The following is a 232,361-nucleotide window of genomic DNA, read 5'->3' as shown; positions in this document are numbered from 1 at the left end:
TTTTAATGAAGGCATGTTTTCATTAAAAAATATTTTTGTGATTGAAAAAATATGTTGCACATTTCTCTCCCCTATTTTTATGTCTGTTATTAAAGGATAATTAATATTTTATACAGTGGGACCTGTTTATCTTGAATCTTACTGGAAAGGTAAAAAGTTTGAGATATAGAGGCTTCGAGTTATAGAGGTACTTTAAAGATTTCAATTTAATTAAGAAATTCTATTAAAAGATTCTATTATTTAATTAAGAAATTCTATTAAAAGATTCTAGTATTTAATTATTTAAAATTCTATTATTTAATTAAGAAATTCTATTAAATTTATTGCATTCTATTCTTGCAAATCTGGCACTGTATTTTTAGCGTCAACAGTTTCTTCTTCTTTCTTGATGCCTTCAACCTCTTATTCATCATCTTCACAGCTATTTTAAAACCATTTTGGATAATTTTTAGAGACACATATCTTCAAGCAGAACAGTCATTCTGATCAAGCACATTATTTTTGGAAGAGAACTTTTTTCATCAATTGGCATCAGTTCACTTTAAAACTCTTATTTATGCTTTGATCCATTGGTTGCAATTTTGAGGTGAAATGAATTTTCTATTCCTTCTAATCTATATTAAAAAGCTTGGTGGTCACTCCATCCTACTCATCAACCCCTCACTTACTGCCAGAATCATTGTATTCTTTTTAAGTAATGGAAGTGCAGAGAAAGGGATCAAAATTCTAAGAAACACCCCCTACCTGTTCATCTCTACTCCCTGTGGGTTCACAAAATTCATCTCCGTCTGCAAGTTCTACTGACAAAGAAAGTTATGTTGTTTGGACATTTCTGCTCTATTATTAGAAATTCGAAAAACGGAGGTTTTGGAAAAGATGCTCAATATAAACACAGAAAATACATTGATTTTAGATAGTAAATATAAGAAATTTTGAGATAAAGAGGTTCGAGATAAACAGGTTCAACTGTACTTGATTGCTAATTGTAAAAACATGAATTTACTTGTAAAACACATTTATCTAGTAACTGTTTAATGTTTTAACACATTTCGCATTTTGTTAACTGTACATTTTGAACTTATAAGTGTTGTTTTGTGGGAATTTTGTATAAAAAAAAATATCATATTTTATGTATTTCTATAATTTAATGAAAATTAAGTAAATAAAATGATTGCTGATTTATTCTTTTGATTTTTAATTTTAGTTACGTCATTATCTAAGTGTTTTCTTTTTTTAAAAATTACGTATTTAATTTTTTATCTAGGCTTTTTAGGCAGTTATAATAGCTTTTTTTATATGTTATTTCAAGAAAGCTCAATTTCTTACTAACATTATGTAATAAACTGTAAACCATAGCAGTCCAAACAGCTTATTGTAATGGGATAAAAAAAAGTCCAATTTTTTTTCCTGCATACCTTTCCATTGCTTAATACACAAAATTATTCCCTCTAATTTTATTTAATACAACGCTGCAATTTGAGCTGCTTACTTTGATTTTCATGATCTGTGATGTTGCATACAGGAATACCATTATGGATCATTAAACACAACTTTAAACTCACCTTATACATACAGGGCTCCCACTAAAGTTTGGAACCCTCTTTACTTACGAACTGCTTCAACTAAACTATAAAGTTGGTGTCCAGGTCTAGTAAAGAACTCATATGTTACTTGGTAAGACCCCCTTAGGGTCATCTTGTACAAAACAGAAGTATTAGCATATCTACCTTGAAATCGGATAAAAAAAATTAAATAATAAACTGTGGAGCGTCATCTCTTTAGTATGCATAAACATCTTGGAGATACTCAGAAAGGAAAAGCATGCATTTATTTGTTCTTCATTTCCAATTGTAAGATGTGTAGAAACCAATCTTAAAAGGAGAAAAACAATAACTTTTCAACACATAAACATCTCGAAAGTCTTGAAATTAAAGTTATTTTTTAATATTAAGTTGTTGTTTTTTTCAATAAACTGTTTATGTTACCCTGTAAAAAATCTTGATTAAGCAACTATATATTTTAAGTGTTCCATTAATCTTATTAAATAGTCTTATTAAATCTTATCTCATAAATAGTATAAAGTCACAGTATTATAGCCAGACACCATTTTTTTTAGCAGTAGGCGGAACCAGTTTGTAAGTTCAGGGGGTTTTTCCATACTTTAGTTAGCATCCTATACATTAAAACCAGTTATTACAAAACACTGTCTATACTGATTATATTTTATTATCTAAAATCTAATTATTCCAAGAATAGATTTACTTAAAGTTATAAATTATTGTATTTGCTAATTTTATTAAAATCAATTATGTTAATATCAGAACTTTATTATAATAGTGTATGCTAATATCATAATTTTATTATAATATTAGCATGCCCAAATCTTGTAGCAATAAGAACAACTTAAACATTCATGTTCTAATACAGGCATCACAAATTTTTACTGACTCGAAAGTTTTATTTATTTTTTAAAAAAAGTAATTTTTACGAATAACAAAAAAAAAAAAAAATATGCATTTTTATTTTTCTTCACAAGAACTTAAAACTCTGTTGATTATAACTAAAAGAATCGATTGTTTTTTACATTCATAAATGATATTCAAACGACTTTAAAAAAATAAAAAAAAAAGTATGTTTAGTTGTTTTGTGCCTATGAAAAAATATTTCAATTAAATGTGACTTGTAATATATTGTTTTAAAAGAGCAGTTGCCATAATTAAAATAACGTAAAATAATCAAACTGATTCTCTAAAAGATTGAACTGCTATAAAAAATAATGTTAAATATTTATTTCTCATTATTTAAAATATATATATATGCCCAAGTACAGTATAAATCCGCTATAACGACAATTCACAATAGTCGATGGAATTATGTGAGCTTGGCTTTATGAGTAAATACACATATTTATTATTAAAATAACAATAAAAAAAACTGAAAAATGAAATACACACACATACCTTGTTTATTTTGAGCTATTTTGTTTTCGTAGGTAGTTACTTTATTTACATCACACTAGAGCTGTATATTAGGCTATTTTATTTTATAACCGATGTTGAACAGCTGACCCAATTTTAGACTCACAATAGGCTATTGGCGACGGTCTGGGAAACAACTCGGGGAATGGTCTGAAGACATACCACGCAATTTTGATCTTCTGCCAAAAGGATGGCTCCCCCGCTCTAGTAGCCCGAAGACCTGCTCTTGAAATCGAGCATTTTACAGTAGAACAAGCTTAACGAGGGCCGATACCTCGCATTCTTGGTCCCTACACAGACTGGTCAAAGTAGTCTTCCACCTGCTTACTGACCACAGACAGTGATGCTTGACTTTGGTGTTCTACTAGGAACCGTGTCTTTACGATCAGTCCACTGCGAGACTTGTTTTCTTAGGTCTGGTCACATAAAAAGTTTCAACTCGCATGAAATTGAGAGGACATGCCAAATTATTACTCAACCATCGAGTCTCCCTCTTATATCATTGATTGTCTTGGAGCTGATGAATGTGAAAGAGACTGTTTGGGACTGGTAGATGCGACATGATATTTCGAACTTCGTTGAGAGGTTTATACAAGCAATAAGCAGCAACAACTACACTGGTGTTCAAAATGAAGAGAATTTTTACGTTTGGTAAATTTTTTCCAGAACTACTAGACAGATTTTAATAAAATTTGGTTTGAATATAGGTTGTTGATATAATACGAAAATTATCTATTCAACAGTTCTAATGCATGCGTATGATCGTGCGTAACACTCATCAGAGTCAGATGATATCAAAGAGTAGTTACAGAATTAAATGATAAAAATGTGTTATGCCCACCTCGTACAGATGTATATGTTAGGGTATGCGAAGTGACCAAAAATATTCATTGCAACTTCCCTGATCTTGTCTTAACAATTCGAATTCTTCTCGATAATGCAATATTTCCGGCGGTTCGACTTTCAGTGCTAAACGCTGGATGTATTGTTGGCCCACAATTTCACTGATTGAGTCTTAGTGATTCGAATTCCTTTGTAATACAATGTTCCCGTCCTTTCAACTCCCTGTACGAAGCGCTGGGTGTATGCTCGAACTGCAATTTCGTTGATGATGTGTAGTGGTTGAAATTTCTCTCCAATGCAATGTTCTCGGCGGTTTGATTTCCCGTGCTAAATGCTTGGTGTATGATCGAACTACAATGTTGTTGATCTTGTGTAGTGGTTTGAATTTCTCTCTAATGCAATGCAATGTTCCCTGCTGTTCGATTTCTCGTGCTAAACGCTGGCTGTATGCTTGGAAAGCAATTTCGCTGATCGTGTCTTAACAATTCGAATTCCTCTCTAATGCAATGCTCCCGACTCTTTTTAGAGCGAAAAAAGTTTATGGAGCTTGGTGTAGAGCTCGAATGATTACTATCACTAAACTTCGACCTAAATTATAGTTGTGACGCGTGGATCATCATTAAGGATGACCCACGACCAAGACCGCCGCTAATAGCTCATAAGTGAAACTCTAGTGCGACATTAGGAATCAAACCAAAATGTATCATTTTGCAAAGAAAAGTAATAACATACATCTTTTTACAGTTATTAATTCATATATTTATTATTACTCATAGATAAGCAGATTTGTTTTGTAAGTTGACTAGTGTCCTCAGAAAACTAAAGCACTAAAAGCAGAAAACTGAAATTTTTATGCAAATATAATAAAACTAACTGCTTTATCTTACCAAATTAAAATTCTTAAGACAAGAATTTTCTAAGATAAATAATTTTTTCGGAGGTAAAGAGGAGTCGTGATAACCTGGCTGGTAGGGTGTGGGGCCCATATCCAAGGGGTATGTTCGATTCCCGCCGGCCAAAGAATGGTTCCCCGTGTGTTAAATGGTGATCATGGTTACAAAGTCCTCCAAGTTCCCATAACAAATCAATACATCTAAGGATACTGAATCAGAGATTAATCATGTTCTGGTTCAGGTCAAAATTACGATCTGCGAATGAATGATGTGTGAATGTATATACATTCCCACATCATATAAAGCATCATAAGGATATCCTCCCTATAAAACGGAATGTGACCTATGTATGTTGTCTGTGGATCATTCTTAGAGATTTTCCCAGACCGTTGCCAATGGCACATTGTGCAGCTCTAGTGTGACGTCAATAAAAGTTCCGAAAGAGTAAAGAGGTGAGTTTTCAAATGTACTTTTAGAAACTTTGCTAACATAGATGTTTGAAGACGTTGGTAGTCTATTTCATAAGCCCTTGTCCAAGTTGAAGAACTGATTGGCGATCGAAATGGGCTGCATGTGGCGTAGAGCAGAACTCTCTATGACAACACTTCACATGCTTTCCCCATTAGCTTGCGGAAAGTCATAGAGGAAGGAAGTACGTTAGTTTCTCTCGAAAATTTCATATAGATTAAAATCTTTTAAGTTGGAAAACTATATGGAACTGAAAATCACATTAAACATAGTTCGAAAGAAGAGTATTTAAAAAATATTTTTATTAAATAAAAAGGAAAAATTAAGAAAAGGGAGAATATCGTACTACATTCCTATGCAATTGAAAAGAGGGGGCTAAAGGCATGAAATCGGTCTCTCCCCAGATGGCGTATTCGAGTGTTGCGATCGCCAATAGCACACAATCCAAAATTTGTGTCTTCTCTCTCAAAGCACATAAGATTAAATAACATACATATGTATATGTACTCTTATATAAGAGTATGCTCGCTTTTATCTTATGTACTTTGTACATTTGTACAGATTCTCTTCATCATCCGTAACTTTACTCAGTTAAACGAAATACTCTCTGGCCGAGCTGTATCACCCACCAAACGCTGTGCAAAGCGTGGAAGTAGATAGTTCGAATCTCATTGTTACCCTAGATGTATCTTCGTGCTGTTCTTCTCTTTATATACCCCGCAGTGGACTGATCGTTAAGACACGGTTCCGATCAAATCACCGAAGTCAAGCATCACTGGCTGCGGTCAGTGTGCGGGTGGGTGACCACTTGGATCAGTCTGCGTAGGGACCGAGGATGTGCGGTATTGGTCCTCGTTAAATTGTGCTACCGTAAAGTGCTCGACTTCGCGTGCAGGTCGTCGGGCTACCGAAGCGGGGGTGCCATCCCCTCTGCAGTGGATCAAAATTGTGATGGCATGTCTTCGGATCATCCTCAGGGATGTTTCCCAGACCGTCGCCAATAGCCCATTGTGCAGCTCTAGTGCGACGTAAATGAACAACAACAACAACCTTCTCTTTATTGTGCCATCTGACCTTCTATTTGACATAGGTTTATAAGCGTAAATTGGGCACACAAGCCTGCAAATATGTGCGTTGTTGAAATTACATTCGCAGGCTTGTTCGCTCAATTCAGGCTTAAAAACCTTTGTCAAGTAGAATGACAGACAGAACAATTTAGAGAAGGACATCACAAAGAATACATCCAGGGTTACGACGGGATTTGAACCCTCTATCTCCACGATTAACAGAGCGTTTGGCGGGCGATACCGCTCGGCCAGGGAGACCCCCCAAATGTGTGGTTATTGGTTATTGCAATTACATACATTTTCAGGCTTGTGTGCTCAAAATAGGCTTATAAACCTTCGTCAAGTAAAAGATGACAGATAGTACAATAGGAGAGGTATTCAATTTTTATTTCAAAGACTAAATGTGTGTAAATCCAATTAACCAATAAAATAATCGTTATCGATAAGTTAAGCTACGTATGGCAGCACTTCGCATGCTTTCACCATTAGCGTGCGGAGAATCATGGAGGGTAGTACGTTAGTTTCTGTTTCGATTGTGAAATACATTGAAAACTTTAAAAATAGGAAGATATGGATGGTGTTTTCAATAGAAATGTAAACAATAACAATCTCGAGCTCGGCACCTACTCTAGTTCCGGTTAAAAAGTTTGCAGCTGCTTACTACATGTTATTCTGATAGGCGATGTTTTCAAACGGATAATTTTGTTTTCGATAAAAGAAATAAATTAGATAATTTCTGAGCTCAAATCTGCCATATTTCATAAGATATTAATGTTAATATGTAATTCCGGTGAGTTTGAAGTGAAAATTTGTTTTAGTTTTTTAGAGATACATTGTTAAAAAAGGTGACATGGTTGCTAGATTTTGAATAACTCGCTGTTTTGGCAGTCTTGATATGGCCTCCTTCCATAAGTTTATTACTGTTTGTTCTTGTTGCAAGCTGTGCACCATCTTACGTTAGTGTTAACACTTTTAGCATTGTAAACACCAGTATTGCTAGCATTGTAAACACAAGTAGTAAGTAATCAAATACATTGTTTGCAAGAATCTTAAAACACAATGATGCCAAATGGCTTTAAAATACAACGGAAACAGTAACCCGGAAATTTAGGCGGTACCGAGCTTGCAGCGTTCCCTAGTGTAGAAAACACCATCCATATGCAGCTGAAAATTACATTAAACATATTTTTAAATAAAGCGTAATGGAAATTTTAAGAATTAGTTATGATTATTAAATAAGAGAAATATTAAGAAAGGGAAAAATATTGTTGTACATTCTATGGATGGTGTTTTCAGTACAAATGTAAACAATAACAATCTCGAGCTGTATGACTGCTCTAGTTCCGGTTCGAAAGTTTGCAGCTGCTTACTACATGTTATTCTGTGAGGCTATATTTTCAAACGCATAATTTTGTTTTCAATAAAAGAAATAAATCAGATAATTTCTGAGATCAAATCTGCCGTATTTCATAAGATATTACTATTATCCTGTAATTCTGGTGAGTTTGAAGTGAAAATTTGCTTTAGTTATTTAGAGATAAATATATTGTTAAAAACGGTGACATGGTTTATAGATTTTGAATAACTCGCTTTTTTGTCAGTCTTGATTTGGCCTCTTTCCATTTGTTTATTACTGTTTGTTCGTGTTGCAAGATGTGCACCGTCTTACGCTAGTATTAGCATGTTGTTCGAGGAGCAAGATTAAAATTATACATTATAATTCAGGTTTAAATTTGAAAGTTGACTTATATTATTGACAAGGTAAGAAGTCTCTTATAGCGATTTTATTTCATATGTTAGGTTTACATATTTATTATTAATCAAAACGCATGTTACTACTACTTAACACTACTATTATGCGACACAACAAGAGCCACTTCGAGTTTTAGAATTCATTGTAAACTAAGTAATAGGTAATCAAATACTACGTTTGCAGGAATCTTAAAACGCAATGATCACGTTGTGAGCCAAATGGCTTTGAAATACACCAGAAACAGTAACCCAGAAGTATAAGCGGTATAGCTTGCAGCGCTCCCTAGTGTCGAAAACATCATCTATACAATTGAGGAAAGGGAAGGGGGTAGAGTCAGGACATGGAACCGGTTTTCTCCCTGGATGGCGTGCGCTACATAACTAATAAGCAAGCTATAAGCAAAAAACAGCAAAGAGCTCCAAAAACGCCAGTTAGTCATCATCATTAAAAATAAAACAACTAAACCCCTTTTGCAGAATATCTTTTATAAATCTAAGACTCAGTTTTTTGAGTTTTACATTCATAAAAGAGCATTTCTTTCTGATATAAAACAAGTCTACTTGCAAACTTTTATAACTGCACAAATTCAATATATACAAACCGTACAAATTTTAGAATTTAGATTCAGAAACTATTAGTTGAGGGACGTAACTTTTCATGTTACATGTTGTTGTTATTTTCTTTTCACAAAAGAAAATGTTGTGTAGTTAAAAATTGTGTAATTTGAAGAAAGGAAATATATAACACCTGTTTAGTGTTTTGTCTCTTTGCATTCATATGCTTGATCGGTAGCTTGTTTCTGTATTTCATAGAATGGAAGAATACGAAACAGTATTATTGGTAAAAAATGAAGTTTTTGTTTTTCAAATCCCACCTAGAGCGACAAATCGTGGCTATAGGTAAGGGTTTCTTATTTAAATGTAGTTAAGCAATTTTAAAAAGCAATGTAAGACGCTATTTTATTTATATACTTACTCACTTATCTTATTTAGCCTCGATTTTCTTACATCTGACAGTGTCTTTCTTGATTTTTATTTTATGTGGTATTTGAAATGCAGAGGAGATTTCCGTATCGTAATTTGTGGCAGAATAATAGCTAAGTCCCTGCAACTTCTGCAAACGACCCACGAGAAACTTTAAAAAAAAAAAATACATAATAGGAGACCAACTAGACAGGTATAACTCATAGAAACCTCCTCCCCCGGCGAGACTCTATTTTTTTTTATATTTAATATTTGTTTAAAGGATTTGCAAGTTTAAAATCCATTTGGTGTGTAGTTCATGTTCGATGTAGATCATGACAAGTAAATATCCTAATGCATCAATTTTAAATAATAGGTGATTTGCTGAACACAATGTAAACTGCATTTAACTGTGAGGGGGTGTATCTGTATTGTTATTTGATTGTGCAGCATTATAACTTGCCAAAATTGACAACAATATAAAATGTGGTTTAGTTTAAAATGAATTAATTATTATATATGGTTACAAGTTATATTTCTTTACCTTTCGTATAAAATTTGGTTACGAGTTATACCCTTCGAGTCGGTCCTTTTCTGTGATTCTTTTTTTTAGTTTCTTGCCAGGTGCTGCCCGGAAGTTGCCAAGACTTGGCAATTGTTCTTTCACTGATATTATTTACGAAAATCTCCCTGCTTGCAAGCCACTGCTCAGAAGTTTCCAAAGCTTGGCAATTATTTTGGCTTTGATGCCAAAATGGAAATATTCCTCAATAAGTAGTTTTGTGTTTACCAAATGGTATTGGCTTTATTAAGAGTGAATATAAATTTAAAATTAAGTTTCAAAGAGCTTTCTATTAACAGGTTGGAAAATTTTTTAATGCCATTCTTGCTATTTGTATTTAATGTTACTTTTATAAAACTTCTAATGATGGAATGCATTTCCAGAGTTTATTATAAACTTAACTGCATTATGGTTGTCCCAGATTTTTTATTTCAGTTATTTCTTCTTTAAAAACATTTTGTGGATTGACGAGGATTTTTGGTAATTTAATTTTACTTGCCAACTACAAATGCCCAGGTGGCAAATAAATTTTAAACTTGCACATTTTTATAAAAAAAACAGGTAGAGGTTTGCCCAAAAAACTTTAGAGAAATGCTTTTCGAGTGGGTTGTTTTCTGTGATTTTTTTCCTTTAGTTTCTCGTAGACAAATGTCTGTAAGTCACCAGACTTGGCCATTATTTTGTCATCATGGATTGCTATTCAAAAATATCCCTATATCAAATATTAACTATTTGATCTCAATAATAACTCAAAAAACATACAGCGTATCTGCGCACCTGGAAAGTCATGAAAAATCTTCGAATGTCATGGATTTCGGTCTTGAGAAAAAATTTTCATAAAATTTCATGATTTTAACGATTTTTAAAAAAAACTCAGTCATGGATTTAGGTTGTCAAAAAATCTAATTTTTAAATAGGAAATTACAGCCCCCCCCCCTCCTGTATCATTGTGTTCCAAATATCTGAATTTGCAACAAAAACCCCTCTCGCAGTCATATTTTATTAAAATGTAAAATGTTTTTATCACGTTCTTTTAAAATTATGGTGTTCTTTCATAAAATGAAATAAAGGACATCATCTCTAGAGCAATTATCTTTTAAACTTCTGTGATTTCAGAATTTTTTATTATTTATTTTTTTTATTTTGTGAATTTAAAATTCTAGCTGAAGCAAGCCAGTCATTGGCGATTTTTTTTTCGAAAATGAGAAGAGAAAAATCACTAGTATTTCTTTCCTTTCGGATGTACAAGAAAATATCTTTAGAATATAATTCTGCAGAAAAAAAAGAAGAAAAAAATTTTGCTTTTGTATTTTTTTCTTCTATTTTATTGCTTCAATTCTTTCTTAACTCTGTTTTTTAGTTTAAAATCTATAAATATGAAGATGCAGAGTATAGTAGTTTTGGTTATACCTATGATTTCAATTAATTTTGTTACATTGCTTTTTTAAATTTATTGTGTTTTTGTCGAAGAAAATAGTAACTTTGTTTAGTCAGGAAAAGTTCTTGGAATTAGTCATGATATTGAAAATCTAAAATGTAGCAGATAGCCTGAACATAGCTGTTAGATTAATAATGCATAAGATTAAGTTAATTATGTGTTATTAATAAGTCTTACTGAGTTTATTTTTTGTTTGTTATTTTATGATATACAGTCAAAGATCTTTAACATGTAGATATGTAAGGTTTTGCATTATAAGAAATTTTGTATTACAGAGATAATTTCAAATATCATTAAATTTTCCTACTAAACATTGCTATGTATATAGAGAACAGATCATTTTAAATTTTTTTAAATAATTTTTTAATACAAATTTTTTAAAGCACTATCTCTAATTTTGTATTAGTTGTTTATTGAAAACAATTGAAATTATCTAGAGCATCAAAAATAAAATTCTACAAATTTAATTATTTTGATTTGCTTTAGAGATTGTGAAGTTAATGGTACTTATGGAAAATTATGGTTTATAGAATTGTGTTACACATGAATCTTTGGGTACACTAGATATATTATAATATGCTAGTTTTAAAATAGTTTTTTATCCAAAGTTAATCCTGCCAATTATTTTAAAACAGAAAGTTTTATCTTTTAGAGCTGCTGATTGGAAGTTGGATAGTCCTGCCTGGACTGGTAGAATGCGTATAGTATCAAAAGGAAAGAAATGTTTTATTAAATTAGAAGATAAAACTTCTGGTAATATAGCTAAATATTTAGTAATTTTATTAAAATTTAATATCTTTTTTTATTTTAATTCTCATGGCAGAATATTTTATAGGAAAACTACAATAGAGCTGAATGATATGTCGTGAAGTGTTGATATTTTTTAATTATCACAATAACAATGTTAAAAATATGTTATGAATATGATAAATATCGATCCCCCTATAAATATTGACTCATGATAAATACCAAAAATAATGACACTCGAATTAAAACAAAAATCCCTAGAAATTATTGTTTGTGCCTGCACCCAATGTTTTTTTTCTCGCAATCACTATTGACCCATTTTTATTGCAGCGATTTTTGTCACATGCCGAAAAGAAAATCAAGTTTTGCGAAGATCAATAAAATTTGAAGTTCAGTTGTATTACAGTCATTTTTTAACAACACAAAACATGCATTTTATAAATAAGAAAATGGCATATCTATTTTGAATGTCTAACCCCAAGCAACAGCTTTGTTATAATTCTGCTGCAAGTTTGATAAAAATATAGCAATATATATACTCAAAACTATTATTTTATGATGCTAAATGTGCATATCTTAAAAAAGATACTATAATTTAATAAACATATTGAAGTTAGTCACTTATAAAAATGTGTATCCTATGTTTTGTTCTTTCAAAATACCTTAAAATTTATCCAATCTTATCATTGTTTCAGGGAGGGCACTTCGAACTGTATTTGTTGTTATTTTTCAAAGAAGTATTTCTTAACAAAATTTAACAGTTATGAAAATATTAATCCGCCATTTTGAACTAGAACGATTCAAGCAGGAAGGGGAAATTCGTGTCATTCTGGAATAAAGCTTAAAATGATCTAAATCTAAGAAGCAAAAAATAAATAAACATTATTTTTAATGGGAATAATGTTTTAGTATTAGAATATCTAATCAATGAAATATGAAATATTAGAAAAAAAATATTATTGCTTAAAATATAGAAAACGAAAAAAAGTTGACATATGAAAATAATAATCCGCTATTTTTAACTAGAATGATTCAAGCAAGAAAGGGAAATTCCCGTCATTCATTAAGGTGGGTAGGTGGAGGAGAAAAATTCATTTCCTCCGTATTTGTGAAAGAAAATAAGTGTAAAGAGGAGATCATTTAAGTTAAGGGTGGGGAAGTAACAAATTATTGTTTTCTCTCCAATCATTGGCTATCAATCAAGCATAAAGGCGGGGCACGCTGATCGGGTTCTCTTTATTTTTTCTTCTATGACTGAAAGAATCTGCTAAAGAAAGAATGTTACCCCTTTTTCCCCCGCCTCCTAAATATTACATGGTATGGGGAAAAATGAATTTTTTGTTTCTCAAGCACGTGTATCCTTTTAGACCAGGGTTTCTCAACCTGTGGTTCATGGACCCCTTAGTGGTCCATGGATCATATTTTGGGGGTCAGCCGACTTCTCCTAATTTTCAAAACGCTTGGATCAATAATATTTAAATAACATTGATCTTTTTTTTCTTCTAAAAGGTGAAAATACATATATATTTTAAACTAGGTGATCGAGATACCCCAAATTAAGTGCGGATTGCACACAGCCCTCTAATATCCCTGTCATATTTTTAACATCCTGCACTGCCTGGCTTTCAGTTTGCACCATCAGGGGCAACCCCCTGATGATGTCTGCTGTGCTATTTTTACCATCCCCTATCAAGCTACGCACATTTGTCACCTTGTCCAGGTTACTAGACCTAGAATTTTTTATTAAGAAGAAAGCCCAGTTTTTGAAATCTGGAACATTAACCAAACTTGAATTTGGTTTTCCACAAAATCCTTCGATTGAGGCATCTCTCAAAGTTGCATATCGTTTTGCCAAAAGCAGGAAATCGCATACTATTGGAGAGACGCTAATTAAGACATGTGTGCTGGAAATGGTTAAATTAGTTTATGAACTGGAACATAGAAAAAAACTTGAGTCTATTCCATTGTCAAATGATGTGATACATTCAAGAATAGTTGAAATTTCTTGCAATATCTTGAAGCAGATCATCGATAAATTGAAAGCATCGCCATTTCCCTTTAGTATGCAACTGGACATCTCGAATTGTAGTCAATGTCTTGCAGGGGGGTGACCCGTGACTTCTTAAACATTTTTTAAAGGGGTCCATTGTACTAAAAAGGTTAAGAAACACTGTTTTAGACCTATTCAAATTTTTCATTTTGACTCCCCCTCCACCTTAACGCTTGCCCCGTTTACCCTTTTCAACCGTATTTCTTCTTTCAATAAAAATATTCCAGGAAATGTCTCTTTTACTAGCCACCTGCATGGGAAGGAGGGGACTCAGTTGCGGTCTTTTAAAAACAAATCTCCCTCTTTTTCCTACATTCCAAGGGAGGAGCTTCACTAACGGTCACTCAATGCTCTTGGTAGATCTTCACTTCTCCTTTCTGGTGATTTATGGGTTCGATGCATAAATCATAGGTTCAGTGCAAGCTAGAAAAAGAGAAAATGTGTCAAAAGACCTTTTTTTTTTAGGAAAGGGGAAGATGGAGAGATGTTTGTTTATTTTGATTGTTAAAAAGTGTCCGGGAAAGGGACGTCCGGATATGGGACTTTACACTGTATCTTCTTACTTTACCTTATTTTTGTATTGATTTTTGAATATAATTTTTAATTTTCACAAATTATGTCTAAATTTTCACTAAATAGGTACCTCTCATACAAAAACCTCTCATAAAAACTTAGACAGACCCCTGCCCCTATTAGTGCAACCCTTTCATTATAATGACCACTACATGAAGTCCTATCTCATAGAAGCACAGTTATTTTAACACCAAAGACAAAGAAAGACCAAACCGAAATGTTCATTTCAATATAGTGATCAAATTTCATTTCATAATTTTTTTAATTCCCAGAAAATCACTTCAAAAACAGGTGTAAGACATTATTGTGCTTTTAAAACTAACAGTTTCCCATTGATAACAAGTCTCAAGAAAATTGTTGAAACCATTATTTCTTTTGATATTACCCGCTTAATACGCATGAGTGGAGAAGGAGTGACAGGACCACCTATTCTAAACCTATGGCATTCTGGGAAAAGTATGGTTAAAAAAAATTGTGAAACATGGATTATTTATCATTATTAAGAATTTGAAGTGCATATTGCTACGTCATTTAGAAATCAGAGTTTCCTGTATAATCATAACCTTTTAAAATTTCTTCCCAAAGGGTTCAATATATTATTTTGGTTTGAAAATTGTACTCACTCTTTTTTTGAAGTGTTGTAAGAAGTGTTTTATTTTGGAGTTAAAAAACATGGTATTATTCACTTCTAATTGATTTTAGTTTAGCTAATTCTCTGGATGTATATTATGTAGCAAAAATGGCTGCTCCTAAGCAATGAAATACTATGTGTTTAGTGCAAAAATAAATTTTTTTAAAGGAAGTGGATAGAAGAAAAAACACAATTTCTTTATTATTCAAGATTCCTAAGCACACTTCTCTTAAAATAATTAAAAATCATGATGTCATGATATAATGTAAACAGAAAAATAAAATGTTCTAATTTCATGGTAGCTTTCATTTATAGCTGAATGGTAAGCGTAACTTAACACCGAATCACCCCACATGGGGCATCCGGGAAACACTTAAGTTTGTGTCTGTATCCTATCGGTACAAGAAAACAAGTAGAAAGAATGGCGTGGCAATGAGGGAGGGTAACGTAACTACTTCGATAAAGAAAAGAGGCACGCGAAAGCAACCCTGAGAGAGACACCTTAGGTTGCTGGAGTGAGACGTAGCCGGTTAGGTGCCACGCAATTAACAACATTGCCTAGGATTTAACATTTGATTTAGTTCTGCCATTTTTTTATTCTTTTAAGAAATGCTTGTTTAATGTTGTATTATAATAGCTTTCTTTGTGTATATTATTGTCTTTTTATAATAATTGCAACAGAGTGATAAGTGAAAGTGTTGCCTAGGGGATAACATTTGATAAAGATCAGCCATTTTTTTAGTTTATAAATGCTTATTTTTATTAAGAAATTATTGTAACATCATATTTTAAACAATTGCAATATTTGACAAAAGTTGATCCAATAAAAAGCGCCAAATGTTATTGATGAGAAAAAATCACCAAACATCAGGCGCAGGTGCATAACAAATCATTTTCATTTATTAGTAAATTTATCTTTTTCTTTTAAAATAAAACATGGTTTGTAGAAAAGTTTTATCAAAGTGTGGAGTCAAAAACCTATGCTTTTTTGGGGTATTTTCACAAATGTTTTAAATTTTTATTCCTGCAATCTTAATGAGGTAATGCAATTTGCTACAAACAAAAGTTTATTGCTTGTAACTATTTGTAACTGGTTTTGTTGCAATGTAAATTTTAAGATTACTATATTATTTATTTTTCTTAACAACGGATTGGTACATAAGAATTACTCAATTAAAATATCCCAAAATTTTTCATTGTTTTAGCCCGGGTTGAGTTCCAGAGTCTATTAGAATAAAATTTAAACTTAATCATTTTAGTCTGTTACCATTTCAACTTAATATACAATTTTGTTTCTTAAACTTCTACTCAACTTTTGAATACTATAAAATTAGTTAAATATTTTTTCCCAGTTTATTTTGTAATATTGTGTAAAGTTAATTGATAATAGCAGTTTTGTTTTCATTATTTTAATTAAATATTTTGACTGGAAACAGTTTTATATAAAGCTTATTATTAAAGTAAATGTAACTGATTTACTTTTTAATAATTTGCTAAACGGTTAAATTACATACTATCTCCAATATATTTTTCTATAAAATTTAATGCTATAAAGTAATATTGTAGGATTGCTTTATAATTAAAGAAAACCATTTCTAGTTTAAGTCTTCAACTTGGAATAATAATGAAACCAAATTATAATAACAGTCGTGAATAATATTAAGAAAGGTTGATAAATGCTTGGGTTATTTTTTTTCAATTTGTTAACTTTTGCATCCTTAAGCATTATTTCACATTAAAATATTTATATTCATTATTTAATGGTATAGTTTGCTTAAAATGCTCACAAAGAACAAAAAAAGTGCACCAGACATATTTTGTATTTACAATATATTTTTAAATAAATAAAATGTTGGTAAATTATCATCGCCATTCCATGTCCCTGGCTCACATTCTCCCATAATATTTAATGTAATCTTTTTGTGGCAAATGTGTATCATTTAACCTATTTATTATTATGACAAGAGTTAAATTTTTTCTTCTTCTAATAGCATAATAATTTCTGTTTTATTTGCATTCTTAATTTCTACCTCTGCTTTAAAGAAGTTTGGGATGATTACTATATGGAATATGTTCCAGTTAAAAAAAATGTTAAATGAACTAATTTTGAAGACCAACTTTGATTTGTAAAGTTTTTGAAAAAAAAATTCAAACATTTTTCATATTTAAATCTGTTTAAACATTTTTCATATTTAAATCTGTTAATAATTTTTAATTTTTTACAGGAGAGCTTTTTGCAAAAGCACCCATTGATAAATATCCAGGCATTGCTGTTGAAGCTGTCATGGATTCTAGTCGCTATTTTGTTTTAAGGATTGAAGACGACAATGGTAAAAAAAATTTTTATGGTGATTTTTTAAGAAGAAAATTTACTTTTTTTTTATAAATTTATTTTACGATTTTTTTAAAATTCTATATAGATATCTTTAATGTTAAGTATTCATAAATTGCCATTACATTTTCAAAAATTTGATTATTTTGAAATTAATATTCATATAAGTGAGAGTTTCTCAATTGAAACATAGATTTATAAAAGGATTTTATGATTTTCCCTAAGCTTTAGATGTCTGTCATATGTATAATGTAAAACAAAACTTCAAAATCATTTAGAACGAAATTCTACTCATAAATATAGTCACTTATTTATGTTGTGGGGACATGTAAGGGCTGATTGTGGTCCGGAAAAAATCCGGATTTCCAGATTTTTCGCTAACAGTGTTCCGGAAGTTTCCGGAGATCTAAGGTTCAGACGTTTCAAAAAATCATTGATCACAGAAGTTTCCGGAAATCAAATTTTCAAAGGTGGAACTTAAAAACACAGTTTATTTTATTTGTTTGTAAGGGAGAGCCAGAGATATACTTTATAAGCTTATATTCATAATTAATATTCATCTTTTATCAGTAAATAATTATTATAATCATAAACTCAAGAAAGAAAGACATATTTGTAAATTTTAATTGCTTCTCCAGGTCATCGTAGGTATGTGTAAATGATATATGTATGTGTAAGATTTTAAAAGTATATTGTAAGTAAACTAAGAAATATTGAGAAAAAGGAAAAAAAAACATGTTTGGATTTTTTTTCTAATTTTTCAATTTAAACTTTTTTTTAAACTCAAGAAATTTTCCGGAATTTTGACTTGGGCTCACAATCACCCCTGGACATGTCAATTCCCTCATTGATTCCAAGAGCTTGTTTTGCAAAATTTTGCAAAAGGAAAAAAAATAATAAAACCTAGAAAATTGTGTAGAAGTTTTTAGAAACTTTTAAACAATTTAATACTAGCAACGTAATATTATAATTGAAGCTTCCTTTGTTTTATTTATAATATTGAAACTATAAAGAAACTAAAATCATATTTTTTCCAAATGCAAGATTAATAATATCTCGATTTTCCTGATAAAAATAGTCTTATATCTGTATTCCAAAATTTTTTTAATGTTTGTTTCAAACATTCCATTTCTGTGTTCACACAATTTTAAAATAATGATTTGGATTTATTTTTATAATTTCTTTCAGTAGAAAAGAAATAGGAGAAACTAAATCTATCAATGTTAAAACTAATATAATTTCATTCAAAAAGTAATATATGAAAAAATAGAAGTATATGTAACTATACATTTTCTGAGCTCCAAAATACGCCTGGTATAAAATTTAAATACAACTGTGATGATGATGCGGCTCCTACATTATTAGAAAGCACTCCTTTTTAAGTTCCACCATGTGAGCTGATGAAGACATTATATCTTTTATTTTCCGGATTTTTATAAATTTTTTTCTTCCTTTTTTCGGATTTTTTTTTTGGTTTCTTATTATTTCTTTTTCCATTGTTCTGTAATTTTTTCCATGTTTTTTCTACATTTTGAACTTATATATGTATATGTAAAATGATGCAGTCGGACCGAGCAGGAAAACAGGCACAGGATTTTAATGAAAGCAAAAGAATTTTATTATGTCATTCTTTGTTGAGTGGCGAGAGAAAAATCAAGTTTACTCCATCGACGATCAGTCTTTCTGGTAGGGAAAATCTTGCAAAAAAATCCGAAAATGTCTCTGTTTAGGGAAAAGAGGAAAATCTTAGAAATTACTAGGTTTAAGAAATAGGTCGAGTGATTCCCACGAACATTAAAGAAATGTCTTTATTTAAATTTATGCATACTTGGGCCAAAAATAGATTTAAGAACAGGATGTGGCTTTTAAAAGTGTGGGAAAGCATTTTGATTTGAATTATTAATTAGGATTATGTTTTATAGGGAAGAATTAACATAAAAAGATTAATATAAGCTTTTTATGTTACGCACACACACACACACATATACGTTTTTTTAAAATTGAAATTATTAATTTATTATTTTTAAAGAGTTATACTGGGATTGCGACAAGTATTTTTATTTCAGTTTTAGAAACTGATTAAAAAGGTTTACAAACTATCTATTTAAGATCAACTTATAAATTATATGAATTTAAGCTGCTGAATCGAAGAATAAATTTCAAAATTCTATTTATTGTGAATTGATGGGTATATATTTTAGCATATCTAAGAATTGCACAATATGGATGTTTCTTTTAATTCTGTGTTACCTTTAGTGAGTATCTAGTGCTCTACATTTTATAATGAAATTGCTAAAAAATAATTTGCTTATTTGATTATAACTCTACATAGTAATTTTAACACTGCAAACAAAATTTCTTTTTAATTTTATTTTTAAAGAAAAGAATGATATAGGGAATATACAATTAAAAAATATATACCAAAATTGCATAATCATTCAACCAAGTGAGCATATTTAAAGACATAGATGAGTTTTCGCTCAAGTTTCTGCCTTCCTATTTCAGTGTTTTAATGGAAAACAAAACAATTTCTTAAAATAATTAAATTGAATAAAAATACATGTCTTTACTTTACACTTTATACTTTTAGTCAACTTAACACTTTTAGTCAACACTTTATATTACCACTATAGAATATTTTTTAATATTTAATTTATTTTTAATATTTAACTTAATTTTTAATTTATATTTTATATTTATTATTATTAATTTTTACACTCTCATTTATATTTCAAATGTACCAAAAACTGATTTAAATTTTTTTGCTTTTTGATGATATTTTGTAGAGTTCATTAATATATACTGCATCCTAAGTGAAACCTAATTTTGATAGCTTTTTGACTCTTTAATTTAATAATAATAATAAAAAAATTTTTTGCATTTGTTGTTTTTAAATATAACTAAAATACATTTCTTTGTGAGCATTTCCATTTCCAAAACAATATTTACAAATCTCTTTTAAAATATATGCACTAATTTTAGAACTATCCTCAATTTACCCCTTTCTGGGATAAAGTGGGTGAATCAAAACATGTCATTTTGACTGCATTACTGAAAGAAAACATTCAAACTAACTAAATAAGTTATGCTTCATCCGTATAAATCCATTGCATATAAAAATTTTATAGTTTGGTTTTAGAGTCTTTAATAAAAACTTAATTTTATATTGACCCGACTCCACCTGAGAAAATACCTTTCTATTTTGAAAAATTTACACTAAAATGACTTTGTTCATTAAATTTTAGGATATCAGATTACATTTATGGCAAAAACTACCAGTGTTGCGATCCTTATTTATGTTTTCTTACACGTATAATGTATGGATTAAAAATTCTATTTTTGATGTATAAAACCCCCTCATAATTTCTTAATTATTAGTTCTATCGGCTATGTTTTGTACTCAATTGATTCAGTGTGATAAATGCTTGGGATCTAAAATTTTGCTTGTATATATAGCAATACAGACATGTTAATAAGTTTGTGTAACTCTCAGCTCTATTGATTTGGCTGTGACTTCATTCAATTTAATGTAAAAAATTACAGAAATATATTACTTATCCAGATAGCTAGCTACATGTTAGTTTTACCTCCCCCCCTTCAAACAGAGATTAAAACTCACATCAGATATTCATATTGGGCCTAAATCACATTTTTTAATACAATTTGCAAATTTCACACATGGCCTTAAAATTTAATGCCTTATTATATACAAACTAAATAAATTACAGCTATAGATCCACAAGTTGATTTTATTTCTAGTTTACTTTTGGTTAAGGCGTCACATCTAATGTACTCCATATGTGAGATACTGCTAATTTGTTTGTATTTATTGAAATGCTTACCTTTGTGGTTCACTGTTGGCATGAGTCGATTGTGATGGTCGAAATCTAAGGAAATAGCCTTATTTCGAAGATTTTTGACTGATCTGTGACTTTCGAGGAAAAGGTCCTCTGCTAGTATTTACTTGAGTTGAACAAAATAATGGAAATACTTTTATACTAACTCCTTTTTTCATATTTCACAAAATTTCATAAATCTAGCTTAAATATTCATGGATGGATATTTTTATAAGAAAAAAAACTAATTTTTTGACTTATGTTTTCTTACTTATAACTGCAGAAATATTCTGTAAAGTTTAAAAAAAAATTAATTTTTTTAATTAATAATAAAATTATCACTTTAAAATTTGAAAATTCTTTAAAATTTGTGCAAGATATAAGTATTTCAAGTAATATTTTCATATTGCGCACAAAAAACATTTTTAAAAAAAATTTCATAATTTGTTTTGAATCATATTTGATAACTTATAAAAAAAGTCTGTCTTGAAATTTAAAAAAAAATGCTATTCATTTTTTAAGTAGTTTTTGTTCATTTCGAAGGAAAGCTTTAGATGGTGAAGGATTTTCCACTGATTCAGTTTTGTTCTATTGAACAAGATCTATTAAAAATGACATAACATTGTGCGTATAGTTTTTTAAAGGTGCTTATTTTCGTTTTTTGAAAGCCCTTAAAGGTGCCTTTTTTCATTGGGTGTTTTTAAAAATTGCTTAATTTTCCCTTTTCAAGAATGAGATTCTTTTCCATGTCAATTTTCGCCACATATTATGCAAAAGTGTGCTTTTCTCATTGTTCTATTCAATGTTTTCTTTTATTCAACCACAATCTATTTCAATGTACTGTCGGTCCATAGCGTATGAAAGCGCCAATAATTTTACATGTTTGATGTAATACTTGAAGGCCCGCATGTTCATCTACTGAACTGGGTCCGGTGATATTATTACACTCTTGTGTGTAATTCTGCTGCATTTTGCAAGATATTCTCAATTTCAGGCTTCATTTTCCACCCTCTGATATCGATCTCTTGATCATTTTATAATGACTAATATAATCAAGAAAAGAGTTCTTTGTCAGAAACTAGTTATTTTATCATGATCATGTAAAGTCTTTGAAAATTATTTTGCATTTTGTTAATGTATATAGTTGTAAATTTTTTTTTTGAGTGCTTAAAAAGTACTTAAAAGGTGCTTATTTTTTGTTGAAAGATTTGGATATGCACCCTGCATCAGTATTATATAGGTATATATCAGTATTATATCCCAATACCGTCACATTTTGTTGCCCATACCATCATTTTAGGGTATTATCATTTGTTATGAAATTCCCCGTGGCCGAATCACGGCGATATTGTCGCAGAATGTTACTGAGTTCTTGCAGAAAATTTTTTCCTTTGGGAAGTAAAAAATTTTGGTTTTCTTTTTTTAAAAAATTTTGGAATTATATTTTTCCCTGTCGAATTATATTCAAGAAGCTTTTCGCGTGCATCAGAGGGGAAAGAAGTGCTCGCGATTTTTCTATTCTCATTTGCGAAATAAAAATTCAATGACTGACTGTAGCAAAATTTCAGAGGGATAATATAACAAATATTTATATTCTAAAATCACGAAGGTTTAAAAGATAGTGCACTTTTGAAATCATGTTCTTTCCTTTCATATTTTTTAAAGGACACCATCTTTTTCATTTTAATAAAATATGACTATGATTGGGAATTTTGTTACAAATTCAGATTTATAGCAAAAGAATGAGTTAATCAATGCAGTACATTTCCCCTTTTTTTTAAAATTTGGTTGAATAAAACCTATCAAACACGTATATAAAGCACATAAAAATTTTAAATCATGCATTTTAGTCTTCATTTTATCGCTCACAACTACCATCTTAAATATGAGTAGTGTTGATAATTTTTTTCACCCGTAATTATTGCTATAAATTTATACTTTTTCTTTTCTTTTTTTAAAAAAAAACATTGGTGTTTTTCATTGATCAGATGCTGTTATTAATATTCTCATGATGAAAGAATTTTTTTTTTGAAAAATGCCGATATTATTACGGCACGCTAAGTTTGAATCCCTGATTCATGAAATTACTCCGATTTGCTCCGATATCATCGTTGATCCATACGGTATTTCAATTGATCTTTCAACAGTTATTTCTACAAATTTTCACTTTTAAAAAAAAATCCTCAATTTTTTTAAATTTTTTTTTATTACATACTAAAAACATCATAGCTTATTTAATAATTTACTTTTTTAATACGACGATTTCAAAAATTTTTCGGTAGTTATTGCTAGCACTACCAATTTACATGGGGTTTTTGAAATTCCGGTTATTAGGTGCAACTAACTGTAAATAAAATTTTAAAATGGGCAAATGAAAATGGTTTTACATTCTTACCTCAAAAACACACTGTATGCATTTTGTGTCTTCATATTTAGCGTGGTCTTCATCCCCATCTCGAAATCACTCTAAATAACAACACTATTTCGGTTTTTGAAGAAATAAAGTACCTGGGACCAATTTTTGATTCTAAATTAAATTTCAAGCCGCATATTAATTACTTTAGAAAAAATGCTCTCAAACACTAAATATTCTAAAATTTCTCACAAACTGTTCCTGGGGTGCTGATATGGATTCAATGATTAAAAATGTATCGTGCAGTTATATGTTCGAAACTCGACTTTGGCATTCATATATATTCATCAGCTCGTCAGTCTGTTTTAAAGTATCTTGATACCATCCATTGTCAAGGTTTTAGAATCTCCTCATTTGCATTTAGAACTTCCCCTATTGAAAGTCTGTATGTGTTGTGTTCTGAGTCATCTCTTCATTTTGCCATTTTAAACTTTCATAAGATTATTATCTTAAAATTAATTACAAAACATTGACTGCAAAACCCAAATTTTAATTAATAGACTGTGTGTCGGTCATTCCAATTATACGCATAAACATATACTGATTGCTGATCCTGTACCTAGTTGTTCTCTATGTCGGGACAACATAACTATTAAACATATTTAAACTAACTGTAAACTATTCAAGCATTTCAGAAACAAATTCTTTGCCATCTTTTACCCTGATCTTAAATCCTTCCCTATTCATCGCAGTTTTATTAAGTATGTTAAAACGATAGGACTATATTCACTGTCCTAAAAAGAAAGCTTTTTTTTTTTTAACCTAGTGGTTGGTGTAGGAGCCAGATATGGCATATCTGGCTCTTGTGCATATAAACTCTCATCAACCAACTAAGTACCCGCTTTTCTTTTATAGGCAGAGCTGCGTTTATAGGCATTGGATTTTCTGATAGAGGAGATTCTTTTGATTTGAATGTTACTTTGCAAGAGCATTTTAAGTAAGTGTTTTTTGGAACTGAGATATGTAATCTTCGAATTATGGGTTTTAATATAAGAAGTTTTATTTGTAAGTAATTATGAATTATTTTGAGTTTTATGTTTATTTAAAATTATTAGTAATAATATAACTAATTAGGTTTGTGATAAAGTCTTGATAAATCTTTTTTCTCTCTTATTATATTCATGCATTTTCATGATTTTTTTCTTTTAATGATTTTACTAATTTTAAAATTTGTTTACTAGGACTTTCATTTTAAATAAGTTATAATTTGGTTTTTACTAAAATTATGACTAACTTATTATAATAATTGTAATTCTTTATTTGCTTAATGTGACCAGAATTGCATCGAAATTTCCGCCGCAGTCAACTATTTTGTATATTGCTAAAGGAATTTTGCAAAATTCATTTTACCAAAAATCATTCACTAAAACATTGCAGCATCAACTCTTTCAAGGACGTCATTACGACTTCGAAACAAAAATGCACTAATGTTAGTAATCTCATCACTGGAAACCAACTAAAAGAGATAGGCCAGAAAATTATATGAATATTTTTATTGCACTTATTATTTACGCGTCATTTGCCATGGAAGGGCAAAAAAAAAAAGTTTTTCCAAAATATTACTAAAATTTTTTTTTAGTTCAAAAAAATAGAAAAATCACTCCTACAATTAAAAGCGTTTTTGCTGCAGCTTTCAATGAAATAATAGTGAAAATAAATAAAAGCTAAAATTACAAATTGTAGTAAATTAGTAATTCCTCTTTATATATAGCTCTTAGATTAAATTTCATGTTTTAATAAAGCGTTTAACAGATTGTGAGGTGTAAATTTCTTGTTAAGAATCTTTATATTGCCGAAATTCTCTCTTTTGAATCCATTGCATTGAAAAATATACTGAATCTTTTATTATCGTATATATATATATATATATATATATATATATATATATATATATATATATATATATATATATATGAAAGGGTAGCAGTCATGGTGAGTGTTGTTAGGCCACGCAGATATCAGTTGGAAGGCAAAAAATATTTTATTAGCTTCACATAGTATATTTAAGACATTTTCTAGCAAAGGCGGAGCTCAAATTTGCACTCCAAAACTGTGCGCTTAAGTTTTTATCTTAGGGAAAGTAGCAAAGGAATTTCCCTCTATTTTGTTATATTTGAGGGGAAAAGGGAAGTCCCAATGATTACTATTAGTTTAAGAACTAGCTCGAGTGATTCCCACGTAGTTTAAAAGGGAAGAATTTTTTTATTTAAATTTATGCATACTTTGGCTAAAAATAGATTTAGAAACAGGATGTGGTTTTTAAAAGTGTGAGAAAGCAGTTCGACTTGAATAATTAATTAGTAATTAAGTAGGAGTTGTTTTATAGCAAAGAAACTAGCATAAAAAGAATAATAGAAGCTTTTTATGTTACATCCCCCCTCGCCGAAAAATTTTAACATCAAAAAATTTTGAAATTATCCCTTTGCAAAACTTTCCTTATGATGACTCAATTAAAATAAAATAAAAAAATAATAATATTTGTAATATCAACAAGATATAAAGTAACATAAATTATAAAAAAAAAAAACGAATTTGCACACAATGTAAAAAAAATATTATTATTTTTTTTTTCATAAAGTGTTAGAGGAAGAAAAAGAAATTTGAAGTAGCGCTACTATCAAAATGAAGTGTTAGATCTCCATTTTCAATAATTTTTTGTGATTAAGTTTTTTCAGTCCTTCTTGATAATCACAGTAAATAAAGTTATTCCTCATACTAACACAATTAAAATAAACTTTTCACTTAAGACAAGAAAATCTATAAAAATTTTCTAAAAGATGTAAATATTCATATTCAACAACATGAAAGATAAAAAAAAAATATGAAAATGCAAGTGATATGAGATATAAAAATACAAATTGACACTTTTTATCAAAAAAATTTTCAATATAAAATGTAAAAAAATTTTGACACAATGGTCTTTAATCTGAAGTTTAAGACTTCAGTATTTTTATTTCAATGAGAGAATAAAAAGTTTGACACTGGTAAACTTGATGGTTCTTTTACCCTTTGAGGTTAAATTTTGATTGTCTCTATAAACTATTTATTTTTAGCAAAAATATCTGAAAATTCCTGAAGCTTGAAATTCTTTTCATGATCTTGAATTTGCTTAATTCCATCAACATAATTTTGACAATGTTACGCACCATTATCACATTCAGTCTCAAGGATATTTGAAAATTCAAAATTATTTTCAGTTTTGCTATTTGAATCTTTATATTTAGTCCATCTTTTGTTTTATTTTTCTTTAAACTCACTTTGCTTACATATTTATTTTTACTATTCTTTTTTATGCTCAAATATTTTCTTCCTTTCTTTTTTTTCTTCTTAGATTTGAATTTTTTTTTCTTTTGTATCTACTTTTATTTTTTTTAATTTTTTTTTTATTGCAAACATTAACCAGGATTTCAGGAAAAAAAGTGTGTGAGAACAAATTGCTTTTACAATCAGAAAAGGTGATCAGTCTCCTCAGAATTTACATTACAACCCGTTCAACACGATTAATTATTAATTGAAATCTAAAACAAAGCTTTCAAATTCAATATGGTATTAGGTAAATCAGTTTTTTAAAATTTGACTGACTTAGCTATTTTCCTTATTTTTAATTTGAAGTGCAAGTTAGGTTAATTTGCAAATTACTTTTTGTTTGTTTTCATTTATCTTTTTTTTTCTTTTTCTTTTTGGACACATAACTTTTCGAAAATATTTGTTGGGTTTATTTTTAAAGTACCACCTGTGTTAGTATTTAACAAGATAGTTTTCTTAGTCACCATCGGGTAGTTGTTACTTTTATTATTTTTATTTTGAATGTATTTTGAGTGTATCCAGATACTATTCATTGTCAATTCGTGGTTTGGTCACTTTATGTTGGATTTGACTCTTTCTCTTATAAACTTAATCTGTTAATGGAAATGCCTGAACCTTCTCCAGGTCTAACTTCACTTAAATTCTAATTTTGAGAAATTTTGTATTGATTTTCAAAATTATTTGTTGCACTATTTTTGATTACCATCTTTAATTTGTAATTTTTTCCACTCCGTAAGGGCATTCAAATAACCAAAATACATTTCAGTAACTAAATATAACATTTAGAAGGGAAAAAAAAATTTAAATATATGAATAGCACATATTTTTCTTTTTAAGCACCATAGTAAAATAAAAATTTAAATTTTACTTCTACAATCAATATAATATACACTGTGATATATAGTGCAATATAAAAAGTGATTCATTAAATAATAATTAAATCTATAATCATACTGAATCAAAAGTGAAAAAAAATGTGATAACACTAATTTTTAATATTATTATTTAATTTAAACAAATAATATGATAAACCATTGAATAATAATATCAATAAATGGAAATATTATCAAAATATAAATATCAATAGATAAATATAAAATTATTGGAACAATAAATATTTGGAACAATAAATATAAAATTATATGTTCCAATTTCAAGATATGAGCCTGAATGATTCAAAAGTATTCACGTCTAATACTTTCGACTGGTATAGAAAATTTTGAGAGTAAATACCAATCACATCTGTATTTAATCACCAATATATCACTTCAAATATTTGATAAATCACGCGCACACGCGAGCGGAATCATAGCCACCACTCGAGATCACATTTTTGGTCATCTTCCGTTCGAGGAAACACAGAAAAACATTCGAGGAAATCCCCGAAAACGAAATCAATTCGATCATATGCTGAACCTTTATCAACCCTCAATGAGACCGACAAGTAGCAAGCAAGTAGAGCAACACAGCAAGCACATGGTGTAAATCCGCAAGAGGCTAATTGTTGATGATAACACACGGTAGGCGAAAATGAAACAAAACAGCGATGATATCAATTCTCTAACGGCGATTCCGGTACAACGGTAGAGGCAACGTCTGGACCCATTAAGGAGGAAAGTCCCGAAATTCTCTTATTTTAATTTTTTGGCATCATATTCTTTTAGTCAGGATAATATCTGTTTCACGAGCAACGCCGGCATCTCCCAAAACTTCATTCGATTGTTTTCTTCTTTCCTTTTATATTTATAAATTTTTTTTTACTTATTTGAAGAAAGCATTTTTAAAAGGAACCAGTGAAAAAAAAAAGTGCCAAACCAACTGCAAAAAATCCTGCAAGGCTTGAAAGGGTAGCAGTCATGGTGAGTGTTGTTAGTCCCCGCAGATAGCAGTTGGAAGGCAAAAAAAATTTTATTAGCTTCACATAGTATATTTAAGACATTTTCTAGCAAAGGCGGAGCTCAAATTTGCACTCCAAAACTGTGCGCTTACGTTTTTATCTTAGGGAAAGTAGCAAAGGAATTTCCCTCTATTTTGTTATATTTGAGGGGAAAAGGGAAGTCCCAAGGATTACTATTGGTTTAAGAACTAGCTCGAGTGATTCCCACGTAGTTTAAAAGGGAAGAATGTTTTTATTTAAGTTTATGCATACTTTGGCTAAAAATAGATTTAGAAACAGGATGTGGCTTTTAAAAGTGTGAGAAAGCAGTTCGACTTGAATAATTAATTAGTAATAAAGCAGGAGTTGTTTTATAGCAAAGAAACTAACATAAAAAGAATAATAGAAGCTTTTTATGTTACATATATATATATAGTTGGAATTATACCATTTGTTCAGGTGTCGAGTAGCTCGGTTGGGGGGAGGAGGTAGTAAGAGTTTGATTATTTTAGCATATTAATAATTTATTTACAAACAATATTTACAGACATCAGTAATTGCATCATTCTTTGCATCAGGCTCATTTCGCACACACCCCTACTCTCTCTCTACACATAATTGCACTGCCATCTAGTGGCCAATCATTTTTCTTTTAAAACTTTAATAAAATTAAAGCTTAGTGTTAACAATATATATATATATATATATATATATATATATATATATATATATATATATATATATATATATATATATATATATATATATATATCAATATATATATATATATATATATATATATATATATATATATATATATATATATATATATATCAATATATATATATATATATATATATATATGGGTGATTCTATTTAAACATGACAATTCGAACATGACAATTCAAACCAAAAATTTTCTTCAAATTTAAAGTCTTCAAAATTATCTATTTTGTATATTTCTTTAGTTACATTTATTAATATCTTACAGACAGCAGTGTAGTTTATTAATTGCTCGAGAAAAAAAAGAAAATAGAAATTCACCAAATCTTGAATGCCAGGAAAATGACATATTAGCTTAGAAGTTTAAAAAACAGTCATTTTAAGTGAATAGTAAGAAACTCAACTTAAGCCTTTATGTTAGATGAACCATAAATTGCTTAAATTAATTCTTTTTATCCATTGTAGAAAATAATCACATTTTTTTGTTGTTGCTGATATGTATAGAATGAAATTGTGTATAATAATCAATCATTAAATAAATAAATAACTTTGATTATACCCAACCATATTACAATCATACATAAACTTGGTATTAGGTTAATATTTGCTTTTCCTCCTTACAGTATTAGCACTTAAAAAAATTTCTGGTAACACTTTAATGTCCTGGAATTTATAAACCAGGAAAATGACAGCCAGGATAATGACAAATTCCCCATTTTATAGCATATAACTTTACTTGAATTTAATATTTTGGCCTAAGACGTTTACATTCTGCTAAAAACAACAGGATTTCTTAAAATAACTCAGATAAATTTATGTACTTTATGTTATTAATGATTTCAAGAAGCCAGGAAAATTACAACACAAAAACCTACTCATTTTGAAATTTTTTTAAAAATAGATTTTGAACCAGAAAATTAGCTCTTTATTCATGCAACAAGACATGTTCCTAAAGGAGGGTATCTAATCAGTCTATTAACATAAGATATTGATTGCTGGCTCTATCTATTTTGGTTATAAACCACTAGGTAAAAGTAGCCACGAAAATGACAGATTTTCTTGGGACAAACAAATTATTGACAGAAAAAATTATTTTAAACGAAGTTTTTGTAAATAATACCCTCTGCGTATATTCTGGAAATGCTTACACCAGTTGAGATAAAAAAAAATTAGATATTGACAAAATTCATGGGAAGTTTTGTTGGAAACATTGTTTGGGACATGCCAGGAAAATGACATTTTGAAGTTCAATTAAATTTTTTAACTATACAAAACAGTCAATGCTACTGCAAAGTCATTTTAAAATGACTAACAGCAATGCAATTTATTAATTTTTTTTAAAAAAAGTTCTTTTAGTATTATAGTATTAGATCTTGGAGCAAGGGGCAGTGAATTGTCATATTTCAGAATCACCCATATATATAATATATATATATATATATATATATATATATATATATATATATATATATATATATATATATATATATATATATATATATATATATAATCAGCAACAGTATTATCTTTTCTCAGACTTACAGCTTATTAATATTTTAACTGTTTTCAATACATAGCTAAATGTGTTTTTATTAATATAAGGAAGTTAAATTAACTATTGACCAAAAGAAGCTTCGCAAATAGGTATTACGTAAGATTTCGTTTTCTTTTGGAGAAGACGAAATGGAAGTTATTATTTTACAGAATACTCACAATTTTAAAAGAATTAGGATTTTTTTTAAAAAATCTGTCCCTCTGGAAAAAGAATAAGAAAAACTAGGTTCTATCAAAGTCAAAACCAGTATTCTTTTATTTAAGTGTAATCCAAAAAGTATCACAGAAAAAGTAAGCAGAACCCCTTTTTTACTATCCCCTTTTTCTCTAAAAATGAATTACATGTCGAATCAGTTATTTGAACATAAATTGTATTCTTTAACCCCTCCTTTTCTACTGAATCCCTTTCTATTTTTGTCATTTTATACCATTTACCTCTTTTCATCAGCAGTCAGTCAGGCACACTTGACCCTGAGGTCATGTACAGCAGGTGACTTACACATGTAAGTTTCTGAAGATGAGCAATTTTTTTCTCTGAGTGGAGTTTTATCTTTAATGAATTTAACGTTATGATTTTGATAAAAAAAATTAAACAAGTTAAGTGATGTCTTTAAAACAGTGTTATTAATTAAAGCAATCAATTGTTATATCAAAGAATAAAAGTTGACTAAAAGGGTAGAAAAAAGATCTTTTTTTTTTTTCAAAACAAAAATTGTTTAAGAAACATGCAGACAATTTTTAATTAATTAAATCTTTTTTCCACATTACAAGTTCAAATAAAATAATCTAAACCATGCACTTGCTTGTGCCGATTGGACTGTATAGGGGTTAGGGAACGGTCCTTGCATCGTAAAGATTCTAGGTTCGAATTTTGAGCAAAGCATGGATGTTCTTTCATTTTCTGTGCCATTTGTCCAAAAAAAAAACTATGCACTTGTTAATCTCCAAAATGTGCAATAGTATAATTTATTTGAAACTGGGAAGAGCATCAAAGGGTACAGGGGAAAACTATACTGTGGCATTTGAGCACTAACGCAAATAAAAAAGAGAATTATTTTCTTCAATGCCTCATTTCTCTTTATTTATTTAGAGTTGAAAAAATGCTAGTTGACAAACTTTTATTTTTGACTGGCTTTTAAACCTAACCAGTCATGTTTCCAATTACATAAAATAAAAATTTAAAATTTGATTTGACTTGATTGATGCACTTGCCCAAGCAAGTGCATAGTTTAGATTATTTTATTTGAACTTGTAATATGGAAGAAAGATTTAATTAATTAAAAATTTGATTTTTTCATAGGTATATGAAATGGCTATTTTGTGACATATATTACAGTGGAAGTTTAAGTTTACTTGCCAAAAAGTGCCCTTTTGTTTCTGAAAAAGAGTCCTTTTTCAATGAATGCACTCTGCCTTTTTTTGAAAAAAATTTGAACACTGTGTGTGTGATATCCAAATTTAGAATTGTGAATCTAAATAATCAGTTTTTGATTTTTTTATAAATCCAACTTATTTTTCTTCAGTTATTGCTGTGCATTTTGACATAGTTTTAAAAATCCTGATACTTTTAATATGATATTATTATGATACTCGACTGGCATTTAAATGTATGCTTTATTTGTACCAATTTTATCATAAAATTAAAGTATCTATTTTTATCATTTTTGTTTCAGTTATTTCTACCCTTTTCCTTGTGGTTTTGAAATCCACATATTATTAATATATGTATTTAATAATTATTGTGAATTTCAAATCTTGCATTTTAATGTTCTTTCTTCGATGATGTTATTTATTTCACCAGATTTCATAGTAAATCGAAGCTATTTTTCAATAGTTTTTTTTTTGGCAGTTATTACTCGTAATTTCAGGGATGGAAGACTTCTGCAAAAAAGTGGAAATCCGTTTTTTTCTCCCAAGTTTTAAAATTTCCGACAATGTTCCAAAATGTAATAACTACGGAAACCCAGCTGCCCGAATGATAGTCGTGCCTGTAAAAATCTTTTTTTCCCTGGACTAGCCTCCTAAGAAAGAATGATCTTCTGGAGAAAGTAGGTGGAACTTCCGTACGTGCACCGTTGCCTTGACAACCATGACTTCCGCTGTAAAACAGAAAGGATGAGATTCTTGGTTGTTGAGTTCTGAGCAGTTTCATTTCAGCCGCTGATATCGTATTGAATTTGGACATCTGTACATTATAGTTCTCATGACTCCGGTGGTTCTTATTTTTCCTCCTGTGTTTGTCTGTGCACATATTTGTTTCGTGTTTTCTTTTGTTCTTTTTTTGTGGTGCATCTTAAGATGAATGTATTTTAACGATGACAGTCAATTTGATAGGTGAACACAAAATGCGTGCGATCGATGCTGTCATCATTGTAAATCATCATTGGTTAAATAAAACAGTCAAAGTGACTAAAAATGTGGAGCTATAGTAGTGGTGAAATGCGTTTAAAATTATATTTAAGAAAAAGGTAAATTTCACTGTCTAAATGCTTCTGCCATTTTTAATATAAAATAAAAATCACTCAACAGAATTAGTAGAAGTTATGTTTTTATATATCTTATTGATATCCCTGTATTACATGGAACACTCCCTCGCCCCACCTTCCAGTGTCTGTGTTGTAAAAGTTCAGCTTTTTTTACTTTTGTCCAGTTTCATGCCTGAAATTTCTATGTGGTACTTAACCAATATTTTAATACAATGGTATTTACAACACATCAAATTAAAAAAAGAAAAAGAAAAAAAGCTGTGGAGAAATACTTGGGTTTTTAGCTGTCTATAGTTTATAACTTTGTTTCTAATATTTAATGTTTTGAGAAGTACTTATAAAACAGTGTAAGATTTGACAATCATAAAACCTCTTATAATTCACTTATTATAAATGAAAAGTTGAAAATATATCCTAAACTAAATATTGAATCACATTTTGAGCTCATATTGAATCCCATTTTGAGCATGTGTTTTAGTTTAAATCATTTTAAACCTCATAAATCTTTTTTAATTAAAATATTTAGTTTTCTTTTGTATTGCAAAATAAAATATTTATTTGTATTTACTTATATTCCATGAAATAAAAGCTAATTTATTTTGAAATAAACTTTTATATTTGATGTTAAAAAAATGTTACTTATTTTGATAAATCTATTTTATGACAAAAAGGAATTTTTTTTAAAAAATGTATCAATTTGGCAGTCTTTAGTTTAAATTTATTTTATTTTTATGCAAATATATTACTAAGTTGACTGATAAAAAGGATTAAATTACCATAATTGTCATCAACTGGGTGTAAATGCAGGTACAATAAAGCTAGGTGTGTATAATTTGGTAGAAATGTAAGTATTAATATAATACTTAATTAAAGGAACAATTCATAACAAATGAATAAATAATACTTAATTGAATATATATATTTTAGACTGATTAAAATAGAAATGAATAAATTGTTTAGTTCATTAAATTTTTTGCTTGCTGCATTGATGACGCTGTTATGTAAGACTTTATTGGTTAACTTGTTCTTCAAGCAAGTAGTTCTTTATTCAAAATAGTTGTGCACAGTTAAATTAAGAATTTTAAAAAAGTGTATTTGTTGTTTCTGTAATTACTGTTACAATCAAAATATAATGACTAAAAATATAGTTTTTATATATTTTTGTTATTAAAAGATGGATTCAAAGTAGTGAAGAAATTGAGAAAGATCTTGCTTCATCAGATGGAAAGTCAAATCTTGATCTTGGGTTTAAAGAAGGACAGACAATTACTATCAACATGAATATAGGTGTAAGTAAATGCTCAATCTTAATAAATTTGATGCTTTGAACAAAATTTATCAGCGATATATGCTATAAATTGCTAGTACTTTTACTATCTGATAAACGTTATGGAAACATGGGAGGTTATCTTTTTCATATTCAACTACTTATTTGACTGATAAAAACTTAAAGCGAATCACGTGTTTCTGTCTAACAGCCACTTGCTAGTAAAATGGAAGATAAAATTTCTTGTCATATCATTTACCTGGAGAAAAATTATTTTTTGTGTTTTAAGTATTTCTTACCTTTGCAACCTATCACCAACCAACATATGAGCCCACTCACCTCAATTCAAGCAACTACTGCCAAAAAGTGACTATCTCTGAATTTTTAATTTTTTTTTGTGGAAAAATTAGGGTAGCTATTACTAGAAGTATTCCAAATGAATAATCGCAAAAACTTTTTTTTAGTGAAGCATCAATTTAAACTTTAATTAAAATCTCATTTGCTTAAAAAACCCAAAAACAAAAATATGCATTTTTAATTGTTCAAGAAAAAAAAAGAAGACATACTAGGATAAATATTCTTTTATCTGGATATGAAAAATAATTTGTATCTAAAAAAGATCTTTTAAATACTTTTAAGGCAAACTTTTATTGTTTATTTATTTTAAACAGGAGTTTTATGTAGGCATGAGTGTTTTAAGTTTATACCTCTCAAAAAATTTTCTGGGTTTTGAAGGTGTTTGTTTTACTAAGGATTCACTGTATTATTCTTTAATAAATTTTTATGCCACATTTTATCCACCCAATAAAAAATATAAATTGTGTATTTTTTATTGTAGAAAAAGTCTGGCAGTTCTAAACCTCGTCCAAAGACTAACTCATCAGGTGGTTTGCCTGGACTATTGCCTCCACCACCAGGGGGAATTAAAATCCCACCTCCATCCATAAACAAAGGCATGAACTCTCAACCTGTCAACCAAGGTAGTGCAGAAACTTCTTCTAATCCTGTGGTAAAGGATGATCTGCTATTAGATCTGGGATCATTAAATTTAGGGTCATCAGTCTCTCAAGAAAACAATTCTGCTCCTAAAAATTCTTCTGGAACAGAGTTGTGGGGAGATTTTGCAACAGCTACTGGGTAAGAACTTATATATTTTGAATATTGTTATGCATCAAAAGTTAAAATATTTATAAAATTTGTCATTCATTTAAAAAAGAAAATTTGGTAATTTGTGAGTAAAAATTTACTATTAAAAGTTCTTCAGTTTATTTTATAAATTATAACTAATTTGCAATTTAATAATAAGGTACGTAAAAATACAATTCGTTTTAAAAATATTTTTTTGTAAATACCTTTAGCATAGTATTTAAGAATTTTCTTCAGTGTTCTTACCTAACAGCATTTGTTTGAGAAAATAAGTATTGTGTTTGAAATTTTGAATTTTTTTTTTTTAATTTGTAATATATTACACAATAATCTATAGTTTAGCTATGCTATTTTAAATATTTTTGTGTAATTATTAAATAAAGCTCTAATAAACTCCTTAATGGGAAAATTTGAAGGAATTTACAATTGATTGAATTTCTTAAAAAATTCATTAAATATATTTTTCTTCCCAAATTTTATTTATCCATTTTCAGTAATTAAAATTGGTTTATTAAATAACTTGGTAATATTTTTGTTATTTGAACTACATTGCAATTATGAAATGTTTAATTTTAATACTTAATATCTTTTAATTGAAAAGAGTTTCTTCCACTAGGGTTTGAGGAAATTTATTTCTTCCTGGATGGTTTTTTTTCTAAATTTTTTTGTTCATCTGTAAAAAAAAATTCCCAATCCTGGTTGTAAATAATTTTAAAACCATAGCCAAGGTTATTTTTGGGTGGGGGGGGGGGGACATGTGAAAGAAACATAATGCATTTTTAGGAGCAAAATCTAGATTTTACACCTATTATAAAATACTTCCTCTTTGAAAAGTCAATTAAAAATTATCATTTTGAAAATTTAAACATAAGTAACAAAAAGGTTATATTTATTAATACTCTGAATAATTTATTAATACTCTGAATAATAACTGTTAAGCACTAAGCAATATGAATTCACAAAACTGGCATATTTTATGCAGAATCATCTAATAGTTTTTGACCATGTTTTAATTCGACATGTTTTAAACTGACACAAAAAAGTAGGAAACAGCAACAACAAAAAAAGAAGAAAAACTATGAATGACATGTATATAGTAAATTTTATTTAAGAATAAATCAAAATATAATTTAAAAAGTCCAGTTTAACCAGAACTCAAAATCATTGGTTTTTGGTGAAAAAATCAATGTTGTTAAACTTTGTTTTGACTGGCTCATTTTAAATTAATTCTCTGATAAGATAAAAATAAAACAGCCAAATATGAATCTTAAATACTAATGATAATATACAAGTTAGTAAAACTCAAGGAAGAAAAAATCAAGATTACTTCCTCATAAATCTTTTGGAATCTAATAAATTTTTAAAACCTGTACTTAATCCTGTAAGCTATCTTTGAAACTTTTAAAAAATAATATTAATAATAATAATAATTACATTTTTACCTTTTTAGTATTTCTTATGATCTATCATTAAATAAATGTATAATAAATATATTATAATTATATTAATAAAGTAGAATAAATTATAGGTTTTTAAAAAAGCGAATTTCTGAAATTTTAAGTGAAAAACTTCATTGTGCAATTTTCGTGTTTGGAAGAGATTCTGTGTTTCTATTTAAGTTTAATTGATATTTTAGATACTTTGTAGACATCTGTCTAACTAGCGCAAAAACAATCAACAATACCACATGGATTTATAATGAAATTGTGCAAGTTAAAGGACTCAAATGTTTTATTTGAAATTTGTGTGAAGTAATATTGTATTAAAAATAAAGAGATTTTACAAATCCTTTCGAAATCTATATCAATAGCTGATGAAAAGTGATGCTCAAAATAGACTTAGGATGGAATTTCCAAAACTTTAGAAATATCAATAGTTATCCCAAATCAGACTTTCTTTCTTAAATTTCCTGATGTAAACACAAAGGTTTGAGGTTATGACATTTTTGGAGAAAAAGCATACCGTATTAGCTATGAACTATAGCCCCATGGCAAAATCGCAGCTACATGGGACATTGTCGCAGAACGTTTCAGAGTTCTTGCTGAAAGATTTTTCGTTTGAAAAGTTTAAAAAAAAATATTATTTTCATTTCTACAGAAATTTACACATAATATTTGAATCATGCATTTAGATAATCACTTTTTTACACGCTCAATTTACGCTGATAAAATCTTAAATTAATGTAATGTTTCAATTGTATTTTAGTAGTTTATTGATATTGATTTTCACATGGATTTTAAATATCTCGATATATTTCAAATAGTATGGAAAACTCAAATCGTGTATTTGAGTATTTACTTTTTAAGGATATAATTCTAACGAATTTTTGGCAGTTATTTCTATTGATTTCTTCATAGTTTTCAAATCCGATATTTTTATACTCTATTATTTATTATAACAATTTAATCTCGAAATGAAACTTATGCTTTTTTAGTACTGTTATTACTGAGTGAAACAGATTTCAAAATTTTAATCACAAATTAATATTTTAGAAGTTAACAATTGGAAACTTAAAACAAATTATGTTTTAATATTATCCCTTTGAATAATTAAAGGAGAAAACGCATAAAATAACTTAATATATTGGTTACTTCTTCATAAAATAAGTTAATAGTTAGAGGAAAGTAAACAATGATTTACATCAGGGGTGTCAAACTCGACGGCCGCATGCTGCCTAAGATGAACATTTTTGTGGCCCAGTCAATATATCCGAAGCAAAGTAAAAATAATTTGGAAATGTGAATTAGAAACGATACCAGCATATAAAATTATAATATACTTTATTTATAAACTATACGGATTATTTTAAATTGTACGCGCGAAAATGTAAAATTCTAATTGGCTGAAATGGAGTCCGTTTCACATTTAGCTATCAACTAGATAGTACATATTCAAATTTATCCTACTACAGCGAGGTAAGTTGGTTATCTTGCCCCAAGGTTCTCAAATAATTCTGGGATTCGAAAGAAGAAATATGTAAGTTTTTACGTACTAAAAATCAAGATGCAGGCTTGTTCTCCTATTAAATATGGTTGCAAGATTTATCTTTTATGGTTAATATAACCAAACACTTATCTTATTTAAATTTATTGTTACAAGGCAAGGATCAGATCATTACAAACATGTTTGACACAATTATAGTATTCAAATATAAACTATTTCTTTGGGAAAGGCAACTGAAAAAGGAAGATTTAACGCATTTCCAACGTGCAACAAGAACAAATCTACTTTAGATGATACTGCATCGTATCAAAAATAAGCAGAAAAAAATTTCAAATCTTAGAACAGATTTTGAAACAAGATTTAAAGAAAGGTTTAAAGATTTTAATTCTTTGGAAGACAAATTTTGTTTGTTTTCTTGGATTTTCTCAATAAATATAGACTCAGTACCCAGTTATATGCAAATGGAAGTGATTGAGATTCAGTATGATTCAAATTTGTAGGCAAAATTCATTGAAGTGGGTGTGCCTGAATTTTACGAATATTTAACGCAAGGTTTGAAAATACTCGAAAATTCGCATATGAAATGAGGCAAAATTCATTGAAGTGGGTGTGCCTGAATTTTACGAATATTTACCGCAAGGTTTGAAAATACTCGAAAATTCGCATATGAAATGATTTAGTATTGTAGAATTATATTAATTAAGTACTTATCAGTGAGAGCAATTATTTTCTGTTATGAATGGAAATAAGTCTCTTGTCCGAAACCGTATTAATAACGCTGATATTGGGTCAATTTTTAAGGTAGTCTCGGCCAATAAAATTTCTCCCCAAAGTAGAAAAGATAGTAGCAGGGAAGAGATGTCAAGTATCAAGACGTAAACAATAATTTAATTTTATATATGTTAATTACAATGTACTATTCAAAATAAAAATATTTGTTTCTATGAACATTGATTTCTTTTGCAGCCCACCTAAAGTTAAGCATTGTTTATTTGGCCCAAGTTAGCTTTTGAGTTTGACACTCCTGATTTACATAGTCTTAAGCAATCAAATAATTTTCAGATTTAAAAAAAAATGTATGTTTAATTGTCTTTAAGAATAGATCAGCCATTTATGTGAAATTCGGGGAAGTTACAAGGGCACTTAAATCAGAGATGCCAACTATTACGGATTTACCGTAATTATTATGGTTTTTATGACAACATTACGCTATTACGGGCTACTCCTCCAAATTACGGAAAAATAATTTTTAACTCATCCAAAAGTTTAATTCTATAATTTCTCCCTTTAAGAATCATTCTCATTGAATCGTATTGGTCGATGAGGACGGTGATCCGAAATGCGTTTTTGGATGCAGTGAGAATGCTCCTTATAAATATGGTGCTTCTAGCTCTCGCATCAATGACGTCACGCTTTCGATCCGTCATGTCAACAGCACAGAAATAAGCCGTACTTACTGTCAGCGTAAACAAACTATCGTTTATGTCACGCTATTTTTTAACGAAGATTTAATGAGCAAGAAAGCCAGTATATGTGAATAATCTAGCACTCAATACAATGGAACGTCAAGCAAAAAAAGCAAAGGCAGGGCTGCCATTGGCGACTAAAAAGGCTACTAAAGCGACTTTTAAAGCAATAGCAACTAGGGCGACTATTTTAGTAGAAATATGAGTAAAAACAACTAATTTGCAATGAGTTGCATAAAATCGGCGACCTTTTAAGCCAATTAGCGACTAAAATTAAGAACAACTTCTTGAGTTTCCCTCTTCCCCCACTTTTTTTTTTGTCGCACGTTTTCGTTTCATCCAAACTTTATTTTTCCTCACTGATGTCGAAAGCAAGACAGACATGTTTAACCAATTAGACTTATGGAATTGGAATTTGTCTTCTCTTGGAATTGGAATTTGTCTCACTTTGTCTTGTCTTATAGAAAAAACAAAAGCATTAACAAACAAAGTGTTTCTAAAGGAAATTTTCTGATGCTGAGATAACAGCTGCAAAGCAAAGTACTAAATTAGATTTACATATAACAGATAAATAAAAAAAAATTTATTGAAGTTTCAGTTTTTTATTTTGTGTTCTATTATACAAGCATGTATTTATGTACCTTTTTAGGTCAATCTTTAACTCAAATTTTATCTTTTTTTAAGCAGAACAGTTTTAGAATATGAATTATTAAAATAATTATATAATGAATTAATTCTTATTAAATTTTAATTTATAGTACCATCAAAATAAACATTATATCTTTAATATTAAAATTATGAGGTAAAACTTTATTATTACTGAGGATTACTGAAAATCATTATAAGTTATGTGTGATTATTACTGAAATCATAATTTGCAAGTTGGCATCTCTGACTTAAATTTTAATTTCATAAGAAAATCATAGCACAGTTAAATATTAAGAAATGTGATTGTTATTGCAGCATTTTCTTGTCATTGTTTTTGCAAGTTTTTTCTTTAACAACCAATTTGAAGAAATAATAATAGCAGTTATTTTTTAAATTATGCTGAGTTAAAAATATACAAGATTTACATACTTAATTCTTTTATACTTAAATTTTTTGATACCGAACCTAAAAATTTAAAAAAAATTTTCAATACCTACTCAATACTAATGTTTCCTATAGCTTGTTCCTGTATATATCCCTCACAGCCAATAAATGCCCATAATCTTGCTCGTGTCTCTCTAAAGGTCTTCGCCACCCACTGGGGAGCAATAGTGCCATGGTTGAGAACTTATTTAAACATTAGAATCAAAATAATACAGACCATTAGTACTTTTTCAGTAGAAAATTCTCTCATTAATACTATTTTATAGAGAAATACAATTTTTAGCACCTACCAAATAACTCCCTGCCTTTTATAACTATATCCAGCAATATGTTTTCTAAAGAACCAGAAATAAGATTTTGCTTAGGTTTTTGAAAATTTGCAATTTACTATGTAGCTTAGGAAAATTTGCACTTCTCCCAAATTAGTGTTTAATATGTCACCAATTGCTAACAACACAAGAATTTTCTACAGCTTTACAGATCTACAATCTACAATGAAAAGGCTACAATGTCAAAAAGCCAAGTTTCTTTATATCATTACACATATTGCCAATATATGTAATGATATAAATTTACACAATGTAGACTCTTTTCCAAAACATTTTTTCATATTTCATTAATAATAAAAAGAATTACTAGATACATTAGAATAAAAGAATTACTAGAAGTATATTTTTTTAAAAATTTAATCTATAGCCACTTTCATACTGATAAGCTATCACTAAAAGAAAATTCTTGCCCTACTCTTGAAGACATAACTGAACCTTAATTGCTACTGAATGATCATTTGAGAAACTACTGTTTGTTTGTCACCCAAACTTTCACTTAAACAAACGGGTCAAGTTAACCCCATTTGACTGTTTATTAAGAAATTAAAGTACTGAAGACAACTTGTGTGTTTATTACGATTAAATGTATATGTTATTTTTAATCTCATTTAGGCTTGCTGACTTAATTATTTGTAATTTTTATATTGTACATAGTAGAAAAACATAGTACCATATATATATATATATATATATATATATATATATATAAACTTGCTCTTCACATCTGTTTATCTGTTTTATTTTTTAGGAATTCTAGTTCAGTGCAACAACCTAGTTCAGCAAACAGTTGGATAGATTTCTAAATATTTTTTGAGAATATATCTTGATAGATTTGAAAATTATCTTGTATTGCATTATTAAGTTATGCATGAAAATGCCTTTGTTTTTTTTCTATTTTCATTGATGCTCCTTAACTGTAAATCTGTGTGTTATCTAAAATCATTGTTAGATATTGGTATTTATAAAATTAGTAAATTCTATGGAATAAAGTTCTAAAGTGTTGTTATATTAGTTTTATTATTAGTTATTATTTATTTATTTTTTATTTTATTTTTGCATTTAGTTTCCATATTTATATTTCTTTTGTTTTGATTTAAATATTATTAAAATATTCTCCATAAATTTATTAAAATATTCTCCATAAATTTATTGAAATTAGACATCTTTCTGTTAAGTTTCCAGCTTTAAGTCTCAGAAGAAAAAAACATGCAAGATAGTTTATAATTTTCAAATGAAAAAAAAAATATTGTGAAATATTGTTTTTACTTTCTCTGTTTGTTTTTTCTAATAAGAATTTTTTTTAAAATTATTTAATACTAATTTGAAAATTTAATTATTACTTCTTGTGCTTTCAAAAAAACAATTTTGCGCATGCTGTTCTAAGAATGTTTTTTCTGTCAAAGTTAATGTTTCCTAAATTTTAATTTAATTGAATCAATGTATAGAATAAATCTAATGTAGACATAGAAAAATGTTTGTCGTGTTGTAATGCTATAATCATTCCATTTTTGAGTGTACTTAATTTTGTATTTTAATTACTAATTTAGTACAATTCATTGTATATGATCTTTATAGGAAAATGCTATTTGATTCTCATTTTATTAAATGTATAGTTTTAATTAAAAATTTATTCAATAACTAATTTAAGGAAAATGCATAACTTTTCATTGAAAAACATGACAAAAAATATTATAACATATACTTAACAGAATATTATTACATTTACATGTGTTTTTTCTTTATTATCATTGCAAAGTTGTGTAGAATCACTACTGTTATTTAAAAGTTTTCCTTTCAGCACAAATCTCTGTTGTTTGACCTATAAATTCTGTAATTTACATAAGGGAAGGGAGTTCTATTTTAGTTTAATAATCTGCCTCAAAAGGCTTTTACGTGAGAGGAAACTTCATTTCCCTCTCAATTGACACAAGTCATAATAGAAATTTTTTTAACACAAACACACTGTAGCACACTTTGCATATTAACTTTGCCTATATTATTTTAAAAAATTTCTTTAAAAAGTATAGGTATTAGTATATTCATGATTTTCTGTTATCTTTATACAAGATCTAAGTTAATAAATTATATATTATACAGTTACTAAGTTAAATAATTTAGAAATTCTTTGTATTTATTTGAGCTATCCAAGTTGTACAACAATTTATTTGACTTAATTTGTACATTGATGTGCATGATTAAATTACCACAATCCAGTTCAGAAATCAACCCAATCTGGCTAGGCTAATCAACTAAACTGACAACAACAAAAAGTTGTTTTTTTTTTGCTATGGGGGAGAAAAAATAAAATATTACTTCTAACATGCAATTCAATAATTACAAAAATAATTTTTGTTATTTCATTTATTTATTTTTGCAATAGTTTTAATTTCTTTCTTGCTTCCAAGCATTTAAATATTAACTCAAATGCTGTAATTGTCTTTTTTATCATTCAAAAGTTTTCCTAGTTACCGTGCATTTAAGAACTTATTATTTACAATATTTAACTTATATATATATATTATGTAATGTTAAATTAAATCTAATCTTTAAATAAATATAAGATCAAACTCATTTAAAAAATTTTCCCCTAAAAGCAGAATAATATTAATTTTACTGAGAATAAAATAATGTGAGGCATTAGTAGTCTGGGAAATGAGTCACTTGCTTGTTACAAAGTTCTGCTCTTTTTCTCCAGAAATATATAAATATCTAAGCCCTTTTTTTCCATATCTAAACACTAAGGATGTAAGTTCTCCAGGATCTGATAAATAAAACTCTAATTCATAGTTTGTGTATTTTTATAATCATTGGCTACACTCCAAATTAAAATGTTATTGCTGTTAATAAAGCATTACATATGTATGTATTAAGACTATTTGGAGGATGAAAGTGTTTGATGAATAATTTTACCAGCAATAAATTAATATAAATTATATAGAATGGTATAATTGATTCAATTTTATTCCTTTGTTTTATGTTTAAATCTAGTATTTGGAGTTTCATTAATAATAATGTCGATTCAGTACTAGTATATATAGTTTTGCTTTTTCAAAGTGTTATCTCTCATATCAAAATTGCTATTTTTGTGGAATAAAATATGTTAAGCAATAAAATTGATTTAAAAAAGTTAATTAAGAGTTTTTTTTTTGTTATGTATTTTGAGTTTTATTTGTTTAAATTTAGTATTTCATTAATAAATGACTATTAGTTATTACTTTTGTATTTAGTATGGTTATAACTGAAGACTAACTTTGAAATTACAGCATTATAATTTTTCTTGTTAAACTTTGTAACATATTTCACATTTCAACTTGTAAAGTATTATCAATCTTTGTTTTAGTTGAATTATTTGCAGCAAAAAAAAAATTAAATCATATAATTTTAAGGTATCCTCGGTGCTAAAAGAAAACTACTACCGATATCAGAGTCTTACATTTTGATGCAATTAAACAATTTTTTTAACAAATCTATTTGTCAAAGGAATGTATGATAATTTGTATTATCATCATAAAGAGAAGGAAACAGCTTCAAGGAACGGAATGTTGGCGGAAAATATGCAGAAAAAATTAAAGAGTAAAATGAATGTGATGTAAAAAATTAGAATACAACATGGCAAAGCACAAATACTGTAGTTTGAGCCATGGTGGCTCAGGTGATAGAGGGTTTGTCTCCCAGTGAGGTGGTCCTGGTTCAAATCCCAGTGATGGCTGGTTCATACGAATTCTGCTCCCGACTCGTACCCACCACAGGGCTGCCGCAAAATGTCTTCGTTGTAGACAGATGATGGGTTAGAGTCATATTATCGTCTGGCTAAGTGTGTTATGTTTGTGTGGTTTTGATCTCCATGTAACGCAAAAGTGCGGTAATTCCATCCAAAATTCCTCCACGAAAGGCAAATATGTCCCAATGCTTGATTCAGCAGTTCTCTTGTATTCTGGGTTGGGTTCAAAATTGATTTGGCTGTTCAACGCCAGTTATGAAATAAAATAAAAAATCAAACAAGTTTGTGCCGCAGTGTCTTAGGGAACAGAGCGTTTACCGAATTAAATGAATTAGGTTCGAATCCCCACGGTAGCTGGTTGATTCAAATTCTGCTCCTGGTTTGGCCCAATCATAGTTCTGCCGTAAAAATATCCTCAGTCTTAGGCGTTTATGGGATAAAATTCCTCTGCAGTCGGGCTAACCATGACAGATTTACATGGTTTTCCTCTCCAAGAAACGCAAATGCGGATAAGTTCCATTAAAGTCATTCACGAAGGCCTCTTTTATCCCAATACTTGATCCAGGAGTAACCTTGTCTTTCGGGTTGGGTTCAATATTTCTAGGCTACAGAGTTGAACATTGACAGTCATAAACTCATAATCCCATCAGCTGTTCAACGCTGGTTATGTAAAAAAATTTTTAAAAGCCCCTGAAGTTGCTTTTTTTTATTGGGTGTTTTTTAAAAGTGCTTAATTTTTCCTTTTTCAAAATGAGAATTTTCCTATACCATGTTGATTTTCGCTACAAATTATGCAGTATGTATGTATTAGTATGCAGTATGTAAATGTATTTCAGAACAAAATGAATGAACAGATTAATCAAAGTAATGTTCATCGCTGGCTACTACTTTTTCCCACCTCTCAGGCAATTTGCGAATTCCATCTCCAAAAAATGTCTAGTCTTTTGAGGCGATCCAAGTTAGGAATCAATTTACGATTTCTGCAAAAGAAGTGAAACGGTGATTAGCAAAATCATGCTGCATCCGTCTGAACAACCTGTAATCAGAAGTAGCAATGTCCGGCGAATACGGTGGGTGTGGTAAAATATCCCACTTGAGCGTTTCCAAATAATTTTTTGTGACATGAGGCCGACAGTTATCATGCGGAAGATTAACTTTGTCATGTCTGTGCTCGTATTTCTGCCGTTTTTCTCGTAATGCACGGCGTAAACGAATCAATTGTAGCCTATTCCGATCGCCCGTAATGGAATCGCCAGATTGTAGCAGCTCATAGTATGCAACACCGTTCTACGTTATTGAAACGTCGAAACCATTCCCTGCATGATTTATCAGTTGGAGCATTGTCACCATAAACTTCTACAAGCATTCGATGCTCTTCAGCTGCACTTTTCTTAAAATTAAAGCAGAAACATAAAACCTCCCACAAATGCTGCTTAGTTACCACACAAGTTGACATATTCAACAAATGAAAAAACAGGGTTTTTGTATGAAACTCAAAGCGATATAAGCTGAATATATAATTGATAGATGTCTAACCTCTGAAACCAGCTGTCACTATGAAACATTCATAACAGCCAGAGCCATCTTTTGAAAACGGACCGAACTAATTTGTACTCCCAATACTTGTTTGTTTTTTATTATTCTGGAATTGTTTTTCATGAATCATCTCGTTTCTAATCGATCAGCAATTAAATTCTCGCGGATGATTTCTGGGAGGGTTTTTTAGCCCTCTTTCTTGCACCCATTGCTAGTATGCCCTAGTTAATTAGCATTTTGAAGTTAACACATATGTATTGTAGTGGCAGATACACTACGGTGGAAGTGTTGTGGGAAGGGTTGTTATCGACCATGTCAACCTTCATCTATGAAAAGGTACCCAACATAGAATCAAGTTAACATGTCTTATATACTAGTGAATTGGAGTTGTATTTTCGTAGTGGTAGATACACTACAGTACTTTCCCAGCAGAATTTTATCTGGTATAGAATTCGATGAACGGATACCACTAGTTGATTCATTGCTGTTTTGTGAGAAGCTGGGAGAGCTGTATTGAGATCACCGTACTTTTGAGTACTGATTGTGAGAACTGTATTAAGTTCACGTTTGTGGTTGCTTTCGTGTTGCCTTTAGCAGTCGACTGTATACATTGTGTGTGATCGAAACTGAGTAGCAACTGTGCGAGGAGGTGCCGCCGTCACAAGTAGCAAGTCAATTGTTCAATGTTGACTATCCATCGAAGTAGGTGTGTTTTAGATCGAAGTGGGAGTTTCTGTCAAGGTATGCGTGTTCACATCACGTCCGGGTTATCTATGTCGGGAGTGTCATATCGCCATTGTCAACTTTCATTTATGAAAAGGTACCCCAACATAAAATCTACAGGGTGCGTAGCGTTTTTAAAAAGTGCTTATTTTTGGTTTACGTTTTTTAAAAGCCCTTAAAGGTGCTTTTTTTATACGGTGTTTGTAAAAAGTGCTTAATTTTCTATCTTTTAAAAGAGATTTTTTCTTTGCTGTATCGATTGTTGTTCTAAATTACAAAAAAAATGCATTGTTTTCACAATTTTCTCTGCAATATTTATCAGAAACTAGTTATATCATCATGATTATGTCAAGTTTTTGAAAATGTTACTGTATTTTATTGATTTTATGTTTATAAATTAAGTACTTTTAACAATAGAAAAAATAATTTTTATTACTGCACAGATCTTAATTATGAATTTTTTTTTTTAGAAGGTGATTAAAAATATTTTTTGAGTGCTTGAAAAGTACTTAAAAGGTGTTTATTTTTTGATTGTAAAACTGGCTACGCACCCTGATCTAGTTAGCATGTCTTATATACTAGTGAATTGGATTTGTAGTTGTAGTAACACTACACCTTCATCTAGCTGTTGCCATATTGGTACTTTCCGTTTGATAACGTGTAAAAAAAATCATGATCACCAAAAATCAAACAATTTGATAAAATGTTATGCTTTCAATTCAAGATAAAATGAAATTCTATAAGAAATTAAAATTATGTTAATTTCAAAAACTACAAATACAGGAAAAAAGGATGTATGAAAGCTTTATTCAAGGATTATATTTAGATTACCAACCACTGTAAAATTTTTCTTCCGATACATCAGATTTTTTTTTGTAGTCTACAGTGTGTTGAATCCATTTCCTGAAAGAAAAAAAAAAAGCCTTTTCAAAAAGCTTCAAAAACAATTTTTAAAAATTCTGTACTGCTTATCCTTTGGAATGAGCTCAAGTGCTGAATTGGTATATTGTCTTTTTTTATTGAAACAATGTTTTCAATGACACGGCAAATTAAGTTTCCAATTACAGGGAAACTTTGTTGTAGGTGAAACATTTTTTTATTTCAGTTAGAATACTTTGGTAAGTTTGATTGTTCTTAACTTGTGTGATTTACCAAAGAATAAATATTAACTAAACGTAACAAGAAGTAAAGATTGACCAAGAAACTTTTCAGCGATAAAAAGTTTCAATTATAAGTTGCATCAGAAAATCTCTTCACAATTTTAAGTGTGTGAAATCATTTAAATATTTTATTACTTGGTTATAAAATAGCGTGCTCCACCTAAATGAAAGGAATATAACATTTTTCTCTAAGCTAATGTTTTTAATAGCATATTGAACATTTGTCTCAATTCATAGGTATGTATTTTGCTCTGCTTATCTTGCTATGAATATATTAAAAGAATTAAGTGATCTAGCTGCGAAGTGTATTAGCTCGAAATCATAGTATTTGCCATTTTCGTGTAGTTCTATTTTAATTGAATTTGCGCTTTTTATCTAATGAGTTTTCGAATTCTGACCTTAATCGATCGAGGGCGTTAGAAGTAGAAAATCATTTATGCATAAAATAGGAAATCACAAGGGTTGAAAAAGAAAAATATGAGAGAAGTGAAAAGAATCCTTACTTACATGATACATATTGGGCTTTTACATAAAACCTTCGGTTTTCTTTCTGAAGTTTCGACTTCATAATTATTCCATCCAGTTAAGAACTCTCCTAAAATTAGTGAATAAGTATTATGTCAACTTAAATATTATTCCTATATTTCTTATTTATTACCGATTAAAACAAATATTTCTTGAATCTTGAATATCTAAAGAAATGCTATTTGAATGGATTCGTCACATAAATTTATATGAACAAGATATTTATTTTACGAAAACTAATATTTTGTAAATAATTAACGGATCCGTTCAAAAAGAAAACTCTTTCAATTTTGAAGTTTTCTATCCGTCGTTGAACAATCAGCCCAAGTTTGGGTTTACGACTACTAATGCTCAACTCCGTAGCCTTGCAATTTTGAACCAATCCGGAAGACAAGGAAACTCCTGGATCAGTACCCCCAGAGATATTGATTTGTTATGGGAACATGGAGGACTTTGCGACTCGACAGATTTAACGTGCATCAGCACCATTTACTACACAGGGAGTCTTTGGCCAGCCTGGGATCGAACTCTTGGACATTGGCCCAGTGCCCTACCAATCAGACTATCTCGGCCTAATTTTGAAGTTTTATATCTGTCTTTGAACAGCCGACCCAATTTTGGGTTTACGACTACTAATGTTCAATTCCGTATCCTTGTAATTTTGAACCAATCCAGAAGACAAGGAAAGTCCTGGATCAGTACCCCCCCCCCTGAGGTATAGATTTGTTATGGGAACATTGAGGACTTAGCGACTCGACAGATTTTGCGTGCACCAGTCACCATTTACTACACGGGGAGTCTTTGGCCGGCCTGGGATCGAACCCACGAACTCTTGGATATGGGCCCAGTGCCCTACCAGCCAGACTATTCCGGCCTAATTTTGAAGTTGAGAAAAAAACATATCTAACATTATCTAGATTAACATGGCTAGAGACGAATCATGTAAACAAGTGACTGGACGGTATTGCCCGCCAAACTCTCTGTAGCTTGGAGGAAGGGGGTTCGAATCCCGCCCCAGAATGGATCTTCGTGCTGCCTCTTTCTGATTTGTTCTATCTGTCTTTCTACTTGATAAAAGGCTTTCAAGCTATTCTTGTCCCGCATTGGACAGATCGTTCCTAGACACGGTTCCTAACAGATCACCGAAGTGAAGCGTCAGTGTGCGGATCGGTGACCACTTGGATCAGTCTACGTAGGGACCGAGGATGTGCGGTTGAGTCCTCGTTAAACTGTTCTACCGTAAAGTGCTCGACTTCGCGTGCAGATCGTCGGGATACCGAAGTGGAGGTGCTATCCCCTCCGCAAAGGATCAAAATTGTGATGGCATGTCTTCGGATCATCGTCAGGGATTTCCCAGACCGTCGCCGATAGGCCATTGTGCAGCTCTAGTGCGACGTAAATGAACTACTACTACTACAAGTCATACTTAACGTTACAAATAAACGTAAACAAGCAAAAAAGTAGTTCCTAATAAAACACAACACTTTCTGGCATGCGTTCTTCATAGTGCAATATTTTATTACTTGATTAAATAAATGTAAGTATGGAGCCTTAGAACACCGCTAGTGCTAAGAAACTTCTGCAAACAAAATACGCTTATTGAAATTTGAGATAGCTGAGAAATGAAACTGTATGTACAGAACTTTATTTACCGGTTCACAATGCATATAATATAGCACCAAATGATATGTTATGTCAACTATAAATTAATCTGAGAATTGGCGGTTTTCAATGTTTAATAACATTTTTCGTTTTTGCTAAATGGTACAGAAAAAAAAACAGGTAAGCCAGATAAAGTGAAAGAAGCACTTTTTTTTAAAACTTTTATAAGAAATTACTGCATTGATATTTTAAAATGATTTATACTTTTGTCTGAAGATCTATATATATAGGATGTTGTTATTCAACTGCCGACAATTGGAATACGAAAGTGCTGAAGTTTGTCATAAAATTTAAAATTTGGAAAAAAAATGTTTATTTGGAAATCGATACGAACTACAGAGTATGTGCTAAATTTTTGATTTTCAAATTCATGACTTTCCATAAGTAATTTTTCATGACTTAACGAAGTTACTGTTTTCTCCTACAATAACACAATAATAAATTTAAGAAAACATTATAATAACCTTAATTGAAATGATAGGTGTAACCAAAACTTTTATACTCTGCATCTTCATATTTATAGATTTTAAATTTAAAAAGTTGAGTAAAGAAAGTGTTGAAGCAATAAAATAGCTGGAAAAAAAAATACAAAAGCAAATAATTTTTTTTCTTCTGCGGAACTATATTCTAAAGATACTTTTCTTGTTCTTCGGAAAGGATAGAAATACTCCTATTTTTCTTTTCTCATTTCGGAATAAAAAATATTCGCCAATGACTGGCTTGCTTCAGCTAGAATTTTAAATTGATAAAATAATAAATAACAAAAATTGTGAAATCACAGAAGTTTAAAAGATAATTCGCTCTAGAAATGATGTTTTTTTATTTAATTAGGAAATTATATTAAATGTTGAATGTAAACAGAAATTAAATGTTAAAAGTAGATAAATGTTTAAAATTCCATACTGGTCATCCTTGGAGAATTTTTGATACACTTAGATTAGATGTACATTTTGAAAATAAATGTCTATCGCTTTAAATCTACATTATAGATCGAAAATCAAATACTTTGCTTGGATTAAATGCATGTGAAAAATTAGGTATCATTACCAGATAAAAACTGTAGACAAAAAAAAAAAAACCTAAATTAATACATTTTATTTTGGTACTGCTTAAAAAAGGGAAAAAATTCTACAAATACCATTTTTACAGGCTTGTCAAACTATTTTTAGAATTACCTTCTCAGAATTTTCCTAATTTTCTTTTTAATTTTTTTTTTTCATATCTTTCTTACCACTAGAAAAAATATTTTTTAATGTTTATGCGGAAATTCTGTAGTAGTTCGAGGGTGTGTTAGTGACCAATTGAATGTCTTTTTTTTCTAATTTACTAAGATATTATTTCCTAAAAGAGAATTTGTGAAATACTATTGAAATGCACATTACAAAAAAAATCTCTCTAACAGTTTGTATTGTTTTTGTAATTGAGCAAGCAATTCCTGAAATATAATCCCAAAATGCCCTTTCGATTTTTCTTTTATATGCTTTTTTGTCAAACTTAGTTTATAACACCGTTTGGTTTCCTCTTATTATTGCAATTCCTTTAAATTTGATTCAGTTCACATTGTAAAAGCTGCGATATAATAACCGTCCAATTTAGGTGCTGAACATCAAAAAAGAATTGCTTGAACCAACAAGTCAACATCAAATGAGCGTTCATATATACTTTAAGTGGTGCAGTTAGATATGAATTAATATTTCCGTAAATTATCTTCACCTTCGAAAACTAAAATTTTAGCGAGAGTTTAAAAACTATTTGACGACAATTTTAGATAAATTATACAATCAAGCACGAAATAGTGGGAATCGTTTCTCACTATCTGAAAAACATTTCCCCTTCAGTGGATTGATCATAAAGACATGGTTCCCAGTAGAACACCGAAGTCAAGCATCACTGGCTGCGGTCAGTAAGCGGGAGGGGAACCACTATGATCAGCCTACGTAGGGACCGAGGATGTGCGGCATTGGTCCTCGTTAAACTGTTCTACCGTGAAGTTCTTGACTTCGCTCGCAGGTCGTCGGGGTACTAAAGCAGGGGAGTAATCCCCTCTGCAGAGGATGAAAAATGTGATGCCATGCTTCGGATCATCCTCAGGGATGTTTCCCAGACCGTCGCCAATAACCCATTGTGCAGCTCTAGTGCGACGTAAATAAAGAACTTACCTGAAAAACATTTATAAATCTATGGAAGTTCATTGCTACAAAAGGTTTTAGTGATATAATAAAGAGTTCCTAATTTATACATATCTGTGAATTATAATAAGGAATTATATAATGTTCAATTTTTATCTGACTCTATTCTATCAAGCCCAATTTGAATTAGTCTTCTCTCGGTTAGTGTGTGTGAATTACAAACCAGCTTTATTTTATGAATTAGTATTTGTCCTAAATTGTTTTTACTCTAAATTGTATAGTAAAAATAATTTTGCTGACTCAGCTTGTATCAGTTCTAATAAAGACATTAGTTCCGTTTCAAGTGATGATTTTTTTTTCTGGACATTGCTTTCGTGTTTCTTTTATGAGCATATTTTTTAAGAATAAACTAACGATTGTAAATAAATTCGAAATGTGATAGCGCCAATTTACATAAATCACTTGGTACATTTTATTTCATTTTAAATAAGACCTTTTAAAAGTTAATTTCTGTTTTTACAAGGGTCCTATAAATTTTTCATTGTGGTAGTAAATTTACGTTGTAGGAATTTAGAATTGTAAAACTCTTTTCATAGTTTAGAGTTCTGAACACGAAGGGATCATCTGAATAATAGATCCAGCCATCCTTATCCTGAAATCTAGGACTTTGCCCCGTGATGATTAAGTTCAAAAAAGCAGGAAATTCCTAGCTCTTAAATTTTAATAATAACAATAAGTTAACATAATTTGAATGAAGAGCAGGTTTTGAGAGCTGGAATTTTAAAATATGAATTTATTGAAGTCTTATAACTTTGAAACTATTCAAACGATTTTGCTGATGATTATGCTTTAATTGTTATATATATATATATATATATATATATATATATATATATATATATATATATATAAATTTTTTTTTTCTTGGTACTTACTAACACTGCAGTCGACTGCATCTTCTCCGGTCAGTTGACAATTCAATCTTTTCTTTTCATTTAGAACACCAGACACTAAAAATAAATGCTTTTTTTTATTTATTATGAAATGATAATCATTATTCACTGTGAAAACAGTGCTTTTTCAATTTGATCTGCTCTCTCATTTTGATGTTAAAGCAAAAGCACTGTGGGGAGGAATATTTTTCTTTAAGTTAGCACCAAACAGAGCTTTCATATAAACTTTAAAGGGTGTTGTTTGATCTTAACACCAATTATGTAAGATGCTTACACCGAGATCACGCGTATTCACACCACTTGTAAACTATTTTTATCTTAAAACATGCCAATTTTGGCGTACTTGAATAACGTTAGTAAAGTGTTTACAAATAAATAAGGAATAGTGTGAAGTTTGTTGTTATTTTGCCACTGCTATGCATCGACAGAACTTTTAAGTTCCTCATTATAAATTGTAATTATGTTTTTAGTTGTAAATTAATTATAATTATATTTTAATTTTTAAATATCTGCCAATTGTATTAAATAGTTTAATATTTAATTTCTATAAGATCCTAATTCGAATTCGTTTTAATATTCTCTCTGTGTATGTTTGATTTACACTAAATATATTCTAAGAATTAGTGTCCCTAAAATAACTGTTTGTACCGTAAATTAAATCTTAAAAATAACTTAACTGACTTTCACGTGTTTCGTATTATAAATGTTGGGATTACGGAACATCAAAACCACTTTTCATCAACTAGTGAAAAAGAGCATTCTTTTGGTTTGACTACACCAGAACTACATCCTTAATTCTTAGTGCAGTGAAACACCAAAAACTAGGAATTATCTCTAGTGTGTGAGATATACTAACGTTTTTTGCAGTTTAATAGCATAAAGTATTAATAGACTGTTTTTATCTGTGTGGGAGAGAAGTTATGGACAGTGTCAACCTTCATCTATGAAAATGTACCCCATCATAGAATCGGGTTAACATGTCTTATGCAGTTTTTTTGTAATGGTAGACATCACATCTGTAACTAACTATCTACTTTCCGTTGCTCGGGAATTCTTGGAACTGCATGCGCAACTCTTTTTTTAACCACTTATATCGTTTTAATCTTGTTCCATAAACCAACTTTTGTATTTGGTTTTTATATTTGATACTAAATTCTTGATCGCTATTGTTCATCAACCATCAGGAATGTGTTCTTTCTCAGTAATTTCCCTATCTCCTATTACCGATAAAGCGGCAAGAATATCAAGATATCGAAGTGGATTGATAGTCGTTCCTAGAGCGCAGATTTCAAACTTTTTTTTTTCTTTTAATGGCAGCCACTTGGAACTATTGTCCATTAGCCACAGAAAGTGCCAGAACTGCTAACTCTCTTTCCGTTACCCAGTGGGCACCTGTGGCGAAACCACGGAGGTGGAGCAGCGTCGCCCACGTCGCACTACCACAACCCGTTTATAGGGTGGGTCACATTCACACACAAAGAGAAAGGACATAGAACACAGAGAGAAAGAAACATCCATGCCTTGCCCGGGATTCGAACCCAGAACCTTTCTGATGTAAGGACAGTTCCCTGCCCCCTACGCAGGCCGGTCGGCAGATTTCAAACTTGTCAATTGAAATTCCATAAAAATTGAACAACGTATTAATATTCGCTTATCTAGTTTGAATTTTATACTTTTAACAGCTGAATTTGCCTTCTTTCCCTCGAAATAAGCATTTTATGAAACAGAATATCACATAAAAAAAGAGGAATGCGAAGTGAAAATTTACATTTTTTTTTTAATTTCATGTGCATAAATATTAACAATGAGTGCCTAAATTTAAACAACCCAAAAATGAAGTTTTGTTTTGAATAATATGAACATGCTATCTCCAAAAAAAAAAAAAAAAAATTGATAATAAAGGGAATTTTGTTTCCTTTCTAAGATTGTATTTTATCGAAAAATGCGGAAAAACAACTAACTGTTTGATAACTATGTGATAACTTATGCAAATGTAATAATTCGAAATTTAAAAAAAAAAACTAAATGTTGTTTTCTCTTTGTGTGCGAAAAGTTAGTAATTTTAAGTTTTTGTAAATTTCGTGCATAAAGCAAAAATGAGCTATAATGCTGAGCTGTTGTAACTTTTCCAAATAGATCTTTTGTTAAAAAAGCTACTCTTCAGAATCGATATTTTTCGCTATTTTCATAATTAGTCTATGCTGACTAGTTTCAACAGTTATAAATAACAATTAGGAATTTACAACAGTCAGCATAATATTCGTTGAGTAAAAAATCCCTTTTTAGCCTGACTATATTCAGAGTTAAGTATATTCTGAAAGGAACCATAAAATTGTATGTGAAGGTCTGAGATTTTTAATCAATGGTTAAGAGTGCAGCTCATGAAAGGTTTTGTTGTAAAGAAGATGTGTGTAATAAGAAAAGAAATCCAGATAAAGAAGAAGATTTTCCTGAAGGATCATTTACTGAACATTTCCTTTTGTCCATTTTGCAGATTTTTTAGGTTAAATGAAATTATTTCTTTTAACATGCAATTATAGTTGTTAAAATGCTTATTAAATATGGTAATTTTTTTATGCATTTATGAGTAGCTACTTTAAATGAATGAATAGAATCTACTAAACATCTTTCCTTATAATTAATAGTCAACAAAATTTTAACCAAAGTAGTATTTTATTTGTTATTGAATAATAACCATTTTGAATTATAAGTAAAGCAAAATCTACGTTTCAAAGAATTAAAAAAAATTACAAAAATTTTGAAATTCAATGCATAGCGTCTTCAATTTTTTCCTAAACAATCTGTCGAAACATTCATATTTCTTTTGACAACCTGCAATTACTACCAATCACTTGAAAAATAAATTTTTCTTCTATAACATTATTTCTTTTGTTTTAATATTTTGATGCTTGAAAGTAAAGCAATATATTTTTTAACAATTTTGTTTTTAGATGATTATTCAGCTAAAAGTAATTTTTCTTAAAATGCTTCCTATATTTTTTAGTGAAAAAGATGAAGTAATATATATATCTATCTATATATATATATAAAATTAGGAAAAACAATAAGTTTTATTTATTGTGCATAAGCTGCAAGTAAATAGAACTCATAAAATAAGTCAAAATGTAGAGAAAACAAGGGAAAAATTACAGAACGATGAAAAAAGGGGAAAGAAATAAAAATAAAAATAACAAGAAACCGGGGGGGGGAGAAAATTTTAAGAACAAAAACTCCCCTAATTACGCTTTTAGCTCAATTTACGCTTTTGTTTCCATTTTTTGCAATCTGACAACTTGTTACGAAAATACTTTAAATCATTCTTGAAAAAATTTCCCTTTCATGTAAGTTCATTTGAATTCGCTGCTCGCTTTATAAATTTAATTTCATGTTTCATTCTGTTTTTTCTTTATATTTTACTTTCTGTTTTTACGTGATATTTTTACTTACTTTATATTTTTACTGTGTTCTATTTTATTTGTTGTAATTTTTTTGTAAAGTTTTTGAGTACTTCTCACACTATTGTATTGATATATTTTGCTTTGGCTATATTGATGCAATATTAGAAAGCACTCTTTTTTGCGGATATAATCGTGTGAGCTGATGAAAAGATTATATCTTTTATTTTCCGGATTTTTTTAAATTTTCTTTTTTCCTCCCCGGTTTTTTGTTATTTTTATTTTTATAATTCTTTCTTTCCCCTTTTTTCATTGTTCTGTAATTTTTCCCATGTTTTCTCTACATTTCGAACTAAAATATAAAATCATTAAATTAATTGTATTTGTTTGTTAATTGATTGCTTTCTAAAGCTCTAGTCTAGCGAGAATGATTTGAATCACAATACAAGAATCATAAAAAACAGTAACCACATTTAGACAAAAAGTAACTTTTTATCTGTTAGTACAAAGCGACAAAAATTCTATAAACAATCTTTATATATAAAAGGGTGCATTTCCCTAGTTTTTAAGAAAAATTAAGATAAATAAATGTTGAGTTTTATATTTTAAAAATAAAAAGCAAGATTTCAACTAGAACTAGTCTACAAAATCTAGACAAAAACGAAATACCATATAAATTGATCATATATATGATTTTGATTGCTATATAAAAACTATTGATATCTGTTAAAAAATGTAGTTATAACAAATAATACAATCTACTACTTAATAAACTACGGCATCGGACCCCAAAACGTACTTTCTCTGAATAAACATACCTTTTTTTCCTTATCATCAAAATAAAGGCTGCTATCTGGAAAATATGGTTTCAGTAATTAAGTCAGGACCGCAGTTGGAAGTTTGGGCCTTAAATATTAATTTATCTTCTTTTTGTAAATTTAGCCTTCTCTCGGTAACTTTTTGCGCTCAATTATGAAACTCTATCTTCAGAAGATTTCCACATAAAAAATAATTTGCAATAATAATAATTTTTTTTCATTAAATAATTTTTATTACTTTGCTCATTATTATTTATTAATTACTATTTTATTAATGGTCAAAAAATAGTTCCATCGAAAGGTTTTTATTTATATTTTTATTTTAGTTTTTATATTTTTATTTTTAGGTCACTGTTCAATCGTACATTTTTAAATCAATTTAAGCTTTTTAAATTTTAAATGAAAATTTGAATGAAATTGGTCGAACAGATTTTGAGTTATAAAATGTCAAAAACATCGTATTTTTAATATTTCATTTTTAAACAACTGTTCGACCGATTTTGTTCAAATAATGAAACTACTGTGTGAATTAGATTCAGTAAATAGAGATTCAGTGAAGTAATAAAAATATAATTTCATAATAAATTAACTTAATTTAATGATTTAATATTTTATTTTTTAAGAAATAAATATTCTTTTTTATCATGCCAAAACTTTTAGAACTAAAAAAAGTTTTTTTTCTACCTTTACTTTAAGGAAAAAATATGCTTTATTTTGCATTATTTTATCTCGATTATTTTCTTTTCTGCAATTCTTAAAACAGGTCTGATTGAGCTAAGAAGAAAACTAATTAACAAAAATTTCCGGCACTAATTACCATTTCTGAAAATACCAAACAATTATCTGATAATTGATGGAATTTAAAGGAATTAGCAATCTTTAATCCTAAGACTAAGCTAATTAAAGATTTGTGTTAATCAGTTAATGTTATGTAAAAAAACAAACTTTTAGTTGTACTATTTTATAATATTTTTAGTGAGAATACAATTTAATGTGAGACATCCGATAAAATTTTCAAGGTTATTTTAAAATTTCTCATCAGTTTTGCGCCATCCAAATATTAATTAAGGGTCCTTCTTCATGATTAATACAAGATTTGGATCAATTTTATATTATTTGCAGAAATTGATTTTAATATGGTATAGAAAGGAAGAAATTGTCAAAAACTTATCAATTTTATGTTAAAACTTAAAATCGAAGAGATGGAATATTAAATTATATTTAAGAGCAAAATTAATGGATATTTATTTATTCAAATCCCGCTATAATGAAACTGGATATACTGAACACTCGGCTGTAGAGAACTACATTAGTGGCCGCTTCTGAACTTTCATTTAATTAGCGTTATTTTATACTCTTATAAGGGACAACTGAAAAATTAGTAATTCGCTTATAACGAAATATAATTTCTTTTAATAATTTTTTTTCTCATTTTTATAACTTTAAATTTGCAAGAGTTGCGATCGTAGTCAATCGAAAATCACTAATTTCCTCTATAGAATGTAAAAATTGATTTTCTTTTTAATATTTGACTTATTATGTAATAATTAGTTAGTAATTTATAAAAAAAACATTATGTACCATCATAATTACTATTTCCTACAATACTATTGTATGCAAAAAAATAATTTTTCAAAAAGATGGATATAGTGAACCACCGTTAATAGTGAACTCATTACTGAGTCCGTAGACAGTTCGGCAGTAACGGGGTTTGATTGTATATATACTTGAAAGAGTTACATGGGTAGACTCGATTCATCTGTTGTTCAGAAATTGTTCATTCATTTTGTTTTATGAAATAATCTATTTTTCTATAACTTAGAGTAAGAACATTCTATAACGTTTTCTATTTTTTTTTCCTCGCTTAAATACCAGTTTGGATCCACAATGCCTATCTATTTTTGACTTCGATTTTAATATCGATTACAAAAATATAGATATTGAGAGTGGATCTTGAACAAATGGGGGAATGGGTTAAATATTTTGAGCCTTTGAATTTTGAGAAGAATATTGCTATAATTTTTGTCTCTACCCGCAGTTAGGTTAAAAACAGCCTGCGTTTTTGCATAAATCCGGTTTTTGCATTAGAAAATTGGTTCCCCGTATGGCAAATAAAAGACATTCGTATGGCCCTAAAAAGTAAACTTTATTAAAGTATTTTGGCTAAAACATTTGACTCGTATATATAACTCAAGTATAGCCATTTTTCGGTATTTTTGTTTTTTACCAAATATAAATTTGGTAAAAAATAGTTATTTGAGTAAAATTGTTGGATAAATGACAAACTCCAAATGACAGTTGCTCTGCATATTTTTATTTTCATTTGATATCAAGTTCCGGGGCAAATTATTAGATGCAGTCTAAGATTCTTTTGCATCTTTTCTTTCGTTTCGGGCTCAATTCGTCCTGTGGGAAGAGTAGATATCGAGAATGTCAACCTTCATCTATGAAAAGGTACCCCACCATAGAATCGAGTTAACATGTCTTATATACTAGTGAATTGGAATTATATTTTTGTAGTGGTAGATAGATACACTACAGTTCCTTGACTCAATTTTCTTCTTGTCCCGCAGTGGTCTGATCGTTAAGACGCGGTTCCCAGCAGATCACCGAAGTCAAGCATCACTGGCTGTGGTCTGTGTGAGGGTGGGTGACCACTTGGATCAGTCTGCGTAGGGACCGAGGGTGTGTGATATAGGTCCTTGATAAACTGTACTACCGCAAAGTGCTCGACTTCGCGTGCAGGTCGTCGGACTACAGAAGCAGGGATGTTAATAATATCTCAATGTAATTAATAATAATTTCTGAAACTAAACAGATGGCGCTCTGCGCAGCAATGTGAAATCATATCATTAATTGTAATCAGTTTCCTCCATGCCACTGTATCATTACCATAATCCGTGTTTGTTATTAAATATATTTTATGTTAAAGGCGTTTTGTAATGATTAAACCCCGAGATCATTTCATCGTATTTAACAAGGGGTGCCATCCTCTTTGCAGAGGATTAAAACTGTGATGGCATGTCTTCGGATCATCCTCAGGGATGTTTCCCAGACAGTCACCAATAGCCCATTGTGCAGCTCTAGTGCGACGTAAATGAACTACAACAACAATTTTCTTTATGCGTCGTACGCTAGCCTCAGAAACCTTCAATCTTCGTGATATTTCGCGATTTGAAAATACTTTACTTCAGCTTTTTTACATAGTGAAAGATCGCCCTTTTTACACTTGATGAAAATGTTCCAATCGATTATTTATACGCTGCACACAAAATAAATAAATAACTGCTTATTATAAAACTGCGAAACAAGTACAGCGCATAAAGCTACAGAAACACGTCCGCAACTGACGCACTAAACGCGACTGAAACCGCTTTGTTCTCGTTTACGTTCGTGTATCAATTGGTCAATATTGCAATGCAATACTTTAAAAATAAATACAAATAGGAAGAACATAAAAAATATCCAAAATAAAAACCTATTACGAGTTTGTTTAAATAAGAAATAATGCATATAAACTCGTACAAAACATGTAATTATTAAAAAACTACAATGCTACTAATAATTTGATCGAATTATTATAATATACTAATATAAGGCTTGATATAATAAATATTCTATATTTATATAACATATCGTCTAATTACTGTACTTTAGTATATTAATGGTATAGTTTCCATTGCAGTATTTCTTAAGGTTGCAAAAAGAAAAAAAAAGTTTATAATCATAAACACAAAAGTATTATAAATGCTGTTTATCAAATAAGCAAAGAGATTATTTACACAATATTCTATTTAGTATTATTTTTTGTAAGAATAACTTAATATAAGAAATCTAATAAAAGAAAGAGAACTACCTGTAAAAAGAAAGAGAAGTGTATTTTAACAATAATTTAAATTATTATAAATACAATAATATTATGAATGCTGCTAATCAAATGAGGTATAAGATTTTTTTAAAAAATATTCAGCATTATATTATTATTATTTTCTTTTTCTTTTGAAAGAGTAAATATAGTTAAAGAAAGAGAATTACCTGTAAGAAGAAGAAAAAGAAAGAGACATGTACTGCCCAACATTGTTGAAATGAATGAGATTTGTTTCACTTTGAAAGCGATGCTAGCGACGCTCCATCCTGTTGATTTTTATTTCACACTTAGTTTATGAATGTCAATTAAAATATTTATAAGAAAAGCAAAATCGTGAATATTTTTAATTAATAATCATATTTTTAAAAATATCCACGTTATAAGATATTAAGAAACATGAAAAAATATTTTCTTTTAAAAAAAATGTTTAAATATGAGCGTTTTCTTTGAAAGTTACTTTACTGATAACAATTTGAATTAAACTCAACAAAAGTAACTGTATGAAGCTAAGAATAATTTAAAGAAGCGCAGTTTTTTGTCTCTATAATAATTACTTCAACTTTGATGTTCTAAGAAAAGACATGTTCTGATTAAAAATCTTTCAACAAAAATTTATTTTTACAAAAATGTATAAAAATGTCCTAGAAGTGCTGAACATGTGTCAAAAAGATATGTTGATCTGATCGATATTTTGAATAAACTTTATTTGTTGATTTTTTTTAGATTAAACCGATTTTCGCCATATTTTAATGGTTCTAGTGGATTTTAGTGTACTTTTTTTTTGTTTATTTATCTATTGTGGAGAGAGTTGTTATCAACCATGCCAACCTTCATCCATGAAAAGGTACCCACCATAGACTCGAATTAACATGTCTTATATATTAGTGAATTGGAATTGTATTTTTGTACTGGTAGACACCATGCAGTACTTCTCCACCAGAATAATAGCTGTAATAGAATTCGATGACTGATACCATTAGTTGATTCATTGCTGTTTCGCGAGAGGCTGGGAGAGTTGTATTAAGATCACCATACTTTTGAGTGCTGATCGTGAGAGCTGTATTAAGTTCACGGTCGTGGTCGCTCCTGTGTTGCCTTTAGCAGTCGAGTGAATAGGTCGTACGTTATGTGTGATCGAGACTGAGTAGCAACAGTGCGAGGAGGTGGATGATGTCACAGTCACAAATAGCAAGTCAACTGTTCAATGTGAACTATCCATCGAAGTAGGCGTGTTCAAATCGAAGTGGGAGTTTCTGTCAAGGTAGGCATGTCCACATCACGTCCTGGTCACCAATGTGGGGAGAGTTGAATTATATTTTTGTTCTGGTGGACACACTACATTTAAAATTATTTTTTTTTATTGTGCATTTGGTTTAGTCAGGGGTCTCTTTAAATTAGACTTTCTGGATCAAAAATCTACAAAAATTCTATTTGTAAGAAGACTCTGAATCATTCCAAAAACTGTATTTTTACAGAAGATACACTTTGTGCTTGGCAAACTTTATTTTTTCTTTAAACTTATTTTTTTTTTAAAAGTAAATTAATATTTCTTTACAAAATAAATTCTTTGAAAAAAATTGTAAACTATTTTTAAACAAGTTAACACAATTTTTCAAGTGTATTTTAGTTAATAAAATTATTTTGCCCAACAAAAGTTTAACATAGATTTATACGTAGCACTTTTTCTTATCAATTTTTTCTTTGAAAAAAAATGCAAAAAATCAACATATTTTTTTATTTCATTAATGAGAACAAGGAACTAAAACAAAACATAATACACAAGTTCTAAGCTGAAATTTTAATTTTTTTATGCGTAAAATATATTTAATTTACCATCAGTTTACTATCCCAAATTATCTCGGGCAATTAAAAAAAGTTAAATGTTAATCTTTGTATACGTTCATATCTTCATAATCTGAAAAATCATCGGCATTACTTTCATTTTTTTATTCTTTCTTCGATGTCAATTCATCAACCATCGTATATACAATTGTACAGAACACGTCTGCAGTCCTGCAAATAGCAAAACTCCCAAACAAAACTTGGCAAGCACAGCAGATTATTTTTTGTTTTGCTTCCGGGAGAATAAAAATGTGTTAAAACAAAACGTATTGACGAATTCTGTTATGCCCAAGTTTACTCGGGATAATAAATATTTGCAATATACACCGAAGAGCCATTACATTATGACCACCCTGCTAATAACATGTAGGACCACCTTTAGCCCTCAAACAAAACTGCTATCAACCGCGGTGACATTGATTCCACAAGGTGCTGATAGGTAGTCTGAGGTATCTGGTACCAAGCGTTCACCAACTGGTCCTACAATTCCCTCACGTTTCGAGGGGCTAGCGTGGCAGCACGAATTTGGTTTTCCAAGTAGGACCACAAATGCTCTATTGGATTAAGGTCAGGTGAATTTGGGGGCCAAGACATGATATGAAAGTCACTGGAATGTTCCTCGACGATTCGACCCTTATGACATGGTGCATTATCCTGTTGGTAAACACCATCCCCCGCAGGAAAAACTGTTGCTATGAATGGGTGAACCTAGTCTGCAACTATGTTCAAGTAGCTTACAGACGTCAGGGATTGTTCTATGAGGATTATGGGTTCTAATGTGCCCCATGGCGAGAAACCATGAAAGCCTTGGCGAGCCCATTGTTATAGATGGAGGGTGGTCGTAATGTAATGGCTCTTCGGTGTATACTTACCCGAGTTAAATCAGGATAATCAAGGAAGCAGTTAAGTCTCATTGGAAATTAATATTTTGGCGAGAAATAAAAGTTGTAGAAATGAAAGATCACTGAACAGCATGTATATTACAAACTTCTTCTGAAACAACTTAAAAAATGGTAGCAGGAGGGTGCGATTTATTTTGCATGAACAAGATGGTTATACAACCGTAATAATAATATTTTTATTTGGATCAAAAATCTTTTATACCTGAAGTGGAAAGAGTATGAGTTATCCGCTTTGTAATTGAATATTTACTTTTTGTGTTTTTATAAATGGACCACTTTTTGTTGCCAGGAATTAAATTTATTGAACAGTTTGTTGAATCTAAAGAAGGAATTTCTTGAAATCAATTCAATTGGTAAAACAGCTCTTTATGTTTATATTTCACTAGTTTTCGTTTATAGTCACACATTTAGTTTGCAATTTCTTTGAATATCTTATTTTAAAACAAAATGAGAAATTATGCGAGGAAAAGAATCAATGATGTCATTAATTCCAGGTTTGTTTATAGCTCACTACTTTGTGGCGCAATTTCTTTGAATATCTTATTTTAAAACAAATAAGAAATTATGCGGAGGAAAAGAATCAGTGATGCCATTAATGCCAGGATTCGAGATCACAAGAATATTGCTTTTATTCTACGGATGATATTAAATTAGCCGTGGTGGATAAGGGATTAAGTGCTCCCAATGAAGTGACCCACGTTCAAATCCCTGTAATGACTGATCAAAACAAATTCTGCATTCACCGACCATAGTGCAGACATAAAATATTCTGAAACGCATCATGGAATAGAATCCCCTTGTTGTCGGGCTAACCGAGGGAGTATTTCGTGATTTTTCTCTCCATGTAACGCAAATGCGAGTTAGTTTCATCAAAATGTCCTCCACGAGCGATAGTTTGTCCTAATGCTTCACCCAAGAGTTCTATTGTCTTCTGGGTTGGACCCAAAATTATAAAGCTACGGAGTTTAATATTCACAAACTCAATATTGGTTAGCTGTTAAACGGTGATTTTAAAACAATGCTCAAGCAGTAAATTTCACAAAGGAAATTCAGTTTTAATGGATATATAGGTTAATCAAGCAATAGGGAACATGGTTTACAGGGAACTCCCGGATATAGTGAACGAAATGTTCGCTCCCTTTCCTTGTTATACACATATAATATTATTTTTTGTGAATATAGTGAAAAGAAGAGAGAAAAGAAGAGAGAAAATTGGATATTATGAACTTTTCTGTCTTCGATTTGATTTTTTCTTCATTTTTTGGAAATTTTGAAATTTCTACATAAAATACATATACCAATTTTTTAAATCTATTGAGTGAGCATTTTGTTTGTTTGTTTCTTCTATTTCAGTTTCCCATCCCTAAATAAAGGACATCCCTAAATTTTTTGTACGTAAAACGAAGAATAATAAAAAATAAAAGTTAACACATTTTTTGTTACAACATATTGTTTGTTAATCATTTTTGTATATATTTTTGTTAGTCATTTGTTTAAATAATGCATAATAAGCAGTGCGGAAAAATTTGTTAAAATTGTTTGCAGTACGGATATAGTGAACTCCCGGTTATAGCGAACAGAAATTTCGATCCCCTGTATGTTCACTATAGCGGAGTTTGATTGTATTTACTTTCGAATTTTCACAGCATTTTTGATAATTTGATTTTGCTGCAAAGTTCCTTTATCAGAGTTTTCTACATTATTGTCAAAATTATTAAAACATTTTATATATATTATAAAATTATTATATTATATTGTTAAATTTTATTTTAAAAATTGCCGTTCCATAATACTTTTACTTTTAAAATTTATTTGATAGTTTTAATTTTTCCAAAACAGAAAAGGCAGCCAACTCATTAATTTTTAATGTCAAGACTCTGACCAGATGATTTTGGTATTTTGTCAAGAAACATAATTTCACGATGTCAAGGTTAATTAATCAAAGAATATTTCTGATCAAGACAGACGCATGCGTCTCAATAAGTAGGTCAGCATCTGATCAATCCACGAAGAAAATACTTTCAGTACAATTCGTGAGATATATCTATCAAAAGTGTGAGTATAATTTCTTTACTTTTTTTTTCCCTTGTCATTTTGACACGAGATTATTTATAGATGTAATTGAAAATAATTTGTTTGGAAACAAGCTCGTTGTATCATGTACTCAGATATCTATCCCTAAATAAAACCTCTCATAATTTTTTTATTTCTAATAATTCTAGGGAAAACAACGCAAGAATTTAGTATCTTTTCGTTGAAATTACAAGAACAAGTAGAAAAAATCAAGATCTAGATAAAATTGAGAATTCTATAAAAGCAATAAAAGATTTTCATTTACACGTAGAGATGCAAAGAAATAAAAATTCTAGAAATGTCTATCTTCAAATTATAATAATTTAGTATAAATTATCTTAATTTTGAATTTAGAGACAGAGCTATGAATTTGTAGCCGAAGAAAATTTTGCGAAAGTCGAAATGAAATGGGTCGAATAGTTTGAGTTATTCAATTTTAAAATATCGCATACAGTCCCTGGCGAATTATTATACGCACTATAAGATTCTATGTAAAATCTTAGTATCAGATGATACTATGCAGCTTTATTGTTATTACGTGACTGAAACCGATTTGCACTTGTCTATGTTCGTATATTAATTGGTTAAATTAGACGATATATAACATAAATTCGACGATTGGATAAATTAGACGATATCTTATATAAATAGAGAATATTTATGATATCAGGTATTATATTAGTATATCATAATAATTTGACCAAATTATTAGGAACACTGTAGTTTTTTTTAAATAATTACATGTTTTGTACGAGTTTACATGCAATACTTTTATATTTAAACATACACGTAATTGGTTTTTAATTAAGAGATTTTTTATACTTCCTATTTGTATTTATTTTTAACGTATTGCATTACAATGTTAACCAATTAATACACGAACGTAAACAAGTGCAAGCCGGTTTCAGTCGCGTAAAAGCAATAAAGCTGTATAGTATCACCTGATAGTTAAAAATTTACAGAGCATCTTTAGTGCGTCTAATAATTTGACTAGTGACTTTACACTTAAATTTTGATTACCTGAAAACTATTGGACTGATTTCGTCTCAATTTTTTTTCATGGATAATAGCATACCTTAAAATGATTTACAAATACAATTCACCATTTTTCAATTATTTTTAAATACTTTAATAAAATGTGACGAGAAAAATGATCAAAAATTAATTTTTACATGATCTGGACAAATAGATTTTATAATTGTGTGCAAGACGTTTTCGATTCACTTATTGAGATCTAGATTCTGGGGTATTCAAACCTCCCTCCAGCTTTTAGTATATTTTCCAGATCACGATATTCCCCTCCCTATTTTTCGAGGTCAAAAATTCAAAACTTTTGGGAGAAAAAAGGTATGTTTATTCAGACACAGTAAATTTTTATGTTTGATTGCGTGACTTAAATTATAGTATCATTTTATATAACACGCGAAATTTTACTATTTTTACATATTTCAAACGTCTGGAAATGTTGCAAACATAACAAAACGGGAGAATGGCGCTAAATTAAATAATCTTGTAATTAAAATTTAATAAAAATTTTATTATCAAAATATAAATTGAAAATTTTATAATCAGAATTTTATAAACAAAATATTAAACTTTTTAATGAGCTCGAGCGCGATAATAAACTATCTATCGCTATCATTTGACAATTTCCAAACGTAACTGAAGTTAGCGTTTTCGGAAGAAAAAGCAATTCATGAATTGTGTAAAAACATGAGAGCTTGGTAATAATAGATTCAGATACATTCTTCGAAGTTTGTATAAAAGCTTGATTCAGTGTTAACTTGAAATACAATATAATACAATTCATACAATTTTCCTCATTTCAATATTCCTTTGTTTGGCCTCAAGATAAGGCCAAGTAAAGGAAGAAAGAAAGTGTGATGAAAATCAGAACAAAAATCGAATTATGAACTTTGGAGATTTTACAAGTTTGAATGAATTTCCATTATTTATGAGTAATTTTTTACTTATGAGGAGCAAAAGTTTTCAATAGATTTTGAGGCATTTTTTATGCTGAAAGATTGCTTTCACTGTGAGGTACCTTTTTTTTATGGGGTTTTTACACCTTAATATGTTGTAGAGTCCCGTCTAATCTGGAAATGTTTTTATTTGCGCAGTAAAAAATTCCTTAAAATTGCTTCAGAAATTTCTGGGAGTCAATATATTTTATCATAAAATTTGATACCATAATTTTAATCGTAATATTTACTGAATTACGGTGATTCAGTAAATATTACTGTGAAAATTTCGGATTATTGGATATTTTTTGTTCTGTAAAATTTTATAGTAAAAAGTATTGTCACTTTGAGGGCCAGTACTTTTTTACCGCAATTTTTTCGGAGTTTTGTTTACTTTTTTGTAATTTTTAATTTTATTTTTTTTGCATTGTGCTACACCGATTACGCTATACAAGTTTATTCTAATACACTGCCATGGAAAAAAATATTTTTTAATTAATGTTAAAGTTAATAATGATAAAAAAGTTTGAATTTTAATGTATCCTTAAGTAAGTTAATAATAAAAAAGAAAGTAAGTTAAGTGTATCCTTTAAGCTACTAATAAGAAAGTTTATCCCTTTAAGCTACTATTTTTTAAATCTAAAATGTAAAATTTTTTTTGTATAGTTCGTAAGAAATGTAAAGATAAAAATGTGATCTTTTTTTAGCTTTATTAGTCAGAAAATTTTTAACCGATTTCGTTCAATTTTTAAAGCATATAAAATTCAATGAAACAGTCAAACTTTGTATTCTTTTCAATCAACAATTTTTTTGATCATTAAAAAAAAAAAGCTACAAATAACTGCTAAATTTTGCATAAAATCATTTTGGGGTTTTTTAAAATGGATTCTGTGAATTTTCGATTTTCCAATTAGTTCCATAGATATGCATAATTAGTTAGCAAAAAACCTAAGGAATCAAAAGAAGGATATAAATGAGAGCAATTCAATTATCACGAGTTAAAATAATTGCTACTCAACTATTTAATTAAAATCAGCTGTAGATTAGATAAATACGGTGATCTTTTTATTCTGGAGACAGCGCGAAATGCGTGTTTAAAAAATTAACACAGCTAAATAGCTATATCCATATTCTTAAACTTGCATTTCGAGCCGAGTCTTTATCTTGAACATGCTTTTTGAGCTGTGTCTATTTTTGTGGACAAGCATTTGTCCATTTTTTAAAAAATCATTTCGAGCAGTATAATAAAAAGCTCGTCGACAGTATAAAAATTGATATTGGATTAACGAGTTATGTATATGGTATTACAATCTGTGTGCCAATGTTGATAGTATTTTTGTACTCTTTGATGTTTATTGTAATTTTCTGTTTTATAATGTTGATTGTAATTTGACGTGATCAGTAAAATCAGTATATTAGTTTAAGAATGAATTGAAAGTTTACCTTAGAGCTCGATTTATTCAAAAAAAGTCTTTTACTATGATGCATAAAATTATTTTAAATTAATTGGAATAAATAAAAAAATAAAAATTTTACATTCTTAAAATCTGAAACTAAATATGTGGAATAATATGTGAATAAATATGTGGAATACATAGGAAACTATTAAGCCAAATGTTACTTAGTTTCGTATAAAATCATAAGATATATTAAAATACGTAATAATATAAAAAAGTAATAAAAAAATAATAAATAAAAGTAATTCTAATTCGGGTAAACTTTAGCTCATTCCCGTGGCAGAATCGCAGCGACACGGCGACATTGTCGCAGAACGTTGCAGAGTTCTTGTAGAATGATTTTTCTTTTTAAAAGTGAAAAAAAATTTTTTTATTTTCTTTTCTGCAGAAATTTACACGTAATATTTGAATCATGCATTTAGATAATAACTTTTTGACGCTCTCAATTTAAGCCGATAGTATCGTAAATCAATTAAATGTTTCGATTGTATTTTTTGGCTGTTATTGATATTGATTTTCAGATGGCTTTTAAATATCCCGACATGCGTCAAACAATATGGAAAATTCAAATCGTGCGTTTGAGTATTTACTTTTTAAGGCAATAATTCTATCGAATTTTTGTCAGTTATTGCTACTGATTTCTCCATAGTTTTTAAATCCGATATTTTTTACACGATATTATTTATTACACCAACCTTCATGAAACGAAACTCGCATTTGTGGAATCAGATTCACGCGATTTCATCGTCGATCTTTTTTTCGGCAATTTTCTTCGGATTTCATGATTCATTATTTTTTTCTATCGTGATGATTATTTACAAAATGAGAGGAAAAAGAAATGGAAGAATTTCACCCATAATATTAGAATAAAAAATTATTACACTTTCAATTAAAAATTTCTTTAAATTTTTCTTTTTGTAAACGCAGCGGTTTTGTTATTTTAAATAAGTAACATATATGTTTCTTATTAAAAGTATCTTGCAGAAAAATATTAGTGCTAGAGAGTTTTGTCGCAGATAACTCGAAAAAATTCGGCCACAGGGCTCATAACTAGTTTAGCACCAGTACACTAATAACTTCATTTCACTAATAACTTCATTTCACTAATAACTTCATTTCAATAAAAATCTTCACTCAACTCAACTTTCAACAAATAAATAAATAAATTAAAATCTTAAGTATTCTTTAAAAATAAAAATAACATGTTTAAAAAGTGATATATGTGATAAAAGTGAAGTGATGATAGTGCATTTATAAAGCATGATGTGAATAAGTGATATCAAGTATTCATAATTCATTCTTACACATTTTTTACTGAATTAAAATTCTTATCAAAAACAGATGAAGATTCAATAATTCGTTTCATTAAACCACATTAGGGCATTATTTATTCTATATGTTTCTGTAATGGCATATTTTTTGAAATCTATAACACTTGGATTTAATTATGATTCATTTAAGCGGAAGATTAGATGCGGAATTAATTGATCTTAAACTTTGTTGAATTTTAAAATTTTGCGTATAATGTATTAAGCAGTTATAAGTCAAAAACTAAAAAAGTGTCAAAAATTGATCAGTTTTTTTGGCTTTCTCGCTTCAGAAGCCGTCGCAAACTATTCTTGTTTGGGATGCCTAAAGTGAAACGAAATCATTTCTGGGAATTAGTTCGCATTTTTTTGATCGCATTTGACAGGAGTATTGTGGTCAGGGCACAGATTTTCGGGAAATTCCTTTGAAGAAAAGATCTTGATAAAAAACAACTGGAAAAAATTTTTATAGAATTTTTTGACCAAATCTATGATTAGGGGGCCAGTTTGAAATTTTGACTCAATTTTCGAAAATAGCGTAACTACAAAAGGCTTGTGATAAAAGGCCATGCTTGTTTATGATTTTAACAGAAGCTTGAAATCCCAATCTTCCTTAATCCATATCGAAAGTTATTACAATTTTAATTTCTTTTTCGAGAATTTTTTGCACTATTTTTGCTTTACGTTACATTTTGATTTCTTGTGCAAAAACTATTAGACATAAAAGCTTTCAATTATAAAGGTTCGGGTTGAATTAATTTGGCAAAAATCCCTTTTTTTGTTTTTTTACTGACCGAAACAAAACATACCTTCTTGATTTTTTTCATATTGAAAAATATGGCGTTGAATATTATCAAAAAAAAATTTGGTCAAGAAACTTTGTTTTTGTGCCGTTAGAAAATCGACTGAAAACTTTTTATTGTTAAGATATAAAGCAAAAAACATCCTATTGCCCTTTTTTACGTCGAAAAGTATGATATTTAACATTATGAGAAAAAATTGACGTATTGAAAGTTGTTTCTTTCCAGTAAAAAGTTCTTGAAACTTAAGATTCCTTGAAATAAAATTCCCAAAAGATTATTCGAATAAAACTTTTGTTTAAAAAAAAATTATACACACATTTTCAATATTTTAATAACTTAATTAAATAGTGCTGGCTTTTTTCCTAATGACCTCAAAATGAAGGCTCACAAACAAGTAAGAAATAAACATTTTTATCATCAGAGATCTGCAACTACTAAATTTTCTTAAATAGAGTAAAATTTCAAATTGGCCCCTCTAGTCGAAGTTATTATACAAAACTAGGTTGTTCTAAAAAAATAGGTAGTTTTTTCATCAAAACTTTTCTACAACAAAATTTTCATTAAAATCTGTAACATGACGTCAACGAGATATTTTTTTTTTTGATTCGGTTGATTTCACTTTGAATGAGCTCTTCATTTCGCCTTCCTTCCCTCTCTCTGTACGCGCACACACACACACGCACACACACACACTATAACAAAAAAATCGATGCACCAAGAAGGAGTTGTCCGATTGAAACGAAAATTGTGGATAGGAAGACAATGTACAGAATAGTAAATGATTAAAATTTCAGAACAATTGGATAATTTATTGCAGAGTTACAGTAACAAGTTCAATAAGGTGTTGAACCGCCTCTAGCCTGGATATAAGCTGCCACACGGCATGGCATAGACCGATAAAGCTCCCGGATGGTCTCTTGCGGTATTTCCTGCCAAATTCGATCCAATTGTCGAACGAGGTCATCAACATTCCGTGCCAGATGCAATCACCTTCCCATCATATCCCAGACATGCTCGATGGGAGAGAGATCTGGTGATCTGGCAGGCCAAAGAAGAGTTTGACAAGCTTGCAGGCAGTTCATAGCAACACGTGCCGTATGTGGTCTGGCATTGTCCTGTTTAAAAACCAGCCCAGGGCGCTGCAAAAGGAACGGTAGCAAAACAGGTCTTAGGAAGTCGTCGACGTACCGCTGTGCAGTGAGTGTACCTCTAATGACGACCAAAGGGATCCGGCTGTCAAAGGAAATGGCACCCCAGACCATAATGCTTTGTTGAGGGCCGGTGTGGCGTGCAATAGTGAAGGCAGGATCCCCCCTCTGCCCTGTGAGTCTCCAAACAGGTCTTCGATGATCGTCAGGACACAGTTGGAAGCGGGATTCGTCGCTAGACTATACGTCCTCAGTCGGCATCATTCCAGCCATACCTGTTCAAAACATTCAAGCATACGAAATTTCAAAGCAATCGGATGATTGCTTCTTGGTGCGTCGATTTTTTTTGTTATAAAAAACTAACCACGTTCTCACACTTTATTATTCACATTCTGTTTTTTAATTCAATCTTGGTTTCAAGTTATGGATAGTTAAGACGTAACATATTACGGGACTATTTTGCAAGATTTTCCCGAATTTTTATTCGGGAGCACTTCAATTTTGTGTCACTTCGTTTTCTGATTCTAGTGGTTAAGTAAAGTTTAGTTTGCTCTTTTTAACTCCTGTGCCCGTCTGCCTCACTCACCTAGCCTCTCTCTCTCTGTATATATATATATATATATATGCAAGTTCAAAATGAAGACATAGCAAAGGAAAATTATAGACATATGAAAAAAAAGGGGGGGAATAATAATGAAAAAAATAACAAACAACTGATTTAGAAAAAAGGATTAAATTTAAAAAAAACCCGAAAAATAAAAGATATAATCTTTTCATCAGCCCACACGATTATATCCACAAAAAAGAGTGCTTTCCGATATTGTATCAGTATAGCTAATGCAAATTAATACAATTGTGTGAGGAGCACTCAAAAATTTTTTTTACAAAAAATAAATACTTTTAGAAAATAAATATTTATTTAAGAAAAAATCGAAAAGAGAAACAATTTATTTATTTTCTAAAATTATTTATGGTCAACTTTTCAAATTATCCGGTATAATATTACCTTGCGCACATCCATTTCGGGCCCATCCTTGGTAACTAACAAATCAATGCACAGCATAACAAATCCCTTCAGCAATGCAGTAAGAACGACACTTTAAATTCCTCTAGCTACACTCAATTTGCGTTTTTGTTTTCATATTTTGTAATCTGGCAATCTTGTTGCGAAAATATTTTTAAATCATTCTTGAAAAATTTCCCGTTCCTGTAAGTACATCTGATTTCGCTACTCGCTTTATAGTTTTTGTTTTGTTTTATGGTATTTTTTCTTTTTATGCTATTTTATTTTATGTTTTTACGTGTTATTTTTACTTATTGTGATCTATTTTATTTGTTGTAATTTTTGTAAAAAAATTTTTTTGAGTGCTCCTTACACTATTGTATTAATATATTTTGCTTTGGCTATATTGATACAATATCAGAAAGCACTCTTTTTTGCGGATATAATCGTGTGGGCTGATGAAAAGATTATATCTTTTATTTTCCGGTTTTTTAAAAAAAAATTTCATCCCTTTTTTTTAATCAGTTGTTTGTTATTTTTTTCATTATTATTCCCCCCCCCCTTTTTTTCATATGTCAATAATTTTCCTTTGTTTTACCTTCATTTTGAACTTATCTAATGAGTTCTGTTTACTTGCAGCTTATGCGTAATAAATGAAACTTATTGTTTTTCTTAACTTTCTTCGTGTTTTCTTGTATTTATTTATTTTGTTGTATATATATATATACTTTCTAGTCAATACAAAACAAATAATAAAATTGTTGTTTTAGGATTTGATGGGAAAGTACTCTATTGAGAATCTATTGAAGTTTTCAGATCGTGGAGCTTCTAGTTTAGCCACATCATTGTTAGATGAAATAGTCAGCAGAGATGAAGTGGATGAAATCAAACCATTATATAAATGGGCAAATTATAAAAAAGGAGGACAACTTATTGAAAGATATTTGTTGGAAGGTGTTAAAGAACTAGAAAGTATCGTTCTTAATGAACTCAAAAAATTCATGTATTGCGAAGGGGAAGGAAAAGACAAGGTAACAATATTTCTAGATTCCTAATTTTTGCGTAATTTGAACGTAATTTGGCGTATTTTATTTTTTGATTACAATCGAGCAGAGAAATTAAAAGTTAAACTTTGCCGCGCAAGATGTTGAATATTTCACCGAAACAAGTAAATAAACTGTTCTAAGAAGACATGTATGTTTTTAGTTGTGTAATAAAGATAATTATGAGTAAACATAATTATGTTCTCATAAGATAATTTACATAAATCAGTATTGAATAATTTTATAATATTAAATTTCTATCCGATTTTTTTCACATTCATATTAATATTCTCTCTGCTCTGTTTAATTTTATTTTAAGAAATATTGTATGTATGCATTCTAAATTAATGGTTCTGCTATATATAGTATCGTAATAAATAACTTACTGATTCTTGTGTCTATCATGCACTACTTTACAATAATTGAAGAAAAAATTTCAGTTTTTGTCAATTTTTTAAATTTTTCAAGAAATGCTTAAAGGATTATTTTATAACCTTATAAATATTTAGGTCATGCAACTTTTCACATTTATCAATAAAGTTTAAAGCTTTGAGGGACTGGCAATAAATTACGAACGATAAAAAGTGTTTCCGAACACCCTATGTCAAAAAGTAAAGCAATGGAAACGCAACTTATATCGATCACTTTGAATACTATATGAAATAATTTCATTAAATTTCGTAAACCTAGCTAAACCTTTTCTTAACCTTGAGATTCGAATATTTTTAAAAAAACAAATTTTTTTGTCTTACGTTTTTTGCGATAACTTTAAAAATATTCAATGACATTAAACAAAATAAAAATTCGTCAAAAATTATGCAATATCTGATCATTTAAAGTAATTCTTTCATATTGTGCATGCGAGGAAAACATAATTTTGCTGCGAATCGTATTTAGTAACTAAAAAAAATCCAATTTGAATATCTTGAAAATTTAAAAAATTTAAACCATTTTTCTAAGCTTTTCTTATGTTTTGAATAAAAGCTCTGAATGGTAAGGGGTTACCCACAAAATTCATTTTGTATCGAAAGACAAAATTTAATAGTATATAAAAAATATCCTACAATAATCGTATTTACACCAAAATGTGCTGGTATAAAAAAAGAAACATGATTTTTTATGAGAGATGATCTCTCATAATGCCGGTGTGATTTTTAATAAATCTAATTGTTTAATAATCATTTGTGGAAAATCCTTCCTAAATAAGGAATCCTTAAAAGCTTTCCTTAAAAAAGTTCAAACTCTACTTAGGGCTGGGATAGTCTGGTTGTTAGGACCATGTTCAAGAGTTCGTAGGTTTGATCCCCGCCGGCGGAAGACACCCCGTGTAGTAAATAGTAACTGGTGCACGTTAAATCTGTCGAGTCTCAAAGTCCTCCATGTCCCCATAACAAATCAATACCTCTGGGAGTACTGCTCCAGGAGTTTCCTTGTCTTCTGGAATGGTTCAAAATTACATGGCTACCGAGTTTAACATTAGTAGTCGTAAACCCAAACATTGGGTCGGCTGTTCAACGACAGATATTAAAAAAAATCTACTTAGAAAATTGCTGGAAACCGCTAAAAAGTTAAAATACAGCCAAACAGAGTCCACCAACAGTTTATTTTTGAAAATTAAATAAAAAAGAATATTTAAAATTTTCCCAAAAATAAATTACGCCAAATTACGCCAAAATCGCCACAAAGAATTCATAAATGGAGTAAAGGCATCTGAGCTTGATGTAAATTTTATCCATTGTTGGCGTAAGATTCATGTTTAAAGTATGTATGAACGCTCGATTCGTTATTGATTTGAAATAACACAATGAGACATAATTATTTTACTATCAATTATTTACATAATAATTTAATAGTAATTTAATAATAATTTTTTTAAATAAATATTTTTTTGATTAAAATTCCTGAATTACTTTAAGTAACAATCATGAAATTTTGTAATTTATTGTGTTTTGTAATATTGTTCTCAATCTTTTCATTTGAAATAGCTTAATATAATGTTTCAGCTGGATGGTAAAATATGCTGGAAGCTTGATGAACGAGGCTTGTTGGGAGAATCATTGCTTCATGTTTTAGTTATATGCAATACGGATGTTCATACAGATATTGCATTGTACTTACTTGATCGTTATCCAGTATTGTCACAAGATATTGTTGAAGGAGAAGAATATTATGGTAATATAAGCTTTATCGTCTCATAAGAAATTATTATTGAACATTATTATTTTTATTGAACAGATTTTTAAATAAATCTTTTCAAGATTAAATCTCTCACACGCAGGAGTAAAATTTCGCTGTCTAGAAAACCAAAGTTAGAGAATACACTTACATGTTAACCTTTTATTTACTTCTTTAATGAAACAAATAATTGAAAATACCTCATTACGATTACGTGTGAAAATCATGTACATCTTTAGAAATGATTTGAAAAAGATGGGTAAATAACAATTTATTTTATTGCTATTTTACCATATTTAAGCAAAACAGTCAAATAAGAAAATGGTAAACCAACCAGTGAAGGAACATTTCATATATATTGATTAAAAATAAGATTTTGAAAGTTTTTCTTTAGATTGATTGGTAACAATAGCTTACTGCCAAACAATAGGAAGTCATCTAACAATGTATTAGATTACCTGGCCACATAGTGTTCTCTGGAAAAATGTTTGAATTTGTTATTATCTGAGCAACACCTTGTTTCTTTGATAAAATTGTAAGGTCAGTGTTTGTAGTTATCCGTTTAAAGTGCAATTAATTGTATATAATAAGACTTTTTTTCTCATTGTGAAAAATAGAATTCAAAATATAGTTATTGAAGTTACGTTTTATTTATTTTAAGCATCATAGCATAAGCAAGTACTGAGATAAGGGGGTGTTTATTTATTGGATTACCAAATGGTGAAAAACCAGTAAAGGAACAAGTGTTCCTTTACTGGGTTTTTTGCAAGTTAATGAAAATAAAAGAAAAACTTTAATTTTCTTGTACCTTTAGTGATGTCATGCATCAAAAGTATGTCAAAAATACAAAAAACAACTTCTTACCAGTGAGGGAACAGGCATGTTCATTTACTGGGCATAGATTTTCCGGTGAATAAACAGTATGTGTAATCTAATCAGAAAATGAATACAATTTACAAAAGCAAAAAAGAGACAAAGAACTAAATTAACAATTAAAATATTAAATCAAAATGGAAAAGCTCCTAAAGCAGCTAAAACCAAATTTACTTTATTTTAATTTAGATATTCAAACAAACATTAAAGCAGGAAAAAATAATAAAATAGAATATATGTGTGTCTGTAAGACAGCATTTCTTCAGGGGACACACTGTCCCCTGAAGAGTTTTATTTTTATTTATTACTTAAGTTTTATTTATTATTTAAATTTTATTTATTATTTAAGTCTTATTTATTATTTACTACGTTATTATTATTTACTACATTGTTCAAGATTTTCAAACAGGTGTCAGCACTTAATATTTTCTTACTGATTCTGCAATTTATATTTTATTTTATGCTATTTTGATTTGGTTAATCTAACTGTAGCTGTTACTATATTTATGATTTCAAGTAGGCGTTTCGTTTTTAAGTCTTACTTTGTGTTTGCTGGTTCATTATTTTTCAGTGCTTTTCAATTTTGGTAATAATTTCCTTATTTGTCTATCCATTATGGGGCCTCGGGGCACTGTCAGTTTTGGTTTTTCCACTGACAACAGAAAGGTTCCTGCGTGTTTCTAGACAGTGTGTCCCCTGAAGAAGTGCTGTCTTACAAACACACATATATTCTATTTTTTTTTCCTGCTTTAATGTTTGTTTGAATATCTAAATTAAAACAGTATGTGTTAATATGTTGACACTTTAATTTCCAATGCATGATTACAAAAAATTTTTTAACATTTTCCAAGCATTTGTATGTTATAATTTCAGGAATAGTCTTATTTTTAGATATTTGTATGGCATATAAATTCATAAAGAGCTTTAAAAAATAACCAAACATAAGTGCTTCTTTACTGGGAAATATTGTGTTCATTCACTGGTAAGAACTGTTCCTTCACTTGGTCTTCTTACTACTTGTTATTTGAGCCTCCAAAGCTTTAAAACAATATTATGTAAGTTCTCTACAATTCTTTTTACATAATTTGCAATTAGTAACGAATATGTTGACACTGTCATTTAACTAAAATTACGAATTTCAAAATTATTATGATTTTTTAAAAGGCAAGTGAAGCTTAAGTGTTTCCTTCACTGGTTAGTTAACCCTATTTCTGCTGTTAACAGTGAATAAAATTGTTTATTGACTGTTTTCTTGCAATACAGGTTAACAGTCAGGATTTTATTCGCGTCAACTAGTCAGCACAGCGAATGAGAATTAACTGCTTCGAAAACTGGAAGTTAAACGATGAGATAAGGATTACTAATTCATATTTTTATTTTACATCATCAGATACAACAAGGGATGCCTAATAAACTTATAAGTGTGTGATGAATGAAGCCTCTTGGTTCCTTTCAGCTGATGGGTACATACATACCCAGGAAAGTATCGTGCGAACAAGGATCGGGCAAAAGTTCGACAGCCCTAGGGAAATTTTTGGTCGTCTGATGAACAATAAAAATATTTACTATACAATCCTTTACTGTAAAAAAAAAAATGTGTTAGAACACAAAAATAACTAACTGTAAGTCAATTAGTTTACTAGTTGGACTTCTTTAAGTTAATGGGTCGGATCTTAAATTTATAGTTTTCTAAACGATAAACATTTCAATCTATTTTGATTTCTGTTATTTTTAGCACATTTGGTATCTTATCAAAAAATTGTATAAAATCTATATTTTTTTTAATATTTTTTATTTGTTAATGAAATAATTATCGAATTTTAACAATATACAAATTTCATTTCGTAAAAATATTTCATAGAAGTTATTATAACTTAAAAAAAGAGCCCTATAATCCTGGGGGAAATTTCAAATCAAAACAAACTGTGTTCTGAAGAAAAATTAAGTTCTGAGAGAGGTTGAATGGGGATTTGAATCCCAGCGCTGACGTCACATTTTTCTCTCCATTCCTTCAATACAGGAGTTTCTAGTGTTCTTCACTCCTCCATTCCCAGATAGCAAAATAAGGTTTATTTTCACTCAGTAAAAACCTTTAATGTAAACTTAAAAAGGTTGTATATACGGTTTACGTGTAAACCTTCTAACCTTAAAACGAGATGTGTGACCATCTGCTCTATTCTACGCACATTACCCTAATCCAAAACCTTGGAAAACAACCTTCGATATAAAATCCTTAAATCGAAGTTGTCTTAAGGTTTTCAAGCGTAATAAGAAACCGTGAAAAAAGCTAGTCTTAAGAAGAAAATAATCTTAAATCTAGACAATTATAAGGTTTCTTTCTTGTATGCTCAGCCAAAATCCACCTTGTCATGAAATTTTAATGGACAATGCAATTTGATCCAATCACTAGTGTGAGGTCAGCTAAAGCATCATGATGGACCTAAGTGACCATTTTACGTAGGTGACAATACTTTTCAGAAAAGGTTTTAAAAATAATTTTTAACCCTTTTAGAATGAAAGGTTTGAAACTGCAATATTTTTGCTTTATTTGAAAAAAGGTTTTTAGCGCAAACATTTTCGTGACAATGAATGGAAGGTTTTGACTCAAGGTTGCTGTAAGGTTACATGCTTTCTGGGATTGGTAACCCTGGGCTGTTGGAATACGGAACTCTCATTGACGTATAGATGGCAGCACCACAGAGCTACTCAACATAAAAAAAAGTATAGAATTTCTCATGAGAGATGCCACCATTAGGTAACTAATTAAGGCACATTCCACTGATTGTTTGACTAAATATAACTCAACCTAACTTCAATGTCCATTACCTAAACTAAAAGCCTAACCCAACCTTACTCTAATGTTTATTTTTTATTTATATGGTTTTGTAGCTACGCTAGTTGTAAGTGGTTACAAAATCGTATAGTTTTGTATTCGTGGTTTTTTAGCCATACCAGTTGTAATTCGATTCAAACCAATACACGTAAAGAATGTTCCTAACCGCAAACTACACGGTTAATTAGATTGTATGATTTTTGCAAAAATAATTATATACTAATTTGTTTTTCATTAGGAGCAACTGCAGTTCATTTTGCAATAGCGTATGAAAACTCCAAGTTAATGAAAAGATTGGTTGAGATTGGTGGAAATATTCACGAGAGAGCCCGAGGAAAATTTTTTTTGCCAATAGATCAACAATGGCCTATACCTAGAGCTAAAACTAATTTTGAAGGTATCAATTGCCTTTTTTTAATTTGTAAAATCTGATTCAATTAATATTTATTGTTTTGGATACTCTAACTACACTGTGAAAAATTTTAGTGTATGTCACCATTAAAAATGGTGGCAACTACTTTACACCAAATTGGTGTAGTGAAACACCACAGAAAACTCTTGATTCTTGGTGTTTCCAAGAACCAAGGATAGTTCCTGAAATACCATTAATGTTTTTTACATGGTGTAAAGTAGCTGCCACCATTTTAGTACTCCGCAACACAAACACACTAATAATTATCCTTATTATACAACTAAAAATGTAATTGCATTTTGTAATGGGAGCTTTTGTTTCTTCAGCAGTGGTAAAACAACAGCAAACTCAGACAATTTCGTATTTGATTTTAAACAATTTACTGACGATATCCAAAGTTCCTTAAATGAGCGTGAGTTAGTTTGTCCGAATATTTGATTTAGGAGATCCTTTGTCTTCTGGGCTGGGTTCAAAATGACACGGCTAAGGAGTTGAACAGTGATAGTAGTAAACGAAAAAATGGGCCTGCTGCTCGTTTACGGTTACAAAAAAAAATTCACTTCTCTGACCTCCCATATTTTAAAGAAGGAGGAATTCGGCTGAGAAAAAAAATTGAGTTTTTTTTTTCTGAAATATATACTGTAACTTTAACTTGAATGCCTACTTTAATCAGAATAATGGAATAAGATTGCTTTTAGTATGAGATCAAAGGTTTTGCCGTTTTTTTTTTGCGTAAAGTAAAAAGCGAACCTTAGTATTTTACTGATATAATGATTAGATTTTCACGTGCTTGAGTTGTTCTTATTGGTTCGAGGGGTTAACATTAAGCATACAAATTAATTGGCACAGACAATATTCTAAGTTTCGAAATCAGGTATAAAAACGCACTTTCTTCGATTAAAGAAGAATTTTTTCAACGATTTTGGGCTCTTAAATATAAAAGGGGGTTCCGCAATTTGGAAAATAAGATCCGAATACTTTAAGTCTTAGAGCAATTGAAAGTGTGGACCCCTTAATGTTAATTTCACTTTCTGCGCATTTCTAGGTCTTAAAGAGTTATATTTTCACATTTTTATTTCACAAAAACTGTCCAACCAATTCTATTCAATTTTGGCCCTTAAAATTACGTAAATTAAGTTGATGTAAAAGTATTTATCCGCATTATTTCAAAGATTTTTTGTCCATTGGTGAATTAAATGATAAAAATTATAAATGATCATAAAAACTAATTTTATTGCGTTAACTTATCTTTCCATTAACAAAATTTGTAATTGTGTGCATTTTTATTATCTTTATTAATTTCAGAGACACGACGAAATACGCTAAAAATTAAATTAATAGTAAGAGGTCTTTACTTTCAACCACTGGCTTGACTAAACTATTGGAACTACAGTCTCTGGTCAAATTATTAGACGCGCTATAAGATTCTATGTAAAATCTTAATTATCAGGTGATACTATGCGACTGAAACCGGTTTGCACTTGCTTACGTTAGTGCATCAATTGGTTAAATTGGACGATATATAATATAAATTTTTCTATAGGATAAAGTAGACGATATTACTACTAAACTCAGGGGCGCGACAGCCCATAGAAGGCCAGGGCCTACTGTGCCCATCTCAGTTTTCTTTACCTTGGGCTCTGGGGTGCAGGAGCAGATGTGCAGGTCAGGTGGTCAGCCGAACGTGGAACCCCTAGTGTTTAGTTCCCAAGCATGCTTGGTACTCATTTATAGACCCACTGAAGGGATGAAAGGCTGAGTCAACCTTGCCCGACCCTAGGATCAAACCCAGGACCTGTGGCACGGGAGTGCGAAGTGCTACCACTCAGCCACCGGGCGTCAAATTAGACGACACAGTATTATAAAATTATAGAATATTTATTATATCAAGCATTATTTTAGTATATTATACTAATTAGATCAAATTATTAGACGCACTGTAGTTTTTTAATAATTACATGATTTGCACGAGTTTATATGCAATACTTTTATATTTAAACAAACATTTAATGGGTTTTTATTCAGGAATTTTTTTTTTATACTTCCTATTTGTATTTATTTTTAACGTATTGCATTACAATGTAAACCAATTGATACAGGAGCGTAAAAAAATGCAAACCGGTTTCATCCGAGTGAAAACAATACAGCGGTATAGTATCACCTGATAATTATAATTTTACGTAAAATTTTATAGTACGTCTAATAATATCAAAATATCATGTGACCAACTAATTAGCATGTTTAAGGTTAGGCTACTAAGATACAGCTCTAGTATGGGAAAATCCACTCATTAGATTAAAAGTTCACTTTTTTATTTTGAGCTGGGGAATACATGGAATGAAAATTATAATTATTTTTATGTTAAGCATGGAAATTATTTTCAGGTTTAAGTTATTTTGGAGAATATCCACTTGCTTGGGCAGCTTGCTGTGATGATGAATCTAGCTATAATTTACTAGTGAAGCATGGAGCTGATCCAAACTTACAGGACACATATGGCAATAACATATTGCATGTTCTAGTAATTCGTGATAAACTAGTAAGTAATATCTTTGCTTATAGAGAGATGGAAAAATAACACAATAATTTTAATGATTATAAAAAACACAACTAAATAGTACATTGTTAGAAATTTCGAAGAAAAAATGGTTAAATAGCAATTTATTGAATGGTTATTTTCCCATATTTAATCAAAACAGCCAAATAACCATAAATAAAATGGTAATCAAACTGTTAAATTAGTAAAAAACTGTTTCTTAACTGCTTTCACCTTATACAGTTAAACAACCAGAACTTTGCCGCACTAACTAAAACCACCTACTTAGTTCTTTGCAACTGCGTACATATCATAGCCGAGCGGGCTTGCCTTTCACTTTCATGACCGACAGAACTGGAGTTCGAGTTCAAGTGCTGACACCACACTATTTCCTCCATTCCCTTCAACGCCTGAAGAATTTCCAGTGTCCGGCACTCTCCAATGCCTATCACCTTACGAAAAGCCAAACTCCTATGTTTAGTTATAAAAAAAAATTTACGTTTTTGAAAAATGCTAGTTTCAAATGGTTAAAAAACCGTAAAGGAAAAAAATGTTCTTTATCGTAAAATTTACGGTTAATCGGATGGACAAACAGCTGCGAGATATTTTACTACAATTTTAGAATGAAAATTTTAACAGTGTACTTTACAAAAAGGCCATTACTATGGATGGTTGACCATGTAAAGTTAAGCGCATGTGGCGCTAGAGGTTAAAATTCGTCGACTTCTGGGTTACAACTTCCGACTGATTTTCATGCCTAAACTTGAAAAAAAAAACGCACCCTCCAATATTATTATACTTGTAGTGATTACAATCTAAGACTTTTTTTTTTAAATCTAACTTTCAACGAAACAAACAACTAATAAATTTAGAAGATTCCGCAAGCTTGCTATGCTACCCAAAAAATAACAAATGGTGCTATTTTACGTAATAGCACCATTTGTTATTGCACCATTTACCATTACCATTTGTAAACGCACCATCCAATATTATTATACTTGTAGTGATTACAATCTAACATTTTTTTTTAAAATCTAACTTTCAACGAAACAAACAACTAATAAATTTAGAAGACTCCGCAAGCTTGCTATGCTTCCCAAAAAATAACAAATGGTGCTATTTTACACTCTTTTTATTTTATTTTATGACCGCCGTTGAACAGTCGACCCAATTTTTGGGTTTACGACTACTAATGTTCAACGCCGTAGCCTTGTAATTTTGAACTCAATCAAGAAGACAAGGAAACTCCTGGATCGGTACCCCCAGAGGTATTGATTAATTTTTTTATTTACACTCTTATAGGTAATTAAGGGATAACTTTCAAAACATGGCTAACCTTCCACTTTATTTATGCTGTGATATTTATTTGTTTTATGCTCATGGCCTGTTAGAATGTATAAAGAACTCAGAAAACTCTTAGGAATGGTAAAATTTCGATAAATTTAAACCACAATAATAAAACTTCCTAGAACATTAAGCTTGTTCACACATAGCCTCGTAAGCGTAACCTAAGCGGAGGGATAAACCGGAAGTCTTCTAAATTCCTTCCGGATTTAGGAAGTTATTGCTTACATTCAGTTAACTATCCATATTTCGAAGTTACTGTAGAAATCCCTTCAGATCGAGCGGAAGGAATCACTTCCCCGCATGCTCCGAGTTGATATTTACTAAAAAGTAGAGTGCACAAAAAAAAGCGGACCACTCACTATAACTTTTGATCTAATGATCGAATCTTCACGTTCTATGACTCAATTTAAATTGTTCGAAGATGTGACCTCAGATATGCTAATTAATTAGTGAGGAGAATATTTTAATGTAGAAAATAATGTGCGAAAACATACCTTCTCTGATTAAACATATCTTTTTTTACCCAAATATATAGGGGGTAGCCGCAATCTGAGAAATATGTTCCCAATAGTTTGGTGAAGAAAGCGACCCAAATTCTGGACCCGTTAATGTTATTTTTACTTTTTGCGTATTTCATCCCATCCCGAGAACTTTTTAAGCGAATTGAAACTTTTTCGCATACAACTATAAAATTCCTTTATCCAAAGATAATTCCATGCAAAAATTAACCTTTAACAAATGTTTATCACTTTTTATTATTTTATTTGATAAAATTTTGAATCGAAGAAATTTTGAATTGTAAGTTACATAATTTTTTTCCATCATTTTAAAGAAAGTCACTTTACATGGTGAAATAGAAAATTTTAGCGAATAGTTCTTAAGAAATTGAATTTTTAAAGTACGATTTTTTTTCTTTTGCGTCTTTTTACGACGTTCAGAACATTCAGAATACAACAGTATAATTTCAGAAACTTCATAGTAATAGAAAATGCAACTATTAGCAATGTTTAAGTGGGTACCATTGAAGTTTATCATTATAAAAATACGTTACATTAAACCCACATTTTCATTAAAGTACAATAGGGCACAATTTATTATATACATAGTTATTGACCTTCCATAATAGTTGGATTTAATTACGAAAATTCAAATGAAAGCAAGAACGTATTGACTTTCATAGCTCAGCGATTGTAAATGAACGACACGTGCGACGTCAGTTCGTAAATAATCACGCGACTCCCCGTTTCAAGTGAAAAGGAAAGTAAGCTTTTTTAGCTTAAAAATAACTTAATAAATAGCATTCTTTGAAATGTACTAAAATGTTTTCTGGCAGTTTTAAGGGATTCTGAATGCATTAAAAAAATTGACTGTAATTGTCCATTGTAGAGTACGGCAACCTCCCTGAACTCCCTAACCTGTTGTCAGTACTCTTTTAATTCAGGCTCTCTACGTATACGTATCTATAAGAGATGTGATAAGAGAGAACCGTATTGAGATCACATCCATGTGATCTTGGGCCACTAGAGTCAGAAAGGCCCTTTTTCATCTTGGACCGTGAAGGGATAATCATGCGATCACGGTCATGAAGGGGTTAATGTAGAGCTGTCACAAAATTTCTTCAATTTTCCCCAATCCAAGTCTTTTACACCAAAATGTTTTTAAGAGGTCTCTAAATAAAAAGGAATCCATTCGAGTCAGGTGAATGAGTTGGTAATTCTTGTTGTTGTTGTTTCTAATGCTACTTGCCACTTTAGCAAGCCTGCTTGGAGAAACCGAGCAAATTTAAGGAAGAGGGTGCGTTTTTTGTTTCTCAGTGGCGCCATCTACTGCCAAGAATTCGTCTTCAGCCAGACACACGTCACACCCGTTTATAGGGCGGACCCATTCATTCATGCAGAGATCGTAATTTTTGTCCTCGATCAGAGAACGATCGATCTCTAATCCTGTACAGAGGTATTGATTTGTTATGGGAACATGGAGGACTTTGCGACTCGAACTCTCGGACATGGGCCCAGCGCCCTACCGACCAGGCTATCCCGGCCTGTAATTCTTGTATTGTAAGGAAGTAATTTTTGTTTCCAAAAGAAGTTTTGTTATATCTTTCTATGTTACATAAGGGCATGTAATTGCAATATATATATAAGATAAATATATACAGTAATTACAGATGGCATTAGTAAGTACTAAGCGCAATCACAAGTTAAGCGCAAATACAGTTTAAGCTCTGATTCCAAGAGTTTCCTTTACCTATTCTACACTGGTGTAAGAAATTAAGAAAATTTGCAGACTTGGTCGATTATCTCTAGAAACTACTGGACCGATTTTAATGAAATTTGATACGTACATACATTGATACAATACAAAACAAATAACCCTTCAACAATTGTAATACACCCGCATGATCGCGCGTAACACTCGTTGAAGTCGGAAGGTATGAAACAGCGGTTGCAGAATAAATAGCAAAAAAAAGGTCTAATAGGGGGTATGGTCCCCTCTTACAGATATACAGGTCTTGCAGCTTGATTTCATACTTAAAATAAGACAGTTTATCATTCCCTGTGGCAATTGGCCTGAATTGTTCAGCGTCAATTTCATACCATCCGACTCCAACGAGTGTTGCGCACGATCATGAGTGTGAATTGTTGAATGGTTATTTGTTTTGTATTGTATCAATGTTTGTACAGATCAAATTTCATTAAAATCGGTCCAGTAGTTCCAGAGATAATCGACCAAGTCTGCAAACTCTCTTAATTTCTTACATAAGTGTATTTTATGTCCGGTATTTCCGACAAAATATAAATAAGCTGCATTGTATTTTACCTTTGTTAGTAATTTTGATGTGGTGTAAATATTTATATTTGTTTCGATATGTGAATTGATAAATTCTTTCTTTTTCAGAAAATGTACGGATATGCTCTTCGCCACCCAATTAAACCAGCTTCAGATCGTTTATGCAACAATTTCGGTTTGACACCTTTAACTTTGGCTTGTAAGCTAGGGCGGAACACCATTTTTCGTGAAATGTTAGAATTTAGCTCCTTGGTAAGAACATTTCTATATTTTGTTTTTATTAAGATATAGAGGTATTTACATACTTCTAATACTTGCTTTCTGTAAAAAATACATTTAATATTAAGAGAAGATTTCTTAAGTCAAAAGTTTCGATGATTTATGTTGGTTTCATGATGGTCCAACATCATTTGATGGTCTCCATCATCTAGTATTTTCTGTTTTGCTTACATGGTTTTCGATATACCAGCAAACTTCTATCATTCTATGATGGAAAATAATACTTTAAGACAATGATCGTTAATCATCAAGAGAAGTTTAATTCTCATGGACCATGATGATTCGTGACGATTCCAATTATACATTTCAATGATGGTTTAATGGAAATGTTTGTTGGCTACCAGGAATACACCATCAAAACAATTTGTTTGTTTTTTATGTTGGACCATCATAAATCAGTCCGAATCTTTACATTGAGGTGATGATTACTTATATTGGTTACCATCAAAAAATATAATGGTTCATGATGGAATGATTGATGGTTACCATCAAGAGTATGATGGCCCATCAATGGAAAACCATCAAAACTTTTGACTTGGGATCGTCTGCAGAACTGATGATTTATGATGGTCCAACATAAAAAACAAACAAATCGTTTTGATGGTATATTCCGGGTAGCCAATAAAAATTCTCATTAAACCATCATTGAAAGGAATAATTGGAACCGCACGTATTCTCATGGATTGTTGGTCCATGAGAATCAAACTTCTCTTGATGGTTAACCATCATAGTATTAAAATAGCGTAGGGATGATGGTTACCATCAAAAAATGTAATGGTTCATGATGGTTACCATCAAGATTATGATGGTCTATCAATTGAAAACCATCAAAAATTTTGACTTGGGTTGGTCTGCAGAACTACTGGTATAAACGTTGGTTGATATTATAATAACTTAATTTTATTCATAAATTATATAGAAGGAAAATGTTCCAATTCTCGAAGCTTGCCAGACGTTAATGAGGGAAAAAAAAGATGTAAAACAGAAATCGAACGAAAATAGAACAGAAATAGCCAACGAAAAATAGGAATGAAACGTAAATAAAGGTGAAAATGAAACCAGGGCAAATCAGGACAGAATGGAGAGGAACTCATGTCATTAGCTTGGGAATCGGCATAAATGAAACAAATTATCAGAACATCAGAATGAGCTGATGTGACAGGGGTTGAAAGAATTATTTTATTTTAATTAAAATCTCTTTAAAACTGTGGTTTCATCTAATTTTATTTTTAACTTTATTTTTAATTTTTTGTTAGCAAATTTACACTTTCTGTTTTCCTCATTCACATCGGGCGTGTCTTGAGAATGGGTACCTATCTTTTAGCGCTCTTGGCGACTTTGTCCACCTTTATAATTCATGAAGCAAATAAAGTTTTCATATTACTAAGCATATATTTCCACTTAGTTTTTTTTATTATTTCTTTCATGGGTAACTTATAATAAAAATTCTACAGCACGATCCCATGTCACAACCGTCAGAGTCAAAAAGTTTGAAACAGGATTTACAGTTACGAACAAAAAAGGTGGTATGCTTTTTTTTTCATCTACAGATAAACATGCCTTAATAATTCTTGCTGTATTGCGATGGTTTCAGTTTAGGAGCTCATGCGGCAATGAATCTCACAAGTTCATCAACACCTTTTTCAGTCACTGGATTGTTGTCGGAAGAAAATTGGGAGTTCCAATCCGAGTGTATAAACAGGGACAGACTTGGCTTGCTCAGCAAATTCAGCCTGCTTTTATTTACTTCTCATAAATGCGATTACTGGTGAACTCATTAGAGGCGAATAGCATAAGTATTCTAAATACGTGTTTATTTAAGGAATGAATATCTCGGAGATAATAAGGCATATTTATTACTAATTTGTATGTAAAAAGTAATGAGGAAAATTTATTTTACAATGCTGTTTTTTTCTGATAAATGAAATACATCATATGTTTCTCATATTTTATTTCAACTTTCATCTGCTTGATTAGTTTTAATTATTTTAATTTAAATCAAATTATGAAAAATTTTCAAGAAAAGCCATTGAGGGGTAAAAAACTTATTCATTTAACTCCAACTGGGAAAAAAGTTACACAAGTAAATTTTGAATTCAGGCACTTTTTCTGTAGTAAAGTATAAAATTATTAATATTTTGTCTCGATATTTTCAATAATCATTTTATACATCGCCTAGACTGTCTAAATTTTTACGTTGCCGGTAACATGTACACATTTTTGTTCATATTAATACTTTTCTGGTTGGCATGGTATTCCGTAATGAATGCCCCCAATGCATACTTTTAGAGTACTTGTATAATGTAGGTTGCAAGGTTATAGTTCAGCCAAAGAAAAAAAAACTATCGAAATCTGTCTAATCACTAGTAAGTATATAAAAATATTTGAATCAGTAACACTGTCGAATGAAATTTTATCGCCTTCCGACGTTCCTTTGGCAATCATTCAGGCTCTTATGTTTCCAGTCACGCCTTCCTCAATAATGATTCGTTGCACTGCGTTGACAAAAATTCTGGAACTACATATATTCTTCTACGAAAGTCACTGCATTTTATACTTTGCTGGTAAACTAGTTATTAAAATGCTAAAAACGACAAAAGTTTGATTTTGTTTCAATTACTTTTACAAAATAATTGATTAATCGTTGTTAATTTTTCTATTAAGCGTTTGTAAAGTAAAGCATTCCTGCAACAGCCCGTTGTGAAAAAGGGGGACCTATGGAGGTTAAGGCTCCACAATTGACCAACTGCATGATTGTGGCTAAGTGCTCAGCTCCACGCATAGGCCATTTTTACTTCCCAGACAAGCTGATATTCATTGATCTGAAGCTGGCTTAAAACCGCCACTGAGGATTGAACCCCCAGTTCTTCAAAATGACAGTTCAGTGAGCCGCGATGGCTCAGGAGACAGAGCATTCGCCTTCCAATGAGATGAACCGGGTTCGAATCCCGGCGATAGCTGCTCGATACGAATTCCGTATCCGGCTTGCACCGACCACAGTGCTGACGTGAAATATCCTCAGTGGTTAGACGGACCATGGGTTAGAGTCCCCTTGCCATCAGGCTAACCGTGGGAGGTTTTCGTGGTCTTCCTTTCCATGTTACGCAAATGCGGATTAGTTCCATCGAAAAGTCCACCACAAAGGCAAATGTCTCCCAATACTTGTTCCAGCCCTTGTCTTCTGGATTGGGTTCAAAATTACAAGGCTACCGAGTTAAACATTAGTAGTCATTAACCCAAAAAAATTGGATCGGCTGTTCAACGACGGATGTAAAATGACAGTTCAGTTCCTCTATTACTGCTTGTACTTTTACTTATTTTTTAAAAACTGCATTTTTCTACTTCAAAATCTAAACAATTACTACTTACTTCTCCCAAATATTGACAAACAAATTAATTCCTTGGAGAGAATTTAAAAATAGGTTACAAGTAAATTTATATTTCCTTTTTATTTCTAGGAATTTTGGAGATATAGCAACATTACTTGCTCAGGATATCCGTTGAACGCATTGGATAGTCTTCAACCAAATGGACGTGCAAGTAATTCATTCTCTTTTATCGTAATGATCCTCTTTTTTTCATACACCAACAAAACTCTTTGTTTCTTTAAAGTCTACTATAAGTCACGAAACGAAAAGCTTTTAAAATTAGATTCATAGTGGATCCAGGACACTATAAACAATGGTTCACTATATTAAAAATCTTTAAGAAAAATATATCCATGCATAAAATTTCCAGTTAAGAGAAGTCATTTTAAGAGTGAGCAACGTTTGCTTTTCTGTTGTTACTAGACGCCTATCCTTTATTTCGGCACCAAACTATGCATTATTTTAAAACAATTTTCATCTCAAGAACTAATCTTAAACGGCGTTGATAATCAAATTAAAAACAATTTATGAACAAACTTATAGAACAACAAAAGTGGATAATTTGTTTTTAACTGTTGGCCCAAGTAGATTTTGGCAGTCCACGTTTAACAAAAAAGTCTTATTTTGCAGAATTTTAAACGACTTTTTGCACCAACGATATAAGTATTCATGTTCGAGTGTACTTGGCCATTGCAGTTTTTCTAGTTTTGTTTATTTTGCCTTCATTTATTTTTTAATTTTGTGTTTCACTCTCGGCTACCGCTGTGTTTCTAATTTTGTTTTTCACTTTTTTTTCGATGGCAACTGTGCATTTTCTATTTTTTATCACTTTCCTCATTTAGGGGAGAGTCGGGTAGCCCCGCCCAGCGGGTACCCCCGCCCACTATCAATTTCATATGTATAGAATATTTTTTCAAGTCAATGAGCCACCGGACAGTAATTGTTATATTAAAAAAAGATTATTTTCAAAGTTTCAAGTATTTATGCAGCTAGTAACATGGTAAACAATAGTTTTGAAAATATGTTGAATACAGTAGTCATGAAATTAAGAAAAATTGATTGAATGTTTCGATTAAACTTCATTTTAATACTAAAAAAATAATTTTTTCTATACGTACAGCATTAAAGTATGTAGTCTTAAGTTTAATTTGCACAAAGAAAGAAGTTTGTATGTAAAAAATTGTTCGAGTAATTACAAATTTACAAAAAAATTGGATTTCTGGTAGCCCCGCTCACATGAATGTCGGGTATCACCGCCCAATTTTATTTCGTCGATAAATGTACGGTTGCAAAGATTATTATTTTATTGCTTCAAATTTGAATGTTATATGCATTTTTAATAACAAATATATGTTTTAATATTATATGAAACATAAATTTATATATTTAAAAATGAAAAATTAAATATTTTTAAAACGTAATTGATATATCCAAATTAAATTTAATATCAAGAAATCATAAATATTATGATAAGCTATCTGTTTACTTATTTATTTTCACTTATTTGTGATCGAATCAATCTACAGAAGCATTTGAATGCAATCAAAATACAAAGTGAATTTGTAATTTTATAAGAAGTATTTTATATTAAGTTTATAAGAAGAGATCAACCAAATAAGTTTATATCAAAAAACAACTATTGTTATTAATTATTGTTACTTAAATTGTTTTCGCTAAATATTTAATATAAATATATATTAATATTATAATATATTAATATACATTAATAATGATAAAAAGTATGACATTTGTTGCTATTAAATGATAGAATTCACTAAAAGTATATAAATATGTAATAAATAAAATAATTTTGTGATAAAAATGATAAATGAGGTTTATCTATTGTCAATACATTGGTCATTCTCATTAACACCTGAAAAAATAACCATAAAACACATTTTTTGTAACTGGGCGGGGCTACCCGACACATTTTGAAAAGAGCTGAAAAACATGTTTTTTTAAATTTCTATTTTTTTAAGTTTAACTATTATTTTTTTGGTTTATTCTCTTTGCATTATTTAATTAGATGATAAAACAATAGAAACATACAAAAATGTTGATTATTACTCAGTATTATACAGAAACATAAGCAATGCTCCTTAAGTGAGCGGGGCTACCCGACTCTCCCCTACGTCTAGCGAGACTTGAGAATAGGTGCCTATTTAAGGTCTCTTGAAATATATTGACCTTTATTACAATCTTCATATTTTTAAAGCCTATGAAATATTTATCATTTAGTACATCTTTCTGCTTCAGTTTCTAAGCATTATTTATTTAATAGTTAGTGTAGAATTAGTAAAATTAATTATGAACGACTTTATTCACTCTTGGAATATGTAAATTGATGTATTTTGCTACCACATAACACTGAATTTTGTGCCTTTCCCCTCTCAAAAAAAACAGGTTTAATAGTTTTCAATATCGTGAAAATATCAACAAAATCAAGGCAAAGTGACTTTTAATAAGTATTTAATGAAAATAATCATTTCATCAAAACAAATTTTCTTTTCACAATTTTCTTTTTTCTTTCTTTATATATAAATGAGGGATAGTCGTCTGCGCTCTTCAGTACGGCCCCCATTACATAGACGCTCTCCATTTCCATTATAAGGAATTATTTACTAAAGGGCCGTTTGCTAAACCATAGACGCAAAGTTATTTAAAAGTCCATTCGAATATTGGCTCTGAACTGCTCATTCCAATCAAAATTTAGTAATTTGATTTAGAAAAAGTTTTCAAGAAATTATTTATACCATTATTTCCTTTGTTGTTACCAACAAAGAAGGAAGATTGACCGCTAAATTCTTATCCTAAGTCATTTACTATCAATTTCTGCTCATTCATAATGTATTAAACTTTCTTTTCAAGGAATACACTAAATTTGTCAACCATACTTTTCTTGTTTAAAAAATGTATTCATTTCTTTTGTGAAATGTCAGTGTGGTTTATTTTCGATATGAAACATGTGGCATTCGCACTTATCTTGAGGTATGTTATTTATCGAAAATGGCAGCCTTAAACATTTTTATTTTAAATAGTACTTTTACGTTTATGTTAATATAATATCGTTATTACCAATTTTTCAGTTAGTTACCAAATTCTTATTAAAGTGAAGCATTGCTTAGTTAAAATTGATCAAGTATTTTTCTTTTTTTGTTATGAAAGAATATTTACGGTGTTTTTATGAACTCTTTATATAATGACCTCACGTTATAATGCCGCTCAGACCACGAAGGTTGTCATATCAAACACAGACTGTGCTTGTAACTACAATTCGGAATAAAAATTAAAGCTCGTATATTACTCCTATATTTGATTCCTATTACATTTTTATGGTACATTTCTTTGTTTTAAGATATAAATTCTGCATTAATGATTATTCTGAAAGGAAATTCAACGGAACATTTAGATATGTTAGAAGGTGGCGTAATTCAGAGGTTGCTAGAAGAAAAATGGAAGACGTTTGCACAAGTAAGAATATTTTTCAACAACACTCATTTTTACGCACCATCATTCATTCGAATAAAATTAAACTAGTTGTTCTTATCAAATTAATGTCCCTTTCATTTTCTATTTTTTTAAATAAATTTTTTATCATATTTTGACTGGAGCTGCATGAACAAGTTACTTACATATGAATATAATTTTTAGCATTTGAATTTTAACCAAATTGTTAGGGTAAATTCAACTCATAATCTTTCAATGATTGCGATACTTTTTCTGATAAAAACTACCATTCCATTATCAAAAATTTTTTTTTTACTACTTAACTTTAATGATAACAATAAACAACTCAATTGTAGATTTTACAAACATTTAAAATAAAAAAAAGTTTCCTCCAGTCATGTGGATTGTATTCGCTTCATCTCTTGCTTCTTGTTTTATTTCACTAACAATATATATATATATATATATATATATATATATATATATATATATATATATATATATATATATATATATATATATATATATATATGTATATATATATATATATATATATATATATATATATATATATATATATATATATATATATATATATATATATATATATATATATATATATATATATATATATATATATATATATATGGGCAATTCCATATATGACGGAATGACATTTTGACTTGCATGATGACAATTAATTGAAGTTTCTATGCATCTAATTTCAAATAAACATGATTTTTTCTCATGCATATCATTATTATTGGTATAATGTGATTCATAAACTAAAAAAAAAGAATTTTGTATTTTTTTTATTTTTAATTTTATGAACTTTTTACTTGTGTGACGGAATGATATTTTGGCAACCAAACTTTCGGCATGCCGCTTAGAACTGGTAGTTTCTGTGAATTTTGCAACTATTATTTTCCTGAACTATTTTTTACTTTTAGTATAATGTGTAAGCAATGTAAATTGTGAATTTGGAAAATTAACCTCAGGTTGGCTAGCAGTTATTAACATCTATTTGCTGTGACGGAATGACCGTGACGGAATGACAAAAAGTTTAGTGGAAGAAAGTCTTCATTTAAAAATGTTTTATTAATATGTAAATGATAAACAGAATGTAACAGATAAACAGAATTAATATTTGCATAAGAATCAGTTAAAATTTCAACAATTTGAAAATTAGGTTGTCTCAGAAGAGGTTTTATATCTAACTTGCCAATGTCACATCTTATCTTCGTTCTCAGGAAATTTATGCATAAATCAATTTTTGTCCCATGTTCTTTAAATACTTTAACATCTAAATCGTCTTTGTTTATCAAAGTAATTTGCGCTGCATATAAATGTGCCTTCTTTTTTTTCACAGTATGGGACAATGATTAAAGAGCCGACCGCATATTCCTCAATCATATTTTCCATTTCCTCTTCAAAACAGTGGCTTTTCAAATCATACACTTGGTTTTGGTTAAAATTAGAAAGCATTCCAATTTTGATGATTCGATTCTCAACTACATGAGCATCTAGTGCAGGTCTCTTGTTCCTGGCAATGCTAATGTAGCAAGTGTCTAGCTGAAGTCATTCTCTTTTGCCCTCTCTTAAATAGAATAGCTGGACAAAGACAAAACTTCAACGATTTGTTGCTTCAACTTTATGAAATCATAAAATTCTTTTACATATTATGTGCCATTTTACAGCAGCCAACATCTTGTTTGGCCTTTTAGAACAACATCACAATTACATGGTATTTATAGGTGCATGTGCTGTGAGGTATTAATGAAATACACTTAACAAAAATGAGAATAAGAACAAAAATGAGATAAGACACACTTTACATCAATATATGCTTCTTTATGAAAAGCCTCTTTTAAGGCCATAAGTATATATTGCATCTGCACTCTTCGTTACTCTGTCAGAGTTTGTATTATGACTGAATCCTTCATACTTGGGGGCTTGTAACTAACATCATCTTGACAGTAAAATTTTTTTAACCAAATTAAACAGCTCATCAACATTACTTTTCTCACTTAGTTTCTTTTGAATTCGATGTTAAATACTTCTCACATAAAGATTGAATTAATTTTTTTACCTCTATTGGTGATTTTGGAAGTGAGTGTACAATTTTTTTTATGGTGAGTGTACAATTTTTTTTATGGCTTTACCAAGACTCTGCAGGAATTTGTATAGGGAATTTAAATTATTTGTATGTGAAGATATTGGTAGAATTTGATTTTTTCTTTGTTTACACAATCTCTGCACAACAGCGTTTGCACTTCTGAGTTTTTTAAGTGCAACTTTTGTCACGGACGCTTTCTTCTCTGCCTTTCTTTCTCTGTTTTTTTTTTCTTCATCATATCATGGGGATCTTGGTCTTTTTCAACATTTTATCTGTCTTTCAACAGCTGTTTTAGCCATTAGGTTAATTGAAAAAAAAATAATTCCCTAGTTTTTGACTAAGCTTCTCAAGGACTCGTTTTGTCATTCTATCGCCGAAGATGTGTCATTCCGTCACGCTAATTATTGGAAGTTAATAATCAAATGCATAGAATTTTGCAATTCCTCATTGATTCTTATGTCACATCTGCTTTATATTCCAAAATATACAAATTTTCATTCAAAAACGCAGCTGCTATTTAAAAAAATTTACTAAAACATGTGACGGAATGACACAAAAAAAAGTTACTTTTATTTAATATATTAAACTTGAAATGACTTAAAGGCTATGTTTTAAATGTTTTAATTTTGTACTATATGCATATTTTTATCAAAATATTGCAAAAGAAAGATGCATTTCTTTTATTTTATAAGTATTTTTCAAGAAAACAATTTGAGCACAAATGTGAAGAATTCACTTGTCAGCCATGTGATTACTTTAGAATGCTGCCAGATTCAAAAAACTTAAAATTATCAAAAATTAAACAGTAATATGTAGACTTTGGCTATTTTTGAACATATTTTTAAAATTAAAATATGCAATTCATAAAAAAAAATTGCACTTAAAAGTTGACACTTTCGTGGAATTGCCCATATATATATATATATATATATATATATATATATATATATATATATATATATATATATATATATATATATATATATATATATATATATATATATATATATATATATATGTATATATATATATATATATGTATATATATATATATATATATATATATATATATATATATATTCTACCTCTTTTGCATTCACTTTTGGTTCATCAATATGATCTTCAAGTTCTTCCTCCTCATCTGATAGTCCTTCGACATTATCTATGATTCTATAATATCTATGTGTCAATGTTCCGCATGTTGCCAGGCAGTTGTCCACTTGTGAAAATCTTCAAAATCAATGTCAACATTAAGTCCAGATTTTATTGCATTCCATTCTTGCAAACCTGGTACTGCATTTTCAGCATCAACTGTTTCTTCTTCTTTACTGACGCCTTCACCCTCCTGTTCATCATCTTCACAGTTAATCTTAAGCTTTTTAAAACCATTTTGGATAGTTTTTAGACTCATTTCTCCAGGCAAAATAGTAATTCTGATAGGATCTAACATCTTTATTCTTGGAAGAGAACTTTTTTCATCTATGAGATCTGCAAGTTTGCGTACCAACGGTTTTCTATAGTTCACTTTAAAACTCTTAATTATTCTTTGATCCATTGGTTGCAATTTTGAGGTGAAAATGAATTTCTATTCTTAGCTTTGAAGAGAGAGAAGTTAACCCCAGTTGAGTCAGTTAGAGTTGAAAAGTTAACCCCAGGTGGTCACTACTCATTAACCCCTCACTTACAGCCAGAATCATTGTACTCCTTTCTAGTTAAGGAAGTGCAGGAATAGTAATTGAAATTCCAAGAAACACTCCCACACTACTTCTTGTGAGTTCACGAAATTCATCTCTGTCTGCAAGTTCTACTGATAAAGAAAGTTTCGACATTTGTGCTCTACTATTAGAAATTTGAGAAACTGAGGTTTTGAAAAAAAATATTCGACATAAACATGGAAAATACATTGATTATTTTAGACTGAAAATGTAGGGAATTTTAAAAATTTTGAAGTTTTCGAGATAAACAGGTTCAACTATATAAATATATATATATATATATATATATATATATCTTCAAGAAGAATATGCAAATTACAGGAAGCCACCAAATGAAGCCGAGATGTACGTCCCAGTGAGTGTAAGCGTGAGTGTAAGAGAGGAGAATGATAGTAAAAATGTAAAATTGTTCATTAGTGTTCTGTAAGCCTCTCAGTGTCATAGTCGAATAATTATGACTCAGACGCATGTGGATGATTTTTTACCGGGTATTATCGACGATATATTACGTGGCATTATCAACTGCTTGGAATGTGGTTGTACTCAAATGGAAATATCCGAGGAGTTTGGAATTGCCTAAAGTGTCTTCTTTAAGCTTGGCAACAATTCCAAGATGATGGAAATGTCAGTACACGTTACAGTGCAGATCGTTCCCAAGTTACGACGTTGAATGAGACCACTGTTTGGCAGTAACTGCCAAAAAAAGAAAGAAAAAAGAGACGGAGCACAGCATTCCATCTGTCACATCAGCTAACTTCAGCCACGAGTACCTAGTTTCAAGACACACCGTTTACTGACGTTTGGGAAATTTTGGTCTATATGCTTGCAGACCTGTCAGATGTGTACCGCTCATGTCATTGCCAGCTATTTGCACGGAGTAGAGAATATGCGATGTGGATATCGTTACAGTAGGCTTCTGTGATGTTTTCCGACGTTTCTAGGTTTACCTTGTAGTCTGATTTACATCGGACTTTCATAAAGAGAACGCCGGATAAACGTTACTACCAAAGAGGACAACATTTAACAACACTGTTACAGGACTGAAGGATTGCTCGTTTGGGGTGGAATTATACCGGGTTCCAGAACAGATCTGCAAGTTCAAATTGGAGTCACGCCAGGCCAAATTTATCAGGACATCATTCTGGAAAAACACAACCATTTGTTTAGAACTGCATTGGGAGCAGAATTTATGTTTATGGGTGTCAATACCTGTTCTCACTGATCATCAATACCTGTTCTCACTGATCAATCATTGCAAACGAATGCCTTTAATCTGAGTAATTGCCCTATAGAATGACCATTCTCACCCGACTTGAATTCTATTGAGCATGTGAGGGACATGTTGGCTGACGAGTTGCAGCCCGTCAACCACTTCCTGCATGTGTATTGGAGCTTCGGAGTCCATTGCTTGCTGAATGGAGTAATCTTCTTCAAGATCATTTCAATAAGAGCCGCGATGGCTCAGGGGATAGAGCGTTCGCCTTCTAATGAGGTGAACCGGGTTCGAATCCCCAGCGATGGCTGTCCGAAACGAATCCGCATCCGGCTTGCACCGACCACAGTGCTGATGTGAAATGTCCTCAGTGGTAGATGGATCATAGAGTCTCTTTGCCGTCAGGCTAACCGTGGAATGTCCTCGTGGTCTTCCTCTTCATGTAACGCAAATGAGGATTAGTTCCATCAAGAAGTCCTCCACAAAGGCAAATTTCTCCCAACACTTGATCCAGGAGTTCCCTCGTCTTCTGGATTGAGTTTAAAATTACAAGGCTACGAAGTTGAATATTAGTAGTCGTAAACCCAAAAACTTGGGTAGGCTGTTCAACGACGGTTATATATATATATATATAATATATATATATATATATATATATATATATATATATATATAAAGAAATATATGTATATATATATGTATATATATATATATGTATATATATATATATATATATAAAGAAATATATATATATATATATATATAAAGAAAAGATCATCTCGATAATATGATTTAGGGCAGTAGATAGGAATAGACAGTACTGGATTGTGGAATACTGTTCAGAAATACTGTTGTTGACGAGCCGAAAGAAGGTGTGACCTTCGAAGATGATTTTTTAGCATGTGACAACTCATATTTTGTCGTACTATCACAGAAGAGTTATTTTGAATTTCTCTTTCATATGTATTACAGTGTTGATATTTTTTTAACTAATTATTTTCTTAATTATACATTTATTTTTAATTGATAAATTTAATTATTTTATTATATTATAATTTTTATTTTATTCCGAGATGTAATTATCATTTTCTTAATTAAAAATCTTATCTTATTTTTAAAATTGAACATATTTTACTGACCTCGCGTACATCATATAAAAAGTTAAAAATGTTTTATCAACTCCATCAAATGTCCTGCAACAATAAATCGGGTTACCCCCTGCTTGTTGTCAATTAAGAATTCACTGTGTATCTTTATCATGCCCTATGGCTTACGAGATTCATTAAAATATACACCGAATGCACCTTTCTAAATCAGACATCATTTAAAACTCTAACTTAATAGAACTGCTGGTAACGCTCAAACTCTTGTTTAAAAGGAGGGCAAAATAAACCCTATATATTTTCGTATAAAATCCTATAATTTATTGAGAAAAACACCATTCTATATTGAGCAGTGATGGCTCAGGGAATAGAGCGTTTGCCTTCCAACGAGTTGAACCGGGTTTGAATCCCAGCGATGGCTGATCGATACGAATTCCGCATCCGGCTTGCGCAAAACACAGTGCTAGCGTTAAGTGCCCATAGTGGTAGATGGATCATGGGTTAGAGTCCCCTTGCCATCAGGTTAACCATGCGAGGTTTTCCTCTCCATGCAACGCAAATGCGGGTTAGTTCCATTAAAAAATCCTCCACCAAGGCCAAATTTCTCCAAATACTTGATCCAGGAGTTCCCTTGTCTTCTGGATTGGGTTGAAAATTACAATGTTACGGAGTTGATAATTAGAAGTCGTAAACCCAACAAATTGGGTTGGCTGTTCAATGTCTGTTATATTATTAAAATATTAAGTCATTGTGGCTCAGGGGATAGAGTATTCGCCTTCTAACAACATTAACCAGGTCCGAATCCCAGTGATGACTGGTCGTTACGAATTCCGCACCTGGTTTGCACTTGCCACAGTGCTGGCGTAAAATATCCTCAGTGGTAGACGAATTATGGGTCAGAGTCCCCTTGCCGTCAGGCTAGCCGTGGGAGATTTTGGTGGTTTTCCTCTCCGTGAAACGCAAATGCAGGTTAGTTCATTTAAAAAGTCCTCTACGAAGGCAAATTTCTCCCAATGCTTGATCCAGGAGTTCCCTTGTCTTCTAAATTGGGTTCAAAATTACAAGGCTACGGAGATGAACATTAGTGGTCGTAAACCCAAAATTGGGTCGACTGTTCAACGACGGTTATTAAATCTATTGAAATATTGCTCTATTGTTTTATCAACTTTAAATTAGCATTCTTAAATTCCCCGAACTTTTGATCTAATTATTTGGATTTTTTTTAATAGTTAATTTTTCATTTTATAGTTTGTTTCTATCAATTCAAAATTTTATGAAACAATATTTTATAATAATGTTTTAACTTTTTTAAATACATTTATAATAATATTAAGAAATATATTTTAGCATTATTTTTACATGCGTTTATTGCTGATGTTACTACATTTACTGAATCTCAGCATAGCAGTATTTCTAAGACCTTTAGTAAAAGAACCTTTACTGGGTAACACTGATGCCACATCAATAGTGAGTACTACAATAATTCTAATTTTTTCCAAATCTCTTTTTTAAAATAGTGTCTTTTTAATATCCTTTTTTTATTATTATAATGTAAAATAGTTTGCGCACTAGTCAACAAAAAATAAAAAATAGCTAAGATTGCTAAATTAAGAATTATGTTGACTACATTTATTAATTAGAAATGTTGGCTACATTTATTTTTATGCATTTTCATTATTAATTTGCTGACATCCTAAGAAACTGAGAAAATTAAGAAAGCTCTTTTGCTCATTCTGCTCTAACGAGGTATGGGAGATAATATACATGAGTAGGAGAGATTATTATTAAAATTATTATTAAAATTCTGACATTTTGAGTGTCTTAAATTGTGTTATTGATTATAGGTTCGTTATTGTGCTGAAATTGCTACATGTTTAGGCTGTGTAGGTTTTGGATTTTTTCAACAAATCCAAGAAATTTTAGCTCAAGGTCTCTCTGGCTTTTTATACAGTTTAGTAAGTCAACCATCATTTCAATGATGATTTCTCATGTATAATTTAGATTTTGTACAAATATTTTCATAATTATTTTCCATATTCACTAAATGAATTTTTTATGTCTTTCTTTACGATAGATTTTATAACTATATTTAATGTAATTTTATTATATGACAGTAACTTTATCATTAGACTCCATCATTTTCATTTATACACTCGCGATTTCGGTACGCTCTAAATGTGGGATCGGATTTTCACTTTCAACTATAACTTAATTGACACTAAGTTACGGAATCAAACATAAAGGCGTACTTTCTCTAAATACCTTTTTATTGACCATCTGAGACGTCACACTAGGGACAGGATCAAATTGCATTGTCCATTAAAATTTCATGACAAGGTGGATTTTAGCGGAGCATATAAGACTTAGCAAAAAGAAACCTTATATTTACCTAGATTTAAGGTTATTTTTACCTTGAGACTAGCTTTATTCCAGGATTTTTTCACGCTTGAAAACCCCAAGTCAACCTCGATTTAAGGTTTTTATATGGAAGGTTGTTTTCCAAGGTTTTGGATAAGGGTAATATGAGTAGAATTGAGCAGATTGTCATAGATCTCGTTTTAAGATTCGAAGGTTTACAAGTAAACCGCATAACAAACCTTTTTAGGTTTACATTAAAAGGTTTTTGCTGGGTGAAAATAAACCATATTTTGCTATCTGGGTAATGTTCTCTTCTTATTTTGTCCTAATTTTGGACACAATTTTTTTATCCAAAGATGGGGGGAATTTTTTTTTTTACTATGTTGTCTACGAAACCCGATTTCACTTGCTTCAAAATTATGAGGATGGAAGTCGACATGCATTGAGTGTTTGAAAATAGGCATCCATTCTCAAGACTTGCCAGACCTGAACAAGGAAACAAAAGTAATTTGAAACAGAAAACATAGTGGAAAATAAAAGAATTCTTTCCACGTAATTTTGAAGCCAATGAAGTTTTTAAATCGTCAACCATTCCAGCTAAATTTTTAATGCCAAATAGTCTTCCCTAGAATCTGATTATGACCTCCGTTTTTCTTCATCAGCAGCCCTTCTTAAAGAATACTTTATATTTACCAATTCTGATAATTTTATGGTCATCCCAGTAGCCTTCAGCCATAACCACCGAGAATCAAGGCCTCTCAATAGGTTTCAGCCCTAGCCATCGAGAATCAAGGCCTCTCAGTAGGTTTGTGACGACATCGTCGGAAGTGTTAGCAAACCATAGGACTCTTAATGCTTTTTATGAAGCAATATTATGTGTATTTCATAATAGAAAATGATTTCATAAGAAATTTCTCTTCTTTTAATTTTAAATCTTGATTCATCATAACTATTTTTCATATCAAAAGAATAAACCTTATTTAAGTTTATATTTTCCTATTTTCTAATATATAATCAAACATTAGATTTAATCTTTCATTTGAAAATAAGAAATGATACTTTTAAACGAATACGAGACAAATAAAGAAATTATAATTTTACTAACATATTTATAAAATTTTTATTTTAAAATAGGTTCTAAAGAATTCTTTCAGAATCGCATGATTTATATTTAAATTTCAAGTGGAAATAATCTAAGTATAAACTCTGCAATTATTTACAAATAAACGACGCATATAATATTAAAATAGGACAAAATAATTTAGCTCAGTAATAATTATAAAGTAATAATAATAAATAAATTATAAATAATTTATCAAAGTATTTCGATCCTTAAGATTGTAAAACTTTAAAATAGTGTTTATTAACTTCAAAAATAAATATGCCTTTTATTTTTCGTTGATTAATATAAAAAAAGTAAATTATTTCCAAATCTTAAGTTTTTCTAACAGATAAATTTATTGATGACAATTTTTTTTGTAAAATTTGTTTAAAAAAATCCCAAAATAGAGATTTCTCTAGAAAATTATTAGTATAATATTTTAGAGAAGAAATTGTGCAATAATTAAAAAAATTAAGCACTATAAAAGACAAGAAAATATTGAATATTTTATATGAACTAAATTTGAAATAGTCTACAAGTTTTTATTAAATCGTAATTTCTTTTAAAAGAAATTAAGATAGAAAAAATATGAAAGCATTATTTCTGTTACTCAATATGATACATCTCATTAATATTTAATATAAAATACATTTGAATGAATATGCATAAATATGTATAAACTTATATATTATTTTTTTAAAATCTTGTTTACATAAAACGTATATAGTATGCTCTTAGAGACCTAAAAATAAGAATAAAATGAGAATAGCACATTTAATTTGGATCAAATTCAAAATTTATTCATAACATATGAATAAAAGTTTCATTAATATTCATCTAAAATGTACAAAAGCTAAAATGGCTAACAATGAATTAAATTCCTTTTTTATTAATATGATTCAATGGAGTTTTTTTGCTTTCAAGCATGAATATTTATAAAATTTTACTCATATGATCGCTAAGAATAATTAAGTACCAATAAACATTGTCATTAATTTTCCTTTCTTTTCAAAATATAATTAAAGCACTTCTTTAAATAAGAAACTCTTAAATGATATATGTTTATATATATTTAAGCAAGACAAAAATTATGTTTAAATTTGTTTTATTTCACGTCTGAAAGTTTTGCAAAAGTAAGAATGCTTGCTAGTTTTATATGCTAATATTCCCTAACAATACCTAAAACATTGTAATTCTTAAATAGAACTTCTTTCGTTATGTAATTAAAAAGCTTATTATAAAGTCTGCAAAAAAGAATATTAAAATATCAAAGATAAATAACACTTACTGGACTATTAACTGTTACTTGATAACTGTCTCGTTTAATGGAATTAATCCATTTTCGTTTCATTTCCTCATTTTTCGGTTGGTTGTATTCCATTTACGTCGCACTAGAGCTGCACAATGGGCTATTGGTGACGGTCTGGGAAACATCCCTGAGGATGATCCGAAGACATGCCATCACAATTTTGATCCTCTACAGAGGGGGTAGCGCCCCGCGCTTCGGTAGTCCGACGACCTGCACGTGAAGTCCAGCACTTTACTGTAGAACAGTTTAACGAGGACCCATACCGCACACCCTCGGTCCCTACGCAGACTAATCCATGTGGTCACCCATCCGCACACTGACAGCAGCCAGTGATGCTTTGGCACACAAATGTATTCCCTTTACTTCGCATGCATATGGCGTTGTTTAAAGTTGTAAAATAATGCTATATATATATATATTGAGAATGGATTATAACGACATATTCGACAAACAATTGTTCAATGAATGACAAATATTTGAAATTGGCGGCTTCAGCACGGCAGAGGGTGCAGCAGATTATTTTTGATCTAAAATGTTCTTTTCATTTTTAAAAAGCAAACAAACAAATGAGGGAAAATCGAGCTGACTTCTTTTTAAAATATTTCTAAACATGCTTCTAGTAAAAATTAAAGAGCTGAATTGAGAAAACAGCAAAGAATAAAAAGACAATTTTTTCTTCTCTTAGTTGATCAGACTTAACTGTAAAGGAATTTATTCCATTTTTATTGTATCAGTGCATAAAATCCAACCTAAATTTAAACAAAAGGAAGTTTTATAAAGAATTTTTCAGAATCGGTAAATCTTGTTACATTTGTTATATTAAGCAGAATTATTACAGTAATAATTTACTGTCTGACTGCGTTAAGGTCGAAGCCAAATTTCGCTTTTTGAAGGTAATACTTCAGATTCACTACTTAAATTCACAATCTCTTAATTGTTTGGGCTTGAATGTTTATGTTTGCCTCTCTATTTAGGTAATCTATGAAGTAAAAAGAGGCTCAACCTTTTCTATTACGTCGGAACCGGTTTTCGCTTACATTCTGTTGAAGCAGCATTGTAAGGAAAATATTAACGTTTTGGCTTAAGCTCGGTTGACAGCTTACTACGTCACAAAAGGAAAATTTGACTATTTTAATTTTCTATCCATCGTTGAACATCCGACCCAATTTAGGGTTTACGACCTATTTAGAGTTGCGAACTAGCCCATAAAACAAGGAAACTTCTAGATCACTACCCCAGAGGTATTGATTTGTTATGGGAACTTGGAGGACTTTGCGACTCGACAGATATAACATGCATCAGTCACCATTTACTACACGGGGAGTCTTCGGCCGGTGGGGATCGAACCCACGAACATGAGCCCAGTGCCCTACCAAATAGGCTATCCCGGCCTTATAGTTCGTCTGCATAAAGAACTCCCCTAGCCATTTATCTGGAGTGGTGGCGGTTACTATGGTTAAGAGGTTTAATTATTTTAAGTAGGGGCATTATTTAAGACAGGTTTTGACTCAGGTTGGAGAGAGAAAGGGGTGAATGAAGCTCCCCTCTTTGAAATGGGTTAATTTATCTTAGAGAGGGGAGTTCTTTCTATAGAGAAACTACAGTTGTTCATTCTGCAACCGCGTTGGTCAGGCATTCTATTTGAAGGAAGGAAACATTATTTTTGCTTCTTAGAGGAACAAAAGAAGAGAAGAGCCTTAAAGCAGGAACAGCTTGGGGGTGAGATTTTCCTTCTGAAACTGTAAAAAAAAAAATTACGAATTGTAACTTTTCTGCAGTTTTTAAAAACATATTTCAGCTCTCTTTTCCTCCCCCAAACACATTCTTGGGACTAAAATATTAAGCCACAATTTCGGTTACAAACGAGAAAATCATCATACAGTGAATTCTTCCAAACTTCTCTCCGAAACTTTTTCCCTAATTTCGGAACTTCTCCTTGGGAGAATATTACTATTTTATTCCTTCTGAAGGGTGAGATACATGAACAATTGCAGTTCAGTTTTTTAATTTATTTTCTAGACAGTATATAAGTACCCCTTTTCCTTTCCCAAACAATAAAAAAAATATATATATACACTACCGGTCAAAAGTTTGCGAAAATTTTTAAATCTACAAAGAAAAGGTCTAAATTCAAATGTTCACAGAACTGCGAAAAAACATTCAAATGGAGTGAAAATTTGATATGTTCTAAAGTGAACCCTCTACAGTTAGTTACATATGATAAAATTACAATATTTTGTTTTTTGCTAACTGAATCCAGCTTTTCATCATGGGTTGTTTCTATGGTGAAAAAAGTTGATAAGTTTGAACACTTGCCAAACTTGCAAAAAATTTTTTTTATACTTTCTGTTGATAGAAAATAGTTATTTGAACCGTTCCATGTAAGCCCTCAAAATTTCAGATCGATTTGATTCTTTTTGACGAAGTTATAGAATTTTGAAAAATATGTGTACTTTTTTCGATTTCTGAGCATTCCACATATGCGGTCTTTTGGTCCATACGTCTTCTACCAAAGAAAATTTTAATATTAATGTTTTCTATATTTTCAAATAATTAATGATTATTATAAAACAAATACTCTTATTCTTTATTGTAATTATTATTGTTATATTTATTGCTCATGTGTATTAGTCTTGTTGTGATATTTTTACTTTACATTAAATTAAAATAAAAAGTTATAACAATAATTACATAAATAATTCTAAAAAATAATATCAGTAGTATAAAAAATTCGCATTTTTACTAAACTATTTTATTTACAACAGGTCAAATATATAACATATTCTTATTCGTATTTTGTAATTAAATAAATTAACATTTAAATCTTAGATTCCTCGAACCATCCACCTTTTACTTTTATTATTGCCTTACATATGCGTGGCATTCGTTATAACAAACCATTAATCACTTTAAGTGATATAGAGTTCCATTCCTGTTGTAAAATGTCCCATAACTGATTTCTATTCGAAATATCAGAGCATCGTTTGCAAGAACAAACAAATTTTCGATGAAATGTGACATCTATGAGACATTGTTTTAATCATATTCATAATAAATTCTTTTTAATAACAATAATTACAATAATGAATAAGAATATTTGTTTTATAACCAATATTAATTATTTGAAAATATAGAAAACGTTAAAATTAAAAAGTTCTTTGGTAGAAGATGTATGGACCAAAAGACCGCATATGTGGAGTGCTCAAAAATCGAGAATAGTACACATGTTTTTCAAAATTCTATAACTTCGTCAAAAAAAAATCAAATCGATCTGAAATTTTGAGGACTCACATAGAATGGTTCAAATATCTATTTTCTATCAGCAGAAAGTGCAAAAATTGTGTTTTGCAAGTTTGGCAAGCGTTCTAACTTAACAACTTTTTTCACCATAGAAACAACCCATGATGAAAAGCTGGATTCAGTTCGCAAAAAACGAAGTATTGCAATTTGATCATATGTATCTAACTGTAGAAGGTTCACTTTAGAACATATCAAATTTTCATGCATTTTGAATGATTTTTCGTAGTTCTATGAACATTTGAATTTAGACCTTTTTTTTTGTAGATTTAAAAATTTTCGCAAACTTTTGACCGGTAGTGTATATATTAAAAATTTTGCCTTTAAGCGAGTAAGATTCTCTCTTACTCGTTTAACAAGAAAGGATTTGATATTTCATTTTTCTGGATACCGAGTCACGTCGGTATCCCAGAGAATGAGTTGGCTGATTCTGCAGCACGATCTGCAACTGCTGAACTAACAATATCTGTACCATTCTCCGACATTAAACTACATGTTCGACAGCTCATCTCGTCCCTTTGGCAACAGCATTGGGACCTTCAAACTCAAAATAAACTTCATAACATCAAACCATATATAGACCCCTTACCTGTATTACGTTTACGTAATGCAGATGTAAAGCTTAATCGTCTCAGAATCGGCCACACTCGACTCACACATCTTCATCTGTTGTTTGGAGAATCTTCTCCCAAATGCGACTCTTGCAATACTTTACATACGGTTCATCACATTTTAACCATTTGTCCTTGTTTTAACCAACATCGTCTTACCTTTTTTAATAGCACGATTTTATGTATGAAGGATTTGTTAGATGATATTCATCATCCTAACATTTTCGCATTTCTGCGAGCTATTGGTATTTTATATTGTATCTAACTGTTTTATCTGATTTTATTCACTCTTATTTCCTACCCATGAACCGTTTTACCTTTTCTGTGTATTTTATAGAATTATGCTTTTTATTGATTTTTATGAACTTTAAAAAATACGTGTCTTGAGATAAACAATTTTATTAGTTTCATTTATTTTATGACAATGAAACTATTGTGTGCAATTTAGCATTAGATCTAACTCAACAAATTGTTTGGCGCAGCATATCCTCCTTTGGATCTTGTGCCATAAAACTTCTACATTCAATCCAATCCTCTTACTCGCTTAAAGGCAAAATTTTTAAAAATTTTAAGAAACCCTCGTACAATGAATCTTCCAATTTTCTTGTGAGAGTTTAGGGACTTTTAATAAAAATTAATACACTCTTTAGTACGACCCCCATTATTGTGACCCTTCTATTATAAAGATCTATGTATAATGTCGGTTTTCTGTGGTTTTTAATATCTATTAAAACGTCCACACTCATTCTAGTTAAATGAAAGAGTCATTTGATTTAGAAAAAATAAATTATTTAAACTGTTAAAATTATTTACACCTTTATAATTTTTGATGTTACTTCACAACTTTACAGGGCCCGACTTAGCCTAATTGGGACCCGAAGCAAAACTTCTTTTAGGGCCCTTCTCTTCTTCACTATTTCAGCAATGAAGAACCGAACTTTATAAAGTTATTTAAATTTTTCACCTCATTATATACAGCGAGAAAATTGACTGGAACCTAAAATAGCTATAAAATCCCCCCCCCCCCAATGGTTTGACGAAATATCGTTCTGCCCATTTTATTGATTTTCTGACAATTCTATGTTCATCATGTCGGATGCTGTTTTCTGATTGTTCACTCTGTCATCTATCTGCGGAAAATTCATATCCTTGCCGAAATTAGTGTGGATATAGCTAAATTTTCGCAATTACGATGAGGCCAATCAGAAGCCTGTAGTTTTATAAACATATCCCATTTTGCGATATGTAAAAATACCTGCTTATGATTGGCCATATTTGTCCATCATAATTGCGAAAATTTAGCTGAATTTTGCCCCTAGAAAGCCATGGATTACAAATTATATCCTACATTGATGGATTGTGTTCATACGATAGATTAATGAAAAAGCTAACATTAAACAGACTGATTTTATACTGTACTGATATGAGGATGAGGCCGGGGGCCCCATATGTCCCTGCCTTAGTTAGGCTCTGGTCTTTTATCAGATCTTAGACAGGATCCACAAAACTCTTATCCGTCGTAATTTATGATGGTTATACATAATCTGTTCTTTTCAAATACTTTTCTTGTTTGAAATTTCAGTATCTTCTGAAATTTCAATCCACCGCTATATTATTTTTAATGAATTTTTCTCCATTATTTTAAAGGAGACTTTTGCGTATATAGTTGCATCATTGCCAATTTTTTTGTTAATTCCATAATTCTTGTTAAATTAAAGCAATGTTTTGTTAAAATCGGTTTCTTTTTGCATTGAATTAATATTCATGGTATTTTTTGTTGTTACGACATAAGGACCTCACTTTTTAAGTTCCGTTTTTACATGGGTTGTAATGTCGAGCGTTGACTATTACTAAATATTTTTATTATAAAAGATGTTTGAAGAGAAAGAGGTTAAATAAATCATTAGCTAAAAAATATAGAAAAAAAACTGGAAAATAGATCGTCTGTAATGAGTTTTTTACAATTTAAAGGGATAGAGCGTTCGCCTCCCAATGAGGTGACCCAGGTTCGAAATCTAGCTGCGGTTGGTTGATACGAACTCAGAGACCACATTGCTGACGTAAAATATCCTTAGTGGTAGATTGAACATGGGTTATAAACCCTTTACCGTAGCGCTAACTATGGGATGATCTCTCAGTTTTCACCTCCTAGTAACGCAAATTTGGGTTAGTTCCATCAAGAAGTCCTCCACGAAGGCTATTTTGTCTCAATACTTGACCCATCAGTTCCCTTGTTTTCTGGGTTGGGTTCAAAATATCATGCCCATGGAGTTCAACATTGATAGTCGTAAACTCAGAATTGGGTCGGCTGTTCAAATTTAAAAAAATTTAATGGGGTTTACATTTTTTTTACTTATGAAACTGGTGATGATTCCAAATGTATTGGAAACTTATTATTTTCAAATTTATACTAAGTGGTGCTTATAAGGCTTTACACTTATTTATCCTGTTAACCGTAACGTAAGAAATGTGAGTTGTCTTGTCCAATAAATAAAAAAATGACTAGTACTTGTCTAATAAATTTGTCTTCGAATGTGATGTCATCATTTTAATAACCACAGCAAAAGAAAGTAAGAGATTATATACATGATTAAATTATGTGTTATGTTGCGGCCTATTAAGATTAACAATGATTCATTTCAGACTACAAGTCCAACTAAGACTATGTTTATTTTATCTTGCATTTTCATTCTATCTTGTATTCCTTGCCGAGTTCTTGAAGATAGAGAGACAGAAGATATACTTTTAGTCATGGCTATTCCTGGATCTTGGTTTTATCTCATTTTTTTTGCAGGGTAAGCTTTCGTTATTGTTAGTTGCATGTATAAACAACTTCATAATCTCTAAAAAATTAATGTTTTTAAATTTTAGAACGGTATGCTTTTTTGAGTATTATCATTAATAATTGTTCACTATTTTTTAATGTATACATCATCAAATAAAACAGAAATTTTAAGACATTTTTTTATTGCTTTTAATTTTGTAGATTAAAATTAAAATTCGAAAATTGTTGCTGGTTGAAAATTAATATGATAGAGAAAATTTCAGTTGAAACATTTATTTAAAAAGTAAAAAATATATAAAAAACAGCAACAATATTAGAAGTTTTAATCGAATGAAATATTATAGTTTGAGGTTCAAGCTTCAAATATTTGAAAAGATCTAAAAAACAACCTTTTTCAGCAATTGCAACTGAATGTATGTGCGTAATCAAAACATATAACATACATACACAGAGCTTTTACTTACTATGATTTCGAACTATTTGAATAGATTGATTCTGAACAAAGGGGCGAAAATAATAAGCCCTAATCAGTCACAAATATTCCATTATATTTATATTGCATCAAAAATCCTAAATATTACTACTTATTATATAGAATTAAAAAATATATTAATTCTTTGAGCCAAATAAAAAACGGAACAATCTGAATACCTTTTGATTTAATAATCAGATTTTCGAGTATCGGGGCTTAATCTTAATGGCTTAAAATGGCTCAAATATTATTTCCTGGCCTAGACGCACTATAAAATTCTATGTAAAATTATAATTATCATGTGATACTGTGCACAGGGTGCGTAGTCAAATTATTCAACAAAAAATAAGCACCTTTTAAGGACTTTTCAAGCATTCAAAAAATATTTTTTCGCACTTTAAAAATTATCCTAGTTAGGCAGGGTTGGAAAATTTTGACAATTGACGGTTTTATCTGGTTTTAACCGTTATGTCAACAAAAAAAATCCTTTTGGTATTTTTTTTTGACAAATATCAAAAATCATGAAATTTTGAATCATGTAAAATGAATGACGTTTTCATACTCTACGAACTGACAATACGCCGAAATAGATTGGGGTTGAATTAATTGTGAAAACGTTGAATAGAACAAAGTGAACTGTGTCTTTTTGCATAATTCGTAGCAAAAATCAACATGATAAAGGAAAAATCTCATTTTGGAAAAGGGAAAATTAAGCACTTTTTAAAAACACCCAATGGAAAAAGCACCTTTAGGGGCTTTTAAAAAACGAAAATAAGCACATTTAAGCACTTTTTAAAAACGCTACGCACCCTGTATGCAGTTGTATTGTTTTTACTCGGATGAAAACGGTTTACATTTGTTTACGCTTCTGTATCAATTGGTTAATCTTATAATGCAATACGTTAAAAATAAATACAAATAGGAAGTACATAAGTATATAAAAAATATCCCGAATAAAAACCCATTACATGTATGATTAAATATAAAAGTATTGCAAATAAACTCGTGCAAATCATGTAATTATTAAAAAAGTACAGTGCGTCTAATAATTAGATCTAATTATTATAATATACTAATATAATGCTTGATATAATAAATATTCTATATTTACATAATATATCGTCTAATTTATCCTATCGTCGAATTTATATTATCTATCGTTTAATTTAACCAATTGATACACTAACGTAAACAAGTGCAAACCGGTTGTCACATAAAAACAATAAAGCTGTTAAGATTTTACATAGAATCTTATAGTACGTCTAATAATTTGGCCACTGACTGTTCGCTTATTAATTTGTACCGACGATATTTTAAGTTAAAAAACCTGACATAAAAACATATTTTTTCTAAATTAACATACACTAGGAAAATTTTTGCGTATCTAAACATCAAAAATGGTGACAACTACTTTACCTCAATGTGGTGTTCTACAACAACGAAACCCCAGGATAGTTCCTGTTGCACTGAAACACTTAAGATGTTCTTTTACACTAATTAACATAAAGTTACAGCCACCAATCACCATGTTTGTTGTTCAGTAACACTGAAATTTATAATTATAGTAAGATATGATACGCATAAGAATCAGTAAAGTTTGCAAGACAATATAAAGTTGCATACACATACTACTTCTTAAAACAAAATAAGTTTGTAAATCAAACATACACAAAAAGAATGCTAAGGCGATTTCGAAAAAAGCAGAAATTATAAGATTAATTCATAGAGAATAGAATATATCGTTATTACACAACTAAAAACATACATACATATTTTTAACAGCGGACTTTAGTTTTTGTGAAAGAAAAGTAACATTGAAAACAATTATAGTTTGTGAAGAACTCCCCCCACCACAAAGTCTGAAGCCCTCTGCTTCTATGGAAACAAGAATAGCGCATTTCAGGAAGGGTAGCTTCTCTTCACTCTAGGGCTAACACAATATACTCTCGCAAACCTGTCCTAAACAGTGACCCCACACCCCTTCTTGAAATAGTTATATCTCGTTACCATAACCACTGCCATGGGTCCAGATGAATGGGTAGGGGAGTTCTTACTTTAGACAAACTATACATCACTTGCCAACTCGTTATCAATTCTAAACGATATGACAAGGCGTGAGTTTTGGTGTTTCCGTAAAGGAAAATATTTAATGTATGGTGTAAAAGAGCGTGAACTCCGTGAAAACTTTTTAAATTTTCGGTTGTTTAGGGTTTTCAAATTGTATATAAGAGCTGCACTTGAAAGAGGGTGTTCCTTTGTAAAATTTTTACGATTACTCAATATCAAATTCGGAGGGATATTATTACGTCACAGTTTTTACAGTGCACCTCATTACTTCAAAAGATTTAGATTTTTGACAATCAAAATATGTGGGAAATATCATCCCAATAGTTTGGTCAGGAGAACGGTTGAAAGTCTAAGATTTCGAGATAAGGTGAAATAGGCAAACTATCCCACCTTATCTCGAGAACTTTTAAAGCAAATTGAAATATTTTTGCACACAATTATAAAATTCGTTTATTCAGAGATAATTCAATGCAAAAAATAGTTTTTAACAATAACTTAATATTTTATTTAATATTGGTCTAAAATATTTTTGAATAACAATGCATAAAATTTTTTACCCCATTTTAAAAAAAATTAATTTTATATTCAAAAATACGTCATTCGCTCGAAGTTTGTCGAATAGTTTCCGAGAAATCGAATTTTAAAAAAATCAGATGTTTAAAATTCGATTTCTCCGGAACTATTCGACCGATTGCGTTTAAATTTTGCCAGTTATAATTACATTCATAAAACGTATGTAAAAAACTGTAGACCTTACAGTTTAAATCTATGCATATTTATTGATTTTAATCCTTCTTATCGAGCTAAAAATAATAATTTTAAATGTTTCTTACGAAAAGAGCTTCGAAAACAATTTATTTCAAATTTCAGGGCAGTTAGATTAACTGGACCATTTGTGACTATGATTTATAGCATGCTTGTGGGGGACATGTTTCGATTCAGCATTATATATACAATTTTCCTCTTGGCTTTCACACAAGGTAAGGTATTCTTTCCTATACTGTAAATTGTATTTTACACCACAGATAAGTCTTGTTGGTAAACCAAAAACCTGAATAGTTCCTGGTGTGCAGTCAAAATTATTCTCCATTTACTGTTTTTTTTAATGATTTTCTTTCAAATTTCTTTCATTTATAAAAAATAATTATAAAACGTACAATTTCTGTACAACCAATTACCCCTCCCGTGTGCTTGATTTTGTAACCAAGCACACTCGCACTATTTATTCTAACGAAATGACTCAGTTTAAATACTCCTTTTAAATGTTTCTTTTAAGGTACATACGTTTGAACTTGTTGCTTCCAGTTTTTCCATTTCTCTCTTAGAATAAAAAAGGCGTCATTAAACCGTTTTTGAATAATTTTATTTTCAACTATTTAATTGAGTACGTATCAATTGTTAATTTGACAAAGTTTAGATTTTGTTTATTTTCCTAACAAAATTTATTCCTTTTCTACTTTATATATAATATAAACATTCCTTGCATTTTTAATTACGGCTGTTGTGAAAATAGTTATGATGTATCTATGCATAATTTTTTGTATTTGTTAATTAAAATCCTCATGTTTTCCACGTTTTAAATTTTTTATCGCTTGCCAATAGCATCTTACGTATAATATCTCTATATAGTTATCTTTTCCCCCCCTTTTTTAAACCAATAAAAAAAATTTTTTTAAATATCGCATTTATTTAAACTTTAATTCACTGAAAATAAATATTTATATCTAGTTATTGTTCTTTTACTTATTCTGCATTGATTACTAATCCAAAGTAATAATAATTCCACTGAGAAACAAATTTCTATTTTCATTTATACAAATACTTGATCTTACCTAATTCGGGTGCCAAGATTTCAAATCTAAAATTAGTTTTTGCTCCTAAAGCTAAAAAAAAAATTTGAATGACATTTTTAGTCTATTTTTTGTTGAAATATTTAAGTTTAAAACGTTATATTTCTATAAACTTCCAGGGGAGTTGGGGCTCATCATCAGAATTAAAATTAAATAACCCATGCCATCGTAAGAAACAGTTCATAATAAGAAAGCGCTTCTATCGGCGTATGGTGAAATTTCCAGGCATGAGTTCCTATATTATTTTAATTTTAATGATGATCCTTAACTCCTCTAGAAATTTGTCACAGCATTTATGCGACCCCCTGTTACATATAACGTTTTCAAACTTTTACGTTTCCACAAAAGGTAAGACTAAAAATGCCATTAAAAAAAAAGTGTCGCTAGGAAAAAAATCCGATAGCAGATTCGAAATCAGCGACGAGGAAATATCCAAGATCTGTCGAAAAAAAAAATCATGCTGCAGAAAATTTTAAAAATATTTCTCAGTGTTATTATTATATTATGTAAAAGTATGATTTTCTTAAATAAATTCTTTTATTCCAAAAAATTTTAAATTATTTTAAAGTTACAAATTATCCTAAGAAAATTCTTGAAAATTATGTATAATGAGGAAAAAATTTGACTATTAATATTATAAGCTTATTAAATTAACAAATTAGCAAGCATACAGGTAGAAAATTTGTGAGCATGCTTTTAAAAAAGCATAAAAACATGTTATTTGGAGGGAAAACCGTTAATGAATTTTTCGTTATTTTCTTTTTTAAAACAAAATATAATTATTTTGTTTTAAAAAATTATTAAATGGAAAAAAAATTTAAAACAAAATTTTAAACTTTATTTTTATTCAAACCCCTGCAGCATCTTAAATTACTAATGTAAATAAAGATTATTTAATTCTTGTCTAATTGCTATCTGTAAAGTTTGTACGTAGAAAATATTTTTACAAACCTGTTTAACACATTTTAAAAAGTGTTGACGAAAATGAAACAAATGTAAAAATTTAAATACAAGCAGGTCAGAAATTTAAAGCTGACAGGAACTCTTTCCGCCTACATGACCCATCTTCACTGTGAAATAACTGTCGGAGAGAACCGATTTTCTAAGTTCAGTAATCCGTGAAAAGCGATCAATGGCGATCCAATTGTCATTTTTGGGAAAAATGGAGAGAAACTGATTCTTCCCCTATTTATCATATAACGAAATTAGAGTGTTTCTTTAATTATACACTTCCGTTGCTTCTTAAAAAAACAATTTAAAAAAAAAATTTACAAATCTTACAACAGATGTTTATGGAAAAACTTCTTTATAAATATGATGCTTATATTACATTTTCCAACCACTAAATTTATTTTTTTTATTATTTATTTTATCTTTATTTATTTATTTTTCAAAAGATTCACACATATTTAGAGAAAACGTAATATATTTGATTATATTTTATAACAACCCACTTAAATTTCACTATTTATCGCAAACAAATAATTCTTTCCATTTCAGAAATTATATCTAAAATATTTTTAACAGTAAAATCAAAAATATTATGCTTCTTTAAATATGTGTGAATATTCCAAAAATAAATACAATTAAGAAAATTAATACATTTAGTGCTTGAAATGTGTAATATAAGCATCATATTTATAAAAATGTTTTTTCATAAATATTTGTCGTAAGATTTTTCTGTGATTTTTTTTAAAAATTATTATTTTAAGAAACAACAAAAATGAATAATTAAACAAACACTTTAATTTCGTTACATGACGAAGCTGGGGGAAGTCTGCCTTTATATTATGATTAACAAAATCATACTTTTAGTTCTTTTAATAGAAAGACAATACAGGCTACGAGTTCAGCACGAATAGTGCTTTTATGTTTAAAGTATAATTAATTAAATGAATGCATTTTTAAATTATTATTTTGGTTATTTACTTGAATACGATGCGATTAACGCAATTTTAATGTCATCATAGTTACAATGAAGTTTGCATTTGATCTCTTAAATAATTTTAATTATTTTATTGATTCAACTTAATTTACATGATTTAGCACTGTGCACATGTGTTTTAGCACATCAACCAAATTATTACTCTTTTAGATGGAATCATAAAGAAGTTATTTTTGGCTAAAATATGTAAATTAGTTGAATTTATAACATTATTTATTAGAAGCTAAAACAAAAATCTTCATAATTTTAAAAATTTAGTTGACAACTTTTTTTCATAAAAAAAGTACAAAGTAAATAGATCTTAAGTGTTATAAATTTTAAGTATAGGTTCCTAATATTGATTCATTCAATTTTGATTGTTTTACAGCTTTTTATTTTTTATTTAAGACTGATAGACTTGATAATAAAAAGAGATTTTCTAGTTATCCTGTCACATGGATGGGGCTTCTTCATATGACCTTGGGATCTTATGAGGTATTCATTTATTTATATCAACTATGTATGGAATTATTTAAATTATAACTGTGGAACAGTTTCCTTAGCCCCCCCCCCCCCAAAAAAAAATGACCACCCGGTGATGACAAACCTCTAACTATTGTAGAATTCAAGATAAGGAGGAAGTAGATATGAATAAGTTTTCATTATTCATTTTTTGTAATTTAAACATTTAGAAGATTTTATTATTAACTACGCAAAGTTATCGAAACAAATAAATATTTAACCAGCAGTTGCTACTTGAAAAGAGCCTTTATAAAATATGGGGGGAAAGTAAGAGATCTCTTACCTAAAATAAATGTAAGAAACCTTTTTCAAAGGATAATATTTCAAAGGATAATATTTCAAAAATACATAGTTAAGCATTAGAAATATTTAAAAATATATAAAACGGAATATTTTTGTTAATATTTAAATATTATTTTTTTCGTACCACTTCTAGCATAATTTAAATCCTAACACTGCAGCCATTGATAAATACAAGGACAGTTTCAGCCATAATTAAAAAAAGTAATAGATGAGAAATACTTTTTAACTTTACATGAATTAGTAGAAAGATTCTTTTGAAAAGCAACTCTTGAAAATATTAGTATAAGAGAAAGCATTCAAATAAGATTCAAATTGTTTTTAAAACCTCTACTTAAAAAACTATTTCATACTCATAGATTTTTGCAACTATTTAACAGTTTTTGAAAAAAAAATCCTTCTGGTGTAATACTAAAAAATATCATTTTTTTATTCGATGCTAGAAAATGCATTAATCCCATTTAAGAGGAATTGATTCTTTAAATTTCGCAGACTCTATTTGAGGCTGTTGCAAATAGTTTTTTTCAGTGGTAGAAGGTAGTGGTTTCAGCGGATATTTTACCCCAAAATTTCTAAGAATTAAAGCACTTGTCTATATAACCGACCTTTATACATCTGTATAAACTACACGTGGTGGACAAGATTCTTTTAATTGATTAAATGTAAATAAATTACCCTTACTATGACTAGGAAAAATATTTTCTGAAACTACGAAGAGTCCGTAGCAGTTGAATTTTATTAAAAACAACCTAACAAATGGTAAAATTTTAATTAAAATCTACATGCGTTTCGGTGTCACCGTCATCAGTAGGATAAATGGTAAAATCTTTATTAAAACCCATATGTGTTTCGGTGTCACCGTCATCAGTAGGATAAATGGCAAGAATGGTAAAATCTTTATTAAAACCCATATGTGTTTCGGTGTCACCGTCATCAGTAGGATAAATGGCAAGAACGGTAAAATCGAAATGATTTTATCCGACAAAGGTTACGATATGCTAAAGAGATAAATCTACACTTTAAAGTAAAAGATCAAAAAGAAAGAAAATAACATTAATTTTCTATCATTTTAATGCTTTACCTTTAAGTGTATATTTATTTCGTAACTTCTATCGGATTAAATCATTTATCCTACTGATGAGGGTGTACCATTGAGACAGATTTTAAACGTTGTTTTAATAAAATATAATATATCAATGAACTAACATTGATTCTTTATTTTGACAGTATGAAGAATTTCGAGAAACCTATTATAAGATGTTAACACAATTAGTTTTTGCACTCTTTATGGTTTTCATGCCAATTTTATTATTGAACATGCTGATTGCTATGATGGGGAACACATACTGTGAAGTTATTACCCAATCAGAAAAAGAATGGATGAAACAGGTCAGTAATTCCTTATTTATAATATCCAATATTTTTTTTAATTCTGAAGATTAACCGCTTCCCTTATTTTCCCGAGTTAACTCGGGTATGTATAGATTGCAAATATTTATTATCCCGAGTAAACTCGGGCATACTACAATTCATCATTACGTTTTGTTTCATCACGTTTTTATTCCGCCGGAAGCAAAGCAAAAAATAATAATCTGCTACGATTGGAAGTTTGCCAATATTTTTTTGGAAGTTTTGCTATTTATGGGACTGCAGACGTGTTTTGTACAATTGTATATACGATGGTTGATGAATTTACATAGAAAAAAGAGAGCAAAAAAATGGCGTTCGCGAGCGAAAGTAATGCAGATGATTTTTCAGATTATGAAGATGTGAACACATACAAAGACTAATATTTAACTTTTTTAATTGGCCCGAGATAATTTGGGATTGTAAACTCATGGTAAATTAAATATTTTTTACACATAAGAAAATTAAAATTTCCATTTAGAACTAGTTTATTACGTTTTGTTTTAGTTCCTTGTATTTATTAATGAAATAAAAAATATGCTGATTTTTGCATTTTTTTTTCTTCAAAAAAACTGGTAAGGGAAGCGGTTAAGTTTAAAGTATACAAAGAGTTAGATTTTTATTCTAAAAACTTAAGTTGTAATGTGTTTTCTACGCTCAGATACTAACTAATGATTAATACGAACATGGAGTTACAGGTAATTTAATGCTAGTTTTGAAAAGTAAATTAAGGTCATGTTGTATTAATCTTATTGATAAAACAGAATACTCTTGCTGACTGTGAGGGAAAAAAAGCAACAACATTTTGCCACCTTTAATTTTTGAATAGTAGATAGAAATTACTATAAATATTTATAATTATTCAAAATTTTCATAATAATTGCAATTCATAATAATAATTGTATGATAACTTAATTCCCCTAGAACAGGGGTGGCGAACCTTTATACACCAACGTGCCATTTTTTTTCTAAAAAATTGTTTAATGAGGTCATAGACGTGCCGTCAAATAGTTTTGACTTCGTGATTATTGGGAAAATAATAATACTAAATACTATCAACTCAAAATTCGTTATTTACATTGAAAAAAAAAACATTTTGCAATGTCTCAGTCATACGCGTTATTCAACTTATAGTAACATCAGTGTGACTTCTGTTGTTGCAGATTAGATGACAAATAACTTAGATTAGGTTGCAAGATGTTAGTTTAAGCAGGACTGTTAATTTTTTTGATAGTTATTTATTGCTAGCTTGTTTTTTATGGTTATTAGTTGTTTTTTTAGCATTAATTGTTAATTTTTTTATTAATAATTGTATATTATTTTGTGATTTTTTTGTGAACTTTAATTTAATTGTTACATATGCTTCATAGTGTAATAACATTTGTGTAATGTAATAACAAATGTGATCGGTGGCGTGCCCAAAATATTGCGTCGGGTGCCATAAATGGCACGCGTGCCATTGGTTCGCCATCCCTGCCCTAGAAGAATGAAATCTCATATTATAGAATTATTAATAATTATAGACTATATTTTATTAGAGACTAAAATTAATATTTTTAACTCATTGGTAAGGTGTGTACAATTATATAGGTCAGAAACATGAAAACTAACAAAACAACTCCTCATAATAAGTAATTTTGAAATGTACTATCTGGTGGTTAAAATTCAAGCTATTTTTTAATTGCAGATAACATTTTCCCTAGTCCACATAGCGTAGATACCAAGTTTCATCAAAATTATACAAAATTATACAGTAGAATTATTTATGTAGCAGAAATTATGGCACTTATGATTATAGTACAAATCAAAATTATTATAATAAATACACCAAGCAGTTTTTTCTTGTAAATGTCCACCAAATATGCCTGTTAACTTATGACATACTCTTTGAATTTATCTCTTTTCATTTTATTTTTATCAGCCTCACAAAAGTGTTATTAATTTGAAAAAAGTTAGAATAAAAAAAATTGAACCGGAACAAGAAACATCATGAATAATATTTTAGTAATTGTATATGTTAGCGAGGTAAGTTTATTTTGCATTGACAATTTTTAAAAATTCCGTGATTCTTCAAAATTTTATATTTTATGTAAAATTTTACTGCTGTTTTATGCTGTAGCAGAAAGTAAAAAGTATTGTTGAAAAAATCTGAAGAAACCACCAGCAATATTTCATTTAATACAAAACTTTCGAGAGGTAATTTGTTTTTATTTGACAATTTTTAAAAATTTGCAAAGTTTTCAATTTTTTTTTCTTTTTAAAAAGATCAAAATTTTAAGGCGTTGGCAAGCAATAGAGGAGAGACCATCGAAACCTCCCACAGTGTCCAGGCAATCCTTCGCACCAAATGCGGAAAAGGTCAAATAAAGAAACACGAAAAATATCAATACAAAAAATATTAACAAAACAAATCAGTGGTTTTAAATGTATTCAAAATGTTTGTGAGTGGCTCTTATTTAGAGAATTCTTTTGAGGATCTCTGAAAGAGATTGACAGCTATCAATGATTTATTTCTAGAGCTAAAAGTTAAATTAGGAAAAAAAAAGGTTTAAAAAAAAAAAGCGTCACGTACAAACCTCTTTTCATTTTTTAAAGCTCCGGCCAGGTGGCCGAGTGGTTAGCGTGTCTGACTGCGGAGTCAATGGCCGCGGGTTCGAATCCCGCTCTGGGCATGGATGTTTCTCTCTCTGTGTTGTCTTCTGTTGTGTGAATGAGGCCCACCCTATGAACGGGTTTGTGGCAGTATGGCGTGGGTAACGTTGCTCGCCTCCGTGAGTTTGGTTCACAGGTGCCCACTGGGTAACGCTAAATGAGTAACAATTCCGGCATCTTCTATGGCGAAGAACGAAAAGTTCAGTGCCTGCCGTTATTGAAAAAAAATTTTTTTTTAAAGCTAAGTAATTTTTATGAAATAAAATTATATGCAAACTTAAACAAAAAGCACAATTGCTTATTTATTTAAAATTGTTCGAACATTCATAATTATATCAGTAAAATTCATTTTTATTGGTTCCGGTTTTCCGGCACTTCCGCACCAAGAAATTGACACTGAGAAAAATTAAAATAGCTTGCGTGTACCTTCAATAACATTTTGAAGATAATGAAGGTAAACCCTAAAAACGACCATTTTACTGTGGAACAGAGAGGTTTCACTGTACAATTTTTGGAGATAATACTTTTGACGGCAAAAAACTGTAAATTAAGTTAAAACTTTTGATGGTCAAATATTATATTAATTCATGTTCAAATTGCTTTCAGTGGGCTAATACGATTGTGGCATTAGAAAGAGCCATAGACAGCAAGAAAGCCCAAGAATTCATTCAAACTTATTCAATCAAAATGCCTTCAACTGATACGGAAGTACGAGGAGTTATTGTCATCAAAGCAAAACCAAAATCAAAAGCAAAAGAGAAAAAGCAAGCACTTTCACTCTGGAAGGTAAATTTTTATTTAAGAAATACAATCTTTTAGTAAAACAACTCATTTTCAAATGATTCAAACCATAAAAGAAAAAACTACAACTATCATCAACATGAAAACCTCCAAACAGGATCTTTGTTGAAAAATATACGTATTAAATAGGAAAATCGAAACGATATTATGGAAATTCGATCATAAATTATTGTAAAAGGTTGGATGCAAAAGATCAAAATCGGTTATTATAATAGTATTAAAATAGCAAAAACAATGTCACAGTATTATAGTAATAAAACTTTTATCGTCGATTTTTTCCCCCAGTGGCAGACTTTTTGACAAAAAGTGTAATAAAAGCAGAAAACGAAATACAATAAATAAATAAAAAGTTTTTTTCTGATACAACTCCTTGAGGACGTTCCATTAAGTGCTATGCAGTAAGAAATCTGGTGAATCTAAGAAATTTTTAATTTATGAAATTCTTCGATCCAAAGGAATTTTCATGCAAAAACAATTTTTAATAGCAAATTTATCATTTTATTTAATAATATTATTTTTAAATATACGACTTTTTTAAAAATTTGATAATTCAGAAAATATATGACCGATTTCATTCAAATTTCGTAGTTTGATTTTTAAAACTATATTTTTTAAAAAATAATTCTAAATTAAAATTATATTTTTTTAATAAAAATTCCGAATATTATTAAATATTTTAATAAAAATAATAAGTATTAAAAATTATTTTTTACTCTAAATCTTTTTTGGATAAGCTATAATAAGCAGTTCTATTGATTAATATAACAGAAACATGTCAACAAATGATATTATTATACATTTATAAAATTTTAAGTTTTGGTGATCAATGGTAATTTTTCATTTTACATGACAAATGTACACGTCATACGCATCGCACTTAAGATTTGGTCCGACGTTTATACAAGTCAAAGGCGCTTAACTAGGATAGGATTTTTAAAATTATTTTAGGTTATCGAAAAATAGATACGCTATAAAAGTTTGACTGTATAGTTATTAAAAAATACTATTATCAAAATCTTATGGCAATATTTTAATTACATATCCCTTTTTTAAATTACTTAGTAACATTTATTTTTCAAATTACAACATTCTCATAAAAAAGAGTAAAAAGTTAACAATAGAATACAAATTTAAAGATTAAAGTGTTAAGAGTGAAATTTTTTTTATTCTTAGTGTAAAATTTTAGTTATATTATTAAATTAATAATTATTAAACTAAATCTAACCCACACAATTAATTGATAATTAAATTTTACACTACTTGCCCCACAAAATGGTCTTAAAAGAGATTCAGACGCGAATATTCTATACCTATACTTACAGATTCTATAGCTCATTGCATTGATTTTTAATGTTCTTTTATGAAGCAAAATGACAAATTATTATTCAAGAAGCTTTTTAAAAATTGCAGAAAAATACATAATTATTTGTTTTTAAAGTTTTGATTTTTTTCATAAAACTAACAGGCTGTGGAGAAATTTTCTTCGATGATTAAATAGTACTACAAATACTAATAGTTTGCCAAATTTGCGTGTTTTGTTAAAAAATTAAAATACTTACAACAAAAAATTCTACTTTTTTAGAAGAACATCTATATAGGTTTATAAAACAAAATGAGTTGAGCGTAAAATAAAAAATGGAGCACCCTGAATAACTTTTGATATAATAATCGGATTTTTACGAATCAGGACTCAATCTAAATGGTTCAAAGGACTGACCACAAATATGCCAGTCAATTATTACAAACCATATATTAAGTCACGCTAAGTTATATCAGCAAAAACGCACGTTCTCTGAAATATGCCATTTTTTCGATGGATTCGGGTTCTTAACCCTCAAAATATGGGGTGTAGCAGCAATTTGGTAAACATGGTCCTAATAGTTAGGTCAGGAAAAGAGGGTCTTAAGTTTGGACCCTTTATGCTAATTTTGCTTTTTGCATAATTCAGAAAACTTTTTATGCGAATTTTAAAAAATCTTGCACGCAATTACAAAATTCGTTTATCCAAAGATTACGTGCAAGCTACAACTTTTAATACATGTTTATTTTTTTATTATTATTTAATAATTGACAATTTTCAAATTTAAGGTTTTCAAACTCTTACATTATTTTAAAGAATGCAATTTTAAATGGAAAAATACAAATTTGAGAGCAATGAATAAATTTTAATTTTGTGACGCAGCTAAGTTAACTGTATACAGATTATAAAGCGAAAAGCGTCCGTAATAAAATCCTCTTTTTCTGTTCCTGTTTAAGTCCTCTGTTTGTTCCTCTTTTTCTCAAAAACCCAGTACTGAGGCGAGCGAAAATATTTTCCCTTTCTCAAACATACACAAAGTAGAGCTTGTAAAGTAATAAAACCGTAGAACCTCTTTCTTTGCTTCAGAGATTACCTTACGTATGAGGGAAATATAAATAGTATATAAACGTAAACCTTTAAGAGGCTCCACTTTTAGTTACAAACATTATAAAAGGTCAGCAGCCGAAGAAATTGAATTTTTTTTTTGTATGATAAAAAATAAAATAAAAATGGCTCTCTTTCTTTCAAGCGCCCTGAAGTTTTGCCACATGATGGCTTATGAACAGGTGGGCATTGCTAAAGGCAGATTTAGACTTAAGAAAGTTCTTCTATTAGAATCATCACATTATAACATGTATTTTTAAAAATGTTTTCATTTATAATAAAACTGTTGTACAGGAGAACGACAGTAGAAACTGTTATACACCTCAATTTAGAACTTCATAGTTATGTTAAGAACACGGGTAAATCAGATCTTCAAAGAATTCAATTAATGAAACAGAATGGGGGGAAGGGAATAAACAATATTGTAAGCAGAAAACTAAAAATTCTTTAGTTTTTTCATAAAATAATAAAAAGAATTCCTTGGAATGACATGAAAACATTGGGACAAAACCTTGGATACACATTAGTGAGTTACATTAGTTTAAAAAATATTACTTTATTAATTAAAATGTTGGTGCATTAATTTTAATAAATAAGTTTAAGAAAAAGTCTCAGACAGGCCAGGAGTGTGACTTTTAGGTAATTGTAAATGCATAATCTATTTTATATGTATGCATGTGAAAAATCTTGTCCTAAAAATATAAAAAATCTCTATTTCAAGCCAATTTTCCATTATTTTGTTTGAACATGGTATTGTTAGGTTTTTCAGGAATCACCTGTATGTTTAAATTTTAATTTCTCGAGAACTAATCAAAAATTTTTGTTAATTTTACTATATAAAATACATTCTTTAAAATGATGCAAAAATTTCTGTACCTTACTATATACAAACAATTTTCGAAATTAATAATCTCTTCTAATTTTTAAACAAAATATAAAATAATAAATAATTATAAAAAATTATTTTTTGCATGAAATTAGCTTACGAGAAATGAATTTTATAATTGGGCACAAAAATTTTTCAATTCGTTTAAAAAATTCTCGAGATATTGCAAAATACGCAATAAGTATAATTAACATTAAGGGGCCCAAACTTTAGACTGCTGTCTTGACCAAGCTATTTGAACCATATTTTCCAGATTACAGCAACCTCCTATATTGTGAGGATCAGGAATCCAAATCTGTAGAAAAAAGGGATATTTATTCAGAGAAAGTAGTTTTTATGCAAGATTTTGTAATTTGAAATATTACTTGCACTAAATAACAAACCTTCTTGCAATTAACTAATACTAATTAACATACATTATCTCCATGAACCATTAAGTTTGAATCCTAGTATGTGAAAAATCTGAAATTAGTTAGGAAGTTCCATTTTTTTGTGCACTGTGCGTACTAATAAAATACCCATATTAAGGTAAGATCAAGATCAAAATATTTTGTTCGTAATTTCTAATAAGTAACTTTTACTGACTTAATTTTATTAAAAGCCTTACATTGTTTTTCAGCAATATTTAATTTGTTGATACCCCTTATATCTAGGATTTTTCTTTTTCTAGCGAGTTTGTAAGAGAACAGTTCAAGAAATTAGAAAACTACGTACTGCTGCTGATGTTCGTAGACGATATAACTTATTTCGATCTAAGCAACCAACAGCTCGTTTACGAATGGGGAAAGTTATACTGGAATGGAATGCTCAGCCAATTAGCCAAAAAATTAACAATAAAGAAAGTGGGATTAATGATTTACTTTCTCAAGTCAAATATGCTTCTGGTCTTGATACAGGAACTGTTGATTCAAGAAATTTGGCTAAACCAATAGAAAACACACCAGCTATAGGTCACTTAAATGATCATAATTTAAATAAACCCTTTTTGAGAAACCCTACTGCTCTGCGTTTGGAAAGCTTACCTGTAAACAACTTTATTGCAAATGAAAGTAAATCGCTAGTGAGCTTGCCTCTAAATCAGTCAAATGAATCCTTGCATTCAAATCAATTCCTCATAAATGAAGGTAAATCAGTAAGTGTACAGACAAAGAACACAAAAGTGACAAAGGCGCGCATTTCAAGAAAAATTACTATCTTTCAAAAAAGTGAATATGCTGAGAGTACATCTGAAAATGATGCGAAGAAAAAACACATTTTGAATTTTAAATCCAAACATAAAAAAAGAAGAAAGAAGAAAACAGTCTATTGAATTCTTGCATTCAAATCAATTCATCAATCATCATAAATAAGGATTACTCAGTAAGTGTCAAGAACACAAAAGGCTTGCTTTTCATGGAAAATTGCTATTTTACAAAAAAAGTGAATATGATGCAATCCGAAAATAATGAAAAGAAATGAACAAACATTAAATCCAAAGATAAGAGAAACAAATGTTTTTTTCTGGAATTGATATAGAAAAGGATTACTCTAAGTATCCATTCACATGGTGAGATGGCAGATGATTTTTCAGGAACTAATTTTGTTAATTTAGAACTGTTGTTTAGGGAAAAATTTACATTTCCTTCATTCAGATATTTTACTTATTCATTTTATCGCTCATTTAATTATTATTTGATACACTTAATGATATCTTAAGCACAAAAATATAAGAAAAACAATATGGTTGCACTTTATCGAATTTAAAACTTTCCACATTGAAATGTAACAATGTAAACAACAATGTAAGTTGGACTTCCATTGGGATTTAAAATATTAAAATACTCAAAGATGAAAAAACTACAAAAATATTTGTCATATATTCAATTCGTAAGCTGATACCAGAGCAGGACTACTGACATTTATTGGTACACTCATATAACTGGCACCCTCAGTTTTTACTACTAAAATATTAAATTCTGCGTTAATTAAAAAGTTTTAATTTGCAATTAAAATATGAGTAGTAGTATTACTTTATTTACGTCACACTAAAGCTGCACAATGGGCTACGATCTGGGAAGCATACCTGTAGATGATCCGAAGACACGCCATTACCATTTAGATCCTTTACTAAGGGGATGGCTCCTCCACTTTACAGTAGAACAGTTTAAAAAGGACCGATGCTGAGCACCCTCAGTCCCTTCGCAGACAAATCAAAGTGAACACCTACTCATTCACTGACCGTTATCAGTGATACTTGTCCTTGGTGATCTATTGGGAACCACATCTTATGATCACTGTGAGATGGCATCATCAAGACCTTATTCTAAAAGTTTTCAGCTTTTCATAAATTATTGACATCTCAATAACTTTTTATCCTAAATTTTCTGGGCTAATACTGGATTTTGGAAAAAATATTTTTTTCTCCACTTAACAACTAAGTTATAATTTTTCAAAAATATTTTAATATTCTAATTACTTAATTTTAAATATACTCAATTATCAAAACATTATTTTTTTCCATTTTAAAAATGTGCCATTTTTATTATCAAAATACCATTTAAAAAGTTTGTTAGAGCTAGATAGATGTTAAGAAACCAAAAGAGAAAAAAACTAATAAAAATTAATAAATTTGATAATTAGTCAAATATATATTTTACATAATGTGCATTACACATGATAAATAATAAAGATAACCTAAATTTTGTTTCTCACTGCTATAAAATCCAAATGATATAAAAATCTAAATTAATGTTAAAATACATCTAGTTTATTATTGAATATAAATAAGTAGTTGGCACTTAATTAAAGGGTTCAAGATTATTTTAAATTTTTTTACTTTATTAGCCTTAAAGAGTATCTTTATTACATAATTTCTTTACATGAAATTCTCATTAATATAATAATCCAGAGCTGAATAATTAATATATCCTGCTGAAAGCTTACCCTAAAACTTTTGAAATATTTTAAATTTATTTTTGGAGTCCTTACTACCACATAGAAATTGAAAAACAATCATTATAATATCAACAAACAAAATTCTTCCTTTCTGTAGAAGGATGTTTCACCATATTTCTTCATACATTTTACCATACTAAGATATAACTCAAAGCTTTCTCAAATTCTTGTCACCAGCTTATACAAATGTAAGACTAGGACTCAACATATGTTTGTTTTGAAAACTAACAAAGTATTATTTAAATAAAATATGTCCAGGTCATCCAAAGAATTACAGGTAGTGAAAATTAAAATTTTTACTTCAAAGTTTTTGTTAGACAAATTTCATAAATGACAAAAAGAATACAAAAAAAATATTTTGTTAAATTCTTTTTTACAGGTTGACAGTAAAATATCCACAAGGCTTTAAAAAACTCAAGCTCTTGACAGTTGACCCTGTAATTAAAAAAAGACAATATTTCAAAAAAATATAGCATCTTTTGAGGTAAAATACAGGACAAAAAACTGGGATCACTTAGGAATATCTTATACATTCAACACCATAAAACATTTTAAAAAAATGATGAATACTTAATGTTGTCTTGTTTAGTTGTCACCTTAATAAAAAAATTAAAGGATTTTAAAAACTTACTATCAAATACATATTTTGTTTTAAACTCAAAATTTTTGTTTTACATGATACTTGCTTTGAATGTGAAAAATTATACAACTTTGTTTTTAAGTTCATTTTGTAAAACTTTTGCGATTTGTAAGACCTTTGTTAAGCACTTATTGATGATCTAATAAAGCAAAGTCTAAATGTTCTAATCTCTAATTTTCTTTTCAATCATAACTTGAGCTGAAAAAAGATTTTCGTTGAAGTATTTCAATTCAGGCTCTTCATTTTTTTTGTTGGAATATTTTGTTTCCTCCTGTATTTTTGTCTTACCTGGCAATGGGTTACTTCGCAATACTCGATGATCTCTTTTATATCTTTCCAGGGTTGTTTGATTCAAACTGATTTTTTAAAACAAATCAATTATTTAAATAATTTTTTAAAAAAAAATCATTGCTTTAAAATTTACAATCAGCAAAATCACATTATGTGTGCAGCTGTTAAAACTTGCTATTGAATTCATTTTTTGTAATGGGCTAAAGAAAAAATCTGGACACTTTTGGAACAGTGTTAAATTGCAGTAAAATGGCTTGCTAACATGCAACAAGATACCATTAACCAACAAAATATAATTTCTATGTGTCAATTGCTAAGACAGCTACCATTTTTACAGCAGGATTTTCAGTGAAAGATCTTATAGACTCACCAATGGAAGAAGAAATAGATGAAATGTCAAGATAATAAACTCCAAAACCAAATCTCTTTGAACCTGAAAATAACTTCCAATATAAGCACAAAGTCAACAGCAAATCCTGAAATCAATTTGTCTGACGAAATTAAATTCTGAACACATTCGTAAAATTTGGAAAAGAAAACTTTAACTCAAATCTTTTATTTTGGAATATTGTAACGAGTATTCGAGTCACCGACCTAAACAATGACATGTAAACCATAAAAAAAGAAGCTGTTCAAAATAGATCTGAAAATGATAATTTTAAAAAAGAAATTGAAAGCCTGAAAAGTAAGATCAACAGTATTCAAGCTAAGCAAACTTAGAGATCTTAAGTTTATCTGAGGTCAAAAATGAAGACTTAAACAAAACAGTTGATAAAGTTTTGATCTGTCCAGATGTTAGTAAACCTTATGAAATCAAGTGTAGACAAGTCAAAAGGATCACCATAAATCAATTATTGTCCAGTTTATTAAAAAAATCACAAGGAGACAAATGCATTGTCTCTGCCAAAACAAACACCTGATAACTAGCGACATAAAAAATAAATTTACCAATTCTTGTGCATGTATAAAGAGCACTTGACACCAATTATTAAGAAACTACTTTTTCAAAGTAAGTCTTCAAAAAAGAAAATAACTTAAAGCTTTATTGAAAAAATATTTATATGTAAAAATGAAAATTCTAGAGTGTTTGGTCTTACAAATCGCAAGATACTGATACTGATCTAAGATACTGATCTAAATCAAGTTATTTTTGACTTGTTTTTATTTCATGTCAAACTTACCTTCAGAAATTTCAAACTTTATACACTCTAGGTAATTTAAAAAAAATTCTTTTACCTTGTTCACTTGAATATCCAAAGTTTAAGATTTAACTTTGATGAACAAATTCCCATGTTATCTGACACTTTCAAAAACAAAGTGTTTCTTATTGTATTGTAGGGTATATTGTATTGTAGGGTAGTGTATATATATATTGTAAGTGACTAATCATTGGAGAAGTGATTTGATGCAAGCTTTTCTAAATGAGTAAAAATGAATAGTGTTGAATAATTTTTTTTCAGAGATTCAATAAAAATATTTTATTTCTTTCACTTGGTATCAGGAATGGCAAGTTTCTTCCAGAGTAGGAGGCAGAAATAGGTTTCTTACAACCCAAATGGAAAAAAATGGAAGTCTTTTTATATAAAAAGTATCAAATTTTAAAACAATTTGTTAATTATCCAGTTTAAATAATAGTATTATACAAAACATTTAACACATAGTTATCAATATGAAAAATTAAAAACAATTGGAAAGAAAAATTAATTTCTGAAAAAGTAAAAAATAAAAAAATTTTTCAATGATTTATGTACAGAAATATAATAGAACTTAATTTTATAAATTCAATTAAATTAACAAATCGAGACTACAAATAACATAATAGCATACTAATTTGATAGTTAAATATGAGTATTCAAACTCTAACTAGGGATGTTCCCCAAGTTTTGATAAAAGTGATACTGTAGGAAAAGTCTTGTCCTGGGGAGCAATAATGCTAATGAAACTACCTATCTGCAGTGAATGGTTTTCAAGATAATCACAAATGAAAAAGGGCAAATGCTATTGCAAGTATTCATCTTCAATCCAGGTTCTCCGGTACAATGAAAGCTCACATAGTTTTTTTTAATACTGTGCTTTTTCTGTCACTAGAGGACCACCAGCATAAAAAAGGTTCAAGCAAGAGGTTCTTTCATTGCTGTTTGATTTATTAAGACAATCTACAAGTCCCATTTATACCAAGATAGCTGTTCCTTTCATTTCTTTGTGATAAAAAATGTACTGCTATTTTACACTCTGGGATTCTCCCTTGTTTGGTTTACGAAGATAAATTTTTAAGTAGACTTAAGAATGAAAAAAAAAGAGAAGAATCATTTTTTACAGAAGCATTTGCAATGTGTATAAACATCTTTATTGATAGGACCCAACTCCTTGCCTGATCTTAAGGGACAGAAGAGCTGCATAGACAGGGTCTGTGTGGGAAGTTCCTTAGGCACTAAATAATGATGAAATCAATCAGTAGTAATGCTTAGCAGTTGTCTAGCTCACGTTCCAAGCGTGCTGGTTCAAGGGAGGTGGCACACACTCTTGTGCATGTGAAGACAGCTCAAGTCTGAGGATATTGCAGATGAGTTTTCAAGCCTTAATGTGATCATCAACAAATTCACGGATTGCCAGAGATTCAGCTGTATATTTTGAGGAAACTGAGATGAGGGATCCAGCATTTTAGGAAGCCATTAGTTAAGATTTGTTCATGATAGTGTGGGACATAATTGAAAATGACAGGTTGGATCTATTGATGAAAGTTATATTACTGACGAGTAAAACAGTAACACAGTAGAGGAAAGTCTAAACTTTGAGGACAAAGAACCTCCAAGTGAAACACAAGCTAAAGATCAATACAATAGACAAGCAGTATGTCAGTAAATGCATATGATTTAGTAACAAAAAATAAATTGCGGGCAGCGCAACACCATTGTAAAAAGGCTCTAACCATAAACAATGGAAAGAATATTTAGAAAAAGGAGAAAATTTTACAAGAAAAAAAATAAGAAAAAATATATCATAATTTCTTTTCTATTGCATGCAATTAAAATTCACTATGCATGACAGAGAAGTGAAAAAATGGCTTCTGGATAAAGCATTCAAGATCTGTCTTTGAGATTTCCAAGCAAGTACACAATTTATAATAAATTGCGAAACTGACCAAAGAATTACAGGTCACAAGGTGACATATTTAGTAACACAGAGGAATTTATTTCCTGAGATATCTCTTGTATCTGTAATATGAGTAATTCAAGAAATCTTTAAATTAATGATTGAACAGAATAAATACAGCTTTTCCTGCATCCTTAATACAGATTAAATTGGTTTTTAGTATGAGATTGTATCAAAAAGAACACTAGATATGAAAGGGTCTAAAAAAGTTGCAACATCCATTAATAGTAAAAAAAACACACTCTTATACCACACAAGAGACAATTAGCGCAGATGGCAAGCTTGTAGTTTATTTACTAATTGAGTTACAAGAATCTAAAAGATCATTTGGTCCTAAAGTTACCACAAATTTACAGGATATTTTCTACCAAAACATCCAAATTACATGTTCCAAGTCAGGGAAAAGTTCAAAACCTATAACAAGAAAATACTTGCAGGAATTAAAAGAGTGCATCAGTGATAATAAGGCTATCTTTGTGCTGGGTGGGTAGAGTGGTCAAACAGTTGAAACTTTATGGATTTTGATAAATTGGATTAAATATACAACCTGTTCATCAGGTATGACAAAATACTTTCAGCCATTGAACATCTACTTCTTTCAAGGCTACAAGTACTTGATCAAAGAAAAAATTGAATATTCAACAATACAGCAGCATGAGTGAACAGGTGTCAGAACTAAAAAGGGTATACTTGAAATGCCTAACCTGGTTTTTAATTAAAAAAATTTCTGTCTTTGACAAAATGCACCGGTTTAAGTTTCAGAAGTCCCTGATAAGAAGACAGACCCTATTTTTTGTTCAATGAAACATATGCTTTAAGTTCAGCAATGAAACTTGCACTGCATATGAAACACTCATTCATTATGTGTGCCTGATGTTGGAAATGCTTGTGCTTCAACTATTTTAAATTGTAAGTCACTACCACAGTTAATGGTTTCATCTTATTTTGATTTGCAGTCAATTAATAATTATTAACAATTATAAAATACATTGTGGAAGTGAATTTCCACTCTTTCACTTATGGCAGAACCTGGATGGAAGATTAATTCTATGAGGCAATTGCGCTTTTTTTATTTGTGATTATCTCAAAAAGCATTGACTGTGGACAAGTAGTGTCATTGGCTTTATTACTCCCCAAGACCTTATAATAATGAAAAAGAGACTTTCAGTTTTTGACATTTATTTTAATAACTTAGGGGATAATTTTAGAAGTGTTTAAATCATGCCATTTTTCATACTTATCAATAAATTTTAAAGCATTCAGAGGTTTCAGAGACTGGCAATAAATTATGAACGGAAACAAGTATTTTTGAGCACCTTATGCCATAAAATATTACAGTAAGCTTGTAACTTGCATCGATTACTTCAGTTGCTATTTGCAATGATCACATGAAATTCCATTAACTCAGCTTAAATATTTATGGAGGATGACATTTAGATAAAAACATAATCTCTTTATTTCATGTTTTTTTTGTTTTTTTTTATATAACTTCTAAAAATTTTTGAACTATTTTTAACTAGTAACCAAATTATTATTTTCAAATTTAAAAAAATGCTAGAAATAAGAATTTAAATTAGTTTTCTCATAGTGGGCATGCATAGAAAAATGTTTTCAAGTAAATTTAATAACTTTGTAACAAATCATGTTTGGTAACTAATGAAAAAAAGTTCAATTTCAATATCTTATAAATTTAAAATGTTTTTAACAATTTTCTAAGTAGTTTTTATAAGAAAACTCTAAAAGGGCTTTTATAACATGATATCATTCATATCATTTTGTATCACAAGTCAAAATTTAAAAACAAACAATACCTTTCTTTAATTTTCTTGTTTAACAGTACAAAATAAAATTTGTGAAAAAACCCTTATCATTTAGAGCTTTCTTTTAAAAAGTTTTAAAAAAACTAATTTAAGTATTGGTAAAAACTTTTTAAATTATCAAGATATTCAAATCAAACTTTTTTTTATTATTTACCAAATATGATTCATTAGAAAATCATAAAATTTTTTTCACTCATGTGCACTAAAGTAGAACTAATTTAAATGCTCATATCTTGCATAATTTTTTTAAAATTCAAAAATAATAATTTTGTAATTAATAAAAAATTTCTCCAAAAAATTTGTTTAAATTTATAGATAATTTTTTAAAGGTATAGCAAAAAAACATCAAACAAGATTAATTTTTTATAAAAATGTCCATATCTCTAAGAATATTAAAGCTAAATCAAAAAATTTCAAGTAATAATTGCAAATAGCAAAGTAATCGATGCAAGTTAGAAACTTATTGCAATAATTTATGGCACAGGTTGTTCAAAAACACTTGTTTTCACTCATAATTCCTCAAACCTCTGAAATTAATTGATAAGTATAAGGGAAATCACATGATCTAAACAAGTCTTTAGTTATAATATAATCCTCTAAATGGTTCATGCAAAATTTTAAAAACTAAAAGTGTCTCTTCCTTTATTATATTATAATATTATAGTAAAAAATTAGTTCTTGTCATCTTCTTGCTAAATAATACCTATTTTTGTAGATTTGTATACATTTATATTAATTTGCATAATTGAAGGTTTAAACATCCATAAACTGTCCAAAAAAAAGGTATGCCTATGCAGAGAAAATATGTTTTTGTATCTGACTTCGTAACTTAAAATATCTTCACTGATTAATTAACATATTTAAGATTAAACCCTCAAAATCATTAAGATTGAGTCCTTATGCCTGAAAATCCAACTGCTAGATCAAAAGTTATTCAAAGTGTGCACTGTGCGGATTAATCCAAAGAATTTTATAACAGTGCTCCAAGTTCCTATTAACAATTCTTCCTTAAATTTACGCTTTTCTAATGACATTCGAAGAAATGGTGGAAACAAAAAAATTTTCTGAAATAGTAAAAAAACATGGGAAAAACAGGTTCCTAAAAATGAAGTAAAAGCAATGGTAAGTACTGGTTAAAATATCCCAACCCTGTATATAGATCTCATTTTATTACAATTGACTACTTTAACAATGATCAAACAATTTTTTTTGTTTAAAACAAAATGTAAAAATAGAACTTTAAATGAGATTTTTTTTCTCCTTAGATTAATGATACAACTCGAATCAATTCTTCCATTGATCATGTTTTCTTTTGCAACATCTACTCTTGAAACTGTCATTATTGCTAGATTAATCATAACATCGTAGATTACTACCCCATGATGTGCAAATTAATATTATATCACAATATATCAAGACTGGATAAACAAATTTTTCATAGCTTCAGATTAGTAAATTACAATAAACTTAAAAACGTTTTATGTACTTTAGAGTTTGAAACTTTTCATGCTATGAAAAACAACTTTAGTATCAATTTAAAAGAGTATAATGATAACTGTATAAAGAGAATTTTAAGTATGATTAAATACAATCAAATGCTCCTTAGAACGTATATTTGATATCCCTATCATAATTTATACTGTATTACGTGGATACTTAAATGTGAAATCAGATAAGCTGAGAATGATCATTATCGAAATCCTTTTAAAGAAAATATAAACAGCAATAGGGAAAAAAATCAATCAAATCACTAATAAAAGTAGCAAAACTTCCCTTCTTCCAAAAATTGATAGTAATCAACTAGCAAATATGTCAATACCCATTTTACCACCACATTTTCTCTAGTTAATATGAATCACATAAAGTACTTAACACATAATAAAAAAAAAATTCTTTTCTGCTTTGAAATTGAATTTAGTGAAGTTGTAAAAAATAGTAGTGAATTTAATTAAATAGATAAAAAACAGTAAAAATTCTAGTGAAAAATCACTTGGATACTCTACTTTGTTCATTTAATAACTTACTGATGGATGGCATATTTCCTGATATTTTAACAAAAAAAGAGTGACATAAATGACTTCTATAATTACAGACTAATTTAAGTTTTACAGACTTCATTTAAAATCTTTGACAAACTAATATACAAGAAATTTACTTAAAACACATAAATTTCATATCTAAAATTCAATATGGATTATTTAACGGCCTAAATACCAAAAGTTATTAAAAAAAGCTAAAATTAAAAGATATGTGTGTTGGCAAGACAGCACTTCATTGGGAGACACACTGCCTGCCAACACACAGAAACCTTTCTGCTGTCAGTGGAAAAACCAAAACTAACAGTGCCTCGAGGCCCCATAATGGATAGACAAATAAGAGAAAATCACTATAAGAATTGAAAAGCACAGAAAAATAATGAAGCAGCAAACACAACTTAAAAGTACACATAGTAAGACTTAAAATTGATACTCCCACTTATAAATAAAAAATAGTTACAGTAACAGTTAGAATAACCAAATCAAAATAAAATATAAATTGCCAAATTAATAAGAAAATATTATAAGTAAATCAAGTGCTGACCCTTATTTAAAAATCTTGAAAACTGAAACAAATAGATATTCAATGAGCAAAAATTTTTTTAAAAAAAGGTGTCACCTGTTATGGAAAACAAATCCTAAATTTCACCGCTAGGCCTATTTATGTGGGCTTCAATATCAGCCGAACTATTTGAACATTTTAAAAATATTTTAAATTTAAATATCATAATTATAGTAATTAAAAGGAAAATTATTATTCTCTAAGGTAATCCTACAGCTGAAAGAAAATCTGTCTTATTATTAAAAATAAATTTAAATCGAAGAATTTGACTAATCACAATATTCTTAAAAATCTTAAAATAAAGGTTGGAATTAAAATGTGTTATACTAATTACATTAAATTTAAAATCCTTTCTTTTATCATACAATCCAATGAGAATTTTATTGTTAAGAAGTTTAATATGATCTCAATATTGATCGATATGATCTTAATATTGATAAGAAGTAATAATAAAATCTAAAAAAGTATGCACAATTATCCTCTGAATTAGTTTTGATTAAATTTAGTTCCTTAGGATAAATATCATTAACTAAATCAAAATCATTACAATCAAAAATAATTAAATCATCAATAAATCTAAACCCAATTAATAAAATATGTTGTAAAAATTTATATTCACAATACTGTAAGAAAATATTAGCAAAAGCACTTAAATAACAATTACCCATTGAAATACCTTTGATTTGTCAGTGAAAACAAATACCATTAAAAAGATAATTTTCGAAAATGCTTACATTACATAAATTTATCCAATCCTCTTTATTAATGTCTTCATTAATCAAATAATTATCAAAATTTCTAAACAAATATTCTTTAAATTATTGTGGGGGCATACTCGTGAAAAGATTTTCAAAATCACATGTACGAATATTATTAATATTATTGTAATTTAAATATTTAATGACGTCTTGGTTGTTATTAATTATAAAATGCTTATCATTTAAAATAGTGTTTAATTAATTGAAAAATCTTTTACCAAAAACAGAATTATAACAGCCAGTACTGCAAGTTACAAATTTAAATTTAACTGGTGTTTTGTGGAACTTAATTGTAGGAAATAAATGAGGGTAATTAAAACTATTGATTTTTAATCCTATTTTCTTGGAAAAAGCTGAAATATTATTATCAATTTCTTTTTTAGAATTATTAATTTTGACAAAAGTATTATTGTTTTAATCTTTACTCATTAAATGTTTAAAAAAAGTTTTGCAAATAAAGCAAAAAATCATTAGAGGCTTTATCAACAACACAAATAACAAAATTATATCTAAATTCCTTAATATATTGAATAATATCAGAATTCAAATAAAAACCCTTATATTTGATATTATTGCTCAAAAAATTCAATTTGAAATTATACAATACATAAAATTTAAATTCACTAAATCCCTCTACAGGCCAATTAAATTTTCTTGAGCATTTTGCAATAATACAATCTCCTTACTGGTTGAAGCAAGAATAAAATTTAAGTGATATTTTTTCTCAGTCTAAACTTAGTCCCATGAGAAATCTTAAATTTTTATTATTAACTAGGTTAAGGTCACCAGTGACAATATGATTAAAATCATTAACAAAATCTTCAAAATGCTCTTGCTCACTCAAACAAATATCCTCTAAATCTTTTAAATTTTTACAATAGAAATTATAATTAGAAATTCTTTTCTTTAAAGTCTTACAATATCTAAAACAAACTGAAACCCCCATCTTCTCTTCAATCGGGAAATATTCAGAAAGTTTGTTAACAGTCATAGGTAGTAAACCCCTTTAAAAATCTTTATCAAGAAAATTAATAACACAAAATTATTTTTTAATTTTTGAAATATACAATAAATCAAAATTTTTGATTGCAAGTTTAAACTTAATAAGATCTAAAACAATATATTTAAATTCAGGGGTAGAAAACTTTACAATTTTTAATTGTTCTTTAATCATCCATTTTAACACTGAATTTTTAATACCAAAAATGAAACTCCTAATCTTTTTAATGTTAAATTCAGTGTCATCAAATAAATAGCAAGTTTTGAAAAGTATCAAATTAAATTTAGTTTTACCTTTACGTTTATCCCTGCATCCTCTCAGTTTACATGAAAAATTATTATTAAAAAGTATAAATTTATTATAAATGCATACACTATTAAAATCTAGGTTACCTTCTCTATTTGATTTACTATTAAGCCCATAGGGGTTTAAAGTTTTTAATTTACAAATAAAAATATTTTCATAATCTAATCTTAAATTTAAATCCTTAATATATTTAAGAAAAAGAATATTAAATTATTCATTTATAATTTTTATTTTTAATTATCACAATTTAAAATATCCATATGATTAAGTTTAAAATATTATATTATATATATATATATATATGAATTTGAACAAACAAAAAAGCAATATGCATTTTTTCTATTAACTCAAGTTTTGTGTATGAGAAAGTATGTGACAAATTTTCAGTCAGCATGCTGATTTATTACTGTGTCATGCAGTATTAGTTTTTTTTAAAAGAAAAAAAATTGCTTGATTGAAAATAATATTAGTAATCATTGATGGAGTTACAAGTGAAAGAAACTTACTTTTAGGAGTGTATTCCAAACCAATAAAATCAGAATATCCATTTAGAAGCTCAAATACCTTTTGATAATCAATTCTACCCTTAGCTGATGGTTCATCTCTGTCAGGAGCTTGAGAAACCTGCACATGACCTAAAATATATTATCAATACCTATCAAGCACTTTCTACAAAAAAAATGTATTCAAGTCTAGTACTTCAGGTAGCTCCCTATTGGGCTTACAAAAAAAAACTCCTTAATACATGCAGACCTTAAAACATATTAAAAATGAGGGTTGTATAATCTGATATTACTGAGACTCAGCAAAATAATTTTAATTTGCTGAGTCCAGGTTAATACCAGGTATCGGCAGGCAACACTCATTTAAGTTCGACACAACCACATTTAGATTTATAGTAACCTTAATAGTATTTCTAAAAATAATTGTAGCTTTAGAATTCCATGTTCATAGTAATCAAGCTAAAATAACCATTTTAAGGGGAATATAATTTTATTCTTGTGCAGAATTTCTATTCAGGGAGACCTTAATAAAGTGGACACCTTTGAGACAGTGAAATATGTTAGTGAACCATAGGTGTCCGCTTAGGAAAAGGATATGAAATTTCAGAAAACTATTTTTGCTAAATTAATATCATAGTTAAATTAATACAAAATTACAAATAGGGAATTCAATTGATATTTATTTTAAGTTAATAAATTCTTAATGAATAAAATTTAAAGGTAACTGTAGAAAAATATGATAACTGTCTTACCCAAAGATTACTGTTGTATTCTAAAAATAAATTTGCTTTCTACAAATAATTAAATGCAATAATATGCTATTATTTAGGTTTGTTTGTTTGAATTGCTTAGAAGTAGCTAATTTTACACCAAACAATAGTTGCAAACGAAGCAAAAATATTTTTTTACAAATGACACATTAATTAATCTAATTGTATTTATTCTAATTGACACACTAATATTCTAGTTTAGCCATCATGAAAGATTAATTTATTAGCAAATAAACTAAACTAAACTCAGTGGCGCGACAGCACGTAGAGGGCCAAGGCCTACTGTGCCCATCTCAGTTTTCTTAACCTTGGGCTCTGGGGTGCAGGAGCAGATGTTCCGGTCAGGTGGTCAGTAGAATGCGGAACCCCCAGTGTTTAGTTCCCAAGCATGCTTGCACTCATTTATCGACCCACTGAAGGGATGAAAGGCTGAGTCAAACTTGCCCAGCCCGAGGATCGAACCAGGGATCTGTGGCACGACAGTGCTACCGCTCACCCACCAGGCGTCATTTGCAAATAAAAGCAAGTGTTAAAATGGAGTCAAAGGAGCAAATTTTTAACAGTAATAATAGTTTTTTTAACATAGTTTTTATGTAAAAACCAAAAACTTATTTATTTTAACATAGCTTAACAAAAAACTCTTGCTAACATTTTTAGTATAAGTTCATTTGAATTAGTTTATATTGAAAAAAAGTATGTATTAATAAATTTGGTCATCGATAATGTTAAGCTTAATTTTTCACAAGACAGCATGTTTCTGATTCATTAGTTCAATTAATTAAATTTACAACCAGTTGAGATATAGTTTTCGTACCAACAGGCATACTATGAATGGATTTTATGATTTTTTTTTCTGTATAATGCAACTACACACACAGGAGAAAATTTTCATGATAGCTAACTTGTCCCAGGCTTGTTTTGATCATGAAGTGACTTTACTTTTTGGGCATTTAAAAGCGCTAGGATACTGAGAAAAAGTTGTAACTTTAAGGACAGCAAAACCACTTTGAGAATCTTCTGTTCAACAATGGAAATAAGATAAATTTTCTCACCAAGTATTCAATACTTTAAGAGATGGTTTACTGAAGTAAATTCCATTGCACATAAATTAGATTCATAGTTATCAAGTGATTACAAATTAAACCCTCATAGTTAAAACATATTTTATTTGATATACCGAAATTTTATTAAAATATCCTAAGTTTATTTGAAGATGCATTAACAAATGTTACTGAAAACTTAAGTAAAACAATTGAAAAATAAATGAATTATAAATTCCTCCTTTCTTTCAAGGCACTACAGCCAATGTTATCTCAAGTAGTTTTTTACCCCTGGTTCTTTTCGTAGTAAGGTTCTTCCAGTTTCCCTTATTTATTACATTAAAATCCTTCTCCACAGAATCAAGCCACATAATAGGTGGTCTTCCTCATTTTCCGCTTATACGGAATTAGTAAAAGAGGGCTTTATTTACTGAGTTTGTCTCATTAGATTGGAATAGATGTCCGAGCCATCATAGTCTATTGTATTTTATGAATTTAGAAATATCAGGCTGCTGGTACTTTTCGTAAATTTCAAAGTTAAACACGGATCTGAAATTGTTATTCTCATAGACTGCACCAAACATTTTCCTTAAGATTTTTCATCTGAAGGTCAACAATTTGTGTTTATGAGATATCAAGCTCTTTATTAGCAAATGTTCCATCTGTGTAGAAAAATTTTACGCTAATCATTTTACATCCCAACAATCATCCATAATTCCTTTTAGAAACTTTTTTTTTAAAATTGAGTTCAAAAAATCTAAAAACAAAAAACATGCTTTTATTTATATAGGCATACTTTAAATTTTCTTAGACTATATCCTGTAAAATACTTGTTCAATAGAAGATTATACTATTTGATAGAAATAATCTGATTATATTATTTGAATAAATGTTATTAGACCTGACGGGGTATTAAATCCAAATTTTACCAGATAAATAAAATTTTTACTGGATACCCAGAACCATCTAGGTAAAAGATTCAGTTTACACCGGGTACCGAGACCTGGAAAAATTACAGAGCCAGGTACATCTCTAGCAAAAATTAATTATAAAAATTTGAAAACTTTTTTTAAAATCTATGTTAATAAAAAAATTCATTATTTTGGTTATATAGTTTATTTGAAATAAAAATAATTTTTTCATGTTACGCATTTAAACATTATATCAAATGAAATGTGTTTCTCTATGAAAGAAGCCTCATATATTTCATACAGTAATGCAGGACTGCGAACTACACTACCGTTTTGCAAAATAGTTTTTAGAGTGATAGACAGTTAAAATATAAATCTATCAGAATTTCAGGTAATTTTGCCAACATTATATATGCATCGATATGAGAGAGCTGGAAGAAAGTGACATTTCATGTAAACTTTTGAATCATTTGCATGTAGCAGTGTGGAAAAAAAGTCAAAATCACATTTTAAAAAAATAACTAAATGTAAAAAAAAACATATAAAAAATACATTAAAATATAAACTAAACTACCATTTAAAGAAATTTTCTCAAAATGCATTGAAAGTTTGCATCCCTCTATCAATTCAACACAGAATTCTGCATTTCTTTTAGCATAGTAGTCTAATATTTAAATGTACGCATGAGTAGCACAGAAGTTACATTCATTAAGAAAAGGTGCAAAACATGCATTTAGAATTCGTACTAATTTGAAAACGTGTTAAAAAAAATGAATTATTAGATTATCTATCAAAAGTGAAACTTCACTCCAATTATTGAATTAATATATAAAGTTCTAAATTAGTTCACCCTATTTATCTTTTTCTATGTAACTTATCATGAGCTTCTTAGAATGAAACTCCATATGGGAATGACGTCACACCAAGTGGGAATTTCTTTTTCGGTACCACAAACCCCATGGAAACTATTTCTTAGCAAGAAACTCAACTATTTTTTTCCATAACTCTCAAGTGCCCAGAATTCTCATTTCTAACTGAAATGATGATTGATGTTTAAATACAACATGATCCTGGTTAATTTGTTAACTTTTAATAGAGCATAAAGAACAAAACAAGTAGAAAAAATTCCGAAAAGAAAGGCAAGACCCAAGTGATTTTTAACACTTGGAATATGCATATATGAATGAGATATATTTTGTTTAATTTCTTCTTTGTGCGCGAATAAAAAAATATTTTTAGAGTTAACTGAGAAAGTACAGCCTAAGAAAGATATATTCTTTTTTCTGGAAAAATTGTTTATGTTTTTATAACAAGGTCAATGCTTCTGTTTAAAGTCTCAAACAAAGAACAGGTCTATATGATTCATAAATATTTGATTTTAGTAAAAGTATCTTTTAAGAATGAAGTTCATTATTTTACCCTTAGATTTAAATAACCAGAAACAGAGCCAGTACATATAATTGAAAAATACAAGCAAAAATATCAAGAAAAAAATTGAAATTTAATAAAAGAATCAATTAAAAGTTTGAAGCCATAGAATAAAATTGATACATACCAGCATAAGGATAAAATTTACTCATTAGATTAAGTGTGTCTTTATGCAACATTTCCAAATGGAATACATCCTAAAATAAATAAATAATTTTCTCCAGAAACCATATAATAATTAATTACAACAAAATCATAAATATCAAAAGTAATTGAAGCAAAACTACATCTGATGGTAAAAATTTTTAAATTAAGGAGGTTCATCAGTTTGATCTTCATTTTCATCAATTAACTAGAAAAGATGCGATTTTTTTAAAACTAATAGAACTATCTACAATATTTTTATATTATGACGAATTAATTCTTCCTGTCAAATACATATATTTTTTAAAAAAATGAGCTGAATTTAATTTTAATACTCTCAATAATTAGTCTAGCTATGTAGTGTATATTAAATCATTCAATTCTGTGTTCTTGCAATTTTAATTTGATATTAAGATAACAATAAGAGACATCAAATTTGAAACAGAAATTTTCAATTGAAGAGATTAGTGAAAGAACATGATTAGTACCAATTTACTGAGCTAGATAAAAATCAGCTTTAAAATTAACAGTTTTAAATGTTTAATATATGGAAGCCATTTTTTAATGAAGCCATTGGTTTTTTTTTAAGGATAATTTGTTATAATTAACAATGGTTTAGTTATTTTTGAAGCCACATATTATATCATTTGAGTTGTATTGTTAATTTTTATTTGTACAAGCATAATTCTTGTATTACCTAAAAATAATTTTTCAAAATGATCTTGAGAAAAACATAATATAAAGTTTTTCATAATCAAAAACTATTTCATACTAAAGGCATTAATATTTTACCAAGTAACGAATTTTTCCACCGTTAAGATTTTTCACTTATTTTTAATTCTTCACAGGAAGGTGAGGAGTCTAATAAGAGTTGGATTGCATTTTAAGTCATAAAGCCTTAAAATACGTCTAATATACCCCATCGAAATCAAAGGTTAATATAAAACAGTATTTGGAGCTAATGTGAAATAACAGAAAATTAATATGAGATCAGGAATCATATATATTGTGATATTTTCAATTATATCCCTTATTTTTTATTAGAAGAGTTAAACTTTTAGTTGATAAATATTTTTAGAGATAAAATAAATATTAGAACAAGAAAGAATGACCAAAATTGATGAGAAACAATTGACACTTAAAAAATTTATTTCACAAAATTAGATTTTTTAAAAATAGATTTTGCTCACGACCAACTCTTCGAAATGATGTTTCATCGTCACTTTGCATCGTTTGTTTTCCCCTTCTTCTTTTTTCAAAGAATGGCAATCAAAATCTAATTTTAATCTCTTAAAACTAATTTTTCAAAATTGCATCACAGAACTTTTATTGTACCCATGTAACAAAAATACCCGTACAATATTTTAATGATATCACTCAAATACTGCAACATCTGTTTGATATCATTGTGATATTGTCTGTGTATTTTTGTTACTTTGGGTTATAATTTTTACTCTAATCAATTCTACTTGCCTCAACTTTGAAATGATGCTTCACACTTAGCATCTGAGATTTTAACTTTCATTGAAAATGATAGTCAGAAATAGCATTAATTTACAATAAGCAATAAAACACATAGTATTTGTGAACAGTGCAAAAAAAATCGAACAAAATAGCCTGAATAACTTTTAATGTTATGGTCGAATCTTCATGTACTAAAACTGAATTTGCTATGCTATGCTGAATTTGATAATGCTTTAAAGGTATGACCTCAAATATGCTAATTAATCCATTAACTTGCTAACAATTTCCCTCCATTCACAACACAATAGCAACTGGGATCTCATTCAGTGTATTCTTATTGAAGAGGCATAATTTACCTTTGTTACTTAAAGAATAGTAGTTGCTAAAAATTGGTGAATGCTTAGAAGAAAATAGTATTACATTTCTAGTGGTTTGTAAACAGCAGCTCGCTGCATAAGCCAATGGGTTAATAAGTGCAGAAGATATTTTAGGTTACAAAATCAGACACAAAAACATACTTTCTCTGAATAAACATACCTATTTTCAATAAATTTGGATTATACCTTTGAAATATAGGGGGTTGATGCGATCTGGAAAATATGTTCCCAATAGTTATGGTCACAGGAGAGCAATCCAAAGTTTATACTACATAATGTAAATTTAACTTTTTGCCAATTTTGACATATTTCAAAAAATTTTTAAGTGAATAAAAAAATTTTTTTTACACAATTATAAAATTCGTTAGTCCGAAGATAAATCTATGGAAAAAAAATTTAATTATTACTTTTTATTATATTATTTAATAATAATCCAAACATTTTTGAATTATAATGTATTCAAATTTTCACATCATTTCAAAAAATGTAATTTTATAAAATAAAATACAACATTGGAATAAAATGGGTTAAATAGTTCCTAAGATATTGAATTATAAATATAAGACTCATCAAGAACTATCGTATCAGTTTTGTTCAAATTTTGTTTCTTTTAATCTTAATTACAGTCTTTAAAATTATGCAAAGATTTATATACCTTACAAATAAAAAGTTTGACTATTATTAAATGAAACAAAAAAACTAAATAATTATTAAAAATGATTTTCTTGCATTGAATTATGTTTGGATAAACAAACTTTATAATTGTGTGCACAAATGTTTCGATTAGCTTAAAAAAATTCTCAAGATATGGTGAAATACGTAAAAAGTAAAATTAATATTAAGGGGTCCAAATTTTGGATCACTCTCCTGACCAAGCTATTGGGACCATATTTCTCGAAGTTTATATCTGAAGTTACCCTCTAATCCATATCTGACAAAAAAAAAATTAGTTTATTCAGAGAAAATAAATTTTTGTGTCTGATTTTGAGATTTAAAAAAAAATCTGCATTAAATAATTAGCATATATGAAGTCTTCCCATTAAACCATTAAGACTGAGTGCTAGTACATGAATATCTATTCACTAGATCAAATGTTTTTAGGGAGTCCTACTTTTTTCGCGCTGTACTTGTAACAGACAAAATAGATTTTAAATTCAGAAAAAGGTATAATGATTATAATAACTTTTAAAGAGAATGAATAAAAATCATCAATGTACTCATACGAAACTTTGAAGATGGATGGCGGATTGGATCATTCTCTGATTATTTAGACTTATAAGAGATTTTTGTTGGTTTGGTGGAATGTTAAATTTTCTAGAATCAGAGAATATTTTAGGGATTGCGTGGCTAAGTCAGAAATGGTAGAAAAATGTATTTAAAAACTTGGAAAACTATTGAAGGCACCCACTATGCCTAGGATGAAAATTGCCTCATTTAAAACTTTGGAACAGTAAAACAACATTCTATTATGTACTAAAACTTAAAAAAAATTTAATGTTTTCAAATGTTGCTCAAGTTCTTTCACTGAAATCTACAATTGTTATGACATTAAGTCAAAAATGCATATTACCAATAATAGTTTTAAATGATCACTTCCAACTTCCTTTATATACTCAATAGCTAAAATAATAAGAATAAAGCTTAGTCAAAGTCAATAATAATAGCAACAACATTAATGAAAAGCATAACTTACCATCATCAAAACTATCTAAAAAATAATTAGGTTTAATCTCAGGACACAGTGGTTCAATCACACCAATAAGATTTTCCTATAATATATAAAATAGAAAATGAAGGGAAAACCCTTACATATGAAATTTTTAAAAAAGCAAAAGAGAAAAAAAAGAATTTAAAAAAAATAATAATAATGTTACATAAATATTAATCACAGAACAAACAGAGCAGAATTTATATTTTATGCAGATTTTCACATAAAACTATTGTGTTAAAAGTATTAACTGTTCATGATTGAGCAACACAGCTTTGGTGTTTGAAAAAAAAACCAAAATCTAGATTAACTTCATGAGTGAAAAGTTAGTTTAAACTACATTGTATTCAAAATTAAGTAAGTGTTTAAATTTGGTCCATTTTCTCTAGTACTACTGGAAAGATTTACATCAACTTATCAGATTTTTTAATAGATAATTCTTGTGAAAATCAATTTTAAGTAAGTTTGTGAAGCAAAGAAAAATCAAAGTCAAGTGTTATCTCTAATTTATATATATATATATATATATATATATATATATATATATATATATATATATATATATATATATATATATATATATATATATATATGTAACATAAAAAGCTTCAATTAATCTTTTTATGTTAGTTTCTTCGTTATAAGACAACTCCTAATTTATTACTACTTAATTCTTCGAATCGAAGCACTTTATGATACTTTTAAGAAACCACATCCTGTTTCTAAATCTATTTTTATATATATAATACAAAAATTACAAATACTTTTGTATTAATAACAACATTAAAACTCTTTCATTTTCATTCAATGTCTTTGGTAAAGAATAGGTGTAGAAATTCTATTTTGGGACTTCAAGGATGAAAACATACCATTGAATTATAATTAGATTTATATTTCAAAGGAGGAGTTATTTTTAGAATCTTGTCACTCTTTCACTTCCATATTAGGAAGCATTAAATGACTTTCCATAACGTGTAGAGTTACAAGGTATGTACGACTTGAGCATGTTTACATTATTCTGTGTTAGTATTTAATACAGGAACGATTGTTTTCGCATGTCTCTTGCTGAATAATGTGTTCCATAAAAGATCTGCCGGAACCATCCGGAGTTTTATCCACACCCCCACTCTTGTGGAGTGGGGATGTGAACTGTTATAACCACCAGCCTACCTTTGAATAAACCTTTTGAGAACGTATATGGTTTACGACTGAATCATTCAAGCTGAATACAAAAATGATAACAAGGATGTAGCCCTGTTATTATAAGACAGTAGGATAGTTGCTTGCGGTGGAAACTTATGCAGTTCTTTAGAGGCCTTCTTTGTCTTTTTGAAATTTAAAATCGACTTTTCGTTTAATATTTTATGACATCTTTTAATTTCACAACACAAATATACTTGAGATTACTTTTTTCCCCAAAAAAAGATAGCTATAATATTACTTTAAAATTGATGATATTACTCCTATTGCTGATTTTTGATATAATTTTTTTTACAAAATTAGTATTAGGATAAAAGTTTTGAATTGGACCCTGATAGTAATCAAGCAATTTTTAAATTTTTTTTTCTTAAAAGGTTAAAACATTTTTCTTTAATATTCAATATCTATTGCATGAATTGTTTCTTGGCATCTATGCAATAGACTACTTCCTCATTCTCAGATCTCTAAAGAATTTTTAGAAAAATGTGATAAATAATTTTAAAAATATATAAGCTCATCTAAATTTTATTTTTTATTGGCTACCCTTAAATTAAAGTTGAAGAAATAAAGAGCTATGAAATGGTAGTAGATAAACTATAAAAATGCAACAAAAAAGTTTGATATACAAAAAAATTATATAACATTTACAAAATAAATAAATAAATAAAATAAAAATAAATAAATTGATGGATATTTTTCATTAAGTTAAAGGCAGGGTTTAATAGCTTTTGTGGTATTTTGGAAAAATTATGAAGTGAAAACGTGAGCTTATTTATTTCCTATTAAAATGTTAATCAAGATGTTAGGCATAAAAGCATATATCATATGTGCTTATGATGAAGTTATAGTAAGCCTGAAATATTTAGAATTTTTTACAGTAAGCAAATACAATGTTATTAAAATTAGTTTAAAATAAAAAGTTTACTGATAAATCAAATATTTTTCTTGATGTTGGAAAAACCTTAAAGAAAATAATCTTAATACAAACTTCATTTAGATAATTCTGTCTCTTACTTTTTCCAACAATAATGCAGATCTTTTTAAATTTTCAATATATGTTTTCCGTAATTCATTTTTATCAGATCCATCCTTTAATCCAGCTAAAATATGAACTCTAAAATGGAGAAAAATAAATAGAAATCTTTAATCAAAAACATTTAAGGAATTGAGATTATAGTTCAAACATTACAAATTTGAAGATGAAAACAAAAATTACATAAGCTGAAATAAGTAAATTAATAATACAGTTAGTTAATGTAGAATATGCCAATTAATATATCCTAACAATTAAGTAATCTGTTAATGCGGGAGCATAAATATTGCAGTGATGAATAAAGCGACTTTACGAAAAAATGGTGTACAGTACGCAAAATAAAAAACGGAGCACCTTGATAAATTTTTGATCAAATGATGGGATCTTTAAGCGTGAAATAAGCATTTAGATGTGTGTTGTCGAACTTTGGGTCTAACTAATTAGAATTGTCACTGTATATAAATGGATTTCTACAAAAAAATCTTTCATGCTGTAAAAGATATATATGTCTTCAATAAAACTTTTATTTGCATTGCAGATTTCAAATGTTTCTTTAAATATTTTTTTCACAATAAATTTTTAAACGTAGATTTATTAGATATGAAAGTTTTATTAATAAACATTCAGTTAGACAGGTGCATATAATATAAACACAAATATAAAATGAGTAGATATATATGGTGAAGGATGATTCAGGGTGTCAATTTATATGTTGAGGTGTATTTTCAGTGATGATGGAATATTCAGGTGGTGAGGAGTAATTGGAGATATTGACAAACTGAAGATTAATGCAGAAATCAGGGAATGATGAAAATAATAGTTGAGCTGGATTAGAATTAATAAAAAGCTTTTATTTAGTAGTATATTTGCAGAGCTCGAGTTACAAAATATAAAAATCATTCATACAAATTTCAGTTGAATCAATTTTGCATAATAATATTAAAATAGGTCAGGCCATGGGAGACAAATCCCCACGACCTGCCTAATCAAAAGCCAAATTAAAAAGTACATGTAATTCCAATCGGACACAGGAGCATGGGTAGGAGATCCAAAATTGGCGATCTATTAAAATATTACATTGCCAAAACAAAGCCAACCAGCATATCAATATGGGTTTAAAAGAATACCTTGGCGATCACGAGTCGCCAACAAATTTATGAGAATTATTGCAACCATGCAACTGAAACATTTAGCCGTTGGAAATTTAGCATAAAAAGTTATAAATAGATTTTTGTTTTCGATTAAAGGCGACAGTGAATATATAAGTCTGCATTAGTAATGAAATAAAAAAAGTATCCGTTACATTAATCTAGAAGAGAAGAAATAAATATTTTATGTTTGTTTTAAAAAGATTAAGTTTGTGATTTATTTTAAATATAATTCTATTAATAAAAAATCAGCTTAAGTAATGAAAGATATTTTAAAAGATAGAAAATAAATATGTGTATGCCAATTGTGGCATCACAATATATATCACATCTTTTTAACATTGTAATAAGAAACTTACTTTCGGCAACCCACACTTTTTGCAAACTCAATAGCTTTGGAAAGAGACTCCTGAAATTCTACCTCTTTTCCAGGTAGACATGCATATCCGAAATAATTGTTATTGCTTGTATTATTACTTTTTATGTCTTAAAGAAAAGTAAAAAAGAACAGAATTAGACAAAGATGAGGCAAGGTTCTAGATAAAATAGTAAAATCACTTGTTTAAAACCCCCTTTGTCTAAAACTATTATAAACAATTCTAAACCTTTCTATTCACTATTCTAGAGATTCCATCTTGCAATGATTCAAGAAATTAGCCTATCTGGTAAAATTTAAGCTTTAGACTGGTTACGATTTTTCTTTACAACAGTTAACGCTTGATAACGAGCCCAGTTGTTCAAACAAAAACAGATTTCACATCAAATGTGTACAAAAATACCAAAAGTATTTTCTTATAAAAAATATTAGAGTTTATACAAAAGAATGAAATATATTTTAATACATTATAGGCAAAATAACTCGAAAATATGCCACACAAGGGATAACTCACACTTCCCCCAAAAAATAAAGATTTCAATTGAGAAAAATATGATAGATAAATTTAATATATTCTTTGAAAAGAAATTTACATGATCGTAATTTCCTTAAATCCACTGCATGCCAATTTATGCATGACTTTACATTATCACTTTTGATTATCAATGTGAAGTAATCCATATTATTTTGACTACAGATTACAATGGGCAGTGCAAGTGAGGAAATTTGCACCTGACCAACAACTTTTATTATTTTTAACAGATTAGAGATATATTGGATGAAAGATGCCTTCAGAAAAATACTTAATATTCAATAAAAAAAAAAACAATAAACAAGTATAAATGTCAAATTAAAAATCAGTTGTAATTTTTTCAGTGGCCATTTAATTTCTTTAGTTGCCACATGACGACCGTTAATCTTGCCCATTATGATAGAAACATTTCAGCAATCTCAGGTATCAATGCACTTATTATCAGGCACATGAATTACTTCTCTCTCTGCATTATATATGTAAATACATAAATCCACATTAATATACAAATTTCTTTTTTTTGCCTAGGTATGACGGGGATTTCAATAATCCCGGTCGTACCTAGAGTTGAGCTAGCCCAGAAAACTACTACTATTTTATTTTCAATTTAGAGATTGGTGCAAATATTTTAACTGTTACTTTCTATTTTAATTTTCAACGTAAACAAGCTCTGGGCACCATTTCTTAACATTAAAAACAATTCAATTTGATTTTTAAGCTAACAAATTTTTGTGAAGCAGAATTGAACATGAAAGAACTTTATTTTAAGAAACAAAAATAAAAATATTTCGAATTGCTTTAATGGAGAGAAAAATTAAAGATGCTACAATAAGCCTCTTTACTTATTTATACTTTCGTTTCCTTATTTCCTTTATAATAAAATTAAAATAAGGGAAATAAGGAAACGAAAGTATAAATTTAGATAATTTCAAACGATTTGATAATTGTTGATCGAAAAACATCATTTATTTTGAACTGTTGATGTGAATGATTAGTTTTCCACCCTCTCTCCCCAGGTGACCAGTGAAATATTTTTAGCTTTACAACTGTGAAATTAATTAGAAAAGAACTGCTGACCTGGAGGTGAATTAATAAGAACCATATCAAGCCCATTTTTCTTTGCCAGTAAATTTTCAATATCAATATCATACAGGTTTTGAGCCTCAAACGCAGTGAATCCGAAACGGCGACACATATCTAAGCGATTTAAAACATCAACTTCGTGGAACATAGTACTAATATTTGCAGCAAATTTTAGGACAAGGTTGCTCATAATTAATTTTGAATCCATTTAAATTTCAGTATAACTTTGAAAAAGTTAATTAGTTATAACACTTTTATATTGTTTCTATTTCAGTTCTGTTATCACTACGAGCTGGTGTTTTATCACTACGAATGTTGATTATAGCGTCAAATTATAGAATAGTACGACGAGACCTTTGCTTACGCTTATAGCTTTCTACTTTTATTAACGAGGATTATGGTTGAGACCAGCCAAACCGCACTAATGCCGGACTTTATATCAACCTACTCAAACGAATTCTACCGCTAAGCTAAGACGATAGAATTTTGAAGAAAGCGGAAATGGTGGAAAAGTTTGAGCAGGATCGATGAAATAAAATTACAAAGAAGTATATATATTTTCTTGCAAAGAGATCGACAAGTATATCTACTATGTTCTTGTCATTAAAAGTTATGGCTTAGATATAAGTGTTGAATTAATTGCCAAAATAATATCTGTCCTTAATTTATGTAGCATTACTGTCAGATCGTTATATTAAAAGTAATCTCTTTTTTTTTTTTTTGTTTATGCTCCAAATTATTTATTTGTTTACTTTCTGATCAGGCTAATGATTAATTACAAGATATATGAAGAATTTGAATGTACTTTTATTTTATTACTTTATAAAATTTTAGTTGCTTAACATTTATTAAAAATTTTAAATATTATGTTTACATTTCTTATCATTTATGAGATACTGCTTAGAAAAAATTACAACTATAAAAGATATTTTTAAAATTAGTATTATAGTTTAGAAAAATAAGAAGTGACTAGCATAAAATTTCAATAGTTGAAGAGAGGAAGCGTATATTGTATTAAATATATAACAATTGCAACATAAATTGTGTTTCGGTATCGGGTCGAACTGGCCATAGACCTGAAAATGCGATTGCCCCCTAGATCTAGATAAAATGGTGGGCCTTCCTTGCAGGTGTGCCCTAGAAACCTAATTAGGGGCCGTTCAAAAAGTACGTACATCCCGAAGGGGTGGAGGGGATTTGCTATTTTGTACGGTTTTGTATGATGGGGAGGGGGGGGGGGAGGTATTATAAAAAGTACGTACATAAAGTTGGGTGTTATTGTTTAAATAATTTAAATTAATAAATTATATTAAATAAATATTTAATTTTATTTAAAACGTAATTATTTTAATTTTTATGAAAAAGGGGGGTAGACTAATAAAATGTACGTACTCTAAGGGGGGGGAGTAAGACCTTGTGTACGGTTATGTACGAAGGGAGGGTTAAAATTTATCCATTTTTGTGTACTTACTATTTGAACTGCCCCTTAAGTCCTTTTGAAACAAAAAAGTATTAAGAAAAATTATTATACTTTCAAAACGTTTTCGAATTTTTTTTACGAACCGAGGATCCACCCGTAAAATATTTGAGACCAAATGTCAGGCCACTTTAAAATCAGCTTCTACCCTATAGACGGAAAAAAAGAAAAGAAAAATATTTTTACGCAAAAGGATAATTCATCTTTCTTCGCGTTGATGAATTATGAAACTAAAGAAATATACTTTTAATTATAGAATACTGTGCATACAATAAGGAGTAAAACCTGTGTAGAAACTGGGGCTCCTCCAGAAAAACGTATTGGACCAGGGGCCCCTTAAAAATAAGCCCCCTCTTAAAAATGGAAAAATATTTCTAATCAAAATGATACCTCAACTTAGTGGGGAGGAATTACAAAATAAAAACTTACTATTTATATTGCTGCGTAACTTGCATTAAATTCTGAGTTAACAAAGCTTTTGTACAAACAGGAGCCCCACCCACATAATGTTTAGAAAATGGGGCCTCTAAAAAAACAGACTCCTAAAAAGAATTTAAAAAAAAAGAAAAATAATTCTACGCAAAATGATACTTCAGCTTCAGAATAATTAATTAAATAATGAAACAAAAGCATGCTAATTAATTTAACAGCGATAATTTTCTTTCTGTTTTATATTAGTTAAACAGAACAGTCCTATGTTAAATAGAAATGAATTTGACATGATTACAAATACACAGCTTTATCAACACTATTTTTTCTTTTTTTTTTTTGAAAAAAATTAATAAGCTTAAATTTCTTGGGGAAAAAATTGTATCATTTACTGCTTATTTTGCGTAATTCGTTGGCATGCGTTGATCTGTCGATCCTCTTTCTTCCCCTATATATTTTTAGGAGAAAACTTAAAATTCAATGAGTTTATAATCTTTAACCCAATTTCGAAAATTTGGGAAAAGGAAACGAAAAAATAAATTATTTTGAAGTTCTTTCTTCTTCACTTGCTATACAAATCTTTCCTTACTTGTTTGTGTTGGAAAAAAAATCTTCTTAAGGAAAAAGATAGGGGATTTGTGGTTTGTCATTATGAATAGCACGATTCTGGTAATAACTATCTAGAAGGGAGGATCTTCTATCTAGATGGTTTTCGTCTGGTCCACTATGCTTCTCGGAATTCAAGACCCCAAGGAATTTACTTAATTGTTCAGATAAAATTTCAGAAGCAATTAGGTCGGATTTGAATGGAAAAAACACACTATTTTACAGCTAATATTGAATTTTCTCGCAAATACAGTTCAGGAAGGAACAAAGAAACAGTGATTTCGGAGACAATTTGTATGAAATAAGTTGATATGTCTGTGATGCTTTTAAACGACCACACAGGGTCTTTTTTTCCGTCTTTACTTGTTAATGTTATGTAAATGTCATGAAAAGTTTTGTACAGCTGTGTTCTTTAAATTTTAAGTGAGTAGAAAGATTTTATTTCTACATTTTCACGTATCTAAAATAAGTTTTTCGTAAATTTTAGTATTCATTTTTTTAAAAAATAATCTCTGTATCTGTATATAATTTTTACATAATTTTATATTTTTAGAAAAAAATATTATTTTAGTTTAATATAGATTAAGAATGTAAATGTTTATTATGAATACGTATCTAGAGTAAAGTTTAAATTGAAAATTGCATTTAAATTAAATAAGTAAAAAATGGATTAAATTTACAATTATTTTTTTAATATTTTGTAATGAATTTTTTCAAACAAACTTAGACATAAATAATTATAATCCATATATTTCCCTATAAGTTATTTAACTATTTAATGTTTTCAAAAAATAGAGCAATGAATAAAAAAATATCCCCCCGAACAATTATTGAGAAGGAAAAACAGGGAAGGGAAACATTAAAAAATTCCGAACTGAAGTCTGCATGCAAAAAATGCTTTTCTTGAGCATGCAAATTATTAGATAAATACAATATGTACTCAAACGCATGTCAAAATTAATATACAGGATACTTTTACCTTTTATCAATGGCTTTCATACAAGTTTCTTGCAAACGGACATTTCCATAGATTGCAATTAATATATTTTTCTATTCTTAATCAAAAAAAATATGAGAAAAAAAGCAATTTTTTGAATTGACTTGTGAAACTAAAGTTATTCCTTCCAAATTTATTTTTGTATTAGTTACTTTAGTAATTGTCTAAACTTATATTTTAAAATTTGTTATTTTATTAAATTGATTTCTTTGAATTCAAGGATTTTTGTCATTTCTAGACAGTTTCTTGCTTTCATAGATTTCTTTTATTTTTGCTTGACTTATTGATTTGTTATCAATAATTATCTCATGTGTAACAAAAATTTGAGCATCAGTTGAAAACAATTTTTAAGCTATTTTCATTAAAACTTCAGAAATGAAACAAAAATAGAAAATAATGTAATAATTATTGCAACAAAATAATGTAAAAATTGCGGCAACATCTCGAAATAATGATGTGAGCAAATCAAATGAGTGTTTGCTGATTTCAAATTGGTTATAGATTAAATAATAGTTACATAAATGACAAATGCATTTTAATATTTTTGCTAATTCAAAAGATCAGTAGTTTTATTGTGCCAGTTTTTATTTTTATTTATTTATTTTTTTTTTAAAATCTGTTTTCATGTATTAGTTTGCAAATGTTGAAGTGCAAATCTAAAGAGACAGAATAGCCACCAGTAGAAAATTATTGCAAACATTTTTGTTTCAGGTAATTTAGATATTGAGTTAGTGAAGCTAAAATGTCTCAGAAAGTTTTGGGGTGTCAGTAGTTTGAAAGATAAAAGATAAAAAAAAATACAATAATATGTATTTTTGGAAACTGAACAAAATAGTTTCCTGCTATGTATTTTATTGATAATAATCATATTAAAGGCTAACAATACAAATTTTTTACATTATTACAAAAATTCTAAAATAACCTACATCAACTAAAAAGTAAGTGTTCTAAAGTTAAATATAATATATTGAGCTTATTAAATAATGTTTAAAATTTCTTATAAATTATGTAAGCTAAATTACTAGGCGAAAACAATAAAAACTTAAAAACATTTCCAAGAAAGCAAAGATATTTCATTCTTTTTAGGGGGCCTCTAATTCAAGTGCCCTTTTGGATCCCATGGGTCCATGCCTGTGCTGATTACATACATAGAGGATATAGACGAAATAAAAAAAAATTTCATAAAAAATTTTTTTTTAAATTTTTTTAGCATCTATAGTTCTTTGAAATTTTGACACCTACCCTCTAACTTGACATCAATATCAAAGATCTATTTTGAACCAAAAAATTATAAAAAATAATTAAAATGTCCGCCAAATGACCCCCTCAAACGCAACTATTAATAATAATTAGAAAACTGAGACCTATTAAAGAAATCGACAATAGTATACATAATATCTAGGCTACACAGAGTTTTTAATCTGCCTCATTATTTTTGCATCCTCATCAATTTTAGCGACATCGGTGTTCACTATATAGAGGAAAAAAGACGAAATAAAAAAAATTTCAAAAATGTTATCTAAATATTTTTTAGCATATGTACATGTTTTTAGAAATTATGACACATACATATCTTTCGATTTGATATTAATATCAAATTTCTCTTTTGAACCAAAAAATTATAACAAATAATTAAAATGTCCGCTAATTGATCCTCTCAAACGCAGCTGTTAATAATAATTAGAAAACAAAGGAGAGTAATACCTTTATAATTGCATCATCATCGATTTTAGCACTCCCTGTGCTAACTATATTGAGTGACAAGGACAAAACAAAACATTTTTTAAAAAATGTACATATTTTTTCAAATATGTATATGTTTTCAGAAATTTCGATACTAATCCTTGATTTGATATTAGTATCAAAGTTCTCCTTTCAACGAAAAAATTATGAGAAAAAATTAAAGTGCCCACCATATGACCCCCTCAAACGCAGCTATAAATAATAATTAGGAGAAAAAGGAGAGCAGTGTCTATTACCGAAATAGAAAATATTACACTTTCAAGCAATAGGTTACAGAGGATTTTTTCACCCACCTCATATCATATTTGCATCATCATCGATTTTAGCGACACCTATGCTAACTATATAGAGTGACAAGAACAAAATAAATTTTAAAAAAAATATAAGTTTTATAAATATTTTTTTAGAATATGATTTTTTTAAAGAAAAATTTTGATAACTTGACTTGATACAAAATTCTGATCAAAAATTAATATCAAAATTCTATTTTTAACAAAAAAATTTTAAAAATTCATTCAATTGTCTGCGAAATAACCACCTCAAACGCAGCTATTAATAAAAAATTAGAAAACGCAGAGCAATGCCTATTAATGAATAGTCTTCTGAATTGGGTTCAAAATTACAAGGTTACGGAGTTGAGCATTAGTAGTCGGTATCCCAAAAAATTGGGTCGGCTGTTCAATGCCGGCTATAAAATAAAATAAAATCATTTGAAAGATTCCGCACCCGGCTAGCTTCTACCACAGTGATGACGTAAAATATCCTCAATGTTAGAAGCTTCATGGGTTCAAATTGGGTCGACTGCTCAACGACGGTTAAAATATTAAAATATTGAGCAGTGTTGTCGAGGCATGTTGAGATAAAATATTAGGGGATTGAGCATTCGCCTTCCAAGGAGATGAACCGGGTTCAAATCCCATCGATGGTTGATCAATACGAATTCCGCACCCGGCTTGCATCTACCACAGTGCTGAAGTAAAATATCCTCAGTGGTAGACGGATCATGAGTTAGAGTCCTGTTGCCGTCAGGCTAACGGGAGGTTTCGGGGTTTTCCTCACCACGCAGCACAAATGCTGGTTAGTTCCATCAAAAAGTCCTCCACGAAAGCAAATTTCTCGCTATACTTCACCCAGGAGTTCGCTTGTCTTCCGGATGGAATTCAAAATTACAAGGCTACGGAGTTGAATATTGGTTGTCATAAAACCAAAAATTGGGTGGACTGCTCAACGGCAGATATTTTTCACTTTTCTAAATGTAATATTAAATTAAAAGCTTTAAAAAGATATTGTTTTATTTTATTTTATCAGAATATAATTTGTTAAGAATGCCTTAATTTTAGTTTTAAAAAATTTCGAAAATATAAAATTGTTTTCCTTTTAATTAATAGGAAATAATGCGAACTTGTTAGATTAGCATTGATTTTTTAATTAATCATTAAATTAGTTTTTTTTCTTCATCTATTGTGTCTTCTTTTATTTTTTGTGATTTAAAATATTTCCAATTTTAATTAAAATCATTAATTAAGCATTCTTTAATTTCGTAATTTTATCTTCGAAACTTGTTAAAACTGACTTTGAAAAATAGTTTATATTGCCATTTCATTGATTTAATGTTGATTTTTCAAATTTCAAAATTTCATGTGCTTCTATATTTTTGTGACTTAATTTAATTTGTTTATAATTTTCTCACTATTAAACTTAAAATTATGTCAAATTTAAATTAAATTAGAAATTATAATATTGGTTCTTACCTCTCCTATCTATATTATATTCTTATATATAAGATAATTTTTTTAAAAAAAGTTCAACATATTGTTTTTTTTATTTATCCCGTTTTAAAATTTCATGATTACATTTATATTTTAGTTAGTTTATTTTTTTACTGTTTTTCTTTAAATAGTAATATTTATAAAATTTCTTAACTATTGACAAATTAAAGATTATATCACTGAATTTAGTTTTTTTTTCTAATATCCTATAAAAATTTTGAAATTTTTCAAGCCTCAAATTTTGACTTTATTTTTTAAGATATTAAGACATTTATCACATTTAATTTTAAGTTTTATTGATTCATTACGTTTCCGTGATTTTTAAATTTTAGTGATCAACCTCTTTTGATAATATAAGGAAAATATCCACGCTATCAGAAATCTTTGTTATCCAGCTTACGAAATTTAAATGCCGAACTGATAAAAAATCATTCGTATTTTTGAGCAAAATATCAGGGACGGGCATTTTTGAAATGTTATAGAGATCAGAATGTATAGAAATCTGATTTTATATTTTATTTTATACTCGTCGTCGAACAGCCGACCCAATTTTGGGTTTACGACTACTAATGTTCGACTCCATGGCTTTCTAATTTTGAATCAATCCAGAAGACAAGGAAACTCCAGGTTACCGTTGTTATTTAGCAGTTAATTTTCAGGCTATGGATTTTCCATCAGTTCTTCTTATACTACCAGTAAAATTTTCATCTAATTCTAAGAGTTTAGCATGAGCGTTTCTTCGCCAGAAATAAAATCGGCATTACATATTTTGATTTTTTTCCCTGCAAAAATTAAGAACTAGAAAATATTAGAATCTGTACTAATAGTTGATAGGAAAATTGGAGAACTCTACTTTAAATTGAATTTTAATTAATTGAAAATCACTAATTTGCTCCACAGAGCTTAAAAATTAATAAGATTTTGTTAGTATTTGATTTATTATCGATTTAATAAGTTAATAATTTGTAAACAAATTATGTAGTGTCGTAATCACTATTTCCAACAATACTATTGTCATATGCAAACAAAAATTATTTTTCAAAGAATTTAGTGAACTGTCGTTTATAGTGGAGTTATTCCTGGGTTCGCAGACATAATACTAAAACGGAGTTCGACTGTATAATACTTTTGCAGAATTATGGACAACAAAATAACGGTGTCACCAATCTTTCCTCGATAAAGTGAACTGTTTGTGGATCAAGCTTTTCAGCTATACAGCCATTCAGCTAAGTTCACTGTATCCAAAATCTTTGAAAAATAATTTTTAGTATTTCACAGTAATATAGTTGTAAATAATAATTGCAATAGTACGTCATTTGTTTCATAAATTGTTAATGAACTGAATATGCAGTCTTTCAACAATGAAGTTTGACCAGAGTTAATTTCTTCCTATGACGAAAATTTCAATTGAAATGCTAAATAACATTAAAAATATTCTTCATGTAACAAAGTCTCCCTATTACGAATTTTTTAGACTTTCATCTTTTCAATTTCTGCCATTTTTAGAATTTTCTAAGTGTTTCCGATTTTGATTTCCGTCATTTGTTTAAAAAAATTTGCAATTTCTGAGCAAGCAATTAGCTAACCCATATGCCTTTTGAACCACTCGCCCTATTTAATCCAGTAAAATAACAATTATATACTTTTTAATTTATCACACTAATTAAACATTTGGTAACAATTGTTTACATACATGCAAAAAGGAATCCACTATAAACGAGCTACCGATTTCTTAGATGTTCACTATAAGCATATGAAATAACACTACATAGTAACCTATAGGGCCACATTGTGGGCCCCCTAATATGCCTATTTCCTCTGGTAGGGTAATTTAATACCTGATCCAGTTTGAATATTATGGGTCAGTATTAAGGTCAGATAGTTAAACAGCAGTTTGGACGGGACCAATAAGAACGTTTACTACTACAGAGAGTTTATTATATCCTGGGTTCTATATAGCGGGATTATACTGAATAGAAATAATTTATTTTATTTTCTATAAATAATTACAGTTAAATAAAAAGTCCTTAATTATAACAGAAAGAAAAGGCCCTATATCTTTTCGAGTTTGTAATGAAGTTAAAGAGATAAATTAGAGCTGGGCGTTTCTTCAATGATCGTGAAAAATGGTTTCACTCGATTTGGGCGTGGATTCTCACTTTCTTTCTCCTGAAGAAATGTTTCCTTCACAGAATCCATTCATTTGATAGGGTAGACTTTTTTTTCCCCTTATATATTTTTTCCGATATAAGGTAAAGTGTATTAAGATCATCTCAACTTTATTCATTAATTTCATTTTTTAATGATTGATTATTGGGCAAAAATAGGAAATGTTGCTTCTAGACAACGGGTAGCATTTTCAAAATTTTAAGATGTGTGAACATTTTTTGAAATTTTTGATCCATTAAAAAGACGCAGTTAATATGAATAATGTAAAGCATTTCTAATAATATTGTAAACATTTTAAAATTCAACGACAAAAGGAAGGAAAGTTAAGAAACAAACGCGAAATTCAGAAATTTTCAGAATATAATAAAATAATCATAATAATGTCATATTTATTAAAATTATTAATTGAAATGCACATGGGGTGCATTTTTGACGAAAAAACTGGCAATTTCCATTTACTATATTTTGTGCGATGGTGACAGTAAGTTTTGCCCTAATTGATTGACTGTTTTAATCTTTCAAAAGCTGTGAGAGTACTTACTTATTTTGACTCAAATCGACTAACCACTAAAATTTTATAGTTTTTATCTTTTAAAAATTTTCGGTTTTTAATCGACCACTTTAAATTTTAAAAAATGAAAACATAAAGATGAAAGCTTTATTTTCAATGGGACCAAGATGCTCTTCATAAGTAAAATTTGATTGCTGATGTAGTTTCATTCTCCGTTACACTCAATTTTATTATTATTATTTTTTAAGTGATTCATGGAACGGAAAATGTCATAAAAAACCAAGGCTTATCAATTAAATTTTAAATAATCAAACTTTAAAAATTTATTGATGACTTCTGATAGGTGGTATCTCGCTGTGGGAATACCTCGTATTTAAAGAGGAGGGACATTTTTTTTTTTTACTATTTCAAATACTTTTTTGAAGTTTTATTATTGAGAAATAATTTTGAAAGATAATTTATATAATTGAGTCGCTCAGAAGCCAATGCGGTTAAGTCCAAAACACAAAAATTGAGAAAATTAATGTTTTTGGATACATTAGTTTTTAAAATTCTTGGTTTATTAATTTAATTAGAAAAGTGTATAAAGTCTTTTTTCGAGGTGTAAACTCTGCAAAAAAAACAAGATATGTACAGGATGTGTAAATAAAAAGGTAAGTATTTATTGAAATAATGACAGCATCTTAAAAATTTTAGGACTTATACCTTTTGGCAGCTGAAAAAGATAAGAAATTTATGTAAAAATAATACAATAACATTTATTGTCATAAGTTTTATGTTTATTCATCATAACAAACATCATCTTCTTCCGAGTTATTTAAATGTAAATCTTGATCTCCACGTGTTGTCGTTAATGTCCTGTAAAAGTCGTGTTAAATTGGAGGTATATACTTTAATAAACACATGATACCCCTTTTTTTTTGGTGAAAAAATACTACCGTAGTATTAAAAATACTACGTCTGGCAATCCTGAGTTACTATGAATTTCTTGTTTTTCAGAGTTACCAACAAATATCGAAAGAAGAAGAAGAATTTAATTTTTATTTCAAAGTTTATGTAAAAAAATATTGATAAAAGGTGGACTTATTCACAATGGCTTCTGAAATTATTATACAATATATTCAGAAGCTATTAAAAAAGGGCTGTCTAACCTAGAAAAAAGTAACCAACGAGTAAATCCTTTAATAACTAAGAAGATTATTATTTATTTCATCAAAATTTCCAAAAATCAGAAATTATCAAAAAATGGACTTAACCGCATTGGCTTCTGAGCGGCTCATATTTAGAATGGATATTATAGGGTGGGGCATTTTTATTTAATATGTTTGGTGCGTTTTTTGTTATAACTTCCAAATTTAACCAAATAACAACCAAATTTGTTATAACTTCACTTTACAACCTTATAAGCGCAAAATAACAAAAAAGAAAAAAAAAAGAAAAAAAAAAGCATTTATTAGTAGTGTTTTGGACAAAAATTTGTTATTTTCTTTTATTACTTTACAGGGAGAAACTTTTTTTCATTTCATTTCGTTCGTTATCTAGTATAAAAAAATAGTAAACAAATGGCCATTTTCAGAAATACCTGTTGAGTAGGTAAGGATGCTGAAATAATAATTTTGCAAACAACACACGTCTTACTAATCCAGATAATTGTTTATTACACAATAATAGTCCTATGTTACTTGATTAAAAAACTTCATTCGCTTCAAAATTATACAAAATAGAAATAACAGTTGACATGTTTCAAGCACTCAAAAATAGTCCCCCCATTTTCAAGGCCTGCAAGACGGGAATGAGATGAAACAAAAGTGACTTGAAATATAAAACGTAAAGTTGCCAATGAAAATTGGAAAATAAAGGTCAGAAACAAAACTATGCTACTGAGATTTTTCTTGTTTTGCTTCTCACTTTTATTTTCTATTTTTCGTGGCAACTTTACGTTTTATATTTCATATCACTTTTGCTTCTTCTCATTCCTATCTTGCAGGCCTTGAAAATGGGCGACTATTTTTGAGCGTTTGAAGCATGTCAACTGTTATTTTCATTCTGTCTATTTTTAATCAAGTAATATCTTACCGTTTCAGTATCTTGGGACTACTTATTTGATAATCTAATATTTTAAAAGTAGAATTTCTTTTCTTTCTTCATTTTTTAAAATTGATATTATAGTCAGAGATTATATAATTTAGTATTGCAATTTAAATTATGGTTACTTATAAATAAAACGAATAACATAAAAATGAGATATATTCTAAAGATACAGTCTTGAGTAAATAATTTTAAAAATCTTTAGAATATTTAACGTTAAATCCTAATATTTTTAGCGAGAGATTTTTCTTGAATATTTAAATATTTTTATTTAAATACTTTTACATAATAAAATTGATTTACAATGATGTAGCCACCACGATATATAAACAATTAATACGAATAAATAAGGCCTGATGAGTGTGATGAATTTTTTAAGCGATTTTTAAGCAAACGTTGCTAATTTTAATTGCTATTACTCTTAAATTTTAAATATTGTAGGAACTTCTGCCTCGGTAAATATGAAAATTTAGTATGTGGGTTCCTAAAGTTCTTAGATATCTTTAATTGTTATAACGAAAATAATACGGAGTTCGATCATTTAATAAATGTTTGGATTACTTTTGTATGTTATTTTGTAAAGAAAATGCATCTTTATGAGAACTGTGCCCTATTAGATCTCTAACCGTTAAAAAGGTATATTTAATGAAATTCATTCGTAATTAACGTTAATTAACTACCACTAAAAGATTATGTTAGCATTGTGATATCCAAAGTAGCCCCACGGCAATGTGTCTACGCTATTCCGGTAGAGTCATTAGTTCGGTTAAATTTATTATTAGTTAATCTTCTTCTTCTTCATTGTCATCAAAACAGCTCCTTGCAGGCCTTGGCTGCCTCAACAGCGGACAAACGCCAGCGCCTCCTATGCAAGCAACTCCCTTCCAATTTCTAATCTTAGGGTTTTTAAATCATTTTCGATGTTGTTGAGTCATCTAGTAGCGGGCCTGTCTCTAGGGCGTGGCCCCTCGTAGTTCTTAAAACTGACGATTCTCATGGTGCTATTTTCAGAGCTTCTCCATAGATGGCCCAGCCATCTCAGCTTATAACTGCGGATTATTTGTGAAATTTGGGTCTATTATTAGTTATTATTAGTTAATCACCTATGTTAATTATAAACCTTATGTTAATTATCAAGCAAAACTGCTGAGATTTTTTGAGATTTGTGTGAGGATGGATTAAATTATTATTTTAACATTTTAACGTTTCTCTTCGATATCAGGAAATAAATAATTTTGCATACTTATAAACTTATTTACATAAAGATAGCTTTCATATTAAAATTCATGATTTTTATATTAATCTAAAGAAATTTATATAATTTATCAAAAAATGTTCGCCATTGGCTTTAAAATCTTACTTAAAAAATTCTACTATAGAAATGAATTGGTACAATAGTGCTTTTTAAATGTACCAATTTACATTGATAATAAAAAGAAATCGAAAATTCACAAGAATTATTCGACTAATTAAATTTTTCATGTAAAAATATTTAATTTAACGTAGAGCAGAAATGTTTACATATTTTGATCCAAGATGTTTTTGATCATTCTTAAACATAATAATAATTAATAAATAATGATCTTTTTATGAAATTATTTTTAGGTTAGCAAGTAAAATAACAAGGGGACATTAACATTTAGGAAACTTTCTTTTTCCTGTTTCGGAAAGCATATAGTTGCTAAAATAATGAAAACTTTTTACGAAATTTGCACTTCTAGTGGAATTATAGCGCAGCAATGTATACCACTAACAACTTGAAAACCATATTTTTCATTTCCTGTTTTTATGATAATATCGTACTCTCTAGATTTTTTTTTTTTTTTTTTGAATTCTTCACCAAAAGTTAATTTTTTGCAGGATAACTTTTCTTTCTTAGGTTAAAAAAGTATTTAAAAAAAATATATAAATCCGCAGAAATAAAACGAGTTCAGAATTCTAAGAAACTCTAATCTTTTTTATTAATGTGTGATAATATCTACATCTAATGATATGCATTTTATAATATCATAAACTGAAAAATTTCCTGAATGACAACAAATTATGAAAATACTTGACTAGAATAATAATTTTGACTTTTTTTAATAAATAAACTAAGAAAATTTTAAATTGTTTAAATTTTTAAAAAAAAAAAAAAAGAAAAGAAGTAACAGAACTGCAGCATTTCTTTTTCAGAATAATAAAAGAAATATTACAGATAAAAATAGAAAAAATTTATGAAGCAATATTTTTTAATTTACGTTTATAAGAAAGGTCAACAAAAGAAAAATTTGTTGATCTACTGATTCTGTTTAAAAATAAAAAGATAATATAAATAATATAGGGAAAAACGAGCGGTCACCACCGCCCACAGGGAGCCTAAATGTAATTAATAGCATAGCTATTTAAATATTACTTCCAGTCGCCACTTCATTCGTCGAAAATGCACCCCATGTGTATTTTATTATTATTTTTAATAGTAATAGATTTATTATGAATGTTTTAAAATATTCCAAAGAATACGCTTGTTCACGTTTGTATATGACGTCTTGAAATGTTTCTTCCTTTTAGATATGAAACTTGCAATGTTTACTCTATTTTAAGAATACTTCAAAATAACTGATATTATTAATATCTCTTATATATTATTATTATCTACAGTTTCATTTTAAATCATTTAAAGTTTCCAATTTTTGAAAAAGTGACCACGAGTAAGAATGGCCAACTGGTCAGTAGAGAAATTTCCTAATTTTGCTATATGATGAATAATATTACTATTTTTGACATTGAAAAAAAAAAACGTAAAATTTTCAAAAGAAATTAATAATCAAAAGTATGCTTATAATTTGCTAAACTTTGTTTTATAGATTGTTATGAAACTAATTTTTAAAATATATTGTTAAATGTCACTGAAAAATTTTCATTGTTTTTAAAGAGATACCAGAAATTTGTTTTAATACACATGAAGTGTTCCAAATTTTATTGGAATCATTAATATACAAAACCATTTATTAGTTTCCAAGCTGATTATGAACTGCGATTCGATTTACATGAACTGGTATCGGTACAATAATTTTTGTTTTCCCAGCTTTCAGGCGTTTCCATTTAGCTCTTCGATTTTGAAACCAGATTTTCACTTGAGCTTCGTTCAATTTTAAAGAAAGAGCGATTTGAAATCGTTCACTCAAAGTGAGATATTTTTTGGAATGAAATTCTTTCTCAAGCTCCAACAATTGTTCGCTAGTAAAGGTTGTTCGTTTTCTCGCCATTCTTTCACCTAAAACAAAAATGAATGGCATGAGTTCAATATGAATGAACATTATTCATAAGTGGGTGGTATTTCTGAAACTGAAATCGTTTTAAAGATAAAATTAAAATTGATTAGTATTTATTCTTATGTGTGTCCTAGCACATATTTTATAAGTCAGCGTCAAGATTGAATAAAAATTTAGACCTGTCCGATATATACCATTAAATTAAAAAATAGATTATCAGGTAACTACTGACCGGACAAGTTTACATAAATGACCAGACAAGTTTACGTAATCAGAGGTGATTGTGAGACCAACTCAAAAATTCTGAAAATTTCTTGTGCAAAATCATTGATAACGCATTTCAAAAAATTTAATGTCTTTTATAAATTTAAATCATTGATATTTTCAAAACATGAAATTCTAAATAAATTATATACAGCATTATATTATAATTTAAATGAATAATTCTGTATAAGTTTACTTTTATCTCTAATCACATTTATTATTCCACCAGAAAAAATATTTACAAATGAAAGAGATGCAAAGTCTAAATTCTAGTTCTAATATTTTTAAATAAAATAAACAAGAATTTTTATTTATAAATGTGATCGATGATTTCTTGAAACTTCTGGACCTTGAATTTCCGGAAACTTCCGGATCGCAGATAGCGAAAAATCCTGAAATCCAGATTGTTTTCCGGATAGCTCAATCATTTACGTTATAGATTTTTTTTTCTACCACGTATAAACTTTCTTGGGCTTAAAACATCATGGCTCAAATACGGTTTACAGAACCTAATTTGTATAGGCCACGCAGTTAATATAACTTCACTAATTAACTTTAAAAATTTGGTAACCGACCGAACAACATAAAAGAAATAATCTCTCACCATTTGAAAATCTTCAACAGTAATCTTTAATCTCGTCCCGATAAAATAATTATTTCTACATTCTGAATCAGGAAAGCAATATTAATAGGTGGTATCGTTTCATCTACTGAGTAATTTTAAAAATGATTATCTTTGGTAACCAGCCTGACAGTAGCAGACCGGACACTTTGTGGACATTAAAAAAAAATAAAGATGTTTCAGATGTAAAGATGTTTAAAAAAAAATCAAAAGTATCTACTAGATTTATTTTAAAATGAATATTTTAAAATGTTTAAGTGTTTTGAAGTTGCCACAATAAATGATATATTAGTTAATGTTCTTTGCATAAATATAAAAAGATCAGTTAAACAGAATTTATTTAGATAAGTGGTTCCACTATTGTTGTTATTGTTGATAATTTACGTCGCACTAGAGCTGCACAATGGGCTATTGGCGACGGTCTGGGAAACATCCCGGAGGATGATCCGAAGACATACCATCACAATTTTGATCCTCTGCGGAGGGGATGGCACCCCCGCTTCGGCAGCCCGACGACCTGCACGCGAAGTCGAGCACTTTACGGTAGAACAGTTTAACGAGGACCAATACCGCACACCCTCGGTCCCTACGCAGACTGATCCAAGTGGTCACCCACCCGCACACTGACCGTAGCCAGTGATGCTTGACTTCGGTGATCTGCTGGGAACCGTGTCTTAACGATCAGTCCACTGCGGGACTTGGTTCCACTAATAAGATAGAAATATAACAATATGTTTCTTAATTTAGTCAATTATTTTACAACAACACTAATTTTTGAAACTACTGTTGTGGTTGACGATTTATCAAAACAAGTCTAAAATTTTTCAGAAATCAAAAGGTTTACCGAATAAAAATTAAATGAATTCAATCATTGCGTAAGTTCTCAAAACTTATTTAATATGACACACTGTTAAGTTTTGGTACAGAAATTGCGTAATAATTGTTAAAAAAGAGAAAGGTTGTTATTAGAGGAAGTTTTTAAAGCTCTTTTTCAAGAATATTATACAATTTTACGTTTACAATTCCCATCTTCTATAGACTTCGCCATATCAGTACATTTTTTGCCTCAATAAGAAATCCAATGAATGCCTCTATAAGAATTTTTTTCAGCCTCTTTTCATTAAATTAATATTATTGATTGAATTGTTGTTCATTGATTGAATTATTGCCCTTATAAGAGATCTAATAATAAGAGTTTTCTTCAGTCTTATATATTATTGATTGAGTTGTTGTTTATTGATTGAATAATTGTTGAATTGTTGTTTATTGATTGAATAATTGTTGAATTGTTGCTTCTATGAGAAATCCAATAAGTTTTCTTGATTATATAATGGATAATATTATTGATTAAATTGTTGTTTCAATGGTGTTGATTGAATCGTTTTTTATAGATTAAATGTTTGTTTTGTTGTCTCCATACGAAATCCAATAATAAGAGTTTTCTTTAGTCTCTTTTTCATTAAATTAATATTATTGATTGAACTGAATTCATAAAGATGCGTTGTGAATAAGACATATAATGAACAGATAAATAAAACCAAATTAAATATGTAAATTAGCAAATGATCCCTGTTTAGTTTATTAGTGAATTGTTAATAAGATAATCATAAAAATTGGCAAAATGCACAAATCATGGTAATTTATTAAAATGTTCCCTTAACTCTTGAAAAGACTCAATAGTAATAGTTTCAATAACTTCTTCCATTACTATTTTTCCGTTGTACATTTTCCGCAAAGATATTTCTTCTAATTATTATTTAATTTATTTCTATAATTCTTATAACTATAAGAATTATAATTCTTATAATTATTTTTATAATAAATATTCTTTCTTCCAAAATCATTTTCATCTTCCAAAGACATTTTTCTGGGTAAAAACTAACAGTTAGTTAGAAATGAAGTAAAGTTATCAAAATACAAATAAGCTACTTACTGAAACATTCAGTTTTTGTCACTTTCTTATTACACAAAAATGACTATCCAAAATTTTAGGTACTTTCTTGAAATTTGAAATCATAGTTATTCTGATTGAACTAACTACGTAACAGTCTTTTCAGAAATGTGCAACTAATAGAATGCAATACGTTGAGCACGCATTACATCGTAATTTCTAATCCGATAACCTAAGTATGCAATAAATTGTTCTCCCGGTCAAATGACCAGTTGTGGAAGAAATAGGTATACGACAAGTATTATTCGAAACAAACAAAATACAAAAAATAATAATAATAGAATATTAACTGTATAATAATAGAATATTAACCATAATAATAGAATATTAAATGCTTAGAAAAAGTCATGTAGTCAAATGTGCAAAAATGATAAGCGCATTTTCGATGCAAAATTTCTTCAACGGTCTATTGACCGGTTATCGTATGTGTAGTGTTAATTCAAAATATTAAAAAGAGCTGATCACGAATTAATAAGAATTTTATTGAGCTACTTTACCTTTTATCAGTTTTATATAATATATGTTTGGGACCCTGTAAAATTCTAAAGCAGTAGCTCTATTGTGAGTAAATATGGCTTAATGAATTTGTGAAACGGAATATTTCTAAATTTAATTCCACAGCAGGCAGTTTTCTCAAAAGTGATAGAAAGAGAACCAGAAAAAAAGCACTAAAAGAAAAAGCCCGGGAAAAAAATATCTCATTAAAAGTAATATGAATTTCAAAAACGATTCAATTCAGGTTGTTGAACCAGAATTTAATGCAATTAAATATTCATTCGAATGAAATAAGAAATTTTTAAAATCTAAATAATACTCGTATATAAGAATTCATTTAAACCCACTTCATACTATTATATGAAATGATAAGAACTCTTAAGCTATCATATTGTTCAAAATTTCTATAATTACACTCGTTGTATTGTAATATAATAAATAATATAATAATAATATTTCTTCATAATACTTTCAACGAGTTTTTTTTCTAAAAATTATATTAAATTTAAATACTTTTTTCCTTTTTGAATATATTTTTGCTAATTATCAAAAGATTAAGCTCCTGAGAGTCTATTAGTTAATAGAATTGATGCATCATTTAAATTTATATTAAAATTAGTTACAGATTTTAATGGAAGGAAATAAGCAGTATTATATTCATAAAAATCGCGTATATTCTAATTTTCATTAGCAGAGATAACTGTGATGGCATGTCTTCGGATCATCCTCAGGGATGTTTCCCAGACAGTCGCCAATAGCCCATTGTGCAGCTCTAGTGCGACGTAAATGAACAACAACAACAACATTAGCATAGATTCATTTTTATATAAATTAAAATGTTATTTATATTGTATGATACTAACTCTAATTATAATTGTTTATTCATCATTGAAATTAGTTTATTTCTTCAAAACATTATATGCATTTAATACCATTTCTAAGTAAAATTTATTAAAAAAAAAAAAACGTTTATGATAGACTAATGCCTTTTCATAGTATTATTTGAACACAGTTAGCTGGAACTAATGTTCAAGCTAGACTGACGCTTTTATTATTTTGTCAGGGTGGGTAGCCATATTTTTCAAGAAAAAAAAAGCAAATTTTAAGCACTTTTCAGGCACTCAAAAATATTTCTAATCACTTTTCAAAAAAAAAAAAAAAAAAAATCATAATAAGAACATGTACAGTAATAAAAATTGTTTATTCCTATTGTTTAAAGTTCTTCAGTTATAAACATAAAATCAACAAAATGCAAAAACATTTTCAAAGACTTAACATAATCATGATAAAATAACTATAATTTCTGATAAATATTGCAAAAATCATGCCTTTTCTGTAATTTATGACGACAAATCGACACGGTAAAAAAAATATGTCATTTTGAAAGATGGAAAATTAAGCACTTTTTTACTAACTCCCAATGAAAAAAGCACCTTTAAAAGCTTTCAGAAAACGTAAATCAAAAATAAGCACCTTCAAGCACTTTTTAAAAGCGCTATGCGCCCTCTTTCTTTCATAATAAACGGTTACGCTACTGATAATAATTAAAACTGCTTTTTCAAAGCTCACATGAAATAATGAATTTTCCCCCGAATAATATACTATTTTCATAACTGCTACTGTTTTGCAATTCATGACTGTTGGGTCAACCTATTTTCAGCCCACTATGCTAATTCTGAAAATGGCGCAAAAAGTCAATAGGAAGAAATCCAAATTTTTGTAAAAATGAAAATCGTTTGTGATCGCATTTTTAATATATATAAAAAAATTCTCCAACGGTGTGTCATCTGGGCTCATAAAATTTTTAAGTATTGAGAATTATTCATTGATTTTCATCGACGCGGAAAAAGAAAAATTTAATATCTCAGAAAATATTTAAATTCGTTATAATTCTTTAAGACAAGATAGTTATTGCCTTGCTTCAAATGTAAGGCTTTATTTTCCTTGGCAAAAGACTTCAAAAAATACTGTTTTTATTCATCTAGAAAACAGATCAGTTTCCGATGAATCGGATAAAATGTAAGTAGGGAGCCAATATATAGTAAAAGTAGTATTCTGAATTATTTTGAATTTGAAAAAGTTGAGTTGCAATAAATTTTAAACAATAAATGATCATATTGGTAGAAAAAAAAAAGTTTTCCAAGGGCCACTAATCAAAAATAATGATTTTAGAAACGGTCACAAAAGTTAAAATTAAAAGCTTTTGTAATACTATGCTTATAGACATATTTTAAAATAATTTATATAAAAAATATATTTGTGCAATGTGTATTTTGTCTATTTTCAAGACGTCACTTCAGACAGTTATTTTTTTCTCTTTTAGGTAAATTATGTTAAAATGTTGATTTGATATATTGCTTCATTTCAGTTACTTCAAATAAATAAAATAATTCATTATTGATTTGCTTTTATATTTTAAACATATATATTTTAAAAAAATATATTTTTCTTAATTAATTTTTTTCTATTAAGTTTCAATAAAAATAAAATACATACCTGTATAATGACAAAAGCTATAGAACTTATTATTTTTTATAATTGTGCAAAAATAAGTAATAAAATTGTTTTTAGTATCAAAATGTGAATTCTACGTTGCATAAATAATAGGATGTTACTTACTTGAAAAGATCCTTCAAAAGAAAGAATTGTCTCTGTCAGAACTTCTCGAGAAAGATACTGCGCAAGAAATCTCTTTCTATTGGGCTTTTATCAGGGCTAAAGAGAAGATTTTTTTTCTCTCTCTCTCCTTAGCCCCGGCTTTTATAGACACGCCCATTAATCATTTCAATTAATACCACAAATAAAATTTCTTCCGCAACAAAAAAGACTACACTAATTTTTTTTTTTTTTCTTCCCATAGTTGTTCATAATTTCTCCATATCTTTTGAATAAAAAACCCTTTTTCCGTATAAATGTTTAAAAAAATTAAAAAAAAAACACGTATGACAGAAAAGTGATTTTCGAAGTGTCAAAACAAAAATTTAAAAATGCATAAAATCTGCTTGATTATTGGAGGAAACAAAGAGGGGTTGAAGATCGATTATTAGAAATGCCTCTAAGTTTCATAAGTCATTTGATTTTAATTTTTTCAATATTCGTTGAATTTTTGCAGTGGTTTTTCCTCGCTTAAATTTTCATTCAATTCAATTTTAATTAATTTGAAACCCAAATGGGCATATTTCTCGGATTCTAAAAATATATGCTAAGGGTTATCATCATAGAACACTATGCATAATTATAATCAAGAGATGTTTCTTAAAGCACTGAGAATAAATCCATCATAAGGTATTCGATAATAACCACCCTAAATGGAGAATATTTGTCAGAAATGCTGTCGAGATTATATACATATTAGGTGCAGCAAACTAATACGTAAGCGCGAAAAAAATAAAAAGGCTAGAAAACAAATAGTAATAGGGTGCCATTACTAGAAGTGATTGAGAGAAGACAAAAGGTACTTCTCCTACAATTAAATTGGTTTTTAACCCCACCTTTAACAATAGTGACTCTTTTTTTTTTCTTGCTTAAATATTAATTTGCGTCTATCGTTCACCGGGAGTTGGCACTTGGCTCCCCCTTCATCACGTGGTATGCGACTATACTATTTCGCTATTTTTGGGAAAAGGCTGTAAGCAATCCAGAACAAGGCTGCTATTTGGCACAAATATTTATTTCGCCAACTTCATCTGCATTTTTTTTAACATTGAATATTTCATAAATTTGATGATATTTCGCACCATTTTTCATGGTATTTCTCTCTTTTGAGCGAATAGTTTGTCCGTTTTGAGACATTTTGCTGGGAAAACAACAGTTTTTAAATTTAAAATATATTTAATTAGCTAGAGAAACGAAAGGTATAATAGCCGATGATGAAGCGAAGTAAGAGACAGAAAAAGAAGTCACTATTTGTGTTTGGCGCGCATTAAGGATTGTCTCAATTTCAAGGGCGGAATCCCATTTTACTCTCGCGCTGAAATGAACTCTGCTCCCGAGGAGGTAGAGCCAAGTGCCAACTCTTGGTGAACAAACTATGGATGGTGTTTTCTACACTAGGGAACGCTGCAAGCTCGGGACTGCCTAAATTTCCGGGTTACTGTTTCAGTTGTATTTTAAAGGCATTTGGCATCATTGTGTTTTGAGATTCTTGCAAACAATGTATTTGATAACTTATTCCTTATGTTTACAATGCTAACAATACTTGTGTTTACAATACTAAAAGTGTTAACACCAACGTAAGATGGTGCACAGCTTGCAACACGAACAAACAGTAATAAACAAATGGAAAGAGGCCAAATCAAGACTGCCAAAAAAGCGAGATATTCGAAATCTAGCAACCATGTCACCTTTTTTAATAATAAATAACAAAATAACTAAAACAAATTTTCACTCCAAACTCCCCAGAATTACATAATAATATTAATATCTTATGAAATACGGCAGATTTGAGCTCAGAAATTATCTAATTTATTTCTTTTATTGAAAGCAAAATTATCCGTTTGAAAACATCGCCTATCAGAATAACATGTAGTAAGCAGCTGCAAACTTTTTAACCGGAACTAGAGTAGGTGCCGAGCTCGAGATCATTATTGTTTACATTCCTATTGAAAACACCATCCATACTAATGTGTTCAGTATGCAAAAAAAAAAAAAAAAAAAAAAAAAAAAGAAAAGAAAACTACACTGAATAATTTTTGATCTAATGATCGGATCTTTACATTCTAGAACTCAATCTTAATGGTTTGAGGGGGTGACCTCAATTAATTAGCACAGAATATATTTTAAGTTACGAAATCAGGCACAAAAAAAGTACTTTCTCTGAATGAACAAACCTTTTTTTCTTCGGCGGATTCGGTTTTCTGACTTCTAAAATATAGGGAGTAGTGGCAATCCGGGAAATATAGTTTAAATAGTTTAGTCAGGAGAGCGGTCCAAAATTTAGACCCCTTAATGTTAATTTCATCATATCTCGCGAGAACTTTTTAAGTGAATTAAAAAATTTTTGCACATAATTATAAAATTCGTTTATTAAGAGATAACTGGTGGTGCTATCAAAAGATTAATTTTCAAGATCTTAGTAAATTTTAAGCTTACAAGAAACATATATATACTTTTGCAATATTTTGTTCTTTGATTGTTTATATTAAAATTTTTTCAGGGAAATTAAAGTAAGACTTTCCTTTCGCTAAAAATATTTGCTAATAGCTGGCTCGATATTTTTAATTATCTGATTTATATAAACGTTTATTATTGCTGCCTTTAGAGTTAGTTTTTTTTATATTTATTTATTTTTATATATAGTTTCATATACTAATATTAGTCTGATAAGAGATCTTTTCCACAAGTTATTTGATAGTAATAATCATTAAATATTTTAATATTATTACTAAGACTGTCCGTTCTTTTAATAATGTATTTTATACGAGGTCATTTTTAATTTATTTTAAACCGTTATTTTTAAGATAGTATATTTCATGAACAATTTATTACGAGTACGCTTGTCGCTTAGTCATGAAAACTGTTATCATGAACAATTTTAGATACAGCTAGAGAATAAAGTAAAAAAGAGAAATGAAAGGATACCAATCAATGGATCAGTGAATAGGTGAATTAATACGAGTCAACAGGATTAAAAAGCAGTGATTTTGTTTATGAATCATTGAAGGGCAGCTTAGTGAATAGTCAATTGAATGAATTTATAAATGCATAAAAATATTTATAAACCTATAAATTGATTTACAGCAGTTAAAGACAAAATTTTGACATTTTTAAAATAATTTTTAACATAATGACAACATATCAAAAATGAAAGTGCAAAAACAACTGGTTTTGAAGAGTTTAAAATTGTTTGCGACTACTGAAGCAAGAGAAAAATAGATTTTAATGTTTTTTGCTTAAATATTTGTAAGTCATAAAAGATTATACTCATTAAAAATATTATATGCAATAAAAATTAATTCTAGAATACTTGAGGTGATATTCTCAATAATTAAAGTGACGGTTATCTTGTTTAATCTTGAATGCATTAATTGAAATTTATCTTGTTCACATGTTTCCCAAATCAACATTTAGGATTTTATAATTCTCAGATAGAAATATTGCAATTTAAAATAAAAAAAAGGCATTTTTCTACAGTGTTATGACTAACCAGCAAGGCAATTTAAGGATTTTTTTTTTTTAAAAAAGATTCCTTCCCAAAGTTGAGCTAAGGGCGCCGTTTTCAGTATCATCTGGGGCACGACATCTTCTGTGGGGACTGTACACACCCGGTCTTACTCTACAAGTGGAGTAAGATTTACTTTTATTTTAAGATCTTTACCTTTCCTAGAAAAAAAATCATCTATAAAAAGAGTGGTGCATCTATGATTCTTTAAAGAATATTTGAATGAAACAACGGAACACTGAATACCTTGATTAATACGTGACAGTTTTTGGGTCACACAGTTTAAAACTGCTTTTCGAATCTTAGCTATCCAGTCTTATTCTACTTTCCCTTGCACTTCGAGCAATTAGGTCACAAATTTGGATAAAAATAAAATATAAAACAGGGTGCGTAGACAAATTTTTCAAAAAAAAAAAAAAAAAAGCAGTACTCAAATAATATTTTTAAGCACTATATACGTTAACAAAATGCAAAATAATTTTCAAAGACTTTACATGATCATGAGAAATTAACTAGTTTCTGACAAAGAATTCTTTTCTTGATTACATTAGTCATTATAAAATGATCGAGAGATTTTTCGGTTCGATATCAGAGGGTGGAAAATGAAGTCCGAAATTGAGAATATCTTGCAAAAAGCAGCAGAGTTGCAAATAAGAGTACAATAATTTCGCCGAATCGAGCTCAGTAGACGCACATACGGACTCGCAAGTATTTCATTAAACATGTAAAATGATTGGCGCTTTCATAGGCTATGGACCTGCGGTACGCCGAAATGAAATGTGAAAACGTTGGATAGAACAATGACAAAAGCACACTTTTGCATAATGCGTTGCGAAAATCGACATGGTAACGAAAAAAAATCTCATTTTTGAAAAGGGAAATTAAGCACTTTTTAAAAACACCTAATGAAAAAATCACCTTTAAGGGCTTTTAAATAACGAAAATAAGCACCTCCAAGCACTTTTTAAAAACGCTACGCACCATGTAAAAGTTTTAACCTGATGATTCGTGTACTGTTCTTGCATTAATTAAAAAAGCTTTATTGCATCCTAGATTTATCCCTACGATAATTTATTGAATGAAATTTGATGAATTTCTCAACCAAGATCTATGGAATAAATTAAATAAAAAATTTTGAAAATTCTTTTCTTAACACTTTCACTACCGAAACACCTCCAGAGCCTCAAGTGCCCATGAAACTAGTTAGAGATTCTTCCCCCTTTTCGGAAAATGATGCACAATGAGAGAGGGGTGGCAGTTATCATCCCTGATGATAATTTGCGGAAAGGGGAGAGTAGAGGGATTTTTCAACAAAAGTTTCTTTTCTACAGTTCAGAAAATATTTCTTAATATTATTTGATTTATTTATATTTTATAGAGCTAATTAAAAATATCTTATGTATTAATAATGCCTGCAAAAATTATACGGCGATTTAACAATTTTGAAGGTTAAACATAAGCATAGTTATTAATACTTTTTAGTAGATTATAATACTTGTATTTAAACTTGAAATATCTTATTTTACTCTATTTTGATTTTGCGTGCCAATTTTTTTAACTAATCTTTTGATTGAAAATTATTTATTTAGAGGCCAAAGAGTTCATATTTTTTATCTGTTAAAATAAAATCTGGATTGTTTTTTATTCATCTAACGTTTAATTATTCTTTTAATACTATCGTTTTAAGATTTTAAATTCAACGCACCTACTCAGAAATAAATTCAACTTCGAATTCACCTATATCAGGGATGGCGAACCAATGGCACGCGTGCCATTTATGGCACCCGACGCAATATTTTGGGCACGCCACCGATCACATTTTTTATTACACTATGAATTGTTATTACACAATGAAGCATAAGTAACAATTAAATTAAAATTTACAGAAAAACGCAAAATAATAAACAATTATTAATAAAAAAAATTAACAATTAATGCTAAAAAAAACAATTAATGACCATAAAAAACAAGCTTACAATAAATAACTAGCGAAAAAAATTAACAATCCTGCTTAAACTAACATCTTACAACCTAATATAAGTTATTTGTCATCTAATCTGCATCTACAGAAGTCACACTGATGTTACTTTAAGTTGAATTATGCGTATAACTCAGACATTGCAAAATGTTTTTTTTTTTTTTTTTTTTTAAATATAAATTAAGAATTTTGAGTTGATAGTATTTAGTATTATTATTTTCCAAATAATCACGAAGTCAAAATTATTTGACGGCACATTTATGACCTCATTAAACAATTTTTTAGAAAAAATGGCACGTTGGTGTATAAAGGTTCGCCACCCCTGACCTATATGAATACAAATATTTTTCGTGTTGCATATTGGATAGCCCTATATTCTGAGGCTAATAGCGAAATGGTTATAAAGATAATTAATTGAAATTTTCCTGGCAATACTACTCGAGAAAAAGTTTAAAGAAATATTTGATCGTAAAAATAAAATAAAGTTCTCATAAGCTTATAATTCACAGTTAAGAAATATACTAATTTTTAACTTTGCAGAAAAAGAGAAATATGAACTCAAAATTAATTAACCAAAATTATAAAGCTGTTTACTTTTTTTTATCAGAACTTTTTTAGTTACTTACGTTGAAAAGGAAATACTAGAGTAATGGTACCGTTTTTTTAACATTAATAATTTAGTTATTGTGTCTTTAAAAACATATCAATCGCTCAAAATAATAAACTGCTAGAAATTCTCAGTGTTTTCAGAAAGAAAAAAAAATAGCAGAAATTTAAAAGTACATTATTAGTGCGTTAACAAGACTAAAAGATCACTAAATACAATTAATAATAAATCTATTTTCAAATACAAAATAAATAGGTAAACATAATTTTTTTTAAAAGTTAGATTGTAGGCTTTGATGCCTTACAAAATGGCTTTTACATTTATAACAATAGGATCAAGGAGAAAAAACTGCTTTGATGGGTGCCAAAACTATTCATTGAAATTTGAACTTCATTCTGCATTTGTAGTTCGACAGCTGTAAATCATATATTCACGTTATCTTGCTGTTTATGAATGCCTCGCTATTTTCACCTTTTCAATGCTTGTTATTACTTAGGTATTGCATTTGAAGCTGCAACGACCCATTTTTTAATTTATTGTTAATATCTGGTTTAAGAACACGAATGTTTGCTAGTATGTTGGTGTCAAAAATCTTAAAATAGTTCCATCTTTATGAATTAACTTTCAGTTTTAAACGCTATCTTTTTACGAAGAGGATAATCAGGAGTTAACTAATTTCTCACAAACTTATTTTTTCCTTCATAATGTATTCTCTATATACTATATTCAGTTGTCAGACAACTCATGTATTACAAGTTACTCATTCTTTTCGGTAGAAGGTAAGCATTATCAGCATAGCTTCTAAAGGCTATTGTTAAATGAAAAACAGCATATCATGTTGTAGATTTTCTAAATTTCTACCTGAAGTTGGGATTGATATCTTTGTCACCAAAATTTTGCTGCAGTAGTGTAAGAATTTTCTTCTATATTCCTCTTTTCTTTCAAAGAAATTTCTTGTCACCACACCCATGTATACTGCACCATGTGCCGATTTCCGGCTCTTCAGTAAAATGCGGAACAATTTAGTTGCACACTCAAAAAGAAATACAAGTAAAACGTGACAGAAAGAAAAATCTGAGTCTAGAAGGCAGTGTTAAAATAGCATGTAATTCTGTTCGTTAGCATAAGTAAAGAATAGCTGTCTGGCTGATTAACGATGGGATCGGAGGTTAACAAAAAATTATATATTAAATATAGTAGCTAAATATAATCATTAAAATTTTTAAAAAATGAAATATGAAAAAAAAAGTAAATAAAAATTTAGACCTTGTAAAATATATATATATATATATTTGCTAAGCTTTAGAGAAATTGTTATATAGTTTAAAACTTATTTTGTTTGCTTGTAAGTAACTTTTTTAATTTAAGATAATTTTTCAATGATTAGATTTTTATTAAATTACACATAATTTTATTTTTGCTTAATGATTAGCAATAATTTAATGAAATTCAAATGCAGTTTTATTGTTCTTATTATGAATAAAATTTCTTAGTTCAATTTACTTAGTTATCCATATTTATTGTGTTTTAAATTTTTTTTTTATTTCTAACTAAAATATTTTAAAAATTTATGAAAAAAATGATCAAAAATGAAGAAGATTCGTAGAAAAATTACAGCAAAAATAGATGCTTCAAAAAATAAGATAGGAAAAATAATCATCGAAAAAATATTGAACAACAGATTTAAATAAATATAAAAATTATATCTAAAAGAATCTTTTTTAAATACTATAGAAGTATTTCGACAATACTTTTATTTTATTCAATAAAATGTTGTTTTTTTTCTCTACAGATTAAAATAAAGAAAGTACTAATTTACTTTCTATGGGTAAACATTTCATAGCTGAATTTTTTTTGGTCCTTTCCCTCATACCATATCAAACAAGCAAGTAAAAAGTTTATAAGCCAGAAAATTTTTCAAGCAAATATAAATAACAAAATAATCATTTTACAGTTAATATATTATTTAAAAGAAAAAATAGTATAGATTTCAGTTATTAATTAAAATATATATTGAAATTTTAATCTTATACGCTCTGATAACACCTCTAAGTAGATATCTGGAGTCACCACAGTAAAACTTAAATTTTTTTTATCTCATTAATTTGAAACTACAATGAATTCATTAATTTTAGAAGCTATATAGAAATATTACACTATGTAGTTTATATGACTTAACCTTTGCTCAAACTACATATAATCAGAGCATACTTATGAGCAAAAACTTATATACTTTTATATAAATTATGGAAAGACATATACAAAATTTGGCATCTATTTCGAATCATTTTCTTTCAAATAATTAAAAATAAGTTAAACGATTTAGATTATTTACAAGAGTCTTATAACAAATAAATTTATTATTATTCTTTTTAATTTTAAAAATGTTTTTTGACACACCAAACTGAAAATTACATAAAAATATAGTTTATAAGTAAGTAATTTATTCGAAAAACATTGCACTTTTCTATTTCTTAATATTTATATAGAATATTGTACTAAAAATATTATTGTTAAAATAGTTCCTTTGCATTTTTTTAAAATTTTTATACAAGTTTACATACTCTTTTACGGTGCAGCACTAAAGGGAATATTATTTACAATTGAAAATTTCATTGAAATGAATTTAGTGCAGGCTGAAGTGAAAAATATTTTCGTATACCCTGGGGTCAAATTAAGTTTCTGGGGATATTATTTTTAATATTTTCAGAGCATTATTAAAGAAAAAAAAAAGTTTATCTTATTTTCAAATTGCAGAATGAGATAAAATAAGACTCATTTAAGTTGAATGAATATTTTTAATACTATCACCAAATTAATTTCTCCTTGAAGTCAGATGTTGTTTACTTTAAATTTTGGTTTGTAAGAAATTTTAAAGTTCATTTTGCAATCATTTAAGTTATAGAAATATATTAGTTTTTATTTTACAACAAATAAAACTATTTTATCTGTACAAGAATATCATTTTCATTTTGAATGCTTCATTTAGAAATTGTATAACTGGATTGCATGGAATTACATAGTTAATTTTTTATATAAAAAAAAAATTAAAAAAATTAAAGCATTTATTAACATTTTATAAATCTTGTTAAGCTAGGGATATTCTTGCTTCAAATAATGTCTTACATCCCCATGAGCACTTCTTTTGGGGATATTTCCCCTGGTGAATAAGAAGATGATCAGTCATTCTGTCAATTACTCAGTAAAGCTGGGAGTAAGAACATTTTGCTACCTGTTTTCCAAATTCGTTTGCGGTATTCACGGCATGATGTGGCTTTGAGCGCTCAGTATTTTAAGAGTTAATGTATATATATACACCAGTTTTGATCATGTAAAAATGGTCCACTATTGATAAAGTGATCTGTCGGTTGAAATAAGTGACTAATACTATAAATAATTTTAAACATACTCTTGAAGTAAACCATCAATGAGATATTACAGAACACTTGTTTCACTCATTTATTTAATTTTTCAGTGTCCATTTACACTTAAAATAATTAAATTGATGGGAAGGAGTTGTGCATTTTGGGACACTTTTCACTTTCAAGTCACATTTGCAGATAAAAGAAAACTTTTATACTTACTTGAAAACTTACACACACTTTTTCTCGAAAACTTACACATACTTTTTCTTGAAAATATATTTTCCAATACAATAAATTTAAAATAATTTTCTTAGTTACTTAAAGTAAAAATTGAAAAATATCCCCAAGTACAAAACTTTATTATAAATTGGGACTATTTTATTACAAAAACTCTGAATTAAGAAAATACATTAAAAACATATGGAGTTAAAGTTCGCAAGTTAAACCTAATACACAAAAACAGCCATTCATAGGAGAGTTTTTAAATCTGGGCAGAGCTCAAATTGCATGCTTATGAAAATGAACAAAGCTTAAAATGCAAGTTGGCAGGTATTAGCTGGAAAGATCTGATGCCATATAACCTGGCCAGGTGTTGGTCTTTTAGGAGTCTGTTTGATCCCCACTCTCCTTTAAGGAGCTGATGGACATTGTAGGGGATTGTTAACACGTTGAGGTGTCCGGCACTGAAATAAAATTATATATTAATAAAAAATATAAGAAATTTAATACTAACACTTTTGACTTATTATTTAGCTTCAAAATTATCAACATCATTTTCAGTGCAATATGTACATGAATCTTGTAAGTCCTCGAACCAATCTTTGGAATAGAAAATTGCATTATCAATTCGTTGTGTTTCCACACCCTCTAATGTTAACAATCCCAGCAATTGAATTACTTTAAATATAAAAAAATATAATTATTAACTAAATAAATATTAAATTAAAATAAAAACTTATGTTGTTACGTTGTTTTATTGAATTTTATAGCCTCAAAATAATCCTTGCACGCTCTGTAAAATGATTGTTGGGGGATTAAATTTATACACTTGATTCCTATCATTAAAGCCTCCGGAAAAGATAAGTTATTGGATGATATTATTATTCCTAGAGGAAAATATTGTGTGACAGGATCCCGGCTTCTTCTTTCTAAAATAATCTCGTGATGTCCATCTAAATAGTCCCTCATATTATCATCTAAATTTTTAATGCCAATATCACGGACATCATCAAAAACTACAAATTGGTGGCCCATCGCCATTCCTAATTGGAACATACTGTGGGTATTATCTTAACCCCCTCTTAAGTTAATGTTTATCTCGCTACAACCCAAACAAAATTTTAACCCCCTCTGCCAATGTTGATTCACCCACAAAGAAATTCCCATCCAAAGCAATCCATCTATTTTTAGGTTTAGCACTTTGAAAACAATTTAAAGCATTAATTATTAATTTTAACATAACAACATGACCATGTAATTTTATTAATAACTTAGCATAGCCATAATGTTGTCTTTTAATCACTACGTCCGAATCAAAGAATTTAAAAATAATTTCATTGATCTCTTTCCTTAAATAATCAGTATTAGAGGTCGGTGAAATCATTTCTGTAGCATACAAGAGCACAACTTTCATCTCGCCCCCTGCATGCTCAACGCGATAGGCCATTCCAACAAATAATTTAGAATTTTCAAAATGTTCTGTGAACTCATCATGAAATGTGCTAGTTTCATTAGATATTTCTAAATATTCATAGGTTAGAGTCATTTGGTTAGTAATGTTACGAGAAACAGCAAAATCAGTAAATATATTTAAATTGCATGTTATTTTATCAACTACCATGTATGGAGAAAAGTGTTAAATTTGCACTTTTTAAAAAAAAAAATAAATAGGAATATAAAGCATTGATATCTTCAATATATTCACATATGCATGGAGAGTTCACAATAATTAAATCATTCTCGAGTTTTTCTTAAGTTCGAGACTCTTCATAGGTATATTAATTTCAAGATCAATATAGCCAGTGTTAGTATCGTTATGTTTATAAGAACCAGAAGCAATTCTCTTACTCCTATGAGCAAAGAATTCCACAAGAATCTCGAGCTTTTTCACCAAAAATGAAAGAAAGAACTATCTACAAGACCAAAATAAAATCAATCCATAAAAACCAATTTAATACTAATCGCAGTCTAAAAAAATACCATTTTCTTGTTACAGTAATTTTTAATCTATAAAAGTGTTTTCAGAACTTGTAAAATCTTAGGAACAACATGAAAACGTCCATAATTATGAGATGGGTTTGCACATTCTTGTATTAGAGCAGATAAATTGGATGCAATATTATCAGGAATATTGTGTAAAAGTCCTTTATATGAATAATAAGAGTTGGGAATAAGTAATCCCTTACAAATTGCATAATAGTTATGATCAGATAAATCAGAATTACAGAGGTCTTCATAAGAAAAGTTCAAACAATCTTTACAATATTCTCCTTTACTTTCATGTAGTTTCTGACCTGAAAAACAAAAATGCATTGTTTTAACTTAAATATCACCTAGAACTAAATGGGACAGATTTCAATTCATTTGGTTCCAGGCAAAACAGAGAAAAGTTATGTACAAAATGGTTTAGCCAACCGTTAATGAATCTTACATTTAGAATATATCAGGGTTTGTTGGTTTAAATCAGGTTGATTTAAATAAAAATTTTTTTTAAAAAAAATCATTGACTTTTTAAAAAGATAAAACACAGTGCTTTAAATTATTGATACTTTTATTATTTTCTTTTAGTTTTAAAATTTATTTAAAAAAATTGCTGCATTAATTAATTTTAGTTAACAGAATTACTTTCTTGGTGTGTGTTAAATTCCAACACATTTGAAATTACATTTTTAAAAAGCTTTTCATTCTTGAGATTGAAAGTACAGATTAAAGTAATGAGGCACAGTAACTTAGTAGAAACAATATGAGGTATATAACAATATGAGGTACAGTTACTTTGTAGAAAAACGGCAGGAAGAAAAAAGAATAATATTAAGATTTATTTTGATGAAGAACCTACATTTTCAGGAAAAGGAGTAAAAGCTAAATGCATGAATTGTGGAAAAGTTATAATGGATTTAGTAGCAAAGTTTTTTTTTAACCTTGCATGTGGAAATATGTTTGTCCTGTAATAAGGAAGAGATGGATAAAAATGAACAACTTGAAATTCTGACCATCTCAAAAAATGCTATTAGCAAAGATACAGAGGTGCTAGAGACAACAAAAACTAAGAAGAGGAAAGCAATTGAGGTGGAAAGAAAAATATTAATAATGTTCAGAACAGCATGACTGCTTATGTGATAAAAACCACTAAAACACAAAAACAAAGCCTGGATGAAGAAGTAGTCAAGCATATTTCTGCAACCAACTCTGTTTTTCACCATGCTCAACATTCTCAGTTGAAAAAAAAAAAATTATTTCTCCTTTGAGACCAGTATATACTGCTCCTAATGAAGTAGAAATAGGTGGTGCATTACTAGATTCTATATATAACATTTCAGAACATTTGGCTTTCTCTGTATAACCAAGAGAAAGCCAAATGTTCTGAATATCTAAACGAACAAATTGTGAACTTAAGAAAAGATGGATGGTCCACAATGAATCAATACTCCATGCTGTTGTAACCACTGAGAAAGGTGAAAATTATTTAGTGGATACTATTGATACATCAGGCTGTCCGCACACATCAGAGTACTTACCAGAAGTTACTAAAAGTATTATAATAAAATGCGAAGATGAATTTAAATGTGTTGTTCGGAGCATTGTCACGGATGACGCTTCCAATGTGAAAGGTATGCGGACCAACATTCAAGCTGATCCTAATTTAAACCTAATCACATATGGCTGCTCAGCCCATTAGCTAAATCTTTTTGCAGAAGATATAAATATTCCGAATATAAAAGGACAAATATTACTTATAGTGGAATATTTTAGGAACAATAATTTGGCAAATGCAAAGTATAGAGAATCTGATATAGTTTAGTACAATCTATATTGCGCAATCGCTTAAGAAATGAGAAAGCTGGAAAACTTGTGTTTCTTTTCAAACAATTTAGCAATAAATAACAAACTATTGTATTTATGTTATTCTTCATATTGTGTTTATTAATTTCAAATCACAGAATGAAAATGTCTATGTTATTAAATTAAATAACCCAGAATTAGAATTGTGCTGTCTCTTTTATCAATAAGTATTTTTTTCTCAAAATATGTTTACAGCATCTTTGACATAGTCAGATTTTCTTAAACTAAATTTATAAACACAATCTGTTACATTAATTTTGTCATTTTAAAAATCAAGAGAAAGAAAAAAATAAATCACAATTTTAACTTAAAATTATAGTTTGCTAATTGAAACTTTGTTTTAATAGCTAAAGTATTCTTTAAATTCGCTATTTCATCTAGTCTTTAAATTTCAATCATGCATTTATTTCAAAACGATTACTATGCATTCAAAGCTATGTATTATAATGAAAAATTGCTTTAGGCAGTTAGAGCTTCTAAAATATTGTTATACTATAGTTTTAATATTAATTTAATTTTGATTAAGCATTTATAAAGTTTTCTTATTCATAAATCAAAGTTCTTACAGTGTATTTGAATAATAAAAAATCCGATTTAAATCAAAAAAATCACAAACCCTGGAATATGAATATATATATATATATATCCAAAAAACAAATAGATGAACTCAAATTTGATAAAAAATAATAGATACCCAACTAAAGTAATAAAATTCTATATAAAATCATCGAGTTAATCGTAGATTATTGAAGATATATTTACTAAAAGTTTTCTATGTTCATTTATATAATTTTTCCATGTGCAAATCCATTTCGGGCAAATCCGTGGCCTAAATTATTTACTAAAAAATTTCGTTGTTATTTTATATAATTTTTCCATGTGCAAATCCATTTCAGGCAAATCTATGGCTAAAATTATTTACTAAATAAATTTCTTTGTTCATTTATATAATTTTTCCATGTGCAAATCCATTTCGGGCAAATTCGTGGCTAAAATTATGTGCAAAACAGGCAGTTAATGTTTCCTTCCGTTTTCTATTTTTTTCTTAAATAAATATTTATTTTCTATAATTATTAATTGTCAACTCCTTTAAATTATTCAGTATAATATTACCTTGTGTACATCCATTTCGAGCCCATCCTTGGTAACTAACAAATCAAACGCACTTCAGTAGGAACGCACTTTAATACAAAAGTCCTCTAGTTACGCATTTAGCTCAATTTGCTTTTCTGTTTTCATTTTTTTTGCAATCTGGCAATCTTGTTACGAAAATATTTAAATCATTTTAGAAAAATTTCCCGTTCCTGTAAGTTCATTTGAATTCGCAACTCGCTTTTTTGATTTCATTTCATGTTTTATTCTGCTTTTTCTTTATATTTTATTTTCTGTTTTTTCGTGATATTTTTACTTATTGTGTCCTATTTTATTTGTTGTAATTTTGTTGTAAAATTTTTTGAGTGCTCCTCACACTATTGTATTAATATATTTTGCTTTGGCTATATTGATACAATATTAGAAAGCATTCTTTTTTGTGGATATAATCGTGCGAGCTGAGGAAAAGATTATATCTTTTATTTTCCGGATATTTTAAAAATTTTTGTCCTTTTTTTCAGATATTTTCCCCCCCAGTTTCTTGTTATTTTTATTATTATTATTTTCCCCCCTTCTTTCATTGTTCTGTAATTTTTCCCTTATTTTCTCTACATTTTGAACTTTATATATATACACACAGTATAGAACCTCTTATCCGGAAATCAGAAAACTGGAACGAAATGCAATAAATTCCCCCCCCCCCCATTTCTAAAAAAAATTTTTTTTTTTCCTTTATAAGATTTTAGAATTTTTCTTTGTTTTTTAAAAGATTTTTATTTTACCATAATTTTAGAAATGACCATTAGTTCCCCACACTGTCAAGAGAATTAAGAGTCTTGTACTAAATATCACCAATCATTCCCTTCCTCACCCCCTACATAGTTGTTTCTTTTCAATCATAGCTCAGTGAGAAAGGGTGACTCATTGAACACATGTTTTCCATCTGGCCCTTAAGCAGGGGAAGTAATAACTACCAGCTTCTCACAATAGGAGTTATCATGTTTGTTGATTGCTTAGTCCAGGAGAGTTAAAACAAATAATTTTAATTGTCTTCGATTCCTAGAAATCTCTTAAAGTACTCCCTATAGCAGGGTTTATTAATCTGTGGTTCATGGACCCCTTAGGGGTCTATGGGTTATACTTTGGGAGTCTGCCAACTACTCCTAATTTTTAAAATGCTTGTTTAAATAACATTGATCTTTTTTTTTCTTTCTAAAAGGTGAAAATATATACACATTTGAAGGTAGGTGATTTGTGAGAGGCAAGCCACCCCGTGACCGAGATACCCCAGATTCCGCGCGGACTGCAAACAGCCCTCTAATATCCCTGTCACTTACTAATTAATTATTATTTGATTTATTATTATTTAATATTTTTTGTAGCCCCAATCTAATTCGAAATGTTCAAAAAAAAGGAAGTATGATGAAAATTATGTTTTATATGGATTCTGTTGCATGAAGGAATCTGACAGTACAGAAAAGCCCCAATGTCTTTTGTTTTGAAAAGTTTTAGCAAATGCAAGTATGAAACCAGCAAAATTGATAGAACATCTCAAATCTCTTCATTCTGAAAATGCATCAAAAGATCTAGAATTTTATACTAAGAAGAAAGTCCAGTTTTTGAAATCTGGAACATTAACCAAACTTGGATTTGGTATTCCACAAAAACCTCAGGTTGAGGAATCTTTCAAAGTTGCATATCGTATTGCCAAAAGCAAGAAACCGCATACTATAGGAGAGACGTTAATTAAGCCAAGTGCGCTGGAAATGGTTGAATTAGTTTGAGGCTATTCCATTGTCAAATGATGTGAAACATTCAAGAATAGTTGAAACTTTTTGCAATATCTTAAAACAGATCATCGATGAATTGAAAGCATCGCCATTTCCCTTTAGTATGCGACTGGATGAAACTACAGACATCTCAAATTGTAGTCAACTTCTTGTCTTTGTTCGTTATGTGCCTGCTGATATTATCAAAGAGCAATTTTTATTTTGTGATTCTCTTTTGCAAACTACTTTTGCAGTCAATGTTTTAGCAATGTTAAATGTTTTCCTTACCAAACACGACTTAGACTGGAAAGAAAAACTTCATTAACTTTGTACAGATGGAGCACCTGCGATGCTTGGCAATAAATCTGGTTTTGCCCTGTAGGAATAAAAAGAGGCTCCTAATGTTCTAGTTACTCATTGTTTTTCACAAAGACATGCACTGGCTACAAAAACTCTTCCAACTAGCTTAAAAGAAGTATTATCACAAGTTATTAAAACTGTGAATTTTATTAGAAGTAGAGATCTTAATCATTGTCTTTTTAAAACACTGTATCAAGAAATGGAAGTAGAACATGAGGTACTTCTGTACCATATGGATGCACTGTCTGTCACGAGGGCAGGCACTTTTTCTAGAAGAAAAAGATAACCCACTCTTCAAATATTTCAACCAAAAAAAGATTATACGCATAAATTGGCTTACCAGGCAGATATTTTTAACCACATGAACGATATAAGTCTTTCAATTCAAGGGCTTGATATCACCATTATGGATGCAACTGAGAAATTACAAGCATTCTTATTGAAACTCCCACTTTGGAAAAATAGAACTCAAAATGGGATATACGCAAACTTTCAAATGTTGGAAAAACAGCTTTCTCAAAATGAATCTCGGCAAGATAATTTGTTACTGAATAACTTGAAAAATGAAATCTGTGAACACCTGGAAGTACGTCAAGTTTCCTTTAAAAAATATTTCAATTTGGATGAGATAAATATAAAAGATGAGCTAAGGATTTGTAATCCTTTTCTTTGTAATACTAATTGTATCGATGATATGAACCTTGCCACAGATGAGCTTAGAACAAAGTCCTTGCTAAAAATGGATTTCGATTCAAAAACACCCAGAGAGTTCTGGTCTTCTGTGAGACAAGCCTAACCATTGCTTGTAAAGCGAGCTATGACCTTTATAATCTCGCTTGCTACAGTGTATCTTGGCGAAGCGGGATTTTCCACTCTTGTGACACTAAAAACAAAATATCGAAATTCATTGAATGTTGAACATGATATGCACGTTGCTTTATCGAAAACCATCCCTCAAATCAATTTATTAATTATGGAAAAGCAGCAACAACCATCATATTAAAAATTTTGTATACTATTAAAATAATAAAATTAAATGTTTTCTAACAATTGATGTTTTTATGCGATTATTTTTTTCACAGTGGGGTGGTCCGTGACTTCTTAAAAAATTTTAAAAAGGGTCCATTATACCAAAAAGGATTAAGAAACACTGCTCTACAGAAACTGTAGAGCTCCTATTTTTTCCATTATCTCAGTACCCCTTCTTTTTCTGTTATTTCCTACTTTTTCTTATTTCTTAAAAAAATTATGTCATTTCTGCTATTCCCTCTTTGAACATAGTGACAGCCAAAGAAACGGGAACAATGACTCAAGGTCAAGTAATGCAACTGCACCTGTTTTTCAATTCATTCATTTTGAATGGGGTGTGAGGAGGGAGCAGAACATGGTAGAACATAAATTCTTTTTATTATGTCAGCTTCTGTGTCTTCTTGCTAATTTATGTTTAACTGGAGTGAAGGAGAAATAAAATCACTCAGCTTAATGAGGAATAAGATTGTGATACACATGTTTTTCCTTCTGATTTCGATTAATGCTTTAGCAAAATGTTGAAACTCAAGTTAAACTCTTCTAGACAGTAGTTGTGTGCCAGAATCACAGCGATATTGTTGCAGAATGTTAGTGAGTTTTTTGCAGAAATATTTTTCCTCTGGGAAGTAAAAAATTTTAAATTTCTTTCCAGCAGAAATTTTCAAAAGATTTTTTTTCACCCAGAATTATATTCAAACAATGTGTTTCTAGTGCGTAGAAGGAGGGAAAAGAAATGTTCACGATTTTTCTCTTCCCATTTGAGAATAATGAAGTAAAATTTTTTTTCTTCTTTTCTCCAGAAATTTTTGAAGGATTTTTTTTCCATCCAGAATTATATTCAAATGATGTCTTTCTCGTGCATAGGAGGGGAAAGAAATGCTCGCGACTTTTCCCTTCTCATTTGAGAATAATAAAGTAAAAAATTGTGTTTTTCTTTTCTCCAGAAATTTTCGAAGGATTCTTCTCCGCCCCCCCCCCCCGCAACCAGAATTATATTTGACGTTGTCTTTCTCACGCATAGGAGGGAGGGAAAAGAAATGTTTGTGATTTTTCCATTTGTTCATAATGAAGTAAAAAATGGAGTGGATGGTTTTGAGTCCTGATGCAGACAACGACGAAGTAGAAGAAAGCGACAAGGAAGATTGAGCCCATCCCCCCTTTTTTTCCATTTTACCTTTTTTGTATTATTTTATACTAAGCCTGTATATATTTTTATTTCATTATTTTTTCCCCTTTTATCTTATTAAACTTATGTGTATTATTTTTCGTTTTTTCTTCTTTTGAAAATTGAATGTTGAACATTCAATTTTCAAAATTATTCCTTAAATTATTTCTAAAAAATTTTTTTTTTTAACTTGGGTTTGACAATAAAAAAAACTGCTTTTTGAAGCGATTCAGAAAACTGGAAAAATTAGTTATCCGATCGTTCTGGATAATCGGTTCTCTACTGTATATAGGCATGAAATAAAGCAGTCTGGCTGAGATAGAAAATAAATGTGAGCATGCGAGTGAAAGAAAATATGTTTTTAATTCATTACTTAATCACAGTGAATAGTAGTAGGAGCATCTAATTTCATTGAAAACGATGTGCTTTAACTTGTACGTTAGGGATTTTAAAGGAAAATTTTTATAAGTCTTCCCAATCACATGTGCTACAAAAAATGATTCAACATTTATAACAGACCAGTGCATAATGTGTTAGTTTTCCCACCACAAGACTTCCAATTTCGTTAAGGGAAAACATTATCATGATAATTATTACTGCATTTTTTAATCTATTTTGTACTATGAATTTAAAAAGAGAATTTAGATAAATAATATAAAAGATTTGATAAGGTAAATGGCAGGGTGAAAATTGACAATTTAAACAGAAATTTTGACTTCTTTTTTTATTATTATCCATATATAAACTTCAGTTTATTAGCTTTCCAAAACCCTTTAAAATTTTTATTTCCGATTTTTAGAAATGAAGATATAGCAATTTTTTTGTATGCTGACAGACAAAAACGAATCCAAAAGTTAATTCACGAAAACAAATTTAAAATAGTTTTCTCTTTTGCTTTGAGTGTTTGAACCCTTATTCATTTGAATAAATTATTTATTTAAGACAAATAAAATTTATTTTTGAATCTCTCGTTAGAATTTTCTTATTTTTCAGGATTTTCTTGAGTTTTAAATGCATTTTCTGAAAAATGCTGATTTTTAGAAAATTTCTTTTCTCTCACAGGCATTACAAAACACTTTTATAATAGAATTCCTTAAAATTTTGAATGTAGACTTCGAATAATGTTAGGATGTTCAGAATCAAAAGCTAAAGTCTAAGTTTGAATTTGCTAATTTTATCAAACCTTATGTAAGAACATTTAGAATCTTTCTTTAAAAATTGATATTAATGTGTTTAGTTCAAAACGAAGGTAATCACCTTATTGATCTATAAAAAGAAAATTTTTTTTTGAAATTTGTGCATTACAATTTGTTGTAGAGCTGTTAGTGTGACATGAAAAATTTGTAATTTTTAAGCTCAAATTTGTCCTTTTTTAAAAAAAAATTATAATGCAATTTATAATTTTAAGACCCCAGCTCACTAAACATAAAATTAAAATTTTAACTAAACCTTCTTTAAATAAAAATTGTGTCAAAATCAGTCTTATACCTTTTATTGCTTTTTATATTACATTTCTCTTCCTAAAATGTGTATTACCATCTAAAAAATTTGTAATTTACTTAGAGTATTTTCCCCACGAGAGAAGCACAAATAACAAATAAACTAAAAATTCATATTAATAATATACACATAATATATAAGAGTAATATGAAAATTAAATAAACTTTTGCAAAAATTTTAACAGTTTAATGCAGTAGAAATATTCTCAGTAGAATAGTATTAGTTATCCTTGTAACTTTACTTTTGAGAAAATGCTTGAGTTTAAGTATTATATTCCATATTTTGCGTATTAAAGCACAACGCAAGCATTATCACAACTATATTAAGAGGTTCTTATTAAAGGTTCTGACTTGACAGACCATGTTTGTGATGTAATACATAACACTAAATTAGGTCAACTAAAATGTTAACATAATATATTACATTTAATTTCAACAGTAAATCTAAAAACATTTATTTTAAAGCCTAAATTAGGAACCACAAAGCAAAGAAATTATTCAAATGAAATGACTGACATTAAACTGAATGATATACACTGGTTGCCTATTTTGAGCCTTGAAATTCTGCAAGCAAATAAGTTATCTAGAAGAATTCCAGACTCATTCACATCATTAGATGGCAGATCTGGGAGTTAACTTACAATTAATCCAATTTCAACAAATTGCCTAACCAAACGGGAGTCCAAACAGGCACACTCAGGCAATAGTTTACAGTTTCAAAAAAATATAATATGCTGCTCTAGCTCAGAAAACAGGAGTTCATATTTAAATTGCATATTTTCTAACTTATGCCTGAACAACCAGAGATCCTCTCCATATTAAGGATTGAACTACCTAATTATTATATATTAAAAAAATATATATGGTTGTCTACTGAGACAGCTATTTTGGAATACATGAATTTTCTCTTGCTATCATGGAAAATTAGAGTCTGCCATATGGAAATCTGATATTTCATTCCCATGTACGTTTGAGTACTCATTGTTAGTTTTTATATGGAAAAGTCATATTAACAACATTCAACACATTAAACATAGGTGTTAGATTAAAAACTACTGGGAAGAAAATATAGGGGATAGCCACAATCTAGGAAACATGGTCCCAATAGTTTGAACACTCCAAAGTGTAAATAGTTAGAGTACTCCAAAGTTTGGACCCCTTAATGTTAATATTACTTGATAACTTTTTAAGCGAGTCAAAAAATTTTGCACACAATTATAAAATTCCTTTATCCAAAGATAATTCCATGCAAAAAATATCTTTCAGTAAACATTTATTATTATTTTATTTAATAATGGTTGAAAAAATTCTGAACTGTGAGGCATAAAATTTTTTGCATAATTTTTGAGGGCATATTTTACACTGCAAAATACAAAATTTGAGCAAAATTGGTTTAAAAGTTTCCTAGAAATAGAACTTTAAAATAGATAGATACTTAAAATTAAATTTCTCAGGAACTATTTGAACGAGTTAACTCAAATTTTGTATTTTGCCTTATAAAATGATATTCTTTAAAATGATGCAAAAATTTTTATACGTTACAATTCAAAATTTTTTCGACTGTTATTGAAAAAAAAATAATAAATATTTAGTAAAAATGTCTTTTTGTATGGAATTATCTTCGGATAACAAATTTCATAATTGTATACAAAAATTTTTCACTTTGTTTTTCAAAGTTCTCGAAATATAGTGAAATACATAAAAAGTAAAATTAACATTGAGTGTCCAAACTTTGGAGCACTCTCCTGACCAAACTATTGGGACCATATTTCCCAGATTGTGGCTATTTTGGGAGTTAGAAATTCGAATCTGTCAAAAAAAAAAAAAAAAAAAAGATTGAGTAATAGTACGTGAAAATCAGATAATTAGATTAAAAATTTTTCAGGGTGGTCCTATATTTTAAACTTTTTTTTTTGTGCACTGTACAATCTTAATCATTAAGAAAAATAACAAACTTTGTCATTCACATTTGCGCATGCAAACTTTTTACTAACATTTTAGACAATAACTTTGTTGCTCTATAGTAACCTCATAAATAAATGTATCAGAACAATGAAAAGTTTAGATCATTGAAATATTTTTAGGATTATTATACTTTATATCAAAACAAAGTTTTAAAATTTTATATATTCTGTCAAAATGAATCAAACTTTTTAACTAACATTAAAAGCAGTAAATTGAAATTTACATGATTTCGAATCCATAAAGCATTTTTCTTTTGTTATGCTTTTATCTTCTTCTAAAAAGATTTTATTAAAAAAAAAAAAAGTGATTGGTACCTCACAATTATTTTTTATAATGCTTCCTAAAAAATTATAATATATACATTTCACCAGAAGGCATAAAACAATGAAAACCAACAAAACTTTTGTTAAGAATTTAAATTAAAGTTACAATTGTTCTAAAAAAGGTTACATTTTTCTCAATACAATAGGATAAGACTAATAAAAAAACACACAAAAAAAATTAGTAACACATTTGTTAGTTACATACATACATACACGTCAGTTATGATTTTAGTAAAGAGATTAAACTAGCAAAAACTTTAACATATAAGTCGATAAAGAATATAAATAGAATTTCAGATAAAATATAAGTGCCTGTTTACGCAATTAATTAGATTATTTAGTGATGTGATTCAGCTGGTACAAATGCACCAATTTTAAACATTAAAATAAAAATAACAATGGAAATTACAATATATATAAATTTTGGTACCACTTAAAACATAATTTAATACTGAAATAAATTAATGATTTTTCATATTTCAACCTTAATTTTTTTTTATTTGAAAATTCATAAATTATTTCAACAAACCAGGGTTTAAGGTTTGAATTCCATTGCTTAGTGGCACGTAATGAAATATCTTTGAATTTATAAAAATAGTCAAGCTCACCCTTTGTTTTAAAACGATCTACAACAACAATTCCTTCAACATCAATCAACAAGACAGTGCCATCAGATCGCACAGCAAAATTATCCATATTTACATCAGTCATGTAGAGAGCAAAGTTTGAAAAATTTTCAGTTAACATTTGAGCAATTAATAGAAGTTGATATGAAATATCAATTCTTTGCTTCCAAGGTGCATCTTCAAAATAAGTTAAAGTCCTTCCAACATATTCTTCAACAATAATCCTGCCGCAGGATCCATAATAATGAGGAAAAGGCCACCCTTCTGCTTGGGGAAAAGCCTAAAATAGAATAACAGTCCTTTCATAAATAACTTTCACAGTATAAATAAAAGCACACAATAAAAATAAATAAATATAATAATTCTATCATAAATGATTTGGATTATATTGCTTTTCTTACAAGCAGCATGCCTGAAACAAATGGGTGATTATCACCAAATACAACGTAATTGCCACAGAAATATAATATCATAGCGTAAAATTATGAATTTTTTTAAAAACTTATAGTTTTACTGTCAGCTTATATTTTAACAATTATATATATGTGTGTGTGTGCGTTAAGTTTCAAAATGTCCTTTTCTTTGCACGTTACCAGTAACGTTTTCAATAATTACTTGCTTTAAAACTGCACACATATACATTTCTCTGTTAAATTATTTACTTCTAAACTGTTAAAGGTATATCTGGTGTACATATATAAGGAATTATTTCCAAAATATTTTGTAAAAATAAGTTTTTTAGTCTATTTGTATGCTTCACAAAATGTGTCATTTTCCTAGACGTTTATATTTATTTCTCTATAACATACATAAATGATGCTAGTGTTACTTATTTACATTTAAATGTATTATTGATAAGCCATTTCATTAAAATAAATCTTGCAGTAGGAACAGGAAGATATTTTCAGAGAAAAATCTATTTCAAGTGATTTTAAAAATCAAGTAGTTATGTTGTCATTTTCCTATCTTCTCTATTTCATTAATAACACAAACTATATCATTCAGTCAGAACTCAAAAAGCTTTGTTAATAACACAAAAAAAGAAATGCCAGGCCTAAAAGTAGTAAAAAAAGCAATAAAATATAATTATACCGATCGTTATTTGGTCATGAAGATTCTGATGCAGATAAAAAAACTAACATTTACAAAGATTGAGGGTACAAGGAATAGAGGGATAACGGTACCAAAGTGGGTGGTTTGTGTGGAGAGGAAGCCAAAAGTATTGGGAGAGTATAGATGGAGAAATCTAGCTACAAGTCGAACTGTCTGGAAAAGGCGGACTGAGAAAGCCTTGGCCTGCACTAGGCTATAGTGCTGTTAAATGAAACAATTGTGTTTTAGATGAAATAATAGTAAACTGCATAATATTTGTAAACTACATTTAGGGTCTTCAGTAGCTTGGAACTCCAAAAAAGTGACTTAACCAAAAAATTAGGAAAGGGAATTAAAAACAAAAAGAGATTAACTTTTTAAAAATAATTCCCCCCCCCCAAAAAAAATGTCTAGATAGGGGATATTCAATATATAGATGCACTCAATACTTTTCATAAATTTTACACTTTTAACAGACATATATATGTTTAACCATTTCTTTTCCAAGTAGACATTTTAGTAATTCATATATATATTAAGTGAGAGATTACTGTGAAATTTTATGCTTCATTAAAAGAATGAGCAATAATAAAAAATAATACTTACAGAACAGTTAATATTACAACATTATAATTAAAATTAAGTAAAAAAATTTAATTTTTAAGATTTTTAATTTCAGGATTTCATTAGATTAAAAAAGATTTTTTTATGTTCTTCATTTTAAAGTTTAAAATTACTTATCTAAGGTTTAGGTTGTTTCTTAAAGTAAAAAGGAATATCTATTGATTCGTTTTAAGTATGCTTAACAAGTTAAGAAAGCTCTTTGGAAGTTTCTGCTTCAGAGCATCTTAGTTTCTTCACACCACAAAACATTCCATGAGCAAGAATGATTTATTCAAAATTCTTTCTTTTAAACGCACTCTCTGGCATCTTCATACCTTCAGTAGATAACTGGTCTATTGCTTTCTTCCTTTCCCTATCTTTTTTACCAGCATAGAACTCGATTTAACATCACCCATGAATAACAATTTCTTATACATAAGAATAGTTATAACAATTTCTGTTTTTAACATCTTTTTAGCTAGGTTAAGTTTTATTTTCTATATCAATTTTTAAAAATATCTCGTCTTCAAATATTATTCTCTGAAATACCGACAATCTATGTCATCTTTCAAAATGAGTATCAAACAGTTTCTTATTTTATGCAACATAAAAATTTCAATTTTAAGATACTGGCATGAGAGAACACAATTTCAAAGGAAAAAAAAAGAAGAAAAAAAAAATAACAAAAATATTGGAATTAGGAATTTATACCTAAGAATCAATGATGGTTTAGATAAAATGAATAATTTTCAGCAAACACAAAATATCAATTAATAAACTTTTACCAAACAATTAATTGACTCTTATCACTAGTTTTTACCTCATCACCACCTAATTTTGACAAAGTTTGTTTGAAAATCACTGACTGTTTCGAAAGTGCTTTAGTTTTCTAAAACTCTATATTGATCACTATACTTACCAGCATATATATCTTTAAGTTTAGCAGTTTTTGAAGATAAAAAACTAGTTATTTTCTTTACCTGTTTCACATTATTTTTAAAATCTGGAATCTAAGCCACTCAGAAACATTTCACTTCAAACATTTAATAAATATTTTTCAGAAAATCACTTTTCCATTCCTCTATACTAGGGGTGCACAACCTTTTTGAGTGAAGGGCCACTTGCACAGCAGGTTGGCTAACGAAGGGCCGCAGATCTATTTAGACATGTTAATGACAAATGTAGTAATGTTTATTTAAACATTAGCGTTCCATTTTTTTCTATCAATAAACTTAGTAATATCAATAACTTAGTAGTGTTCCACTATTAGAATTCATTCAAAAATAAAAAAACTTATACTTTTTTTTTACAAAAAAAAAACTTGCTATTTTTATCATATGAACAATAGATTTATCAAAATAAATAAACATTGAAGAAAAGAAATGTTTTTTTTATCATATCATGCAATACAAAAATTCATTTTAGAACTAAATTCTAATAAATAAAAAAAAAAACTGCAATGCCCACAGAATGAATGTAGGAAAAAGTTTAGTCATAATTAAGTAATATAAATTCAAATTAAATATTTTAATTGAAGAAAATTTATAGGCTTTAAACAAAAGCCTAAAATAAAAACAAAACTGTGATAGTTCAAAATAAAATTCAATGCTTATTTTGCAATGCGTTTTATTATTTTATTTTATTAATTATTAGATTTTTTTATATCGTAAACAGTTTCCTTTTTTTTTATCGAAAAAGATCACTTAAGCAACAAAAAATTGAAATCTAAACTACAAACAGTGAGCAGTTCAAAAATTCACGTTTTCCATCATTTTATGAATTTCTTAAGTTGCAATAACATTGCATTTAAATTAGGGAGGGATGTAACGAGTATTTGGCCCTTCTGTGAAAAATTCAGTTGGTTGAATGATCAGTCAAATATTCGGCAGAATATTTTTCAGAAATGTATTTTTCCAAGTTTTTTGAATTTTTATAGATATTACTTTTTTTTTTTAAAAATTATAATCAGAAAAGTCAATTTTGTCATTTTTTCAATACTTTGAGAATTGAGTTCATTTTCACTCTTTCCCTGTACTGTAATATAAATAACCAGTAACATACAAAAGTTTGATTTTCAGTATTAAAGTTTTGTTTCAGGAACTAAGAAAAATTTGTTTTTTTCTGCTTTTCTTTTTTAAGGCATTTTTATTATGACTCAGCATTTTTTTTAAAAATAAAGTTACTAATAAAATTTATTTTATAGCAATTTTTTTTCTGCTAAAATTATGGCAATGAGAAAAATTTAAATTGAGATTTTCGGCATATGATTTTCATTTAAAAAATTACGAACGCTTTTTTTCTATCTTTTTATTTTCTTTAAATAAAAAAAACCTTTTTTTAGACGTTTTCATTATAACATAGTAATTTTTAATAGCATTTCTTTCTTAATTCTTTTTTCTTGACTTTTCTGGTAATTGAAAAACTGAGATGTTCAGCTTTAAAATTTTTTTCAAAAATTAAGATTGATTTTTATGTTTTTGTTTCGCTTTTCGACATTTTCAAAAACGTTCTTGATTGGCCTTATTTTTTAGAGTTAATTTATGTATACGTTTTTCCAGGAAATATTATTCTGAGCATTGAAATTTTAGTTTCAGTGTTGCTATGCTGCTAAAAGATTTTGCTATTTGGCCCCAAGTGATTTTTGATCAAATCACAATTCATTACCACATTCGACCAAATCATATTCGTTGTGGAAATAAAAACGGAGGAAAAATAACTAGGATTTAAGATAAAACTGTACCGAAATACCGTATCAAAAAGGGATTATTTAATTGCGCGATTAACAATCACGTGTCGTAATAACATCATAGTTAAATAACGGGATCGTCAAAATCATGTGGAAAAGAATAGAAATAAAAAATATATTTATGCTGAACTCAGCACGAATAAAGCGTTTCAAATGCATGATTTAAAATTTGTATGTCGTAATAAAACAATTGGAATTTTTTATAATACGTGGGAACGCATAGTAATAACTGCCGAAAAAAATTTTGAAAAAAAAGAAAGAATTGCAAAAAAAAGATAAAAAATCACTTAGATTTAAGATGAAATCGTCACAAATAAAGTGCAGAGAAAGTGATTATTTAAATTTGCGATCTGAAACTCGCGTCGTAATAAAAATTTGGGATTTTCGAAATAACGTAGAAAAGCGGAAATAACTGTTTAAAAAAATCATTTATATGTACGATAAAATCGGCTTAAAGAAAGAGCGTTAAACGTACATTTACCAAAGAATCTGTTAAAATTTATTGTGTCAAAATGTGATGACTTAAAAATTCGATTAAAAATTGCCATTTTTTAAAATTTTTTTTATTGCGTTTATAAGCTCTCGCGGGCCGCACTTTAGTAGTCGAAGGGCCACAGGTTGTGCACCCCTACTCAGGGTGTAAATGATTTTAATCAAATGATTAAAATCATTGATTAAAATCATGATTTAAATCAAATGATTTTTTTAAAAAAATCACTGATTTTAATCAAATTAGATATTTATAGAGATCAATTATCTAATTAGACAGATAATTGTAGTTTATCAAATGTTGTCAACATCTGGAAAAATTTAAAGGAAACTCTGAAAGATTCTAATAATAATTGCTGCAAAATTTTTTTTACTAAACGATATGAACAAGCGTTAACACCAGCTCATTTCCTAGCTTACCTCTTGGATCCTAATTCTGAAGTACAATGTTTAACACTAAATGAAAAAGATCAAGCTGTAAACTTTGTTAAAGAAAAGTATGGAAAAACCTCCTTATTAAGTATTTTGCTAACATTCATTGTACGCTCTCCTCCGTTTAATGGAACTTTGTTTGATAAAGAATCTCTAGAATCTTTAAACATCTTGGAATGGTGGAAATCAATTGCGCTTCTAAAGAACTGTGTAGGTCAAAAAGAGTTTGATGCAATACAGTTGTTATGTACTGCAAAAGGAACAACTGCAGGGATAGAGAGGATGTTTTCCACTTTTGGACTTGTACATACTAAACTACGGAATCAATTGAGTGTAGAAAAGGCAGCTAAATTAGTCCTTATGTTTAAATCTTTAAATAAAACTAATTAAATGATTGTTTAAATAATTTGATATTGTAGATGTAGAATTAATAATTATCACATATTGTTTGATAAACAATTTCTTTCTTGATTTGTAGTTTGAAATCACTTTGTTATTGTTTTCACCTTTTGCTTTTAAATTAAGAAATATTTTGTTGATAATGGTTAGTAATGTTTATTTCCAATGTATACTATAAGTAACAATAGTAATACAATACAACTTTAAATCTATGGTACACAAAATTGATTATATTCCATAGAATTGAAATTATAAAAAAATCATGATTAAAATCAAAAAAATCGGATTAAAATCAAAAAAATTCGATTTTTTTGATTTTTTAAAAAAAATCATGATTTTTATACACCCTGCCTACTCTATGCTTACAAAATCTTGCATCACTTATTTTTTACGACATAGCACTACAAAAACTGAATTGTTTCAACATGTTTCATCACTGCAAAATACTATAGTGAAAGTGGGGGTTAATGGGATAATGGTCTACTTTTTATGAAAATATTATTTTTAAGAAAATATACAACATATAAATAGCAATACCAAAGCTGTTATCTTTAACAAGAAGTCTGCTATCTGCTGATGGTTGAAAGAGTGCGTGGAGAAAGTTTGTTTTCAACTTTAAAAAGTAAATTCGAATTATTTTACTTCGAAGACATTTCCAATTTTATATCGCCTGATATATTCAAGAGGCTAAAACAAATACTCCATTTTATAATTGGTTAAATTGAATTTGAATAAATATGTTTGACTTGTGTTTAGAAAAATATGAAATATCAGCGTATGGGGACAAATGGGACCATTAGAATGTGGTCTCATGGGACATCAAGATCTATAATGTATGGGATTAAATTAATGATATGCATGTTTTATTTAAAAGATTACAATTTTAATAGAGAGCTTTACAAAAGCAAAAAAAAAAATAGCGCGATCAAACAAAATTAGTTAGATGTTTTCTTAGCATAACAATACCTTCTTAATCGATTAATTAACAAAATGAATTAAGCTTATGTTTTACAAGAACATTTGATGCTAATTGTTAAAAAAATATAACAACTTTAAACTACTGAATACATAATATATAAATGAATTAAATTATAAAATTTTTTCACAGAACAGTAGAAACCAGAAAATTGGCAATTCAGTTGGCTTTCAGCAAGATCAAAAGTTCCGCAGAATTACTCTGATGGTAAAGCAGATCACTATTAAATCTATCATTATATGTAACGCTTTAATAAATTCAATGTTGATAATTTTTATTTAAATCTTAAAATACAACCTTAAACTGGAAAGTATGTTCAATTCTAATGACAGATATTTTACATTTATACAGAAGTCGCCAAATGTCATTAAAAAAAAATAGAAGAATGAAAAAATTTAGTTTTATCTTGAGCCCCTCCATTTGTTTGTGCATGCTGCAAGAACAATTTTTTGATTGATGGATTTCCAATTATCTGATCTAGTTATCCCGACTTAACTTGGGTATGTATGTATTGCAAATATTTATTATCTCGAATAAACTTGAGCACAGAAGAAATCGTAAATATGTTTTGTTTTATCAAGTTTTTATTCGGCCGGAAGCAAAACAAAAAATTATAATAATCTGATAAGATTGGAAGTTTGTCAATTTTCGTTTGGGAGTTTTGCTATTTGTGGGACTGCAGACATGTCTTGTACAATTGTATATACGATGGTCGATGAAGTTACATAGAAAAAAAAGAGTAAAAAAATGGCGTTTGCGAGCGAAAGTAATGCAGATGATTTTTCAGATTATGAAGGTGAACACACACAAAGACTAATATTTAACTTTTTTCATTTGCAGTACTTTCACTACAGCATATTTTGTTTCTTTTCTCGCATTGAAAAATGATTAACGCGAGAAGTTCGCGCACTCTATTAATAAATTTTAAAATGCGCGAGTCCTTCGAATTTTGGAAAAAATTTCGTCTTCCGCAAATTTGAATAAAATCCGCCATTTTGAAAAAGACATGAAAACAGCTACGACAAGTGCTGAGAAAAAAAAAATGAGTCCTTTATAATAAGTTGTTTAAAGTTAGCTCCATTTTTAGCTGTAAATGAATTATTGAACTCCCTCACCGACAATTTACAGCAATTTGTAAAAGTTGAAGTCTGTGAAAACTATGCTGGAAGACCCAACAAAAAGTATGAACATGGAAAAAACTTCAACGAACTTCACTATACTATAACAGAAATAATAGAAAAGCCTATACTGGCAGATGTAGAGGATACGAAAGTGCGTGCACAATGCTACAAGCTTAATTAGTGATTCCGAATAGTTCAGCACCTGTCATTTAGCACCCAAAACCGAATTAAAAAAAATATTGTAACAGATTTGAATGATGAGCATTTGAGCAACCTAATGAGAATAGCTGATGAAAAAGTAGATATAGAACATTTTCCATATGATGATGCAATAAAAATATTCAATGGTTCAGAAATGAGAAGATAGTAAAAATGTATTATAATTAAAAAAATATTTTTTTTCCCAAGTCTATTCGTTTTTTTTTTTTTTTTAATTTTTAGAAATCTCACTTAACTTTTTGAAATCTTACCCTGTTTTTGAGAAAGAGCGAGAAATTCTCTCCCATTTTTTTCTGTAAAGAAAACACTGATTTGCCTGAGATAATTCGCGATAGTAAACTGATGGTAAATTAAATACTTTTTACACATAAAAAAAAAAAGTTCAATTTTAACTTAGAACTTGTGTATTATGTTTGTTTTAGTTCCTTATATTTATTAAAGAAATAAAAAAATGTGATGATTTCTTGAATTTTTTTTCACAAAAAAATTGGTAAGGAAATAAATTAGAATTAAAAAATTTTTTTTAAAAAAGTTTTTTTAAAACAAAATTTTTTCAAGGCATTGGAAAATAAAATTTAAATTGTAATATAAATGTTTCAGCTAACAATCATTCAGAAAACTACTCAATCATCAGTTTCAATCTTTCAAACATTAACAAGAAATAACTGATACACATTATGCTTATGAAACACTGTATTCTGAAATAAAATATCTAAAAAAATTGCAGTAAATAAAAAAGAATTTTAAAATAACTGCTGAAACTCTACTTTGTTGTAGCTCTAGGTTTAGAGTACCCTACCCTAAGGAACTAATGGAGCAAATATAATTGCATGTAAATGTCATTATATTTAAAAAATAACAAATGTTATATCTTTTAGTTAATTTTTTAAAAGCCAAAATTTTTAATTTTTTAAAAGCTACCTTTCTTAAAAGCCAGAAATGTGTAAGTTTAATTTTTAAACATCTAATTTTATAAATATTGTCCTAATGGCCTTCACTTTCCCCTAATCAAATTAAATATTAGGTATAATAAAAAATAATAATACATGTTTAAAACATTATAATTTTTGTGGAAAATTTTTTTAGGGATGGAGAAAATTTTTCACAAATTGGTTAACATGTTCATATATAATATGCATACCTGTATATGCCTTAAATGCAGTGATATTTGAACTATCTCACTTAACCACTTCCTTTACCAATTATTAAAAAAAAAAAAATTAAAAAATCAACATATTTTTTCATTTTATTAATTCCTTCAGTAGGGTACAAGGAACTAAAACAAAACATAATGTTTTAAGTTGAAATTTGAATTTTGTTATGCGTAAGAAACCTTAAATTTAAAATCAGTATACTATCCAGAGTTATCTCGGGCAAATAAAAAAAGTTAAATATTAGTCTTTGTATGATAGATCTTAAAACAAGGGACAACACAAAGTGATACTTTTCAAATGTCAGTGAAGGACTACGCCATTTTTTAAAAACTGTTATTGCTATGTAAATTCAGCAACCATCGTACATACAATCGCATAAAACAGTGTGCAGTCCCACACCAAAACTTCTAAATAAAACTTGGCAAACTTCCAATCACAGCAGATTATGTTCTTTGCTTCCGACCGAGTGAAAACATGATAAAACAAAATGTACTGACCAATTCTGCTAAGCCCGAGTTTCCTCGGGATGACAAATATTTGCAATATATTATACCAGGGGCCTGTCCAGACATTTTGAGAAAAATTATATTTTTGTAAAATTGCGAAAAAATTACTCGTAATTTGAGAATATAAAATAAGCGTTAAGTCACATTCTTTCAACCAGGGTCCTGTTTTGTGAAAATAGGGTCCTGTTATTGCAAAAAACCTTTTCATGGAGTTCTTAAATTGTAAATGGATACAAGATTATACTCAATACTGTAAAATTATAATAAAAAAGAACAAAATTTTCAAAAATGAACAGCTATTGCTGCTACTAAATTAGAGATGCAACATACAAATATTTGTTATTTAGCCTATACCGTACAACACAGAATATTCATTTCAGACGAATAATGGAAACAAAATCACTCACATTTTCAATAATTTCAATTGACATATTTTAAAAAGCACAACTTAGTTATGTATCACTTCTACTGTGTTACACATTAAGTAGGTAAACTTAAACAATTCTTAAATTTATAATAGTTTTTTTTAAAAATTTATATAAGTTAATTTTCATTTACACAATATTTATCAATAATATATTGCTCAATTATTTATTTACAAAAAACTATAATTTAATATCAATAAGAATGTACACACGATGTTTGTAGAAGTGGAGATATTCTCTTAGAATACTACATTTGGTATTTATAAATTTTTATTGACTTTGAAGAGGTTAAGGTACATAACATAAATGAAATGAGATCAAACTTAGCCTTAGAATTAAAGCAGAAAAACATCATTAACAAAATATTAGAGTAATATACGTCGATTGCCAGTAGATTTGAAAATATCTATTGATAACTGAACACTCAGCATCAGTCCATTTACAATAATACACAAATGTCTTTTGTGAAGGGTCCGATTTAAAGATAAATTATTTTGTGAAGGGTACCCAAATTTCTTCTAAACAGACCCGAGTTAACTCGGGATAATCAGGGAGGCGGTTAATTTCTCTTTTATTCAGGAGTCACTTTGATAATTTTTATATTTTAATAAATAAAATTTTAGAAAATATATAAGGCGAGGCAAATATATTTACAAACAGAGGTGTAAAACACACTAACTTGGAGAAGTACTGCTTCAGGATTTACTATAAGTCCATACATCATTTGGCCAATTTTATGCAGTTCATTAGAAGTGTTATAAATTTTCCCTAGTATATATGATAAAAGTCTCTTCGAAGTACAATGGGACATATCTGTTTTAATATCTAAAGCATTGAAAAGTGATAACAAATCTATCTTTCTTGAGGAATCACGACAACTTTCAATTATCATCAGCAGAGCTTCATTAACTCTACATGATTCATCAGATTTAGCTTTCTTACACACTATCATGTCTTTTTCAATTATTTCCCAACTATGCGCTAACTTTTTCAAAATAACACGATCTGAGTTTAACTTCCCACTATATACGTTTTTGTTGTTTATAACTTTAAAATATTCAAATTTACTAATTCCAATTAAAGAAATTTTTCCATGAAAAAAATGAGGGCATAGATTACTACCATAACAAGCTGGACAAAGATTTAAATTCGTAAATTTGTCGTCAGTAACATCCACACAAACATTAAACAAAATTTTAAAAATTATTATTAAACAAATAGCCAGAAATACATAGCAGAGAATCCTCATCCGCCTCATTCTTAAGAACTTTGGGTGGATGAGAATATTTCGTTTTTACATTACTTTACCTATTTGAAATCATTTTGTTTGAAACATTAATTTTCAGGCTATATTGTTTGGATTTCAATTCGGTTAATAGCGCCCGGCCATTTTGTTTGTATGACGTGAGCAGTTATGCTTTAAAGACTCAAAACACTGCAGTTCCATTAAAAATAATAAATGATGATGAAAGATATGTAACAAATCGGCTGAAGGACAAACAAGAGCCGCATGTTCTTTAACTTTAGTTGAAAACAGCATGAAAAATTTACACGATTGTTTGTTTTGAGAGTAGATCCCTTTTCAGTTATTTAGTATAAATCTTTATTTGTGCTTATAGCTTACATAGATATAAGCTATGCATGATACTTTAGCACCTTCACCAATAGCCCGTTGGGAAGCTCCTGCGCCACGTAAATGAACTACAAAAAAATCTGTTGCTTGACTGAATGACCTTTTAATCAGAAAGATACTTTATTCACGTTTTACAAAAGCTACACAATGGGCAATGGATGGTGTTTTCAGTTGAAATGTAATCAATAACAATCTGGAGCTGTATGCCTTCTCTAGTTCCGGCTAGAAAGTTTGCAGCTGCTTACTACACGTTGTTCTGCGAAGCAATATTTTCAAGCGGATCATTTACTTTTCAATAAAAGAAATAAATTACATAATTTCTGAGCTCAAATCTGCCGTATTTCATAAGATATTAATGTTATTATGTAATTCTGGTGAGTTTGAAGTGAAAACTTGTTTTAGTTATTTAGAGATATATCGTTAAAAAAGGTGACATGGTTGCTAGATTTTGAATAACTCGCTTTTTTGGCAGTCTTGATATGGCCTCTTTCTATAAGTTTATTTCTGTTTGTTCTTGTTGCAAGCTGTGCACCATCTTACGTTAGTGTTAACACTTTTAGCATTGTAAGCACAAGTATTGTTAGCATTGTAAACACAAGTAATAAGTAATCAAATACATTGTTTGCAAGAATTTTGTAGCGATTCCCTTCTAGAAAATCTATTTTTAGATCAAACCCCCAAATTGTGCCTCTTCAGCCTACCTGAGAGACCAGGATTAAGGATTTTTTATATTCATTCCAGAGAGTATCCCGGCAGCCAGCAGTCGCACAAAACTTTTTACGTTTCAATAAATTTATGTTAAGTTTTAGAATCGTCATCCTTGCTCTATTCACACACTGGAGTCCTCATAATATAATTAATAATTCGAGGAAATTAATCTACACTTTGAAACCTCTAAATTGGTGACCGGACTATAAATAAAACAAATCTTCTGATCCAGAACAATGGGTGACGCTGCCGCCTTAGTCATCCCTCCCTTCATCCGAGCTGACCCAGCCCTTTGGTTCTTCATGCTAGAATCGACGTTTGCTTTAGCATCTCCAAAGGCAATAACAGAAGCAAAAACAAAATACAATTACGATGCAACCAGATATCACTGATCCCTACATGGATTTGAAATCTAAAATTATCAAACGCTGTGGAGAATCTAAAACAGAAGAAATCCGACGTCTACTTGCTGGAGAAAATCTTGGGGATAGGAAACCTACTGAGCTCTCGCGGGACATGAAACGCAGAGCGGAAAATCACAAAATTGAAGGCGAACCCCTTATGAAAATTTAAGGTATATTTAAGGTTGATTTGAGGTATTTTTGAGGTATTAAGGTTGTTTTGAGGTATATTTGAGGTGTATTTAAGGTTGCAGAGAAAACAGCAATAAAAATTATACCTCGTAAAGGTTGTAATTAAGGTGTACGAGGTTGATTTATATATACTTCAGCTTGTTTTGAGGTTGTTTAAAATTCACTTCAAATCAACCAGACTGATAAGGTGATTTTTAAGGTACACCAGGTTTATTTTCTTACACTTGTAACAAAAGAGGTATTTTTGAGGTATAAAAATTTTTACCTTATTTCAACTAACGATAAAAAGGTATTTATTGAGGTATATGAAGTCATTTTATTTATACCTAAGCTTATTTTGAGGTTGTTTTAAATTCACTTCAAATCATCCAGACTGATAAGATGATTTTTAAGGTATACGAGGTTGTTTTTCGTACACTTGTATCAAAAGAGGTATTTATGAGGTATAAAAAAATCAACCTTATTTCAACTAACGAGAGTGAGGTATTTACGAGGTATAAAAAATATACCTTTTTTCTACTAACGATATTGAGGTATTTATGAGGTATAAAAAAATATACCTTATTTCAACTAAAGAGAGTGAGGTATTTATTGAGGTGTTGAAGTCATTTTATTTATACCTAAGCTTGTTTTAAGGTTGCTTAAAGTACACTTCATATTAACTAGCTCACTTCCCAGAGTTCCATGCGAGCCGGCAAATGGCGAGTGTGTTGACAATCGAAAGTCTATTCGAAATTCGGTAAGTGTGCTTGACATTTATTAATTTAGTTTTATCACTTTTAATCAAATATGCTTCAATTTTGAAACTTAAATTTTATTATTTTTGTTTTAACGACGCGTCCTGATCTTAAATAATTTAAGTTGGAGGATATTCTTTGAGGCTATCGTTGTAGGCTTAGCAATAAGAGAGAATAACCGAAATATTTCTCGTCACTGTTTAGGGTAACATTACTGGTGAATCGTTACAGCAGGTTATGCACAGTATATTTTATTGTTTGTAGTTCAGTCAAATAGAACTATTCTTTTTATTTTGCTTAAATGTATATGTTTTAACGTAGCAGTATGCACGCTGATTAATTGAGAAAAATGTTCACAATTTCTCTTATAAATAAATCATTGAAAATTGAGAGATTTTTAAAATAGCAATTTGCTTTGAAATTCTACTATAGCTGTATGCTTATCGTTTGGATATTTGTTGCAAAGTTTATATTATTGTTTATATATATATATATATATATATATTTACAGAGCTTATCCACAGTTCCTTGATATTACTGAGATGGCCTAGGCTGTAAATAGCACATGCGCGGCGGCGCAGAAGAAGAGACAAGCAAGCTACTGCTTAGCCTTCCCCTAGGATATAGTTTTGAATTTATACCTAAAAGAAAAACTAATCTCTCCTAATAAACTACAGATTTTGTGTAATTGTTGATAACAATAGTTTGCTAGATATTTGATAATTGAAAACTAGTAACTGTACTAGCTCCCCAAGTAGCACATAACATTAGATAATATCAGAAAAGCGGCAAAATCTAACATTATATTACACAACCTGTAATATTAGAAAGATATAAAAGGTCGCTGTTTGCTCAGCCTTTTATAATATTAGATTCAATGCAAACTAATATTATCTAGCGTTCGCCATAATATTCTTTTGCGTTAGTTTTGATGCTATATAATATTAGATTTTGTATTTTCTGATATTATTCTGCTTTTTATTTTTTTGGAGTAAGCAAGAGGAAAATATGGATGGTAGTAGAATAATTCGACGATACAATTTTACTCAATTTTCTGTATTGTTGTGAAGCAGTAAAACATAGAACAGTAGTTTTATGTCATTCCATGCATTATTTACTTAGCAATACAGAAATACTAAATAAAATTATATTAGCGAATTCTGCTACCTTCCATTTTTCTCCTCCTTACTCCAAAGTATATCTTATGTTCAGCTGATTTTTTTTAATATTTCAAACTTAATTAATGTTTTGTTGCAACTTTTATTGATATTTTTTTTTCATTTCTTCATACAATGGGTATTAAAGCAAATTTTATATCATTAATAATTTTCAAGTCCCAATTTAAAATGTACTCTCAAATTTTTTATTTTTTTTTAAAAAAAGAGCCTATTTTATCAAAAGCTCAATTGAATTTGTTAATTTGCAATATATTTTAAAATTTGTAATTTAAGCCATTTGTAATTTTACAATTATCAATCATTATTTATATTCTGAGATTGTAAATTAAGAAAACCACACTACATAATTGCTAAGTTAAATTTACATTTAAATTGAGTTGAAAATTTACCTGAATTTTTTTTTCTACTAGTATATAACTAAGTTATTCATTTCAAAAAATATTAAAATAAAATTATATCTAAAATTTTCAAATTGTTATTTTTTGTAATAACTGACACAATAAAGAAAATTGAAAATTATTCAAATTACTTACTTGCATAAATTATTTCACTTCTATCATTGAAATTAAACAGAGAAATACTTACGTAACTTTATCCTTTTACAATCTGAAATTTTACTTACGAAACACAAGAAACAAAACCTAAGGGCACCTGTAGAAATATTATCAGGGAGTGGAAACAAAAAGAGCTTTTATGAATTTTAATTAAAAAAATTTGCAATTATTTTTTGTAATGTAAAAATAATTTTACATTGGGACATCAGAAATTTTTAACGATTCAATAATTAGTTAAAGGTACTATGTACTTTTATTTACTTGAAGTTTAGATAACATTTATATGTCAAGACCAAAAAAAAAATTAGTAAATATTGTATTTTATCAGAATTAAATTTTCACAAACATTTAATTGCATACAAGAATGAGACGAAAAAACATAACATACTTTTTTACTATAAGTTGCTTTTGTATTGATCCAAATTTGACTGCCATCAGTTACTTTTTCAAAACCCTGCTATCACAAAATTTTTCTTTAAAATCAACTAATTCCTTGTTTGTATTTCGCTGATAAGAGTTTATGCTTCATGAGCATAGTAAAAACAAACATAACATTATAGGCAAATGTCTTGAATGAGACTTTAAGAAGAAAAAAAAAAGAAGATGCAATTCTACACGTTTTCACAATACAAGACCTTAAAGATGAAATTTTGAGCAATATTCTTTTAGGAATTTTAATCATGATATAAATGTTATTCAGTCAAAAGAACTTTTCACGATTATAATTATTTTACAATAATATGATTTTAAACATGATAAAAATAAAAAAGCATAAATTCTTGTCTCAAATTTCAAATAAATAATTATGTGAAAATTTCCAAAATTAAAATAATAAACTCAATGTTGATGATGAAAATCCTCAAGAGTTTCAGTTATACTTTAAAATCAGCATTAAAAAAAAATTGCTTCCGATATCATACCGAAAGATTTAAAAAAAAAAAAAAAAATTAAATATTCAACTGTTACAGTAATTAAGAAAAAAGAAATCCATAATAAATATAACTATTTCACAGCATAATACTTTTATTTAAAAACAAAACACACTGTAATATAAATTTCATCCAATTGTAAATGTAATACATTACCTTTATTGTTCAAAATTAACGTCGACAACTTAGTGGTAAAACAAAAGTTAAAAATACTTAATTGTTATTAATAAAATCATTTTCTTTTCATAACTTTAAACTGTTTGATACAGTTTGAGTTCTAATTATTAGTTTATATTTGCTTGAAAATATATTTCCAAGTGGTCGTTAAATGCTTTTATGAAAAATTCAGCAACAGTTTTTGTATGCACCACAAAAAAACAGGGATGAACTTCACAAGTTTCCCTCTTTCTCCAAACTTCAACATGACAGCATCTTTCTTCAACATGATGACTTAAATGGTAGATTTAAAGTGGTCCTTGCTGAATAATCACTGTTAAAATCATTCGCAGTAAGGATCGAACTTAATATTCCATCAGAGTGTGCCATTTCCATTTGTAGTGTCTTGATAGTAGATTTCCTTGAAGATGAAAAGCTATACTGAAATTTAAAAAGAAAATACATCAGATTTTGCAATGGAAAAAAAATTATAACTATTAAACATTGAAAATTTATTTGATACTTTAATTATTTAATTTGAAAATGTTTTTCAGAAATTGTAATATCCTTTACAATGAAATTAAATGGTTTAATTGCGGTATCGATACCAGCGTAAAAAAAATTTCTTTAGTGTCACACAAAAAATAACAGTGTGAGAAGAAGATCAACAAAAAGAATTTAGCTCATAAGCACTCCCAAGCAAACTATCATATATTTAAAAAATAAAAAAAAAAATCAAATTGCAAAACCTTTCAACTTCTTTTATTAGAACAGAAAATAACTACTCGCTATGTGGCAAATCAACAAAAAGACTGCCGAAAAATATTAAATAAACAAATGCTTATTTTAAAAATCGTATAAGTACATAAATGTAAAAAGATATTATGAGAATTCAAAATCATCAATTTATGGTTGAAAAACACAGGTAGAATGAGAATTCTTTAACAATTCACATATTTCAAAGTTGTAATATATATATTAATTATATTTTGCCCTCCCTATTAATATGTTTACATAACATTCTTTAAAAGTCAATATGCATAATATTTATATTTTATTGTTTAGTTAAATTTTTAATCTCAGATCTCATAAGCACTAATAGAAATTTATTAAAAAACTTCATTAAACAATAATTATTTATTAGACTAATTATTATTGTAATAATTATTTAATAAATATTTAATAACTAAAAGAAACATTACAGAATAGGACAAACTCGAAAGGTATAACTCCGGGCAAACATATACATATTTTTTTTAAAAAAAATTGCAAGTTTAAAATCTATTTGGCGATTGCAGTTGGCAGGACAGATCACAATACTGAAATATCCCCAAGAAATTTAAATAAAAATGTTTAATTCTTTTTTTTACAATATTTTAGACATGAAATTTTAATACAGTAACAATATTGTTTGTATTGAATGTTAAACATTCTAGAATGTAATGGTTTAAACCAGGGTTGGAGTTTTTGCCGGCAAAAAGGGGTTTTTGCCAGGACAGTGGCAAAAACCTGGTAAAAACCGGCAAAAACTGGTAAAAACCGGCAAAAACCAAATTATCTAAATTGCTGATTAAATATTATTACAAAATACTTGAAACAAATTTAAATCAATCATAAGGAATAATAATTTTGATACATTACATGAAAAAATTATTTTTAACATATTAATAATTAATATAATGGTAATAATTTTTAAAAGATTGAAGGTTTGTGATCTCTTTTCATTTTAGAATCCTAAAATAAATGTTTTTTACAAATAAATAAATATTATTATTTGTATAATATTATTATTTAATCTAAAAAATTATTATTTGTACAATAATTAACTACACATATTGATAGATATTTTATGCTTTAAATTATAGTTATATTAATTTAAAATATGCTCATTTCACTGGAAAAAAAAGAATAATCACAAATTTTCCAATCAATAACGTTTTAACCTACTAAAATGATATATTATTACATTATCATTTAATTATGGAATAATAATTTTGTTAATTTTTTTGTAATTATTTATATTTATAGTATATATTTCAATTTTAGGAATAATGTTGTATCAAAAATGTGTTTTTGTCCTCTCATCTTGGAAAATATAGGTTTTTGCCACTTTTTGCCAATTTGCTTGGCAAAAACGTGTTTTTGCCAGGACGGTTTTTACCGGTATTTACCATGGTTTTTTCCACCTGCGGCAAAATCTTGCCAACCCTGGTTTAAACTGAGCTAAAAGTAGCAGATCATTAATTTTCTAATTGTTTTAACTTGGCTAATTTGTTTACAGACAACTATTTTTATCTTTTTCATTGTTGCAGAAAAACTTTGTCACGGTTAAATTACTTAGCAAACATTGTCTTACAAGCATATTTTGAACCAATTACATTACTTATTATTTATATTTAAAAAAGTGGTGAAAAGTGTTAAATAAACAATTGCTTATTTTCTTCCATTGTATAATTTAAAATCTGATTAATGTAAAAGAACATCAATGTAAAAAGATACTATAAGAATTTAAAATCATCAATTCATGGTTGAAAAAATCATATAGAAGGAGAATTCTCTAACAATTCACAAAATTCAAAGTAGTAAATATATAAAATATAGTTCGCCCCTTCCCCCAAATATTTTGACATAGCATTCTTTAAAAGTCAGTATGCATACCCAACATTTGTCAAATATTTTTTTCTTATAGTTTAACTAAATTTTTACAGCATTTGATTGTTTCTAACAGGAATTTATTTAAAAAATATAATTTAATCAAAGCTCTACATTCACCATAATCACCATTTTGAATAGACCATATTATTGCTCATTTTTTAATAATTTACAAATTAATATAAATAATGATACATCAAAAACATACAGATTAGCCTATATTCAAATAAAAATCAGTCTATATTTAATGAAAAATGCTTAATTGATTGTTGTACAATATTTTAATCATGAAATTTTAATATGCTAGTAATATTGTTTGTATTAAACATTCTACAATATAATGGTTTTAACTGCGCTAAAAGTAGCAGATTATATATAGATATATATTTCTTACTTAACACGGCTAATTTATTTACAGACCATTACTTTTGCCTTTTTCATTTTTGCAGAAAAACAGTGCTTATTACTTACAGCTAGACAATACGTTTCAACAAAGAAGTCAACAACTACGAATGAACAATAATAATCACAATATAAAATATTTACTGACCTTATTGAATACATGATCAATAAATTAATTCTTAAATGTTTTAATTTAGCGGTGAAGTTTATTAAGTAGGTACACTGAATGTTTCTACAACATCTACAATCTCAAACATATCGTGCTTTAAATTACTTTTCTAGCTGATTTTTAACTCAAGGAAAAAACATTACCTACATAACTACGATACTAATTTATCATGTAACCATCATTGACATTTATAAAGTTTACAAAAAACTACTAAATTATAAATACCTTATACAGTAGAAACGAAAGCTCATGAGCGGAAGCAAGATCGCCATCTTGTCGTCGTGTAAACAAGCAGAAGGAGCAGCTGACAACTCAACAGAAACAGTTGAAAAAGTTTTTCGAGTTTAATCGTTCGCAAACTACCACTCATATTATCTGCCATAAAATAACATTGGCTGAAAATGATATTTTAAGTAATATTTAATTTATCGTTTTCTTTCATAAATAAATGTTTATTTATTAATAATATGGGATAACCTTTCGCAAAAATGTCGCGCTGGACCAAAAGTAATGAAATAGATGATAATTTTGAAAGTTCGAATGTTAGATCGAATACTTTTTAATTTTATATAATATTAGCTCTAATATTAGAAGATGGGATTCAATAGTATTGCGTTTTCTAGCACGGCAGTATTATATTGCATCTTTCTAATATTAGATCATATCTTTTTGCTACCTGGGTCACTTCTTCATGTTTGATCAGAAAACTGCTATTTTCATTACATGTTATTTTCTCACATTTTACCCACGTTAATTATTTACTAAGCAGATTGTTATTACTTATTAGAATATTGGGCAGAATTAAATTAAATTCGATTTCAAGTTTATATGACAATTTGTTTCAAGGTTATGAGCTTTTTCATGCAGCTGTTTATGGTTCACTACTTCAAAAATGTGCGAATTTCGGAAATCTTAAATATTTTAGAAATAAGTCAGTATAGTATGCAATTTTAATCCTGAATTGAATAAAATCAATTGCAAATAAAAACATTTATTGTTGAAAGTAATATGCATTATTTTGAGTTTCATCCTATGGGATGTGTATTTATATTTAAACAAGTGTTCGTAACAACTAACTATTAGTTTTATTCTGCTCGGTATTATAAGTTATATAGGAGATATTATACTCAACTTATTTTAAAAGTATTAGTTCAAATCATTCTCTCTTAGACATTTTCCTCACATAAAATTACTCACAACTTTAAAATAAATGCTCCTTATCAGAATGTAATTTGTTCTATTCAATTGAGTGTAAAAAAAGAATAAAAATTGGTACATAACTTTAAAATTTTAATTTATTAAACGATTGTAGATTCTAGATTACATTGATTAAAAATTATTAAAATAACTATTTTTTAAGAAACTCTGATGTGATTGACAATAACATAAGTCCTTTTCAGAATCAGCGTCAAAAATTTAAAAAAAAGCTGCTAGTTTCATGAAGTCTGACAAAAAGCTGAAAAATATAGACTAGGTTTATTGAGTTTAAAGATTTTTAAAAAAGAAAGGGAAGGAAATCTAATTATTAAACTTACAAGTACCATAATGTTACAGATGTATAGAAAAATAAAAAGTGTTAAAATTGCATAATAAGATTGGAATTATACAGGGTGTTTATAAAGTCCCGGACCCATTTTAATGTTTAATAACTCATAAAATAATAAAGATAGATTAAAATTAATAACATTAATGGTTAGATAGACTCAAAAAGTTTCATGACCCTTGTTAATGAACTTCCACGTGTGCCCCCTTCGTCGCACGGAGAATATCAAGTCGATAGTCAGTTTCACGAGAGGAAGCTTTCTTTTTTACAGAAAAGACAATCTCATCAGTCGTATACTTAGACATGTTGGAAAACTTCGTATTTCCACAACTAGAAGAGCTTCAGCCACATGTCTTTTTGCAACAAGATGGTGCACCACCTCATTGGGGTATCATCGTTCGTAGTTCTTTGAATGACCATTTTACAGGAAGATGGATTGGGCGAGGAGGTCCAATTCCTTGGCCACCCAGATCACCTGATATAACGCCGCTGGACTTTTTTCTTTGGGGATTTATAAAGGACAATGTTTACAGGAGGATCGTGTCGAACATTGATGGCCTAAAAGTCAGAATTACAACCGCAATAGCCTCTGTGGATGCCGACATGCTTGCCGCCACCTGGCGTGAAATTAACTATCGACTTGATATTCTCCGTGCGACGAAGAGGGCACACGTGGAAGTTCATTGACAAGGTTCATGAAAGTTTTTGAGTCTATCTAACCATTTATGTTATTAATTTTAATCTATCTTTATTATTTTATGAGTTATTGAACATCAAAATGGGTCCGGGACTTTATAAACGCCCTGTATATTTGAATTTCTGTAAATGTTGTTAATGGTAATACTGTCTTCAGTGTATTTTATTTTGTGTCTGTGATACATGTCATGCTTTTTAGCTACGAGGGTTGAATAGAAATGGCAGAAGATATTTATCTGAAAAGGAAAATTAATTTCATCCAGTTAATTTAAATCATAAAAAAAATACTTTCTAATATTTTAAGACCTGCCACTATTATTGTAAATATGACTTTCTTACTAATTTATATTTTTTTTCCTTTTAGGTTCCAATAATTACAAGTTTCAACATGTAGACGGAAACAGTATTTAAAATAATTTTGTTGGTTTGTAAAAAAAGTGAAATTTTAGTTTTAAATAAAAGTACTTCGAATTTGAGCTGACTAATTATTTAAATTTGTAGTTTTATAGCTTTAAAAATTCAAGCACCTTAGACAACTATCTTCTAAAAATACGAGTATGAGTTCCCATAAATAATTTTTACTAACTGTGGAATTTGGATAAGTGTTATTTTAAGATGATTTAAACCAATCTATTAAAATTATAGAAGAATTATGCATTTGAAATCTTCTTTTATAGCTTAACAAAAGAAGCAATTACTGCCGAAGGTTTAATATTAAAAATTTCAGGTTGATAAATGATCTCTACTAGTGAAAAAAAATGTAATGTACATTATTCTTCATAAAATATATATAATATCTTTATATATATATTATATTTTTTATATAGTGAATCTAAAAATTAATAAACTAGGTGGTCCGTATAACACCTCACCTTCGTAAGTGCCAAAAAAAAAACATCTTTGGTTGATAAATTAACACTTCTAAAAATACAGAAATATATACTTGAGGTTACGAAATAATAACTTAAGGTAGAACATGGAGCACATGGCGCTAATTAAAAATAACCTTTCCAATTGTTGAAAATACACTTCAGGTTGATTTATAACTCACACGTTACTTCCACGAATATATAGCTTAAAGAACTTCCTTCCCGTTAATTAACAAAATCTATTTCGGCCCACTATGTGCCCCCTAATTATTGTATAAAAATTTCCTCTATTACGATTGTTTGGTATATAAATCTCTAATTTCTGGCAGAGTTTGAAAATTATAAGTTAATATTAAAGGGAGTTACGTAGTGAGTCGTGTGCGTAACTCCGGAGTCGAAATTTATCCGTTTTTCAGTTATTTTCCCCTCTTTCCCAAAGAAAACTAATTACTTTTATATATATAACATTTTATTCTCGTTGAAATATCGAAAAATAAATTTTGAAAAGTAAAATAAAGTAAATGGAAAGAAAAATTAAAAATTACTCCGTGACCACGACCGAACCCCTGATCACCGATTCAACAAACTTCTTTACCCATGGCGCTAACAACCACACCACGACTCACACGTTGCTTCCACGAATATATAGCTTAAAGAACTTCCTTCCCGTTAATTAAAAAAATCTATTTTGGCCCACTATGTGTTCCCTAATTAGTGCATAAAAATTTCCATTATTGCGATTGTTTGGCATATAAAACTCTAATTTCTGGCAGAGTTTGAAAATTATAAGTTAATATTAAAGGGAGTTCCGTAGTGAGTCGTGTGCGTAACTCTGGAGTCAAAATTTATCCGTTTTTCAGCTATTATTCCCTCTCTCCCAAAGAAAAATTTTTACTTTTATATATATATATAACTTTATTCTCGTTGAAATATCGAAAAATAAATTTTAAAAAGTAAAAAAAGTAAATAGAAAAAAAAATTAAAAATTAATCCGTGACCAGGACCGAACCCCTGATCACCGATTCAACAAACTTCTTTACCCATGGCGCTAACAACCACACCACGACTCACAGGTTGCTTTCACGAATATATAGCTTAAAGAACTTCCTTCCCGTTAATTAACAAAATCTATTTTGGCCCATTATGTGCCCCCTAATTAGTGCATAAAAATTTCCTTTATTACGATTGTTTGGTATATAAAACTCTAATTTCTGGCAGAGTTTGAAAATTATAAGTAAATATTAAAGGGAGTTACGTAGTGAGTCGTGTGCGTAACTCCGGAGACGAAATTTATCCGTTTTTCAGCTATTATTCCCTCTTTCCCAAAGAAAAATTATTACTTTTATATATATATATCACTTTATTCTCGTTGAAATATCGAAAAATAAATTTTAAAAAGTAAAATCAAGTAAATAGAAAAAAAAATTAAAAATTATTCCGTGACCAGGACCGAACCCCTGATCACCGATTCAACAAACTTCTTTACCCATGGCGCTAACAACCACACCGCGACTCACACGTTGCTTCCACGAATATATAGATTAAAGAACTTCCTTCCCATTAATTAACAAAATCTATTTTGGCCCTCTACGTGCCCCAAAATTAGTGTATAAAAATTTCCTTTGTTACTATTGTTTGGTATATGAAACTCTAATTTCTGGCTGAGTTTGAAAATTATAAGTTAATATTAAAGGGAGTTACGTAGCGAGCCGTGTGCGTAACTCCGGAGTCAAAATTTATCCGTTTTTCAGCTATTATTCCCTCTTTCCCAAAGAAAAATAATTACTTTTATATATATATAACACTTTATTCTCGTTAAAATATCGAAAAATAAATTTTAAAAAGTAAAATAAAGTAAATGGAAAAAAAAAATTAAAAATTACTCCGCGACCAGGACCGATCCCCTGATCACCGATTCAACAAACTTCTTTACCCATGGCGTTTACAACCACACCACGACTCACACGTTACTTCCACGAATATATAGCTTAAAGAACTTCCTTCCCGTTAATTAACAAAATCTATTTTGGCCCACTATGTGCCCCCTAATTAGTGTATAAAAATTTCCTTTATTACGATTGTTTGGTATATAAAACTCTAATTTCAGGCAGAGTTTGAAAATTATAAGTAAATATTAAAGGGAGTTAAGTAGTGAGTCGTGTGCGTAACTCCGGAGACGAAATATTCCGTTTTTCAGCTATTATTCCCTCTTTCCCAAAGAAAACTAATTACTTTTATATATATATAACACTTTATTCTCGTTGAAATATCGAAAAATAAATTTTAAAAAGTAAAATAAAGTAAATGGAAAAAAAAACTTAAAAATTAATCCGTGACCAGGACCGAATCCCTGATCACCGATTCAACAAACTTCTTTGCCCATGGCGCTAACAACCACACCACGACTCACACGTTACTTCCACGAATATATAGCTTAAAGAACTTCCTTCCCGTTAATTAACAAAATCTATTTTGGCCCACTATGTTCCCCCTAATTAGTGTATAAAAATTTCCTTCATTACGATTGTTTGGTATATAAATCTCCAATTTCTGGCAGAGTTTGAAAATTATAAGTTAATATTAAAGGGAGTTACGTAGTGAGCCGTGTGCTTAACTCCGGAGTCGAAATTTATCCGTTTTTCAGCTATTTTTCCCTCTTTCCCAAAGAAAAATAATTACTTTTATATATATAACACTTTATTCTCTTTGAAATATCGAAAAATAAATTTTAAAAAGTAAAATAAAGTAAATGGAAAAAAAAACTTAAAAATTAATCCGTGACCAGGACCGAACCCCTGATCACCGATTCAACAAACCTCTTTACGCAAGGCGTTTACAACCACACCACGACTCACACGTTACTTCCACGAAAATATAGCTTAAAGAACTTCCTTCCCGTTAATTAACAAAATCTATTTTGGCCCACTATGTGCCCCCTAATTAGTGTATAAAAATTTCCTTTATTACGATTGTTTGGTATATAAAACTCTAATTTCTGGCAGAGTTTGAAAATTATAAGTAAATATTAAAGGGAGTTAAGTAGTGAGTCGTGTGCGTAACTCCGGAGACGAAATATTCCGTTTTTCAGCTATTATTCCCTCTTCCCCAAAGAAAAATAATTATTTTTATATATATAACACTTTATTCACGTTTAAATTTCGAAAAATAAATTTTAAAAAGTAAAATAAAGTAAATGGAAAAAAAAATTAAAAATTAATTCGCGACCAGGACCGATCCCCTGCTCACCGATTCAACAAACTTCTTTACCCATGGCGTTTACAACCACACCACGACTCACACGTTACTTCCACGAATATATAGCTTAAAGAACTTCCTTCCCGTTAATTAACAAAATCTATTTTGGCCCACTATGTGCCCCCTAATTACACTACTGTGCAAATTAATTGGGACAAGCTCAAAATTTTTCACAAATGTTGTTTAATCACTATAAGTTAACTTACATGCATAGTATAGCCATCTAATATGAAATATGTCCTCCTTTAGCTCGATATAGATCCTGTACTCGGTTTGGCATGGATTCTACTAAATTCGAACATAAATTTTTGATCTCGTCATCGTGAAACCAAACTTTTATAACATTCTCAATCATTGATTTCTTGGTTGAGCAGTCCATTTGACTCACACGTCTCTTCACTATACTCCACAAATTTTCGATGGGATTGAGATCAGGAGAATTACCTGGCCAATCCAAAACCGTTAATTTTTGTTCTTGAAAAAATTTCTTTGTCATCTTAGAATTGTGGCAAGGAGCGAGATCTTGTTGAAAGACGCTAACTCAACCAGCGAACGTTTGCATCAAAGGCACAACTTTTTTTTCTATTATTGGAATGTACTTTTCAGAGTTCATCATTCCTTCAATCGGTACTAAGCTGCCAGGTCCTCCAGAAGTAAAACAACCCCAAAACATCTGCTTTTGGGGGTGCTTAACTGTTTGAATAATATGTTGTTCCCTTATGGGTTCTCCAGCACTTCGTCTGACAAATCTTGGTCGAAACCCTAGCACCAAAAAATGCGTTTCGTCGCTGAATAAAACTTTTTTCCAGTCTTGTGCAGTCCAGGATTTATATTTCCTGGCCCAAATCAAACGTTTTCTCTTCATTACAGATGTTAATAGCTGTTTTTTTATTGGTTTTCTTGCAATTCTCCCAGCTTCATTAAGCCTTCGTCGGACTGTCGATGCATCGATGCTCACACCGGTAGCTGATAAATCTCTCTGAAGGTCTGTACTTGTTTTGCGAGGATGCATTTTACTATTTCGTAATAGAAATTGGTCTGTTCGAGGTGTCGTCTTGCGTTTGCGTCCACATTTACTCTTTCGTTTCGGAGACACTGTGCCCAAATTCTTTTGCATATGAATAATCCTCGAAACACTCGATTTTCCAACTCCAACTGTTGCAGCAATATCCCTTACAGTCATAGATGTATGCTGACTAAGCGTAACAATTCGAATTCTTTTCCTGGGACTGATATCCATTTTTTTAATACACGTCAGAAACAAACAATTCATACAATCAACCGCTCCTGAAAGCAACTGAAGCACGAATGAAGGAGTAAATTTTGAGATAAGATGATCACGTTGTCAAACCGGTTTAAACCAGCCAAAAGCAACCCCGTGCTGTAAGAAAATGCAGTTCAAACCGGTTTGGGCTGGAAATGTCCGGGGAAAAAAACAATTTTCTGAAAAAATTTGTTTGTCCCAATTAATTCGCACAGTAGTGTAGTGTATAAAAATTTCCTTTATTACGATATTTTGGTATATGAAACTCTAATTTCTGGCTGAGTTTGAAAATTATAAGTTAATATTAAAGGGAGCTACGTAGTGAGTCGTGGGCGAAACTCCGGAGTCAAAATTTATCCGTTTTTCAGCTATTATTCCCACTCTCCCAAAGAAAAATTATTACTTTTATATATATATCACTTTATTCTCGTTGAAATATCAAATAAATAATAAAAAGTAAAATAAAGTAAAAAGAAAAAAAAAATTAAAAATTAATCCGTGACCAGGACCGAACCCCTGATCACCGACTCAACAAACTTCTTTACCCATGGCGCTAACAACCACACCATGACTCACACGTTGCTTCCACGAATATATAGCTTAAAGAACTTCCTTCCCGTTAATTAACAAAATCTATTTTGGCCCTCTATGTGCCCCCTAATTAGTGTATAAAAATTTCCTTTATTACGATTGTTTGGTATATAAATCTCTAATTTCTGGCAGAGTTTGAAAATTATTAGTTAATATTAAAGGGAGTTACGTAGTGAGTCGTTTGCGTAACTCCGGAGTCGAAATTTATCCGCTTTTCAGCTATTTTTCCCTCTTTCCCAAAGAAAAATAATTAGTTTTATATATATAGCACTCTACTCTCGTTGAAATATCAAAAAATAAATTTTCAAAAGTAAAATAAAGTAAATGGAAAAAAAAATTAAAAATTAATCCGCGACCAGGACCGATCCCCTGACCACCGAGTCAACAAACTTCGTTACCCAAGGCGCTAACACCCACACCAGGACTCACACGTTGCTTCCACGAATATATAGCTTAAAGAACTTCCTTCCCGTTAATTAACAAAATCTATTTTGGCCCCCTATGTGCACGCTAATTAGTGTATAAAAATTTCCTTTATTACGATTGTTTGGTATATAAATCTCTAATTTCTGGCAGAGTTTGAAAATTATAACTTAATATTAAAGGGAGTTACGTAGTGAGCCATGTGCGTAACTCCGGAGTCGAAATTTATCCGTTTTTCAGCTATTTTTCCCTCTTTCCCAAAGAAAAATAATTACTTTTATATATATAACACTTTATTCTCGTTAAAATAACGAAAAATAAATTTTCAAAAGTAAAATAAAGTAAATGGAAAAAAAAATTAAAAATTCATTCGTGACCAGGACCGAACCCTTGATCACCGATTCAACAAACTTCTTGACCCATAGCGCTTACAACCACACGACGACTCACACGTTGCTTCCACGAATATATAGCTTAAAGAACTTCCTTCCCGCTAATTAACAAAATTTATTTTGGCCCACTATGTGCCCCCTAATTAGTGTATAAAAATTTCCTTTATTACGATTGTTTGGTATATAAAACTCTAATTTCTGGCAGAGTTTGAAAATTATAAGTAAATATTAAAGGGAGTTACGTAGTGAGTCGTGTGCGTAACTCCGGAGTCGAAATTTATCCGTTTTTCAGCTATTATTCCCTCTTTCCCAAAGAGAAATAATTATTTTTATATATATAACACTTTATTCACGTTTAAATTTCGAAAAATAAATTTTAAAAAGTAAAATAAAGTAAATGGAAAAAAAAATTAAAAATTAATTCGCGACCAGGACCGATCCCCTGATCACCGATTCAGCAAACTTCTTTACCCATGGCGTTTACAACCACACCACGACTCACACGTTACTTCCACGAATATATAGCTTAAAGAACTTCCTTCCCGTTAATTAACAAAATCTATTTTGGCCCACTATGTTCCCCCTAATTAGTGTATAAAAATTTCCTTCATTACGATTGTTTGGTATGTAAATCTCCAATTTCTGGCAGAGTTTGAAAATTATAAGTTAATATTAAAGGGAGTTACGTAGTGAGCCGTGTGCTTAACTCCGGAGTCGAAATTTATCCGTTTTTCAGCTATTTTTCCCTCTTTCCCAAAGAAAAATAATTACTTTTATATATATAACACTTTATTCTCTTTGAAATATCGAAAAATAAATTTTAAAAAGTAAAATAAAGTAAATGGAAAAAAAAACTTAAAAATTAATCTGTGACCAGGACCGAACCCCTGATCACCGATTCAACAAACTTCTTTACCCAAGGCGTTTACAACCACACCACGACTCACACGTTACTTCCACGAAAATATAGCTTAAAGAACTTCCTTCCCGTTAATTAACAAAATCTATTTTGGCCCACTATGTGCCCCCTAATTAGTGTATAAAAATTTCCTTTATTACGATTGTTTGGTATATAAAACTCTAATTTCTGGCAGAGTTTGAAAATTATAAGTAAATATTAAAGGGAGTTAAGTAGTGAGTCGTGTGCGTAACTCCGGAGACGAAATATTCCGTTTTTCAGCTATTATTCCCTCTTTCCCAAAGAAAACTAAGTACTTTTATATATATATATAACACTTTATTCTCGTTGAAATATCGAAAAATAAATTTTAAAAAGTAAAATAAAGTAAATGGAAAAAAAAACTTAAAAATTAATCCGCGACCAGGACCGAACCCCTGATCACCGATTCAACAAACTTCTTTACCCATGGCGCTAACAACCACACCACGACTCACACGTTGCTTCCACGAATATATAGCTTAAAGAATTTCCTTCCCGTTAATTAACAAAATCTATTTTGGCCCACTATGTGCCCCCTAATTAGTGTATAAAAATTTCCTTTATTACGATTGTTTGGTATATAAAACTCTAATTTCTGGCAGAGTATGAAAATTATAAGTTAATATTAAAGGGAGTTCCGTTGTGAGTCGTGTGCGTAACTCCGGAGTCGAAATTTATCCGTTTTTAAGCTATTATTCCCTCTTCCCCAAAGAAAAATAATTATTTTTATATATATAACACTTTATTCACGTTTAAATTTCGAAAAATAAATTTTAAAAAGTAAAATAAAGTAAATGAAAAAAAAAATTAAAAATTAATTCGCGAACAGGACCGATCCCCTGATCACCGATTCAACAAACTTCTTTACCCATGGCGTTTACAACCACACCACGACTGACACGTTACTTCCACGAATATATAGCTTAAAGAACTTCTTTCCCGTTAATTAACAAAATCTATTTTGGCCCACTATGTCCCCCTAATTAGTGTATAAAAATTTCCTTTATTACGATATTTTGGTATATGAAACTCTAATTTCTGGCTGAGTTTGAAAATTATAAGTTAATATTAAAGGGAGCTACGTAGTGACTCGTGGGCGAAACTCCGGAGTCAAAATTTATCCGTTTTTCAGCTATTATTCCAACTCTCCCAAAGAAAAATTATTACTTTTATATATATATATCACTTTATTCTCGTTGAAATGTCGAAAAATAAATTTTAAAAAGTAAAATAAAGTAAATAGAGAAAAAATTAAAAATTAATCCGTGACCAGGATCGAACCCCTGATCACCGATTCAACATTCTTCTTTACACATGGCGTTTACAACCACACCACGACTCACACGTTACTTCCACGAATATATAGCTTAAAGAACTTCCTTCCCGTTAATTAACAAAATCTATTTCGGCCCACTATGTGCCCCCTAATTAGTGTATAAAAATCTCCTTTATTACGATTGTTTGGTGTAAAAATCTCTAATTTCTGGCAGAGTTTGAAAATTATAAGTTAATATTAAAGGGAGTTACGTAGTGAGTCGTGTGCGTAACTCCGGAGTCGAAATTTATCCGCTTTCCAGCTATTTTTCCCTCTTTCCCAAAGAAAAATAATTAGTTTTATATATATAGCACTCTACTCTCTTTGAAATATCAAAAAATAAATTTTCAAAAGTAAAATAAAGTAAATGGAAAAAAAAAATTAAAAAATAATCCGCGACCAGTACCGATCCCCTGACCACCGATTCAACAAACTTCTTTACCCATGGCGTTTACAACCACACCACGACTGACACGTTACTTCCACGAATATATAGCTTAAAGAACTTCTTTCCCGTTAATTAACAAAATCTATTTTGGCCCACTATGTCCCCCTAATTAGTGTATAAAAATTTCCTTTATTACGATATTTTGGTATATGAAACTCTAATTTCTGGCTGAGTTTGAAAATTATAAGTTAATATTAAAGGGAGCTACGTCGTGACTCGTGGGCGAAACTCCGGAGTCAAAATTTATCCGTTTTTCAGCTATTATTCCAACTCTCCCAAAGAAAAATTATTACTTTTATATATATATATCACTTTATTCTCGTTGAAATGTCGAAAAATAAATTTTAAAAAGTAAAATAAAGTAAATAGAGAAAAAATTAAAAATTAATCCGTGACCAGGATCGAACCCCTGATCACCGATTCAACATTCTTCTCTACACATG

The 232,361-nt window shown here is 29.1% G+C and overlaps 4 protein-coding genes and 2 long non-coding RNA genes across 10 annotated transcripts; 3 read left to right on the top strand and 3 right to left on the bottom strand.

Moving 5' to 3' along the window:
- Positions 1 to 8,432: 8,432 nt before the first annotated feature.
- On the top strand, positions 8,433 to 44,865 carry LOC107439760 (adaptin ear-binding coat-associated protein 1). Its single transcript, XM_016052451.4, has 7 exons — positions 8,433 to 8,901; positions 11,617 to 11,717; positions 17,191 to 17,295; positions 24,402 to 24,483; positions 34,666 to 34,780; positions 35,597 to 35,895; positions 42,483 to 44,865. The coding sequence occupies exons 1-7, from the start codon at positions 8,816 to 8,818 to the stop codon at positions 42,535 to 42,537; spliced, it is 843 nt and encodes a 280-aa protein (XP_015907937.1). The 5' UTR covers positions 8,433 to 8,815; the 3' UTR covers positions 42,538 to 44,865.
- Positions 44,866 to 44,878: 13 nt separating this feature from the next.
- On the bottom strand, positions 44,879 to 62,466 carry LOC147801130 (uncharacterized). Its single transcript, XR_015430802.1, has 4 exons — positions 62,392 to 62,466; positions 54,126 to 54,200; positions 49,382 to 49,469; positions 44,879 to 48,617 (listed from the first exon to the last, which is right to left on the bottom strand). It is a non-coding gene; the product is annotated as an uncharacterized LOC147801130 (long non-coding RNA).
- iav (transient receptor potential cation channel subfamily V iav) lies at positions 50,822 to 132,458 on the top strand. 4 transcript variants are annotated; one of them, XM_087155866.1, is made up of 17 exons: positions 50,848 to 51,181; positions 66,808 to 67,023; positions 75,491 to 75,751; positions 77,767 to 77,935; positions 81,883 to 82,041; positions 84,441 to 84,595; positions 88,838 to 88,981; positions 92,467 to 92,548; positions 95,732 to 95,847; positions 103,318 to 103,437; positions 103,815 to 103,925; positions 113,291 to 113,442; positions 116,842 to 116,951; positions 120,134 to 120,240; positions 121,795 to 121,956; positions 125,233 to 125,412; positions 129,388 to 132,458. In XM_087155866.1, the coding sequence occupies exons 3-17, from the start codon at positions 75,497 to 75,499 to the stop codon at positions 130,024 to 130,026; spliced, it is 2,661 nt and encodes an 886-aa protein (XP_087011992.1). In that variant the 5' UTR covers positions 50,848 to 51,181; positions 66,808 to 67,023; positions 75,491 to 75,496; the 3' UTR covers positions 130,027 to 132,458. The 4 variants fall into 4 exon arrangements, with proteins under 4 accessions (XP_087011991.1, XP_087011994.1, XP_087011992.1 ...); XM_087155865.1 differs by lacking the exon at positions 66,808 to 67,023 and having other exon boundaries at positions 50,822 to 51,181; XM_087155868.1 differs by lacking the exon at positions 66,808 to 67,023 and having other exon boundaries at positions 50,838 to 50,936.
- Positions 131,933 to 156,270, bottom strand: Gip (hydroxypyruvate isomerase-like protein Gip). The gene is made up of 8 exons (XM_016052459.3): positions 155,929 to 156,270; positions 154,303 to 154,429; positions 152,777 to 152,876; positions 150,548 to 150,623; positions 150,425 to 150,474; positions 146,997 to 147,066; positions 142,724 to 142,852; positions 131,933 to 132,086 (listed from the first exon to the last, which is right to left on the bottom strand). The coding sequence occupies exons 1-8, from the start codon at positions 156,140 to 156,142 to the stop codon at positions 132,025 to 132,027; spliced, it is 828 nt and encodes a 275-aa protein (XP_015907945.1). The 5' UTR covers positions 156,143 to 156,270; the 3' UTR covers positions 131,933 to 132,024.
- A 30,489-nt stretch (positions 156,271 to 186,759) lies between these two features.
- LOC107439763 (divergent protein kinase domain 2A) lies at positions 186,760 to 212,084 on the bottom strand. Of its 2 annotated transcripts, XM_087156155.1 has the most exons (4): positions 211,151 to 212,068; positions 200,292 to 200,589; positions 188,825 to 188,932; positions 186,760 to 187,102 (listed from the first exon to the last, which is right to left on the bottom strand). In XM_087156155.1, the coding sequence occupies exons 1-4, from the start codon at positions 211,727 to 211,729 to the stop codon at positions 187,080 to 187,082; spliced, it is 1,008 nt and encodes a 335-aa protein (XP_087012281.1). In that variant the 5' UTR covers positions 211,730 to 212,068; the 3' UTR covers positions 186,760 to 187,079. The 2 variants fall into 2 exon arrangements, with proteins under 2 accessions (XP_087012281.1, XP_087012280.1); XM_087156154.1 differs by lacking the exon at positions 186,760 to 187,102 and having other exon boundaries at positions 188,571 to 188,932; positions 211,151 to 212,084.
- Positions 212,085 to 213,372: 1,288 nt separating this feature from the next.
- Positions 213,373 to 215,174, top strand: LOC147801129 (uncharacterized). The gene is made up of 2 exons (XR_015430801.1): positions 213,373 to 214,144; positions 214,654 to 215,174. It is a non-coding gene; the product is annotated as an uncharacterized LOC147801129 (long non-coding RNA).
- Positions 215,175 to 232,361: the final 17,187 nt, after the last annotated feature.

The sequence above is a fragment of the Parasteatoda tepidariorum genome, chromosome 12 (assembly GCF_982258835.1).
Source record: "Parasteatoda tepidariorum strain Cologne lab strain chromosome 12, Ptep-v5.0, whole genome shotgun sequence".
Taxonomy (NCBI): Eukaryota; Metazoa; Arthropoda; class Arachnida; order Araneae; family Theridiidae; genus Parasteatoda; species Parasteatoda tepidariorum.
This window is presented reverse-complemented; position numbering and strand designations above follow the sequence as displayed.

What these genes read in the sequence shown, in the direction of transcription:
- Gip (XM_016052459.3), bottom strand. Translation starts at nt 156,142, where the DNA reads ATGGATTCAAAATTAATTATGAGCAACCTTGTCCTAAAATTTGCTGCA. An exon ending in TCTTATTAATTCACCTCCAG is followed by an intron (nt 154,430 to 155,928) that starts GTCAGCAGTTCT and finishes CTTTTCTTTAAG; the next exon opens with ACATAAAAAGTAATAATACA. An exon ending in TAAATTTTATCCTTATGCTG is followed by an intron (nt 142,853 to 146,996) that starts GTATGTATCAAT and finishes AATATATTTTAG; the next exon opens with GTCATGTGCAGGTTTCTCAA.
- LOC107439760 (XM_016052451.4), top strand. Translation starts at nt 8,816, where the DNA reads ATGGAAGAATACGAAACAGTATTATTGGTAAAAAATGAAGTTTTTGTT. An exon ending in ATTAGAAGATAAAACTTCTG is followed by an intron (nt 11,718 to 17,190) that starts GTAATATAGCTA and finishes AATTTTTTACAG; the next exon opens with GAGAGCTTTTTGCAAAAGCA. An exon ending in GATTTTGCAACAGCTACTGG is followed by an intron (nt 35,896 to 42,482) that starts GTAAGAACTTAT and finishes TTTATTTTTTAG; the next exon opens with GAATTCTAGTTCAGTGCAAC.
- iav (XM_087155865.1), top strand. Translation starts at nt 51,161, where the DNA reads ATGGTACAGAAAAAAAAACAG. An exon ending in TGTTAGAATTTAGCTCCTTG is followed by an intron (nt 88,982 to 92,466) that starts GTAAGAACATTT and finishes TTTTATTTCTAG; the next exon opens with GAATTTTGGAGATATAGCAA. An exon ending in TGACCTTGGGATCTTATGAG is followed by an intron (nt 120,241 to 121,794) that starts GTATTCATTTAT and finishes TTATTTTGACAG; the next exon opens with TATGAAGAATTTCGAGAAAC.
- LOC107439763 (XM_087156154.1), bottom strand. Translation starts at nt 211,729, where the DNA reads ATGAGGCGGATGAGGATTCTCTGCTATGTATTTCTGGCTATTTGTTTA. An exon ending in CTGAAGCAGTACTTCTCCAA is followed by an intron (nt 200,590 to 211,150) that starts GTTAGTGTGTTT and finishes ATTCTATTTTAG; the next exon opens with GCTTTTCCCCAAGCAGAAGG. An exon ending in AGATCGTTTTAAAACAAAGG is followed by an intron (nt 188,933 to 200,291) that starts GTGAGCTTGACT and finishes TTTGTTTTTCAG; the next exon opens with GTCAGAAACTACATGAAAGT.